We start from the raw sequence: 204,506 nt of genomic DNA, 5'->3' as shown, positions 1-204,506 counted from the left end.
ATATGGTACATTTTGGCATATACAGAGCACAAAGTATACAAGTGATAAAATAGAAATTGTAGAAATGATTTGTTATATTGCGATAATCTCATTAAAGCATATATACCCAGTGATCTCTTCGGGAAGATGGCGCCGCACATACAAAGCAAAGACTCTGGCACAGCTCCTCTTTGGCTGCCGGTCCACGATCTCTGAATGGCTCACGAACTGGCGCCTGAATTAAGATACTCGCGCCTCCGCTGGAGACCGGACTGAGGAGCAGGATAAGCGCGTGCTGCACTCTCCTGCCCTCGCTGCAAGCAAGGTGGTTGGGCCACTAAATGACCCCTGCCCGTGGGACGCAAAAAGATGCGGTACGGGAGTCATGCTGCCCACGGTCCGCGGGTGTGACACCCCTGCACTAGATTATCAGAATTAGCTTCATGGTACCCCTAGGTAGTAGTAAAGAAATTCAGAAAAAAATATAAAATGAAGTCAATTGTGTTTATGATATGTCATCCTTAGGTTCAGGTACTGTATGTGGTGAGGGACTGGTTTTGCCAATTTAATTAAGTATAATTGAATTGGTCCTGGACCACCAAACTATGGCACTACTGCAAGCAGGGCCGAAACTAGGATTTTCGTCTCCCGGGGCAAGGCAGTAATTTGGTGTGTGTCCCCCCCCCCCCCCCCCCCATTCACCCCCACCCCCAGAAACAAAAAAAAACAAACAAAACAAAAAAACACAAAACAAAAAAACTAAGAAACCCTATCAAACTAAAATAATCAGATTATCAAAAGTTTTGAAAAAAGGGTAATACTACTGGACAATATCCCCTATGTGCCTTAAATGCCCTATGCGTCACATGCCCCGCCAGCGTGTTCAATTACATGCTCCTCTGTGTGTCCCCATACATAGCACTATATCATAACACTTCATCAATGCACTACATTCCCCTATCCACTGCACTACATCACTATGTATACTACATCCCCTACACGCTGAACTACAGTACATCACTACACTTCATGCCCCTATGCACTGCACTACATACCCTATATGCCACACTACATCACTACGATACATCCACTTAAATGCTACACCACATAAGTGCACTACATGCCCCCTATGTACTGCAATACATTACTACACTACATACCCTATATGGTACACTACATCACTGCACTACACCACCCTATAAGCTACACCAAATCCCCCCATCTGGGAGGCAAAGTGGAGGTTGATACTGCTAACTGGGAGCACAGTGCGCTTCTATAGCTTGTACGGTGCACCTCACGCTAGTCACATCACTGCATGGCAAAGAAGAGAGTTTAAGACAGTAGCCAACATAGGAGCATCGGGATCCAGCTGCGGGCAGACAGGTGGGTCAGATACATTGCCCTGGGAGCTGTCTGCTGTCTCACTGGAGCAGCACAGCACTGCCAGTAAAAAAAACAGACAAAAAACCCTGCTCCTCTGTAACTGCTTGGCACCCCCTCAAATCCTGCACCCGGGCCCCCTTAGCCCCCCCCTAGTTACGGCCCTGCTGCAAGGTCCCCCTAACACCTCCACCCCCCTTTCCCGAGGCACCCTAGGGTGTCACGGCCCCCAGTTTGGAAACTACTGCCATAAAATAAACTCCTTTTTTTTAACTACATGTATTACACCTTAAATCAAAGTTCCTCTAAGGTTTTAAATCCTTGCATACAGAAAACTACACATATTTGAAAATCCTACACCAGGCACAAGTAGTCATTCAGGTGCGTTGGATATGGTTGACCGGCAGCCGGGATCCTGGTGGTCAGCATACCAACGTCGGGATCCCTGGCTGCCAGAATGCCGGCAGAGGGGCGAGCGAAACGAAGCTCCTTGCGGGCTCGCAGCGTTCTCCACATTGTGGGCTCGGTGGCTTGCTGCGCTCGCCACAGGTTCTATTCCCACTCAATGGGTGTCCGTGTCATGGACACCCACGAGTGGGAATAGTCCTCGGCCCCCTAACGACATTCTGTTGGCCGGGATCCCGGCGGCAGTGTGCTGACCTCCGGGATGGTGACTACATCCCATTTAGATGACTATGTGGGAGTTTTATCATTATTATCCTATTTGTATGTAAAAAGTGTTAAAAAGAGAGAGCGTTACTGTGCAGATTCCATACTGTTCCTTCAGGGAGGCTTCACTCCCTGTACCAAGATGGCTGCTGACCCAAAATACTGCACATAAGTGTGGCGCCATCTTGTCAATGTCTTAGAGCATCACAGTTGGAGACAGTAGTTTTTCACTTAACTCCTCAGAGACCTGAGATTATCAGAGATCCACAACACTTCCAGTGATCCTGCACTTCTATCTGTTGCATGCATTCATCAGCTGGGGAGCCGAATGACACCCTTCTCGTCTCAACCTCCGCTCAGTGAGAACCAGTGTGTAAGTTATTATGTGGGATTCATATAAATATTTTATGCAATTCACAATATGAGCTTACCATCTTCGGAGTGTTGGAGAATTATTATACATTTAATTTTTTTATTTTTTGGTCAGATATAGTTTTCTCATACGTCCCAGAGGATGCTGGGGACGACATCAAGACCATGGGGTATAGACGGGATCCGCAGGAGACATGGGCACTCTAAAGACTTTTCATTGGGTGTGAACTGGCTCCTCCCTCAATGCCCCTCCTCCAGACCTCAGTTTTAGAAATGTGCCCAGGCAGACTGGATGCATTCTGAGGAGCTTTACTGAGTTTCTCTGAAAAGACTTATGTTAGGTTTTTTTATTTTCAGGGAGATCTGCTGGCATCAGACTCCCTGCTTCGTGGGACTGAGGGGGCAGAAGCAGAACCAACTTCGTAAAGAGTTTTATGGCTCTGCTTCTGGCTGACAGGACACCATTAGCTCCTGAAGGGTACTGAACGCTAGCCGTGTCTAGATGCTCACTCCCACAGGACGCCGTCACCCCCCTCACAGAGCCAGAAGTCAGAAGACAGGTGAGTATAAGAAGAATGATCTTCTATCAAGTAAGTGACGGCTGAGGTGCTGCACGGCTGGCGGGAGCGCAGCGCGCCATTGCCGCCCACACACACAGGCTCTGCAGGGTGTAGGGCGCGGGGAGGGGGGCAGGGGGGCGCCCTGGGCAGCAAGAAAAATACCTCAAACTGGCTAATAGGGGGCATAAGTTGCCGCTGGCACAGCCCTACCTCGCCAGTATAAATATTACAGTGATTTTATGAGTGTAAGGACGCACCATTGTGGGGGCGGAGCTTCTTCTTCAGGCAGCCAGCACACTACTCAGCACCATTTTCGCTCTCTCCTCAGGCTGCAGAGAACACGCTGGTCCTCTCCTCCACTTCTGACAAGTACAGGGTGCTATTAAGGGGGGGCACAAAGCGATTGTGGTGCATTTGATAGTGTATATTACTATTTAAAAGCGCTGTTGGGCTGTGGACATACTGTTTTCACAGGAAATACTGGCGCTGGGATTGTGAACTGGCTGCTCCTATCCTGTGTCCCTCTGACAGATTTTACTGTGGGTCTGTCCCCCAAAAAAGTCCCAGTGTGTCTGTTGGTGTGCTGCAGTGCCGTAACTAGGTGTGTGCCTGGCACACAGCGCATGTGCACTGAGGGCGCAGGACCACCGGCAACACCTGCTGGTCCGCGCTGCTCAGTGCTTGTCTGCAGAAGCACTGTAACTGCAGCGGCGGATCAGGACGCTGGATGTGATTGCCCTGTGTCCGGCCCTGCGCCTTCTCGTCTCCCAGGCCGCCTATCAGTGCTGAAAGGGGGCGTGACCAAGGGTCCGCGATTAGGCCACACCCCCGACTTTGCTGTTTGGTCTATCTTTGTCTGTCCGTCTATGCTACAGCTCTCCCGGAGGTAAAGTTGGCACGAGGGGAGGGGGGGGGGAGGGTGTGTGTGTGTGACTGGAAGTGACAAGGTGTGTGTGTGTGTGTGTGTGTGTGTGTGTGTGTGTAGGGACTGTGTGCCATAATGTGTAATAAGGGGACACTGGCTGCTGTAATGTGTAATAAGGGGACACTGGCTGCTGTAATGTATAAAAAGGGGGACTGTGTGCCATAATGTGTAATAAGGGGACACTGGCTGCCGTAATGTGTAATAAGGGGACAATGGCTGCTGTAATGTGTAATAAGGGGACACTGGCTGCTGTAATGTGTAATAAGGGGACACTGGCTGCTGTAATGTGTAATAAGGGGACACTGGCTGCTGTAATGTGTAATAAGGGGACACTGGCTGCTGTAATGTGTAATAAGGGGACACTGGCTGCTGTAATGTGTAATAAGGGGACACTGGCTGCTGTAATGTGTAATAAGGGGACACTGGCTGCTGTAATGTGTAATAAGGGGACACTGGCTGCTGTAATGTGTAATAAGGGGACGCTGGCTGCCGTAATGTGTAATATGGGGACGCTGTCTGCCGTAATGTGTAATATGGGGACGCTGTCTGCCGTAATGTGTAATATGGGGACGCTGTCTGCCGTAATGTGTAATAAGGGGACACTGCCTGCCGTAATGTGTCAAAAGGGGACGCTGTCTGCCGTAATGTGTAATAAGGGGATGCAATCTGCTGTAATGTGTAATAAGGGGACACTGGCTGCTGTAATGTGTAATAAGGGGACACTGGCTGCTGTAATGTGTAATATGGGGATGCTGTCTGCCGTAATGTGTAATATGGGGACGCTGTCTGCCGTAATGTGTAATATGGGGACGCTGTCTGCCGTAATGTGTAATAAGGGGACACTGCCTGCCGTAATGTGTCAAAAGGGGACGCTGTCTGCCGTAATGTGTAATAAGGGGATGCAATCTGCTGTAATGTGTAATAAGGGGACGCTGTCTGCCGTAATGTGTAAAAAGGGGGATGCTGTCTGCCGTACAGTGTTAATAGGTGAATTTGTCTGCCATAATGTGTAAAAGGGGCTCTACCTGGTGTAGTGGCGCTACTGTGCAGCGTAATTTGAATAATAGAGACTACTGTGCACAGTAAAATGAATTGGTATTATTTTGTGGCCACACCCCTTCCCCATGAAGCCACGCCCCTATATATATTTTTTGCGCGCCTACGACGCTCACTGCCCCTATTTTGCATAGAGGGGGGGGGAGGGTGCCGAGGCTGTTTCTTGCACACAGCGCTAAAATGTCTAGTTACGGCACTGGTGTGCTGTACACGTGTGAGGTATGTCTGAGGCAGGGAGTTCCTCCCCGGAGGAAGCCATTTTAGGGACACAGAGATGTAATGTGGTGGCGCTACCGCCACACCAAGAGCCTGCATGGGTGAAAGAGCTACGTGACAGTATGCATCTGATTAACCATAGATTAGATAAGTCTGAATCTAAGGCTGCATGCTGGAGAAAATCTGTGGAAGATGTGATTTTTCAGGATGCTGTTATTCCTTATGCGGGCGGCCCCTCTGGGTCACATAAGAGACCATTTGCAAATGTTGTAAACACTGATACCGACACGGATTCTGATTCTTGTGTCGACGATAGTGAATCCAGAGAGATAGATCATAAATTGGCAAAAAGTATACAATATATGATTGTGGCTATAAGGGACGTGTTGGAGGTTACAGAAACCACTCCTGTACCCAGTGGCGTGCGGTGAGGTCAGTGGCTGGTGAGGCACTGTAACCATAATGTCCACTGAGTCCCGCCGATGCCCGCTACCATCCTCAAGCCAATACTCCCTACCGCTACTACCAATAGCTGCTGCCCCAGCCAATGGCCTTCAAAATCGCAGCCATCAACCCCCTGGCCTCCCTTGCCGCTAATTTGCATCTCAATGCAATGCACTGCCTGCACCACCGCTAGTTCGGCCTCTGACCAAGTACCCTATCCGTTAACACCATATCCCTGCACAACCTCCTTCCCATGTCTGACCACATACACTGCATACCCCTCTACCCCACAACATACCCTACTCCCCCTGTCTCCCCACATACAATAAATATCCCTCTATCACTCACACACCCTAATCCCTCTGTCTCCTCACATAAAACCCATAAACTCTATCACCACCTCACAAACCCTAGTCTTCCCACATACAAACCTCTACCCCAACACATAAGCTAGTCCCCCTGTTCCCTCACATACACCCAATAATCCACTACCCCCACCACACAACCTACTCTCACTGTCCCCCCACATGCACACCCCATAGCCCCCCTTTCCTGCGCAGCCCGCACCTGAGTAGTGATCTCCTGACCTCGGCCGGAGCTCCAGCAGCAGTGCATGTTCCCTTCAGCATAGTCAAGAGTGTAGCCGGCTGCTCTCCAGCTAAGTGTCAGCTCCACTCCTCTCCTCAGGATAGCCGAGCGGTACGAGCGCGACGGGGGAGCTGAGACAGCCGCGAGCAGGGAGCAGCTGGCAGCGTCCGTCATCCTCCTTGAGGGTGTGCAGGAGCCGGACAGTAGGCGGGTGTGTGAGGGTGCCGCCGCCGGAGGGGAGAAGGTGTGTACAGGAATAGGGGAGGGGGGGAGGGGTCGGAGGCCGACTCTTGACGATGCACAGTTTAGTGCTACCCCCTACCACTGCCCAATCACAGCTAACTGTCACGCCCCTGTCACAGAGGCACTTATAGTAAGTGCCGCTTCAGGTGCTTTTTTTAATGGAGTTTCGCTGCCCATTTCTTAGCCCCGCCCCCCGCTTCCGGCCATTTCTCATTAATTGCAGGAGGCACCGAGAGTAGTGCCTCCAACACACATTTTAAACAGTATTTACAATGTAAAAATTATTAAAATAATACAAAGTCTAAAGCATATACTTCTTTGTATTATTTTAATCATTAGACAGGGGAGGCACTGCCTCCCCTGCCTCCCCTGACTACTCGTCCCTGCCTGTACCTCAGGAAAAGGTGTATTTATGTAAGAAAAAGAAGTCCAAAGTCACGTTCTCTCCTTCACACAAACTAAATGCTCTGTTTGAAGGGATGTGGGTGAATCTTGATAAAAGGTTTCTATTCCCAAAAGGATTCATATAGCTTACCCTTTCCCGGCTGAGGACAGGAAAAAATGGGAGTCACCCCCTGTGTTAGACAGTGCACTTTCCAGGTTGACAAAGAAGGTAATTCTCCCTGCTCCTGGCACGGCTTCTCTTAAAGAGCCGGCAGACCGCAAAATGGAAACGACATTGAAATCCATTTATGTTACCAATGGTACACTGATTAGGCCCACTATTGCCTGCGCATGGGTGAGTCACGCTATTGAAAAATGGTCAGAATGCATGTCATCAGAAGTTGACACGATTGATAAAGATTGATACTCCTTAAGTTAGGGAATATCAAAGATGCTGCCGCCTACATGCTGGAAGCAATGAAGGATATTGGACTCTTGAGTTTACAGGCCGCTACCATGGCAGTATCGGCTAGGCGGGCGTTGTGGATTCGCCAGTGGAACACGGATGCAGATTCCAAAAGGAACATGGAGGCTCTCCCATATAAAGGTGAGGCCTTATTTGGCGATGGCCTGGATGCGTTAGTCTCGGCGGCTACCGCAGGTAAGTCGACATTTTTGCCCTCTGCGCCTGCACCGGCAAAAAAGACCTATCACCCGCAAATGCAGTCCTTTTGGTCCAATAAATACAAAAAGACGAGAGGTTCCCCCTTCTTTGCAGGTAGGGGAAGGAAGCCCACGGCGGCTCCAGGTTCCCAAGAGCAGAAGTCTACGCCTACTTCTGCCAAATCCCCAGCATGACGCTGGAGCTCCTTGCAGGAGGACGCTCGGGTGGGGGCACGTCTCAAACTCTTCAGCCAGGATTGGATTCTGTCTGGCCTGGATCCCTGGGTGTTGCAAATAGTATCCCAGGGATACAAACTGGAGTTTCAAGACGTTCCTCCATGACGATTTTTCAAATCGACCTTGCCAGTTTCTCCGTCAGAAAGAGAAGCAGTAACAGCTGCAATCCAAAAATGATGTCATGACCAGGTCATAGTCCTGGTAACCAGGGCCGGATTAACAGTGGGGCGGATGGAGCTGCCCAGAGAGTTCCCTGCAGTGCGGCCAGTGCTGACAGGAAAAAATATATTTCCTGTCATCACACACAGCAGCGCACTCACCTTCGGCTTCCCATTCACCCCACCACGGCACTAAATCTGCCTTTCCTTGCCAGTATCGATGTGAGGCTCCGCCCCCATTCGACCCGAGGCTCCACCCAGTACAAATCCAAAATGCATGCTTATACTGTATAAGCATGCATTTTGGATTGGTAGGGGGCGAAGCCTCGGGTCGAATGGGGGCGGAGCTTCGGACGGACCTGGGGGTGGAGCCTCAAATCTATACTGGCAAGGAAAGGCAGGTTTAGTGCCATGGTGGGGTGAATGGGCAGCCGGCTGCAGCAATGTGTCTAGCTGCTTCAGGGTCCAGGAGCTGCGCTGCGGCCCCTACCACCTCCCAGCGCTCACCAGCCCCGCATCGCCTGCACACTACCGCCCGCTGGTGAGAGCCTCTTTACAGCGTCTGGGCGGCTGACTTTCCACACACAGTGTCTCAGTGTACTGTTCCCCCCCCCCCCCCCTTCTCCCTCCCATGTGTCAGTGTACTGCCCCCCCCCCCCCACCTCTCCCTCTGGTGAGAGCCTCTTTCCAGCGTCTGGGCGGCTGACTTTCCACACGCAGTGTCTCAGTGTACTGTCTCCCCTTCTCCCTCCCATGTGTCAGTGTACTGTCTCCCCCCACCTCTCCCTCCAATGTGTCAATGTACTGCCCCCCTCCAATGTGTCAGTGTACTGTCCCCCCCTCTCCATCCGATGTGTCAATGTACTGCCCCCCCTCCAATGTGTCAGTGTACTGTCCCCCCACCTCTCCCTCCAATGTGTCAGTGTACTGTCCCCCTCTCCATCCGATGTGTCAATGTACTGCCTCCCCTCCAATGTGTTAGTGTACTGTCCCCCCACCTCTCCCTCCAATGTGTCAGTGTACTGCCCCCCCCTCCAATGTGTCAGTGTACTGTCCCTCCACCTCTCCCTCCAATGTCAGTATACTGCCCCCCCTCCAATGTGTCAGTGTACTGTCCCTCCACCTCTCCCTCCAATGTCAGTATACTGCCCCCCCTCCAATGTGTCAGTGTACTGTCCCCCCCTTTCCCTCCAATGTGTCAGTGACTGCCCCCCTCCAATGTGTCAGTGTACTGTCCCCCCTCTCCCTCCAATATGTCAGTGTACTGCCCCCCCCTCCAATGTGTCAGTGTACTGTCCCCCCACCTCTCCCTCCAATGTGTCAGTGTACTGCCCCCCTCCAATGTGTCAGTGTACTGTTCCTCCCCCCCCTCCCTCCCATGTGTCTTGCTGCTTTCTAGGTCCAGGAGCTGTGCTGCGGCCCCCACCACCTCCCAGTGCTCACCAGCCCCGCATCGCCTGCACACTCCCGCCCGCTGGTGAGAGCCTCTTTCCAGCATCTGGGCGGCTGACTTTCCACATGCAGTGTCTCGGTGTACTGTCCTCCCCTTCTCCCTCCCATGTGTCAGTGTACTGCCCCCCCACCTCTCCCTCCAATGTGTCAATGTACTGCCCCCCTCCAATGTGTCTGTGTACTGCCCCCCTCCAATGTGTCAGTGTACTGCCCCCCCACCTCTCCCTCCAATGTGTCAATGTACTGCCCCCCCCCTCCAATGTGTCAGTGTACTGTCCGTCCCTCTCCTTCCAATGTGTCAGTGTACTGCCCTCCCTCCAATGTGTCAGTGTACTGTCCCCCCACCTCTCCCTCCAATGTGTCAGTGTACTGTCCGTCCCTCTCCTTCCAATGTGTCAGTGTACTGCCCTCCCTCCAATGTGTCAGTGTACTGTCCCCCCACCTTTCCCTCCAATGTGTCAGTGTGCTGTCCCCCACCTCTCCCTCCAATGTGTCAATGTACTGCCCCCCCTCCAATGTGTCAGTGTACTGTCCCCCCACCTTTCCCTCCAATGTGTCAGTGTGCTGTCCCCCCACCTTTCCCTCCAATGTGTCATTGTGCTGTCCCCCCACCTCTCCCTCCAATGTGTCAGTGTACTGCCCCCCCCCTCCAATGTGTCAGTGTACTATCCCTCCACCTCTCCCTCCAATGTCAGTGTACTGCCCCCCTCCAATGTGTCAGTGTACTGTCCCCCCTTCTCCCTCCAATGTGTCAGTGTACTGCCCCCCTCCAATGTGTCAGTGTACTGTCCCCCCCTCTCCCTCCAATGTGTCAGTGTACTGCCCCCCTCCAATGTGTCAGTGTACTGTCCCCCCACCTCTCCCTCCAATGTGTAAGTGTACTGCCCCCCTCCAATGTGTCAGTGTACTGTCCCCCCACCTCTCCCTCCAATGTGTCAGTGTACTGCCCCCCCTTCCGATGTGTCAGTGTACTGTCGTCCCCCCCCCCCCCCCCCCCCCTCCCATGTGTCTTGCTGCGTTCTAGGTCTGGGAGCTGCACCACCCAGCGCTCACCAGCCCCGACATCGCCTGCACACTCCCGCCCGCTGGTCTCATCCTCTTGGTGTCCTCGTTCCGGCGGCTGACTTTCCACCCGCAGTGTGCTGAGCTGCCGCTATGTTACCGGATGCTTGCTGGCCTGGAGACCCTGCGCTGCGGCCTGGCTCGATCCTCTGTGCTTCCGGAGACCCCTGCACTGCTGAGGAGATCTTCAGGACCATGACCCATGCCACTGAGCGAGGACCAGAGGACCTGCCCATCAGGGTGAGTGGTGCTGTGAGGGGGGAGATTGCAGGGACCACATGGCAGCCTCAATCTTGCCTCAATCTTGCTGCATGCACACTTACCAGCTGCACCTCTGGGGGGTGGTTCGGGTCAGGCACTAAGGGGTGATGTTAGATTTAGCTTGCGGGACTGGATCCAGGAACAGCTCCTGGATGCTGAGCAGGATTGAATAGCTTTAGAACAAGGTACCCCACAGAGGGTACCACCTTGCCCTTCCTGTCTGATCTCATTCAATTCCTTCTATCAACTGTCACCCACTGTCTCCCTAGTCACCCACTGCCAGTCACCCCCAGTACTGTCCCAGCTCCTGTCTGCACTTACCCCTCACTACCCCCAGCACTGCCTGCCCTTACCCCCAGCTCTTCCAACTTCTCCCTGACTCTCCCCCCATGATATGTGATGGGACCCAGAATCAGTAGACTAGGACCCAAATTTTTTAAAGTAATGGGTCCCTGGGACCCAGAATTTTTTTCCGCTCAGCGCGATCACTGTATATATACACACATACAGTACATACACACACACACAGTACACACACACACATACATACACATTTACATATATATTTTGGATGAGACATACTGTGTCCTTTGACATAGTGAGTTGAATCCAAGTGCTTCTTGCATGCCCATAGGTAATGGCAGCTCGACAGAGCTATTCAATTGTAATGCAAATGGAAGTGAGTTCCGCAGGCGCCTATTGCTTATCACTCAAAAGCACTTGGTTAAACTGTGTTACGTGGCTAAACCAGTCTAAACTATTGGCCATGCTGCCATAACAGGAGTTTGGGCGCTCCAACAGCCAATTGTTCACAGATTTCTGCTCACCACCTCAAGAGACTGCGAGCAGAAATCATGCAGTCATGGCAAAACAATTGAATAGTTCCGTTGGGCGCCCATTACTTATGGGCACCCAAAAAATAAATTCCCCCAGTGACTCTCTCCTTTCTCTCTCTCTCTCTCTCTCGCTGGATAGATAAATAGATATATACAGAGAGAAAGATATGTAGATAGAGTTTTGTATTTTTCAAACACGCATACACCCACGCATATATATATTTAAATACAGCACTGGTCACGCACCCATATCCGTAGCCCCCATCACAGCCCTACACCCCCTGCGGAAGCACACAACAGGCCCTTCAAAAATTTCAGCTCCAGGCCCATTAAGACCTTAATCTGGCACTGCTGGTACCGTTGTCACAACAAGGGAGGGGTTTTTATTCAAGCCTTTTTGTGGTTCCGAAGCCGGACGGCTCGGTCAGACCAATCCTAAATCTAAAAGATCTGAATTGTCATCTAAAAAGGTTCAAGTTCAAGATGGAATCACTTCGGGCAGTGATTGCCAGTCTGGAGGAGGGGGACTACTTGGTGTCGGTGGACATAAAGGATGCTTACCTACATGTTCCCATTTATCCTCCTCACCAGGTTTATCTGAGATTCGCGGTTCAGGATTGCCATTACCAATTCCAGACGTTACCTTTCGGTCTCTCCACGGCGCCGAGGGTATTCACCAAGGTGATGGCGGAGATGATGGTCCTCCTTCGTCAGAAAGGAGTCAATATAATTCCTTATCTGGACGACCTCCTGATAAAGGCGAGATCCAGGGAGCAGTTGTTACAAAACATATCACTCTCTCTGTCAATACTCCAACAACACGGGTGGATCATAAATTACCCAAAGTCACAGTTGGAACCGACGACAAGGTTGTCTTTCCTCGGGATGATTCTGGACACAGAAGTTCAGAGAGTATTTCTTCTGCTGGAAAAGGCTCTGGAAATCCAGAAAATGGTAAAACAGATATTGAAACCATCAAGTGTGTCGATCCATCAGTGCATTCGGTTGTTGGGGAAGATGGTGGCGGCCTACAAGGCCATACAGTTTGGCAGGTTCCATGCCAGAGTATTCCAGTGGGACCTGTTGGACAAGTGGTCGGGGTCACACCTACACATGCACAGAAAGATTATCCTGTCGTCAAAAACCAGGATTTCACTCCTGTGGTGGTTGCACAGCTCTCACCTGCTAGAGGGACGCAGGTTCGGGATTCAGGACTGGGTCCTGGTAACCACGGATGCAAGTCTCCGAGGCTGGGGAGCAGTCTCTCAGGGAGAAAACTTCCAGGGACGTTGGTCACAACAGGAAGCCTGCCTTCACATAAACGTTCTGGAGCTAAGAGCCATTTACAACAGCCTTCAACAAGCGGTACATCTTCAATACCGTCCCGTGCAGATCCAGGCGGACAATGTAACAGCAGTCGCATACATAAACAGGCAGGGTGGAACGAAAAGCAGAGCGGCAATGGCAGAGGCGACAAAAAACCTCCGCTAGGCAGAAAAACATCTACAAGCTCTGTCTGCAATATTCATTCCGGGAGTAGACAACTGGGAAGCAGACTTCCTCAGCAGACACGATCTCCATCCAGGAGAGTGGGGCCTCCACCAAGAAGTCTTCGCAGAGGTGACAAGTCTTTGGGGAGTTCCTCAAATAGACATGATGGCGTCTCGTCTCAACAAGAAGCTTCAGAGATACTGTTCCAGGTCGAGAGACCCTCAAGCAATAGCAGTGGATGCACTGGTGACCTAGTGGGTTTTTCCATCAGTGTATGTCTTCCCTCCACTTCCGCTGATCCCAAAAGTACTCAGGATCATAAGAAAAACAAGGGTTCGAGCAATCTTCATTGCCCCAGACTGGCCAAGGAGGGCTTGGTACCCAGATCTTTAGCAGTTGCTCATAGAAGATCCTCGGCCTCTTCCTCCTCGAGAGGACCTGCTGCAGCAGGGGCCGTGCATGTACCAAGACTTACCGCGGCTACATTTGACGGCATGGCTGTTGAGCGCCGTATCCTAGCCAGGAAGGGTATTCCCGTGGAGGTCATCCCCACCCTTTTTCAGGCCAGAAAGGGAGTAACGTCGAAACATTACCACCGTGTTTGGAGAAAATATTTATCTTAGTGTGAATCCAAGAAAGCTCTTATGGAAGAGTTTCACTTTCACGTTTTCTCCATTTTTTTGCAGGACGGTGTGGAGGCGGGCCTCCGATTGGGATCCATCAAGGTCCAGATTTCGGTCTTGTCAGTGTTCTTCCAAAAACAATTTGCCTCTCTTCCAGAGGTTCAGACCTTTGTGAAAGGGGTTCTGCACATCCAGCCTCCATTCATGCCTCCAGTGGCACCATGGGGCCTTAACGTGGTATTGCAGTTCCTTCAATCGGATTGGTTTGAGCCTCTACAAAAGATAGAGTTGCAGTTTCTCACTTGGAAAGTGGTGATGCTTTTAGCCTTGGCATCCGCAAGGCGGGTGTCTGAGTTGGGGGCCTTGTCTCACAAGAGCCCTTACCTGATCTTCCATGAAGATAGGGCAGAGTTGAGGACTCGTCAACATTTTCTTCCGAAGGTGGTTTCATCTTTCCACATAAACCAACCTATTGTAGTGCCAGTAGTTACTGACACATTCACTGATTCAAAATCTCTAGATGTGGTTAGAGCTTTGAAAATCTATGTTGCTAGAACGGCTCGTATACGGAAAACAGAGGCTCTATTTGTCCTGTATGCTCACAACAAGATTGGCTATCCTGCTTCCAGACTATTGCACGTTGGATTAGAAATATGATTCAGCAAGCTCATACTATGGCTGGATTGCTGTTACCGACGTCGGTAAAGGCCCACTCCACCAGGAAAGTGGGCTCATCCTGGGCGGCTGCCCGGGGGGGTCTCGGCATTACAACTTTGCCGAGCAGCTAATTGGTCAGGGTCAAGCACATTTGCTAAGTTCTACAAGTTTGACACCTTGGCTGATGAGGACCTCAAGTTTGGTCAATCGGTGCTGCAGGGTCATCCGCACTCTCCCGCCCGTACTGGAGCTTTGGTATAGACCACATGGTCTTGATGTCGTCCCCAGCATCCTCTAGGACATATGAGAAAATAGGATTTTGATACCTACCGGTAAATCCTTTTCTCCTAGTCCGTAGAGGATGCTGGGCGCCTGTCCCAGTGCGTATTTTACCTGCAGTTTAGTTATTACAGTTACACAAGTTGTGTTATTTTAGTTTGAGCATGTTGTTGAAATTGGTTCATGCCTGTTGGCGTGTGTTATGTTAAATGCCATGTGTGCGGCATGGTTGAGGGTGTGAGTTGGTAGATATCTCATCACTAGTTAAGTAATTCTTTTCCTCAAAATGTCAGTCTCCCTGGGCACAGTTCCTACAACTGAGGTCTGGAGGAGGGGCATAGAGGGAGGAGCCAGTTCACACCCAATGAAAAGTCTTTAGAGTGCCCATGTCTCCTGCGGATCCCGTCTATACCCCATGGTCTTGATGTCATCCCCAGCATCCTCTATGGACTAGGAGAAAAGGATTTACCGGTAGGTATCAAAATCCTATTTTTTTTAATTATTATTATTTAAAAATGTGACTGGACCCTCTTTTGTCATTTTCATCTCAGCTCACTTTAAAATTTTTATAAAAGAGAAAATGATCTAAAAGCAATTATAGAGTAAGACCATTTTCCTTACTGTGTAAGCTGCAGAACTAGGTGTCCTGTTAGTTGCTTTTTATTTTACCCTTGTATGCCTTACTGCCATGTTTTGCTTATCGCACAGTGTAACCTATGTAGTGCACCCAACATGGCTGCCTCGCCTGGTACTCTCTTGTGTAGAATAAACAATGCATGGTTCTGAACTCTCCTAATATATTTGTCTCCCCAAATATGTTTAATTTCTTCACCTTTCGAGAGAATTTATTAATAAAGACAACTTCAAGCAAAATAAATTAAAAAAATAAATGTCTATCTTTATTTTAAGTAAAATGTAGCCACTTCTTCTTCATCTTCTTCGTCTTACAGTATGATGATGATTATTATTATTATTATTATTATTATTATTATTATTTTGTAATTATTCATATTATTATTTACTCTGCATTCTAAAATAGGTAATTTCGGACTAAGATTGGTCCAGTAATCTTACAAACTTGTCCTATAAGAGGAACAAGATGGCGGGAGCCTCATGACTCATGAAGAGTCATCCTTCAGCACTCAGGAGAGGAAAAACCCCCTTGTGGAGGAAACCTCTGGGGACCCATGGCTGAAGGACTGCCCGTCCCTCTAGGCATTACGAGACTATGCAGAGTTTGGCAAGACCACCCACCCACTAATCTTGCCTAACCCAGTCACCCCTTCTGTTGCCTCAAATCTGCTATTTTGACCTATTTACCCAGCCAGAGAAAAACGCACCTACACGTCATTGGTGAAAAAGTGAAGAAAGAGAGCAAGCTATGAATGGAAGTGAGGGGGGGACAGTCATAACAACCATAGCATTCATTTCTGACGCTAACAGGGATTACAACTGTACAAATGTAGCCATTCTCATCGTGGCTACATCTTACCGCAATTGCGCCTTGTTAGGCGCGACCGCACCGAATATGTCTGGATGTCTAAGACATGTGTGCCCCATTCACATGGATGGGAGCGGCAAATACCGCAGCTCGGCATGGTTAGGCACAGGCGCGCATAGCTGTGCCGAGGGTGCACGTTTACCTCAGATGTAGCCATGATCAGCATGGCTACACCTCAGTGGCGTGCAGTGAGGTGAGTGGCTGGTGAGGCACTACAGCCATAATGTCCGCCGAATCCTGCCGATGACCCCTACCGCCACCGAGACAATGCCCACTACTCCCCATGAGCCGCTGCCCGCTGCCACTGCCAATGGCTTACAAACTCGGCATTACCCCCCCAACTAGTCACTCCTGCCTGGGGTTCCCTGGAGGAGTGGAGACCCCTTAATTCAAGGGGTCCCCCTCTCCAGGCACCCAAGGGCCAGGGTTGAAGCCCGAGGCTGTTCCCAGCACCCCTGAGTGGTGGATGCCGGGCTGATAGCCATAACTGTGTCAAACAAATGAATATTGTTTTTTGTTGTGGAACTACAAGGCCCAGCAAGCCTCCTCCGCTTGCTGGTACTTGGAGAACCTCAAGTATCAGCATGCGGGTAAATAACGGGCTCACTGTTATCTGTAGTTCTACAACAAAAAAATACCCAAATAAAAACACAACACATACAACGTGAAAGTAAAAATTTATTAACACACACTTACACACTCACACATACTTACCTACAGCCCACGCCGATCACGTCCACTTGTCCATGTAGAATCCAATAAGGGTACCTGTAAAAATGAGAGAGGATAACTTACCTTCATCCCACGCCGATCACGTCCACTTGTCCATGTAGAATCCGATAGGGGTACCTGTAAAAATGAAAATTATATTTACAAACTTCATTCTAATCCACAGTAGGGGAAAAGGAGAGAGAAAGAGAGACCTGGTTATGCTGCTGCCTGGGAGGAAGGAGCCGGCGGGAGTCCCCGACCTGGTTATGCTGCTGCCTGGGAGGAAGGAGTCAGCGGAACACGAAGGAGAGGGGAGAGCCGCAGAGAGAGAGTGTCCCTGACCTGGTTATGCTGCTGCCTGGGAGGACGGAGCGGCGGAAGACGAAGGAGAGGGGAGAGCCGCAGAGAGAGAGAGAGTGTCCCTGACCTGGTTATGCTGCTGCCTGTGGGAACGGAGCAGGTGGAAGGAGAGGGGAGAGTCACACTGCTATGCACGTCCTTTGCCCTGTACAGCACTGCCAGTGACAGCCGGATGCAGATGACCAATCACAATGACAGGGGCGTGCTTTCAGATAGGCTGAAGCACATCCCTGCTGTTCTGCGGCACTTGGGCAGGTGCCGCTTCCATTACTTGTTTCAATGGGCTTTTACAGCCCTTTGCTTGGCTTCGCCCCCTGCCCGCCCCCTGCTTCCGGCCGATTACAATGCACAGTGGGAGGCACCGTTCTCGGTGCCGCACAAATGTATTTAAACAGTCATTTACAATCTAAACAAATTAACATAATATAAAAAATATGCTTATGACACAGAATATGTGTCATAAGTATCGTCTTTGTATTATTTTAATCAGGAATGACAGGGGAGGCACTGCCTCCCCTGACTGCACGTCCCTGCATTGTACACATACTTATTCTCAATGTAGAATAGTAAGTTTGACTATGAATGTCAGTATCTTCTTGTAATGGTACATAACCCCTACATTGTGGGCTCAGATTATTCTGATCCGTAAATTGCTTTTAATAAAGGAAACTCTGATCTTTTTAAATTGTAAATGTGTGATTTATTTCAACAATTACTTGGTGTTAGAAGTTGTGTATGAAGTGGCTGGAGAGGAGGAAAACCAGTGCTTTGGGTTGTCCTGTGTTGAACCCAGGCAGCGGCTAGGTAAGATACCGTAAATTACGTATTTAAATGTTGTCTGAAGTGACTGCCCCTAGGGATGGCCATCTATATGTTTACCATTGATGGTGAACTGGCATGTGACCATCGCAAGCTACAAACTATTTAATGGATGACCATCGATGGTTACACAAACCGATGGTCATCCCTGTTTTTTTACCAACTGGCCCATGGGCCAATCAGAACATGGGGACATGGCTTCACAGGTGTCAGGGGGCGGAGCTATGCTTTGTGTCTCGGCACATTGTAGTGAAAATAAAAACAGTTGGACAGATACCAACGATGGTGGGAAACTATCTGATTCTCCCTCATCGATGGCAAAAGTATTCACCATTGGTTATGAACCATCAATGTTTTTAAATCATCGATGGTTGATGGATTGTATGTATATGTATGTATTGGATGTATAGATTTGTTATCTTGCAGTCATTTTGTTGTAGTAATGTCAGGAATAATTTTGTTGCATCTAGTACTACCAGATACATTATGTGTTGGTTGCACATAATAAGAGTCCCTGCAGTGGCGGAACTAGCGAGCGGTGGGCCCAGGTGCGACAAAATGCTTTGCCCCCCCCCCCCCCATCCCATCCAAGTCCACCCCCTCACCCCTGGAGAGGATCTGGTGAGGGGGACCTGCTCAGGGCCAGAGAAATGGATACCTAGCAACAGTGCCGTAACTAGACATTTTAGCACTGTGTGCAAGAAACGGCATCGGAGCCCCACCCCTGCATGCAAAACAGGGGCAGTGCGTGCCGTAGGCGCGCGCAAAAATACATGGTGGCGTGGCTTCATGGGGAAGGGGTGTGGCCACAAAATAATACCAATTCATAAAACGGTGCACAGTAGTCTCCATTATTCAAATTACGCCGCACAGTAGAACCACTACACCAGGTAGAGACTCTTTTACACCTTACGGCGAACAGATTCCTCTTTTTACACATTACGGCAGACAGCGTCCCCTTTTTACACATTACGGCAGACAACGTCCCCCTTTTTACACAGTACGGCAGACAGCGTGCACTTTTTACACATAACGGCAGACAGCGTCCCCTTTTTACACATAACGGCAGACAGCGTGCCCTTGTTACACATAGCGGCAGACAGCGTGCCCTTGTTACACATAGCGGCAGACAGCGTACACTTTTTACACATAACGGCAGATAGCGTGCCCTTGTTAAACATAGCGGCAGACAGCGTACACTTTTTACACATAACGGCAGACAGCGTGCCCTTTTTACACATTACGGCAGACAGCGTGCCCTTTTTACACATTACGGCAGACAGCGTGCCCTTGTTACACATTACGGCAGACAGCGTGCCCTTGTTACACATTACGGCAGACAGCGTCCCCCTTTTTACACATTACGGCAGGCAGATTCCCCCTTTTTACACATTGTGGCAGGCAGATTCCCCCTTTTTACACATTGCGGCAAGCAGATTCTCCATTTTTACACATTGCGGCAGGCAGATTCCCCATTTTCACACATTGCGGCAGGCAGATTCCCCATTTTCACACATTGCGGCAAACAGATTCCCCATTTTCACACATTGCGGCAAACAGATTCCCCATTTTTACACATTGCGGCAGGCAGATTCCCCATTTTTTACACATTGCGGCAGGCAGATTCCCCATTTTTTACACATTGCGGCAAGCAGATTCCCCATTTTTACACATTGCGGCAGGCAGATTCCCCATTTTTACACATTGCGGCAGGCAGATTCCCCCTTTTTACACATTGCGGCAGACAGTCCCAAGAAAGACAGAAAGAAAGAAAGAAAGAAAGAAAGAAAGAAAGAAAGAAAGAAAGAAAGAAAGAAAGAAAGAAAGAAGAATTATACTTACCCTCTCCGCTGGCTCAGGCTCCTCGGTGCAGCTTCTGGTCACTCACGATTCCCGGGCAGGAGAGAAGGAGGAGGAGGGAGGTGGAGGAGGGAGCCGCAGCAGCGCCGTGTTATTGGTGGAGGCGCTGCTGCTGCTGCCCCTCTGCTTCACTATAGGCCAGGCATGTCCAACCTGCGGCCCACCAGCTGTTGTGAAACTACATATCCCAGGATGCCCTGACACAGTTTTGATGTCAGAGAATGCTACAGCTGTGTCAGGGCATGCTGGGATGTGTAGTTTCTCAACAGCTGGAGGGCCACAGTTTGGACATGCCTGCTATAGGCTGTTTTCGGAAGACAGCCTATAGTGAAGCAGAGGGGCAGCAGCAGCAACCAGTAACAAAACGCTGCTGCGGCTCCCTCCTCCACCTTCCTCCTCCTCCTTCCCCCGTACCACTGCTCCTCTCCTCTCTGGGCGGCTGTGCGCTGCGGGCAGCGGTTGCCCGCAGCGCACAGCGGCATGTAATGAGTCAGTTTGACTCATTACATGCTTTGGGCCCCTGGACAGAGGCGGGCCCCAGTGCAACGCACTGGTTGCACTGGCGGTAGTTCCGCCTCTGAGTCCCTGTATTCATGGACTTGTCCCCATAACATAGAATATTGCTCATCCTCCTCCTTTCTTATCAACTTAGATGCTGTGTAATATATTGGTGCTTTATAAATAAAGAATTTTGGGGCAGATTTATTAACCTGGAGAAGGCATAATGAAGTGATAAACCAGTGATAAATGCAAGGTGATAAACGCACTAGCCAATCAGTTCCAATATGTAAATTAACAGGAGCTAATTGGCTGGTGCATTTATCACCTTGTATCACTGGTTTATCACTTCCTTATGCCGTCTCCGGGCTTCATACATCTGCCCCACTGTTTCTTAAGGCAGTGCCACACTGGATGATATTTTAAATGCTATCGCTCATTTTCACCCTTCTGAGTGACATTGTTTAAAATATCACACAGTGTGGCTGGTGCGAATGATGGGTGCTTCCGTGGGTTGTCAAGGTAGTCTGTCACAGAGCTGTAACTAGATGTGTGCCGGCGGTGCCTGGCACACAGCGCATATGCACTGTAGGCGCAGAACCACTGGCAACACCCGCAGGGCCACCCGCGCCAAACTAGCATTGTCCGCCCGCCACACATCACAGTCACACTTGCAAACTGATAATGTGTAAGTGCAGAACAAAAATTTAAATAAAGGTGCCAAAACCCTAGAGTCCAACGATAGGCATATTGTTCAGTAAATCGCTCAGTTTGGCCGCTCTATCTCATTCATTATCGTTCATCCGGGAGTCCAGAACTTCAAGGGAATATAAGGAACATCCAGTGTGGCACTGCCTTTAGGCTACGAAATAAAATCCCCTGGCAAAATTATATTTTCATTGCAAAATGATTCTCCCAGGCGATATAAAAGCACAAGAAATCCAGTAAGATAAAAGCAATGAATTTAGCCAAATCCGGAGGGCATGAATATATTAATATAAAGCCGGACAGATTCTTTACATTGTCACTGCAAAGCAGCCAGAGGGACCAGAAATCCAAGGTTGCAATGGCTACTACAAGTATTGCATTTCATCTCTCTTCCAGATACTGTAGAAGTAACAGCATTTTGTGTTGGTTTTGTGCTTTCATGTTTATGGATTAGCACAAACACAAATTTACATACATTTCAAGTAAACATTTGAATAATCAAAACTGCAATCCTATGAACCTGTGGCTCCCAAACTTTCTCAAATAACGGTGCTCTCATGTATCAGCATTTTCTTCACCACACCCCTAGGCCACAAGTATGTTATGCACAATTTTCCTGATACCTGTATATGTATATAATTAGCGGCCGCAGCGGCTCAAACCACAGTGTGCGTATGCATTGCTTTTCTTTGTAAGTTAAACGAACTTAACAGAAGGAAGTGCGAGGTGCATGGGTGAGAGATGAAAGGAGGGTGTGAGGTGCAGGGGTGAGAGGAGGGAGTAAAGTGCAGGGGTGAAAGAAGAAGGGTAGGAGGGAGGTGCAGTGCAGGGGTGAGAGGAGAAAGTGAGAGAAGGAAGGAGAGTGAGGTGCAGGGGTGAGAGGAGGGAGGGAGTAAAGTGCAGGGGTGAAAGAAGAAGGGTAGGAGGGAGGTGCAGTGCAGGGGTGAGAGGAGAAAGTGAGAGAAGGAAGGAGAGTGAGGTGCAGGGGTGAGAGGAGGGAGGGAGTAAAGTGCAGGGGTGAAAGAAGAAAGGTAGGAGGGAGGTGCTGGGTGAGAGAAGGAAGGAGGGAGTGAGGTGCAGTGCAGGGGTGAGAAGAGAAAGTGAGAGAAGGAAGGAGAGTGAGGTGCAGTCACTGGCGTTTCTATAATGGGTGCAGTGTGTGCGGTGCACACGGGCCCCTGTGTCCAGAGGGGGCCCCCACTGCACACGCTGCACCCATTTTCTGAATACTCAACCCTCCGGAGTCCCGCGGCGACGTCCACGGCGGTGTTAAAACTCTGTGAAAATGGCCCAGTGGCCATTTTCATGGAGTTCTGCGCATGCGCAGTAGAGAAATCTCAGGGAAAAGGTTGGATCACTACATAAAATAATGTGGTTTCTTTTATACTACAGTATATACTGTAGTTTTAATAAGTATCTAAAATTGATTTTTCTTTATCAAAATCTCTATATTTTCTGGGGCTCTAGTGAACCCCAGAAATCCCACAGGCAGCAGCACTCGGAGATGGATTGATTCAAAGTGTTAATACATGATTTATTCCATCACACAATTTTTACATTTCGGGGCCGTTACGCCCCTTTGTCAAAGTTTATTCTTTTGTTCCAGAGGACCGATTCATATGTTGGACACATAAATATCTATATATTAATGTGTGTGTGCGTAGAACACTGGGTCAAAGCATCTCCAAAACAGCAGGACTTGTAGGCTGTTTGCGGTGTGTAGTAGTACCTACCAAACGGGATGCGGTTAAGATGACAGCGGTCGGAATACCGACACCAGAATCCAGACAGCCAGCAGAGTACAGACACTGGAATCCTGACAGCAGTTAGAGTACAGACACCGGAATGCTGACAGGGTCAGGAGACGGACACCGTTATCCCGACAGCCAGCATCTCGACCGTAAGTACAGCGGGTGGGTTAGGACTGGGCTCGGGGGGATGGGGGTTTATTAGGTTCAGACGCCAGTCGAGGGGATAGGCTGCGAAAAAGAGGAGGGGGGGGGGTTTAGGCACCGCCAAGGGAAGGTTAGGGTTAGGTACTAAGGGAGGAGGATAGGGTTAGGCTGAGGGAAAGGAGGGTAAGGGAGAGGGGTGAACATATTTACTTTGTTCCTGTCAGCATTTCAAACATCATGATCCGGCGTCGGTATTGTGACCGCTGGCATACCATCCGCCAGTCAATCATACTGAACTGTACCAATCTACCAAAAGTGGTCCAAGGAAGGATAATCTGTGAACTGTCAACAGTGTTGGGGGTGATCAAGGCTCACTGATGCACATGGGTAGAGAAGGCTTCACCATCTAGTACTAATCTGCAGCTACCGTAGCACAAATTGCTGATGTTAATGCTGGATATGATAGAAAGATGTCAGAACACACAGTGCATCGCGGCTTGCTGCGTATCCGCAGAGTAGTCAGAGTGCTCATGCTGCCTGTCCACTGCCAAAATCACCTGCAATGTGCACATGAGCATCCAAACTGGACCATAGAGCATTGGAAGAGGGTGGCCTAGTGAACCCCTTTTTTTCTACATCATGTCGAGGGCCTGGGACGTGTTTACCTGGGGGAGAGATTAAACCACTATGCGCTTTGGGAAGAAGGCAAGCTGGCACAGGCAGTGTGATGCTCTGGGCAACGTTCTGCCAGGAAACCTTGGGTCCTGGCATTCATGTGGATATTACTTTGACACCTACCACCTATCTAAACATTGTTACGGACCAAGTGTACCCCTTCATTACAACAATATTCCCTGGTGGCAGTAGTCTCTTTCAGCAGGATAATGCAATAATTGTTTGAGGAACATTACAGAGTTCAAGGTGTTGTCATGGCCTCTAAACTCCCCAGAGATCACTCCAATAAAGCCCCTGTGGGCTTCAGGCGCTTACAATGTATTTCTTCAATTCCGGGATAGATACCTTGGTGTACTATTTGAACAAATGGTTAGACAAGTATGGGGACTATGAGGAAAAGTAATCTGTACCAAGGCCAAGTACTACTGTTTATATGTATACAGTTTGTACGAGTTGAATAAATTTAGGCAAAAAGAGATCTTGTTACCTTATTGAACCACCCTTGTACAATAGTTTGCATGCTAAGAAATGGAAAACTAATAATCCTTTGTAAAACTTTGTAGAATAAAACGTAAGTGTAGCAAAGACGTTCTGCAATAATTAGTTGTATACAGTTAACACAGTATTTTTTAATGACACATTGCATATACACTAATATTAGCAAGTTATTAGTAAGTGATTAAAATAATAAATGTCAGCATTTATCAGACATGACCTTTCTGTATAAGAAATATTTTATTAATAAACTTTCCCTATAGATTGTATTATTGTGAGCATGGCCCTCTTATCTATTTTATTATTGTGTTCCCAATTGTAAAACACAATGGAATATGCTAGCGCTATTATAAATAGTAACAACAACAATAAGATATGGACCAATTTGATGCAAGTTGCTTCTGGGTACAAGTGGAAAACATTGAGATGAGCGTTTTATCCAACATATAGTCAGTCAGGACCAGATTAGGATTTGTGGGGGCCCAGGGCAACTAAATTGTGGAGCCCCTGCCAATAAAATATGCTGGTGATGTTATTAAAAAGTATGTGTAAATACTCCTATCACACATGTGTAAAAAAAAAAAAACACTGTAGTGCCACCAGTTCACATTATGCCACACAGAAACCCCAATTCACAAGTTCGCACATGCCACAATTCCCCTCCCCGCCCTGTTGATATAGCAATGTGTGGGAGCCCCTAGGCAACCGTCCCCGCCTCTCTATTGTCAATCAGACTATTGTGGAAAAGTTTTTGGGTGTTTTATTGTTACCTCTGCATTGCATTTCTTTACATCTACTTTTACATTTCATTACAATAAGAAAAGTAACAAAAACGTGTAAGAGTACATAATGGTATACAGATATAAATAGGTAGTTTTAAACACACTTCAACAGTAAGGTTCCAAACATACAGGACCAGGTGTTGCAGGTGAATGAGTCCTCAGCTGGAGGAACTATAGGGGTGCACTTGCTATACCATAAATACTTGCCATAGAAAAAAACACACACACACACACACACACACACACTCTCTCTCTCTCTCTCTCTCTCTCTCTCTCTCTCTCTCTCTCTCTCTCTCTCTCTCTCTCTCTCTCTCTCTATCCCATATCCAAAATGCTTGGAACCAGAAGTATTTTGGATATCTATCTATCTATCTATCTATCTATCTATCTCTATATATATATATATATATATACACATACACACAGTTGAAAAGACCGGTACTCCTTTGTTACATAAATACTTGCGTCCCGATGCCATCTAATCCCACAAGGGATAAATTGAATATAGTTTGCAGTAGCGGAACTCAGCGACGACTTCTCCAAAGATCATTTATTTAGACCCTTTTCGTTTTGTATCCTGACGAAAGGGTCTAAAATAAGAATTTACTTACCGATAATTCTATTTCTCATAGTCCGTAGTGGATGCTGGGAACTCCGTAAGGACCATGGGGATTAGCGGCTCCGCAGGAGACTGGGCACAAAAGTAAAAGCTTTAGGACTACCTGGTGTGCACTGGCTCCTCCCCCTATGACCCTCCTCCAAGCCTCAGTTAGGATACTGTGCCCGGACGAGCGTACACAATAAGGAAGGATTTTGAATCCCGGGTAAGACTCATACCAGCCACACCAATCACACCGTACAACCTGTGATCTGAACCCAGTTAACAGCATGATAACAGAGGAGCCTCTGAAAAGATGGCTCACAACAATAATAACCCGATTTTTGTAACAATAACTATGTACAAGTATTGCAGACAATCCGCACTTGGGACGGGCGCCCAGCATCCACTACGGACTATGAGAAATAGAATTATCGGTAAGTAAATTCTTATTTTCTCTGACGTCCTAGTGGATGCTGGGAACTCCGTAAGGACCATGGGGATTATACCAAAGCTCCCAAACGGGCGGGAGAGTGCGGAAGACTCTGCAGCACCGAATGAGAGAACTCCAGGTCCTCCTCAGCCAGGGTATCAAATTTGTAGAATTTAGCAAACGTGTTTGCCCCTGACCAAGTAGCTGCTCGGCAAAGTTGTAACGCCGAGACCCCTCGGGCAGCCGCCCAAGATGAGCCCACCTTCCTTGTGGAATGGGCTTTTACAGATTTAGGCTGTGGCAGGCCTGCCACAGAATGTGCAAGCTGAATTGTACTACAAATCCAATGAGCAATAGTCTGCTTAGAAGCAGGAGCACCCAGCTTATTGGGTGCATACAGGATAAACAGCGAGACAGATTTCCTGACTCCAGCCGTCCTGGAAACATATATTTTCAGGGCCCTGACTACGTCCAGCAACTTGGAGTCCTCCAAGTCCCTAGTAGCCGCAGGCACCACGATAGGCTGGTTCAAGTGAAATGCTGAAACCACCTTAGGGAGAAATTGAGGACGAGTCCTCAATTCTGCCCTGTCCGTATGAAAAATTAGGTAAGGGCTTTTATAGGATAAAGCCGCCAATTCTGAGACACGCCTGGCTGAAGCCAGGGCTAACAACATTACCACTTTCCAAGTGAGATATTTTAAGTCCACAGTGGAGAGTGGTTCAAACCAATGTGATTTTAGGAAACCCAAAACTACATTGAGATCCCAAGGTGCCACTGGAGGCACAAAAGGAGGCTGTATATGCAGTACCCCCTTGACAAAAGTCTGAACTTCAGGAACTGAAGCCAGTTCTTTCTGGAAGAAAATCGACAGGGCCGAAATTTGAACCTTAATGGACCCTAATTTTAGGCCCATAGACAGTCCTGTTTGCAGGAAATGTAGGAAACGACCCAGTTGAAATTCCTCTGTAGGGGCCTTCCTGGCCTCGCACCACGCAACATATTTACGCCAAATCCGGTGATAATGTTGCACGGTTACATCCTTCCTGGCTTTGATCAGGGTAGGGATGACTTCATCCGGAATGCCTTTTTCCTTCAGGATCCGGCGTTCAACCGCCATGCCGTCAAACGCAGCCGCGGTAAGTCTTGGAACAGACAGGGTCCCTGCTGAAGCAGGTCCTTTCTTAGAGGTAGAGGCCACTTCTCTGTGAGCATCTCTTGAAGTTCCGGGTACCAAGTTCTTCTTGGCCAATCCGGAGCCACGAGTATAGTCCTTACTCCTCTCCTTCTTATGATCCTCAGTACCTTGGGTATGAGAGGCAGAGGAGGGAACACATACACTGACTGGTACACCCATGGTGTTACCAGAGCGTCCACAGCTATTGCCTGAGGGTCCCTTGACCTGGCGCAATACCTGTCCAGTTTTTTGTTGAGGCGGGACGCCATCATGTCCACCTTTGGTTTTTCCCAACGGTTCACAATCATGTGGAAGACTTCTGGGTGAAGTCCCCACTCCCCCGGATGGAGGTCGTGTCTGCTGAGGAAGTCTGCTTCCCAGTTGTCCACTCCCGGAATAAACACTGCTGACAGTGCTATCACATGATTTTCCGCCCAGCGAAGAATCCTTGCAACTTCTGTCATTGCCCTCCTGCTTCTTGTGCCGCCCTGTCTGTTTACGTGGGCGACTGCCGTGATGTTGTCTGACTGGATCAGCACCGGCTGACCTTGAAGCAGAGGTCTTGCTAGGCTTAGAGCATTGTAGATGGCCCTTAGCTCCAGGATATTTATGTGGAGTGATGTCTCCAGGCTTGACCACAAGCCCTGGAAATTTCGTCCCTGTGTGACTGCTCCCCAGCCTCTCAGGCTGGCATCCGTGGTCACCAGGACCCAGTCCTGAATGCCGAATCTGCGGCCCTCTAGAAGATGAGCACTCTGCAACCACCACAGGAGAGACACCCTTGTCCTTGGTGACCAGATTATCCGCTGATGATCTGAAGATGCGACCCGGACCATTTGTCTAGCAGATCCCACTGGAAGGTTCTTGTGTGGAATCTGCCGAATGGGATTGCTTCGTAAGAAGCCACCATCTTTCCCAGGACCCTTGTGCATTGATGCACTGAGACTTGGCCTGGTTTTAGGAGATTTCTGACTAGTTCGGATAACTCCCTGGCTTTCTCCTCCGGGAGAAACACCTTTTTCTGGACTGTGTCCAGGATCATCCCTAGGAATAGGAGTCGGGTAGTCGGGAGCAGCTGAGATTTTGGAATATTGAGAATCCAACCGTGCTGACGCAGCACTATCTGAGATAGTGCTACCCCGACTTCCAACTGTTCCCTGGATCTTGCCCTTATCAGGAGATCGTCCAAGTAAGGGATAACTAAAACTCCCTTCCTTCGAAGGAGTATCATCATTTCGGCCATTACCTTGGTAAAGACCCGGGGTGCCGTGGACAATCCAAACGGCAGCGTCTGAAACTGATAGTGACAGTTCTGTACCACAAACCTGAGGTACCCTTGGTGAGAAGGGCAAATTGGGACATGTAGGTAAGCATCTTTGATGTCCAGAGACACCATATAGTCCCCGTCTTCCAGGTTTGCAATCACTGCTCTGAGTGACTCCATCTTGAATTTGAACCTTTGTATGTAAGTGTTCAAGGATTTTAGGTTTAAAATTGGTCTCACCGAGCCGTCCGGCTTCGGTACCACAAATAGTGTGGAATAGTACCCCTTTCCCTGTTGTAGGAGGGGTACCTTGATTATCACCTGCTGGGAATACAGCTTGTGAATGGCATCCAATACTGCCTCCCTGTCTGAGGGAGACGTCGGTAAAGCAGACTTTAGAAAACGGCGAGGGGGAGACGTCTCGAATTCCAATTTGTACCCCTGAGATACCACTTGGAGGATCCAGGGGTCCACTTGCGAGTGGGCCCACTGCGCACTGAACTTCTTGAGACGGGCCCCCACCGTGTCTGCTTGTAAAGCCCCAGCGTCATGCTGAGGACTTTGCGGAGGCGGGAGAGGGCTTTTGTTCCTGGGAACTGGCTGTTTGTTGCAGCCTTTTTCCTCTCCCTCTGCCACGGGGCATAAATGAGGCGCCTTTTGCCCGCTTGCCCTTATGGGGCCGAAAGGACTGCGCCTGATAATACGGCGTCTTCTTAGGTTGAGAAGCTACCTGGGGTAAAAATGTGGATTTTCCAGCAGTTGCCGTGGCTACCAGGTCTGATAGACCTACCCCAAATAACTCCTCCCCCTTATAAGGCAATACTTCCATGTGCCTTTTAGAATCCGCATCACCTGACCACTGCCGTGTCCATAAACTTCTTCTAGCAGAAATGGACAGCGCGCTAACTCTTGATGCCAGTCGGCAAATATCCCTCTGTGCATCACGCATATATAGAAATGCATCCTTCAAATGCTCTATAGTCAGTAATATACTGTCCCTATCTAGGGTATCAATATTTTCAGTCAGGGAATCCGACCACGCGAGGCCCGCACTGCACATCCAGGCTGAGGCGATTGCTGGTCGCAGTATAACACCCGTGTGAGAGTATATACATTTTAGGATATTCTCCAGCTTTCTATCGGCAGGTTCCTTTAGGGCGGCCGTATCAGGAGAGGGTAGTGCTACCTGTTTTGACAAACGTGTGAGCGCTTTATCCACCCTAGGGGGTGTTTCCCAACGTGCCCTATCCTCTGGCGGGAAAGGGTACAATGCCAATAACCTTTTAGGAATTATCAGTATTTTATCGGGGGAAACCCACGCCTCATCACACACTTCATTTAATTCCTCGGATACAGGAAAAACTACAGGCAGTTTTTTCTCACCAAACATAATACCCTTTTTAGTGGTACTTGTATTATCAGAGATATGCAATACATTTTTCATTGCTTCAATCATGTAACGTGTGGCCCTACTGGAAGTCACGTTTGTCTCATCATCGTCGACACTGGAGTCAGTATCCGTGTCTGTGTCTGCCATTTGAGGTAACGGGCGTTTTAAAGCCCCTGATGGCGTTTGAGACCCTTGGACAGGCACAAGCTGAGTAGCCGGCTGTCTCATGTCGTCAACTGTCTGTCGTAACGAACTGACACTGTCACGCAATTCCTTCCATAAGCTTATCCACTCAGGTGTCGACTCCCCAGGGGGTGACAACTGTATAATAGGCAATTGCTCCGCCTCCATCTCATTTTCCTCCTCAAACATGTCGACACAATCGTACCGACACACCGCACACACACAGGGAATGCTCTGATAGAGGACAGGACCCCACTAGCCCTTTGGGGAGACAGAGGGAGAGTATGCCAGCACACACCAGAGCGCTATATATAAACAGGAATACCACTATAAAATGTGCTTTTCCTTTATAGCTGCTGTATTATCAAAACTGCGCCAAATTAGTGCCCCCCCTCTCTTTTTTACCCTTTTCTGTAGTGTAGGACTGCAGGGGAGAGTCAGGGAGACGTCCTTCCAGCGGAGCTGTGATGGAAAATGGCGCCTGTGTGCTGAGGAGATAGGCTCCGCCCCCTTCTCGGCGGCCTTTTCTCCCGCTTTTTTGCAAGTTCTGGCAGGGGTTAAAATACATCCATATAGCCCTGGGGGTTATATGTGGTTTATTTATGCCAGCCAAGGTGTTTTACATTGCTGCTCAGGGCGCCCCCCCCTAGCGCCCTGCCCCCCTTAGTGACCGTAGTGTGAAGTGTGCCTGAGTAACAATGGCGCACAGCTGCAGTGCTGTGCGCTACCTTGTTGAAGACCGAAGTCTTCTGCCGCCGATTTTTCCGGACCTCTTCTTGCTTCTGGCTCTGTAAGGGGGCCGGCGGCGCGGCTCTGGGACCGAGCTCCGAGGCTGGGCCTGTGTTCGGTCCCTCTGGAGCTAATGGTGTCCAGTAGCCTAAGAAGCCCAATCCACTCTACACTTCAGGTGAGTTCGCTTCTTCTCCCCTTAGTCCCTCGAGGCAGTGAGCCTGTTGCCAGCAGGTCTCACTGAAAATAAAAACCTAAAACTAAAACTTTCACTAAGAAGCTCAGGAGAGCCCCTAGTGTGCACCCTTCTCGGCCGGGCACAAAAATCTAACTGAGGCTTGGAGGAGGGTCATAGGGGGAGGAGCCAGTGCACACCAGGTAGTCCTAAAGCTTTTACTTTTGTGCCCAGTCTCCTGCGGAGCCGCTAATCCCCATGGTCCTTACGGAGTTCCCAGCATCCACTAGGACGTCAGAGAAATAAATGATGCTCAAACGTTGACATAATCCAGAGTGATGGTGTTTTCATTCTTTGGAGAAGTCGTCGCTCAGTGCCGCTACTGCGAAATATATACACTGCTCAAAAAAAATAAAGGGAACACTAAAATAACACATCCTAGATCTGAATGAATGAAATATTCTTATTAAATACTTTGGTCTTTACATAGTTGAATGTGCTGACAACAAAATCACACAAAAATTAGCAATGGAAATCAAATTTATTAACCCATGTAGGTCTGGATTTGGAGTTACACTCAAAATTAAAGTGGAAAAACACACTACAGGCCGATCCAACTTTGTCGTAATGTCCTTAAAACAAGTCAAAATGAGGCTCAGTAGTGTGTGTGGCCTCCACGTGCCTGTATGAACTCCCTACAATGCCTGGGCATGCTCCTGATGAGGTGGCGGATGATCTCCTGAGGGATCTCCCCCCAGACCTGGACTAAAGCATCCGCCAACTCCTGGACAGTCTGTGGTGCAACGTGGCGTTGGTGGATGGAGCGAGACATGATGTCCCAGATGTGCTCAATTGGATTCAGGTCTGGGGAACAGGCGGGCCAGTCCATAGCATCAATGCCTTCGTCTTGCAGGAACTGCTGACACATTCTAGGCACATGAGGTCTAGCATTGTCTTGCATTAGGAGGAACCCAGGGCCAACCGCACCAGCATATGGTCTCACAAGGGGTCTGAGGATCTCATCTCGGTACCTAACGGCAGTCAGGCTACCTCTGGCGAGCACATGGAGGGCTGTGCGGCCCCCCAAAGTAATGCCACCCCACACCATTACTGACCCACTGCCAAACCAGTCATGCTGGAGGATGTTGCAGGCAGCAGAACGTTCTCCTTGGCGTCTCCAGACTCTGTCACATGTGCTCAGTGAGAACCTGCTTTCATCTGTGAAGAACACAGGGCGCCAGTGGCGAATTTGCCAATCTTGGTGTTCTCTGGCAAATGCCAAATGTCCTGCACGGTGTTGGGCTGTAAGCACAACCCCCACCTGTGGACGTCAGGCCCTCATACCACCCTCATGGAGTCTGTTTCTGATCGTTTGAGTAGACACATGCACATTTGTGGCTTGCTGGAGGTCATTTTGCAGGGCTCTGGCAGTGCTCCTCCTGTTCCTCCTTGCACAAAGGTGGAGGTAGCGGTCCTGCAGCCGGGTTGTTACCCTCCTACGGCCTCCTCCACATCTCCTGATGTACTGGCCTGTCTCCTGGTAGCGCCTCCATGCTCTGGACACTACGCTGACAGACACCGCAAACCTTCTTGCCACAGCTCGCATTGATGTGCCATCCTGGATGAGCTGCACTACCTGAGCCACTTGTGTGGGTTGTAGGAAGGTCATACAGGCACGTGGAGGCCACACACACTACTGAGCCTCATTTTGACTTGTTTTAAGGACATTACATCAAAGTTGAATCGGCCTGTAGTGTGTTTTTCCACTTTAATTTTGAGGGTGACTCCAAATCCAGACCTCCATGGGTTAATAAATTTGATTTCCATTGATAATTTTTGTGTGATTTTGTTGTCAGCACATTCAACTATGTAAAGAACAAAGTATTTACTAAGAATATTTCATTCATTCAGATCTAGGATGTGTTATTTTAGTGTTCCCTTTATTTTTTTGAGCAGTGTATATAATAAGAATTTACTTACCGATAATTCTATTTCTCGGAGTCCGTAGTGGATGCTGGGGTTCCTGAAAGGACCATGGGGAATAGCGGCTCCGCAGGAGACAGGGCACAAAAAAGTAAAGCTTTACTAGGTCAGGTGGTGTGCACTGGCTCCTCCCCCTATGACCCTCCTCCAGACTCCAGTTAGGTACTGTGCCCGGACGAGCATACACAATAAGGGAGGCATTTTGAATCCCGGGTAAGACTCATACCAGCCACACCAATCACACCGTACAACTTGTGATCTAAACCCAGTTAACAGTATGACAACAGAAAGGGCCTCTTAAAGATGGCTCCTTAACAATAACCCGAATTAGTTAACAATAACTATGTACAAGTATTGCAGATAATCCGCACTTGGGATGGGCGCCCAGCATCCACTACGGACTCCGAGAAATAGAATTATCGGTAAGTAAATTCTTATTTTCTCTATCGTCCTAAGTGGATGCTGGGGTTCCTGAAAGGACCATGGGGATTATACCAAAGCTCCCAAACGGGCGGGAGAGTGCGGATGACTCTGCAGCACCGAATGAGAGAACTCCAGGTCCTCCTTTGCCAGGGTATCAAATTTGTAAAATTTTACAAACTTGTTCTCCCCCGACCACGTAGCTGCTCGGCAGAGTTGTAATGCCGAGACCCCTCGGGCAGCCGCCCAAGATGAGCCCACCTTCCTTGTGGAGTGGGCTTTTACAGTTTTAGGCTGTGGCAGGCCTGCCACAGAATGTGCAAGTTGAATTGTGTTACAAATCCAACGAGCAATCGACTGCTTAGAAGCAGGTGCGCCCAACTTGTTGGGTGCATACAATATAAACAGCGAGTCAGATTTTCTGACTCCAGCCGTCCTTGCAATGTATATTTTTAAGGCTCTGACAACGTCCAACAACTTGGAGTCCTCCAAGTCGCTAGTGGCCGCAGGCACCACAATAGGTTGGTTCAGATGAAATGCTGATACCACTTTAGGGAGAAAATGCGGACGAGTCCGCAGTTCTGCCCTATCCGAATGGAAGATTAGATAAGGACTTTTATAAGATAAAGCCGCCAATTCAGATACTCTCCTGGCAGAGGCCAGGGCTAGTAACATAGTCACTTTCAATGTGAGATATTTCAAATCCACCTTTTTCAATGGTTCAAACCAATGGGATTTGAGGAAATCTAAAACTACATTTAGATCCCACGGTGCCACCGGAGGCACCACAGGAGGCTGTATATGCAGTACTCCCTTGACAAAAGTCTGGACCTCAGGGACAGAGGCCAATTCTTTTTGGAAGAATATTGACAGGGCCGAAATTTGAACCTTAATGGATCCCAATTTGAGACCCATAGATAATCCTGATTGCAGGAAATGTAGGAAACGACCCAGTTGGAATTCCTCCGTCGGAACCCTCCGATCCTCGCACCACGCTACATATTTTCGCCAAATGCGGTGATAATGTTTCACGGTGACTTCCTTCCGTGCCTTAATCAAGGTAGGAATGACTTCTTCTGGAATGCCTTTCCCTTTTAGGATCTGGCGTTCAACCGCCATGCCGTCAAACGCAGCCGCGGTAAGTCTTGAAAAAGACAGGGACCCTGCTGTAGCAGGTCCCTTCTCAGAGGTAGAGGGCACGGTTCGTCCGTGAGCATCTCTTGAAGTTCCGGATACCAAGTCCTTCTCGGCCAATCCGGAACCACTAGTATTGTTCTTACTCTTCTTTGCCGTATGATCTTCAATACCTTTGGTATGAGCGGCAGAGGAGGAAACACATACACTGACTGGTACACCCAAGGAGTTACCAGTGCGTCCACAGCTATTGCCTGTGGATCTCTTGACCTGGCGCAATATTTGTCCAGTTTCTTGTGGAGGCGAGACGCCATCATGTCTACAATTGGTCTTTCCCAACGGTCTATTAACATGTTGAAGACTTCTGGATGTAGACCCCACTCTCCCGGATGAAGATCGTGTCTGCTGAGGAAGTCTGCTTCCCAGTTGTCCACGCCCGGGATGAACACTGCTGACAGTGCTATCACGTGATTCTCCGCCCAGCGAAGAATCTTGGCAGCTTCTGCCATTGCACTCCTGCTTCTTGTGCCGCCCTGCCTGTTTACATGGGCGACCGCCGTGATGTTGTCCGACTGAATCAACACCGGCTTTCCTTGCAGGAGAAGTTCCGCCTGGCTTAGAGCATTGTAGATTGCTCTTAGTTCCAGAATGTTTATGTGAAGAGACTTTTCCAGACTCGTCCATACTCCCTGGAAGTTTCTTCCTTGTGTGACTGCTCCCCAGCCTCTCAGGCTGGCGTCCGTGGTCACCAGGATCCAATCCTGAATGCCGAATCTGCGGCCTTCTAATAGGTGAGCCTTCTGCAACCACCACAGAAGTGACACCCTTGTCTTTGGTGACAGGGTTATTCGCAGGTGCATCTGCAGATGCGACCCTGACCATTTGTCCAACAGATCCCTTTGGAATATTCTTGCATGGAATCTGCCGAATGGAATTGCTTCGTAAGAAGCCACCATTTTTCCCAGGACTCTTGTGCATTGATGTACTGACACTTTTCCTGGTTTTAGGAGGTTCCTGACCAGATCGGATAACTCCTTGGCTTTTCCCTCTGGAAGGAAAACCTTTTTCTGAACCGTGTCCAGAATCATTCCTAGGAACAGCAGACGAGTTGTCGGGATTAAATGGGATTTTGGAATATTCAGAATCCACCCGTGTTGTCTTAGCACCTCTTGAGATAGTGCTAAAGCTGTCTCCAGCTGTTCTCTGGACCTTGCCCTTATTAGGAGATCGTCCAAGTATGGGATAACTAATACGCCTTTTCTTCGAAGAAGAATCATCATCTCGGCCATTACCTTGGTAAAGACCCGAGGCGCCGTGGACAATCCGAACGGCAGCGTCTGAAACTGATAGTGACAGTTTTGAACAATGAACCTGAGGTACCCCTGGTGTGCGGGGTAAATCGGAACGTGTAGATACGCATCCTTGATGTCCAAGGATACCATAAAGTCCCCTTCTTCCAGGTTCGCTATCACTGCTCTGAGTGACTCCATCTTGAACTTGAACTTTTTTATGTAGAGGTTCAAGGACTTCAGATTTAGAATAGGCCTTACCGAGCCATCCGGCTTCGGTACCACAAATAGAGTGGAATAATACCCCTTTCCTTGTTGTAATAGGGGTACTTTGACTATCACCTGCTGAGCGTACAGCTTGTGAATGGCTTCCAACACCCTCTCCCTTTCGGAAGAGACGGTTGGTAAGGCAGACTTCAGGAAACGATGAGGAGGATCCGTCTCTAATTCCAACCTGTACCCCTGAGATATTATCTGCAGGATCCAGGGGTCTACCTGCGAGTGAGCCCACTGCGCGCTGTAATTTTTGAGACGGCCCCCCACTGTCCCCGAGTCCGCTTGAGAGGCCCCAGCGTCATGCTGAGGTTTTTGCAGGAGCCGGGGAGGGCTTCTGTTCCTGGGAAGGAGCTGCCTGTTGGTGTCTCTTCCCTCTTCCTCTGCCTCGTGGCAGGTACGACAAGCCCTTTGCTCTCTTATTTTTGTAGGAGCGAAAAGGCTGCGGTTGAAAGGTCGGTGCCTTTCTCTGTTGGGGAGTGACTTGAGGTAAAAAAGTGGATTTCCCGGCAGTAGCCGTGGCCACCAAGTCTGATAGACCAACTCCAAATAACTCCTCCCCTTTATACGGCAAAACCTCCATGTGACGTTTTGAATCCGCATCGCCTGTCCACTGTCGTGTCCATAAGGCTCTTCTGGCTGAAATGGACATAGCACTCACCCGAGATGCCAGTGTGCAAATATCCCTCTGTGCATCACGCATATAGATAAATGCATCCTTTATTTGTTCTAACGACAGTAAAACATTGTCCCTATCTAGGGTATCAATATTTTCAATCAGGGATTCTGACCAAACTACTCCAGCACTGCACATCCAGGCAGTTGCTATAGCTGGTCGTAGTATAACACCTGCATGTGTGTATATATTCTTTTGAATAACTTCCATCTTTCTATCTGATGGATCCTTAAGTGCGGCCGTCTCAGGAGAGGGTAACGCCACTTGTTTGGATAAGCGTGTGAGCGCCTTGTCCACCTTAGGGGGTGTTTCCCAGCGCGCCCTAACCTCTGGCGGGAAAGGGTATAATGCCAATAACTTTTTTGAAATTATCAACTTTTTATCAGGAGCAACCCACGCTTCATCACACACGTCATTTAATTCTTCTGATTCAGGAAAAACTGTTTGTAGTTTTTTCACACCATACATAATACCCTGTTTTACGGTATCTGTAGTATCAGCTAAATGTAACGTCTCCTTCATTGCCAAAATCATATAACGTGTGGCCCTACTGGAAAATACGTTTGAATTTCTACCGTCGTCACTGGAATCAGTGCCCGTGTCTGGGTCTGTGTCGACCGACTGAGGCAAAGGGCGTTTTACAGCCCCTGACGGTGTTTGAGGCGCCTGGACAGGCATTAATTGATTGTCCGGCCGCCTCATGTCCTCAACTGACTGTTTAAGGGAAGATAAACCATCACGTAATTCCACAAATAAAGGCATCCATTCTGGTGTCGACCCCCTGGGGGGTGACATCTGCATATTTGGCAATTGCTCCGCCTCCACACCAATATCGTCCTCATACATGTCGACACCACGTACCGACACACACCGCAAACTCACAGGGAATGCTCTAATGAAGACAGGACCCACTAGCCCTTTTGGGGAGACAGAGGGAGAGTCTGCCAGCACACACCACAAAGCGCTATATATACAAGGGATATCCTTATATTAAGTGCTCCCTTATAGCTGCTTTAATATATATATATATAGCCATTAATGTGCCCCCCCTCTCTGTTTTACCCTGTTTCTGTAGTGCAGTGCAGGGGAGAGACCTGGGAGCCGTTCTGACCAGCGGAGCTGTGACAGAAAATGGCGCCGTGTGCTGAGGAGATAGGCCCCGCCCCTTTTTCGGCGGGTTCTTCTCCCGCTATTTTTCCAGTCAGGCAGGGGTTAAATATCTCCATATAGCCCCTATGGGCTATATGTGAGGTATTTTTAGCCTTGTATAAGGTTTATATTTGCCTCTCAGAGCGCCCCCCCCCAGCGCTCTGCACCCTCAGTGACTGCCCAGTGAAGTGTGCTGAGAGGAAAATGGCGCACAGCTGCAGTGCTGTGCGCTACCTTATGAAGACTGAGGAGTCTTCAGCCGCCGGTTTCCGGACCTCTTCACGCTTCAGCATCTGCAAGGGGGTCGGCGGCGCGGCTCCGGGACCGGACTCCACGGCTGGGCCTGTGTTCGATCCCTCTGGAGCTAATGGTGTCCAGTAGCCAAGCAGCAAATCCACTCTGCATGCAGGTGAGTTTACTACTTTCCCCCTAAGTCCCACGTTGCAGTGATCCTGTTGCCAGCAGGACTCACTGTAAAGAAAAAAACCTAAACTAAACTTTCTCTAAGCAGCTCTTTAGGAGAGCCACCTAGATTGCACCCTTCTCGTTCGGGCACAAAATCTAACTGGAGTCTGGAGGAGGGTCATAGGGGGAGGAGCCAGTGCACACCACCTGACCTAGTAAAGCTTTACTTTTTTGTGCCCTGTCTCCTGCGGAGCCGCTATTCCCCATGGTCCTTTCAGGAACCCCAGCATCCACTTAGGACGATAGAGAAAATAAGATTTTACTCACCGGTAAATCTATTTCTCGTAGTCCGTAGTGGATGCTGGGAACTCCGTAAGGACCATGGGGAATAGACGGGCTCCGCAGGAGACTGGGCACTCTAAAAGAAAGATTAGGTACTATCTGGTGTGCACTGGCTCCTCCCTCTATGCCCCTCCTCCAGACCTCAGTTAGGATACTGTGCCCGGAAGAGCTGACACAATAAGGAAGGATTTTGAATCCCGGGTAAGACTCATACCAGCCACACCAATCACACCGTATAACTCGTGATACTATACCCAGTTAACAGTATGAAATATAACTGAGCCTCTCAACAGATGGCTCAACAATAACCCTTTAGTTAGGCAATAACTATATACAAGTATTGCAGACAATCCGCACTTGGGATGGCCGCCCAGCATCCACTACGGACTACGAGAAATAGATTTACCGGTGAGTAAAATCTTATTTTCTCTGACGTCCTAGTGGATGCTGGGAACTCCGTAAGGACCATGGGGATTATACCAAAGCTCCCAAACGGGCGGGAGAGTGCGGATGACTCTGCAGCACCGAATGAGAGAACTCAAGGTCCTCCTCAGCCAGGGTATCAAATTTGTAGAATTTAGCAAACGTGTTTGCCCCTGACCAAGTTGCAGCTCGGCAAAGTTGTAAAGCCGAGACCCCTCGGGCAGCCGCCCAAGATGAGCCCACTTTCCTCGTGGAATGGGCTGTTACTGATGTAGGATGCGGCAATCCAGCCGCAGAATGCTCCAGCTGAATTGTGTTACAAATTCAGCGAGCAATAGTCTGCTTAGAAGCAGGAGCACCTATTTTGTTGGGTGCCTACAGGATAAAAAACGAGTCAGTTTTCCTGACTCCAGCCGTCCTGGAAATATAAATTTTTAAGGCCCTGACTACGTCCAGTAACTTGGAATCTTCCAAGTCCCTAGTAGCCGCAGGCACTACAATAGATTGGTTCAAGTGAAAAGCTGATACCACCTTAGGGAGAAACTGGGGACGAGTCCTCAATTCTGCCCTATCCATATGGAAAATCAGATAAGGGCTTTTACATGAAAAAGCCGCCAATTCTGACACACGCCTGGCCGAAGCCAAGGCCAATAACATGACCACTTTCCACGTGAGATATTTCAAATCCACAGTTTTAAGTGGCTCAAACCAATGTGATTTTAAGAAACTCAACACCACGTTGAGATCCCAAGGTGCCACAGAAGGCACAAAAAAGGGGCTGAATATGTAGCACTCCTTTTACAAATGTCTGAACTCCAGGCAGTGAAGCCAGTTCTTTCTGGAAGAAAATCGACAGAGCCGAAATCTGGACCTTAATGGAACCCAAATTTAGGCCCATAGTCACTCCTGACTGTAGGAAGTGCAGAAAACGACCCAGCTGAAATTCCTCTGTTGGGGCCTTCCTGGCCTAACACCACGCAACATATTTTCGCCAAATACGGTGATAATGGTTTGCGGTTACTTCTTTCCTGGCTTTTATCAGCGTAGGAATGACTTCCTCCGGAATGCCCTTTTGCTTTAGGATCCGGAATTCAACCGCCATGCCGTCCAACGCAGCCGCGGTAAGTCTTGGAACAGACAGGGCCCCTGCTGTAGCAGATCCTGTCTGAGCGGTAGAGGCCATGGGTCCTCTGATATTATTTCTTGAAGTTCTGGGTACCAAGCTCTTCTTGACCCATCCGGAACCACGAGTATCGTTCTTACTCCTCGTTTTCTTATTATTCTCAGTACCTTTGGTATGAGAGGCAGAGGAGGGAATACATAAACCGACTGGTACACCCACGGTGTCACTAGAGCGTCCACAGCTATTGCCTGAGGGTCCCTTGACCTGGCGCAATATCTAGTTTGTTGTTTAGGCGGGACGCCATCATGTCCACCTGTGGCCTTTCCCAACGGTTTACCAACAGTTGGAAGACTTCTGGATGAAGTCCCCACTCTCCCGGGTGTCGGTCGTGTCTGCTGAGGAAGTCTGCTTCCCAGTTGTCCACTCCCGGAATGAACACTGCTGACAGTGCTAAGACGTGATTTTCCGCCCATCGGAGAATCCTTGTGGCTTCTGCCATCGCCATCCTGCTTCTTGTGCCGCCCTGTCGGTTTACATGGGCGACTGCCGTGATGTTGTCTGATTGGATCAGTACCGGCTGGTTTTGAAGCAGAGGCCTTGCCAGACTTAGGGCATTGTAAATGGCCCTCAGTTCCAGAATATTTATGTGTAGGGACGACTCCTGACTTGACCAAAGTCCTTGGAAATTTCTTCCCTGTGTGACTGCCCCCCAGCCTCGAAGGCTGGCATCCGTGGTTACCAGGACCCAGTCCTGTATGCCGAATTTGCGGCCCTCTTGAAGATGAGCACTCTGCAGCCACCACAGTAGAGATACCCTGGTCCTTGGAGACAGGGTTATCAGCCGATGCATCTGAAGATGCGATTCCGACCACTTGTCCAAGAGGTCCCACTGAAAGGTTCTTGCATGGAACCTGCCGAATGGAATTTTGCTTCGTAAGAAGCTACCATTTTTCCCAGGACTCGTGTGCAGTGATGCACCGATACCTGTTTTGGTTTCAGGAGGTCTCTGACTAGAGATGACAGCTCCTTGGCTTTCTCCTGCGGGAGAAACACTTTTTTCTGTTCTGTGTCCAGAACCATCCCCAGGAACAGCAGGCGTGTGGTAGGAACCAGCTGTGACTTTGGAATGTATAGAATCCATCCGTGCTGTTGTAGCACTTCCCGAGATAGTGCTACTCTGACCAACAACTGCTCCATGGACCTCGCCTTTATAAGGAGATCGTCCAAGTACGGGATAATTAAAAACTCCCTTTTTTCGAAGGAGTATCATCATTTCTGCCATTACCTTGGTAAAGACCCTCGGTGCCATGGACAGTCCAAACGGCAGTGTTTGGAATTGGTAATGGCAATCCTGTACCACAAATCTGAGGTACTCCTGGTGAGGATGGTAAATGGGGACATGTAGGTAAGCATCCTTGATGTCCAGGGATACCATGTAATCCCCCTCCTCCAGGCTTGCAATAACCGCCCTGAGCGATTCCATCTTGAACTTGAATTTTTTTATGTATGTGTTCAAGGACTTCAAATTTAAAATGGGTCTCACCGAACCGTCCGGTTTCGGTACCACAAACAGTGTGGAATAGTAACCCCGTCCTTGTTGAAGTAGGGGCACCTTGACTATCACCTGCTGGGAATACAGCTTGTGAATTGCCTCTAGCACAGCCTCCCTGCCTGAGGGAGTTGTCAGCAAGGCAGATTTGAGGAAAACGGCGGGGGGGAGACGCCTCGAATTCCAGCCTGTACCCCTGAGATACTACTTGAAGGATCCAGGGATCCACCTGTGAGCGAGCCCACTGATCGCTGAAATTTTTGAGGCGGCCCCCCACCGTACCTGGCTACGCCTGTGGAGCCCCAGCGTCATGCGGTGGACTCAGAGGAAGCGGGGGAAGAATTTTGATTCTGGGAACTGGGAAGCGGGGGAAGAATTTTGATTCTGGGAACTGGCTGACTGGTGCAGCTTTTTCCCTCTTCCCTCGTCTCTGTGCAGAAAGGAAGCGCCTTTGACCCGCTTGCTTTTCTGAAGCCGAAAGGACTGTACCTGATAATACAGTGCTTTCTTAGGCTGTGAGGAAACCTGAGGTAAAAAATTTTCTTCCCAGCTGTTGCTGTGGATACGAGGTCCCAGAGACCATCCCCAAACAATTCCTCACCTTTATAAGGCTCTATGTGCCTTTTAAAGTCAGCATCACCTGTCCAGTGTCGGGTCTCTAATACCCTCCTGACAGAATGGACATTGCATTAATTCTGGATGCCAGCCGGCAAAATATCCCTCTGTGCATCCCTCATATATAAAACGACGACTTATGTTCGCAAAATAGTATCCCTGTTTGACAGGGTTACAGACCACGCTGCAGCAGCACTATCTGCAGGTCTCAGTCTAGTACCTGAGTGTGTAAATACAGACTTCAGGATAGCCTCCTGCTTTTTATCAGCAGGTACCTTCAAAGTGGCCGTATCCTAAGACGGCAGTGCCACCTTTTTTGACAAACGTGTGAGCGCCTTATCCACCCTAGGGGATATCTCCCAGCGTAACTTATCCTCTGGCGGGAAAAGGTACGCCATCAGTAACTTTTTAGAAATTACCAGTTTCTTATCGGGGGAACCCACGCTTTTTCACACTTCATTCACTCATTTGATGGGGGAACAAAACACTGCCTGCTTTTTCTCCCCAAACATAAAACCCTTTTTTAGTGGTACTTGGGTTAATGTCAGAAATGTGTAACACATTTTTTATTGCCGGGATCATGTAACGGATGTTCCTAGTGGATTGTGTATATGTCTCAACCTCGTTGACACTGGAGTCAAGACTCCGTGTCGACCTCTGTGTCTGCCATCTGAGGGAGCGGGCGTTTTTGAGCCCCTGATGGCCTTTGAGACGCCTGGGCAGGCGCGGGCTGAGAAGCCGGCTGTCCCATAGCTGTTACGTCATCCAGCCTTTTATGTAAGGAGTTGACACTGTCGGTTAATACCTTCCACCTATCCATCCACTCTGGTGTCGGCCCACAGGGGGCGACATCCCATTTATCGGCATCTGCTCCGCCTCCCCATAAGCCTCCTCATCAAACATGTCGACACAGCCGTACCGAAACACCGCACACACACAGGGAATGCTCTGACTGAGGACAGGACCCCACACAGCCCTTTGGGGAGATAGAGAGAGAGTATGCCAGCACACACCAGAGCGCTATATAATGTAGGGATAAACACTATCACTGAGTGAATTTTCCCCAATAGCTGCTTGTATAAACAATATTGTGCCTAAATTTAGTGCCCCCCCTCTCTTTTTAACCCTTTGAGCCTGAAAACTACAGGGGAGAGCCTGGGGAGCTGTCTTCCAGCTGCACTGTGAAGAGAAATTGGCGCCAGTGTGCCGAGGGAGATAGCTCCGCCCCTTTTTCGCGGACTTTTCTCCCGCTTTTTTATGGATTCTGGCAGGGGTAATTATCACATATATAGCCTCTGGGGCTATATATTGTGATTATTTTGCCAGCCAAGGTGTTTTTATTGCTGCTCAGGGCGCCCCCCCCCAGCGCCCTGCACCCTCAGTGACCGGAGTGTGAAGTGTGCATGAGGAGCAATGGCGCACAGCTGCAGTGCTGTGCGCTACCTTGGTGAAGACTGAAGTCTTCTGCCGCCGATTTTCCGGACCATCTTCATGCTTCTGGCTCTGTAAGGGGGACGGCGGCGCGGCTCCGGGAACGAACACCAAGGACGGGTCCTGCGGTCGATCCCTCTGGAGCTAATGGTGTCCAGTAGCCTAAGAAGCCCAAGCTAGCTGCAAGCAGGTAGGTTCGCTTCTTCTCCCCTTAGTCCCTCGTTGCAGTGAGCCTGTTGCCAGCAGGTCTCACTGTAAAATAAAAAACCTAACATATACTTTCTTTCTAGGAGCTCAGGAGAGCCCCTAGTGTGCATCCAGCTCGGCCGGGCACAGAAATCTGAGGTCTGGAGGAGGGGCATAGAGGGAGGAGCCAGTGCACACCAGATAGTACCTAATCTTTCTTTTAGAGTGCCCAGTCTCCTGCAGAGCCCGTCTATTCCCCATGGTCCTTACGGAGTTCCCAGCATCCACTAGGACGTCAGAGAAATGTATATATATATATACATACATATATATATATATATATATATATATATATATATATACATATACACACACTCACACATATATATATATATATATATACACACACACACACACATATATGAAAACAAATATCTTCCACCCTGGACCTGATTGCATGTGTGTTTTCATGGCTACAGACTTGTTTTTTTTTAAAACAAATAATATTTATTTGAAATAAACAAATCAGTATCACAATAGAATGTACAAATTTCCTCAAAAGAAGACAAAGTAGCGAAATCAGTGCATATACCACATATAAAGCATACTTTCTGTCCAGTGTATAATAGGAATCCTGCGCTGGCATTGGCACCAATGGTAATGCTTCTCTAAAAAGAATATTCAAATTTTAACCAGGTTCTGAGCTGGTTCCAGAATCCATTCTTCAATGTAAAGGAGGGTTGTTTGGTGTGCATGTAACCACTGTGAGGGACATGGTTACATGACGGTCTGGAAGTGGCAATGGGCTGATATCTGAATAGCTTTCTTAAATATCCTTCATTTTAAGATTGCATGGCTTCGGAAATAATACAAGTGATTAAAATGTACTATATAAATCACCCTTGAGCCTGGTTCCCACCAACACATTAGCCAAGCAATTCAAATGTTCAGCAAAAACCCTTGGAATAATGATTAGAATGCCCACTCCACCCCATCCAGCCACCAGGTAAGGTGAAGTTACTAATTATCTAGCAGGTATGAGTCAAGTATTTGGGCAGTACGGATGGTGTAATGGTTAGCATTACTGCCTCACAGCACTGAGGTCATGGGTTTGATTCCCACCATGGCTCTACCTGTGTGGAGTTTGTATATTCTCCCCCTACTTGCGTGGGTTTCCTCCAGGTACTCGGGTTTCCTCCCACAATTCACAAATATACTGGTAGGTCAATTGGATCTAAACAAAAATTAACCCTAGTGTGAATGTGTGTACATGTGGTAGGAAATATAGATTGTAAGCTCCACTGGGGCAGGGACCGATGTGAATAGCCAAATATTTTCTGTAGAGCGCTGCAGAATGTGTGCGCTATATAAATAACTCGTAATAAATAAGTCTTTTTCATCAGAGCTGTAATACAGTAACAGCCATCAGGCCTAACGCTATACACCTATTTAGGAAAGCCTTGGGTGGCATTATCCTTGTAACATAAGGAGATATAATTAAGAGGGGAAGCGGTTACCATACCGCTAGTTGGGATCCTGAACGTCACAATGCCGATGCCGAAATCCCGGTGCCACAGGCTTTCCTCCCTTTATGGGTGTCCACGACACCTATAGAGGGAGAACAAATTCTGTGAAGAGCGTAGCGAGCCACTGTGCCCGCAGCAGGGCATACCGCTGCAGGTTTGTTAACGTTTGCCCCGCTGCCGGTATACCCGTGGCCGGAATCCCACTGTTGTTATGTCGGTTTTAGGTACCAATCCCATTAAGAGTATCCATAGGCGCATCGCCGCACAACATATCCATTCTACTGTTACTTCTGTCTGAGTCTAGAGGACATTTTCTGACCTTGTAATGTAAACAATCACATACTGTAATACATTCCTCAGTACTGCATTGTTAGACGCACATATTGTAGCAGAAAGTAATAACTGTAGGGTAAGTTCTATTTCTGAAGTAATAAACTTATTAGAAAAACACTAGCAGCAGCATACAAAATGGAGCATAAAGACTAGCTCTGCCATGACCAGAGAAAAGTAGCTATTCCCAGCATGCCCAAGGGTCTGAGATGGTCACTTCTTGTGTTCAGCAGGTTTGTCCATATTGCTCCTACCGCCTCCTGATTGGTTTGTACACACAGACAGCCAGCAGGACCATGGCAATAAGCAGGACACTGAAGATGCTTCCCAGCAGCACTGAAAGACAGGAGCACACAGTTAGGGGTGGCACTTGATACACCGCCTGTCGGGATGTCGGCGCTCACCATACAGACGCTGGTATACCGACAAGTATTCTCTCTCTTGGGTGGACACCCCTGGGGGGGGGGGAGAATAAATAGCGTAGCGCGCCACCATGCCCGCAGCGTTTGGCTAGTTACCACAGACAATCATACAAAAAACTTAAGCCCATCGTCATCTCAACATACACTTATATTTTCCCGAGTACTGGATGCATATCTATATCTGCTGCAATTGGAAATTTGTTGGGATTTTTTTCGTTTGTTTTTTTGAGTCATTTGTTCCAATGAAAATGACATTTCCTCAACCACCCCCTGGGAATTGTGAGAGCAGAGCGAGATCTGCGGCAAACACTGAGCACATTGTCATGCGAGTACGGATGCCAATATGGGGAACAATGCAGAGCTATCGTGGCACAGACAGCACCCTACATGCAGCCGGCATGCCGACACACACAGCAGCCCCTGCACACGGTAGGCCCGCATACAGAACACTGCAGGCATGCCCACACACAGAACCCTGTATATAGTCGGCATACCAACATACGGCCGGCGGCATGCCCACACGACTCTCACCCAGGTTCTGTTTGAGCAACACGTCATAGGGCCGGCTGGGGTGCGGCGGGCTGTCGGTCTGTGCGTGGCCGCTGGATGCATACAATGACAGGGTGATGATGAGAAGGGACAGCGGCCGCTCCGTGCTATGGAGCGTCGCCTCCATCCTCCTCCTCAGCAGCCGCCCTCTCGCCATCTCATCCCAATCCGCACTGACGGGGGATGGCTGGGAGGAGGTCCCGGCATGGTGGGAGGAGGAGGCGGGAGCTCCCCGGTGGCCTGATTGGGAGGAGGAAGAGTGGGGCGCTGCTGCTGGGACAGCCGCGCTACGCCACATCGGAGGTGCCCCCTGGCTGTGCGGGTGCTCTATAGCGGTGACAGCAGAGCGCGGGTGTAGGGGGCGCCCGGGTCACAGGCTGAATGCACTCATGTCACGGTGCTAGGCCTGAGTGTCCGGCTCCGTGCTGCTGCTACTACTCGGTCCAACCTTCATACAGGCTGCTTTTATGACCACCCCGCCCCGCTGATCCACCTGGACCCCGCCCAAGCCCTGGCCAGGATCTCTGTATGACATGCTCCCCACTTGTATAATAAGTATTACGCTGCTTGAAGTATACTCTGCCGCTCTATGGTTTGACCTAGAACTGTCTTGTTCTTGGTGCAACCACATCACTATGGCACAGGTTCTCAAACTCGGTCCTCAGGACCCCACACAGTGCATGTTTTGCAGGTAACCCAGCAGGTGCACAGGTGTATTCATTACTCACTGACACATTTTAAAAGATCCACAGGTGAAGCTAATTATTTCACTTGTGATTTTGTGAGGAGACCTGCAAAACATGAACTGTGGGGTCCTGAGGACAGAGTTTGAGAACCTGTGCACTATGGTTTATCAAATTGCAGTGTCCCGGCTTAAAAGGATAATATGGTAAGACTACATATATGGTCCTGTAGAATAATGACTTATGGAACAAACTAAATAGTAGAGAGAATTGGACACCCACGAGTGGTAATAGTGCATGTGGGTCGGAATTCTGTGTGCCAGCATTGTGATTGTTCGGGATCCTGCCGTCGGCATGGTGACCACCGAGATCCTGAGCGTTGGTCACATGAACAGATCGCGTTTTGCTGCTGCTGTCATCACTATTCAATTGCTGCTGCTAACAAACGCTAAATGCCGTGAGAGGCTATGGGGTATATGCAATTGCGGTCGAATTCCCGAAAATGTCGAAAAACGGGACATTTTCGCCCCAAAAAAAAATTAGACAATGCAATTCTGTACTTTTCGTAAAAAAAACGGACTTTCCAAATTCGACTTTTTGAAATTCGACATTTGTCAAATTCGACGTTTCTGCAATGGTACAAATGCGGCAATTCGACAAAAGTATATTCAATTGAAGTTTGTAAATTCGACAACAGTGCTTTTAGACAGTAAATTCGTAATTTTCAATCCGCCACACTTTGCTGGCGGAATCTAATAAAAAATTTTAAAAACATGTTTTTTTTAGTGTTTTTTTTATTGGTAATAGCATATCTATTTATATTAGAAGGGATTAGGTACTTGGTTTATCTATTTTGGAGGCACAAGTATTATTTATATATTTTTTTTTTTTAAATAAAATTTTTTTTTTTTAAATACCCTTCTAGTCACCCCTGGCCGGGGTACCCTGGGGGAGTGGGGACCCCTTCAATCAAGGGGTCCCCTCCCCCAGCCACCCAAGGGCCAGGGGTGAAGCCCGAGGCTGTCCCCCCCATCCAAGGGCTGCGGATGGGGGGCTGATAGCCTTGAGAAAATTGAAAGAATATTGTTTTTTCCAGTAGTAGTACAAGTCCCAGCAAGCCTCCCCCCGCAAGCTGGTACTTGGAGAACCACAAGTACCAGCATGCGGGAGAAAAACGGGCCCGCTGGTACCTGTAGTTCTACTGGAAAAAAAATACCCAAATAAAAACAGGACACGCACACCGTGAGAGTAAAACTTTATTTCACACATGTCGACACACACATACTTACCTATGTTCACACGCCGACCTCTGTCCACTTGTCCAAGTAGAATCCACGGTGTTCCTGTGAATAAAATTATACTCACCTCAATCCAGTGTCCGGATCTTTTAAAATAATCCTCGTACTTGGCAAAACAACAAAACGAACACCCGGACCAAACGGACTGAAAGGGGTCCCATGTTTACACATGGGACCCCTTTCCACGAATGCAGAGACCCCCCCGTGACTGCTGTCACAGAAAGGTCCCTTCAGCCAATCAGCGAGCACAACGTCGTGCCACTCTGCTGATTGGCTATGCGTGTCTGAGCTGTCAGACAGCGCATCGCAAAGCCTCTCCATTATATTCAATGGTGGGAACTTTGTGGTCAGCGGTGAGGTCACCCGCGGTCAGCGGCTGACCGCGGGTAACCCCACCGCTGACCGCAAGGTTCCCACCATTGAAACTAATGGAGGGAGCTGTGCGATGCGCTGTCTGCCAGCAGACGCGCATACAGCCAATCAGGAGAGTGCCACGAAGTAGCGCTTCCTGATTGTCTTAAGAGACCTTTCTGTGACAGCAGTCACGGGGGGGGGGGGGGGGGGGGTGTGTCTCTGCATTCGTGGAAAGGGGTCCCATGGGACCCCTTTCAGTCCGTTTGGTCCGGGTGTTCGTTTTGTTGTTTTGCCAAGTACGAGGATTATTTTAAAAGATCCGGACACTGGATTGAGGTGAGTATAATTTTATTCACAGGTACACCGTGGATTCTACTTGGACAAGTGGACAGAGGTCGGCGTGTGAACATAGGTAAGTATGTGTGTGTCGACATGTGTGAAATAAAGTTTTACTCTCACGGTGTGCGTGTCCTGTTTTTATTTGGGTATTTTTTTTCCAGTAGAACTACAGGTACCAGCGGGCCCGTTTTTCTCCCGCATGCTGGTACTTGTGGTTCTCCAAGTACCAGCTTGCTGGGACTTGTAGTACTACTGGGAAAAACAATATTCTTTCAATTTTCTCAAGGCTATCAGCCCCCCATCCGCAGCCCTTGGATGGGGGGGACAGCCTCGGGCTTCACCCCTGGCCCTTGGGTGGCTGGGGAGGACCCCTTGATTGAAGGGGTCCCCACTCCCCCAGTGTACCCCGGCCAGGGGTGACTAGTTGGGTATTTAATGCCACGGCCGCAGGGCGCTGTATAAAAGTGACCCCCGGCTGTGGCATTATCTGTCCAGCTAGTGGAGCCCGATGCTGGTGTAAAAAATACGGGGGACCCCTACTCTTTTTGTCCCCCGTATTTTTTGCACCAGGCGCAGAGCCCGGTGCTGGTTTTAAAAATACGGGGGATCCCCTGTCAGTTTCCCCCCCGGATTTTTAGAACCAGGACCGGCTCGAAGAGCCCGAGGCTGGTTATGCTTTGGAGGGGGGACCCCACGCAATTTTTTTTCGGGTTTTTCCCCCATTTTTTAAAAATCGGATCAAAATCCGTCAAATCGGCCGTTTTTCGACAGCGGGACTGTCGAATCCGTTCTTTATTGAATATGTTGAATTCCGGCACCCACTTGCCGGAATTCGACGGTCGAATTGTGTCGAATTAAAAAACGGCCGAAAAATAGCCGCGATTCGCCGGTAATTGCATATACCCCCATATTTGTGTTTGCACCCTCCTGAGGTTACGCATTTTCCTCTTTTATCCCATTTTGAATGGTGGTTTTTAAACCTAAACTGACACTAGTACTACTTTTATACCAAAAGATGGGTCACACCCAGGAGCCATACACGGGTGCAACTCAGCAAGAGACCCCCTTTCATATAGCCGGGTTGGTGACGTCAGCGTTAACGTGTCCCAGAGGGGCACTTGGAGATCAGATAATTGATTCCTTTTGTGTGAGCGGGTGCTGTCGACCTGTTATACCTCGTTTACACTGCACCATGGGGGTAGTTCAGACCTGATCGCTAGGCTGCGTTTTCGTACAGTGGGTGATCAGGTCTAAACTGCGCATGCATATGCACCGCAATGCGCAGGTGCATCGCATGGGTACAAAGCGGATCGCTGCTCAGCAACGGGTTTGTGTAAAGGATCCATTCGCACGAGTGTTCGCAAGGAGATTGACAGGAAGAGGGCGTTTGTGGGTGGCAACTGACTATTTTCAAGGAGTGTCTGGAAAAACGCAGGCGTGTCCAAGCATTGGAAGGGAGGGTGTCTGACGTCAATTCCGGTCCTGAACAGGCTGAAGCGATCGCAGCGGCTGAGTAAGTCCTGGGCTGTGCAGACTCTGCACAAGATCTGTTTGTACAGTACTGATACTCATGCATTTGCACACTTGCACAGCTAAAATACACTCCCCCTGTAGGCGGCGACTATCTGATTGCAGCAGTGCAAAAATCACCTGCTAGCGATCAGGTCTGAATTAGGTCGCATGACCCAAGCTAGCCGAGTTGGATTCCCAGGAAACTGGACCCGGGTAAACCCTTTTACACTGAGCCACTCCCAGGTTATCACGGCAGTAACCTGGCCTGGGTTTTAAGCGGTGGTGTAAAACGGTTATAGTTTAGCAGTTAATCCTTGAAGTTCTACACCATGAGAGGTCTCTGGTCACTTTGGAAATTAAGGGCCTAATTCAGACCTGATCACTATTGTGCGAATTTGCAGGGCAACCAATTATCAATCGACTGCGCATGAGTATGGATCGTAGTGCGCACGCGCGAGTCCAAATTTCAAAATAATCCAGCTTTTTGGTCGTTAGTCAAATGCAAGTTGATTGATAGGAAGCGGACGTTTGGGGGTGGTAATTGTCCGTTTTCTGGGAGTGTCAGGAAAAACGCTGGCATTCCGAAGTGTTTTCAGGGAGGGTGTATGACGCCAGCTCCGGCCCCGATCAGCCTGTTTCTATCGCACTGTAGGAGTAGTTCCTAGGCTACGTATGAGTTCAATGATCTGACATATTGTGGTAGTTTGATGCCATTTACTCCTTGGAATTACTTGATGCTTGCCCCCCTCCTGCTGACCTCCTTCCCCACCCATCACACTGACACATTTTAGGGAGACAATTGCTGGCTTTATGTGTGTTTTTTGTTTACCCTTTTTTCCTTTTCTTTTTCCAACTTTTTCTTACTTTCTATGTATTTGCTGTAATTGTCTCTTTTTCACGTGTATTGTCAGTTACTGTGACTCTTATTTCTCTATAACACACTTGCATATAAATGTATAAAATGTATATGTACATTATAAAAATGTAAAACTTTTGCACCCATGTACTGTATATTTTCTGACAGCTCTTGTAGTCTTTTCTCTGGATTCTTTATTAAGTACAATAAAAACAGATAAATATAAAACTACAGTATAGCACTACACCTGTCTAATGGAGTCTGCTGGTTACCTAAAGATAAAAATAACCAGTGGTAATATGCAGACAGAAAAAAGTATAGATAAACTATTTGGTCATAAAATATATGGGGCTAGTAAAATGAAAGTGTCTTTTCTTAGGGTGTAATTCACACTGGATCGCTGCAGCGGCGGCAATCACAGTCTGAATCTTTTTTTGGAGTGCACACACACAGCAACCGCACTGCACGTGTGCACCGCGGGAGCCCAGTGAGATGCTATCAGCATCTCTGGCCTGCGATCGCCTCTGCCTGACTGACAGGCAGAGGCGGTCGCTAGGTGGGAGGGGGCATGCCAACGGCGTTGGCAGGGCGTGCTCCGAACAAGGGAGGCATGTCCGTATTGTTAGAAGGGGGGTGGATGGCGGGCCGAGGCGGCTGCGTAAAGTCACACGCAGCTGCTGCGACCCAGGATGTGGCAAGAAGCTCCCTGCCAGCGTGCAGGAGCTGCACTGGTAGGGAGCAACCCTTCAGGTACAAAAGCATCACCGCCGCCATGCAATGCTTTTGTTCCTGTGCAGGAAGGGGGGTGAGGTGGGGGAGTTGTGCCTGACATGCGGGGCGGACTGTCTGTGAAAGTGATTGTACATTTAGCACATCTACGATCAACTCTGAATTACCTCCTTAGAGCGCTCCAGAGCAAGTTCTAATGCTTGTAATGAACGTATTTCAGAGGAAGCCATAGCCATTTATTGAAAAAGAATACAAAGATTACTTACAAATGTTATCACTAGGTGGTGATGTGGCAATACAAATCATTTTGAGAAGATTATTTATCAAACTCATTTTGTGGAAAATTCGCCCAAAACTTCCATTTCTGGGGTATACTCACAAATATTCAGCATCATCAGAATGTACAGTATGTAGGGGTTACCGCAGAAAATATAGGCGATATCTGCTGTGACCCCCTCTTCAATCGAAAAAGGTTTCTGTGGAGGCTGTGAAATACTTGTGAATCATTCTGGATCTTGCCCCCGATAATGTCATATTCAGATGGTGATAGCCTATAGCAGCCTATGGGATATTGCTGGCCCCTTAAGGCATGCTAACAGTGCAGGTTTTAGTGACATCCAGGCTTCCGCATAGATGGTAAATTAGAATAACTGAGGTACTAATTAAAGAGATGGGTGAACTCAGGCGCAAAGAGTGGGTCTGCCCAATCTAATTCCCTTAATTACCTGCCCAGACAGGTACAAGAATACACAAAAAACAAATCAAAATGGGATTGATCAAAGGCGCCACTAAAAATGAGCAGGACATGTGTAACAATTGAATTCTTTCAAAGACAAATGTACAACACAGACAAATAAATATATTACTGATTCCTCGTGCGTGTGTGGTATCCTCCAATTTCTATTCTCATGTTGATATCAGAAAGTCCACAAGGTCACATGAAAATAAACAAATAAAGTACAATGTGTAATATTGCTTTACACTAGAATATTCTCCATTGTCTAGAAACAGAGCCCTGACGTGATGTTCTCCTTAATAGATAGAAGGATAGGATCTTCCCACCACTCTGAGTATATAGGCGGAGTATATAGGCGGAGAAACGCGTAACCAAGGAGCCCCGGAGTGCCGCTGAGCACAATACCCGAATTACCTGTACACAGTTCTGACGTCAGCGAAGAGAACGGGACCACGGATCACACCGGAAAAATCACCCTCCTCCATTGTTGTAACACGCTGGCAGGTCCAGTAGGAGGATCACAGAGGTACAGCACCAGTGCCGTGGGACCCAGGTAACTCTAACATAAGAGACTGTGTATTAAGGAATCCCTTTCAAAGGCTATTTCATTCAGCTGGATCCGTACTGTCACATTGTGGCATATGTGGATGACATTATATCAATCTTTAAAATCTTCATGAAAAATGAAACTATGTTTCCTTCTGGCCAGCAACTATTAACCATCTGAACTATTCCAAGGGATCTTACTACCAAGCGAGGACATTGTGCGATATTAATTTAGCTTGCACAGGTTTTACAAATGTTTCAAGCCAATTAGATTAAATTATCATTGGTATATATTTTTCTCTGGTATTCCATCTCAGTATCAGTTTTAATATTGGTGTTATTAATTGTTTTATTTATTGGTATTTATTATTTTTTTCTTTATCTTTATTTTATTTTTTCCTCTTTTTCTTTTTTTTTATTTTTGTTTTTTATGTCATCAATTAAAAGTTTATTGATTATCTATACCGCTAAATGAGTATCAATTATATGATTAAAGTAAGTCTAAATTTGTAGTAATCCTAGCAGCGCTCCCACTCTGTCTGTTTTTTGTTTCTATCATAATCACGGGGGTTGCAAAACATCCCTTAATGTGGGCAGCAGCAGCAGCTTTACTACTAAAATATTTCTGAAAAGGAATTGTATTAATAGCAGTTTCTCCACCGGTGAATCAGCGCAACACCTATTTTCCAATATTTTTTTACTTGTGTGTCAGTTTTGCTTTAGGGTGCGGCAGACATATTCTGTTTAGTCTCAAGTTTCCCTAAGATGTCTACTCTAAAATGTATTTCCGAAAGAATTGAGAGACGTAACACATATTTAAAGGGGACAACTTCTGTTGAACCCACGAAAATAAATGAGAATAGAAGTGATATGCATGGACTTTTCAATAAATTGGAAAATCTCTGCATAGAGGAAACAAAGCACTGGTGGGATCAATTATCCCTACAGAAATACCTAGACCAGAACCTTATACCGAGAGGGTTACGGATTTTAAAAACATCTACCTTTAAAGAGGATAAACAATTTACAGAAAATTGGGATTCTATTCTGGATAATTGTTCAAAAAATTTAATGAAACTACTCATAAAACATAGAGAGATGAGAGTGAATGACATGCAACAGGAGATAGAAAAAGTCCACACACTTTTGAGGGGTTTCACAGATGAATTAGGTTTTCATGAGAGGGATCAAAAAGTTAATAAAAAAGTGGAGGATTTTGAAAAATCCCTCATCAATAAGAAAAAGGACAAATTACACAGGGATAAGGGGGATTATGAGAGAGGGGAAATACACACTTACAATAAGAAATGGAGGGATTATAGGATTCGGGAAGAGGTCAGTTCTAACAGGTTTAATAGAAGATGGGAGTCACAAGAGGGTTCACAATGGGCCAATCATTCCAATAGAAATAGACAAAGTTACAGGGCACCTATAGGACAACAGTCAGGTCCAAGGGAGGGGACACGGTTCATCACTAGGAATAGATTTAGAACTTCCAGTTATGAACATTCCCCAAGACCACCCCAATATTCACCAAAAAGGAAGGAGCTAGAGCCAACACCCATTGGAAATGAGGGGGAGGCTTCTATTAACACCAACCAAAGGGGAAAAGATTTTTTAGACGAAAATCACAGATATCAGAATCGTCCAAACAGAAATCAGGAAGAATTCCACTGGTCCATAAAAAGGCGGAGAGATCAGGGTTCAGACGAAAAAGAGGAAGCAGGGGAAAATCCCGGAAAAAGTGTAAAACACAAATAAAATGCAAAGGTGTTTTTAATTTATCCAAAAAAGTCCTTACTCAGGAAGAAATCAAATTGTTAGAACGTGGATTAAACTTTGCTCCTAACTCAAAACCCAATATGTTTGAATTGTTTGTGGATTTAAACAAATTTACAAGGACTCTTAGTAGGAAACGGTATTTTGCCATGAAAACTCTGAAGTCTAAAGGTGAGCTAGGGACCCCAGTCATCCTTAATGAAGATGATGAGCATATGGTAGAAATGCTACAAGAGTTAGCAAGCGAATCCACACAGGAGGTAGCCCCAACTAAGATTTTTGATTGTGAAACTAATACATCCAAAAGACTGAATTTTAAATCCAAGTCTGAATTCTACCCCCTACAATACAGGGGCCCCTATATTGAGAGCTTCTACAAAGCTACACTGGAAGAATTTAGGGATATGTGTAGTAGATGTGAACATACACCCATGAGGGATAACCTCAGAAAAGGAGAGAGATTTGCTCTTGGGGAACTCCTTAAGGATAAGTCCATAACGATCAAACAGGCTGATAAAGGGGGAGGAGCGGTAATTATGGACACCACATACTATTTAGAAGAATCCAACAAACAATTGGGGAATCAGGGCTATTACAAGAAATTGCCCTGTAATCCAACGAATGTTTTCCAAAAAAAATTGGGATGTATGTTAAGAGAAGCTGAGGCGGTGGGCGCAATATCGAGAGATACCCATGGTTTTCTATATCCTCTGCACCCTATTATTCCCACTTTTTATTTTTTACCCAAGGTGCATAAATCCTTGGAAGCCCCCCCTGGGAGACCCATCATCTCAGGGGTTGGATCTCTAACAAGTAATTTGTCCTTTTTTGTAGACAGTTACTTACAGAAATATGTAAAGGGTTTACAATCGTATATAAAAGATACCACTTACTTCTTGAATTTAGTCAAATCGATTAAATGGAAGCGGGAATACAAATTTATAACGTGTGATGTGGAATCTTTGTATTCAAATATAGACCACGAAATAGGGATAAGATCAGTGGGACATTATCTGAAAGATGACCAGACCCTGACGGAAGGTCTTAAAGAGTTTATTATTCAGGCGATTAGATTTATCCTGCATCATAATTATTTTTCATTTGACACACAATTTTTTTTACAGACTAGAGGTACTGCCATGGGGACTAGGTTCGCGCCAAGTTACGCCAATCTCTTCATGGGCAGCTTTGAGGAGCGGCACATTTGGGGCGGCGGACTTGGCGCGGGCCTGGTCCTCTATGGTAGATATATCGATGATTTATTTTTTATTTGGGAGGGAGACCATCATTCAGCACAATCGTTTGTTAATAAACTAAATGAGAATGATTTCGGTATAAAAATTACAAGCACTATTAGTGACCGTGAGATCACCTTTCTAGATATTGCACTCATCGCCAAGGAGAACGAGACTATTAAAACAGAAACTTTCATAAAGAAGGTGGATCAGAATCGCTTCTTAAACTACAGGAGCTGCCATCTTAAGTCATGGAGGGAAAATATACCAAAAGGCCAGTTCCTCCGAATCAAACGAAACTGTTCTTCTAATGAAGCATTCCTCAAACAATCGAAAGATCTATATCAAGCATTCGTTGAGCAGGGTTATCCAGACCATGTTCTACAGAAAGCCCTAACAGAGATTACCCATCTCCAAAGGGATGATATCCTAGAGGGAATAGGGAGCAAACAGTCAACACAAAAAGCGACACAATTGAATGTGGTTGATAGAACAACATCATTCATAACAAGATTTAACACGAGTCATAGCTGTATTAAGAAGATCATCAAAAAGAACTTCCCGTTACTTCAGTTGGACGATATATTAAATAGTACAACAAAATTGTCTGACAATGTTATTTTCAGAAAATCAGAAAATCTAAAATTGAAATTAACCTCCAGTACTTTCAGAAGGTCTAATAACCAAGAACTTAAGACATGGCTCCCTCAGAAACCTAAGGGGTTTCACAAGTGTGGAAAAACATCTTGTAACACTTGTAAATTTTCTGAAAAGAAAAGCACTATTTTTTCATCATTTATAACAAAGGAAGATCATACTATACAACAGTTTATTAATTGCAGATCCACGTACATAGTGTATTTATTACACTGTGGTTGTGGGTTACAATACGTAGGGAGGACCATCCGCACTTTGAATTGTAGATTTATGGAACACAAAAGAAATATCGAAAAGAAACTAAGGACTAATACTCTATATAGACACATTACGGAGTGTCAAGACGGCAATATGGCTAATATTAATATCAGAGCTATTGAACAAGTAGCAATAACATCTAGAGGGGGAGATCGCTTCAATAAATTGTGCAAACGGGAAGCTTACTGGATTTTTTGCCTAAGGACCATGACTCCGTTTGGATTAAATGATACCATCGAGCTGAACCAACTTTAGACCATTCCATTACACATTTATATTAGGTAGGGTTAGGTGGACTGTGGGACCAGGGTATCACTTTCACGGGGGGGTTAGGCAATAGCATAGAAGTAGTAGGAGAAGTAACAAAGGTGAAAGAAATAATTAGGGGGGGGGGGTGGGAGGGGGGGAAAGAGTGATTTTTAATTTATTTAATCAATTTAATTAATTAATTATTCATGTCCTTTTTTCTCATATATATATATATATATATATATATATATATTTATATTCTTTATTTTTATTTTTATTTATATATATATATATTTTTATTTATACTATATATTTTTTATACATTCTCTCTCTAATATGTCATGAGTTAAAATATTGATATCCAGATATGATTCTCCCTCTGACAATATATTGTGAAAGGGGAGGGGTTTAATTAACAAACACCAAAAATATCCTCTCAGGCATAAGGTTCGAGGTAAATGAGGTCACAGTGTAATAACATTCTGAGAACTTAGACGGGGGAACACTCCTGATAAAAATATAGATACAGTATGGGACAACAGAATATGAACCGGTGGAGAAATTCAACATAGTTTAAGGATAATTATTAATACAGTACATTTTCATGAATTAAATACAATGCAGCATGATGATGAATTATATAATGATTTTATATCGAGATCAAGGTTCTAGTAAATGTGGTATTATTTGTACTACTTTACACATATTTATCTACAAAAGAAATTCTTTATCATGTTAGTAGTGATTGCTTAGTTGATTATAAATTCTTTGGGAAGTTGAAAATATAGCATTAGCGGTGTTTGTTCTATTAACATTTCATAAATGTATTTTTATCTTAATAAATCATTTTTATGTTTATTTTTATATTTATATATTATTTAACTTTTTATTCATTATGATTCAATTTTTTTCTATTTATTTTTCTATTTATTATTTAGTTATTATTTGATAATACAGAACTAAGGAATATCAGTGTAAGACATAAAACCCATTACGGTTGAGGCTGGTTACCAATATAATTATTTGATTTTCAAATGAATATGTGAAATAAACCATAAAGATGGCCACGATAAACCACACAGGGCCAACTTTATCACATGAAAGCTGAATGTAATTAATGAGATTTGAATGGCAAATGAACGGAAGCAGTCACGTGAAGGCGGCACTAGCAATGCAATGCTGAGACCGCTATAAAAGTCTGATACCGACAGCTCCTACGAGGTCTGAGGAAGCCGCCGAGTCTAAAGGCGGAGAAACGCGTAACCAAGGAGCCCCGGAGTGCCGCTGAGCACAATACCCGAATTACCTGTACACAGTTCTGACGTCAGCGAAGAGAACGGGACCACGGATCACACCGGAAAAATCACCCTCCTCCATTGTTGTAACACGCTGGCAGGTCCAGTAGGAGGATCACAGAGGTACAGCACCAGTGCCGTGGGACCCAGGTAACTCTAACATAAGAGACTGTGTATTAAGGAATCCTTTTCAAAGGCTATTTCATTCAGCTGGATCCGTACTGTCACATTGTGGCATATGTGGATGACATTATATCAATCTTTAAAATCTTCATGAAAAATGAAACTATGTTTCCTTCTGGCCAGCAACTATTAACCATCTGAACTATTCCAAGGGATCTTACTACCAAGCGAGGACATTGTGCGATATTAATTTAGCTTGCACAGGTTTTACAAATGTTTCAAGCCAATTAGATTAAATTATCATTGGTATATATTTTTCTCTGGTATTCCATCTCAGTATCAGTTTTAATATTGGTGTTATTAATTGTTTTATTTATTGGTATTTATTATTTTTTTCTTTATCTTTATTTTATTTTTTCCTCTTTTTCTTTTTTTTTTATTTTTGTTTTTTATGTCATCAATTAAAAGTTTATTGATTATCTATACCGCTAAATGAGTATCAATTATATGATTAAAGTAAGTCTAAATTTGTAGTAATCCTAGCAGCGCTCCCACTCTGTCTGTTTTTTGTTTCTATCATAATCACGGGGGTTGCAAAACATCCCTTAATGTGGGCAGCAGCAGCAGCTTTACTACTAAAATATTTCTGAAAAGGAATTGTATTAATAGCAGTTTCTCCACCGGTGAATCAGCGCAACACCTATTTTCCAATATTTTTTTACTTGAGTATATAAAAGGAGCGTACCGAAGACTCACATAAAAGAAGACTTGGAAATACACATAAAGGTATCTTTAAATCAAAATGGCACAAATCACAGCTAGAGTGTGTTGCTTTTCAAACTCAAGCGTACCCAGCTCACGTGTTAGAGTGTTGGACTCCACATTTCAAGGTATCTTTTAAACGATAATTCCACACTTCTGAATGATAAAAATATTTATTTCTTCAAGAGGTAAGTAGAATAAAATCCATAACGATAAAAAAAATTGACAGTCTGATGGATGACAATAATTATGTCCACAATGAATGCTGTAGCTTTCATTGTGGACATAATAATCCGTGTCTCCTCTCCAGCATACCTTCTGAACAACAAACTGACAATTTCTGCAGCGGGGTACACTGTATTCCACAGGGAATAACATTGGGGTGTAGAGTAGGATCTTGATCCGAGGCACCAACAGGCTCAAAGCTTTGACTGTTCCCAAGATGCATAGGGCCGCCTCCTCTATAACCCCGCCTCCGTGCACAGGAGTTCAGTTTGTAAGTTGGTGCCTGCAAGCAGGTCACTAACAGGGAGGGCTGCTCCAGCAGCCCTGAAAAGAGCTTTTCTAAAAGAAAATATAAGACTTCAATGGCTGCAGCATAGGTATTGTGTACTAGATGTCATTCTGACATCTCATGCTGCAGCTCCATCACCTTCCCCAGCGGCGCTGTATACACACAATCACCGCTGCTCTCCAGGATTGCGTGGCCGCACCAAGGGAGGAGGTAAGAGGGTCCCCCAGGTGGGACCCACCGAAATCGCGATCCGGCGCAGTCTCTAGGAGATGGACCGCGCGTGCTGGCGTGGACACTGGCCATACAGGGACCCCACTAGACCACCAGAGCAAGGGCACAGGTCGGATTTTACTAAATATCCGTTTTAACAAGGCCAGCAGTACCCGGTGGTGAAGTCCAGCAAGGGGATAAGGCTTTGACCTGTAGCCCCTCCCCCAGCTCCAGGCGCCATTTACTGCAAATGTTCCCGCCCTGGAGCTGCTTCTCTCTGTCTCCCTCATTCCCTGTCAGCGTTTGGGAACCATTTCTCACATGCTGCGCTGATCCTCGGGCTGCTGAGCTCTCTCCTCTGTAAAGCTGCCTGCATCCAGCGCTGTGCATTTACAGGACACTTAAGTATTCTACATGTCTTTAGACATCGTTAGTTAAGAAAGAGTGCATACATTCAGGGTTATTTAGAGCAAGTACCTTGTTGGGGCTCCTGTCATCGCTGCCCTGCTTAGCAGAGCAGCGGTGTCTATTCATTGGAGACAGGGGGAGAGGGGGCATACCAGCAGCTCACAGAGCACTGGGCATGCCCCCTCAGTGATGAAAACGGAGGCGTGACTCGCGACCGTGGGTCCTCCTGTGAAGCCACGCCCCTTTTCAATAAGCCACGCCCTCTGCGGGAGCATGCGCGGCTTCGCCGCGCGTGTGTCCCTATTTAAGTATTTACAAAGTTGAGAGGTATGCTTATACTGCACAGGACTATGGTGTAACTTCTACAGTGCATTCCTGTTGTTACTCTGGTACATTATCAGGCATGCACCAGCTGTATTTACTATATATATTTATCAAGGGGCCCAGACCATACAGTTTCTAGTGATTAGACAAATCTCTGTGGTGGCTGGCCATAGCCCTAAGCATGGGCCCCTACAACTGCATTCCCTCGGTGGGCCCTTCATGTCCCAGTATGACACTGCGTGTATCCCACAGGTGTTGCTATCCTTATATTCTATGACCTAATGGGGCTATGTGCGTCAGGGTCCTATAGATATAGTGTTTTCACAGGATATACTTGTTTGGTATTTTTTGTGAAGTTACAGTCACCTATACCTCTTAAATTCCCTATTTTGTGGTCTGCTTGCAGCTACACCGTAAGGGGGTTTCTTGCCACGTATTCTGTCTGCTCTTATTGTACTTTTGGTCACCCTGAGGTTACGCTTACAAATAATGTCTGCTCAACAGGGTGAGGACTCCAGGGCTGATCCTGCACCAGGTAGTGCTGATGCCATAGATGGTCATGAGGAAAATATAGCAGCTGAGGGTTCAGGTACTGGGGTCTCTGCACCCCAGGGTCAGTCGGCAGCACCAGGGGCAGATCAAGTCCCGCCGTGGGCTACCTTCTCCAATCTACTGAATAAACTGGTAACTAGACTTACGCTCCCTATGGGACCTCCAGTGCCATTACAGCCACATATTGTCCCTGCGGTTAATCTGCCATGGGCAGATACTCGGTCTGCTCAGTTACAGCAATTAAACCAGTCTTTGGTTAAACAGAAAGCTAACCCTCGCTCGCCTAAGACCAAGGGGTCATCTAAACGGGCCATTTCCTCCTCACAATCCACGCATGTACCGGATACTTCTTCTTCTGATGAAGATGGCACTTACACTGACCCCACTGACACTGATCCAGATACTTCAGATGGGGAGACTCTGACACAAGTGGATGTCCCTGACCTTTTAGAGGCCATCAGGCTCATTCTTCAGATTAAGGATGAGGAGCTTCCTACTACAGTATTTCTAAGAAACCAGATAAGTTTAAACGTCAGAAGGTGACTAAATTGATTCTACCCCATTCTGACCACCTGGTTGACATACGTCAGGAATCCTGGGAATCTCCAGGTACGAAATTTTCACTGTCTAAAAAGATGCTGGCTCGTTATCCCCTCGTGGCAGAGATCTGTAAAAATTGGGAAACCACACCTCCGGTGGACTCATAGGTTGTACGCCCGTGGTGTCCTCAGCTCTGCCTGTCACTACCGTCACCTCCCTGAAGGAACCGACGGATAAGCGTGTGGAGGATTGCTTGAAGTCCATTTACACTCTTGCAGGGGCTGTGTATAGACCTACTATAGTGGCTGCCTGGGCGGCGAAAGCTATTGAAGCCTGGTTTCAGGAAGTTGAAGCGGAACTACCTTCTAATTTTTCTGATAATGCTAGACAGTGCCTTTCCTATATAATTACGGCCTCCCATTATAATCAGGAGGCAGCTTGTGATGCCGGTGTCCTGGCGGTCAAGGCATCTACTATGTCCATTCTGGCTCGCAGGATTCTCTGGTTGCATTCCTGGTCTGTTGACCTGGACTCTAAAAAGACCTTGGAGGGGATACCCTTTAAGGGGAACATACTTTTTGGGGAAGACCTCAACAAGATTGTTGCTGATTTAGCGTCAGCTAAGACTGCTTGCCTACCTAGTACTACTCCTTCGGCTCGGAAGGCTAAGAGTACTTCCTTTTGTTCCTTTTGGCCTCCAGGTAAAGCAAAGGGTCAGGCGTACCCAAACAAGACACGCGCTTCCAAATATACCAAGCCAAACCAAAATGTTCCTGGGCTGCCCGTCAGCCTGCTTCCAAAACGGATAAGCCTGCCGCATGACGGGGCGGGCCTCCCCCTGGGGGATCCCAGCGTAGGAGGCCGACTTCTACGGTTTGCTCAGGTGTGGTTACAGACCACTTTGGATGCCTGTGTAAGGGAAGTCGTCACTCACGGTTACGCCATCTCTTTCAAGAAACGCCCCCCTCATTGGTTTTGCTTAACGAACATCCCTTCAGATCAGGTAAAAGCAAAAACGCTCCATTTGGTGGTGCAACCTCTCCTGGATACAGGAGTGATAGTGCCGGTGCCTCTGGCTCAGAGGGGCAGGGGGTACTATTCCACGCTGTTTCTAGTCCCGAAACCGAATGGGTCCTCCCAGGCCATTCTCAACCTCAAGTCTTTGAACAAGTTTGTGAAGGTTTCCAAGTTCCGTATGGAAACTCTTCGTTCTATTGTTCTGGCCTTGGAGCCCATGGACTGTATGGTATCCCTGGACATACAGGATGCGTACCTACGTATCCCAATTGCCATTTCGCATCAGCAATACCTGCGGTGTGCTATTGGCAACCTACATTACCAATTTCAGGCCTTACCTTTTGGTCTGACCACGGCTCCACGAATTATCACCAAGGTCATGGCGGTTATGACGGCTCTACTTCGCTGTCAGGGAATCAGGATCCTACCGTATCTGGACGATCTGTTGATCCTGGCAACCTCACCAGAGGTTCTCCTTCGTCATCTGGAACTGATGGTCCAATTCCTATAAGCCCACGGGTGGCTCTTCAACTGGAAGAAATCCTCCCTGGTCCCGGCTCAGAGCATGCTGCACCTGGGAGCGTTGTTGGACACACACAAACAGCAGTTGTTTTTGTCTCCGGACAAGGTCCTGAAACTTCAGGACAAAATAAGATACTTCCTATCTCGCCCACGTGTGTCGATACACTCGGCGATGCAAGTACTGGGCCTCATGGTGTCGGCTTTTGACATGGTAGAGTACACTCAATTTCACTCTCGCCATCTCCAGAAGTTGATTCTCTCCAAATGGGACAGCTTGCCCCACCGGATCAGGACTCACATGATCTCCCTGACTCTGGAGGTTTGCCGGTCTCTGTCCTGGTGGCTCCAGGGTCTGCGGTTGAGCAGGGGCCGTCCCTTCTGGATCTCCAACTGGGTCCTGCTGACAACGGATGCCAGTCTGAGGGGTTGGGGCATGGTATTGGAGCAACACTGTCTTCAGGATCCTGGACCAGGGGGAGGAGTCTCTCCTCCCGATAAACATTCTGGAACTGCGGGCAGTTTTCAATGCACTGACACTAGCCCTGTCTTGGATACAAAACAGGCCTGTTCAAGTACAGTCAGACAATACCACCACGGTCGCGTACATAAATCATCAAGGCGGCACGCAAAGCCGCATGGCAATGAGGGAAGTGTCAAGGATACTTCAGTGGGCAGAACGCCATCTGCCAGCCATATCGGTAGTGTTCTTTCCATGAGTCCTCAACTGGGAAGTGGACTTCCTCAGTTGCCAGGACGTACACGCCGGAGAGTGGAGCCTTCATCCAGAAGTATTTCAACTCCTAGTGGACAAGTGGGGCCTACCAGATGTAGACTTGATGGCGTCTCGACACAATCACAAGGTTCCGATCTTTGGAGCAAGAACAAGGGATCCTCAAGCAGTGTTCGTGGACGCCCTGGCGATTCCATGGAACTTTCGGCTGCCGTACGTGTTCCCTCCAGTGTCACTCCTGCTAAGGAAGTTCAAGCAAGAAGGGGGAATCCTACTTCTACTCGCTCCACGTGGCCCAGATGGCATTGGTTCCCAGACCTACAGGGTCTCTCGATAGAGTGTCCTCTTCTACTTCCACAACGCCCAGACCTCCTCGTTCAGGGCCCCCAGTGTCTACCAGGATTTGGTCCGACTGGCTTTGACGGCGTGGCTCTTGAAGCTTCCGTTCTAAGGGACAAAGGTTTTTCTGAGGCGGTCATTCAAACTATGTTGAAAGCCCGTAAACCGGCTTTGGCTCGGATTTATTATAGAGTCTGGAATTCTTATTTCACATGGTGTGCTGCTAAGAATGTTGATGTATTCAAATTCAGTACTGCCAATCTGTTGGCTTTTCTGCAACAGGGCCTGGACTTACAGTAGACTTGCGTCTGGTCTCTCTCAAGGTTCATATTTCAGCCTTGACGATTTGGTTTCAGAGAAAGATTGCAACTTTGCCTGATGTTCATACCTTTACTCAGGGTGTTCTCCTAATTCAAACTCCCTACGTTCCTCATGTTTCTCCTTGGGATTTGTCGGTTGTTCTGGACGCCTTACAAGAGGCTCCTTTTGAACCCCTAGTGTTGGTGAACCTTAAATGGCTTACTCTCAAGGTCTTGTTTTTGCTGGCTCTTGCCTCTGCTAGACAAGTTTCAGATTTAGGTGCCTTATCCTGTCGGTCACCTTACCTGATTTTTCACCGTGACCGGGCGGTTCTTAGGACCCCACCCTGGTTATCTGCCCAAGGTGGTGTCTTCTTTCCACCTTAACCAAGATATTGTGGTTCCGGCATTTACCTCTCCAGGTTTGTCATCCAAAGAGAAGTCTTTGGATGTGGTATGGGCTCTCCGTATATATGTGAAAAGAATGGAGTCCGTTCGGAAATCTGACTCTGTTCTTTTTGGTTTTCACAAACGTGGCTGGCCTGCTAATAAGCAGACCTTGGCCAGATGGATTAGAATGGTGAATGCACATGCTTATGTACAGGCTGGCCTTCCAGCTCCTGATACCATTAAAGCCCATTCGATTCGGTGGACCCGCCGTGGTGTGACCTTTGAACAATTGTGCAAGGCGGCTACATGGTCCTCAGTGAACACGTTCATTAGGTTCTATGCCTTTGATACTTCCGCCTACCAGGATGCTTCCTTTGGACGCCGGGTTCTTGTGCCCGCTACAGTGCGTCCCCTCCCTTGAGGAACTGCTTTAGGACATCCCCGATGTTATTCCCTGTGGAATACAGTGTACTCCGCTGCAGAAAAGGAGATTTATGGTAAGACTTACCTTTGTTAAATCTCTTTCTGCGAGGTACACTGGATTCCACAGGGCGCCCACCCTGTCGCACTTAGCTTCTTTGGGTTTGTATGGCATTAGCCACTGGTACCTTATCCTGTCGTGAGAATGTGGGGCTGTGTGGCTACTAAATGTTGTTGTCTCTTTTCTACCTGCTACTGCATTGGACTGGTTAACAAAACTGAGCTCCTGTGCACGGAGGCGGGGTTATAGAGGAGGTGGCCCTATGCATCTTGGGAACAGTCAAAGCTTTTAGCCTGTTGGTGCCTTGGATCAAGATCCGACTCTACATCTCGATGTTATTCCCTGTGGAATCCAGTGTACCTCGCAGAAAGAGATTTAACAAAGGTAAGTTCTTACCATATATCTCCTTTTTTTACAGCTGTCTCAGTGAAAAAGAGCCCACACTCTGTAAGCACCAATGCCATTTTGACCCACATAGCCCACACTCTGTGCTTACACCTTGACAAAGATCCTTGTGGCTCGAAACGGCGTTGGTGCTTAAAGACAGTGGGCTTGTTTCATTGAGACAGCTGTAAGAATTGTCAGTTTGCGGTTCAGAAGGTATGCTGGAGAGAAGACACGGGTGGTGGTCCGGAATTTCAACTGTGTAAAGGTCACGCACATCTGACTAAAAAGGCTGCAGCATTCATTCTGGAGATAATTGCTGTCATCCATCAGACTGTCAATTTTTATCATTCTGGATTTTATTCTACTTACCTTGAAGAAATAAATATTTTTATCATTCAGAAGTGTGGAATTATCGTTTAAAAGATACCTTGATATGTGGAGTCCAACACTCTTAACACGTGAGCTGGGTACGCTTGAGTTTGAAAAGCAACACATTCTAGATGTGATTTGTGCCATTTTGATTTAAAGATACCTTTATGTGTATTTCCAAGTCTTCTTTTATGTGAGTCTTCGGTACGCTCCTTTTATATACTCAGAGTGGTGGCTAGATCTTATCCTTCTATCTATTAAGGAGAACATCACGTCAGGGCTCTGTTTCTGGACACCAAGTGGAGAATATTTTAGTGTAAAGCAATATTACACATTGTACTTTATTTTCATGTGACCTTGTGGTATTTCTGATATCAATGAGAGAATAGAAATTGGAGGATACCACACACGCACGAGGAATCAGTAGTATATTTAATTGTCTGTGTTGTACATTTGTCTTTGAAAGAATTCAATTGTTACACATGTCCTCCTCATTTTTGGTGGCGCCTTTGATCAATCCCCTGTTTTGATTTGGTTTTTGAGGTACTAATTAAGTCACCTGTGCTTAAGCATGGATATCACTAAAACCTGGACTGTTAGTGTGCCTTGAGGACCGAGGTTGGGAATGCCAGGGATAATGTAACACATTTACATTTAGGTAGGACTCCTTTGGATTTCTGCCCCCCAACCTGTGTTGGTGCATGCACAGCCTGATGGCCACAGGTGCATATTACGCTTGTTGGGTCCATTCCTAGAAGTAAAGGGGTAGTGGGAGGTATCTCTTTGCTTCTTACTCTTTGCTGGGACCAGCTCTTACTGGTGCAAGAGTCATTTGGTAAATTTCATATTTATATAATTTCTTATTGCTGTGATAAGCATCAATAAGAAATTATATTTTAACAGGGCAAAATTCACATTATTGACAAATATGACCCTACGTCCTTAAATGGTTAAAATCAGTAGTATCAGTATATGGCTGGGGCTCTTTTCTCTCAGAGTTTAAGAAGAAATGTTAAAGCTGCATAGAAAACTATTGTGGCTCCACATTAGGAAGCTTTGATCAAATGATATAATGTTACCCCAGTTCATGTAATCACACAGAGAAATATACTACACAGAACATTTTTGTTTTGTTTCTTTTTATTGTATTGAATACAGTTATGAGGATTTTATTTACTGAAATATTATTTAAGATAAAACAATAAAATAACATTCAAAATAATTACTAAATACTTAAAGTCAATAGACATATAGTAAGTAGTAAGCTTACCATACTATCCCATTAAACCGGGACACTCATAAATTACACAGGTTCTGTGGCTAGCTGACTTCAAGCCTGAATTTCACCTGGTTTTAATCAGCCACAGAACCTGTGGAATTCATGAGTGTCCTGGTCTTAAGGGATAGTATGGTAACCCTATACAGTAGTGATATGGAATTGATGCTGAGTGCCAGATCAAGGATCAGAAAGGCCAAATGTAGAACCTTGGGCCTCTACTCAACTTTAAACTAACGCTATAAACACATAACTACTGATCCATTTTTTGGGCAACTTTTCTGTGGGCCCGTGCTGGGCCATGAAATTGATTTTATTACTGTGGTATTGGGAACCCTGGCTGGTCCCTAACACCACAGGAATATAACATTCATGGCTCAGCACAGGCCCACAGGGAAAAAAGGGAGTATTGTGGTAGACTTACCATGGTTAACACTCTTTCTGTGAGGTACATTGGGTTCCACAGGGAAAACATCAGGGTGTAGTGTGGATCTTGATCCAGAGGCACCAACAGGCTAAAGCTTTAGCTGTCCCAGGATGCATTGGGCTTCCTCTATAACCCTGCCTCAAGGCACCGAGAGCTCAGTTTTGTTAACCAGTGCAATGCAGGAGCAGGCAAGAGAGAAAGCAGAACCACATTCTCACGACAGGAGAAGGTACCAGCGGCTATTGCCATACAAACCCACAGAAGCTAGGTGCGTCAGGGTGGGCGACCTGTGGAACCCCATGTACCTCACAGAAAGAGTGTTAACCATGGTAAGTCTAATATAACACTCCTTTTCTGCAGCAGGTTACATTAGTTTCCACAGGCAAAACATTGGGGATGTCCTAAAGCAGTTCCTCAAGGGAGGGGACGCGCCTTAGCGGATGTTAGAATCTGGCATACAAAGGAAGTATCCTGGGAGGCAAAGGTACCAAATGCATAGAACCTATGAAACATGTTCACTGAGGACCACGTAGCCGCCTTGCACAATTGTTCTGCGGACGCGCCACAGCGGGCCACTCAAGAAGGTGCAACAGACCAAGTAGAATGGGCTTTAGTAGCAGCAGGAGCTGGGAGTCCAGCCTGTGCATAAGCTTGCGCAATCACCATTCTAATCCATCTGGCCAAGGTTTGCTTATTTGCAGGCCAGCCACGTTTGTGGAAACCAAACAGGACAAAAAGGGTATCTGACCTCTTGAAAGAGGCAGTCTAACTGAAATCTAAATTGCAGTGTAAAAATAAAGCAGCCAGTATGCACAGAAACAAAATAACCCACCCAAATCTAACTCTCTCTGCAAATGTTATATCTGCCACACCTGCAGTGCACATGGGGGGTCATTCAGACCTGACTGCTCGCTAGCAGTTTTTTGCAGCGCTGCGATCAGATAGTCGCCGCCTACAGGGGAGTGTATTTTAGCTGTGCAAGTGTGCGAACGCATATGCAGCCGAGCGGTACAACTAAACTTTGTGCAGTTTCTGAGTTGCCCAGAACTTACTCAGCCGCTGTAATCACTTCAGCCTGTCCGGGGCCGGAATTGACGTCCGAAACCCGCCCTGCGAACGCTTGGACATGCCTGCGTTTTTCCAACCACTCCCAGAAAACAGTCAGTTGCCACCCACAAATGCCTTCTTCCTGTCAATCTTTTTGCGATCGGCTGTGTGAATGGATTCTTCGTAAAACCCATCGCACAGCAACGATACGCTTTGTACCCGTACGATGCGCCTGCGCATTGCGGTGCATATGCATGTGCAGTTCTGACCTGATCACAGCGCTGCAGAAAACAATAGCGAGCAGTCAGGTCTGAATTACCCCCATGGTTTTGCCCATTAGCTAACAAATTTGCTGCTGTGAGCAACTCTGACTTACCCCCACAGGCCGGAACCACAATCTCTTGGTTAAGGTGAAAAGATGACACCACCTTAGGCAAAGACAGTCTGGGTAGAGACAAGGGCCCTGTACGAGAAGGTCTGGGAGCTGAGGAAGTAGAAGGAGACGCTCTGTCGACAGACCCTACAGGTCTGAGAACCAATGCCATCGAGGCTGTGCTGAAGCGACTAGAAGTAGTATTCCTCCTTCTTGTTTGACTTCCGTAGTACCCTAAGCAGGAATGACACTGGAGGGAACACGCAGGGCAGCTGAAAGTTCCATGGAACCGCCAGTGCATCCACAAATACTGCTTGAGTATCCCTGGTCCTTGATCCGAAGACCAGAACCTTGTGATTGTGTAGAGACGCCATGAGGTCTACGTCCGGTAGGCCCCACCTGTTCACTAGGAGTTGAAAGACTTCTGGATGAAGACTCCACTCTCCGGCGTGTACGTTCTGGCGACTGAGGAAGTCTGGTTCCCAGTTCAGGACACCAGGAATGAATACTGCCGATATGGCTGGCAGGTGTCGCTCCGCCCAACAAAGGATTTTTGATACTTCCATGATTGCCATGCGGCTTCAAGTGCCACCTTGATAGTTTATGTATGCCACCGTGGTGGCGTTGTCTGACCGTACTTGAACAGGCCTGCTCTGTACTAGAGTGCATTGAACACTGCCCTCGGTTCTAGGATGTTTATCGGGAGGAATGATTACTCCTTGTTGCAGGGACACTGAAAAGACTGTTGCTCCAACACCGCTCCCCATCCCCTCAGACTGGCATCCCGTTGTCAACAGTACCCAGTTGGGGATCCAGAAGGGATGGGCCCTGTTCAGTTGCTGGCCCTGGAGCCACCAGGTCAGCGACAAATGAACCTCCGGAGTCAAAGTTATCATGTGAGATGTGATCCAATGAAGTAGGCCATCCCACTTGGAAAGAATTAACCTCTGTAGTGGGCGGGAATGAAATTGAGCGTACTCTACCATGTTGAAGGCTGACACCATCAGGCCAAGTACTTGCATTGCTGAGTGTATTGACACTCTGGGGCGACGAATTAAGTGTCCTGGAGTTTCAGGTCTTTTTATGGAGACAGAAACAGTCTCAGACTGTGCGTGTCCAGGAGTGCCCCCAGGTGCACCATGCTCTGAGCTGATACCAGCGAGGAATTCTTCCAATTGATAAGCCACCTGTGGGCTTGCAGGAAGGTTACTGTCAGTTGCAGATGACTGAGGAGGACTTTGTGGGAATTTGCCAAAATCAGCAGGTCGTCTAGGTATCAGGGGTGTATTTAGGTGTCCGAGCGCCCCTGGAAAAGTAAAGGACTGGTGCCCCCCCATATTTGAAATAGGGAAGGCACGTGTGCCAACAAAAAGTGGCGTGGCCACTCAATAGTACCCCAATTCAAATTACACCACAGTAGTGTGCCTTACTCGCATTACACAGCACAGTAATGTACATTATTCACATTATGCTACTCAGTAGTACCCCTTATACACATTATGCCACACAGTAGTGCCCATATATATATATATATATATATATATATATATATGGGAAGGTGTACACGCTCCTGGGAAAGTGGGCGTGGCCTCACAATTTTATATTATTTTATCAAACTATAAATATATAATCACACCCCCTACACATGCGCACACACACAATTAGCAGCCTTACACACAATACCCACAGTAGTTCTCATTACACATAATGTCCCCAGTATAGTGTCAGATGCACGTAATGTCCCCCAGTATAGTGCCAGTTACACATAATGACCCCAGTAGTGCAGTGCCAGATGCACATAATGCCTCCGAGTATAGTGCCAGATACACATATGCCCTCACAGTGCCAGATACAAATATGCCCCCACAGTGCCAGATACACATATGCCCCCACCGGGCCAGACACTTGTATGCCCCTACAGTGCCAGACACTCAGATGCCCCCACAGTGCTGGACACTCAAATGCCCCCACAGTGCCAGACACTCAAAAGCCCCCACAGTGCCAGATACATGTATGCCCCCACAGTGTCAGATACACGAATGCCCCCACAGTGCCAGAGACACGTATGCCCCCACAGTGCCAGAGACATTTATGCCCTCATGTTGATTTTACTATTAAAGGCAGCACTTTTAGGTAGATTCACTTTTAGAGGCGACCGCTATCCCCCCACCTCCATGTAGTTCCTCAACAGAAGGGATACCCATTAATGATCAAAGAATGCAGCAGCAGCAGCCATTGTAATTGGCGCCGGGGTCCAGCACCGCACCACAATACAGACAAGAAACTCTACATAAACTACACCCCCCAGCAGCCGCTGCTGCATACTGTGATCATTACTGGGCATCCCTGCTGGTGAGGAACTACACGGGGGTGGGGGGATAGCTGCTGCCTCTAAAAGTGAAACTACCTACTGCCCATGGGTGGCAGCCCTGGATGGTGCCCCTCCTTGGCTGGCGCCCCTGGTGAGTGCCATTCTGGCCAATAGGAAGATACACCCCTGCTAGGTATGGCAGGATTCTGATTCCTGGCAACGAAGATGTGCCGTCATCACGGCCATGACCTTGGTGAAGATCCGAGGAGCCGTAGCCAGTCCAAATGGCAGAGCCTGGAATTGGCAGTGGAGGTTGCCAGTAGCAAACCGTAGAAACTGCTGATGCAATATGGCAATAGGTATATGCAGGTATGCATTCTGTATATCCAGGGATACCATATAGTCTCCGGGTTCCATAGGCAGCACAATTGAGCGCAACGTTTCCATACGAAACCTGGACACTCTCAGAAACATGTTCAGAGATTTGAGGTTAAGTATAGGCCGGTAAAGACCCATTAGGTCTCGGTACTAGAAACAGGGTAGAGTAGTGACCTCTGCCTCTTTGGGACTGAGGTACCGGCACAACCACTCCTGTAGTCAGGAGGGAACTCACAACCGTTTGTAGAGCTTGCGCCTTTCACAGATCCGAAGGGAGAGCCGTAGTGCAAAACTGGCAAGGGGGACATCTATGGAAAAAGACAGCGTACCCATGAGAGACAACCTCCAGTACCCATGTGTCTGAAGTGGTCTTTAACCAGACCTGGGTGAACTGTAAAAATCTGCCTCTCACCCTGGGATCCCCCTGATGGATTTAAATATATATATATATTTTTTTTTTTCAGGCATACCTTCACACACTTGTCTGTCGGTTCTTTCAGTGAAGTGACAGTGGTGACAAGCAGAGTGGACAACACCACCAGGTGGGTGACATAAGAATCCACTGGCGGTGGAATCTCCCATTTGTTACACAACTCTGCAGGGAGAGGATAGAGAGCCAAGGCCCATTTATGCAGAGTTAATTTCTTTCCTGGATAAGACCAGGGTTCCCACCTGATGTCCGTGGTCAGAATTGGGTATTACAGTTTTAACCACCTTTTGCTTTTTAAACTTGCCAGTTTTCTTTGCCACAGAAGTGGAATCCTCATCATCAGTGATTTGTAGGATATGCTTAAGAGCAACCACTAAGGCATGGACATCAATCTGCAAGGGAGAATCCTCATCAGTAACACAGGTTTCAGTGTCTGACAGGACCTTATGCCCCACTCCCCCCTTTTCTAATGAAACATCAGAGAGGATTGTGGATTGTGAGGGGGAAGCAGCCCGCTTAAAGAACCCAGGGACACAGGAGTGACCTGGGGCCGATTATTATCTTACCAATTTTTCTGCAGCTGGTTAGACAGATTTTCTGCCCAAAGCAGATTACCATGGGGACAATTTGTGACTGTAGTTACACAGGTGGTCCCATAGGAGGCGCTAGGCGTTCCACCAGAGTACCTAGTAGGTAGGTGAACGCAGCCCAGGTAGGCTCCATTGTAGATGCAGGAGCTACGGACTGACTGGGAGTTGACTGATTTTTTTTATTTTCTCTGACGTCCTAGTGGATGCTGGGGACTCCGTCAGGACCATGGGGATTAGCGGCTCCGCAGGAGACAGGGCACAAAAATAAAGCTTAAGGATCAGGTGGTGTGCACTGGCTCCTCCCCCTATGACCCTCCTCCAAGCCTCAGTTAGGTTTTTGTGCCCGTCCGAGCAGGGTGCAATCTAGGTGGCTCTCCTAAAGAGCTGCTTAGAAAAAGTTTTTAGGTTTTTTATTTTACAGTGAGTCCTGCTGGCAACAGGCTCACTGCAACGAGGGACTTAGGGGAGAAGAAGTGAACTCACCTGCGTGCAGGATGGATTGGCTTCTTAGGCTACTGGACACCATTAGCTCCAGAGGGATCGAACACAGGCCCAGCCATGGAGTCCGGTCCCGGAGCCGCGCCGCCGACCCCCTTGCAGATGCCGAAAAGTGAAGAGGTCCAGAAACCGGCGGCAGAAGACTTTTCAGTCTTCATGAGGTAGCGCACAGCACTGCAGCTGTGCGCCATTGTTGTCACACACTTCACACCAGCGGTCACGGAGGGTGCAGGGCGCTGCGGGGGGCGCCCTGGGCAGCAATGAGAATACCTTGTTCTGGCTAAAAAATACATCACATATAGCCCCTGGGGCTATATGGATGTATTTAACCCCTGCCAGGTCTCACAAACACCGGAGAAGAGCCCGCCGAAATAGGGGGCGGGGCTTATCTCCTCAGCACACAGCGCCATTTTCCTGCTCAGCTCCGCTGCGAGGAAGGCTCCCAGGACTCTCCCCTGCACTGCACTACAGAAACAGGGTAAAACAGAGAGGGGGGGGCACTTTTTTGGCATTTTTTTATATATTAAGCTGCTATAAGGGAGACAACACTTCTATAGGGTTGTTCCTATATATTTATAGCGCTTGGGTGTGTGCTGGCAAACTTTCCCTCTGTCTCCCCAAAGGGCTAGTGGGGTCCTGTCTTCGATAAGAGCATTCCCTGTGTGTCTGCTGTGTGTCGGTACGTGTGTGTCGACATGTATGAGGACGATGTTGGTGTGGAGGCGGAGCAATTGCCGGTAATGGTGATGTCACCCCATAGGGAGTCGACACCGGAATGGATGGCTTTGTTTATGGAATTACGTGATAATGTCAGCACATTACAAAAATCAGTTGACGACATGAGACGGCCGGCAAACCAGTTAGTACCTGTACAGGCGTCTCAGACACCGTCAGGGGCTGTAAAACGCCCTTTACCTCAGTCGGTCGACACAGACCCAGACACGGACACCGAATCTAGTGTCGACGGTGAAGAAACAAACGTATTTTCCAGTAGGGCCACACGTTATATGATCACGGCAATGAAGGAGGCTTTGCATATCTCTGATACTGCATGTACCACAAAAAGGGGTATTATGTGGGGTCTGAAAAAACTACCTGTAGTTTTTCCTGAATCAGACGAATTGAATGAAGTGTGTGATGAAGCGTGGGTTAACCCCGATAGAAAACTGCTAATTTCAAATAAGTTATTGGCATTATATCCTTTCCCGCCAGAGGTTAGGGCGCGCTGGGAAACACCCCCTAGGGTGGATAAGGCGCTCACACGCTTATCAAAACAAGTGGCATTACCGTCTCCTGAAACGGCCGCCCTCAAGGATCCAGCGGATAGGAGGCTGGAAACTACCCTGAAAAGTATATACACTCATACTGGTGTTATACTGCGACCAGCCATCGCCTCTGCATGGATGTACAGTGCTGGGGTGGTTTGGTCGGATTCCCTGACTGAAAATATTGATACCCTAGATAGGGACAGTATTTTATTGACTTTAGAGCAATTAAAGGATGCTTTTCTTTATATGCGAGATGCTCAGAGGGATATTTGCACTCTGGCATCGAGAGTAAGTGCGATGTCCATATCTGCCAGAAGAAGTTTATGGACGCGACAATGGTCAGGTGATGCGGATTCCAAACGGCATATGGAAGTATTGCCGTATAAGGGGGAGGAATTATTTGGGGTCGGTCTATCGGATTTGGTGGCCACGGCAACAGCCGGGAAATCCACCTTTTTACCTCAGGTCCCCTCCCAACAGAAAAAGACACCGTCTTTTCAGCCGCAGTCCTTTCGTTCCTATAGGAACAAGCGGGCGAAAGGACAGTCATATTTGCCCCGAGGCAAAGGAAAGGGTAAGAGAGTGCACCAAGCAGCTTCTTCCCAGGAGCAGAAGCCCCCCCCGGCTTCTGCAAAGCCCTCAGCATGACGTTGGGGCTTTACAAGCGGACTCAGGGGCGGTGGGGGGTCGACTCAAGAATTTCAGCGCACAGTGGGCTCACTCACAGGTGGACCCCTGGATCCTGCAGATAGTATCTCAGGGTTACAGGTTGGAATTCGAGAAGTCTCCCCCTCGCCGGTTCCTAAAGTCTGCTCTGCCAACGTCTCCCTCAGACAGGGCGACGGTATTGGAAGCCATTCACAAGCTGTATTCTCAGCAGGTGATAGTCAAGGTACCCCTCCTACAACAGGGAAAGGGGTATTATTCCACACTATTTGTGGTACCGAAGCCGGACGGCTCGGTAAGACCTATTCTAAATCTGAAATCTTTGAACCTGTACATGCAAAAATTCAAGTTCAAGATGGAGTCACTCAGAGCAGTGATAGCGAATCTGGAAGAAGGGGACTTTATGGTGTCCCTGGACATCAAGGATGCTTACCTGCATGTCCCAATTTGCCCTTCACATCAAGGGTACCTCAGGTTCGTGGTGCAAAACTGTCATTATCAGTTTCAGACGCTGCCGTTTGGATTGTCCACGGCACCTCGGGTCTTTACCAAGGTAATGGCCGAAATGATGTTTCTTCTGCGAAGAAAAGGCGTATTAATTATCCCTTACTTGGACGATCTCCTGATAAGGGCAAGGTCCAGGGAACAGCTGGGGGACGTAGTAGCACTAACCCAAGTAGTGCTGCAACAGCACGGGTGGATTCTGAATTTTCCAAAATCTCAATTGACCCCGACGACACGTCTGCTGTTCCTGGGAATGATTCTGGACACGGTTCAGAAAAAGGTGTTTCTTCCGGAGGAGAAAGCCAGGGAGTTATCCGAACTTGTCAGGAACCTCTTAAAACCAGGGAAAGTGTCTGTGCATCAATGCACAAGAGTCCTGGGAAAGATGGTGGCTTCTTACGAAGCGATTCCATTCGGCAGATTCCACGCACGAACTTTTCAGTGGGATCTGCTGGACAAATGGTCCGGATCGCATCTGCAGATGCATCAGCGGATAACCTTATCGCCACGGACAAGGGTGTCTCTTCTGTGGTGGTTGCAGAGTGCTCATCTGTTAGAGGGCCGCAGATTCGGCATACAGGACTGGGTCCTGGTGACCACGGATGCCAGTCTGAGAGGCTGGGGAGCGGTCACACAGGGAAGAAACTTCCAGGGAGTATGGTCAAGCCTGGAGATGTCTCTTCACATAAATATACTGGAGCTAAGAGCGATTTACAATGCTCTAAGCCTGGCAAAACCCCTGCTTCAGGGTCAGCCGGTGTTGATCCAGTCGGACAACATCACGGCAGTCGCCCACGTAAACAGACAGGGCGGCACAAGAAGCAGGAGAGCAATGGCAGAAGCTGCAAGGATTCTTCGCTGGGCAGAAGATCATGTGATAGCACTGTCAGCAGTGTTCATTCCGGGAGTGGACAACTGGGAAGCAGACTTCCTCAGCAGACACGATCTACACCCGGGAGAGTGGGGACTTCATCCAGAAGTCTTCCACATGATTGTGAACCGTTGGGAAAAACCAAAGGTGGATATGATGGCGTCTCGCCTCAACAAAAAACTGGACAGGTATTGCGCCAGGTCAAGAGACCCTCAGGCAATAGCTGTGGACGCTCTGGTAACACCGTGGGTGTTCCAGTCAGTGTATGTGTTTCCTCCTCTGCCTCTCATACCAAAAGTACTGAGAATTATACGGCAAAGGGGAGTAAGAACGATACTCGTGGCTCCGGATTGGCCAAGAAGAACTTGGTACCCGGAACTTCAGGAGATGCTCACGGAAGATCCGTGGCCTCTACCTCTAAGACGGGACCTGCTTCAGCAGGGACCGTGTCTATTCCAAGACTTACCACGGCTGCGTTTGACGGCATGGCGGTTGAACGCCGAATTCTAAGGGAAAAAGGCATTCCGGAAGAGGTCATTCCTACACTGGTAAAAGCCAGGAAGGAGGTGACTGCACAACATTATCACCGCATTTGGAGAAAATATGTTGCGTGGTGTGAGGCCAGGAAGGCCCCCACGGAGGAATTTCAATTGGGTCGATTCCTACATTTCCTGCAAACAGGATTGTCTATGGGCCTCAAATTGGGGTCCATTAAGGTTCAAATTTCGGCCCTGTCGATTTTCTTCCAGAAAGAATTGGCTTCAGTTCCTGAAGTCCAGACTTTTGTAAAAGGAGTACTACATATACAGCCCCCGGTTGTGCCCCCAGTGGCTCCGTGGGACCTTAATGTAGTTTTGGATTTTCTCAAATCCCATTGGTTTGAGCCACTCAAATCGGTGGATTTGAAATATCTTACATGGAAAGTAACCATGCTACTGGCCCTGGCTTCAGCCAGGAGAGTGTCAGAATTGGCGGCTTTATCGTATAAAAGCCCATATCTGATTTTCCATTCGGACAGGGCAGAACTGCGGACGCGTCCTCAGTTTCTGCCTAAGGTGGTGTCAGCGTTTCACCTGAACCAGCCTATTGTGGTGCCTGCGGCTACTAGCGATTTGGAGGATTCCAAGTTGCTGGACGTTGTCAGGGCATTGAAAATATATATTTCAAGGACGGCTGGAGTCAGAAAATCTGACTCGCTGTTTATACTGTATGCACCCAACAAGTTGGGTGCTCCTGCTTCTAAGCAGACGATTGCTCGTTGGATTTGTAGCACAATTCAACTTGCACATTCTGTGGCAGGCCTGCCACAGCCTAAATCTGTCAAGGCCCATTCCACAAGGAAGGTGGGCTCATCCTGGGCGGCTGCCCGAGGGGTCTCGGCATTACAACTCTGCCGAGCAGCTACGTGGTCGGGGGAGAACACGTTTGTAAAATTCTACAAATTTGATACCCTGGCTAAAGAGGACCTGGAGTTCTCTCATTCGGTGCTGCAGAGTCATCCGCACTCTCCCGCCCGTTTGGGAGCTTTGGTATAATCCCCATGGTCCTGACGGAGTCCCCAGCATCCACTAGGACGTCAGAGAAAATAAGATTTTACTTACCGATAAATCTATTTCTCGTAGTCCGTAGTGGATGCTGGGCGCCCATCCCAAGTGCGGATTGTCTGCAATACTTGTACATAGTTATTGTTACAAAAAAATCGGGTTGTTATTGTTGTGAGCCGTCTGTTCAGAGGCTCCTACGTTTGTCATACTGTTAACTGGGTTCAGATCACAAGTTGTACGGTGTGATTGGTGTGGCTGGTATGAGTCTTACCCGGGATTCAAAATCCTTCCTTATTGTGTACGCTCGTCCGGGCACAGTATCCTAACTGAGGCTTGGAGGAGGGTCATAGGGGGAGGAGCCAGTGCACACCACCTGATCCTAAAGCTTTATTTTTGTGCCCTGTCTCCTGCGGAGCCGCTAATCCCCATGGTCCTGACGGAGTCCCCAGCATCCACTACGGACTACGAGAAATAGATTTATCGGTAAGTAAAATCTTATTTTTTTCCCCCAAACAAATATTAGCAAATGTGTTAATGAATAGCGCGTAGACACTTTCCCACCAGATTTATAATGCCAAGACACATTAAGAAACTGGGGCTGAGTAAGCAGATTGCTGTTATTACCTTCCTACCACGCACTTCGCTCCTTTTGGCACTATCTATACATCATATTGCAGTTCGTAACTAACCACCTTTACTCTATAAATAAACAACAGAACTGCATTTATCTAAATGATATTTCACATTCACATTATTCACAAGATAAAAATGTTTTTTTTCCAGTAATCCCAGAAAAGAAAATGATGGGGAACAGGATCAGACAAGCCATATTCCTTATACTTTTTGTATTTCAGCTTCCATTGTATTTCATAATAAACAGATCTATAAAATGTATACATCACTTAAAAAAAAGTTTGATCTATGTGAGAGTGAAGATTTTATGTCATTATTGCATTTGTAAGTTTCTAGACTTGAGGAAATAAATGTGTTAGCGTTAGCTTTAAGGTTTGAGAAAAGACCTAAAGAAGATTCATAGACTACATTAAGCATCCCATTCAAATTATCCATACTGCAGGCAGACACACAACACACACTGTATAATACAGCTCTTAAGCCGGGTACACACCAGGAGATAGTGTGTGCCGATTTAATAAATGGTCCAATCCAACTTATACCCCTTTTCCACTAGCTCAAAAAACACGGGTAAATGCACGGGGGCGCGCATTTACCTGTGTTTTTGCAAGTGGAAAAAGTCCCCCCCCCCCCCCCCCCCCCGCAAAAACCCGTGAATCCTACTCGGGTAAATACCTGGGTAGGACACAGGAATGATCCGGGTAGGGTTGTAGTGTAAACGGAAGCCGTGTCGATGTGACACAGCTCCCATTTACACTGTATGGAAGGGCGGCGCTGGGAGATCATGTGATCTCCCAGCGCCGCCTCTGCCGCATCACTGCCGGGTTGGTGAGTGCAATGGAAAAGGGGGCTGAGCACGGGCCGCAGCCGGGTAGCACCCGTGTCAGGCTCCCGGCTGCGACCTGTGCTCGTAGGTGGAAAAGGGGTATTAGTGATTATCAGATTTGTGCACGCTCTTGCATACAAATTATCCAATTACTGAGCCAGTCAGTGAATGATTGGCCCATTAATTGGATAGTGTGTAGTACCCAGATTTGAGTGGATGTATACACATGTAATTGATAACAAGCATATGAAATAACATGACTGTGTGCTTTCATCCTGTTGCAACTCCAGCAGAAACAACGTCATAGTAGTACTGCACTTAAAGCCCCTCAGAGAGAGTGAGGACCATCTAAAAGCACCATTGGCTGATTCCCTGTCACTTCTCGGCTTATTCTGCCAACCACTAGGACAGAGGAGTGTTACTAAGGGGCCATCGTCATGCACATAGCGTTAGACTGCTGATCCCTCACAGCATTTTCTGGTCGGACACAAACTGCCAGTCTCTGAAGAATAAAAGAAAGAGAGAGAGGGGGCTGAAACCATTCTGTAGTCAATGAAACAAATATTCTACATTATGATGTATAATAGGGAAAAAGGATGGAAAATTTATATTATACTGACAAAAACTGTTTCTAAACTTACACAACCCTTTTACAGCAATATAGAACTTTTAATGAATCTCTGTTAAAAATTTATTCTACTATAGCAGAGCAGGCCAAACCAGTCCTCGAGATCTACCAACAGTTCACATTTTCCAGACCACCTAGCTGGTGCACAGGTGTAGTCATTACTAATTAAGATGTGCTGCATTCATTCCTAACTGACAATTCTACAGAGCCCTGGAAAACATGAACTGTTGGTAGATCTCAAGGACCGGTTTGGCCAGCCCTGTACTATAGGATATAGCAATCCAACAAGTCTGTATTAAGACATTTCTATCACCAACCAGCCAAACTGTGGTGCCCCGTGTTAGCGACCCGCTGTTCTGGTATACGCACCTCAACCACTGCTACACCAGCTCTTCTTTCCACACTGAGTACCCTGTGTGTTAAATATCCAGACAGTGCACAGTGCTATTTATCTGCTTTAGGGCATATTTATCACCAACCATATTTTATTGTAATGATTAACTCCGCTTGCATTTATGAAAGTTGGGTCACCAGTGCAGAACGTCTGAAAATGCTCTGTATCTGTGATGGTCTCGAAACAAACTGATTGCTACCACTATCTCTTTGCTTCCATGTTGGGATCCGGTGCGTGTACTGCACATGAACGACACTCTCTAAATAGACTTGGATTAGAGCAGAGCCGGTCCTAACCAATATGATGCCCTAGCAAAGATTTTGGCTGGTGCACCCTAGCACCACCACTAATTCTGCTTCTGACCCTGCGCCCCGTTACCAGCACCATCACCCCTCACCCATAGTAGTCCTCATTTTGGTGTTCCTACCCCCTATATTTTAAATAGGAACAGTGCACACAATCGGCGCACAGCCCAAAAAGTGGTGTGTTCTTGCTCAGAAGGGGCATGGCCACACAATAGTACCCCCAATTAAAATGACGCCACACAGTAGTTAAACTTTATTCATATTTTATCATGCGATAATTCACATTACATCAAACAGTAGTACCACTTTACCTTATAAACGTTACTCCTCACAGTAGTGCCCCTTATTCAAATTACATAACACTGAATTGCTCCTTATTCACATTATACCACACTGAATTGCTCCTTATTCACATTACACCACACCATAGTACTCTTTATTCACATTAGACCACACAGTAGTGCCCTTTCTATATGTTACACCACACAGTAGAGCACCTTATACACAGAATGCCACACATTAGTAATGCATTTATACACATAATACCACAGAGTAATGTCCCTTACACATATGACACACATTATTAATGTCCTTATAAACATAATAATTTTATTTATATAGCGCTCTTTCTCCAATATGACTCAAGGCGCTTAACAGATACATAGCATAACATAGTACAGAAACAATGAAGTATACAAAAGCTTTTCATAAAAAACAACAGCATGTAGATACTAAAGGGACATTATGGAAATACTTGAGTAAACAGGAAAGTCTTGAGTCTATTTTTGAAGGATTCTATAGTTTGGTCCTCTCGCACTGTGCAGGGAAGTGAGTTCCATAGCGTCAGAGCCACATGACTAAAAGCTCGACCCCCAGATGAATTACGGGAGATTCTAGGTACTGCTAAAAGTCCTTCATCTACAGATCGCAGTAATCGAGTGGGGCAGTATGGAATTAGAAGCTACTTCAGGTACCTTGGGCCCTGGTCATGTAGTGCTTTGAAACTCAGCCAATCTTGAAGATGATTCACCATCTTACAGGCAGCCAGTGAAGGAAGTAGAGGATGGGTGTTATGTGGCTAGAACAGGGCTGGTTGGTTAACAGCCTGGCATCTGTGTTTTGCACCAGCTGTAAGTGGTGCAATTATTTTGCTGCGAGACCAAGGTAGAGGGCAATACAGTAGTCTAATCAAGATGATATAAATGCATGTATGACTTTTGGAAGATCATCTGTGGGAAATAAGTGCTCGATTCTGGCTATGCTCCTCAGGTGAAAGAATGAGGATTTGATTGTGGCTGATATCTGATGTTTAAGTGTCAAGCGACCATCCAGGACAACCCCAAGATTCCACACACAATCAGTGGTTTGTAATTCTGAATCCCCAAGTGTAAATCCATTCGGTTCGATATGCTGCAGTCTTGTCTTTCGGTATTGTGGTCCTATCATAAGGACCTCAGTTTTATCTGGGTTCAGTCGCAGCCAACTGGCACTCATCCACTCCTGGAGCTCAGCTAGATAGCCATTTAGGGTTGCTAATGCACACCTTACACTTTATGCCAACCTTTATTAATGCCCTTATACACATAGTGTCCCTTACACATATACCGCACATTATTAATGCCCTTATACACATAATGACACACAGAGCCCCTTACACATTTGTTGCACATTATTGATGCATTTATACACATGACACACATAATGCCCCTTACACATATGCTAAACACTACTGCACAAACCAACCCACCCGCACACAGCACTCACATGGCCGCTAACACTGTGACCTCTGTTTGGATACAGATGTGCCTCAATACGCCATGCAGCAGGAGATGCATGGCGTGAGTCAGCTGGCAGCTCTGCTAATGTTGGGCACCTTTTTTTTATGAAGATGCGTCTTATTTACATTACTATGTGGCTAGGACGCACAAACAGCTCCTGCTAATTAAAATTATATGTGGCATGCCTATATTCTGTGTGCGACTGTGACTGTATCTGCATATGAAATGCTACGTTACAGTGATTGCCAGTAATACACTGTGACGTAGCATTTTGTGTGCAGGTACAGCCGCTGTCACAGACAGAATATTGGCATGCAGCATATTTTAATCAGCAGAAGCTGCTTGTGCCCCTAGGGCCGGCTCTGTGTTAGAGTAATCCATAGGCTACTATGGGCTAATGCCATATGAATATGCATTGCATTCCAGGCTCCCAATCTGAGAGCATCCCCGGCATGGAACTCACACAGGTATGATAGTTGAGAAGAAAACTTGCTGTGCTGGGTGTAAATATCCTACAATTTACAACCGTGCACTAAGGGCCTAAATCACTAAGGACTACAAATGCAAAGCTGCTCACAGCAATGCAAATGCAGGAGGAGGTGCATACCACCTCCTCCTTGCATTTGTGATGCGATCGCATCTCAGATGAACATCGCGCCCATCAGTAGCGATGTTCTTCTGCAACTGCAGGCTGAGTAAGCTTCAGCTTTCTCAGCCTTGCCGTCACAGGTTCAGCTTCCAAGGTCAAGATAACTGCATCTCGCAATGCAGTCCTTATCCTTGCCATTTCCGGAAAACGGGGGCGATACGTACCCATTTTCCCCAACGCAGACCGCCCCCATTCCTCTCCATGAATGCTTCTGCTTGTCAGTCAGGCAGAGGCGTTTGCATTTCTGCGCCGCAATTGCATGACCCGTTCTGCACATGTGCAGACCAGGTCCTGCACGTGTACAGGACTCAAACATTGTGGAAATGCAGTAAGGATCGCATGAGCCTCTAAATACTCTCCTTGTTCACACAAATGGGCCCAATGCCTGATGATTTTCCTGAAACATTCTAACTTACTACCAAACCCCATACAGTGGGATCCGGTCTCTAGGTCGACAGTAACTAGGCCGACACTATCTAGGTCGACCACTATTGGTCGACAGTAACTAGGTCGACAGGGTTTCTAGGTCGACAGGATCTCTAGGTCGACATGTTCTAGGTCGACAGGTCAAAAGGTCAACATGAGTTTTTCACAATTTTTTTATTTTTTTGAACCTTTTCATACTTAACGATCTACGTGGACTACGATTGGAACGGTAATCTGTGCCGAGCGAAGTGAGGCACCTTGCCCGAAGCATGGCGAACGAAGCGAGCCATGCGAGGGGACACAGTGCACTAATTGGGGTTCCCGGTCACTCTACGAAGAAAATTACACAACCCCCCCCCCATAAAAAACTCATGTCGACCTTTTGACCTGTCGACCTAAAGACCCTGTCGACCTAGAGACCCTGTCGACCTAGTTACTGTCGACCAATAGTGGTCGACCTAGTTACTATCTACCTTCCATACCACATCCCCATACAGTATATTGTTTCAGCAATTATGCTTTTTTCCCCTATGGAGTAGTTGACATGACAGTTTTCTCAAAAGTACAAACTGGAGCTGTGAGAAATAAACACCACATGCAGAATTGTAGAATTATTTCAAATTACAATTGAAGTATAGGGCTATTATAGCACTGCACAAAAATGCCTTAAAAAAGGGCTAAAATACGTTAGAAAACCTTACATTTTTCTCTTTGCCACACATGACATTAAACAGTTTTGTATGAACAAGCTGTAGAGCAGCAGTGACCAACCCGTGGCTTTTGAGCCACATGCGGCTCTTTCTTTATTCAGATGTGGTTCCTGACACTCAAAGTCACATGACCACAACAGATCTGGAAACTGCTGCATGCCAGCCAGACATGCAGCAAAACTACGGGGACGAAGAACTGAGGGAGCCACCGGCAAACAGAGGACATATAAGGGGCTGCTGCAATGGCACGAGTTGGGGGGCAGCGTTGGTGACATATGAGGGTGTACTGCAGTGACACAAGGGGGAGCTGGCTGGAGTGACACAGGAGGGTGCTGGCAGGAGTGACACATTGACACATGGGGGAGCTGGCTGGAGCACCACAGGAGGGTGCTGGCAGGAGTAGCACATGGAGGAGCTGGCTGGAGTGACACAGGAGGGTGCTGGCAGGAGTGACACATTGACACATGGGGGAGCTGGCTGGAGTAACATAGGAGGGTGCTGGCAGGAGTAGCACATGGAGGAGCTGGCTGGAGTGACACAAGAGGGTGCTGGCAGGAGTGACACATGGAGGAGCTGGCAGGAGTGACACATGGGGGAGCTGGCTGGAGTGACAAGAGGGTGCCGGCTGGAGTGACACATGATGGAGCTAAAGTGTATTATGTGAATCTGGCTTTTTTAATATACTTTATGTGTATCTGGCTTTTTCAATGTATTTTATGTTTGATCTGGTTTTAAAATGTATTTCAAGTGGCTCTGGCTTTTTCAATGTATTTTAGAGCATGGGCGTGGCCTAGCAGGTACAAAGCCACACCCCATTTTTGCACACGCGCCTTCTGCTCGATGTCGGCTCTTTGACTTACCTAACAAGATTGTTTGGCTCTTTGTCTCTGACTGGTTGGCCACCCCTGCTCTAGAGAGAGTGGAAGTGAAGCCTATTCATTTAATACAGCATATGTATTGCCAGTGGCGGATTTTTTTGGGGGGGCACTCGGGCCCGTGCCCCCCCTGTCATTTGTGGCCTTCTGTCCCCCGTCCCCCCCGGCGCCGCACAGGGAGAGGACGGGCGCCCGCTGAGATTGTGTTTCCAGCGGGCGCCCGTCTCCCTGCACAGCGGCAGCCGGAGGCAGGAGCTCAGTACGCTATGGGAGAGACGCTATGGGAGAGACATCAGTCATGACGTCTCTCTCATAGTGCTGACTGAGGAGCGGACGCCCAGGGAGGAGGACTGCAGCAGCCTGGAAGCGGGAACGGGGCTCGATAAGTATGTTTTTTTCTTCCTTAATGCAGCGGGGGCATCTACTGGGGGCAAACTACGGGGGACATTACTACTGGGGGGGCATCAACAAGGGGCATTACTACTGGGGGGGCATTATAACTGGGGGGCATCTACTGGGGGCATCACTACTCAGGGGTCATCTATTGGGGGCAGCTACTGGGGGAAATTTTTACTGGGGGCCATCTACTGGGGGCATTACTACAGGGGGGTCATCTATTGGGGCAAACTCGTAGGGGGCATTATTACTTGGGGGTCATCTATTGGGGGCAGCTACTGGGGGCATTATTACTGGGGGGCATCTACTGGGGGCATTACTACTGGGGGGTCATCTATTGGGGGCAAACTCCTAGGGGGCATTACTACTGGGGGCAAACTACTGGAGGACATTATTACTGGGGGGCATCTACAGGGGGCAAACTGCTGGGGGACATTATTACTGGGGGGCATCTACTGGGGGCAAACTGCTGGGGGACATTATTACTGGGGGGGCATCTACTGGGGGCAAACTACTGGGGGACATTATTACTGGGGGGCATCTACTGGGGGCAAACTGCTGGGGGACATTATTACTGGGTGGCATCTACTGGGGGCAAACTACTGGGGGACTATTACTGGGGGCCAACTACAAAGGTGCTAACTACTGGCGGCGTAACTACAGGGGCATTACTACTGGCGGCTTAACTACAGGGGCATTACTACTTGGGGGCTAAACTACAGGGGGGCCAAACTACTGGGGGCTTAACTACAGGGGCCAAACTACTGGGGGATAACTACAGGGGCCAAACTACCGGGGGCATTACTACTGAAGGCTAAGCTACAAGGGGGCATAACTACAGGGGCTAAACTACAATGGGGAAAACTACAGGGGGGCATTACTACTGGTGGCTAAACTACTGGGGGCATTACCACTGGGAGGCTAAACTAAAGGGGGGGGTAAACTACTGGGGTCATAACTGCAGGGGAATTACCACTGGGGGCATAATGACTGGGGGCATTACTACAGGCAACATTACTACTGGGGGCAATACGGGCATTGCAAAAGGGGTACCACTACTATGGGGTCTATATAAGGGGCACTACCAGTGCAGTGGACATTGCATAATGAGCGCTACAACTGTGGGCATTGTATAAGAGGTGCCACCTCACATGCACCGAAGCCGCACGCAAATGTACTTGCCCCTTCCATGGTGCCCCCCCTATCATTTTCTTCTGGATCCGCCCCTGTGCATTGCCAACCCATGCAGTCAATAAAGAGCCTGATTGGCTGCCCAATGATTCATTTCTTGTTGGGATGAGATTGGCTATGATTTGATTTTCCAATAGGGTTTTTATATTTTATTCCACATATGAATTACATCAGATCAAGAACATTTAAGTATTTATTAGAAACATCTTTAATTCAAAATTGTGATGAGGCAGCAATAATAACTTATGTAAAGGGGCACTACAATAAATTATAAGACTAAAGGGTCATTCTATAGTGGTTATGGATCATAGGTTTGTCCTGGGAAAGGTCGACAGTCATTAGGTCAACACCACAAGGTTGACAGGCACTTGGTTGACATGGCAAAAAGGTTGACATGATAAAAATGTTGACACATGAAAAGGTCGACATGAGTTTTTTTGTTTTAATGGTGGGCAAGGTGCCTCGCGCAGGTTACTATTCCCAATCGTAGTCCAAGTGGATGGTAAAGTACAGAAAAATTGAAAATCAAAAAAAAATCAAAAAAAAAAATCAAAGACTTATGCATGTCGACCAATAGTGGTTGACCTAATGACTGTCGACCTTAGTATAGAATGGTATATGGATGCTAGGTCGACATGACTAATATATTACAGGTAATGTAAAAAAGAGAGAGAGAGCAAACTTTGCTTCTCCAGAGGACACCCCCTGGTGTGCCTTTAAAAGAAAATGCTTTTAATTAACATTAGGCCTTTGCTGATGTCAGGATACAGTCATTAACACAAGACCTCCTATGTCATAATGTCCCAAGACCAATCTGTCTCCAGATGACAAAGCAACAGCTTCAGCGCTGGACAGTAACCATTCTAATGTGGCAGTGCAAATTATTAAATATACCATGTTATTAAAGTTGCACATAAGTCATAAACACACTTTCCATAACCTATTCAGTCCACAGTAGGCGCATGGAACAAACAAATATACTTGCTTCAGACTAAAGTTTATGCAGTGGTGGCCATCTTAGCTGAGTAGCTTGGGTCTGTAGCCACATTCATACCTGGAGCAAATATATGTTTTAAAAAATATTATCGGCTGACACTTCTTAATTTCCACACCCCTTTGACTCTCCTTATTACCTTTTTCTGTTAGCACAGTCATGCTGCCCCCTATCTAATTCTAATGCTGTATATATAACACTGCTCTGCATGGCTCCAGTGCTACCCTGTCCAATCTCAGCCACGCATGATACCATATAATTAGCAAAATCTGTAACTCCCCAGGATTGACGCTTTATAAACGGGGTACTTGCTTGATCTGGCTCTGGGGACTCACTGCTGCCTTACCATGCTGTGTCTGGCTGCTGTATCCTCGGGGTTCACTACGATCTGCCGGCGGCCGGCCTCCCGGCGACCAGCATACCGGCGCCGGGAGGCTGGCCGCCGGCTTACTGACAGTGTGGCGAGCGCAAATGAGCCCCTTGCGGGCTCGCTGCGCTCGCCACGCTATGGGCACGGTGGCGCGCTACGCGCGCCACACTATTTTATTCTCCCTCCAGGGGGGTCGTGGACCCCCACGAGGGAGAATAAGTGTCGGTATGCCGGCTGTCGGGCTCCCGGCGCCGGTATGCTGGACGCCGGGAGCCCGACCGCCGGCATACTGAAGACCACCCGTATCCTCGCACCCATGACTCTGGATCGTTACCTCACTGTCCATGCAGGAACTTTGCCTTCCCTCCTGGGGAAGCTGGAGGTGTTGGGTATATGTGACCCGCCGGTCACAATACTGATGGCGGGATCCCAGCAGCTAGATGGCCGGCAGGGGGGCAAGCACAACGGAGCCCCTTGCGGGCTTGCTGCGATCGCCACGCAGTGGGCTCAGTGCCGACCAGCGGGATTTTCAAATGCCGGGATTCCGGCATCAGTATTGTGACCAGCGATCACATAAACGTATCCCAGCTGGAGGTCTCCCATTATTCTGGGAGTCTCCTGGATATTCCAGGAGTGTAGGCAAGTATGAGCTGGGCCTCTTCGAGCTTGTGAGTATATATCTTATGCTCAGCGAAGTCCAGTATTGACCAGCTCATGTTCAAAAAAGGTCCCTGGTCTGCTCTTCTGAAAACAGAGAAGGGAAGCTGTATTGAAGGCTTTACCTATGGGTGCCAACCCCTGCCTTTTGGGCATATCATACCCTTTTCAGGCAGAAATCCTTGCAAATACCCGGCATTTCAGTGCTGGGTCTTTTTGCTGGTCTCTGCCTGACCCCCCTTTCACACAGAGAATTTGTACCCGGTAATATGCGGATCATCACAGGAATTTTGTCTGTGTGAAAGGGTCAACCCGGGTAGAAATTCCCGGGTCTCCGACCCTGCTAAATTCCTGGGTCGAAGTCCCGGGAATTTGAACCCGGGTTGACCCTTTCACAGAGAAAAAGGACCCGTGTTTATCGGCAAATAAATTACCAGGTAGAACTGCTTCACCCGGTAATTTCATTTTCTGTGTGAAAGGGGTATAAATAAACTTATTACTAGGTGTATTACAGAGCATAATTTCTGGCATATTGATGGCCATTGCTACTGCTGTGTATATTATTGGTCAATAGTACTTCTAGCATAATATGCTAATAACAATGGGGGTCATTCTGATCTGATTGCTGCTGTGCGTTTTCGCACAGCAGGCAATCAGATCCTAACTTCGCATGTGTATGCACCGCAATGCACAGGCGCATCAGGCATCAGCAACAGGCATCGCCGGCCAGCGACGGGATGGTGCGAAAAAGCCGATCGCATGGGCATTCGCAAGTTGATTGACAGGAAGAGGCCGTTTGTGGGTGGCAACTGACCGTTTACAGGGAGTGTCCAGAAAAACGCAGGCGGACTCAAGCGTTTTTTAGGGTGGGTGTCTGACGTCAGCTCCAGCCACGATCAGCAGGAATCAATCGCACAGGAAGAATAAGTCCTGGGCTGCGCAGATACTGCACAAACTGATTTTTAGCAGCTCTGCTACACATGCGTTCGCACACTCGCATGGCGAAAATATACTCCCCCTGTAGGCGGCGACTACCTGAACGCAGGACAGCTAAAAACGCAGCCCAGTGATCGGATCTGAATGACCTCCGATGTTCTAATGCTCTTTGTATTGCTGGCCATAAAAGTACCAAAGTGGAGATATTTTCTATTGGCACACGTGCCTTACTGTCTGAGCATTGTGTTCATAAACGAACACCTGCCTACCAGCGTGTGACAGTACTCCTGCGCAATCAATCTGTGCTCACTTTTACCAGTGATACTGGAATGGGATGTGGTCAAGATCCCGCCGGACGGGATCACGGTGGTCGGAATCCCGACACCGGGATCCCGACTGGCACAATCCCGACATATTCTCCCTCTGTGGGTGGCAACGACACCCATAGAGGGAGAATAAATGAGTGTGCTGAGCGTAGCAAGGCACCGGGCCCACAAGGGGCTGCGTTGTGCTCGCCCCCCCTGTCGGGATTGTGCCAGTCGGGATCACGGTGTCGGTATTACGACCGCCGGGATCTCGTCCGGTGGGATCTCGTACTGATCCCACTGGAATATTTCGTAAAGAGTAAATACATCACTTAGATCAAGTAAATGGACTGTGTATGCTTGTCTTCAGTGTCCAGCCTCAGGCCTCAGTACCCAGCCCATGGACTCAGACCTAAAGCCCCATACACACTAGACGAGATTTTGAAAGATCTCACTCAGAATGGCCGATCTGAGCAAGATCTTTCACAATCTTGTTCAGTGTGTACACTCAATGTGGTTAACGATGCACACTCCCGTGCATCGTTAACGACCCCTCCCTCATCTGAACATGTACAGATGAGGGAGGTCCTTATTAACGTTCCCCCTGCTGCCCTCCTGCCGTTGCTGCCTGTCCCGGCCGCATCAGCAAGTATGTAAGCACAGCTGCATACGGGATCACGGTTAAAGGCTCAGACATGCCCTGAAAATAGTCACCACATGCCTGTGTTTTTTGCCACCACTTCCCATAACTGTCCCTATACGGTCCCTGACTGTCAATCAGTTTGTGAATAAATCCTGACAGCAACCTCCATCGCAGCATCATTGCAGCACATGCACAGTGCAACTTAGATACATGCGCAGTTGGGCAGTAATTGCACAACCGTGTAAAAATTGGTTTAGCGTCCATTTCTGAATCAGGTTTGGCTATGGCAAGGATATTGTGTCTTCTGTGAGAGCCTAGGGTAGGTGGCACACTACACCAGGTGGTGCAGTGCAAGGACGTAGCGTCTGTGGGACAGTTATTCTGTTTAGTCCTACAGGTACCATTACAAGGTAACACTGTAACACAGGGAGGCTCCTGACAACCCTAGTGGTGTTTACTGTAGTTAATTTGTAATTTCCTGCAGTTGCTGGAACAATGGCCCTCATTCCAAGTTGATCGCTAGCTGCCGTTGTTCGATGCGTAGCGATCAGTTAAAAAAACTGCAAAACTGCGCATGCGTATGCACTGCAATGCGCACGTGCGGCGTACGGGTACGAAGAGCATCGTGGTTTTGCCAGGTTCTAGCGACGCTTTTAGTCGCACTGGCGGATGCAAGGAGTTTGACAGAAAGCGAGAGTTTCTGGGTGTCAACTGAACGTTTTCTGGGAGTGTTTGGAAAAATGCAGGCGTGGCCGGGCGTTTGCTGGGCGGGTATCTGACGTCATTGCCGTGTTATTCGTCGCAGCAATCATCGCACAGAATAAGTAACTACAGGGCCGGTCTTGTTCTGCACAAAATGTGTTTGCAGCCGCTCTGCTGCACAAACGTTCGCACTCCTGCAAAGCGAAAATACACTCCCCCGTGGGCGGCGACTATGTGTTTGCACGCCTGCTAAAAGTAGCTAGCGAGCAATCAACTCGGATTGAGGGCCAATGTCTTGTATTAATCTGACTTCTCCTCGTAGGAACGTGGAGGATCTGCTATCAGGACTGACTATGAGGTGCAGCTTCCTGAAAGCGAGTGTGGGCAACACAGCTAGGCTGTCAAGTTTCCTTCTGCACCCTTTTCCCACTCTTACACACCACCTGAATATTCAGTCCAGCAACATGTGGATACATAAGTAGGTGTATAAGTACAAGAGAAAATGCCTCACCCACCCAGATCCTTCCAAGCAAGATGTTAAATTATGGAACTCTGAAGACCCTACTATCACTTCTCAGTCTTTTGTGCAAAAATAGATATGCCAGGTCTCGTAAGAAAATTTGCACTTTTGTAAATTATTTTTAGTCTGCTTCAGGGGTGGAGCTAGACCTATGGGTGCCTATAGCAATCCTCCCTAATCCTAATTGTTTATAATATGAAGTGGTATATAAGAAAGCTATGATTTGTTATTAAATCAGCCTAGTACTATATGGCTCTTGCAGGAGAGGTGAGTGAGTGGTAAACTTGTAATCAATGTCAGTGTGTATGTATGTGATTATGTGTTAGACAAAAAAAGTCCTGAGATGCCTTCTGCCGACTGAGCTGTGCTCCAGGCGGTGGCTTTCAAGACTACAGGGAACCATTAGAGGCACACTGCATGCCAAGTACAGGTTCCACGGGGCAGAAACAGAGCTTCCCCCTAAGCCCTGCACCATGGATAGTGGTACTCTATCACAGGCCGCGCCTATGTAACCCGTTGCCCGTGTCTCTAGCAGCATCCGGTTGCCAGGCGACTGGGACGCTTGTGTACTTCCGTTCCCGGCCGCCAGCTCCATGGAGACCAGGACACTCTGCCTGTGGTGGGCGTCGCGAGCTTCCTCCCAGCATCCTAGTGAGTTGCCTAGATGCCAGGCACTCACAGGATGGTAGTGTCTAGTTTACCTTCATGGAGAGGACCTTTCCCATAACCCCCTGGGTCCATGTCACAATCTATTTGGAATAGTCAAGTGTGGCGAGCAAAGCGAAGCGGAGCAAGACACCGAGCTCGAAGCGCGACGAGCGAAGTGAGCCCGCGAGGGTCCAATGCTGCATAGAAGAAAAAATTACCCCAAACGAACGGAGAACGAAGAAAACATTTAGGTGCTGTAAGGGCGGAAGTTCTCTCCTGCCCTCTCGTTTCATCACTTCCAGGTCCTGAGCACGAAGGTAACATAGACACAACCCTCACAGGGCAGCAAGGACAAGCGGAGGGGCAGCTGTAGGTAATTGTAATTAGGGGAGGCTTGTTGCTTGCTTAGTTCATGCTCCCTTTACCTTTCAGATCTGCCTCTCACTTGGTGCTGGTCATAGTTCCTGGCTGCAGGGAGAGCCTTTGTCTCTGATTCTTTCGCCTGGTTTTCTGCTAAAGCCTGTTGCAGCAATCCTGTATCCAGCTCCGTGTCAGCTGTATTATCTGTCACGAGTAATATTACTATTTCTGTTAGTCTTTGTCTCATTAACCTGTTGTGTGGTTTTGTGTCTCCTCTTTGTTTTAGTCCTCCTGTAATCCTTCCATACCTCTCTAACCTACAGCTCCATCAGTAAATTTAGAGTCCTCTGTGTTTACGTGCTCCCTGTCTTCCTACACCCTCAAGCTCTATTATTCACTTGCCTGGGACCCACCTGTCTTTCTTCTTTGGCTACTCCTTAATCTTTTGTCTCGTAGTGTTTTCTCTTATCTTTTCCTTGTGCCTCTATTCTCTTCTTTGGGGGCCGCATGCTCACCAGCATTGATTCAGGTTGTTCCGGGTTGGGCTCGTACTACCACCAGGGGCGTAAGTCCTGGTGGCATCCCAGTACAGGTAGGTATATCACGCCTTAAGGAAAAAGCGGATATTTTAGGCTAGAAGACCTGCCTGTGAGTTCTACGAGTCTAAACCCAGGGTGTACAGGGGTCACTGCCCAGAAGACCTTCGGAGAACTCAGACTCTTTAAGAAGAAGACCCTTTAGTTGTAACTGCTTGCCCATTCTTAGTTATAGCCCTGTGATTGGTTGACTTAGTGCAGTCTACCCACTTTCATAGATTGAGTTCCATGCTGAATTATTTACTAGGATTGGTGCTGAATTCTGGTATAATAATGGTAGGGATGGAGACTGCTTTTAGCTGTAATAAACCGCCCATGTTACTGTATTTTATATGTACCACCTTGTAAGTTGATATAGTTCTGACTAGCAGTTACAGCTCCTGTTGAACTAGTCTGGGATCTTCTTGGAAACTAGGATCTTTGAAGTCTCTGCCGACTTTGTTACCTAGTGAACCTGCCAAAAGCAAGATGATATCAGTCTCAGTCCTTGTCCCGTGGGAGAGGAGTGGAAAGTGTGTCTCAGTGATCATGACAGTGCTTCAAAGCAAATGATGATTATAACCTTCTTAGGATAGAGTTGTTTGCCTAAGTCAGTATTTCTCAAACTCTCTTCCCAGGACCCCTAACAGTTCACATTTTCCTGTCTACTTAACAGATGTATTCATTGTGCCACATATTTTAATATGTTAGCACTCATTCCTAGCCTAACTGACACACAGGTGGTCTAGAAAATATGAATTGTTAGTGGTCCTGGGGCCTGAACACTGGCCTAAGTGATTTGGAATTTGTAGAGAAACTGGAAACCCTCAGTCACCACACAAGGCTACCTCTGGATTGACCAGCTAATTCTGAGTGTGAAAAAGAACTAACCATAAACACATGTGTAGAGAATGAAGGAGGAACAGCAGCAACCGGATAATTGAGCAGTAGCACCATAATCAGGAGCCGTTCTAGGCTCGGGCAAGCAGGGCAATGGCCCAGGGCTCTGCAGCCTGGGGGGGCAGCCGTGGTCACCCTGCAGGTGCCGTTCTATATGACGGTGCCGCCCACTCTCATCCACTGCTACTGCCAACCATATTTAAAAACTGCTGTGCCGCTGATCCCTCCCCCAGTATCCCAGATTGCATGTGGTGTTGGGCGTGATGCCACCGCGCAAGTGGCGCAATGCTTTCTGGGAGCAGCCGCAGAAGACTTACTGGCTGCTGCAGCAGCAGCACACATCACCCAGCCGTCGCCAGCCCCTCAAGGGTGGAGGAGTGCTGCAAGGGTGGAGTGCAGTACCAAACTGATGTGCAGTCATGTTCAGTACCCAAACAATCACCCTGCGACTCTCTGTGGCCCTCCACCGCCGGAAATGGGGTCACCGGGACACTTATAAGTCTAGTGCCCATATACACCCATACTGACACAGCCTTAGGAGTTATACCCTTGTGTATCAATGTGCCCCTGGTCCCTGTGCAAGCTGTGTGTGTGTGTCAGTGTGCCCCTGTTCCTCGTGCAGTCTGTGTATGTATAAGCGGCTCTACTGTGGTGTAACATGTATAAAGTGCGCTGCCATGGCATAATGTGCAAAGATGCTCTACTGTGGTGGAACATGTATAAGCATCTCTACTGTGGCGTAAAGTGCATAAGGGGTACTACTGTGTGGTGTAATATGAGTAATGTGACTAACGGATACTTCGGCGCGCACTGTCCCTGAGATGTGTGCGGTGGGGTGCCGCAGGAAGCTTTCACTCTGAGCTCCACAAGGTCTAGTACTGGCCCTGACAAAACCTGGTTTTATAGGAGGTCAGGGAGTAAAGATAGAACATGATGCAACGTCAGGGTATCAGACTGAGCTGGAGACAAGGCATGGCAAGGAACTGACCAACAGAGTAATCAGCAAAGCAGCATAGCCCTGAGATTAAATCAGCCAATCACAGTGATGTTAATATAAAAACCTTTTAACATGACATATTTACCTGTTTAAGGGATCCTGGAGTCCATACTAGTTTGTAAACTACGTATACAGGAATCCAGATGAAGGATGATGCTCCAATAAGATACCCAACTGAGATGGTCCATTCTGGATACCGGTAGTCAAAGAGCATAAGAGGTGGTTGGTCGATAAATGAGCTCACTATGATAAACTAGAGAAAGAAAGAGAGACAGTTTATGTAGTAATAACATATCTACATACTAGTATAAGAAAAAGGTGAGATTATTCATGCGATGCAGAGAAGGCCTATAAGACAGTGGTTTCCAAACTTTTTTGAATCACGGCGCCTTAGAATATCAGAATTTTTTTCACGACACCCCTAGGCCAAAAATTTCTTATTGAGAAATTTAGAAAGAAATATTACATTAAGTAGATTGTGTTTATATGTCATCCTTAGGGTCAGTTGTGTGGTGAGGGACAGGATTTGCTTCTGTTTGGCCACATATTTTATGACTGGCAGCCACCAGCACTGGTTTTACCTATTATATTGACCATGAATAATTTGAATTGGTCCTGGACCACCAACCGAGGGCACCCCTGAAAGTGTCCCGAGGCACCCCAGGGAGCCACGGCACACAGTTTGGGAACCTCTGCTATAAGATCAATTGTGGCTTTGTTTATTATAAGTTTATTATAACTTAAACACCCTCAGTTAATAATTCATATTTATAAATATACTTTAAAAAGGTGTAAAAACCCTCTTATTATTCTCATATTAGCAAAACTGGAATCAATAGGGCCGGATGTAATGGCTTGCGAGATGGCCGGCACTCGTACGTTTTTTTAAAGCAGCAAACATTTGCAAGGCAAAACCTGGTTGGTTTTGCCTTGTAAACACTTGCTGTTTAAAAAAAACAAAACGAAAGTCTCAGAGCTCTGGCCGTCTCACAAGCCAATACATCCGGCCCCATAGTCTTTGCAAGAATGCAATGAAACTTGTGATAAAAAATTAATGTATTTATTTATACCAAAATTCCTTTTTCTTTTTTTGTTTAGTTTTTTGTTGTTGTTGTCAAGAACAGACGAGCTGTATCATGTAAGCTCTGCTCTTGCTGTTACTCCCACTGGATTTGTTTGCAGGGTCTATTGAAGGAAAAACAAAGTGGAACACACCCGTGTTATTTATTACAACTTAGGGAGGAGACATTTGCCACTTTTGTCTATATTCTATATATTCTTTGTCTATATTCAAGCAGAGGCGGAACTACCGCCAGTGCAACCAGTGCGTTGCACTGGGGCCCGCCACTGTCCAGGGGCCCAAAGCATGTAATGAGTCAAACTGACTCATTACATGCCGCTGTGTGCTGCGGGCAACCGCTGCCCGCAGCACACAGCCGCCCAGAGAGGAGCGCAGCGGACACGGGGGGAAGGAGGAGGAGGGAGGTGGAGGAGGGAGCCACAGCAGCGCTGCTGCTGCTGTCCCTCTGCTTCACTATAGGCTGTCTTCCGCCGCTGTGAAGCGCATCCCAGCATTCACAGCGGCGGAGGACAGCCTATGGGAAGGACTGGGACAGCAGCAGCAGCGCCTCCACCAATAACACAGCACTGCTGCCGCTCCCTCCTCCACCTCCCTCCTCCTCCTTCTCTCCTGCCCGGGAATCGTGATCTCTGCTAGAAGCTGCACCGAGGAGCCTGAGACAGTTTCTTTCTTTCTTTCTTTCTTTCTTTCTTTCTTTCTTTCTTTCTTTCTTTCTTTCTTTCTTTCTTTCTTTCTTTCTTTCTTTCTTTCCAAAAAGGGGGACTGTCTGCCGTAATGTGTAAAAAGGGGGAATCTGCCTGCCGTAATGTGTAAAAAGGGGGAATCTGCCTGCCGTAATGTGTAAAAAGGGGACGCTGTGTACAGTAATGTGTAAAAAGGGCACGCTGTCTGCCGTAATGTGTAAAAAGGGGACGCTGTCTGCCGTAATGTGTAACAAGGGCACGCTGTCTGCCGTAATGTGTAACAAGGGCACGCTGTCTGCCGTAATGTGTAAAAAGAGGACGCTGTCTGCCGTAATGTGTAACAAGTGCACGCTGTCTGCCGTAATGTGTAAAAAGGGGACGCTGTCTGCCTTATTGTGTAAAAAGGGGACGCTGTCTGCCGTAATGTGTAACAAGGGCACGCTGTCTGCCGTAATGTGTAAAAAGGGGACGCTGTCTGCCGTAATGTGTAAAAAGGGCACGCTGTCTGCCGTAATGTGTAACAAGGGCATGCTGTCTGCCGTGATGTGTAAAAAGGGGACGCTGTCTGCCGTAATGTGTAAAAAGGGTACGCTGTCTGCCGTAATGTGTAAAAAGAGGATGCTGTCTGCCGTTATGTGTAAAAAGAGGACGCTGTCTGCCGTAATGTGTAAAAAGAGGACGCTGTCTGCCGTAATGTGTAACAAGTGCACGCTGTCTGCCGTAATGTGTAAAAAGAGGACGCTGACTGCCGTTATGTGTAAAAAGGGCACGCTGTCTGCCGTAATGTGTAACAAGGGCACGCTGTCTGCCATAATGTGTAAAAAGGGGACGCTGTCTGCCGTAATGTGTAACAAGTGCACGCTGTCTGCCGTAATGTGTAAAAAGAGGACGCTGTCTGCCGTTATGTGTAAAAAGAGGACGCTGTCTGCCGTTATGTGTAAAAAGGGCACGCTGTCTGCCGTTATGTGTAAAAAGGGGGACGCTGTCTGCCTTAATGTGTAAAAAGGGGACGCTGTCTGCCTTAATGTGTAAAAAGGGGACGCTGTCTGCCATAATGTGTAAAAAGGGGACGCTGTCTGCCGTAAGGTGTAAAAAGGGGAATCTGTCCGCCGTAAGGTGTAAAAGGGTCTCTACCTGGTGTAGTGGTGCTACTGTGCAGCGTAATTTGAATAATGGAGACTACTGTGCACCGTTTTATGAATTGGTATTATTTTGTGGCCACACCCCTTCCCCACGAAGCGATGCCCCTAAGTATTTTTGCGCGCGCCTATGGCGCGCACTGCCCCTGTTTTGCATGGTGGGGGAGGCTCCGATGCCATTTCTTGCACACAGTGCTAAAATGTCTAGTTACGGCACTGTTGCTAGGTATCCATTTCTCTGGCCCTGAGCAGGTCCCCCTCACCAGATCCTCTCCAGGGGTAAGGGGGTGGACTTGGATGGGATGAGGGGGAGGGGGGGGGCCCAAAGCATTTTGTTGCACCTGGGCCCACCGCTCGTTAGTTCCGCCACTGTATTCAAGACTTTAACACTAAACTGCAATGATTCACTTTTTTGCATTTCTGGTTTTTAGAGCTGTCTGGATATGTTTTCTGGATAAACATAGACCTTTGAATGACACTGTTGTGCATCTACAGTTACAATATGTCCTGATACACTGTGGCTTCAGTGCACCAGGTCCCAGATGCCTCGGCTGCGATAAATGACTGTTTCTTTCAAAATGTGTGACAAAACTACTTTGCTAGATGGTACAGATCAATTTAACGTGCAACATTTGTACATCTGCAGCAAAGAAGGCTAATAAGATATTAGCATGCATAAAACGGGTATTGATGCTAGGGACGAGAGTATTATACTCCCGTTATATAAATCACTAGTGAGGCCACACCTTGAATACTGTGTACAGTTCTGGGCAACGTACTACAAAAAGGATATCCTGGAGCTTGAAAAGGTACAGAGGAGGGCGACCAAACTAATTAAGGGCATGGAGACGATGGAATACAAGGAAAGGCTTGAAAGACTAGGCATGTTTACATTGGAAAAGCGGAGACTAAGAGGGGATATGATCAACATCTACAAATATATAAGGGGACAATACACAGAGCTTGCGCGGGACCTGTTTTTGGTTAGATCAACACAGAGGACTCGTGGACACTCGCTCAGGTTAGAGGAGAGGAGATTCCGCACAATACGGCGTAAAGGCTTTTTCACGGTAAGGACAATACGTGTTTGGAATTCCCTGCCCGAGGGAGTTGTAATGGCGGAATCTGTCAACACCTTTAAGAATGGGTTAGATAAATTCCTATTGGATAAGGATATCCAGGGGTATGGTGCATAGTCATGCATTATAGTTACTATAAATAGGGATAAAATGCAATGGCTGACAGCAGCATCAGTCAGAAATTTTAGTCAAATCATCATGCATAGGACACCACAAATAGGTTGAACTCGATGGACAATTGTCTTTTTTCAACCTCAGATACTATGTTACTATGTTACTATGTATCTGTGTGCAAATTAGTCTGAATCTGCATATGATTCACACCAAGTTCCCTTTGTTTCCGCCTCCTGCCCCCATCCTTCCCTGCAGCACTGCAAAAGAGGACATTTGTCTCCCCATCAAACCCACGCCTGGGTAATCAGTACCCGACCCCCCCCCCCCCCCCGTCCTTCCCCACACACACACCTTTCGACACCCCTGCATTTTAGCAATGTGAACTGATGCCCGTGACATAATCTATTATACTCATTGACCTAATGAGTATTGTCAACTGGAAAGGTCAGTCAATCTGCCAGAAGCAGTTATATTCTGCACCTGAAAGTAACCTTCATTATCATAGCCTATCTTGCATCCAGTAGCGGATCTTGCCACGGGCAAGCAGGACTTTTGCCCGGGGCACCACCATCCGGAGGGCGCCGCACCATGGCAGGATCCGCTACTGCTGTGCCCCCCGTTGCCCGCTGTGTCCCCCGCTGCCCCGCTAGTTCCCCGCTGTGAAGGGAACTAGACGCTACGCATCTAGTTTCCCTTCGTGGAGAGGACCTTTGCTGTGCGGTGCGCAATGACATCATCACGCACCGCACAGCATTGTGGGACTGACACAGACGCTAGGGGTCATAATTGACCTCTAGTGTCTGTCTATGCCAGATCCGAGGAGAGGAGCGGCGCCGGCGGAGGTCTGCAGCGGTCGGGAGCGGGGATAGTAAGTATTCATTTTTTTTCTTTTACAGCAGCGCTACTCTACTGTACAGGGGGCGTAACTGACCACGCCCCCTGTATGACGCCACGCCCATATTTCCCGTCCGGGGAGCCAAAAGGGCAAGAACCGGCCCTGCTTGCATCATCTCTCCAGTACGCATATTAAATGTGCCTCCTAAAAAGACATCTCTGGGGAGACTAATTATGTTGCAATTAAGGGAACACTCCCTTGCTGTACTCATACTAGTGTTGCCTGTTCTGCCTTTTCAGGTGTAAGGACATACAAGTCAACTCTAAGCTATAATGTGTATCTTACTGTATGCAAAAAATATTGGAGCATGTACAACATTAAGGTGCATATTTATCACAATCCACATTTAAGATGTGGATGGGATGTGATAAATTCGCACTAATTCTCATTGCAATATTTGAGCTGTGTACTGCACACTGAGGACAAGGAGAGCCAGCTGCCTGGACCTACAGCGCTGCGGGCAGACAATCAGGTTCAACCCCTGGTGCGCTGCACCTCTCCAGGGGAAGAGCCCCAGCACTATCCGGGTTACAGGAGTAGGAGCCCGGTGCTGAGTGCTGAGACTGATAAAGCAGACACCAATAAATGGTTGTAAAAATAAAATGTATCATAAAAGGTGTGTGCAGCAGTGAGCCAGGAGAGCAGTCCTGAGCTGCTGTGCTGCGTTCTGTGAAAGCCTGTTGCAAGATACGAGCTCAGAGTATATATTTTTACAGTGTGCAAAGTATATTTAAATGTATTCATACAGGGGGAAAAAATGCACGTACTTTCTCCCTGGTGGTCTAGGAGAAATCCGGAGCTCTCTGTGGGCTACTGGGAACCCAAGCCCCCTCCAAGGCAAACGGAATGCCTTCCCATATAGTGTCCTCCATGAAAGTGGTATGGGAAGCCAGGGAGGAAGCTGGATAACACAGCCTGATAATTATTCCCCTTTAGCCCCAAAGTGCCTCCACTCAGTCGCCAGATAACTCTGCCTGGAGACCTTGGTCTGCCCATCTTGGAACTCAGATTAAGGCTAGAAATGGTGGGCCAGGTCACTTAGCAGAATTCTGGAGGTCAGTTTTGGCGGGAACTTTCCCCCACTCCAGACATGCCAGCACCTAAAGCAGTAACTGTCACAACAGGTGGACTAAGGCACAGAGAAGTGACCACTCCCCAGTGGCCACTGGGGGCAATGTTAAATGTGAGTGAACCTTGGGCATGCAAGACACATGCACTTAAATTAATTGGGTAAAAACAACAGGGCAGAACTACCCCCTGTGGTATTGTGTTGGATTAGAATAAAAGGGCCTGTGAGCCCTAAGTTTGATGTATAGTATACCTTCTGTGACATCAAGATAAGTGTTATTATTGTTTTGGACATCTGTACGCTGTACCCCCCTGCAAAGGGGAAGAGTCTTTTTTAACACTACTTGAGCAATAAATATCTTGCCTTCAAGACGAGGTTTATCTTGCGTTCAACAGGAGTGTGACTAACTCAATCCCTTTCTCCGGCTTTTCTTGGTTGAGTCCAGTGTCTCAAAGCTCCACCCTCCGCCAGCTACCATGCAGGGCTTGGTCCATGCTAAGGGACCAGTGGAAATTAGCTGACGCCATTTACGAGGTGTGTCAGTAGCCTGTCTACGTAAACACAGTAGCAGCAAGTGGTTCCAGGGCTGGTGGTAGGACCTGGTTGTGGCAGCAGTGGGTGCAGTCAGAATCAGGTGGTTGCTGACCGTAAGAGGGAATCCCCTATTGGCTCAGGTCCTGTGGGACCCAAACAAGTCTGTCATTGAAAAACTAGTAGCAAAGGAAAGCAAAGCGAATCCCCAAAAATCTTTAAATACATTAATAGCAAGAGATTAAAGAAGGAGAGTATAGGCCCTTTAAAAGACAAGTTGGGAGTCTTAAGCAAAAATGATAATGACATAGCGGACACACTAAATTAGTTTTTTTCAACAGTATTTACTAGAGAGGACCCAATTCAGGGACTAACACACAATCTCAATAATGAGAATATCCCACTGATAGGTACTTATTTAAGCGAGGAAGTAGTCTGTGACCGATTAAAACATTTAAAGATTAATAAGTCACCAGGTCCCGATGGTATTCATTCACCCAAGGGTTCTAATGGAGCTTCACTCTGAACTTGCAAAACCGCTATTTTTGATCTTTAAGGATTCAGTAATATCAGGTATGGTTCCCAAAGACTGGCGTATAGCGGAAGTAGTGCCTATATTCAAAAAGGGAAGTTAAGCTGAACCAGGTAATTATAGACCAGTTAGTCTTACATCTATAGTGGGGAAAGTATTGGAAGGTATTCTAAGAGATAGTATTCAGAAGATTCCTTGAAGTCAATAAGGTCATTAAAAGGAATCAACATGGGTTTATGAAGGACAGATCCTGTCAAACCAACTTACTTGGCTTTTATGAAACAGTAAGCGCAAACCTAGATCAGGGAAAAGAGGTGGATGTAATCTTTTTAGGTTTTGCCAAAGCATTCGCCACTGTACCACACATGAGACTTATGTACAAGCTACAAGAATCAGGGCTAGGAAGCACAATATGCACTTGGGTCAAAAACTGGGAGCAGCGCGTTGTGGTTAATGGATCTTTTTCAACTTGGACTGAAGTGCTAAGTGGTGTGCCGCAAGGCTCAGTATTAGGACCGCTATTGTTCAATATTTTCATTAATGACCTAACAGAAGGTCTAGAGAGCATGGTGTCAATTTTTGCAGTTGATATCAAATTGTGTAAAGTTATAAATGCGGAGGGGGATGCTGAGTCGCTTCAGAACGACTTAGTTAAATTAGAAGCTTGGGCAGCGAAATGGAGAATGCGCTTCAATACAGACAAGTGTAAGGTAATGCACTGTGGTAACAAGAACAAAAATAACACCTACCTACTAAATGGGGTAAAATTAGGGGATTCTGTACTGGAAAAGGACTTAGGTGTCCTCATAGATAGCAAACTAAGCAGTAGTACCCAAAGTAGGACTGCAGCAAAGAAGGCTAATAAGATTTTAGCATGCATAAAATGGGGAATTGATGCTAGGGACGAGAGTATTATATAAATCACTTGTGAGGCCACACCTTGAATACTGTGTACAATTCTGGGCACCTTACTACAAAAAGGATATCCTGGAGCTAGAAAAGGTTCAAAGGCGGGCGACCAAACTAATTAAAAGTATGGAGACGCTGCAATACAAGGAAAGGCTTGCAAGACTAGGCATGTTTACACTGGAAAAGAGGAGATTAAGAGTGGACATGATCAACATTTACAAATATATAAGGGGACAATATACAGATCTTGTGCAGGACCTGTTTTTGGTTAGATCAACACAGAGAACTCGTGGACACTCGCTCAGGTTAGAGGAGAGGAGATTCCGCACAATACTGCGTAAAGGCTTTTTTACTGTAAGGACGATACGTGTTTGGAATTCCCTGCCTGAGGGAGTTGTAATGGCCGACTCAGTCAGCACCTTAAAGAATGGGTAAGATAAATTCCTAATGGATAAGGATATCCAGGGTTACGGGGCATAGTCACGCACTATGGTTATTATAAAAAAGAGGGGTAAAACGTAACGGCAGTCATCAACTTCAGTCAAAATTTTATACAAAATAATCGTGCATAGGAGACCACAAATAGGTTGAACTCGATGGACAATTGTCTTTTTTCAACCTTAGATACTATGTTACTATGTTACTATGTATTTCTTGGCACAGGCAGCGAGGCACATCCGGTCACACGTCACAATCTATAGGCTACAATTTATTAATAGTGGAGGTGGATCTTCAGATCCACTCCCAGCAGCCAGTACTGTGTGTATATACAGCCCATTGGCAGTACATACACGATTATTCACTCTTAACCAAGACAGACAAGAGGCTTTTCATAAATTGCCTGAAAGATCATTGACTATCACTGTGATATGTGGGGATAAGTAATGATGTCCTGGGCCAAAATGTGAAGAGTCTTAAACAATCTACTAAATAATTTGGCAATATCTGAAATTAATATAACATGCTCAGCTCTTACTAACCTTTCAATAAAATTTCTGATTGGTCGGCATGGCAGGACCCCTACCCAGCGGCTGCAGACAATAGCAGCCACTGGGGAAGTATAAATAAACCCCCTCTGGCGGCTTCTTTTAAAAATAAAATCATTTTGGATAAGGTTAAATTCATGTTCTTTACCTAATTCACTCATAAAATAAAACCCGACAATTTCTGAGCGTCACTTAATTGGTTAAAAGCTGTAGACATCAGAAAAAAAATAAGACAATTGTATTGTTTGAAAATAAATACTATACTTACTGCTAAAAATGCTGGGCTGATTGCTACCCAGCACACTCTCCAGTACATCCCAGGAGAAAAACCCAGCATGGACTTCACATCATTACAGAACCTTTGTATTCCTGGGAAAGAGACATTCATATATTTAGTGTTAAGAAATTTGCAGTATTTATGTTGATATTAAGATGATCATCTGTCATACTGGGCTGTGCAACTTATACTGGGCTGATTAAGAGTTGGGAGCAAAGAAAAGGAAAAGGAGTAACTTTTCTCACCAGGACAGGATGCATATACATATTATTATTAATATATACATATTATTATTAATATAAACAGTGCCTTGTTAAAGTATCCCCCCCCCCCCCTTTGGATTTTTACCTATTTGGTTACATTACAACCTGTCATTTATTAATTTTTTTAATCTGAATTTTATGTGATGGATCTGCACAAAATAGTCTAAGTTGGTGACATGAAATGAGAAAAATTTAAGTAACAAATCATTTTTATAAATAAAAATGTGAAAGTTGGCATGTCCATATGTATTCACCCCTTTTGCTATTAAGCCCCTCAAAAGTTCTGGTGCAACCAATTACCTTCAGAAGTCACATAATTGGTGAAATGAAGTCCACCTGTGTGCAATCTAATGGTGCCCATACACTTGTGTGATGTCCCGCAACGCGACATCGCGGGGCATCGCACCGGCAGTTCAGGTGCGATGAAATCACACCTGAACTGCCAAAGTGATTACCATGCGATCATGCGATAGATCGCATGGTAATCACGTGGTCGGAACGTCACTGCAGAGTCGGAGTGGCCTCTGGCCTCTCCCGGCGGATGCCCATCGCACATCGCAATGCGATATATCGCATGTGGTTTAAAAACCACATGCAATCGCACTGCGATGCGAGAAATATTAGGTGCAGCACATACTATCCTGAGACGCGACATTCGAGCGGTGTGCCTGCGCATCGCATCTCAAGGTACCTAAAATGTGCATACAATCCTTTGATTCCTCTCACAGATGAGGTCGAAATCGAAGGATAGCACCTAATATCTCACAAGTGTATGGGCACCATAAGTGTCACATGATCTGTCAGTATAAACACACCTTTTCTAGAAGGCCCCAGAGGCTGCAACACCACTAAGCAAGAGGCATCACACCATGAAGACCAAGGAGCTCTCCAAACAAGTCAGGGACAAAGTTGTTGAGAAGTACAAGTCAGGGTTGGGTTATAAAAAAATATCCAAATCTTTGAAGACCCCCCAGAGCACCATCAAATTCATCATCTTCAAATGGAAAGAACATGGTACCACAACATACCTGCCAAGAGATGGCCAGCCACTAAAACTCACAGGCCGGGCAAGGAGGGCATTAATCAGAGAGGCAGCACAGAGACCAAAGGTAACCATGAAGGAGCTGCAGAGTTCCACAGCAGAGACTGGTGTATCTGCGCATGTGACCACAATAAACCGTACACTCCATAGAGCTGGGATTTGTGGAAGAGTGGCCAGAAAAAAGCCATTACCCAGTGTTAAAAATAAGAAGGCACGTTTTGAGTTTGCTAAAAGGCATGTGGACGACTCCCCAAATGTATGGAGGAAGATGCTCTGGTCAGATGAGACTAAAATTGAACTTTTCAGCCACCAAGGAAAACGCTATGTCTGGCGCAAACCCAACACATCCCATTACCCCAAGAACACCATCCCCACAGTGAAACATGGTGGTGGCAGCATCATGCTGTGGGGATGTTTTTCAGCAGCAGGGACTGGGAAACATACTGCTAAAGTAACACTCAAGTGGTTTAAGAGGAAATATTTAAATGTGTTGCACTGGCCTAGTCAAAGCCCAGATCTCAATCCAATTGAGAATCTCTTGGTCAGAGTTGAAGATTACTGTTCACAAGCGGAAACCATCCAACATGAAGGAGCTGGAGCAGTTTTGCCTTGATGAATGGGCAAAAATCCCAGTGGCAAGATGTGGCAAGCTCACAGAGTCTTATCCAAAGCTGTAATTGCTGCAAAAGGTGGCTCTACAAAGTACTGACTTTATGGGGGTTATGCAAGCTGAAGTTTTCTGTTATTTTGTCCTATTTGTTGTTTGCTTCACAATAAAAACAAAACATCTTCAAAGTTGTAGGCATGTTCTGTAAATGAAATGATACAGACCTTCAAACAATCTATTTTAATTCCAGGTTGTGAGGCAACAAAACATGGAAAATGCAAAGGGGGTTGAATACTTTATTAAGGCACTGTATTTTTTTGCGTGCATTCAGGACCTGTTCTACGCGTACGCTGGGTACGAAGCTGAGCAGGGTGTAGCATAGAGGTGGGCGCCCTACTCAGCTGCGCCAGTGACATGTGTAACACCGGCCCTATCTGATATGCCCCCTGTGCACTGCAACGCCTGCCCGGAGACTCATCGAGCAGACAGTGCTGTTGGCACTGCTGTGCCATGTCTACTGCTACAGTAATGTGAAGAAACACAAAATAAACTACCACTCCCAGAAGCCAATGCTGCTGGACAGCAAGGGCTGCTCAGAGTGGTAGTTTATTTTTAGATTCTTCACAATACTATACATGCAAAATAAACAACCACTCCCAGAAACCTTTACTGTCTGGCTGCTAGGAGCTTTAGTTTATTTTGAGATTCTTTATAGTACTATAATGTAGTGATGAGCAGGTTCGGTTCCTCGGGATCCGAACCCCCCCCCGAACTTCACCCATTTTACACGGTTCCGAGGCAGCCTCGGATCTTCCCGCCTTGCTCGGTTAACCCGAGCGCGCCCGAACGTCATCATCCCACTGTCGTATTCTCGCGAGATTCGTATTGTATATAAGGAGCCGCGCGTCACCGCCATTTTCACTCGTGCTTTGGAGATGATAGCGAGAGGACATGGCTGCGTTCTTTCAGTTTCTGTGTTCAATGTGCTGCAAATATCTGTGCTCAGTGTGCTGCAAACGTCTGTGCTCAGTGTGCTTGCAAATATCTGTGCTCAGTGTGCTGAAAATATCTACGTTCTCTGCCTGAAAAACGCTCCATATCTGTGCTGCATTGTAGTATATAGTAGGAGGACAGTGCAGAATTTTGCTGACCACCAGTATATATATAGCAGTACGGTACAGTAGTCCATTGCTCTACCTCTGTGTTGTCAAGTATACTATCCATCCATACCTGTGCTGCATTTTAGTTGTGCGCAGTATATAGTAGGAGGACAGTGCAGAATTTTGCTGACCACCAGTATATATATAGCAGTATGGTATAGTAGTCCACTGCTCTACCTCTGTGTCGTCAAGTATACTATGCATCCATACCTGTGCTGCATTTTAGTTGTGCGCAGTGTATAGTAGGAGGACAGTGCAGAATTTTGCTGACCACCAGTATATATATAGCAGTACGGTACAGTAGTCCACTGCTCTACCACTGTGTCGTCAAGTATACTATCCATCCATACCTGTGCTGCATTTTAGTTGTGCGCAGTATATAGTAGGAGGACAGTGCAGAATTTTGCTGACCACCAGTATATATATAGCAGTACGGTACAGTAGTCCACTGCTCTACCTCTGTGTCGTCAAGTATACTATGCATCCATACCTGTGCTGCATTTTAGTTGTGTGCAGTATATAGTAGGAGGACAGTTCAGAATTTTGCTGACCACCAGTATATATATAGCAGTATGGTACAGTAGTCCACTGCTCTACCTCTGTGTCGTCAAGTATACTATGCATCCATACCTGTGCTGCATTTTAGTTGTGTGCAGTATATAGTAGGAGGACAGTTCAGAATTTTGCTGACCACCAGTATATATATAGCAGTACGGTACAGTAGTCCACTGCTCTACCTCTGTGTTGTCAAGTATACTATGCATCCATACCTGTGCTGCATTTTAGTTGTGCGCAGTATATAGTAGGATGACAGTGCAGAATTTTGCTGACCACCAGTATATATATATAGCAGTACGGTACAGTAGTCCACTGCTCTACCTCTGTGTCATCAAATATACTATTCATCCATACCTGTGCTGCATTTTAGTTGTGCGCAGTATATAGTTGGAGGACAGTGCAGAATTTTGCTGACCACCAGTATATATATAGCAGTACGGTACAGTAGTCCACTGCTCTACCTCTGTGTCATCAAGTATACTATCCATCCATACCTGTGCTGCATTTTAGTTGTGCGCAGTATATAGTAGGAGGACAGTGCAGAATTTTGCTGACCACCAGTATATATATAGCAGTACGGTACAGTAGTCCACTGCTCTACCTCTGTGTCATCAAGTATACTATGCATCCATACCTGTGCTGCATTTTAGTTGTGTGCAGTATATAGTAGGAGGACAGTGCAGAATTTTGCTGACCACCAGTATATATATAGCAGTACGGTACAGTAGTCCACTGCTCTACCACTGTGTCGTCAAGTATACTATGCATCCATACCTGTGGTACATTTTAGTTGTGCCCAGTATATAGTAGGAGGACAGTGCAGAATTTTGCTGACCACCAGTATATATATAGCAGTACGGTACAGTAGTCCACTGCTCTACCTCTGTGTCGTCAAGTATACTATGCATCCATACCTGTGCTGCATTTTAGTTGTGCGCAGTATATAGTAGGAGGACAGTGCAGAATTTTGCTGACCACCAGTATATATATAGAAGTACGGTACAGTAGTCCACTGCTCTACCTCTGTGTCGTCAAGTATACTACAAAAGTTCAGTAAAATAACCCAAAAATCTAAATTAAAAGCGTCTGATGAGAAGCGTAAACTTGCCAATATGCCATTTACGACACGAGATTCGAGATTCGTATTGTATATAAGGAGCCGCGCGTCACCGCCATTTTCACTCGTGCTTTGGAGATGATAGCGAGAGGACATGGCTGCGTTCTTTCAGTTTCTGTGTTCAATGTGCTGCAAATATCTGTGCTCAGTGTGCTGCAAACGTCTGTGCTCAGTGTGCTTGCAAATATCTGTGCTCAGTGTGCTGAAAATATCTACGTTCTCTGCCTGAAAAACGCTCCATATCTGTGCTGCATTGTAGTATATAGTAGGAGGACAGTGCAGAATTTTGCTGACCACCAGTATATATATAGCAGTACGGTACAGTAGTCCATTGCTCTACCTCTGTGTTGTCAAGTATACTATCCATCCATACCTGTGCTGCATTTTAGTTGTGCGCAGTATATAGTAGGAGGACAGTGCAGAATTTTGCTGACCACCAGTATATATATAGCAGTATGGTATAGTAGTCCACTGCTCTACCTCTGTGTCGTCAAGTATACTATGCATCCATACCTGTGCTGCATTTTAGTTGTGCGCAGTGTATAGTAGGAGGACAGTGCAGAATTTTGCTGACCACCAGTATATATATAGCAGTACGGTACAGTAGTCCACTGCTCTACCACTGTGTCGTCAAGTATACTATCCATCCATACCTGTGCTGCATTTTAGTTGTGCGCAGTATATAGTAGGAGGACAGTGCAGAATTTTGCTGACCACCAGTATATATATAGCAGTACGGTACAGTAGTCCACTGCTCTACCTCTGTGTCGTCAAGTATACTATGCATCCATACCTGTGCTGCATTTTAGTTGTGCGCAGTATATAGTAGGAGGACAGTTCAGAATTTTGCTGACCACCAGTATATATATAGCAGTATGGTACAGTAGTCCACTGCTCTACCTCTGTGTCGTCAAGTATACTATGCATCCATACCTGTGCTGCATTTTAGTTGTGTGCAGTATATAGTAGGAGGACAGTGCAGAATTTTGCTGACCACCAGTATATATATAGCAGTACGGTACAGTAGTCCACTGCTCTACCTCTGTGTTGTCAAGTATACTATGCATCCATACCTGTGCTGCATTTTAGTTGTGCGCAGTATATAGTAGGAGGACAGTGCAGAATTTTGCTGACCACCAGTATATATATATAGCAGTACGGTACAGTAGTCCACTGCTCTACCTCTGTGTCATCAAATATACTATTCATCCATACCTGTGCTGCATTTTAGTTGTGCGCAGTATATAGTTGGAGGACAGTGCAGAATTTTGCTGACCACCAGTATATATATAGCAGTACGGTACAGTGGTCCACTGCTCTACCTCTGTGTCATCAAGTATACTATCCATCCATACCTGTGCTGCATTTTAGTTGTGCGCAGTATATAGTAGGAGGACAGTGCAGAATTTTGCTGACCACCAGTATATATATAGCAGTACGGTACAGTAGTCCACTGCTCTACCTCTGTGTCATCAAGTATACTATGCATCCATACCTGTGCTGCATTTTAGTTGTGTGCAGTATATAGTAGGAGGACAGTGCAGAATTTTGCTGACCACCAGTATATATATAGCAGTACGGTACAGTAGTCCACTGCTCTACCACTGTGTCGTCAAGTATACTATGCATCCATACCTGTGGTACATTTTAGTTGTGCCCAGTATATAGTAAGAGGACAGTGCAGAATTTTGCTGACCACCAGTATATATATAGCAGTACGGTACAGTAGTCCACTGCTCTACCTCTGTGTCGTCAAGTATACTATGCATCCATACCTGTGCTGCATTTTAGTTGTGCGCAGTATATAGTAGGAGGACAGTGCAGAATTTTGCTGACCACCAGTATATATATAGAAGTACGGTACAGTAGTCCACTGCTCTACCTCTGTGTCGTCAAGTATACTACAAAAGTTCAGTAAAATAACCCAAAAATCTAAATTAAAAGCGTCTGATGAGAAGCGTAAACTTGCCAATATGCCATTTACGACACGGAGTGGCAAGGAACGGCTGAGGCCCTGGCCTATGTTCATGGCTAGTGGTTCAGATTCACATGAAGATGGAAGCACTCATCCTCTCGCTAGAAAACTGCATTGCCACTCCTAGATGGGCCAGGTGTTTGTGTCGGGCACTTGGGTCGCTTAGCTTAGCCATCCAGCGACCTTGGTGCACCTCTTTTTTTCTTTGCATCATGTGCTGTTTGGGGACTATTTTTTAAATCTGCCATCCTATCTGACACTGCAGTGCAACTCCTAGATGGGCCAGGTGTTTGTGTCGGCCACTTGGGTCGCTTAGCTTAGTCACACAGCTACCTCATTGCACCTCTTTTTTTCTTTGCATCATGTGCTGTTTGGGGACTATTTTTTAAATCTGCCATCCTGTCTGACACTGCAGTGCCACTCCTAGATGGGCCAGGTGTTTGTGTCGGCCACTTGGGTCGCTTAGCTTAGTCATCCAGCGACCTCGGTGCAAATTTTAGGACTAAAAATAATATTGTGAGGTGTGAGGTGTTCAGAATAGACTGAAAATGAGTGGAAATTATGGTTATTGAGGTTAATAATACTATGGGATCAAAATGACCCCCAAATTCTATGATTTAAGCTGTTTTTGAGGGTTTTTTTGTAAAAAAAACCACCCGAATCCAAAACACACCCGAATCCGCCAAAAAATTGTCAGGGAGGTTTTACCAAAACGCGTCCGAATCCAAAACACGGCTGCGTAACCGAATCCAAAACCAAAACACAAAACCCGAAAAATTTCCGGTGCACATCACTACTATAATGTGGTGCGCTGCTGGACATGGCGGCGCCAACACCACTGCCTGATCGGTGAGTCTCCGAGAAGGGGTTGCATAGGGGTCATATTGATTAATATGTAAGGGCCGCTTCTACAGCAAGCAAAATGTGTAAGGGGCACTACAACTGAGCTTTTCCGTGAGGCCAGGCCTTCCTTATTTGTAGGCACGGGCAAAAGTACTAAGGAAGAGGGGTGGGGTGCCGAAGAATATATTCACTTACCAAAAATTTTTCACATTTGGCCTCGGGCCAACCCTGCATGCATTGTAAATATTGCTGGCTTTTGCATTTACTGTAGCCCACAAATAGTAGACAGCTTTATTGTTATACTGTAATTTCAGCTAGGACACACTGGCGTATCTAAAATGAGTGCACATGGGGAGCCCACACACTGCACACCCTGCTCGCATTTAACTATACTACCCTCTCTGCCGGCCAGGCGCTTGCTGCAGAGCTGCAAAATCACTTGGAAAATGGGCGTCTCGGTTATTTTCCAGTGATTCACGCATGCACAATAAAGATGCCCTGCCTAGTGGTGTAACCCCTAGAGACAATGGGGGTCATTCCAACCCGTTCGCACGCTGCAATTTCTCGCAGCCGTGCGAACAGGTCTGAACTGCGCATGCGCATGGGCAGCAATGCGCAGGCGCATGGTTCGCCAGCGAGGCCTGTCACCACAGAGCAATGGACTTTACAAAGAAGCCACATCGCAGCGGCGAACGCAAGAAGATTGACAGGCAGAAGGCAGACCTGAGCGGCAACTCACCGTTTTCGAGGAGTGTCTGGAAAAACACAGGCGTGCCCAGCCGTTGAAGAGGAGGGTTACTGACGTCAGCTCCAAGCCGGATATTCGCAGCAGGTGAGTAAGCGGATTGGTGCTGGGTGATGGATTTAACAAAGAATCCATTCGCACAGCCGAACGCAAGAAGATTGACAGGAAGAAGGCGGTTATGGGTAGTCAACTGACCGTTTTCAGGGAGTGGTTGGAAAAACGCAGGCGTGTCCAAGCTTTGGCAGGGCGGGTGTCTGATGTCAATTCCGGGACCGGACAGGCTGAAGTGATTGCAGCGGCTGAGTAAGTTCAGACCTACTCAGAAACTGCACAAACTGTTTTTGTACCACTCGGCTGCACAAGCGTTCGCACACTTGCAAAGCGAACATACACTCCCCATAGGCGGCGACTATCTGACCGCAGCGCTACAAAAAAAATAGCTAGCGAGCGGTCAACTCGGAATGACCCCCATTGTCTGTTGTTTTAGAGGCAGCACATTTACGCAGGCTGTACTACCTATTGTACACTTGTATGTCTCTGTCCCCTCCTGGACTTTGCCTCCACTCTTGCCTGCTATAAACCATTGAGAGAATTGTGGGGGGGATGGGTGGAGCAAAGTTTGCCTCTGGCTGAGAAATACTAAATTCTGGCACTGGCCCCACCCGACCTGGTTTGCTAAGGTGCAAGTTTGCTCAGATTTTTTTTTTTCTGTTTTACTTATTACTCTGAATAATGGGGGTCATTCCGAGTTGATTGTAGCTGTGCTAAATTTAGCATAGCTACAATCATTTACTCTGACATACAGGGGGATGACCAGCACAGGGCTAGACCATTCCGCATGTCAGGCCCGACACCCCCGCACAGGTGCAAAAGCATCGCACGGCTGTGATGCTTTTGCACTTGGTGAGTAGCTCCCTGCTAGCGCAGCTCCTGCACGCTGGCAGGCCACTAGCCGCCATGTACTGGGTCGCAGTGGCTGCGCGTGATGTCATGCAGCCACCGCGGCCCGACCCCGCAATGGTCCGGACACACCTGCATTGCCTGGACCGCTCCCCACCAACGGCGCGCTTCCTCCCGCCCTGTCAATCAGGCAGAGGCGATCGCAGCCCAGAGATGCTGTTAGCATCTCACTGGGCTCCCTGGGTGCACACGCGCAGTGCGTCTGCTGCGCGTGCGCACGCTACATAGGGATTCAGACCGCTGCAGCGATCCAGTCTGAATTAGGCCCAATGCCGGTGTTGACTGAGTTCAGCAGGTGCTTGCTACTTTTGCATGTGCAAAAATCCCTAAAAACTCCTATTGCGCATGACTTACACAAAGTGTACACACAAAGGCATTGTTGTGATTGAAACTCATGGTATCAGACATGTATTGGAAAAATGCAGGCCATTCTTGCTTAGTGACTGGGAGGTGGATAAACAGAGTGATGAAGATGGTCCACCTTATAGGCATGTTATGGGAGTGTAACAGGCGTGTCACAAGAGGTTGCCTATTTAGAAGTTCAATCGTTTACTTTGCAGGACTTTCTCAGATGCTATATCTACACCTGCCAAAGAGCTGCTTCAAGTTTTGATGGTGCGACCGCTGCTTTAACAGCATTGTAGGCCCTGGCCAAAACAATGCACTGAGGCCCCTATCCACTCATTCACGGAAATAAATGAAAAAAATAAATAAATCATAAATTAACCCTCCTGCGGTCCCGTGTGTATCTCCACATTCTTTCATGGTATCTGGACAAAAGGTCGACACCAATAAGGTCGACACCACTTAAGTCGACACCAATTGGTCGACGCACCTTAGGTTGACACCTGGAATATGTGGACATGGACAAAAGGTCGACATGGACAAGGTCGACATGGAAAAAGGTTGACGAGTTTTTTACATTTTTTTCTTCATATTTTGAACTTTTTCATACCTTACGATCCACGTGGACTACTATTGGGAACAGTAATCTGTGCTGAGCACAGCGAAGCACCTTGCCCGAAGCATGGCGAGCCATGCAAGGAGACACAGTGCACTAATTAGGGTTCCCGGTCACATTACGGAGAAAAGACACCAAAAAAACATTAAAAACTCATGTCGACATTTTTCCATGTCGACCGTTCATGTCGGCCTTTTGTCCATGTCCACCTATTTCAGGTGTCAACCTAAGGTGTGTCGACCAAACTAGTGTCAACCTAATTGCTGTCGACCTTGAGTCCCAGACCCGCTTTCATATGGTGAATGGCTGTGAGCACTCTGGTGGATAGCTCTAGTCATCCGTCAATTAGCAATCTGACAATCATTCATCGTCTAGCTGCAGGCTGGGAGGCAGGTAGAGAATGCTTCTCTCTGATTGGTGCATAGCTCCAGCCATCTGCCAATTAGCATGGTGAGAGGCATACACTGCCTGGTTGCAGGCAGTGAGGCAGGCCTGCACTGACTATTTAATTCACAATCCCAGTGGTTGGGCAGCATTCTCTACCTGCCTCCCAAGAACCTCCGGAGGCACTAGCTCGGGGAGGGGGAAGCAGTTATCTTCCAGCTCAACCTGCCACTGCTCGAAGGCCCCTAGAGTCGTTGGTCCCTGGGCAGCTGCCCAGTGTGCCTATACATTAAGCTGGCCCTGACTGATGGTGCCTTGTAAAGATACACCAGGCGGTATTACAGCGTGTACAGACACTGAAAGTGGTCGTCTCAGTCCTTGCACATTCATTTGCAATGATGTACACGCAGACAGGTGACCACTATAATATGCAGCCGTGTCTACATCCAATTCTGAATCAGCCACATACCGTTTATATCAACCACACATCGAATCCATGTGGAAAGCATTTGTAAACATTTTCACGTGAGATTTAAGCATGTGCTTTTTGTGTAAACGTTATGCTAGCAGTTAAGGGACTATAAAGCTATAGTTGAAAAAACATTGCAGGTGGTTTAATCATTTTTTTATGCATGTTATTGCAAAGTCCCAAGTTTAGTCCTGCTGCTGTGTCAGCAAACATTCAGTCTACTTCATATTTGTAATAGTTTGACAGAATAGCCTGTTACACAGGGACGATAAGTAAGAGATAATACTGGTAAGTGATTAATAACATTGATTATTATTAACAATCATCCTTCTATCGGCAAAACTGTTGCTTGGGTTCATACTGTCTGCTATAAGCTTTAATATGCGTACACTTTAGAAAATTCTGTGTGTGCCCAGTCTTCTGCCATCTGCCTTGTAGCCAAGCCAAACATATATCATTTCAGTAAAGTCCATTGAGCTGGATTGATATTTAGTGCAAACTGTACAAATAACATTAAATTACTTAACTCTACTCTCACCATAAAACCATGAAACAGCAACCGCCTCTAGGAACACAACTGCGATGATAGAACAGCCAGCCCCGAATTCCTCCAGAAGTTTTACAACATATGCACCTCCCTGTTAAAGTAAGAAATAGAAGACATTTACAGTAATACATATAGAATACACTAATGCAAGTATTATCTGTTTTATTGGACTGTTTCATAATGACATTTTGAAGCATAATTACAGGGAATAAAGTATATACATGACATGAGCTACACAACACTGTTCTCTCTAATATTTGGAATTACCAATATTGAAAAGTTCATTAGTTATAAAGAATTATTTTGGGCATTGTTTCAGATATGCACTATACAGTATAACAGATATGTTAAATATGGACAACCTTTGCACTGGCACACGGATTTACATGCACTGCTAATCATATTTGTCCTTAATTATTTCTGTTTATAATGCACCAGTATCATTATAGTAAGAAGAGTTTGCTGTACTTCTAAACTGTTGTTTAAGCCATACAATGCTAAGAAATATTAGGACTCATACTTCATATAGGGCAGAATTCAATTAGCTGCAAAATCACAGTAATTTAACATGATTCCCGCCATCTTCGTTCGATGGACTTTTCAAGGGTATGTTGCCATATAGGTAATTGTCCGCACTCAGTATAATATTAGGGCAATGGATATTGTCTGAATTAAAATATAAGTCATTATAAATAGGTGATGTAACCATAGTGAATAGTATAGTGGATATATATATAGTAAGGAATAGATATGAAATAAGTTTGAATGTATGAGGTAATGTATAGCTGATTTAAGAAATTAGGTTTGTATATGTGTTTATATATTTATACTGTATATATTTGTGTTTTACTGCAAGATGATAAAACATAGGCCCTTTCCGAGTTGTTCGCTCGCTAGCTGCTTTTAGCAGCATTGCACACGCTAAGCCGCTGCCCTCTGGGAGTGTATCTTAGCATAGCAGAATTGCGAACGAAAGATTAGCAGAATTGCGAATAGAAAATTCTTAGCAGTATCTGAGTAGCTCGAGACTTACTCCTACATTGCGATCAGTTCAGTCAGTTTCGTTCCTGGTTTGACGTCACAAACACACCCAGCGTTCAGCCAGACACTCCCCCGTATCTCCAGCCACTCCCGCGTTTTTCCCTGAAACGCCTGCGTTTTTCCGCACACTCCCAGAAAACGGTCAGTTTCCGCCCAGAAACACCCACTGCCTGTCAATCACACGCCGATCACCAGAACGATGAAAAAACTTCATTACGCCGTGAGTAAAATACCATACTTTTTTGCTAATTTACTTGGCGCAGGTGCACTGCGAACATTGCGCATGCGCAGTTTGCGACTAATCGCTCCGTAGCGAAAAAAAATAACGAGAGAACAACTCGGAATGACCCCCATAGTGTAGGGAACAGGTTTGTTCTGCTCTAGCCATAAATAAGGCTAGAGAGGTCACAGTATAACAAAGAATGCATTTACAATCAAATGGACACTGGAATCCACAGGTGTACATTTAGATCAGAATCAAGATTTGCAACACCTCTGGCAATTATAAAACCAGCTGGTCAATGGTCCAGTTGTATGTCAGATCATGGGTCATAAAACAGTAGCTTACATTAGCTACTACAAAAAGAGATCACATCCATTGATAAAACATGCTTCAGGCAAACAAATATTGTTATACTTCAAATAACCAAAGGTCTTTGATGTACAGTATAAGGAAAGGACACGTTTTATGGACCATACCTGCTTGAGCAGAAACTCCAACTTGGAGCAGAACATGTTTTACGACACCTTGGAATGTAAATGGCAAACCTATAATTATCTACTCCATTGGAAACTATGAGAATATGCTAGTTTGAATTGGTAAAATATAGGATAAAAAGAGGTAGGTCTGTTAGAAGGAAGTCAGTCAGTCAGGAAGAGAAGAAGTCATGAAGCAGATGCAGAAAGAATGATCCTTGGGATGGCAATCATGTACTTGCAAGTATACACTTTATGTTAGTAATTTAAACTGTTTGTGAAACTTATGTCATGTTGTTTTATGTTATATAACTAAGGAAGCATAGATAAATAATTAGTATATATATCTTATTCTGTACGATTTGATCTGCCTGTAAATAAATAATCATATAAAAGGAGCAGTAATATTCAAGCTTGAACTCTCTTTAAGGAATCTTAACTTCATAATTTCATAAGTCATATGTATAAGGACTGCATATATTTATCAGCCACTTAGTAAGCCTGACATAATATATTTGCAGATATATATGATAAACACATATTAATTAAAATATATCCATATATTAAATACCATATATGATATATTAAATATTAATATTCATAAATATGATTCCATAAATCAATAGGTATGAGCTTTCCCACTATTCGCCTTATGCCATTGCAAATTTACGAAAACTAGATTACAGGGAAAATCGGTGCTGAATGTGAAAAGCGAAAACTGGGTAAATCTGTCCGTACACCAAAAAAATGTGGAACTAACAAAAATTGCTCTTGTATGCATTTAAAAAATGATAGAAAGCAATTTGTTCAGCAAACATATGAATTTAATCCCTACCGGCAATTCCTTTTCTACTAGTCCGTAGTGGATACTGGGGTTCTGTAGTACCATGGGGTATAGATCAGGTCCACTGGATCCTGGCACTTTAAAACCTTTAGTGTGTGTATGTGTGTGCTGGCTCCTCCCCTCTATGCCCCTCCTACCAGATTCAGTCTAAGAAAATTGCCCTAGGAGACGGACATACCACGAGAGAATAAAACATGTACAACAGCGGTGAGGCACATAGCCAACATACAACCATAACCAAAAGGAGGGCACCAAGCAGAAAAGAGGATAGCAACATCAAGCTAACCAGGATAGCACAGCTATCCCAACAACAGAAAAAAAGACCGCACCTGCGGGCCAACCAAATACTTACTCAGATAAGCAGGAATCGAAGCACTGAGGCAGGCGCCCAGTATCCACTACGAACTACGGGGGTCATTCTGACCTGATCGCTCGCTGCAGTTCTTTGCAGCGCAGCAATCAGGTCAGCACTGCGCATGTGCCGGCGCCACAGTGATTGACAGGCAGAGGCGGTCGCTGGGCGGGAGGGGGTGGCACGACGGCATTTGGCCACCATTTTTTGGGCGCGGTCCAGCAAACGCAGGTGTGACATCATACGCAACCGCTGCGACCCGGACAGCGACGAGTAGCTCCCGGCCAGCACGCAAAAGCTGCATTGGCCGGGAGCTACTCCTGATGTGCAAAAGCATCGCCGCTGTGCGATGCTTTTGCACTTCTGCGATGGGGCAGGGACTGACATGCGGGGCGGGCTATGTCTGTGTTCCTGATCGTAGCTGTGCTAAATTTAGCACAGCTATGATCAAGTCTGACTCGCCCCCTAGGAGAAAAGGAATTACCGGTAGGTATTCAATTCCTATTTTCTCTTACGTCCTAGTGGATACTGGGGTTCTGTACTTTAGTACCATGGGGAAGTCCCAAAGCTTCCAAATGGGTGGGAGAGTGCTAAGTCCCTCGTAAAACTGCCTGACCAAACTGAAGGTCATCCTTGGCCAAGGTGTCGAAGCTATAGAACTTAACAAAAGTGTTTGAACGAGACCAAGTAGCAGCTCGACACAACTGTAAGTCCGAGACACCCCGGGCAGCCACCCAGGAAGAGCCCACAGATCTCATCGAGTGGGCCTGAATAGACGGCAGCAAAGGCAGAGCCGCCGAAGTATAGACTTGTTGAATGGTCAACCGGAGCCAACGCGCAATTGATTGCTTAGAAGCCGGATGACCGATCTTGGTAGCATCATAAAGGACAGAGAATCAGATTTCTGATGACGAGCCATCCTCTTGACATAAATCTTCAGAGCCCTCACTACATCCAAGGACTTTGGCCCAATGGAAGCATCAGACAACACCGGAACCACAAAGGCCTGATTGACATGAAAAGTTGAAACCACTTTCGGCAAAAACTGAGGACGCGTCTGGAGTTCTGCCTTGTCTTCATGGAAAATCAAATAAGGGCTTACAGGATAAGGCCCCCAATTCAGGATAAGGCCCCCAATTCAGAGACACGTCTGGCAGGCGCTAATGCTAGTAACATCACCGTCTTCCAGGTAAGAAATTTCAACTCCACCCTATGTAAGGGTTCAAACCAGTCTGATTGAAGAAAGGACAGAACCACATTGAGATCCCACGGAGCCGTGGGAGGCACAAAGGGTGGTTGCATATTTAGAACTCCTTTTAGGAAAGTTTAAACTTCCGGCAACATGGCAAGTTGTTTCTGGAAGAAAATAGAGAGTGCTGAAATCTAGACTTTGATGGAGCCTAACTGGAGGCCCATATCCACTCCCGCTTGCAGAAAAAGTAGAAAGCGACCAGTTCTAAATTCCACGGGAGACACCTTTCTACTTTCACACCAGGAAATATACTTTTTCCAGATACGATGATAATGTTTTGATGTCACCATCTTCCTGGCTTGGACCATGGTGGAAATAACCCGACAGGGAAGACCTTTTCTTGCTAGAATCTCCATCTCAACTTCCAAGATGTCAAACGTAGCCGCTGTAAATCTGGATAGACGAACGGACCTTGTTGAATAAGATCCTTTCGGAGTGGTAGAAGCCAGGGATCCTCCAGAGCCATGGTTAGGAGGTCCGAGTACCACGCCTGCCAAGGCCAATCCAAGGCAATTAGAATTGCTTGAACGCTTTCCCTTCTTAGTCTTTTTAGAACCCTTGGGATTAGCGGTAGAGGAGGGAAAAGGTACACAAACTGCTACGGTCAAGGCGTCGTCAGCGCATCCACTGCTACTGCCTGCGGATCCCTCGTTCTGGAACAGTAACGGCATAGGTTCTTGTTGAGACGAGAAGCATATAGGAGAAGGGAATGGTGGCAGGGATCAGTTTATTCGGGTGCACTCTATCCCACTCACAAATATATATCTGTAGTATTTATTTAATTTTATAAATAGATTGCTGAATATGTATTTTCAGACATGAAATACCAATACCCACGTGGAATATATCCTTTATTATTAATTTCACATGCAGTATTATTATGGCCTAAATACTTGACCATGCAAAGCGAAATATTAAAAACAGTATAGAAACAGAAAAACGTGACGAAAAATAAATTTTTATTTGACAGATTTCTGTCTTGTGTGTATAAATAAAAATGTTTATTGAAACCAAATCGTGTGCCGCCTATTATTCCTTATACAACCAATAAACTCTTGTGATGAGTATTATTGTTCTAAGTTCCAATTATTTATATATATCTTACAAATGTTAATGTACTATTTTCCTTGCCATAAATTTCTGTACATGATACATAACTGTACCTATATCCGAATGATATATTATATAAGGTTCTAAATGTAATCCATATTTATCTCAATAAATTATTAAAAAAATAAAAAAGAAGAAGTGGATATAGAATTGATATTTCACAACCTTGGTGTTTATGATGTGTCTACTCACTTTTGTTTATTGGCAACAGTTAGTTTCAATTTTGTATTGCTCTATGTGCAGAGACTGGCAACAAATGTTGCTACATAGGTTTCAATTAGAATTCTTGGCAGTGTGCCCTTATTTCTGTACCGCAAACATTAAGCATACTAGAAATATAGCTGTTTGTAATATTTTGCCACAGTTATTAATTATTTAGATCTATATTACTCAGTATATCCCTACTGGCCACAGATATGTTAAGTTTACAAAGATGTAATTACTGGTGACATCCAATAACAGGGGACATACGTCCCAACTAATATATCAATCACAGTGGCAAACGCAGGATTTGCATGGTGGGGTTTCCAGAACTGGGTGGAGCCAATCACGGGGGTGGGGACTGAGGTGACCAAGTATATGCTGGGTCCGTAAAACTAGTGTGTGTGTGTGTGTGTATATATATATATATATATATATATATATATATACATACATATCTACATATATATATACCGTATATACACACACACACATATATATATATATATATATACTGTATATATATGTATATATACATATACATAGCATATTAAACATGCATATATATATATATATATACATACAGTACACGTAAATATACACATGTATATATATATATCACATGTGTATGTGTGTGTGTGTGTGCGTGTTTATATGTATGTATATACATGTGTATATATGTATGCACATGGATATATATGTACTATAATTAAAAGAAAGTAAACTTTTATTAAGCACTTACAAGTGCCACCATGAAGACAGCAGGCTGCAGAGGACGCTAGACAGCCATTAATAATACTCATGCAGCAAAAAAATAAAAAAAAATAAAAAAAAAATTTGGTGGAGGGGGTTTCTGGGTGCTCGGAAACCCCCCCTGGGTGCACCACTGAATCACTTAATGTATATTATACTTGATGTTCCAGTCCAATTCCAGATCAGTCCTCTCCTATACTCTTATAGATAATATTATTATTATGTAATTTCCCATACACCGTGTATCAACTGTGCATGTGCTAGGACACCTATCCTTATTTTCAAATAACTATATTGTATGGCCGTGTGTCCCCCGTGTGGACAACAGGTATGATGATAATTACAGGGACTGGTGCCTACTATGATTTGAATGAGTGGTGGGAAAATAAATTCCTAAATCCTCTCATTCAAACCTTTTGCATTAATTACATCCCATCTGTTCTATAATCACAGTATAAGAATGTACATATGGGTAGGAGTGGGATCTGAAGCAAATCACTGGTTCGTGTTATATAATATTATAGATCGTTAGTTGATAAATTACAGATTGCATCATAAGGTGATGGAGAAATGATATTGTGATGCACTTATTTATAAAGTTTATTATTTTGCTTGAATAGTACCTTCCAAAATAAATAGTCACATCCTCAATACATAATACACACTAATATGATAATTTTTATAATCACACAGTGCAGGAAAACAATGTTCACTGAATATTTCCCTCTATATAAGAGCCAGCGATTGATATGTATTGAATCATTTAGCATAGTACTTTAACTAGGGATATACTGGCTTTCAACAGACTGATTATGATCTAATAGTTCATAGTACCCTGCTTTTTGCTAATATGTCTTACTGAGCATGACAATATGTGTAGCACATTCGTTATATAGATAGATATAACACCAGGTTTTTCTATCACTGAATCTCCTCTAAATGTTAGAACGGCATATAGGTATACAGTATACTGGCAAGTCAATTATGAGCTAATAGACAATAACATGATACTGGCGGCGCACGGCTACACCAATGCGCATTTCGCTCTATGTTAGAGCTTCCTCTGGGCTCAGTAGAATCCATGAGTGGATATTGAAATTCCTGCCTTCTACCACGTGAGGAACTTGTAGCCACCATAATAGAGAAAATCCGAGCTTTCGGAGATAAAGTCACTTCCTGATGCATGTGCTGGTGAGACCCCGACCATTTGTCCAGCAGATCCAGCTGAAATGGCCGGGCATGAAGTCTGCCATACTGGATTGCCTCGTAAGTGGCAGCCATCCTGCCCAGCAAGCATATGCAAAGATGGATGGACACCTTGCGAGGACAGAGCACTGAGCGCACCATAGCCTGGATAGCCAAAACCTTGCCCATCAGAAGAAATACCTTCTGAGACACTGTATCCAGTATCATTCCCAGGAACTGAAGACACTGGGTTTGTTCCAGGTGAGATTTCCAGAAATTTAGGATCCACCCATGATCCGTAAGCAGGCGAGTCGTCAGATCAATGCTGTGCAATAGACGCTCCCTGGACATAGCCTTTATCAGGATATCGTCCAAGTAGGGGACTATGTTGACTCCCATCATGCGCAGTTGCAGCATCATCTCTGCCATGACTTTGGTGAAGACCCTCGGTGCTGTGAACAGGCCAAAGGGCAAGGCCTGAAACTGAAAATGGTTGTCCAAGATGGCGAACCTGAGGTAAGCCTGATGAAGGGGCCACATGGGAATGTGTAGGTAAGCATCTTTGACATCCAGGGATACCAGGAATTCCCCCTCCTCCAGACTTGACACCACTGCCCGCAGAGATTCCATCTTGAATTTGAACACCCGCAGATACGGGTTGAGAGAAGTTTAAGTTGGGTCGCACCGAACCGTCTGGTTTTGGAATGACAAAAAGACTGGAGTAAAAACCCCTGTTGCGTAATGGAGGAGGTACTGGGACTACCACCCCTGTTCACAAAAGTTTTTGAATAGCCTCTTGCAAGGTAACTCTTGCTGCGGGTAAAGCTGGCAAGCCCGATTTGGAAAATCTGTGAGGAGCTAGTGCTTGGTATTCCAGCCGGTATCCCTGGGAAAAGAGATCCCTCACCCATGGATCCCGGCAGGACTTTGCCCACACGTGGGCGAAGTGTTGAAGATGAGCACCCACCTAAAAGTCGCCTTGCCGCTGGGGCCAACCTTCACGCGGAAGGCTTAGCGGCAGGAGATCCAGTGGTCTGGTCCAGGGAGGCCGCAGCTGCCGGTTTACGGGATTTACCACAAGATCCTCTCGGAGTGGTGGAGACTCCTCAGCCCCTGCCCCTGAATCTTGCCACACGAAAGGACTGCAGGGAGGGTCCTGTGTAAGAACGTCTAGCAGGTGGTGCAGCCTACGGCAGATAGGTAGACTTACCTGCCGTTGCCTGGGATATCCATTTATTCAATTCATCCCCAAACAAAGCATCACCTGTAAAGGGAACATTTTCCACACCCTTTTTGGAATCAGCGTCCGCTGACCATTGATGTAACCACAGAGCTCTGCATGCCGAAACGGCCATAGCAGTAGTGCAGCCATTTATTTTACACAAATCCTTAATAACGTCGCTCATAAAATTAGCAGCATCCTGAATGTTAAATACAGATCTTCTAAAGTCCTTTGTATTGAAAAAGAGATAAATATTTTAAAGAAGTCAATGGAGAAATTTAATAGAGAGGAAAGTTTTAATGAGAGAGATAAGATGGTTAATGATAAGGTTATAAGATACGAACGAAATATTATGGAACAAAAACAGAAAAAATTTAGGAGAGATTTATATGACTATGAAAATGATGCCGTAAGATCCTATAGAAAGAATACAGAAAAACCATGTCCGATCTAGAGAACAACCATTACCTAATAGAGGGAGAGATTGGTCTAAACCAAGATCTAGACCGTTTCTTAGGAATCAGTCCAGAGACTCCCCTTATTCCAATAACTATAAAAATCAGGGATATAAGAAAGTGGATAGGAGAGAGCAATATAACCCTGTAGATAGCCATATCACTCCTCCACAGGGGAAAAGGAGTGAATATAGAGATGAGAACTCTGGAGGAACACAGAAACACTATATAGATGACAGGGATTTTTTAGGGGCACGTCCAAAAACGAAATTCAATCACCCTTATCACAAAGACACCCCAAAAAAAGGCAGAAATACAAGCCCAGGGGCAAGAGAGGAGGAAAGCATGAACAGAAAAAATCCAAGAAGAGTATAGTCCAGCATCAAATTGGCAAGACACATAAAAGAAGTATTTTTAATTTATCTAACCGAATCTTGAGTCAATCAGACATTTCTCTATTGGAGAAAGGCCTGAAATTTTCACCAACAGATGAACCTAACATTTTCGATCTCTATGTTGAATTAAATCACTATGTCCGCTCTCTGTGCCGCAAGAGATTCTTTGCAAAAAGGGACCTCGAGCGACACAGAGATCAGTCTATACCCATATTATTGGATTCTAATGATGATGTCATGCTTTCCACCCTCGAGGAACTCTGGGAACAGAACCATACAGAACAACCCAACTCTGGGGACTATAGGAAGATTTATGATACACAAAAATCGACCAACACATTCAGACTAAAATCCGATTTTTTTCCGATCTCGGCAAAGAGTAGCTGTATCGAGTCTTTTTACAAAATTACTTTGGAAGATTTTAAAGAATTAATTGGGAAACAACAAAAACAAAGCACCATTACTCTAATTTATCAAGACAGGAAAAAAGGGCGCTTAAACATCTTACTCAGGATACTACTATAATCATTAAAGAGGCGGATAAGGGAGGAAGTTTGGTTCTAATGAATAGAGAAGATTATACCAACGAAGCATTCAGACAATTGCATGACACTCAATTTTATTAAATTCTTAAAATAAACCCTACCCAGGTTTAGACCCAAGAACTTTCTCTTCTTCTGGACTCTGCTGTTCTTTCAGGGGTCATCTCCAGAGAAGAATGTCGATTCCTGTTTCCTTTATTCCCGGTTACACCCACCTTTTATTTTCTCCCAAAGATTCACAAATCCCTCACCTCACCTCCTGGGAGACCTATCATTTCTGGAATTAATTCACTCACTTCTAACCTCTCTTATTATATAGATTATTTTCTTCAACCACGTGTTTCCACGCTGAGGTCCCATCTGAGAGACACAACTGACTTCCTTAATAAAATTCAAAAGATTTCTTGGAAACACGGTTATGCATTTCTGACACTGGATGTCCAAGCACTCTATACACACATTCCTCATTCTAAGGGCATAGAAGCCATACGTGAATGTTTGTCCTCGGATGGAGACCTCAGTGTGGAACATAGCAAATTTTTGTTGGATTGTATTTTGTTCATTCTTCATCACAATCATTTTCTTTTCCTGGACACGTACTATTTACAGGTTATGGGGACGGCCATGGGGACCAGATTCGCGCCCAGCTATGCCAATCACTACATGGGGGACTTTGAAGATCACCACGTGTGGAGTGGCGGCTGGGGCGCGAACCTGGTCTTCTATGGCCGTTACATAGATGATCTTTTTATTATTTGGGATGGGGATGTTTCATCAGCTTCTGATTTTGTTTCATCACTTAATTCAAATCACTATAATTTATCTTTCACTTTCACTTTTAGTCAGGAACACGTTGATTTTCTGGATGTGACCCTTAGAGCAGTGGCAGATAAAATAATCACTTCTAACTATATTAAATCGGTTAATACTAACTCATATTTACATTATAAAAGTGCCCATTACGCTCCCTGGAAACGTAGCATACTAAAGGGGCAATTGATGAGATTGAGACACAACTGTACCGAGATTGAGACCTTTCGTACACAAGCTAGTGAAATGATCGAATCATTTAGATTAAGAGAGTACCCTGATAATATTTTGGAACAAGCTTTAGAAGAGGTGCTGAATATGGATAGAAAGGACCTCTTGGAGAAAAATATGGACCATAAAATCCATTCAGGATTCTGTTAATAAGATAGAAGATAGACAATGTGCTTTCATTAGCAAATACAACAGATGCTCAGGACGAATTAAAGCAATTATCTCCCGTAGTTATAAAGTATTGAGACAAGATACTATACTTGGGAAATTATTACCGAATAATATACAGGTAATTTATAAGAAAAATAAGACTCTAAAAACCATACTAGCACCAAGCCATCTTAGAATAAACAAAACTAATACCAAGTCCACTGGTCACAGTTGGTTAGTGCAGAGACCATGTGGCTTCTATAGATGTGGCAAGACAAGATGCACTATGTGTTCCTATATACCCAGAAAAACCACATCTATACATTTGCCCTTGACCAATGAAGAGTATATATTACAATCTTTTATGAATTGCGATTCGAAATTTGTCATATATCTTCTCAAATGTGGGTGTGGCTCATGCTACGTCGGAAGAACTACGAGATCTCTTCATACTAGATTTATGGAGCATCGCCGTAATATTATGAAAAACTGTAACACACAGAGGGGCAGATGTATTAACCTGGAAAAGGCATAAGGAAGTGATAAACCAGTGATATGTGCAAGGTGATAAACACACCAGCCAATCAGCTCTCATATGTAAATTACCAGTTAGGAGCTGATTGGCTGGTGCATTATCACCTTGCACTTAACACTGCTTTATCACTGGTTTATCACTTCCTTATGCCTTCTACAGGTTAATACATCTACCCCACAGTGTATCACGACACTTTAATGAAATACATTCCAATGATCCGAGTAGCCTTACTATAGTGTCTTTAGTATCGGCGGTCGCACCAACAGCCAGGGGTGGTGATCGCTTTAATAAATTATGAACTAGAGAGGTATATTGGATGTTGAAATGTAATTCACTGTACCCTGATGGACTTAACGAAGCGATCGAACTTAATTCAGTGATCTAGATTAAGTAACTTATCTCTTCATTATCCTCATTCTAAGGATCTTCAAAAAATACCTTTCCATAATGTTCCTCAATTTGTCCCTGTATCTCATTCTCCCTTTACTTTTATCTCTTCTGTTATATTCCCATCTATTCTAGACAGGGCTTCTTAACAAGATATGTAATTTAACAACATTACCAAAAACTTACAAAGTCGAATTACTATTTTCTATATATATCTCAGTGGATGTTACAATTGAGATAATTGCCTGTGACCAACGTATTTATACATCAAATGTATTTCATTGATGAGTTTATGAATATTGCTTTTTATATTTTTTTTTGTATTAATGCATGTTATAGTCTCCTCTTTTTGTTTAGATAGGTAGAGATGTGTCTGATATGTGAAGTTTCTAATGCTGCATGCACATGCACTGACTTAATCCAGCAGTGACATTTGAAAATCTGGAGGAACTTTTTTATGTTTATATACGGAGAGTGGGGCTGATGCGCATGCGCCGGCCTGTGTTTAACTGTGTCTTTGTTGTGCCCGGGGCCGCGTTGCCAAGGTGCGGCGTCCAGGCGCTGGTCGCATGCTTAGTCACGTGGATCGGGGCCATGGGCCGCGCGGTGGGGGGTGCGGCCGGGGGTGCATCATATGGTGCCGTTCCGCCCACGGCTGGCGCCAGCGCTTCCGCCCTACTTCCTGTAAACCCAGGTCAGATTGGTCATCTGACCTGGGCATACCAATGAGCACAATAGAATTAGGTCATGTGACGATGTAGTGTCACATGACCGTACTTTAAGAATTCCATTAAACAAACTTTTTAACATCTTTCAGATTTAGTTTTTATATAATACTATATGCATCTACATGTGAGACCAATTCTGAGGTGAATGTGATACACTTTTTATACATTCATTAGGACGGTTAGGTTTGTTGAACTAATTGATTTTCAGGTGTCTTGAATTTTAGTAATCGTTTAGGGTTTATAAGGAGTCTTGGGTCAGACTCCATCATTCACTCCTGAGGAAGCTGGCTGTCAACACCAGCAAAACGCGTTGAGACGAGATTGCTGGACACTTCTAAAAAATCCCCTCTACAAGATTGGAGATTTTCTTTAACTTTACCCAGACGGCATCAATTGGGCCTTTTCCCTTGGACATTACCACCTGCGGTGAAATTGGAGATATCCCTACCTGCATGAAAAAGCTTGCACTGCTGTGCTTAAAAGGGATTTACCGAACTCCATCATCCAACAATTCCTTTACTTGTCAGTGTGGACTTAATTCCGGAGGGAGTCCTAGCCTGGGGTATGATATACTTCTCCTGAGGGGACCTGTGAATGTGTCATGACCCATGAATTTATTTTATAGATATGTTTTCATATGTTTGAAAGACATCTATGTTTTTAGATATTGTTTTGATTAAATAGAATATATATATTAATTCAACTTAAACCTACCGTCCCTTTTTATATTTTATATTATTAATTACAGTATATTTATTTAATTAAGTTGGGTGATATACCCTTATTAGCAACAGAGCGCAGGTGATTCTTGTTTTTCTTAGCATCCTGAATGTGTTGCAGTAAAGTAATGACCTCATCCTGGGGCAGATTGTCTAATCCATTAATAATCTGATCGGACCACTTGACCATTGCCCTAGAAATCCACCCACAAACTATTGTGGGGTGCTGTGCAACGCCTGCTGCTGTATAAATTGCCTTGAGAGTGGACTCAATTTTACGGTCAGCCAGCTCTTTTAGGGATATAGCCCCTGGCACCGGCAGAACCAATTTTTTAGACAGTCTGGACACAGACGTATCGACTGATGGGGGTTTTTCCCATATCATCCTGTCCTCCTCTGGGAGGGGAAAAGTAGCTAAAAACCTAAAAAGGGATTTTACATTTCTTATCAGGGATTAACCACACTTCCTTGGCCAGGGAGTTTAACTCCTTAGACACAGGAAAGGTTGCTGAGGCCTTAAGTCTAACATTAAAGTACAACTCCTCATCTGGTTCTGCCTCCTGATCCGGTATGTGAAGGGCCTCTCTTACAGCAAAAATTAGGGCCTCCACCCCATTGGATAGAGAGCTGTCCTCATCCATATTATCATCAGCCCCATCAGGCTGATCAGAATTATACTGGAGCAATTGTGGCAGTGAGGGCTTATGTGAAACCAACAGAGGGGGCTGAGAAGCCTTCCTGGTATCTGCTGCTTTAGCCATACAATCAATAGACTGTTTTAACACCTGTCTCTCCTTTTTAGCTCCAACTAATTCTGAATTGACATTCTGAATCATGCATTTAAAATGATCTAACCAGTCAAGTGCCTGTGAACTTTGTCACTGTGGAGATAAGGAACATTGTTCACACATGAGGGACCCCGCTGATGAAGGGGTAGAGTTACAAGCAGCACACATAACCATGTCCACAGACATATTTACAGCACTGCAAATACAGCGCAGCTCACTGAATACACTGAGGAAATGGAGACCAGCACACAGAACACAGCAGCACAGTGTGTGAATATAAGTGTATAACCTGATAAAAGTGCAGCGGCGCTGCCGCTGGAGAGCTCCCTCCCTGCTATGACCCCCTGGTACCAGGACAGAAGTCTGTAACTGTGTGGGTCCCCGGAGGAGCAGTGTTCATGCAGCCTTGGTGATCCGCAGCAGCAGGAAATGGTGCCTTCCCGCCTCTGGTCCCGCTCCGGGAAGCCCCGCCCCTTACAATGGCGCACGGTCCCTGTAGCTCATTTTTTATACTGGCCATGTTAAAACATAATAAAACATAACAGTACACACAAGGCCTTTTCTGACAGTGAGCACTGCTGATGAGAGACAGTTTTATCCGCGGCTGGCACCGCAGCTCGTGGCCAATGACATGCCACCAAAACTCCACCGGGCACCCGCTAACCAGGACCCTAGTGTAACACTCACCACACCTTGAGCTTCGGCATCTGTTAGAGGGTGGCGGCTAGCTGCCAGCGTGGGCACACACACTAACGATGGGTGATCAGCACCTCAGGAGCTCAGTGTCCTGTCAGCTGGGATTACGAACCATTAACCCTCAGGAAGTTGGTACGGTCCCCAGTGGCGGATTTAGCGGGGGACGATTAGAGCGAATGCCCCCCCTACACATACCGGCACTGGGATAGAGGCCGGGTCCCGCCGCGGTGTTGGGAACGGGGTGGAGAGCGGTGCAGCGCGGCGGGGGAAGGGGAGAGAGAGAGCGTCCTGACGCGCGTACAGGGAGGAGGGGGCGTGGTCAGAACAGAGGCCGGCGGGGACAGGCTACAGTGATTGTATACACTGCTGCCTCTGCCGTCCGTTCTAACTACGCCCCCTCCTCCCTGTACGCGCGTCAGGACGCTCTCTCTCCCCCCTTCCCCCGCCGCGCTGCACCGCTCTCCACCCCGTTCCCAACACTGCGGCGGGACCCGGCCTCCATCCCGACTCCTCATGCTGCTGCGGACAAAATATGAGTAGGTGTCAGTGTATGCCATGTCTCCTCCCCTCCAAGCTAAAGTGTGTGTGTGTGTGTGTGTGTGTGTGTGTGTGTCATCCACCCCCCCTTCTCCTCCTAGCTTGCTAGCTAAAGTGTGTGTGCCATGTCTCCCCTCCTAACTAAAGCGTCTGTGTTCCATGTCTCCCCCATCCCCTCCTAGCTAAAGTGTCTGTGTGCCACGTCTCCCCACTGTGTTTTTTTTCCTCGCTGCCCCAGTGTAAGTTAATATGGGGGTAGGATTTCCCTTGCCCCCAGTGCCTGCATTATTTTGGCTCATTCAGTGTACTGTAATGTGAATTTTGGCTCATTCAGTGTGCTATAATGTGAATTTCGGCTCATTCAGTGCGCTATAATGTGAATTTCGGCTCATTCAGTGTGCTACAATGTGAATGTCGGCTCATTCGGTGTGCTACAATGTGAATTTCAGCTCATACAGTGTGCTACAATGTGAATTTCGGCTCATTCAGTGTGCTATAATGTGAATTTCAGCTCATACAGTGTGCTATAATGTGAATTTCGGCTCATACAGTGTGCTATAATGTGAATTTCGGCTCATTCAGTGTGCTATAATGTGAATTTCGGCTCATTCAGTGTGCTACAATGTGAATTTCAGCTCATTCAGTGTGCTACAATGTGAATTTCAGCTCATACAGTGTGCTATAATGTGAATTTCAGCTCATACAGTGTGCTATAATGTGAATTTCGGCTCATACAGTGTGCTATAATGTGAATTTCGGCTCATTCAGTGTGCTATAATGTGAATTTCGGCTCATTCAGTGTGCTACAATGTGAATTTCAGCTCATTCAGTGTGCTATAATGTGAATTTCGGCTCATACAGTGTGCTATAATGTGAATTTCGGCTCATTCAGTGTGCTATAATGTGAATTTCGGCTCATTCTGTGTGCTATAGAAACATAGAATTTGTCAGCAGATAAGAACCACTTGGCCCATCTAGTCTGCCCCTTTTTTTTTTTTTACATTTATCTCTTTGTAAGGAGATCCTTATGTCTATCCCATGCATGTTTAAATTGCCCTACTGTCTTTGCCTCTACCACCCCTGATGGAAGGAATGGCGATTCGCCAGTCTGTATCACCAGTGCGCAGGGTTCTCTCCACTAACTGGCAACATTTTATTAGTAATGGCAACAATAGGAAATTTTAGGAGCGAACGGGAAGGGCATTACTAAGTGGGAGGGGCTATGATTAGGGGGAGGAGTCATCATTCTTAAACCGCCCCCCCCTAAAAGTTAAGTCTAGATCCGCCACTGACGGTCCCCCCTCTTAGTCCCACGAAGCAGGTAGTCTGGTTGCCAACCAGGGCTACCTGAAAATAACTAACTAAAATATGGGTGATCAGCACCTCCGGAGCTCAGTGTCCTGTCAGCTGGGATTACGAACCATTAACCCTCAGGAAATTGGTATGGTCCAGGGACGTGCAGTCAGGGGAGGCAGGGGAGGCAGAGCCTCACCTGTCATGCTCCCTGTCATTCTCCAGAGTTTTGACTATATAATGATTAGAATAATACAAAGAAGATATTTATAACAAATAATCATCTTCTTTGTATTAAAGTGATCATTTGTATAGTAAAAACTCTGCAGGTTTTAGGATGCCTCACGTCTCATAGTTGGGAACTGCTGCAGCGCTGGCTGGGGAGGAGGAGAGGATACACAGCGGTCTATCACAGCAGTTAAAACAGATCCAAGTGAGGCATGCCTCACACTGGCTGGAGCTGTGATTGGGGACCTCGGTCATGTGACCATCCAGGAAGAGACCGAGCCACCGCGTTAGGAAACATTAACGCTGGCTGGCCATCGTCTGCATCCCGGACCCGCTGGTATAGTGACTGCACACCCTCCTGCCGCCTCCCCGCCCCCGGACCCGCTGTTAAGGTGCCTGCATACCCCCCGCCCCCGGACCAGCTATTAAAGTAACCGCATCTTCCGATAACCCCCCGGACCCGCTGTTAAGGTGGACGCATACCCCCTCCCCCAGACCAGCTGTAAAAGTAACCGCATCTCCAGATCCCCCCCCACCCGGACACGCTGTTAAAGTGACCGCACGTCCGCCCCACCGGTCCCGCTGTTATAATGAGTGCACCCCTCCCCCCCCCCCCCCCCCCCACAGGAGCTGACGCCATCTCTCACTGCAAAGCAGGGATCCGCATCCCGGTAGGAGATTGCAGCACTGACCAGAGGAAGCCTGGCCGTATACCTGGGGAGAGGGGCGCAGACCTGAGTCCCCTGTCTGCCGCCAGCCAACAGCAGCCCACCGCTCACCGCTGCCAGCCACCAGCAACAAATGAGGTAATGTTCCTCTGCTGTCACCTCTTTCCCTGTCGTTACCGTCCCTGTCCCTACTGTCACTCTCTCTCTCCCTGCTGTCCCTGTCGTCACTCTCTCCCTGTCATCACTGTCGTCACTCTCTCTCCCTGCCGTCACTCTCCCTGTCGTCACTGTCGTCACTCTCTCTCCCTGTCATCACTGTCTTCACTCTCTCTCCCTGTCGTCACTCTCTCTCCCTGTCATCACTGTCGTCACTCTCTCTCCCTGTCGTCACTGTCTCTCCCTGTCGTTACTCTCTCTCTCTCTCCGTCATCTCTCTCTCTCTCTCTCTCTCTCTCCGTCGTCACTCTCTCTCTCTATCGTCACTCTCCCTTTCATCACTCTCTCTCCCTGTCGTCACTGTAGTCACTCTCTCTCCCTGTCATCACTCTCTCTCCCTGTCGTCACTGTCATCACTCTCTCTCCCTGTCGTCACTCTCTCTCTCCCTGTCGTCACTCTGGCTGTCCCTGCTGTCACAATTTCAGCTCATTCAGTGTGCTACAATGTGAATTTCGGCTCATTCAGTGTGCTACAATGTGAATTTCGGCTCATTCTGTTCATTCAGTGTGCTACAATGTGAATTTCGGCTCATTCAGTGTGCTACAATGTGAATTTCGGCTCATTCAGTGTGCTACAATGTGAATTTCGGCTCATTCAGTGTGCTACAAGGTGAATTTCGGCTCATTCAGTGTGCTACAAGGTGAATTTCGGCTCATTCAGTGTGCTACAAGGTGAATTTCGGCTCATTCAGTGTGCTACAAGGTGAATTTCGACTCATTCAGTGTGCTACAAGGTGAATTTTGGCTCATTCAGTGTGCTACAAGGTGAATTTCGGCTCATTCAGTGTGATACAATGTGAATTTCGGCTCATTCAGTGTGCTACAAGGTGAATTTCGGCTCGTACCGTGTGCTACAATGTGAATTTCGGCTCGTACCGTGTGCTATAAGGTGAAAGGGGCACCAGTACTAGATAGTATAAGGGGTTCTACTACACGGGACACGCCCTTTTGTGTGACCACACCCCCTTTTGTGTGACCACGCCCCCTTTTCTGGAGCGCGCGCATAATTACGTCCTTGACTTTTGCATACCCCCACTTCAAAATTTCCACTACGACCACTGTATGTGTGTATATATTAGAGATGAGCGCCTGAAATTTTTCGGGTTTTGTGTTTTGGTTTTGGGTTCGGTTCCGCGGCCGTGTTTTGGGTTCGAACGCGTTTTGGCAAAACCTCACCGAATTTTTTTTGTCGGATTCGGGTGTGTTTTGGATTCGGGTGTTTTTTTCAAAAAACACTAAAAAACAGCTTAAATCATAGAATTTGGGGGTCATTTTGATCCCAAAGTATTATTAACCTCAAAAACCAAAATTTACACTCATTTTCAGTCTATTCTGAATACCTCACACCTCACAATATTATTTTTAGTCCTAAAATTTGCACCGAGGTCGCTGTGTGAGTAAGATAAGCGACCCTAGTGGCCGACACAAACACCGGACCCATCTAGGAGTGGCACTGCAGTGTCACGCAGGATGTCCCTTCCAAAAAACCCTCCCCAAACAGCACATGACGCAAAGAAAAAAAGAGGCGCAATGAGGTAGCTGTGTGAGTAAGATTAGCGACCCTAGTGGCCGACACAAACACCGGGCCCATCTAGGAGTGGCACTGCAGTGTCACGCAGGATGGCCCTTCCAAAAAACCCTCCCCAAACAGCACATGACGCAAAGAAAAAAAGAGGCGCAATGAGGTAGCTGTGTGAGTAAGATTAGCGACCCTAGTGGCCGACACAAACACCGGGCCCATCTAGGAGTGGCACTGCAGTGTCACGCAGGATGGCCCTTCCAAAAAACCCTCCCCAAACAGCACATGACGCAAAGAAAAAAAGAGGCGCAATGAGGTAGCTGTGTGAGTAAGATTAGCGACCCTAGTGGCCGACACAAACACCGGGCCCATCTAGGAGTGGCACTGCAGTGTCACGCAGGATGTCCCTTCCAAAAAACCCTCCCCAAACAGCACATGACACAAAGAAAAAAAGAGGCGCAATGAGGTAGCTGTGTGAGTAAGATTAGCGACCCTAGTGGCCGACACAAACACCGGGCCCATCTAGGAGTGGCACTGCAGTGTCACGCAGGATGGCCCTACCAAAAAACCCTCCCCAAACAGCACATGACGCAAAGAAAAAAAGAGGCGCAATGAGGTAGCTGTGTGAGTAAGATTAGCGACCCTAGTGGCCGACACAAACACCGGGCCCATCTAGGAGTGGCACTGCAGTGTCACGCAGGATGTCCCTTCCAAAAAACCCTCCCCAAACAGCACATGACGCAAAGAAAAAAAGAGGCGCAATGAGGTAGCTGACTGTGTGAGTAAGATTAGCGACCCTAGTGGCCGACACAAACACCGGGCCCATCTAGGAGTGGCACTGCAGTGTCACGCAGGATGTCCCTTCCAAAAAACCCTCCCCAAACAGCACATGACGCAAAGAAAAAAAGAGGCGCAATGAGGTAGCTGACTGTGTGAGTAAGATTAGCGACCCTAGTGGCCGACACAAACACCGGGCCCATCTAGGAGTGGCACTGCAGTGTCACGCAGGATGTCCCTTCCAAAAAACCCTCCCCAATCAGCACATGATGCAAAGAAAAAGAAAAGAAAAAAGAGGTGCAAGATGGAATTGTCCTTGGGCCCTCCCACCCACCCTTATGTTGTATAAACAAAACAGGACATGCACACTTTAACCAACCCATCATTTCAGTGACAGGGTCTGCCAGACGACTGTGACTGATATGACGGGTTGGTTTGGACCCCCCCCAAAAAAGAAGCAATTAATCTCTCCTTGCACAAACTGGCTCTACAGAGGCAAGATGTCCACCTCATCTTCACCCTCCGATATATCACCGTGTACATCCCCCTCCTCACAGATTATCAATTCGTCCCCACTGGAATCCACCATCTCAGCTCCCTGTGTACTTTGTGGAGGCAATTGCTGCTGGTCAATGTCTCCGCGGAGGAATTGATTATAATTCATTTTAATGAACATCATCTTCTCCACATTTTCTGGATGTAACCTCGTACGCCGATTGCTGACAAGGTGAGCGGCGGCACTAAACACTCTTTCGGAGTACACACTTGTGGGAGGGCAACTTAGGTAGAATAAAGCCAGTTTGTGCAAGGGCCTCCAAATTGCCTCTTTTTCCTGCCAGTATAAGTACGGACTGTGTGACGTGCCTACTTGGATGCGGTCACTCATATAATCCTCCACCATTCTATCAATGTTGAGAGAATCATATGCAGTGACAGTAGACGACATGTCCGTAATCGTTGTCAGGTCCTTCAGTCCGGACCAGATGTCAGCATCAGCAGTCGCTCCAGACTGCCCTGCATCACCGCCAGCGGGTGGGCTCGGAATTCTGAGCCTTTTCCTCGCACCCCCAGTTGCGGGAGAATGTGAAGGAGGAGATGTTGACAGGTCGCGTTCCGCTTGACTTGACAATTTTGTCACCAGCAGGTCTTTCAACCCCAGCAGACCTGTGTCTGCCGGAAAGAGAGATCCAAGGTAGGCTTTAAATCTAGGATCGAGCACGGTGGCCAAAATGTAGTGCTCTGATTTCAACAGATTGACCACCCGTGAATCCTTGTTAAGCGAATTAAGGGCTGCATCCACAAGTCCCACATGCCTAGCGGAATCGCTCCCTTTTAGCTCCTTCTTCAATGCCTCCAGCTTCTTCTGCAAAAGCCTGATGAGGGGAATGACCTGACTCAGGCTGGCAGTGTCTGAACTGACTTCACGTGTGGCAAGTTCAAAGGGCATCAGAACCTTGCACAACGTTGAAATCATTCTCCACTGCACTTGAGACAGGTGCATTCCACCTCCTATATCGTGCTCAATTGTATAGGCTTGAATGGCCTTTTGCTGCTCCTCCAACCTCTGAAGCATATAGAGGGTTGAATTCCACCTCGTTACCACTTCTTGCTTCAGATGATGGCAGGGCAGGTTCAGTAGTTTTTGGTGGTGCTCCAGTCTTCTGTACGTGGTGCCTGTACGCCGAAAGTGTCCCGCAATTTTTCTGGCCACCGACAGCATCTCTTGCACGCCCCTGTCGTTTTTTAAAAAATTCTGCACCACCAAATTCAAGGTATGTGCAAAACATGGGACGTGCTGGAATTTGCCCATATTTAATGCACACACAATATTGCTGGCGTTGTCCGATGCCACAAATCCACAGGAGAGTCCAATTGGGGTAAGCCATTCCGCGATGATCTTCCTCAGTTGCCGTAAGAGGTTTTCAGCTGTGTGCGTATTCTGGAAAGCGGTGATACAAAGCGTAGCCTGCCTAGGAAAGAGTTGGCGTTTGCGAGATGCTGCTACTGGTGCCGCCGCTGCTGTTCTTGCGGCGGGAGTCCATACATCTACCCAGTGGGCTGTCACAGTCATATAGTCCTGACCCTGCCCTGCTCCACTTGTCCACATGTCCGTGGTTAAGTGGACATTGGGTACAACTGCATTTTTTAGGACACTGGTGAGTCTTTTTCTGACGTCCGTGTACATTCTCGGTATCGCCTGCCTAGAGAAGTGGAACCTAGATGGTATTTGGTAACGGGGGCACACTGCCTCAATAAATTGTCTAGTTCCCTGTGAACTAACGGCGGATACCGGACGCACGTCTAACACCAACATAGTTGTCAAGGCCTCAGTTATCCGCTTTGCAGTAGGATGACTGCTGTGATATTTCATCTTCCTCGCAAAGGACTGTTGAACAGTCAATTGCTTACTGGAAGTAGTACAAGTGGGCTTACGACTTCCCCTCTGGGATGACCATCGACTCCCAGCGGCAACAACAGCAGCGCCAGCAGCAGTAGGCGTTACACGCAAGGATGCATCGGAGGAATCCCAGGCAGGAGAGGACTCGTCAGAATTGCCAGTGACATGGCCTGCAGGACTATTGGCATTCCTGGGGAAGGAGGAAATTGACACTGAGGGAGTTGGTGGGGTGGTTTGCGTGAGCTTGGTTACAAGAGGAAGGGATTTACTGGTCAGTGGACTGCTTCCGCTGTCACCCAAAGTTTTTGAACTTGTCACTGACTTATTATGAATGCGCTGCAGGTGACGTATAAGGGAGGATGTTCCGAGGTGGTTAACGTCCTTACCCCTACTTATTACAGCTTGACAAAGGGAACACACGGCTTGACACCTGTTGTCCGCATTTCTGGTGAAATACCTCCACACCGAAGAGCTGATTTTTTTGGTATTTTCACCTGGCATGTCAACGGCCATATTCCTCCCACGGACAACAGGTGTCTCCCCGGGTGCCTGACTTAAACAAACCACCTCACCATCAGAATCCTCCTGGTCAATTTCCTCCCCAGCGCCAGCAACACCCATATCCTCCTCATCCTGGTGTACTTCAACACTGACATCTTCAATCTGACTATCAGGAACTGGACTGCGGGTGCTCCTTCCAGCACTTGCAGGGGGCGTGCAAATGGTGGAAGGCGCATGCTCTTCACGTCCAGTGTTGGGAAGGTCAGGCATCGCAACCGACACAATTGGACTCTCCTTGTGGATTTGGGATTTCGAAGAATGCACAGTTCTTTGCTGTGCTGCTTTTGCCAGCTTGAGTCTTTTCATTTTTCTAGCGAGAGGCTGAGTGCTTCCATCCTCATGTGAAGCTGAACCACTAGCCATGAACATAGGCCAGGGCCTCAGCCGTTCCTTGCCACTCCGTGTGGTAAATGGCATATTGGCAAGTTTACGCTTCTCCTCCGACAATTTTATTTTAGGTTTTGGAGTCCTTTTTTTTCTGATATTTGGTGTTTTGGATTTGACATGCTCTGTACTATGACATTGGGCATCGGCCTTGGCAGACGACGTTGCTGGCATTTCATCGTCTCGGCCATGACTAGTGGCAGCAGCTTCAGCACGAGGTGGAAGTGGATCTTGATCTTTCCCTAATTTTGGAACCTCAACATTTTTGTTCTCCATATTTTAATAGGCACAACTAAAAGGCACCTCAGGTAAACAATGGAGATGGATGGATTGGATACTAGTATACAATTATGGACGGGCTGCCGAGTGCCGACACAGAGGTAGCCACAGCCGTGAACTACCGCACTGTACTGTGTCTGCTGCTAATATATAGACTGGTTGATAAAGAGATAGTATACTCGTAACTAGTATGTATGTATAAAGAAAGAAAAAAAAACCACGGTTAGGTGGTATATACAATTATGGACGGGCTGCCGAGTGCCGACACAGAGGTAGCCACAGCCGTGAACTACCGCACTGTACTGTGTCTGCTGCTAATATAGACTGGTTGATAAAGAGATAGTATACTCGTAACTAGTATGTATGTATAAAGAAAGAAAAAAAAACCACGGTTAGGTGGTATATACAATTATGGACGGGCTGCCGAGTGCCGACACAGAGGTAGCCACAGCCGTTAACTACCGCACTGTACTGTGTCTGCTGCTAATATATAGACTGGTTGATAAAGAGATAGTATACTCGTAACTAGTATGTATGTATAAAGAAAGAAAAAAAAACCACGGTTAGGTGGTATATACAATTATGGACGGGCTGCCGAGTGCCGACACAGAGGTAGCCACAGCCGTGAACTACCGCACTGTACTGTGTCTGCTGCTAATATAGACTGGTTGATAAAGAGATAGTATACTCGTAACTAGTATGTATGTATAAAGAAAGAAAAAAAAACCACGGTTAGGTGGTATATACAATTATGGACGGGCTGCCGAGTGCCGACACAGAGGTAGCCACAGCCGTGAACTACCGCACTGTACTGTGTCTGCTGCTAATATATAGACTGGTTGATAAAGAGATAGTATACTCGTAACTAGTATGTATGTATAAAGAAAGAAAAAAAAACCACGGTTAGGTGGTATATACAATTATGGACGGGCTGCCAAGTGCCGACACAGAGGTAGCCACAGCCGTGAACTACCGCACTGTACTGTGTCTGCTGCTAATATATAGACTGGTTGATAAAGAGATAGTATACTCGTAACTAGTATGTATGTATAAAGAAAGAAAAAAAAACCACGGTTAGGTGGTATATACAATTATGGACGGGCTGCCGAGTGCCGACACAGAGGTAGCCACAGCCGTGAACTACCGCACTGTACTGTGTCTGCTGCTAATATAGACTGGTTGATAAAGAGATAGTATACTCGTAACTAGTATGTATGTATAAAGAAAGAAAAAAAAACCACGGTTAGGTGGTATATACAATTATGGACGGGCTGCCGAGTGCCGACACAGAGGTAGCCACAGCCGTGAACTACCGCACTGTACTGTGTCTGCTGCTAATATATAGACTGGTTGATAAAGAGATAGTATACTCGTAACTAGTATGTATGTATAAAGAAAGAAAAAAAAACCACGGTTAGGTGGTATATACAATTATGGACGGGCTGCCGAGTGCCGACACAGAGGTAGCCACAGCCGTGAACTACCGCACTGTACTGTGTCTGCTGCTAATATAGACTGGTTGATAAAGAGATAGTATACTCGTAACTAGTATGTATGTATAAAGAAAGAAAAAAAAACCACGGTTAGGTGGTATATACAATTATGGACGGGCTGCCGAGTGCCGACACATAGGTAGCCACAGCCGTGAACTACCGCACTGTACTGTGTCTGCTGCTAATATAGACTGGTTGATAAAGAGATAGTATACTCGTAACTAGTATGACTATAAAGAAAGAAAAAAAAACCACGGTTAGGTGGTATATACAATTATGGACGGGCTGCCGAGTGCCGACACAGAGGTAGCCACAGCCGTGAACTACCGCACTGTACTGTGTCTGCTGCTAATATAGACTGGTTGATAAAGAGATAGTATACTACTAATATTATATATACTGGTGGTCAGGTCACTGGTCACTAGTCACACTGGCAGTGGCACTCCTGCAGCAAAAGTGTGCACTGTTTAATTTTAATATAATATTATGTACTCCTGGCTCCTGCTATAACCTATAACTGGCACTGCAGTAGTGCTCCCCAGTCTCCCCCACAATTATAAGCTGTGTGAGCTGAGCAGTCAGACAGATATATAATATATATAGATGATGCAGCACACTGGCCTGAGCCTGAGCAGTGCACACAGATATGGTATGTGACTGACTGAGTCACTGTGTGTATCGCTTTTTTCAGGCAGAGAACGGATATATTAAATAAACTGCACTGTGTGTCTGGTGGTCACTCACTATATAATATATTATGTACTCCTGGCTCCTGCTATAACCTATAACTGGCACTGCAGTAGTGCTCCCCAGTCTCCCCCACAATTATAAGCTGTGTGAGCTGAGCAGTCAGACAGATATATATAATATTATATATAGATAATAGATGATGCAGCACACTGGCCTGAGCCTGAGCAGTGCACACAGATATGGTATGTGACTGAGTCACTGTGTGCTGTGTATCGCTTTTTTCAGGCAGAGAACGGATTATAAAGTAAACTGCACTGTCCTCACTAGTAAACTCTCTCCACTCAGTCTCTACACTTCTACAGTAACAGTACTCCTCCTAGTCAGCTCCAGTAAATCTCTCTCAGTCTCTTATAATCTAAATGGAGAGGACGCCAGCCACGTCCTCTCCCTATCAATCTCAATGCACGTGTGAAAATGGCGGCGACGCGCGGCTCCTTATATAGAATCCGAGTCTCGCGATAGAATCTGAGCCTCGCGAGAATCCGACAGCGTCATGATGACGTTCGGGCGCGCTCGGGTTAACCGAGCAAGGCGGGAAGATCCGAGTCGCTCGGACCCGTGAAAAAAAACATGAAGTTCTGGCGGGTTCGGATTCAGAGAAACCGAACCCGCTCATCTCTAGTATATATATATATAAAATGTGTGTAAATCCTACTCTAATGATAGCTAGTGCCTCTCCAGTCATTAACCTCACCGCACGTCACTGGTATGGTCCCCCCTCTAAGTCCCATGAAGCAGGTAGTCTGGTTGCCAACCAGGGCTACCTGAAAATAACTAACTAAAATAAAAAATAAAGGAAACTCTCTGGAGCTCCAGAGAAATTCAACCAGTTCCTGGGCACATTTTTCTTAACTGAGTCTGGTAGGTGAGGCATTGAGGGGAGGAGCCAACACACACACACACACACACACACACACACACACACACACACACACACACACACACACACACACACACACACACACACACACACTCTCTCTCTCTCTCTCTCAAGGTTTTAAAGTGCCAGGCTCCAGTGGAGCCGATCTGTACCCCATGGTACTAAAGTACAGAAACCCAGTATCCACTAGGATGTAAGAGAAATAAGTGCTAAAATTAAATTTGGGGTACATAAAAATGGGTATAAGTTTTTATTTGGGTAATTTTAGGGGATTTAAAAAAAAAGTGGAAACAGACCGACTACTCCCAACTGCAAGTCTAAAAACACTTGTCCCACTCACAAAGCACCCCAATATACCTGTCCCATACCTTGTACCCCAATTTCCATAATTTTGCACTTTTTCACCCCAAAGATGATGTTATTATTGACCAATTAAAAATAATTAAAAACTTCTAAGTGCCTAATTAGTCATTCAGGGGCGTGTCCCAGGGGTTCAGAACCAATTTGACATTTTTAACTTAAAATAGGGATTTTCCTCAAGTTTATTACCTGCTCAGGGTTGGTGAATTGAAATTTGCGGTAAAATTACCACAAAAAAAGTTTTTACGGCTAATTGAATTTGGCCCATAGACTCCTAAAGTGCTATAGACAAGTGCCATTGCAGACGACATCACAAACCACCAGAAGTGACATGCAGTCAGGGTAGCCAGGGGAGGCCTCACTTGTCCTACTCCCTGTCATACTGAAGAGTTTTGACTATAAAAATTATTAGAATAATACAAAGATGATATTTATAACTTAGAAATATCATCTTTGTATTATTCATATAATCTTTGTATTATTAATATAATTTGTGTAGTCAAAACTCACCACCAAATCATACAGTATATGTGTGTGTAAATCTGGCTCTGATACTAGCCACTACAAATCACAGCCACAAATGCCTGGTGCTAATGCAATAAATAAAAAATTGTTCTTAGTAAAATACCAATATAATATTCATATAGGAGCAGTGAAGTATTTGGCTTGTGGTAAAAGCCAAAAAATGGATTCACCTGAATCGATCATGTGCTTAAGCACTGCAGAGTAGTGATGAGCGGGTTCGGTTTCTCGGAAACCGAACCCCCCAGAACTTCCCCCCTTTTTACACGGGTCCGAGGCAGGTTCGAACCTTCCCGCCTTGCTCGGCTAACCCGAGCGCGCCCGAACGTCATCATCCCGCTGTCGGATTCTCGCGAGATTCGGATTCTATATAAGCAGCCGCGCGTCGCCGCCATTTTCACTCGTGCATTGGAGATGATAGGGAGAGGACGTGGCTGGCGTCCTCTCCGTTTATTGTTGAAGTGATTGCTTTATTGCTTACTTGTGGGGAGGACTGGGGAGCAGCTGTTAGGAGGAGTACAGTGCAGAGTTTTGCTGATAAGTGACCACCAGTTTTTATCCGTTCTCTGCCTGAAAAAAACGCTCCATACCATATCTGTGCTCAGTGTGCTGCATAATATATCTGTGCTGAGTGCTCACACTGCTTAATTGTGGGGACTGGGGAGCAGCTGTATTATTTATATAGCAGGAGTACAGTGCAGAGTTTTGATGACAGTGACCACCAGTATACGTTGTCTGCCTGAAAAACACTCCATATCTGTGCTTAGTTTGCTGCTTTATTGTGGGGACTGGGGACCACCAGTATAATTAATATTATATAGGAGGAGTACAGTGCAGAGTGCACTGCTGTACCTACCTCTGTGTCGTCATCCATTAAGTATACTATCCATCTACATTCTATACCTGTGGTGCATTTTAGTTTTGCAGTTTGCTGACACAGTGACCACCAGTATACTATATATAGCAGTACGGTAGGCCACTGCTGTACCTACCTCTGTGTCGTCATCCATTAAGTATACTATCCATCTACATTCTATACCTGTGGTGCATTTTAGTTTTGCAGTTTGCTGACACAGTGACCACCAGTATACTATATATAGCAGTACGGTAGGCCACTGCTGTACCTACCTCTGTGTCGTCATCCATTAAGTATACTATCCATCTACATTCTATACCTGTGGTGCATTTTAGTTTTGCAGTTTGCTGACACAGTGACCACCAGTATACTATATATAGCAGTACGGTAGGCCACTGCTGTACCTACCTCTGTGTCATCATCCATTAAGTATACTATCCATCTACATTCTATACCTGTGGTGCATTTTAGTTTTGCAGTTTGCTGACACAGTGACCACCAGTATACTATATATAGCAGTACGGTAGGCCACTGCTGTACCTACCTCTGTGTCGTCATCCATTAAGTATACTATCCATCTACATTCTATACCTGTGGTGCATTTTAGTTTTGCAGTTTGCTGACACAGTGACCACCAGTATACTATATATAGCAGTACGGTAGGCCACTGCTGTACCTACCTCTGTGTCGTCATCCATTAAGTATACTATCCATCTACATTCTATACCTGTGGTGCATTTTAGTTTTGCAGTTTGCTGACACAGTGACCACCAGTATACTACATATAGCAGTACGGTAGGCCACTGCTGTACCTACCTCTGTGTCGTCATCCATTAAGTATACTATCCATCTACATTCTATACCTGTGGTGCATTTTAGTTTTGCAGTTTGCTGACACAGTGACCACCAGTATACTATATATAGCAGTACGGTAGGCCACTGCTGTACCTACCTCTGTGTCATCATCCATTAAGTATACTATCCATCTACATTCTATACCTGTGGTGCATTTTAGTTTTGCAGTTTGCTGACACAGTGACCACCAGTATACTATATATAGCAGTACGGTAGGCCACTGCTGTACCTACCTCTGTGTCATCATCCATTAAGTATACTATCCATCTACATTCTATACCTGTGGTGCATTTTAGTTTTGCAGTTTGCTGACACAGTGACCACCAGTATACTATATATAGCAGTACGGTAGGCCACTGCTGTACCTACCTCTGTGTTGTTATCCATTAAGTATACTATCCATCTACATTCTATACCTGTGGTGCATTTTAGTTTTGCAGTTTGCTGACACAGTGACCACCAGTATACTACATATAGCAGTACGGTAGGCCACTGCTGTACCTACCTCTGTGTTGTCATCCATTAAGTATACTATCCATCTACATTCTATACCTGTGGTGCATTTTAGTTTTGCAGTTTGCTGACACAGTGACCACCAGTATACTATATATAGCAGTACGGTAGGCCACTGCTGTACCTACCTCTGTGTCGTCATCCATTAAGTATACTATCCATCTACATTCTATACCTGTGGTGCATTTTAGTTTTGCAGTTTGCTGACACAGTGACCACCAGTATACTATATATAGCAGTACGGTAGGCCACTGCTGTACCTACCTCTGTGTCGTCATCCATTAAGTATACTATCCATCTACATTCTATACCTGTGGTGCATTTTAGTTTTGCAGTTTGCTGACACAGTGACCACCAGTATACTATATATAACAGTACAGTAGGCCATTGCTGTACCTACCTCTGTGTCGTCATCCATTAAGTATACTATCCATCTACATTCTATACCTGTGGTGCATTTTAGTTTTGCAGTTTGCTGACACAGTGACCACCAGTATAATTAATATTATATAGGAGGAGTACAGTGCAGAGTGCACTGCTGTACCTACCTCTGTGTCTTCATCCATTAAGTATACTATCCATCTACATTCTATACCTGTGGTGCATTTTAGTTTTGCAGTTTGCTGACACAGTGACCACCAGTATACTATATATAGCAGTACGGTAGGCCACTGCTGTACCTACCTCTGTGTCGTCATCCATTAAGTATACTATCCATCTACATTCTATACCTGTGGTGCATTTTAGTTTTGCAGTTTGCTGACACAGTGACCACCAGTATACTATATATAGCAGTACGGTAGGCCACTGCTGTACCTACCTCTGTGTCGTCATCCATTAAGTATACTATCCATCTACATTCTATACCTGTGGTGCATTTTAGTTTTGCAGTTTGCTGACACAGTGACCACCAGTATACTATATATAGCAGTACGGTAGGCCACTGCTGTACCTACCTCTGTGTCATCATCCATTAAGTATACTATCCATCTACATTCTATACCTGTGGTGCATTTTAGTTTTGCAGTTTGCTGACACAGTGACCACCAGTATACTATATATAGCAGTACGGTAGGCCACTGCTGTACCTACCTCTGTGTCGTCATCCATTAAGTATACTATCCATCTACATTCTATACCTGTGGTGCATTTTAGTTTTGCAGTTTGCTGACACAGTGACCACCAGTATACTATATATAGCAGTACGGTAGGCCACTGCTGTACCTACCTCTGTGTTGTCATCCATTAAGTATACTATCCATCTACATTCTATACCTGTGGTGCATTTTAGTTTTGCAGTTTGCTGACACAGTGACCACCAGTATACTACATATAGCAGTACGGTAGGCCACTGCTGTACCTACCTCTGTGTCGTCATCCATTAAGTATACTATCCATCTACATTCTATACCTGTGGTGCATTTTAGTTTTGCAGTTTGCTGACACAGTGACCACCAGTATACTATATATAGCAGTACGGTAGGCCACTGCTGTACCTACCTCTGTGTCATCATCCATTAAGTATACTATCCATCTACATTCTATACCTGTGGTGCATTTTAGTTTTGCAGTTTGCTGACACAGTGACCACCAGTATACTATATATAGCAGTACGGTAGGCCACTGCTGTACCTACCTCTGTGTCATCATCCATTAAGTATACTATCCATCTACATTCTATACCTGTGGTGCATTTTAGTTTTGCAGTTTGCTGACACAGTGACCACCAGTATACTATATATAGCAGTACGGTAGGCCACTGCTGTACCTACCTCTGTGTTGTTATCCATTAAGTATACTATCCATCTACATTCTATACCTGTGGTGCATTTTAGTTTTGCAGTTTGCTGACACAGTGACCACCAGTATACTACATATAGCAGTACGGTAGGCCACTGCTGTACCTACCTCTGTGTTGTCATCCATTAAGTATACTATCCATCTACATTCTATACCTGTGGTGCATTTTAGTTTTGCAGTTTGCTGACACAGTGACCACCAGTATACTATATATAGCAGTACGGTAGGCCACTGCTGTACCTACCTCTGTGTCGTCATCCATTAAGTATACTATCCATCTACATTCTATACCTGTGGTGCATTTTAGTTTTGCAGTTTGCTGACACAGTGACCACCAGTATACTATATATAGCAGTACGGTAGGCCACTGCTGTACCTACCTCTGTGTCGTCATCCATTAAGTATACTATCCATCTACATTCTATACCTGTGGTGCATTTTAGTTTTGCAGTTTGCTGACACAGTGACCACCAGTATACTATATATAACAGTACAGTAGGCCATTGCTGTACCTACCTCTGTGTCGTCATCCATTAAGTATACTATCCATCTACATTCTATACCTGTGGTGCATTTTAGTTTTGCAGTTTGCTGACACAGTGACCACCAGTATACTATATATAACAGTACAGTAGGCCATTGCTGTACCTACCTCTGTGTCGTCATCCATTAAGTATACTATCCATCTACATTCTATACCTGTGGTGCATTTTAGTTTTGCAGTTTGCTGACACAGTGACCACCAGTATACTATATATAGCAGTATGGTAGGCCACTGCTGTACCTACCTCTGTGTCGTCAAGTATACTATCCATCCATACCTGTGGTGCATTTCAGTTGTGCGCAGTAAATATAGTAGTAGGCCATTGCTATTGATACTGGCATATAATTCCACACATTAAAAAATGGAGAACAAAAATGTGGAGGTTAAAATAGGGAAAGATCAAGATCCACTTCCACCTCGTGCTGAAGCTGCTGCCAGTAGTCATGGCCGAGACGATGAAATGCCATCAACGTCGTCTGCCAAGGCCGATGCCCAATGTCATAGTAGAGAGCATGTAAAATCCAAAAAAACAAAAGTTCAGTAAAATGACCCAAAAATCAAAATTAAAATCGTCTGAGGAGAAGCGTAAACTTGCCAATATGCCATTTACGACACAGAGTGGCAAGGAACGGCTGAGGCCCTGGCCTATGTTCATGGCTAGTGGTTCAGCTTCACATGAGGATGGAAGCACTCATACTCTCGCTAGAAAAATGAAAAGACTTAAGCTGGCAAAAGCACAGCAAAGAACTGTGCGTTCTTCTAAATCACAAATCCCCAAGGAGAGTCCAATTGTGTCGGTTGCGATGCCTGACCTTCCCAACACTGGACGGGAAGAGCTTGCGCCTTCCACCATTTGCACGCCCCCTGCAAGTGCTGGAAGGAGCACCCGCAGTCCAGTTCCTGATAGTCAAATTGAAGATGTCACTGTTGAAGTACACCAGGATGAGGATATGGGTGTTGCTGGCGCTGGGGAGGAAATTGACAAGGAGGATTCTGATGGTGAGGTGGTTTGTTTAAGTCAGGCACCCGGGGAGACACCTGTTGTCCGTGGGACGAATATGGCCATTGACATGCCTGGTCAAAATACAAAAAAAATCAGCTCTTCGATGTGGAATTATTTTAACACAAATGCGGACAACAGGTGTCAAGCCGTGTGTTGCCTTTGTCAAGCTGTAATAAGTAGGGGTAAGGACGTTAACCACCTCGGAACATCCTCCCTTATACGTCACCTGCAGCGCATTCGTCATAAGTCAGTGACAAGTTCAAAAACTTTGGGTGACAGCGGAAGCAGTCCACTGACCACTAAATCCCTTCCTCTTGTAACCAAGCTCCTGCAAACCACACCACCAACTCCCTCAGTGTCAATTTCCTCCTTACCCAGGAAAGCCAATAGTCCTGCAGGCCATGTCACTGTCAAGTCTGACGAGTCCTCTCCTGCCTGGGATTCCTCCGATGCATCCTTGAGTGTAACGCCTACTGCTGCTGGCGCTGCTGTTGTTGCTGCTGGGAGTCGATCGTCATCCCAGAGGGGAAGTCGGAAGACCATTTGTACTACTTCCAGTAAGCAATTGACTGTCCAACAGTCCTTTGCGAGGAAGATGAAATATCACAGCAGTCATCCTGCTGCAAAGCAGATAACTCAGGCCTTGGCAGCCTGGGCGGTGAGAAACGTGGTTCCGGTATCCATCGTTAATTCAGAGGCAACTATAGACTTGATTGAGGTACTGTGTCCCCGGTACCAAATACCATCTAGGTTCCATTTCTCTAGGCAGGCGATACCGAAAATGTACACAGACCTCAGAAAAAGACTCACCAGTGTCCTAAAAAATGCAGTTGTACCCAATGTCCACTTAACCACGGACATGTGGACAAGTGGAGCAGGGCAGACTCAGGACTATATGACTGTGACAGCCCACTGGGTAGATGTATTGCCTCCCGCAGCAAGAACAGCAGCGGCGGCACCAGTAGCAGCATCTCGCAAACGCCAACTCGTTCCTAGACAGGCTACGCTTTGTATCACCGCTTTCCAGAATAGGCACACAGCTGACAACCTCTTACGGCAACTGAGGAAGATCATCGCAGAATGGCTTACCCCATTTGGACTCTCCTGGGGATTTGTGACATCGGACAACGCCAGCAATATTGTGTGTGCATTACATCTGGGCAAATTCCAGCACATCCCATGTTTTGCACATACATTGAATTTGGTGGTGCAGAATTATTTAAAAAATGACAGGGGCGTGCAAGAGATGCTGTCAGTGGCCCGAAGAATTGCGGGCCACTTTCGGCATTCAGGCACCGCGTACAGAAGACTGGAGCACCACCAAACATTCCTGAACCTGCCCTGCCATCATCTGAAGCAAGAGGTGGTAACGAGGTGGAATTCAACCCTCTATATGCTTCAGAGGATGGAGGAGCAGCAAAAGGCCATTCAAGCCTATACATCTGCCCATGATATAGGCAAAGGAGGGGGAATGCACCTGACTCAAGCGCAGTGGAGAATGATTTCAATGTTGTGCAAGGTTCTGCAACCCTTTGAACTTGCCACACGTGAAGTCAGTTCAGACACTGCCAGCCTGAGTCAGGTCATTCCCCTCATCAGGCTTTTGCAGAAGAAGCTGGAGACATTGAAGGAGGAGCTAAAACAGAGCGATTCCGCTAGGCATGTGGGACTTGTGGATGGAGCCCTTAATTCGCTTAACCAGGATTCACGGGTGGTCAATCTGTTGAAATCAGAGCACTACATTTTGGCCACCGTGCTCGATCCTAGATTTAAAACCTATGTTGTATCTCTCTTTCCGGCAGACACAAGTCTGCAGAGGTTCAAAGACCTGCTGGTGAGAAAATTGTCAAGTCAAGCGGAACGTGACCCGTCAACATCTCCTCCTTCACATTCTCCCGCAACTGGGGGTGCGAGGAAAAGGCTAAGAATTCCGAGCCCACCCGCTGGCGGTGATGCAGGGCAGTCTGGAGCAAGTGCTGACATCTGGTCCGGACTGAAGGACCTGCCAATGATTACTGACATGTCGTCTACTGTCACTGTATATGATTCTCTCACCATGGAAAGAATGGTGGAGGATTATATGAGTGACCGCATCCAAGTAGGCACGTCAGACAGTCCGTACGTATACTGGCAGGAAAAAGAGGCAATTTGGAGGCCCTTGCACAAACTGGCTTTATTCTACCTAAGTTGCCCTCCCTCCAGTGTGTACTCCGAAAGAGTGTTTAGTGCAGCCGCTCACCTTGTCAGCAATCGGCGTACGAGGTTACTTCCAGAAAATGTGGAGAAGATGATGTTCATCAAAATGAATTATAATCAATTCCTCCGTGGAGACATTCACCAGCAGCAATTGCCTCCAGAAAGTACACGGGGACCTGAGATGGTGGATTCCAGTGGGGACGAATTAATAATCTGTGAGGAGGGGGATGTACACAGTGAAAGGAAAGGAATCGGAGGATGATGATGAGGTGGACATCTTGCCTCTGTAGAGCCAGTTTGTGCAAGGAGAGATTGATTGCTTCTTTTTTTGGTGGGGGCCCAAACCAACCAGTCATTTCAGTCACAGTCGTGTGGCAGACCCTGTCGCTGAAATGATGGGTTCGTTAAAGTGTGCATGTCCTGTTTATACAACATAAGGGTGGGTGGGAGGGCCCAAGGACAATTCCATCTTGCACCTCTTTTTTCTTTCATTTTTCTTTGCATCATGTGCTGTTTGGGGACAATTTTTTTGAAGTGCCATCCTGCCTGACACTGCAGTGCCACTCCTAGATGGGCCAGGTGTTTGTGTCGGCCACTTGTGTCGCTTAGCTTAGCCATCCAGCGACCTTGGTGCGCCTCTTTTTTTCTTTGCATCATGTGCTGTTTGGGGACAATTTTTTTGAAGTGCCATCCTGCCTGACACTGCAGTGCCACTCCTAGATGGGCCAGGTGTTTGTGTCGGCCACTTGTGTCGCTTAGCTTAGTCACACAGCGACCTTGGTGCGCCTCTTTTTTTCTTTGCATCATGTGCTGTTTGTGGACAAATTTTTGGAAGTGCCATCCTGCCTGACACTGCAGTGCCACTCCTAGATGGGCCTGGTGTTTGTGTCGGCCACTTGTGTCGCTTAGCTTAGCCATCCAGCGACCTCGGTGCAACTTGTAGGACTAAAAATAATATTGTGAGGTGTGAGGTGTTCAGAATAGACTGGAAATGAGTGGAAATTATGGTAATTGAGGTTAATAATACTATGGGATCAAAAAATGACCCCCAAATTCTATGACTTAAGCTGTTTTTTAGGGTTTTTTGTAAAAAACACCCGAATCCAAAACACACCCGAATCCGACAAAAAAAATTCGGTGAGGTTTTGCCAAAACGCGTCCGAATCCAAAACACGGCCGCGGAACCAAATCCAAAACCAAAACACAAAACCCGAAAAATGTCCGGTGCACATCACTACAGAGCCGCGAGGACTTGCATCAACAGATTGTAGGAGTGTGTGCTGTTGAGGCGGAGGACGTTACATACGCGGTAATAAGACGGGAGCACATTCTGCTACAGACACCTGCGGTGTGCCGAGTCCCACTGCTGTATACAGCTCTCCAAGGTCTGAGGACACTTCTCTCCCTCCTCTAGATACAGTACCTCGCTGGGAATACACGTACTGCTCCCATAGCGGAGGACTTTTATTTCTATTACAAAATGCTGCTAGACTGTGTTTAATCAGTGCACAGGTTTAAATCCTGATTGACTCTGCCGATGAAAACTAACAAATTGGGATTAATCCATATATATTGCAATTGCGGCTACCAGTAAAGTCTTATATGGACAGCTATCTATAGTCTTTTTTTATTTTAGATATATGATCCACCTCTTTTAGTAATTAATGATAAAATGTGTTATATTGCTTTATGTCATTTTATTGACTTTTTAAATATATGTATGACTAGTCATTATTGATTCAAATCAATTACTTTATTACATAAGTGTGCGAGTCAAGTGAATTCATGCCCTAATGCTTCATATAGATTATCAGCGCAGGGAGAAAGTCCTGTTCTTTCCATGTTCTGATACTAGCCAGTCCTCCCTAGCCACTGACCTCACCACACCTCACTGCCCAAAGTTATGGCACAAGTGACACTTCAGGATGTTTTGTGGCACCCGCATGGTCAGTCTCTTTCCCTCCTGTGGTACATCTTTCCTCTCAGAGGAGACATGCGTGACCTGCACATACCCAGCAAACACTGAGCCTATGGAGAGTGAACTGTGCCACATTTAGGGCTATGTTCAATTACAGTCGGATCCATTCCGACATGCATTTGTCGGAATGGATCCGACAAGGGCTATTCAATGAACGGCCATTTGCCGTTCCTGACAATCTCAAACCGACTTTAAAAAAGTCGGATTGAGATGAGGGAGCTGAGTGGAGGAGACGGGGGAGAGCAGTGGGGAGACGGGAGAGCGCAATGGGGAGACAGGGGAAAGCAGCGGTTACAGCAAAGCGTAGCAGGAGGATGGGGCACCGCTGCCAGACCTCAAGGCAGCATCCACCCGGCTCCAGTAAGCAGGACATCGCTTGCTGGAGCCGGGTGGACGCTGCCATGAGCGTTGGTGGTGCCCCATCCTCCTGCTATGCTGCTGTAGCCACTGCTCTCCCCCGTCTCCCCGCTGCTCTCCCCCATCTCCTCCTCTCAGCTCCCTCATCTCAATCCAACTTTTTTAATGTCGGATTGAGATGATCGGAAATGGGGCCAAAACCTGTCGGATTTGGACCCGTTTCTGACAGAAGCACGCGGATCGGCGGCTATACCGCTGACCCACGTGCTTTCCGACTTGTCGGAAAATTCTGGGGTGTATTGAATAGATCGGAACCCCTTCCGACTTAAATTCCTACAAGTTATTAAACTAACCTAAGCAAACTAGCTTCACAAAAGGAGGAATTGAGAAGTACCCATCTACTCCTTTTGCTAATGTTTGTATATGAAGCATGATGTAACTAAAGAAATGTTTTTGGTTTGTAATTTGTACCATTTGTCACAACAGGAGAAAAAAAAACACTTTGCCTAACCTGCATTTTGTACTGTAGCTACCAAGTCAATTTTTATAGCATCCCGACCCCATTCCCCCCCCCCCCCCCTCCCCACACACGCACCACAGGAACAAGATAATTGAATTCATGGTATAAGATATCTTGTGTATATTATACATTTACACGTGCTTTATACGATCTGATTGTTGGGGGCCAGGTCGCAGGGTAAACATAGAATTTGACAGCAGATAAGAACCACTTGGCCCATCTAGTCTGCCCCTTTTTTTTTTTTTACTATATTTTTTTAATCTCAAACCTTATTTGATTCTTATTTCTTTGTAAGGATATCCTTATGTTTATCCCTTGCATGTTTAAATTGATCTACGACCTATGATGGGAGGCTATTCCACTTGTCCATTACCTGTGAAGTAATTTTTTGTCAAATTTCCCCTGAACCTCCCCCCTCCAGTCTCAGTGCATGTCCTCGTGTCCTATTGCTTCTCTTCATTTCAGGAGAATGTTCCCCTCCTGGACTTTGTTAAAACCTTTGATGTATCTGAAAGTTTCTATCATGTTCCCCCTTTCCCTTCTCTGCTCCAAACTATACATATTGAGATTTCTTAGTCTTTCTGGGTATGTTTTGTAGGCCATGCACCATTTTAGTTGTCCTTCTTTGTACAGTCTCTAATGTATCAATTTCCTTGTGAAGATATGGCCTCCAGAAGTTAACACAGTATTCCAGATGAGGTTGTACCAATGACCTATACAGTGGCATTATTACTTCTTTCTTTTTGCTGCTGATTCCTCTCCCAATGCAGCCAAGCATCTGACTAGCCTTCCTCACTGCTTTGTTACATTGCTTACCTGCCTTTAAGTCACCTGAAATAGTGACGCCTATGGTGGTCATTCCGAGTTGATCGCATGTAGCAACTTTTTGCTGCTCATGCGATCAACTTGACGCCGCCTATGGGGGAGTGAATTTTAGCATAGCAGGGCTGTGATGCGCAGTTTCCGACCCGTTCGCACCGCAGCAAAGAACCGTTGTGTGCAAACGTGTCGGAATGACCCCCAATATCCCTTTCCTCCTCAGAAGTTTCCAGTATAGTGCCATTAATACTATATTTAGCCTTTGGATTTTTAAGACCCAAGTGCATGATTTGCATTTTTTGGCATTAAACTGTAATTGCCACACTCTTGACCATTCCTCTAGTCTACCTAGATCCTCAATCCTTCGTTTTACTCCACCTAGTGTGTCTACCCTGTTGCATACCTTTGTATCATCTGCAAAGAGGTATACTTAGCCTTTAATGCCATTTGCAATGTCACCAATAAAGATATTAAAAAGCACTGGTCCAAGTACAGATCCCTGGGGTACTCCACTGGCAACATTTCCCTCCTGTGAATGCACTTCATTTATCACATGCATGTCAGCTCCTTGCTGACATGCATCACCCTGAGCATTCATTCAATTACATTTGTCCGTAACTTCAAAAGCATATACAAACTTTATTGTGGAGTTTTGACAGTAAGTCTTACAAGTCTTACCTGTGTTAAAGTGCTGAGTGAACCAGTAAAACAGATTATCACCAAACCAAGGACGAACAGCTCTCTCTTTTTTCCCAGAATATTCGGGTATTCGTCCATGATGGCAGTGATGACAGCTTCCAGACCTCCAAACTAAGTAACATGTAGACAACAAATGGATTTAACAAAAACTAAATCCCTTGGAGATACCATAAACACACAGAGCTAGACATTGATATAGTTCCATGAGACTTTAGTATATAATCATCGTCTTATTTCGGACTTACAGTGTACAAGTGTACTTTGGTGCTATAATTGATCAATTACAAAGTGCTGACCTAAAAGTGTATTTTATTAAATATCTCTGCTAAACAAAGGGGTAAGACATTGTTTTTACATTAAGCAGACAAAATGATGATATTATTATTCTCAATATTATGTTAAGTTGAAGCCTGTTATTTTCACTGTATTACTATGTATTACAAATGTGTGTTTCTGATCCTTATAACTATTTAAAGCAGGGGTGGAGAACCTACGGCATGCGGGCCGTATAGGGGCCGCAAAGCCGTTTTTCCCCGCCCACCCGCTTGTTTGGCAGCGAGACAGTCCGGCGGCAGCGTGTCTCAGCTGTCAGGGCAGGGAGGAGAGCGCAGCTACTATGTCTGGCAGCCGCGGGTAGGATCTCAAACCAGCCGCCGGTTCGTGAGCCAATCAGAGCTCACGGACCAGCAGCCAATCAGAAGCCGCCGCTGCCGGTCCACGAGCCCTGACTGGCTCATGAACCGGCGGCTGGTTTGAGGTCCTACACGCCGCTGCAGCCAGACATAGCCGCGCTCTCCTCCCTGCCCTGACCCGACAGCTGAGACACGCCACCGCCGGACGGACCTGCGCAAGCGGTGAGCGGTCTGGCACTCTGGGGGCATTTGTATATCTGGCACTTTGGGGGCATTTGTGTATCTGCCACTCTGGGGGCATTTGTGTATCTGCCACTCTGGGGGCATTTGTGTATCTGGCACTCTGGGGGCATTTGTGTATCTGGCACTGCACTGGTATATGTGTATCTGGCACTGCACTATTGGGGGTATATGTGTATCAAGTTCCATTTTAATTGGCAACACCTAAAGGCGCGCACACTCAGTACCTCTAAGGGGCATAACTACAAGGGGCATAACTACTGGGGGCATAACTACTGGGGGGCAGGGTCATTTTTAAGTTGATCATTTTTGTATGGCCCCGAAGGATTTTATAAATATCCAAATTTCCCTTGGTAGAAAAAAGGTTCCCCACCCCTGATTTAAAGCATGAATATAATATTGCCAGAATATCAGTTGACTTACTGTACTGTCCAAACCAAGTGTGATTATCATCAGAAAAAATATAATGGCAAAGAATGTTGAGCCAACCATGTTAGCAATAGCTTCTGGGTAAGTGATGAATAGCAGGCTGGGTCCTATGGAAATAAAATGGACAAAACAATGTATTGTATATTGAAAATATATGTGTCCTGTCATATAAGTCATAAGTATTATCAAATATAAAGTTTGACCAATGTTCATTTTTGTTACAAAAGATATACGTTTCTGAGCGCCACATACAGTACATACCAATAAGTGGATGAGCTAATTAAATATAATCAAAATGCATGTAAATATTGTGTTTAGGGGCACCTTTACAAATAACAAAAGTTGTAGGTATGTATTTATTAATTGTCACCAATTAAGCAGCACCCATAGAAACACATTTCAGCTCGCCGTCTCCTGAGATGGCGAGCTGAAGTTCGGTGCCCAAAAAGGAATTTTCGCACTGTGGGCAGTATTTAGCCGGGTTTAGCCACTTTGGGTGGCTAAAGTTGGTGCTTTGGACGCATCACAAGTAATGGGCGCCCGATCAAGACAATTTAATTGCTCTGATGGGTGCCCATTACTTTTGCTGCCCCAATAAAAACTATTGAATTGTACCCAATGATGGAGATTCAAATGTTTGAAAAGTTGGTTGGGTGTCTGTTTTTTCCTGTCTATTAGATAGGAAAAAACAGACTCCCAACTGACTTTTCAAACATTTGAATCTCCCCCAATGAGTTCTTAAAATTATCACTACATGTGTAGCACCCAAATATCACAATTGAAAGGTATATAAGAATTACGACTGTCTCACTTTAATCACCTGGTACTTGAAACCATTATTGTATATTGATCCATAGGTGCAGATGCAACAATCATAATTTAACAATATCTTTTTATGAAAGGTGAATATATCAACTTTCTTACATTTAGGTTATTCTACATAAACAAATTATTCAATGAAAATATTTTGTGTGAAAACCTTCAAATAAAATCCATAAAACCAATGCGTGTGTGGGTTCCAGCACAAAGACGTGAAAACTGGTTAGTTTGGGAAAAAGAAAACTCTTCCAGTCACAAAAAGGGATAAAAATTCATTGTATAGTATATTGGGCCTGGTTCAGAGATGTACACTAATGCATTAGCAGCAGTGGTGCCCTTTCTACTGTGCACGGGATTTCAGTCGCAGGCACAAACACGACCTGAATTGGCTACTACACGCATGTGTTGCTGCCCATAAACACAGGCTGACTGTCAATTACTTTACAAATAAATCCACTCTGCGATCGTCGCCACAAGACCATGACGGCTTGTGCGCAGTGCCGATAATCACTCAACTGCAGATAAATCATCATTGCGGACAACTCTGAATCACTGCACCAAGGGAAATTTATTTTAATATAAAAGCATCATAATTGCTCCTGTAACAACAATTGATGGAAATGTTTAACACTATTTAACCTAACAGTATACAGTACCAGAGGCGTAACTAGCATGGGGCGAGCAGGGCACATGCCCTGGGCGCCGTGGCAGCCCCAGCAGAGGGGGGCGCCACCGCCACCTGCACGGGCCGCTCGCCCCATGCGACAGGGTTTCCGCCGGCGGGCTCTCCCTGGCTCCCCAGCCCCGGCTGCTGTGCCTGTCACAATGTACAGGCAGCAGCAGCTAGGACGGAGCCTCCCCCTACTCCCCCCCCCCCCCAAGCAGTGTGTAATTGTGGAAGTGCGTGTACGTGCGTGCGCGACCTCGGAGGTGCGCACGTGCGCGGCCTCGGAAGTGCGGGCGCGCGACCTCGGAGGCGGCAGGTGAGCAGACAGGCGGCGGCAGCAGTAGTTTACTGTCGAGAGGGGGGTGCGGTACAGTGTGCGTGTGTGTTAAGTGTGTGTGTGGGACAGTGTGAGTGTAAGTGAATATTTGTAGTCCTGTGTGTGGGGGAGGGAGGGGAAAGTATGAGAATGTGTGTGTAGTCTGAGTGGGTGGGTGTGGGGTTTGGGGGGTGGCCAGTCTGTGTGTGTGTGTAATCTGTAGATTACACACACACAGACTGGCCACCCCCAAACTCCACACACACCCACTCAGACTACACACACATTCTCATACTTTCCCCTCCCCCACACACACTGGACTGCAAAAATTGACACACACTCACACTGTCCCACACACACACACAGAAGAGAAGCAGAGACAATGAGATTTATTCTTCTATTTTCCTGTTAGTGATAATTTAGAACTAATGGAAGATTGACAGTGGATTAGACCTGAGAAGTGTCGTCCATTTTGTGGTAGCCGGTCTTCGAACTATAACAAGAATTTCCAAAAGTCAGTTACTAACCCTAGGATTTCCCAATTGATGGTGTGCTGAGTGACGACGCAGGGGGAGGTGATGGTGTGCTGAGTGAGTGACGACGCAGGGGAGGTGATGGTGTGCTGAGTGACGACACAGGGGGAGGTGATGGTGTGCTGAGTGACGACGCAGGGGGAGGTGATGGTGTGCTGAGTGACAACGCAGAGGTAGGTTATGTTGTGCTGAGTGACGACGCAGGGGAGGGGATGGTGTGCTGAGTGACGACGCAGGGGGAGGTGATGGTGTGCTGAGTGACGACGCAGGGGGAGGTGATGGTGTGCTGAGTCACGACGCAGGGGGAGGTGATGGTTTGCTGAGTGACGACGCAGGGCGAGGTGATGGTGTGCTGAATGACGATGCAGGGGGAGGTAATGGTGTGCTGAGTGACGACGCAGGGGGAGGTGATGGTGTGCTGAGTCACGACGCAGGGGGAGGTGATGGTGTGCTGAGTGACGACGCAGGGCGAGGTGATGGTGTGCTGAGTGACGATGCAGGGGGAGGTAATGGTGTTCTGAGTGAGTGACGACCAGTCGCGTAACCTACTTAACTTATTTTCTAATTAGCAGACAGCAGCAGCACGTAGGAAGGAGGCCCTGGAGGATTCACGCCTGCACCTGTCATCGCAGCGACCAGAGTCGTCCGCGCCGAGTGGAGAAGATGCCGCAGAAGAGGAGTCCAGCCAGACGCAGGACCGAGGAAGGACATCCAACCTTCGGTGGACCAGGACACTGCAGCAAGGGAGGAGACTGACCAGCGATGGGAGCACCGGCAGAAGACCCTGGCTGGCTTAAAGAAGACGGCACGGAACAGCGGGGAGGACGGTGCAGATCGGGATCCTGCAGCAGGGGAGAAGATTCCCCTTCGGAGCGCAGCAGACCACACTGAAAAGGGTGCATCCCCGGTGCGGTGCTCTACATCCCGGGTGGCGCCGAAGATGTGGAGTGTCGGAGGTGGCAGAAGCGCCGCAGCTTGGGGTGAGAAACCGCTGCAACCCTTCCGCTGCTAAACTCTGCAATTAATCGATTAAGGGGGTAGGCTCCCCTCACCACAGTGCCCCACAGGCCTTGTTTATTAAGGGGGTTGGATCCCCTCACTCTATGTGAATTTCGGCTCCTACCGCGTGTTATAATATGAAAGGGGCACGAGTACTAGATCGTATAATGGGTCCTACTACACTGAAGGCTACGCCCCCTTCTGAGTGGCCACAACCCCTTTTCCAGAGTGCGCGCGCCTTCGGCGCTCGCATAATTCAAACCTCCACTTTTTCATACCCCCCTTCAAAAATTTAACTTTGACCACTGCACCTATACATACACATCCTGACATCTTTATACACAGTGACACCTATTTGTGTAGGAGATGATGATGGTAAGGTGCATGTGGAATTGAAAAGAATGTTCCCAGTATGACCTGAAACAGCTGGCGTGTCATGTTGGCACATCGCCATTAGCGTGCGCACATACTTTCCTTTTGTATTTTATTTATTTTTCTCTAACGTCCTAAGTGGATGCTGGGGACTCCGTCAGGACCATGGGGTTTAGCGGCTCCGCAGGAGACAGGGCACAATAATAAAAGCTTTAGGATCAGGTGGTGTGCACTGGCTCCTCCCCCTATGACCCTCCTCCAAGCCTCAGTTAGATTTTTGTGCCCGGCCGAGAAGGATGCAATCTAGGTGGCTCTCCTGAGCTGCTTAGAATAAAAGTTTAAGTTAGGTTTTTTATTTTCAGTGAGTCCTGCTGGCAACAGGCTCACTGCTACGAGGGACTTAGGGGAGAGAAGAAAACTCACCTGCGTGCAGGATGGATTTGCTTCTTAGGCTACTGGACACCATTAGCTCCAGAGGGAGTCGGAACACAGGTCTCACCCTGGGGTTCGTCCCGGAGCCGTGCCGCCGACCCCCCTTGCAGATGCCGAAGTTGAAGAGGTCCAGAGGTCCAGAAACAGGCGGCAGAAGACTTTCAGTCTTCATAAGGTAGCGCACAGCACTGCAGCTGTGCGCCATTGTTGTCAGCACACTTCATACCAGCGGTCACTGAGGGTGCAGGGCGCTGGGGGGGGCGCCCTGGGCAGCAATGTATTATACCTTTTTTATGGCTAAAATACATCACATATAGCCCTTGAGGCTATATGGATGTATTTAACCCCTGCCAGATCTCACAAACTCCGGGAGAAGAGCCCGCCGTTTTAGGGGGCGGGGCCTATTCTCCTCAGCACACGGCGCCATTTTCCTGCTCAGCTCTGCTGTGAGGAAAGCTCCCAGGCTCTCCCCTGCACTGCACTACAGAAACAGGGTTAAAACAGAGAGGGGGGGCACTTATTTGGCGATATGATTACATATGTGAAAATGCTATAAGGGAAAACACTTGTATAAGGGGTTGTCCCTGTATAATTATAGCGTTTTTGGTGTGTGCTGGCAAACTCTCCCTCTGTCTCCCCAAAGGGCTAGTGGGGTCCTGTCCTCTATCAGAGCATTCCCTGTGTGTGTGCTGTGTGTCGGTACGTGTGTGTCGACATGTAGGAGGACGATGTTGGTGAGGAGGCGGAGCAAATTGCCTGTATTGGTGATGTCACTCTCTAGGGAGTCGACACCGGAATGGATGGCTTATTTAGGAATTACGTGATAATGTCAACACGATGCAAGGTCGGTTGACGACATGAGACGGCCGGCAAATAAATTAGTACCTGTCCAGGCGTCTCAGACACCGTCAGGGGCTTGTAAAAACGCCCATTTACCTCAGTTGGTCGACACAGACACAGACACGGACACTGACTTCAGTGTCGACGGTGAAGAAACAAACGTATTTTCCTTTAGGGCCACACGTTACATGTTAAGGGCAATGAAGGAGGTGTTATATATTTCTGATACTACAAGTACCACAAATAAGGGTATTATGTAGGGTGGGAATAATCTACTTGTAGTTTTTCCTGAATCAGATAAATTAAAGTGTGTGATGATACGTGGGTTTCCTCCGATAGAAAATTATTGGAGGTATACCCTTTCCCGCCAGAAGTGAGGGCGAGTTGGGAAACACACCTTAGGGTGGATAAGGCGCTCACACGCTTATAAAAACAAGTGGCGTTACCGTCTCCAGATACGGCCGCCCTCAAGGAGCCAGCTGATAGGAAGCTGAAAAATATCCTAAAAAGTATATACACACATACTGGTGTTATACTACGACCAGCAATCGCCTCAGCCTGGATGTGCAGCGCTGGGGGGGCTTGGTCGGATTTCCTGACTGAAAATATTGATACCCTTGACAGGAACAATATTTTATTGACTATAGAGCATTTTAAGGATGCATTTCTATATATGCGAGATGCGCAGAGGGATATTTGCATTCTGGCATCAAGAGTAGATGTGATGTCCATATCTGCCAGACGATGTTTATAGACACGACAGTGGTCAGGTGATGCAGATTCCAGACGGCACATGGAAGTATTGCCGTATAAAGGGGCGGTCCATCGGACCTGGTGGCCATGGCAACAGCTGGAAAATCCACTTTTGTTACCCCAAGTCACATCTCAGCAGAAAAGGACACAGTCTTTTCAGTCTCAGTCCTTTCGTACCCATAAAGGCAGGCGGGCAAAAGGCCAGTCATATCTGCCCAGGGTTAGAGGAAAGGGAAGAAGACTGCAGCAGGCAGCCCATTCCCAGGAACAGAAGTCCTCCACAGCTTCTGCCAAGTCCGCAGCATGACGCTGGGGCCATACAAGCGGACTCAGGTGCGGTGGGGGGTCATCTCAAGAGTTTCAGCACGCAGTGGGCTCACTCGCAAGTGGACTCCTGGATCCTACACGTAGTATCCCAGGTGTACATTGGAAATTCGAGACGTCTTCCCCTCACAAGTTCCTGAAGTCTGCTTTACCAACGTCTCCCTCCGACAGGGAGGCAGTATTGGGAAAAAATTCACAGGCTGTATTCCCAGCAGGTGATAATCAAAGTACCCCTCCTACAACAAGGGAAGGGGTATTATTCCACACTATATTGTGGTACTGAAGCCAAACGGCTCGGTGAGATCTAAAAGATTTGAACAATTACATACAAGGGTTCAAATCAAGATGGAGTCACTCAGAGCAGTGATAGCGAACCAGGACGATATGGTGTCACTGGATATCAGGGACGCTTACCTACATGTCCAAATTTTGCCCTTCTCACCAAGGGTATCTCAGGTTCGTGGTACAGAACTGTCACTATCAGTTCAGACGCTGCCGTTTGGATTGTCCACGGCACCCCGGGTCTTTACCATGGTAATGGCCGAAATGATGATTCTTCCTAAAAGAAATATGGACGCTTTCCTGATAAGGGCAAGGTCCAGAGAACAGTTGGCGGTCGGAGTAGCACTATCTCAAGTAGTTCTACGACAGCACGAGTGGATTCTAAATATTCCAAAATCGCAGCTTTTTCCGACGACACGTCTAATGTTCCTAGGAATGATTCTGGACACAGTCCAGAAAAGGATGTTTTCTCCCGGAGAAGAAGGCCAGGGAGTTATCCGAGCTAGTCAGGAACCTCCTAAAACCAGGAAAAGTATCAGTGCATCATTGCACAAGGGTCCTGTGAAAAATGGTGGTTTCTTACAAAGCGATCCCATTCGGTAGATTTCACGCAAGAACCTTTCAGTGGAATCTGCTGGGAAAATGGTCCGGATCGCATCTTCAAATGCATCAGCGGATAACCCTGTCTCCAAGGACAAGGGTGTTTTCTTCTGCGGTGGCTGCAGAGTGCTCATCTATGAAAGGGCCGTCGATTCGACATTCAGGACTGGGTCCTGGTGACCACGGATGCCAGCCTGAGTGGCTGGGGAGCAGTCACACAAGGGAAAAAAAAAAAAAAAATTCCAGGGAGTGTGATCAAGTCTGGAGACTTCTCTCCACATAAATATACTGGAGCTAAGGGCAATTTACAAGGCTCTAAGCTTAGCAAGACCTCTGCTTCAAGGTCAGCCGGTATTGATCCAGTGGGACAACATCACGGCAGTCGCCCACGTAAACAGACAGGGCGGCACATGAAGCAGGAGGGAAATGGCAGAAACTGCAAGGATTCTTCGCTGGGCGAAAAATCATGTGATAACACTCTCAGCAGTGTTAATTCCGGGAGTGGAAAACTGGGAAGCAGACTTCCTCAGCAGGCATAACCTCCACCCGGGAGAGTGGGGACTTCAGCGGGAAGTCTTCCACATGATTGTAAACCGTTGGGAAAAACCAAAGGTGGACATGATGGCGTCCCGCCTGAACAAAAAACTAGACAGATATTGCGCCAGGTCAAGGGACCCTCAGGCAATAGCGGTGGACGCTCTGGTAACACTGTGGGTGTACCAGTCAGGGTATGTGTTCCCTCCTATGCATCTCATACCAAAAGTACTGAGAATCATAAGAAGGAGATGAGTAAGAACGATACTCGTGGTTCCGGATGGGTCAAGAAGGACTTGGTACCCGGAACTTCAAGAGATGCTCACGGAAGAACCGTGGCCTCTACCTTTAAGAGAGGGGCCTTGTCTGTTCCAAGACTTACCGCGGCTGCGTTTGACGGCATGGCAGTTGAACGCCGGATCCTGAAAGGGCATTCCAGATGAAGTCATCCCTACCCTGGTCGAAGCCAGGAAGGATGTAACCGCAAAACATTTTCACCGCATTTGGCGAAAATATGTTGCGTGGTGTGAGACCAAGAAGGTCCCTACAGAGGAATTCCAACTGGGTCGTTTCCTACATTTCCTGAAAACAGGACTGTCTATGGGCCTAAAATTAGGGTCCATTAAGGTTCAAATTTCGACCCTGTCGAATTTCTTCCAGAAAGAACTGGCTTCAGTGCCTGAAGTTCAGACGTTTGTAAAAGGGGTACTGCATATACAGCCTCCTTTTGTGCCCCCAGTGGCACCTTGGGATCTCAATGTTGTTTTGAGTTTCCTAAAGTCACATTGGTTTGATCCACTCACCACTGTGGAATTAAAATATTTCACATGGAAGGTGAAGATTCTATTAGCCCTGGCTTCAGCCAGGCGTGTGTCAGAATGGGCGGCTTTATCATATAAAAGCCCTTACTTAATTTTTCATTCTGACAGGGCAGAATTGAGGACTCGTCCTCAATTTCTCCTTAAGGTGTTTTCTGTTTTTCACATGAACCAACCTATTGTGGTACCTGCGGCTACTAGGGACTTGGAGGACTCCAAGTTACTTGACGTTGTCAGGGCCCTGAAAATATATGTTTCCAGGACGACTGGAGTCAGAAAATCTGACTCGCTGTTTAGCCTGTATGCACCCAACAAGATGGGTGTTCCTGCTTCTAAGCAGACGATTGCTCGCTGGATTTGTAGTACAATTCAGCTTGCACATTCTGTGGCAGGCTTGCCACAGCCAAAATCAGTAAAAGACCATTCCACAAGGAAGTGGGCTCATCTTGGGCGGCTGCCCGAGGGGTCTCGGCTTTACAACTTTGCCGAGCTGCTACTTGGTCAGGGGCACATCCTGACTGAGGAGGACCTGGAGTTCTCTCATTCGGTGCTGCAGAGTCATCCGCACTCTCCCGCCCGTTTGGGAGCTTTGGTATAATCCCCATGGTCCTGACGGAGTCCCCAGCATCCACTTAGGACGATAGAGAAAATAAGAATTTACTTACCGATAATTCTATTTCTCATAGTCCGTAGTGGATGCTGGGCGCCCATCCCAAGTGCGGATTGTCTGCAATACTTATACATAGTTATTGTTACAAAAATCGGGTTATTCTTGTTGTGAGCCATCTTTTCAGAGGCTCCTTCGTTGTTATCATACTGTTAACTGGGTTCAGATCACAGGTTGTACGGTGTGATTGGTGTGGCTGGTATGAGTCTTACCCGGGATTCAAAATCCTTCCTTATTGTGTACGCTCGTCCGGGCACAGTATCCTAACTGAGGCTTGGAGGAGGGTCATAGGGGGAGGAGCCAGTGCACACCACCTGATCCTAAAGCTTTTATTATTGTGCCCTGTCTCCTGCGGAGCCGCTAAACCCCATGGTCCTGACGGAGTCCCCAGCATCCACTACGGACTATGAGAAATAGAATTATCGGTAAGTAAATTCTTATTATTTATTATTATTTTTATTTTTATTTATTTATTTATTTATTTTGGGGGGGCGCCATTTTTGATCTTGCCCTGGGCTCCAAAACCCCTAGTTACGCCTCTGTACAGTACATATTTTGTAGAACTGCAGTTAACATACATACACAAAGCGGACAATGCCCACCTTTATCCTTTGCAACATCTTCCACTTCAACATCACGCATTTCAGCCATATAACCTAGCACTGTGAAAATAACAAAGCCAGATAGGAAGCTGGTCAAACAGTTCACTGCACTGGTGATAATAGCGTCTCTGAAAGGCATAAAAATAGACACAAGGTTTGAGTTAATGACACATTAAAAATCCATGTAATTTAAGCATAATTTACTAATAAATATTTTATAGATACAGTATTATAATTTCTCACTCCTTGTCAATCAGGGTTTCATATATCAACAGTGACAATAAACAAATATCCTCAAGAACAAATTGGTCTGTATGTATCGTATATTTATTTAGCCAATGCCATATATGCAGTGCTTAGAGTGGTCCTAGAAAGGTGGTGGAACCCAACTGTGGGTGCCACACCCCTAGCAAGTAGCAACCCCCACCTGGTAGATGCCATACCCTAGCCCCTCCTACCTGACAGATGCCACACCCCTAGTCCCTTCCCTTTTAGTGTCACTATCCAGGATCATTTGCCATAACGCAGCATCTACTGTAATACGTTACCAGCCTGGGGTCTCAAATGGCAGCACTAGAAGTATGCAAAGGTGGGACTATTGTTGTGTATTACAGTTTACACTTTCAGCCATTTCACAGACACAACAGACAGCAATCAGACATTGTAGATAATGGTCTAGTGAGAACTCTGGATAAACAGGGGGTCTCAGGAACCAGTGCCACCAGCGAGTAACACCACCTCTGCCTTGTGTCTGTCAGTACCTGGCCTGCTCTATATACATCCAATCGTCATTTCATTAGTCACAAAGAAACAGACTTGTATATGAGACCTGCAGAGCATTCTTGCACAGAGCAGTTAGAAACAGGTGCAATACATGACTATGCGCATTGAGTCCTGTTGGACAAAGGGGGTAATTCCAAGTTGATCGCAGCAGGAATTTAGTTAGCAATTGGGCAAAACCATGTGCACTGCAGGGGAGGCAGATTTTACATGTGCAGAGAGAGTTAGATTTGGGTGGGGTGTGTTCAATCTGCAATCTAATTTGCAGTGTAAAAATAAAGCAGCCAGTATTTACCCTGCACAGAAACAAAATAACCCACCCAAATCTAACTCTCTCTGCAAATGTTATATCTGCCTCCCCTGCAGTGCACATGGTTTTGCCCAATTGCTAACTAAATTTCTGCTGCGATCAACTTGGAATTACCCCCAAAGAGCGCAATATAAATACAATTATTATTATTATTATTATTATTATTATTATTATTGCTATGGTGTATGAGTCAGGATTCTAAGCAAGTGTAAACAATACTTTCATGGGATTGGTATCAGAATCCCAACGCTTGGTATGCCGGCATTCAGAATACCGACAGAGGCATCCTGATGTGCAGGATCCCGACACCTAGTAAGTATCCTAACCATCCCCTTCTACCCCCCTAACCCTACATTCCCACAGCATGACCCTAATCTCCACCTCCTCTCCCCCCACAGCCTGACCCTAACTCTCCCCCCTCAGCCTATCCCTAACCCTCCCTGGTGGTGCCTAAACCTAAACTTCCCCCGTAGTCTTAGCCTATGTAGCAGCATCCCTCACTCTGCCATTATATCATAATCAGTGAATGATGCTGCTACATTGCTCTCTTCCACCCAATATTGTTCACTTTAGCCAACCCAGGAGGCACATTTAATGGCAGATGCTAAGTGTAAGATTATTTATTATATAAGTCACGTGAAGGTATGAAATATACAGGTATGTGGTGATACCTGTATCACTGCCTGTATGTTTCATATTGTATGTACTATAATTATACTTTCATGTGACATATATAATAAATAGTCTTACACTGTAAGCATCTGCCATTAAACATGTCTGCCGAGCTGGCTAAAGAGAACAATATTGGGTGGCCCTTAGAAGAGAGCAATGTAGTAGCATCACTCAATTATAAACTTACAGTAAATATTTTATATGCAAATGCATGTGTTTTTAACCTCTTATTATTTGTGGAGGCGCAGCAGCAATGTGAATATAAGTCTGTTTCCCTCCTTCCCTTCCCTCAGCATCTGCATGGCTGGGTAATCACAGTAAGTGCGTTTCCTCCTGCTCGTGGTGTGGGCGGGCTAAATCAATCATTCCCTTTATAGCGACTCCTACCCACCACCACATCATTGACATGGGTGGCCATGGCTCCGGTGTGTGGTGCATAGGGAATCCCCGAAATTGAAGCCATCCTCAGCCTCCCTTTGTTGGATTCTCAGCCTTCCATTGTCGGATTCTTTCCGACAGCCCCAAGCTTAGCACTTGAAGCCTGCCGCGGCGCTGCCTCAGCAGCTCAGGCTGACAGTCTGAGCCTCCTACGTCCTTTTGGCAGCGCAGAGAGGACTATTAATCCTACTTCAGTTTGTTTAATGGAGGCACTGCCTGTGATTGTGTTTCAGTTATTAGTTAAGGTGGGCGGGAGGTCCGCCTCCAATTAGAAGCAGTTCCGCCCCGTTCCGGCCCACTTTAACCTCTGCATATATGTATATTAGCATATACCACCTTACTTAGGATTCTTTTGGACAGTCCCGATATCCTTTGTGAGGAGTCTAAAGGCTTGCTCATTCTGGACGGACAGTGTCCGGAAATCCTATGGGGTGCGGCACTGGCAGCATTGCTGACTGAGGCATTTAAAGGGGCTTGAAGGAGCTCTGGGCTGGCAAATAAGAGCATAAGGGAGCTCTGGGCTTGCATGAAAGTTTTATAACAAAATCAAGTACTGTAGGATGTGAATTATTCCATCTGCTTAATCAGGAGGACACTCATTTGGTGCGGTATTTCCCAGCTCATTTTGACTGCATAAAGGTTTAGTTGTAATTAGCATTGTCACAGCATTTACATGCTACAGATGGGTCCTCCGTTGTCTTGGCTCTATCTGCGCCTAGACAGAGGTTTAGTAACGCCTACGCGATAGCTTAGGTTGCTGAGTTTAATCACGGACAGGCACATTGAGGCACGACTAGATAACCAGCAAGCAATACACATCTCCACCACTGAGTGGCTAATACTCCACTAATCCAGTACCTTAGGTCGAATAGCGGCAGATTGATCTACAAGCTCTGGCAAATGGTCAGTGACGACTGTAATGTTAATATACAGTCCTGTACTGCATACTGTACACACAGATGGTGACCAATGGTCATATGGAGAGAGTTAAAAAAATAGTTTATACAGATACAAACTAACATGTTAAAACACGTGTATGCAGACGCAACTAAAGATTGTGTGTGCAGACGCAACTAATGTTTGAAAGGAATAATGTAGCTCATTGACTTTAAAGTATGTACAGTGCACTAAATACCGTGCTTTTGAAATATGAGCGTCCGATTCCCCTAAGGCATAAACCAACACCAATGGGAAGGAATCGCTCTTTGCAGTACTTTTACACATAAACTTGTGAATCTTCCATGCAGTGTTGTGGGCTAGCGATGAAGGCTCCAGCCTGCCATGTTGAGAGTCCCGGGTTCGATTCCCAAAGTGCCCATTTTTTTTTGTGTTCCTGTGACATTCACTTTATTATTATTTTATTTTCTGTGTAATCCATTGTAAAACATTCAATGGAAGGGTGCACACAGGTTTTACACAAATCAGGGTAAATCTACAGGAGCGACTCATTCGCTATCTAAAATACACAGCAGTAATGAGCACCTATAGACATACCAGTAAATATAAATTAGTGTATTCTGATGCAACTAACTGTTTGAGCAACACAGTACTGTAGATCGTCAGCGTTAGAGAATCTGTGTTGTGAGAATCTGTGTTGTACTTAATGAGTGGGGATCACTGCTACTGTACCATTTACACATCTACATTATCAACGCGACTGCAGTTCTCTATGTGATTTTCATACACAGTATACTATTGCACATGTCTTGTAACCTGACCTGTCTACTGCATGAACTGTGCAGGTTCCAAGGGGGAAAGGGCGATGGGGGTAGAGGGAGGCAGTGGAAAATACCATGCTTTTGAAATAAAGTATGAGCGTCCGTGTCCCCTAAGGCATAAACCAACATCAATGGGAAGGAATCGCTCTTTGCAGTACTTTTACACATGAACTTGTGAATTTTCCATGCAGTGTTGTGGTCTAGCGATGAAGGCTCCCACCTGCCACGCTGAGAGTCCCAGGTTCGATTTCCAAAGTGCCAAAAAAAAATTGTGTGTTCTCCCGTGACAGTCACTTTATTATTATTTTTTTCTACTTCTGTGTATCCATTGCAAAACATTCAATGGAAGGGTACACACAGATTTCACACAAATCAGGGTAAAACTGCAGGAGCGACTCATTCGCTATCTAAAATACACAGCAGTAATGAGCACCTGTAGACATACCAGTAAATATAAATTAGTGTATTCTGATGCAACTAACTGTTAGATCAACACAGTACTATAGATCGTTGGCATTTAGAGAATCCGTGTTGTGAGAATCTATGTTGTACGTTACAAGCTGTTCGTGCTAATTAGTACACTAATAGAACATACTGTACAGAGATACTAAGGACGGTGATTTGGCATCCAGGAACTTAAGGAGGAGCTTTTTATCTCTCGCCATTGTAATCTTTCTAAGTATAACAGAGAGAGATAAAAGCTCCCCCTAAGTTCCTAGATGCCAAATCACCGTTCTTAGTATCTCTGTACAGTATGTTCTATTAGTGTACTAATTAGCACAAACAGCTTGTAACGTACAGCGGCAAGATTAATCTTTCTATGTATAATGCAGAGAGAGATAAAAGCTCCTCCCTAAGTTCCTGGATGCCAAATCACCGTACTTATTATCTCTGTACAGTATGTTCAATTAGTGTACTAATTAGCATGAACAGCTTGTAACGTACAGCGGCAAGATTAATCTTTCTATGTATAATGGAGAGAGAGAAAAGCTCCTCCCTAAGTTCCTGGATGCCAAATCACCATCCTTGGTATTTCTGTACAGTATTTTCTATTAGAGTACTAATTAGCACGAACAGCTAATTAGTACCCTAATAGAACATACTGTACAGAGATACTAAGGACGGTGATTTGGCATCCAGGAACTTAGGGAAGAGCTTTTATCTCTCTCCATTATACATAGAAAGATTAATTTTGCCGCTGTACATTACAAGCTGTTCATGCTAATTAGTACAGTAATAGAACATACAGTACTGTACAGAGATACTAAGGATGGTGATTTGGCATCCAGGAACTTAGGGAGGAGCGTTTATCTCTCTCCATTGTAATCTTTTGAAGTATAATGGAGAGAGATAAAAGCTCCTTCCTAAGTTCCTGGATGCCAAATCATCGCGCTTGGTATCTCTGTATAGTATTTTTTTTTTTAAGTTTCTTTATTGAGTCATCATGCGGTAAGAGAACAATAAGAAGTCAATAACAGTAGTCATTCGTTGTACACAATATTGTTGCTATACATTACAATATATGTTATCTCAAATAAAACAATATCAATGTTTGTTGTGCGATATCTGTGTCATTTTGTTTCACCAATGGAACATCTAAACCTTAAAGTTAATATAATAGCCTTGAAGGGAGCCGCCAACCAACCCTTGGCATCAATACAGGGAAACAGGTGGATCTTGTGCTGCCAACCTTGTTAAATACCACGTGGTGTTTTTTAGGCTAGGATGTATTTGTTGTCGTGTGGTGAGAGGGAGAGCAGAAATATACAATTCCCATAGTGTAAAAAAACGATCCACCTGTTTGCCCTTGTCCACTATCTCTTCCACCCAATCCATCAGGAACAGATGATATATTTTAGTTAAAAATAAAGGTATCTGCGGAGGCATAGTGTCTATCCACCCCTGGAGAATTGTCTTCTTCCCTGCTGCGCTAAGGGCTACAAGCAATTTTTTACATTCTAGGGCCATTCTAAGATTCGGATCTATAATGCCCAGAATTTCCCATTCTGGTGTGAACGGTACGTAGGTTATTAATTTGGCTTCAGCATAGCGCCTAACGAGATGCCAAAAGTATTGAATTATTGGGCAAGCCCATAAACAATGATAAGTGTCAGCTTCAGACTGATGGCATTTCGGGCAAGAATGATTTCCAGAGGTTCCCATTCGGAAACGTCGCAGAGGGGACAGATATGTATTGTGATACACATTCAAAAATAGTTCTGTATACATGCTGGCTGGCAAAACTTTGCACGAGAACATTAGGGATTTTTCCAGTGTAGGCATTGTTAATCCAGGGAAGTGACTTAACCACTTGGACATTCCTCCGGTAATTTTGGCATGATCTAAGATTTTCCTTAAGAAAGTATAATGATAAGAGATAGATTTGTGTTGTGGGACCGGGTATGATAAAAGGCTGTCTAGGGGGTTATTCCAATCTGCTATTGTAAAGTGCTTGAGAACATGATGTATGCAAAATCACACTTGTATAAATGCTAAGGGGTATGGGCTGATCATAACAATTGTCGAGGATATCTCAGAAAAGGTCAATATTCTTTGATCCTCTGCAGAAACCAAAGATCGAATAGTATGTATCCCAGCCAATCTCCACATGGTGAAGGAGTGAGCAGCCATGCCGCCTAGAAATTCGAGGTTTTGGAGTAAGGGTAGATGGAGGGAATGGTATTGATTTAATTTAGCATTATGGCGCAGAATGTGCCACAATTTTCTGGTAGTCCACAGGAGTGGGTTGGATTTTATATAATCCGGAATTTCCTGGTCATGTTGGTGAAGGAAGCATGTCAGATCTATGCCTTGCAAGAAATTTTGTTCTAGTGATTTGTTCGTATAAACCAAACTTTTTTGTATCCAGTCTCTTAGGTGTCTTAAGAGAGAAGTGTGATTATATATTTCAATCTCGGGGAAGTTAATTCCTCCATTCGATTTGGGCTGAGTCAACCTTCGCAAACTATCCTGGCTCTGCCTCCTTTCCAAATAAATTTCTAATGAGTGTGTTAATGGATTGAGTGTCTGTTTTTGTGGGCAAGACTGGAAGTGTCTGTAATGGATAGAGTAAGCGGGGGATGGCTACCATTTTAAGTAAGTTGGCCCTGCCCAACTAAGATACTGGAAGACGGTCCCATCCCTTTATATCAGCTGACAGGGTATTTATAGCTTTACTGACATTTATTTTGTATAAATGGTCAATGTTTCGTGGTATCATTATTCCCAAGTAAGGGATATGCGTATTGACCCATTGTTAAGGATACTGAGCAATCCATCACGTGTTAGTGGTAGTCCCACATAGCAGCATTGCTCTGGATTTGTCCATGTTTATGCTAAAACCCGAAATAGATCCAAATAACCGGATCTTGTCGAGTATCTGTTGAAGAGTCTGTTCAGGATTGCAGATATATAGAAGTATATCATCGGCGAATGCAGATAGTTTAATTTCCTGTGTACCTATTTTGATTCCCTGGAATGTTGTCCATTCTTGGAGTATACGCAATAAAGGATCTAGTGCCAGATTAAACAATAAAGGGGATAAAGGACAACCCTGGCGGGTGCCCCTTTCTAGGTAAAATCTCGGCCCTCTAACTCTATTTATGAGGAGAGAGGCAGAAGGTCTATTGTAAATATACCGTATATAGGCCCTCATTCCGAGTTGTTCGCTCGTTCTTTTTCATCGCATCGCAGTGAAAATCCGCTTAGTATGCATGCGCAAAGTTCGCACTGCGACTGCGCCAAGTAACTTTACTATGAAGAAAGTATTTTTACTCACGGCTTTTTCTTCGCTCCGGCGATCGTAATGTGATTGACAGGAAATGGGTGTTACTGGGCGGAAACACGGCGTTTCAGGGGCGTGTGGCTGAAAACGCTACCGTTTCCGGGAAAAACGCAGGAGTGGCCGGAGAAACGGTGGGAGTGCCTGGGCGAACGCTGGGTGTGTTTGTGACGTCAACCAGGAACGACAAGCACTGAACTGATCGCACAGGCAGAGTAAGTCTGGAGCTACTCTGAAACTGCTAAGTAGTTAGTAATCGCAATATTGCGAATACATCGGTCGCAATTTTAAGAAGCTAAGATTCACTCCCAGTAGGCGGCGGCTTAGCGTGTGTAACTCTGCTAAATTCGCCTTGCGACCGATCAACTCGGAATGAGGGCCATAGTCAAGAAATTTTGTTTCGAAGCCCCTGCTTTCTGAGACTGTGTATAAATGTGGCCATAACACCATATCGAACACTTTGTTAGCGTCAAGACTTAAGAGCATTTTTGAATCAGCATGGGAATTTTGGGATGTTATCACTGCAGCCAAAGCTGTACGAATATTCTTGACTGCGTGTCGGCCCTGTACAAACCCCATCTGAGTAATAGTGAGAATATCGGGAAGAATAACTTGGAGCCGTGTTGCCATAATTTTTGCCAAAATGTTATAGTCAACGTTCAGGAGACTAATAGGTCTATATGAAGAAAGTAACGTTGCGTCCCTGTCTGGCTTTGGTAGAAGGTTTATATGTGCTTCATTAAAAAAGGGAGATGGACAATTTTTTTCGTGTATAGCGTGGAACAGTTCCAATAATGAGGGGGTAATATGCGGTTGTAGTATACGATAGTAGTCGCCTGAAAGGCCTGTCGGGCCTGGGGATTTACCATGAGGTAAATGTGAGATAGTGCTGTTGATTTCCTCCATTGTGATTTCACCCACCAGGGCTTCCCGTTGATCAGAAGTTAAAGGAGGTAATACGGTATGTGTAAGTAGGTGTTTCTGAATATCAGTATCTACCAGTGAGGAACTGAATAACGTTGTAAAGTAGTCTTGAAACTGAGATGCAATTTCCTGGGATTTAGTAATAATGATGCCAGTTGTAGGGTGTTTTAATGCAGTTATTGTATGACGTTTTCTAGGGGGTCGAGACATGACTGCAAGCAACCTACCCGCCTTATTCCCCCATCTATAGAATTCGTTTTTCGTGTAATCAATGGAATGTTTTGCTTGTGTTGCTAGGTATGTTTCCAGCAGTTGTCGCGCTTATCTGTATGTAGTTAGCGTGTCTTCCGATGGAGTAGAGACATATGCCTGAAAGGTTTCTGACATTACTGTCCTTAATGCAATATACTCTGCCTTAGTCTCCTTTTTTTTGGCAACATAGCTTATTATATGCCCCCTCATCACTGCCTTAGAGGCATTCCAAAAGATGTCAGGTCTGTCTCAGTAGTCTAGATTCTCGTTGACGAAATTCGTCCAGTGATAAGTGAGATATAATTTAAATTCTTCTGAATTAGCCAAAAATTGTGGGAATCGCCTGCATAGTATTTTCTGTTAGAGTACTAATTAGCACGAACAGCTAATTAGTACCCTAATAGAACATACTGTACAGAGATACTAAAGACGGTGATTTGGCATCCAGGAACTTAGGGAGGAGCTTTTATCTCTCTCCGTTATACATAGAAAGATTAATCTTGCCACTGTACGTTACAAGCTGTTCGTGCTAATTAGTACACTAATAGAACATACTGTACAGAGATACAAAGGATGGTGATTTGGCATCCAAGAACTTAGGGAGGAGCGTTTATCTCTCGCCATTGTAATCTTTCTAAGTATACAAGTATAAATAGCTTGTAACGTACAGCGGCAAGTTTAATCTTTGTATGTATAATGGAGAGAGATAAAAGCTCCTCCCTAAGTTCCTGGATGCCAAATAACTGTCCTTAGTATCTCTGTACAGTATGGAGGTCATTCCGAGTTGTTCGCTCGCAAGGCGATTTTAGCAGAGTTGCTCACGCTAAGCCGTCGCCTACTGGGAGTGAATCTTAGCATCTTAAAATTGCGAACGATGTATTCGCAATATTGCGATTACACACCTCGTAGCAGATTCTGAGTAGCTTCAGACTTACTCGGCATCTGCGATCAGTTCAGTGCTTGTCGTTCCTGGTTTGACGTCACAAACACTCCCAGCGTTCGCCCAGACACTCTTCCGTTTCTCCGGCCACTCCTGCGTTTTTTCCGGAAACGGTAGCGTTTTTTCCCACACGCCCATAAAACGGCCTGTTTCCGCCCAGTAACACCCATTTCCTGTCAATCACATTACGATCGCCAGAACGATGAAAAAGCCGTGAGTAAAATTACTAAGTGCATAGCAAATTTACTTGGCGCAGTCGCAGTGCGGACATTGCGCATGCGCATTAAGCGGAAAATCGCTGTGATGCGAAGATTTTTACCGAGCGAACAACTCGGAATGAGGGCCTATGTTCTATTAGTGTACTAATTAGCATGAACAGCTTGTAACATACAACACAGATTCTCTAACGCCGATGATCTACAGTACTGTGTTGCTCGAACAGTTAGTTCTGTCAGAATACACTAATTTATATTTACTGGTACTGTATGTCTACAGGTGCTCATTACCGCTGTGTATTTTAGATAGCGAATGAGTCGCTCCTGCAGATTTCCCTTGATTTGTGTAAAATCTGTGTGCACCCTTCCATTGAATGTTTTACAATGGATTACACAGAAAATAAAATAATAATAAAGTGAATGTCACGGGAACACACAAAAATAAAAAGATTGGCACTTTAGGAATCGAACCCGGGACTCTCAGCGTGGCAGGCAGGAATCTTCATCGCTAGCCCATGACACTGTATATAGCCAGGACCACTGATAATAATCACCTTCTATGCTGTTCAGTTCTACAGTATGTCTGACACATCAGCTACAAGGTTTTCAATTACAGCCACTGTATCAGATCTCCCCCACATGGAAGTTGTAGAGCAATGGGCAAAAAAAGTAGAACATTTTTGTTGATGGAAGGTATTTATTGAGATTCACATTAAAATACTGCAGATAACCTCTTACAGGTATTAAACATGTTTACTTATCATCACACAGATATTAGCTTTTCAGCATTTGCAGGGGTGCTCTTCAACATGTTTACTAGTATTTTACAGATTATTGTTTTTTTAACATCTATTGAACCACAAAAGTGGAACCAAAACTCTGATGACCTGTGAGGCTGTATTGTAGTGTCCTACCTGTAACAATTGTTGTTGAATTGATTGTAACTTGCCAGTGCTAAGAGAACTCCAAATCCCGGCCCCAGAGAGAAAAATATCTGGGTTGCAGCATCCACCCACACCTGGAAAATGAGAGCACACAGTTAAGAATTCCTTCTATAGATGAGTCCTCGTACAGCTTTGCTCTGGGCATGCTATCCAGACATCCTAGCCGCAGCATGTAAATACCGCATGTTGGCGTGCTAAGATGCGAGTGAGTGTATATAGTCACAGATGTAAATCTCCGGAGCAGCAGTGAACAGTGATTTTATTTTGTTTGTTCCTGATGATAATGATAATTTGTCTTTTTAGTAATACTGCACGAGTGGTGTACCCATGCTGAGACTACCGTAGTAGTCCCGTGCATTCCTATGTATTGTGTAGCTCCCATACTGCTCAGCCTTCACACTACTTGGTGCTATCTGCTAAATTTCTACTAAATCACACAACCAGTCTGTTTAATAATATTTCACAAGTGGTGTTCTCATCTGCTATAGAACAAGTTGCACACACACATTAACACAGTAATTGATGCAATGTACTACAGTACTGTCTGTAGGTGCTATAAAGTCGCATGTGCAGTCTTTAATAAAAATTAGATGCTTTCATGCTGAAACTAGTTATCCCAGGCATCCCTGTGTATTGCAGCTCTGGTACTGCTCAGCCTACACACTACTTGCTGCTGTCTTAGATGGACATTATTTCATTAATAAGACATTGGAAGAAGCCATTTGTTAAGACTGAACCAAAACCAATTCACTAGGTACCAGATACACCATTGTATAAGGGTCACAAAGGCATGAGGCTGGACACATTTCATTAAAAGTTATCACCCTGGGATAAATATTACCAATTTATTAATGTACACTAATAATTAATGTGAGCCATGTAATAAAAAATAGGGCCGTGACTATGCACATCAGAGGCGGAACTAGTGATTGTGCATTGCAGTGAAGGGGTCAACAGTGTGCCCCAACTGCCCGTCCCTACTCAACACCACAAGCCGCCAGTCCCCCAGTAGTGTAGAATGACCAGCTGAGGCTAATACCCCTTTTCCACCTGAGTACCGGGTCCAATCCGCGATGTTTAACCCGACGTTTCCACTGCACTTTGACACGGGTTATTCCCGAGTCTGATCTGTTTCCACTTAACCCTAGTAAGCTCTGTAAAAGCCTATTGATGTCATTAAAAAATTACTTTTTACTGTCTCATCAAGATGATGTCACCAAAAAGGAACAAAGCCACAATAACTTTATTGTCTAATACTGCCTGGATAATATTTACATTATATTATCCAATCATATAAATATACTGTTTGATAGAGCCCTGAAAATGAAAATAAAACTTATTTCAGATTCCTTAAAATAGTATGAATATGCAGGTATTTTGAAAAAGTATATTAAGTCATTCCAGGCTACTCCCAATGGCTTTTACACAGTGACCGTGAGAAAGCAGAAGTGATTCAGAGAGATGTCAACTCCACATTTAGAAGCTGCTGCGAGCCTGCATGTGCCCAGCGTGTCTCCTAGAGATGACATCATCTTCCTGTGCCCCAGAAGCACCAATCAGCGTCTCAGAGCGTTATTCGGGTCTAAAAACACGTGTAATGACCGTTTCCACTGCACGATAACCCGGGTCATTAACGTGTTCAACGCAGGTAGATATTCGGGTAGGATTCCAGGGTCACTCAACCCGTGTTGAGCTGTTTCCACTTACCAAAAACACGGGTAAATTTAGCTAGTGGAAAAGGGGTATAATAAGCTGCTGACTGAGTCAGGTCCAGCAGGTGGGGAAGAAGGGGCTGTGATCCCCTCCCCTTTCAACCCCTGCTTCCTTTTTTACTAAGGCAGTTTTTGCTCCCGGGGCAGGGATCTGACGTCACAATCTTGTTACCATCCTTGCTGTTAAACCCAAGGAAGGAGAAGCTGTGCTGTAGTTCTCAGCCCAGGTGAGTAAATTGTAATATACAGTATTTGTCATCCATTGCCTGTCACCTTCTCCCTGTTGTCCTCTTCTGGTCACCCACTGACTGTCCTTGGCATCACCCATTGGGCGGTATTCAATTATTTTAAACCCCTTCCACACCCATTCTGTTTATGCTGATGGGCGAGGTATATTCATTTCAGCTCACTACCCCCGGGGTAGCGAGGGCACCCAATTCTTTACGCAGTTAAACCTGATTACTATGGGCGCGATACGCGCGATATTGGGTATCACTTTAGAAAGAAGATTGGTAGTGATATATCATTTGAATACCGCCCATTGTGTCTCTACGTCACCCTCTTTATCACCCACTGCCTTTCCCTGGCATCACCAACTGCCTGTCCCCCACTCACTGTCACCCTCTCCCTGACTTCACCCACTGCTGGTTATTCTCTCCTGGTCACCCACTGTCTCTCCCTGCTGGCATTACCCACTGCTAAAAGTTACAGTATTTCAGCACAACTGGGATGAGCCATTTATAATAATACAATCTATTACTTCACCTGGAACCAGTGATATCACAAAAGCTATAAGATACAATGTGGTAGTTATGACAGAAACTAAAGAATTTTAGGGCAGATGTATTAACCTGGAGAAGGCATAATTAATTGATAAACCAGTGATATGAGCAAGGGGATAAATGCTAGAGATGAGCGGGTTCGGTTTCTCTGAATCCGAACCCGCACGAACTTCATGCTTTTTTTCACGGGTCCGAGCGACTCGGATCTTCCCGCCTTGCTCGGTTAACCCGAGCGCGCCCGAACGTCATCATGACGCTGTCGGATTCTCGCGAGACTCGGATTCTATATAAGGAGCCGCGCGTCGCCGCCATTTTCACACGTGCATTGAGATTGATAGGGAGAGGACGTGGCTGGCGTCCTCTCCGTTATAGTAGAAAAGAGTAAAGACTGAGTGACTTAGTTATAATTGTGGGGAGGATTGGGGACGGGGAGCAGCTGTTAGGGAGTACAGTGATTTAGATTAGGAGAGAGAGAGAGAGAGAGATTGACCTGATTTACTGGAGCTTAGGAGTACTGTAGAAGAGAGTGCAGAGTTTACTAGTGACTGACCACAGTGACCACCAGACAGTGCAGTTTTATTTAATATATCCGTTCTCTGCCTGAAAAAAACGATACACACAGTGACTCAGTCACATACCATATCTGTGTGCACTGCTCAGCCCAGTGTGCTGCATCATCTATGTATATATTATATATCTGACTGTGCTCAGCTCACACAGCTTATAATTGTGGGGGAGACTGGGGAGCACTGCAGTGCCAGTTATAGGTTATAGCAGGAGCCAGGAGTACAAGACAGTCACATACCATATCTGTGTGCACTGCTCAGCCCAGTGTGCTGCATCATCTATGTATATATTATATATCTGACTGTGCTCAGCTCACACAGCTTATAATTGTGGGGGAGACTGGGGAGCACTGCAGTGCCAGTTATAGGTTATAGCAGGAGCCAGGAGTACATATTATATTAAAATTAATTAAACAGTGCACACTTTTGCTGCAGGAGTGCCACTGCCAGTGTGACTGACCAGTGACCTGACCACACTGACCACCAGTATAGTTAGTAGTATACTATATTGTGATTGCCTGAAAAAGTTAAACACTCGTCGTGTGACTTCACTTGTGTGGTGTTTTTTTTTTTATTCTATAAAAAACTCATTCTGCTGACAGACAGTGTCCAGCAGGTCCGTCATTATATAATATATATACCTGTCCGGCTGCAGTAGTGATATATATATATTTTTTATATCATTATTTATCATCCAGTCGCAGCAGACACAGTACGGTAGTTCACGGCTGTAGCTACCTCTGTGTCGGCACTCGGCAGTCCGTCCATAATTGTATACCACCTAACCGTGGTTTTTTTTTCTTTCTTCTTTATACGTACATACTACGACATCTCTTTATCAACCAGTCTATATTAGCAGCAGACACAGTACAGTACGGTAGTTCACGGCTGTGGCTACCTCTGTGTCGGCACTCGGCAGTCCGTCCATAATTGTATACCACCTAACCGTGGTTTTTTTTTCTTTCTTCTTTATACATACATACTACGACATCTCTTTATCAACCAGTCTATATTAGCAGCAGACACAGTACAGTACGGTAGTTCACGGCTGTGGCTACCTCTGTGTCGGCACTCGGCAGTCCGTCCATAATTGTATACCACCTAACCGTGTTTTTTTTTTCTTTCTTCTTTATACATACATACTACGACATCTCTTTATCAACCAGTCTATATTAGCAGCAGACACAGTACAGTACGGTAGTTCATGGCTGTGGCTACCTCTGTGTCGGCACTCGGCAGTCCGTCCATAATTGTATACCACCTAACCGTGGTTTTTTTTTCTTTCTTCTTTATACATACATACTACGACATCTCTTTATCAACCAGTCTATATTAGCAGCAGACACAGTACAGTACGGTAGTTCACGGCTGTGGCTACCTCTGTGTCGGCACTCGGCAGTCCGTCCATAATTGTATACCACCTACCCGTGGTTTTTTTTTCTTTCTTCTTTATACATACATACTACGACATCTCTTTATCAACCAGTCTATATTAGCAGCAGACACAGTACAGTACGGTAGTTCACGGCTGTGGCTACCTCTGTGTCGGCACTCGGCAGTCCGTCCATAATTGTATACCACCTAACCGTGGTTTTTTTTTCTTTCTTCTTTATACATACATACTACGACATCTCTTTATCAACCAGTCTATATTAGCTATATGTCTATATGTGCTGATTGGGGAGGGTTTTTTGGAAGGGACATCCTGCGTGACACTGCAGTGCCACTCCTAAATGGGCCCGGTGTTTGTGTCGGCCACTAGGGTCGCTAATCTTACTCACACAGCTACCTCATTGCGCCTCTTTTTTTCTTTGCGTCATGTGCTGATTGGGGAGGGTTTTTTGGAAGGGACATCCTGCGTGACACTGCAGTGCCACTCCTAAATGGGCCCGGTGTTTGTGTCGGCCACTAGGGTCGCTAATCTTACTCACACAGCTACCTCATTGCGCCTCTTTTTTTCTTTGCGTCATGTGCTGATTGGGGAGGGTTTTTTGGAAGGAACATCCTGCGTGACACTGCAGTGCCACTCCTAAATGGGCCCGGTGTTTGTGTCGGCCACTAGGGTCGCTAATCTTACTCACACAGCTACCTCATTGCGCCTCTTTTTTTCTTTGCGTCATGTGCTGATTGGGGAGGGTTTTTTGGAAGGGACATCCTGCGTGACACTGCAGTGCCACTCCTAAATGGGCCCGGTGTTTGTGTCGGCCACTAGGGTCGCTAATCTTACTCACACAGCTACCTCATTGCGCCTCTTTTTTTCTTTGCGTCATGTGCTGATTGGGGAGGTTTTTTTGGAAGGGACATCCTGCGTGACACTGCAGTGCCACTCCTAAATGGGCCCGGTGTTTGTGTCGGCCACTAGGGTCGCTAATCTTACTCACACAGCTACCTCATTGCGCCTCTTTTTTTCTTTGCGTCATGTGCTGATTGGGGAGGGTTTTTTGGAAGGGACATCCTGCGTGACACTGCAGTGCCACTCCTAAATGGGCCCGGTGTTTGTGTCGGCCACTAGGGTCGCTTATCTTACTCACACAGTCAGCTACCTCATTGCGCCTCTTTTTTTCTTTGCGTCATGTGCTGTTTGGGGAGGGTTTTTTGGAAGGGACATCCTGCGTGACACTGCAGTGCCACTCCTAGATGGGCCAGGTGTTTGTGTCGGCCACTAGGGTCGCTTAGCTTAGTCATCCAGCGACCTCGGTGTAAATTTTAGGACTAAAAATAATATTGTGAGGTGTGAGGTATTCAGAATAGACTGAAAATGAGTGGAAATTATGGTTTTTGAGGTTAATAATAATATGGGATCAAAATGACCCCCAAATTCTATGATTTAAGCTGTTTTTTAGGGTTTTTTGAAAAAAACACCCGAATCCAAAACACACCCGAATCCGACAAAAAAAATTCGGTGAGGTTTTGCCAAAACGCGGTCGAACCCAAAACACGGCCGCGGAACCGAACCCAAAACCAAAACACAAAACCCGAAAAATTTCAGGCGCTCATCTCTAATAAATGCACCAGCCAATCAGCTCCTAACTTAAATCAACATATTGGAGCTGATTGGCTGGTGCGTTTATCACCTTGCACATATCACTAGTTTATCACTTCCTTATGCCTTCTCCAGGTTAATACATCTGCCCCAATTTGTGCTGTTTTTAACATTTTGTAAGTAAGTCTCATTCGGTATGTTATCTAATAATTTCAAAAAAGAAAAGTGGCAATATATTACAGTTTAATTTACTAAAGTAATAATAATAATAATAATAATAATAATTCTAATAACAATACCAACATAAATGCATAATTATTATTAACAATAATAATTTGCTATACAACTAAATTAAAATAGCCAATTCTCATTTAAACTTGAGGTTAATTACCACAATTGATTGTTAATTTGTACTGCAATATTGTTCTGACTGACTGAGATTTAGATCCTAGCTGGATGTTACTTAGCATTATAATTTGAAAGTATGGAACTGATTGAATTTCAAATTTTGAAGAGATCCCTGGTCTGTAATTACAGACAGGAAGTCTATTATAAACATTGCTTTACAAAACAGAAGATAAAGCATTAATACAATATTGGAGAAAATGAGATGTGTAATTAAATGAGACATTTACATTTCCAAGGGCTTGTTCCGCCTCTTTCTCTACATGGAAGATACTGTAGATAACAATGAGATATTTGCTATTCACACACATCTCTGTTCTCTGATCTGCTCTGGTCTGCATACACAAGCATGTCTGTGATGTTAAACCAGCTGCCAGTACATAGGCAGGCACAAAACACAACAGATGTGGCTTGCAAGAGCTTTTCCATTCCTTTTTTTTTTTTTTTAATCTTAGCAAGCTGTAGGGGCTCATTTCCAGAGGGTATACCTTCTGCAAGCATGCTTTAAAATGCATAAATGACAAAAATAGATAAAGATATTTTATCAGGTTCAGTTTTTTTTTTTTTTTGGGGGGGGGGGGGGGGGGGGATCAGTCATTCAATTAATTAGCCACATTTCCCCCAAAAATGTGGTTACAATTTGTCTAACAGGTCTTAAGGCCATGATTGTAGGTTTCTATAAACTCCTCCTTCACCTGCTGCCTTTAGTCGTTTCAGTACAGGCAACCAACTGGTGACTCAGTGGTTCTCAAACTGTGTGCCAGGGTGCCGCTGGAGGGATCCGGTCTGAAGATCGACAGTGTCTAGGTCGACAATGTTTAGGTCGACCACTATAGGTCGACAGTCACTAGGTCGACATGGATGGAAGGTCGACAGGGTTTCTAGGTCGACATGTGCTAGGTCGACAGGTCTAAAGGTCGACATGAGTTTTTCACATTTTTTTATTTTTTTTTATTTTTTCATACTTAACTATCCACGTGGACTACGATTGGAACGGTAAAGTGTGCCGAGCGAAGCGGTAGCGGAGCGAAGGCACCATGCCCGAAGCATGGCGAGCGAAGCGAGCCATGCGAGGGGACGCGGTGCACTAATTTGGGATCCCGGTCACTTTACGAAGAAAACAACACACACAAAAAAAAATCCTCATGTCGACCTTTAGACCTGTCGACCTAGCACATGTCGACCTAGAAACCCTGTTGACCTTCCATCCATGTCGACCTAGTGACTGTCGACCTATAGTGGTCGACCTAAACATTGTCGACCTAGATACTGTCGATAAAACGAACCACACCCGCCGCGGGACACTTGAGGGGTGCCTCAGGTTGGTGGTCCAGGACCAATTCAAACTATTTATTTCTTGCTAAAGTAATAGACAAAACCAGTGCTTGTGGCTGCCAATCATAAAATATGTGGGCAAATAGAAGCAAACTGTGTCCCTCACAACACAATGAAACCTAAGGATGACATGTAAACATAATTTACTTAATTTAATATTTTTTTCAACATTTTCTACATTTCTCAATAAGAAACTTTGGGCCCAGGGGTGCCGTGACAAAAATTCTGAAAAAAGTTTAGGAACCACTGTAGTGACTCAATGTACTTTACTTTATATTTAAGTAGTAATAGTGAACTGAAGTTTAACAGTGCTTTAAACCAGGAAGAGGGGGAGGGGGGGGGGGGGGGGAGAGGTTAAATAATAAGCAGATGGCAGGGAGTGTAAAAGAGTATTGTTAATTTGATGTTAATTGGTGTTTAATTTTTTTGATGTGGGCAACATTTATTATTTTTTGATGTGAGTGCCATTTATATAGCTGTAATAATAATTAGAATTGTAGCCACAATCATAAAATAGTTTGAAACATAAAATAGCAGTGAATTCATATTTCATTAATATCATATTTATCAGTTATCAAGGTTTTTAATTCAAGCATGTTCAAAAGTAGAAACAAATAGATAGAAGTTCAAAATTGACTGATGGTAGCTCACGTAGTATTAATAATGTATTAAGCCTTAAAGAGTGATAAAGTCGTGACGGATAAAGGGGGATACTCAATTGTTTGAAAAGTCAGCTATGGTGTCTGTTTTTTCCTATAGACAGGAAAAAACAGACACCCAACCGATTTTTCAAACATTTGAATTTCCCCCATAGAGTGATATGCCAATCAGCTCCTAAGTGACATTTTTCAAACACAGCCTTTTACATGGCAGTTAGGAAGCTGATTGACTGGTACTTTATCAATATTTATCAGTCTCCACTTTATCACTTCTTAAGACTTACAATAATACATTTGGGCCAAGTATATTATATCTAAATTGAAAAATGCACAATATATTCTTAACAGCAAACAAAGTCATATGGAGTACTCTCCCTTAACAGAACAGCATACTGTATATCACAAGTTTTGCACGTATTCAGATCAAGTGAGATTCAAATACAAGGATACTTTAATTACCATTTGAAAGCGTGCACTAAGTACATAGCAAAAAAACAACAACCCAAAAAACAGACATTAGAATAATGTGATTCATAATTTATGTATATTTGTCTCTCTTAATTGTTAAATTACTATAAAAGCAACTCTTATCTAGTCTGCCAAATATAACATGGATTTATATGCAGTCTTCAACACAAAAATGGTTCGATTATATCAGGCACCAACGGCATAGTGTATTGTATGTTTGCTGTTAAGAATATATTGTGATTTTTTTTACTTTGATATAATATTTTATTGCTAATACAGTTCTTCGTAAGCTACCATCAGTAATTTTTGAACTTCTCGCTATTTGTCACTATTTGTGAACATGTTTGTTTCAAAATATTTACAACTTATGAATCAAAAGATACATTTTATTATCGGTTATAAGAATGCCCTTAGACAAATGAGAGTTCCTTTTTGTCTTTCTTTGACATTACATACATACTCTCAGAGGTGCACCTCCACGTATGGTGCAGTAACCTCATGTTTAATGAGACTTTTATTGCTATAGATATACTCTGACATATACCTTGAGCCATTCATATCCTTCTAGTGCTCGAGTCTCCCCCATTCCTCCTTTTCCCTAATGTTACTACCAATTATCAATGTTATATGCTTCCTGTTATCTGATTCAGTATATAATGATTGCCCTCTCCTTCTGATTATCCATATAACATAAATAGCATACTCATTTTTTGGCTGGGTTTGTTACCAGGTTTGTGGCTGGTTCTAAACCTGTTACTTAATAAATCAGGGTTTTCTGAATTTCTAATGGGAGTATCAGTGGTGATTTGATGTCATATTGTATTCTAAAATCTAGAGTATCCTAGTAGTTTGGGATTTCGTAAATTAGCGATATGCATAGTGCCCTTTAATATGCCAGAGAACCTCCGCATGTGTAACCACCGCTTAGTAATATACGCCTTTGGTCTGGTCCATGGTCAGATGTAAATCTATTACAGTTCTGTTATACAGTATGTGCGACATATAGTATGTGATTTTCTGCTGAGTTTCTACCAAAAGATAATCTAACAAATAAAGGAGTGCATTAAACTGTGAGGGAACTGCTCAAAGAGTACAATGGAGAAAGCCAATAAAGAAGATCAAAAAACTTCAATAAAATATTTGTTTTCTGTTTATCTCTATGGTGTCAATTCAATTCAGCGCGGATTGAATGACGCTAGGAGGGAGCTCTCAGAGTTATTAAATTCAGCGCAGTGCAATGCCCGAGGAAATAATTTTTTCTCACACATAAATTCGACAAAAGTACTGGCGCGATGGTGTCGGGCATTTAAGTCGGAGAATGACGGTTCTCATGACAACACACCCTGTTTAGTCCATGAGAACCGCACTTCTCTGAAATAACAGCACTCTGAATAAAATAGCACTGGGAGCTCCTTCCCGGCGCTATTCAATCCGCGCTGAATTAAATTGACCCCTATGGGGCATATTAATCACAATATGCAATTGGCTGTGATAACTTCTCCCAAATTCATATTACAATATTTCAATACACCTATTTTCACATTATTTTAGTAAAAATAATAATAATGATAAATATGCTCCTATATCCATAAAGTTGCATAACCAGAAGGTCCCCATGTTTGGGAACAGTGCAGTTACCAAAATCCCTGCACCAGTCTTAATGGTCACTACTTTAGTGGTCAGCACTTGGAAACCTTTACATCAATACAACAATCCTTGCACATTTATCTGTTTTTAAATTGCCGCGACAATCATCCAATGCTGCTCTTAAGTTTGTTACTTACTGCAGTATCTGTCAACTTCTCCCAGTTGGGTCTCAGGTAGAACAGGATCCCTCTCCATGCCCCGGGCAAGGTAGCTCCTCTGATCAGGAGTATGAAAAGGACCACATAGGGAAGAGTCGCTGTCACCCATACCACCTGGAAGGAAAAAAGCCCAGGGTGTGACTGGAGAACTGACACTTTACAGGACCATTTCTCTTTGGTTCACACTCTTCATAGTAGTTTTTTTCTATGACGCAAACCTCAAGACATCTTTTCAGATCCCATCTGGCAAGTCACTGCCTACCTATCATACAGTAGATTCCTTGTCACATTTTGTGACTGGCGTAGGGTTTGTATCTATAAATTGTATAGAGGCTCCTAATAGTTCTATCCATAAGTACTATTGCATCATCCAACTATTTTTGTGTAAATGCATTTTCCCAGAAGCCAATCTGTTAGTACATAAAGAGAGAAATGTAGGGGAATGACATTTGCATCTTATGATAAAAGGGAATTGTCAGTTGTGTGCTAGACTCATTTGCTCTTGCAGAATGTAGGCTAGGCTCAGTTGTCTGCCTTGTGCACAAATGAGGTTTCAAATTGCAGAACAAGGTGTTTAAACAATCCTTATGGTGTGGACAGAATGCATTACACGGGTTTCCCAGGGATAGCAGGTGGCTGTAGAGTCTCCTGCCTCTCCACACAAGAACTCAATAATTACATGTCCTTCAGCATTTCCTTGCATCTTTTAGGTAAGCTTTAGATGCCAAATCATTAGCAGGTACAATATAACAAATGTAATAAGGTGTAATTCTACTGATGTAAAAAACATGGAGTATAATGTCATATGTAAAATAGGCATTCACAATATCCTCTCATTCAGTAACTATGATTGGTTCTCAATAGCTGTAAATGAATAGAAAAAAAGATTTAAAAAAAATGAACTAAGGGATAGCTAGGATTTGAAATTGATAGTTTTAGTTCTTTTACTACTGCATCATTTCTATCTGGATTCATAATCACATAATAGGTCGCACCAGGAGTTTTCATAGGGCCAATTTCCATAAGCAGAATTGGGGCTTCCACCGATGTGTACTTTAGATAGACAAAAAGACACATCTGTACATAATTGCATGAATTACATGCCAATTTAGGTTACATTTTTGAGGTTTTAAAGCGACCTACAAAGCCCATATATGGAATATGTCCATGTGGAATTATATTGTTTATAAGCAGTACAGTAAGGCATGACTTTATAAGAGGGAAGAGTCAATTGCTTGGGTCCTTATCCTGTGTTTCTTAAATTTCTTCTTTATTGCATACAAAGGCCCAGATTTAGCAATCCTTGGAGGATGATAAATACTGTAGCACAGTGATAAAGTACCAGCCAACCAGCTCCTAACTGTCATTTTTCAAACACAGCCTGTGACATGGAAGTTAGGAGCTGATTGTTTGGTACTTTATCACCGTGCTATTTATCACTCTCCAAGGCTTGATAAATCTGGGCCTTTAAAGTATGCCTCTTACATAGGCTACATGTTTAGAAGGGGTGTACTACGATACACCAGCACTCGGGATCCCTGGGCGGACCGCCGGAATGCTGGCAGCGGGGCTAACGCAATAGAGCCCCTTGTGGGCTTGCTGCACCCAACACGCTGCGATCACGGTGGCATGCTACGCGTGCCACGCTATTTATTCTCCCTCCAGGGGTGTCATGGACACCCCAAAAGGGAGAATAGTTGTCGGTATCCCGGCGGTCGGGATCCCAGCACCGGTATGCAGAGCACCGGGATCCTGACAGCCGGGATCCCGACAGCCAGGATATCAAGTGCCTCCCAGGAGTGCACTGGAGCTCTAGTTGTTCACTTACTTGTACAGGGTTGCTTGTATATCGGTCTCAAGCAGTCAATCAGAGTCCATAACACAATCAGCTTCCTCTCAGGGAAGGTCAACAGCAGTGCGCCAGCAGAACAAGTGTGCAGCAGTAGGCCAGCCTGACCATTACACCAACTACACTGGTGCGTATAGCACCAGCCAGCAGAGGGTGCAAATGCTAGGAGAACAAATGCTCCCTGCAGTGGACTCAGAGCCTGGAGGAAAGAGAAGGAAAGAGCCCGATGGTTCTCTCTCCCCTTAGCTACTGCGCAGTGAGTGAGACAGAGGGTCCAAGCATTAAGATGGGGAGAGGGGCGACTCAGAGCAGGGATGAGAGGGGTCACAATTACTGACTTTACTTACCGCTACTGAATGGTTTGCCCACTGTTTCCTCTACTCTGGCGTTGAGCTGTGGGTTCTGGCATTTCCCTCTGCTCCCAGCAGCTGTGACAGAGCTGCTGTAGCTCCCATATAAATGTGAATGCCACTTTATTGTAAAATTATGCTGGCGCCAAATCGGAACCACTCCCTATATAACGAAGTCTATGTGCACTATTCAGTGTTAGAGTATTAGGCTCTATACCTGCATTCCAGCATCTGTTTCTTTGTTACTCCCAGTGTGATTCCGTGTTCTGATTAGGTCTGTCTGACAATTCGCCTTGTCTGCCCCTCTGGTACTGCTTCTAGTGATCTCCTGGTTCTGACTTCAGCTATTCCCCTGACCTGATTATGCCTGTTACCTGGTACTGCATTGCCAGTCTGCTTCTGACCCATTCCTGTCCACTCTGCTCCAGTACACCTCAATGCGACCAGTCTCTTTATTGGCCCTCAATTTCTCCACAGTCTACTAGCCCCATGCTGTAGGAACCCAGTTAGAGGGCCCCAACTGTCATATTAGGCACAGCAAATCCCAAATCCCATTAATGGGATCCCTGGTGAAAACCACTGATATGTAAGGTTCCTCACTTCTGCCCAGGGTATTAGTAAATCCTATCAAGTATATTCAAACATCCATATTATCCTTGTAAGAATTGTGACACCCATGTATAATCCAAAATTCTACATACTCTGTATACAATCCTGTGTTCTTAACATTGTATTACTTATGTGCACTCCTGACTCATGACACTCTGCAACACAAATACAAACTTGTGTGCACGGCGTCTATTTGTGGGAAACAGTGGGACTGGGGGCATGCAAGCAGCTCACAGAGCGTTGGGCATGCCCCCACAGTGATGAAATGGGAGGCATGGCTCGCAATAACGATATTCCCACAAACCACTCCCCTTTTCAGACATGCGCAGCTTTGACGTGCAGAAGTCCTGATTTGATAGTCTTCAATGTTGGTGATTTTATACCTTGCATACTAATCACCAGAAATGGGCTGTTTTGCACACTAGATAACAAAATATGGTCCTTTGCATTTGCAGAGGAGCAGATGTTCTAACAGATGAGAGAAACAGCTGGATGGGTGAGATTGTTAAAATTCATTAAAAATAATATATACAACAATGCAAGCACATTTTGTGGTACAGCTGTAAGTACTTTGGGGTGCAATATTTAGAAATTTAGTGTAGAAATGGCAAAATTGAGATTGCTTGTTGCAAAACTTATAAACATACCAAAGTTGCACATAAACTGTAATAAAGACAATGTTGATGTCCAATGCCTTTTGTGATTAATTTAAATCATAAATTAGGATAACCTAAGCATCATTTAATGAATGCAACTGATTTTCTGTAAAGTTCGCTTATGGGGGGTCATTCCAAGTTGTTAGCTCGTTGCCGATTTTCGCTATACTGCGATTAGTCGCTTACTGCGCATGCGCAAGGTTCGCAGTGCGCATGCGCTTAGTTATTTTACACAAAAGTTAGGTATTTTACTCACAGCATAACAAAGCTTTTTCATCGCTGTGCTGATCGTAGTGTGATTGACAGGAAGTGGGTGTTTCTGGGCGGAAACTGGCCGTTTTATGGGAGTGTGTGGAAAAACGCAGGCGTTCGAGTTGCAAAACACAGGAGTGGCTGGAGAAACGGGGGAGTGGTTGGGCAGATGCTGGGTGTGTTTGTGACGTCAAACCAGGAACGAAAAGGACTGAGCTGGTCGCAATGGCTGAGTAAGTCTGGAGCTACTCAGAAACTGCTAAGAAATTTCTATTCGCAATTCTGCTAATCTTTCATTCGCACTACTGCTAAGCTAAGATACACTCCCAGAGGGCGGCAGCTTAGCGTGTGCAATGCTGCTAAAAGCAGCTAGCGAGCGAACAACTCGGAATCACCCCCATGGTTTTAATTTTGGTGTTTATTCATTCCAAACACACTGATGGGCATATTTCTAGGTTCATATGTGTGTTCTGCTGAAGGGGTATTTACAGAAACATTGACTGAATAAACACCACTTTCTTCATTGGTGTTACCAGTGAAGTGCAACCTGTTTTCCCTCCAGTAGGTGTATATCCTATTAAAAAAAAAAAGGCTAAGGCTGCTCGCTCCTCACCTCTAGTCTGTGTGCACCAGTGGCCACTAGAGGCCAACACACGGACCAAATGACTCACAGCTGAAAGTGAAACTGATACTGCAGGGAGATGATACAGCCTCCTACCCTGCTGCTGTTATTATTAATAATACTGATCTATTTCACACATGCTGCATAAGGAGAGAGGGGGCTCTGGAGAGAGAGAGAGTCAGGAGGGGCAGATAGGAATGGGGGGTGGGGTTGTGAGTGGGGTATAGGCAGATAGGGACTGGGGCTAAAGAGAGATGGTATAAGGGTTGGAGCAGATAGGTACTGGTGGGGAGAGAGGGGGGAGGCTTGGGGTATATAGGGACTGGGAAGAGAGTGGAGTGGTAGGGACAGTGGAGATAGAGATTTTTTCAATATAGTCATTGGGTGCCCTGCCATCGGCCACTGAAGGGCACCCAATGGAGCGCCGTTTTGGACAAGGACACACACACACATCCCCTATGTACACTGCACCCCCCACCACCACTATATATATTATCCTATATACATACTGCATATAGGATCCTGTACCCCTACATATAGTGCCCCTATATACAGGGCATCTACCTCCTCCATAGACTGCTCTCACCATAAAGTGCACACTCTGTACCCCTCCTCCATATACTATGCTGCAACCCCACGTTACTTGCCATCCCAAGACTTGGCAACAAGTAGCAGCAGTATCCAGGAAAAAGATGCAGGAACCACCAGATCTCACAGTGCTCAGAGTGGAGGCACTGGGGACACGTGTGGCCACTTACTGGTGGGTGGAAAAGGTGAATCAGTCTGTCAGGATGGGGTAAGACCCTGAGTGGGGTGATCAGTGCGGTGACCGGGAGGAGGAGGAATCGGCACTGGGGCTGCAGATGATGCAGATGAGGAGGAGGCAGATAATCGGATCAACTGCTTTATATATACTTTGTGCCGGTGGAGGGATGAGGTCCTGTGCTCATCCCTACCACACCCCACACAGGCCCTACCCAGACCCCTCCAGCCAACTGCTGGTTGCTACTGGTGTCCTTTACCCCCAGACTGCCCGGGTGAACTTTCACATGCCAGTTCTGGTGTGTATAGTACAACATCATTATAGCCTGCCCATTACAGATGTACATCCTTCTGTATCTTTACCTTTCCAGATGTTTTCACTCCTTTCCATAAACTGAAGTACACAATAGTAAAGATGAGAAATAGACAGACAAGAAGCTGCCATCTCATCCCTCCAACATAATCCAAGCCATCTGCCTCATTTATACCAAGCACATTCCTCCTGCAATGATAGAAACAAATTTACAGCAATGAGTGCAATTATAATATATTCAGTTATTATTAAACAAAGGTACCAATAGTCATAGTCATGCTCTACCTGGCATAATGTATATCAGGGGCTTTACCTGGCATGTGGGCTCTACCTGGCATAACGTGTATTAGGGGCTCTACCTGGCATAATGTGGTCTCTACCTCGCATAATGTGTATACATACTTATAAGAAAGCAAATTGCAAACAGTTTGTTATAGTACCGGTGTTCCTTTCCAGAACTCCCTCTTGGGATATCCCTTTTTTAATCTTTTAAAATGCAAAATATCTTTGGTCAGATTAAAACATTTTAATCATAATCCTAACTACAAATTTAGTGCAAATTTAGTGCAAATTCCATGAATTCAAAATAGTTAGAATTCCTCACATATCATAATTGTTCCAATGAAAATAAATAAATATTATTTTATTGTCTAGTGCTTTTCTTTTGCAAAATCTTGATATTAATTTCTTTTGAGATAAGGATATCACTTACATTTTACAAAAACCATTGCCCTAAAAGATTTAGGGATAAATTTACTAAGATGGGAGTTCTATTTAAAATAGGATGTTGCCCATAGCAACCAATCAGATTCCACTTCTCATTTATCTAGCACCTTCTAGAAGATAATACCTGAAATCTGATTGGTTGCTATGGGCAACATCCCATCTTAAATAGAACTCCCATTTTAGTATATTTACCCTTTAGTGTCCCTGACAGTATGAGATGGGGAGCATAGTGTGGTAATACTAGTATGATAATTGAGGTAAACACAATATATATCCCCAGTATCTTCACTTACAGTACCTGTCAGCCTCTCAACTACACTGACTATGGCAAATGCTCAAATTAAACAAATAACTTTGTAGTCCTGACTGGGATGGTCCTGATGGACTAGTGGTCTGGAATATGGATATCCAGCACTGTGCTATAACACCCTAAAATCTGACTACATGCTGTCCTAGGATACATTTGTCAACCTTCTCCAAATGCTTAAGTGTTGGAAGGGGTCTTCAAGGCTCTGTTTATCTAATCTATTGCAGGGTTACGCACACATCATTTTTTGATAGTGCTGCACACTGGTCTTTCTTTACTGCCTGTGTTTTTCCTAATGGCTCAACTAAGTGCTGAAAGTGGTTTATGGCAAACTATGTTGTCACTGCAGATGCTAGACACCTTGAGAAGTCACAGCATCCCACAATTATCACCACCATGACTAAAAGTAAAATTATGCTATACAGTATGTCAATGGCGCAGGGTCCTGTGGCTAATAGATCACACCTCAAAGATACTGGTTTAACCAGAAGTGAAGTGTTTTAGTAGTGAAGTGGGAAGTGAATACCCAATGAGTTTTGACAGTAGAGTAGGTCATTAACATGGCATACACATGTAGGTAGCATTTATGAGACAAAGCAAAAAAGTGGAGTGTCTTATTTTCAGCCTCTCTTACAGACAGTGATTCATTATGGGTTTTTTTAAACCAAAGTTTGACGTGCTATTTTAAATTTTTTATATGTGCTGCCATTTTGAACTAGTTAAGTCTTCCATACAGAGGCTAAACACTACAATATTATACTTTCTAGACCATCTAAGTTAATCCACTTACATGCACTTACGTATAAAACTCTTCTGCAGGGGATTTGGAATAATTAGTCCAAGTAATATTGTTCTTTCCAAAGTAACTAGTGCAGTTTGCTGTATTCCAGGGGTTATCACATGTTGTCCATGGCAACGTCGATGAGAAGGATGAGTAGAAATAGTACAGAGCCCAGGCTATGATGGTGTTATAATAGAAGGACACATACAGACCAATAATGCATATAGCAAATCCAATACCTAGATAAAATGAAGCATAGAACATAGTATTGTCTGCATGCATTTTGTACATTTACTCTTCATAGCCGATGATTCCAAGATGCAATTTTCTAGTCAAGAATAAAACCTTTTCTTAAATCCCCTAATAAAACAAGAAAAGACATGTACCTACTGTACTTTTGTAAGACATGGGTTTGACTTTTTCCATGTTAGTCTCCTAGCCAGGGAAGTAGCATGACTGGATATTGAGGTATATTACTGGCTATGTGCTATAATCCCATCGTAAAACTGTGATGGGACAAATCATGCACATCAACATGCACATCAAGAGCTACCTCACCTTAAATTACTACTACAGCTGTAGCACAGATATTTCAGTCTGGACTTGGACATCTGTATACTGCTGGCAGGCCTCACTTTGTATATAAGCCATAATATCATTAGTAGTAGACTTCCCACTAGCAAGCTCTTATATGTTATCCTAGCAATACTGTAACTGCTAACTGTAAAGTTTACCTTTAAAAATAGGGCAGATGCGTTTCCATATGGATATAGCGCCAGTTCTGTGAAACTGTCCCAGAGCCAATTCCATGTAAAAGAGAGGAACACCACCGAAGATGGCCATAATTGTGTATGGAATCAAGAATGCTCCTAAATATGGAAGACATCATACAGTGAACAGAAGCAGTGTATTATAAACCCATTTTGTACTTGAGGGAAGATGGATGGATGGATATATGAAGATGGATATATATATATATATATATGGGTGTGGTTCGTTTTATCGACAGTATCTAGGTCGACAATGTTTAGGTCAACCACTATAGGTCGACAGTCAGTAGGTCGACATGGATGGAAGGTTGACAGGGTTTCTAGGTCGACATGTGCTAAGTCGACAGGTCTAAAGGTCGACATGAGGATTTTTTTCCCCGTTTTCTCCGTAAAGTGACCGGGATCCCAAATTAGTGCACCGCGTCCCCTCGCATGGCTCGCTTCGCTCGCCATGCTTCGGGCATGGTGCCTTCGCTCCGCTACCGCTTCGCTCGGCACACTTTACCGTTCCAATCGTAGTCCACGTGGATCATTAAGTATGAAAAAATCCCCCCCCAAAAAAATGTGAAAAACTCATGTCGACCTTTAGACCTGTCGACCTAGCACATGTCGACCTAGAAACCCTGTCGGCCTTCCATACATGTCGACCTACTGACTGTCGACCTATAGTGGTCGACCTAAACATTGTCGACCTAGACACTGTCGATCTTCAGACCGGATCCCATATATATATATATATATATATATATATAAAACTACAAAAAACTGCGCAGAAGAAACAACCCTCAGTTCATTTATATAAATTATGTAGTCTTTGTTCGATGTATACTGCCGCCAATTCCTGGGAGCCATTCCACTGGCTCAATACATGGAAAAAGAACTAAGAAAGGAAGGTGCATCCGTGAGTTAAAAGATAAATTCTTTACTAATATAAAAGTATAAGCTCACATACATCGAGGTATATAAACACCGGCTCCAGTCTCAACACCCCCCCCCCCCCCTTCCCCGGCGAAGTCTTCAGTGCCGAAAGCGGTCGGGATGTTTTGAGCACAGTACTGCACGCACAGATCGTAATCCCGGTGTTTGAATACGGCATAGGTGATGATGACCGCTGGCGTCTCCTTCTCTGGATACTGCTAGGTGCTTTCCGGAGGTACCTGTATGGGGATTTTTTGAGACTGGAGCTGGTGTTTATATACCTCGATGTATGTGAGCTTACACTTTTATATTAGTAAAGAACTTATCTTTTAACTCACGGATACGCCTTCCTTTCTTTGTTCTATATATATATATATATATATATATATAAAACTATATATCATGTGTATGGATTGTATACTGTCTTTGAGCATTGTCTGTGCTCTCAGTGAAGACTCTCCTGCTGTCATACTCAAGCACACACTTCCTCCTGTTATTTGCATGAGTGAGGCATTTGCTTCCTACTCACAGTTGGTCGCATCTCAGTTTTCTGGCCAACTCTGCAGAGATATCTATCTATCTATCTATCTATCTATCTATCTATCTATCTATCTACAGATGCGGCCACCATTAATCACACGTGCAGTCACATCGCAATTGACACTAGCTGCACCTGCATGCAACCTGATTGTACACAACCATGCAATCCTATGGATCATATGTAGTGCAAACTCTACAGGGTACATTTTCAGCAAACCCAGTTTGAAAGGGGGGGAGGTCAGGGGGTGCCATGAGGGCATTAGGGAAGGGGATGGGAGGACAAAGGTGGGATGGGGAAGAGGTGAGGAACATATGAAGTTGGAGGTGAGAATGGTGCAAGGCTGGTCCATGAGGAGGGGCCAGACCACAGTAACTAGCCACACACTGTAGGGGTTGGACTGGGTGCAGGTGGGAGTAGGGCCCTGGAGACCGGCAAAGAAGGGCTGTGAGGAGGGAGATGATGGGGCAGCCTGGAAAGGGTATTATCTCCATCCTGAAATGGCCCATGTTAACTGTAGATTGCAGCCACACTGCGCCCCACTAAACAGTACTACCACTGGCGCCTCTCAGATATTTTGGCCATGTGCTAGCAGCCCCATTGCCCCCCCCCCCGTTCTAGTGCCAGTGGGTGGTGTGGACACATGACCTCAACTAAGGGAGGCAGTCAGCATTGCTGCAGGGATCGCCGGTCACTGACATGTGAACTGGATGGACACATTTAAATGTCCACCCATAGGGATACAGGCACAAAATATTGGGCGGACGATTGGTAAGTGTGTATACACTTACCAATTGTTTTATAGGTTAGCGGCCTGTCATCTAGTTGTGTACCCAGCTTCAGACTTTAATCAGGATTCTGTGAATTTGATCTTCAGCTTTAGGGGCCTATATATTAATAACTGGATTATCACTGGTCCATATCATTATGGATATTGACATTTCTAATGAAAATATCTCCACTATATAGTAAGCGTAACTCGCAGGTACAGCAGTAGTTAGAACCTAACCACATTGAAAGAGTCTGTTACTTTGCACATGCTCCATACCAGTACTGTGCATGTGCCATACAGTTCCTGTGCCGATGGGTGCACTATGACTGCAGACGTCAAGTGACTGACAGTTTGCAGCTGTTTGAGGGCGGAGAGGGGGTGGTGATGGCAGCCGTGTAATCTCCATTTGGTGGAAGTGCCAAGCTGTCAGGAGTGATACAAAAATATAAGTTTCACTATTATCATTCTCATGCTTTCATGTGTTTTTTTTAGCACCAAATACAAAGAACAGAATGAGTAAACATACTGAAGATAGTATTAGTTACCCATTACATGTCAGGTTGCATACAGACTATATACAAATCATGTTTTTAACATCATTTGATTATTATATGAGTGCTTTATTTTATATCTTTAGAAAGGTGATTGGAGTTTGTTATGAATATAATATGGTGTTTTTAATAGGACAAGAAGGGGGAAATATATATATATTTATTACAAACTGATATGTTCTGTGTGTGTCAGTATTCCTGACAGGGGTATATTTTACAAGCAAGGGCAATGTCCATTGTCTGGTTATATGAGACCAAAACAAGACAAGCGTTTGGAGTTGGACATATGTCAACATTGGAATGTTTGCATCTTCATTTGGAGACAATGGCGTTTTACCTTGTGTGTTAATCTATATAATATATGTTAATCAATGTACATAATGTTATTTCTAACACTGAAAATTGAGGCAACAGTGCCCCCTACTGTTTCTTAGCATTTATGTACATTTCCTAATTTGAATTTTGTACATATGAAATAATTGAGGCGTTTCTCCAGACTATATAAAATAGAAATTGTCAATGTTAAATCAGCCTAGACAGCCTGTATGAACATTGACTGCAGAAGTGCCAGGATGATCTGAATATAACTCAGCCTCTAGACGAGGAGGGTGAGGCTCCTGAGTATGCTGATGTGAATGCTGTATTGAACATCTGCTGAATTGATCAATAACCTTAGCTACTGTAAGTATACAATAAATTCATATTTATATATTCAAGTTATTTGTTGAAGTACTTTTCTGTGAATCCACCCATCTGGGTCTCCTCGAACTCAACCCACCTATAACACAAGCCAAGGTCTCCATCTTTCAGAGGAGATTTCCTGGCCTCTTGGTAGAATGCACCATGGCTGCAGGGCTGGCTTGCGTGACTCATGGTTACTTAGCTGACCAATGGTGTCGTGTTTCCTCGGATCCAGTACTGGATCACGAATGCATGCAGGAGGCCTCTACTTATGCCAGATGCCTCCTGCTGCATTACCATATCACAGTATCGCTGCTGCTTCCAAATGAGCAGCAGTGATGCTCTCTCCAACCACATCTGAATCAGGCCCAGTGTCAGTTTCTAGAGCCAGATGGAGGTTGCAGGAGAGGGATTTGGAGTGCACTTCCATAAACAAGGCCAATTTTACTAGTAGAGGATGACAATGTACTAATACTACTAGCAATAATAGAACTGGGTTGCTCTTGTTCCATAGATTGATCCATGATTCACAACATCAGTAAAGGTGCTTTAAGTTACAACAGGTGAATGCACAATGAGATAGGAAAAAGAGGGACTGCTCTAGTGCCTTGTAATTCAGAGCAAACACTGTACCCCAAAATCGTTCAAATACAATTGGCTCATTTCTTTGTGGGATTTTTTTGTGTGTGTCACACTTCTACAGCAGCCCAGAGGTATGATCCTCACATAATTATTAGTGATGAGCGGATTCGGTTTTACTCGGTTTTACTCGGTTCTCAAAACAGCATCTTATTGGCTATCCAAAACACGTGACATCCGTGAGCCAATAAGATGCCGTTTTGAGAACCGAGTAAAACCGAGTAAAACCAAATCCGCTCATCACTAATAATTATACCACAAGTTATGCCCTTGAATTTTTACAATTATTAAATTTTTTAATATTGGATTTTACTACAAGAAATTAAGCCTGCTTTTGGTTAATGAAATGAGAGTTAGACCTGTACACATTGATGCTCACCCTCTCTCACCCTTTCTCTACCTGTCTCACTTTTGGCAAACTGCACCCAACCACAACGCAACCTCTCCCAATACTTTCACATGTAAAATGACTGTCGAGAGCCGGAAGGAGCAGTTATTATGCAAACTAAAACATGAGATCAAAGACTTACGGGAATTTAAGTTTTGTCTAATTTCCAGATAAGGATTTGGGGCCTGATTCTGCTTTTGGAGTAAGTAAAAAAAAGGGGCAATTAGCTGTGCAACTGGGCAAAACCATGCTGCACTGTAGGTGGAGCAGATGTAACGTGCAGAGAGATTTAGATATGGATGTGGTGAGTCCAAATTGAAATCTAAGTTGCAGTGTAAAAATAAACATTTATGATCTACATGCAAAAGCAGACAGTATTTACCATGCACAGAAAAAAATATAAATGTAGCTGCTCCCCTTGCATAGCAACAGTTTGTTCCAGATACAAAGTTACTTACTCTTTTTGCTTAACCTTCAAATCAGAATATGGCCCTTGGTGCGTGAAACCAGGCTGTGGCCCAGGTTGGACTTGGTATCCCCAAAATTGGGTTCTGCTAGATATCTCTGAACTGCTCAACTAAAAGTCACAGAGCTAATCTATGAAACCATAACAACACAATAGCCATAGACCAAGAAAATGTATAGGATTGATAAAGGTAAGTTTCCTTATATTTAAATTTGGTAATATAGCAAAACACTTGTCTAAATCGTTTTACATAACCTGTGGTAATAGTTGTAGATGCTGGTCTTAGGAGTTGATTCAAATGTTTATATGTCCTCAATCTGCTGTCCAAATTGATGGGAAATATTCAATAGTTTTTTTTTTATTGTGACAATCGCGTCCAGAAGTGATGGGTTTTGTCGCATAAACCAGCTAAACCTGACAAAGTGCCATTTAGATGCCCAAATGGGTCACTTTTTTCACACATTTCTTCTTGCTAGAATAGGGGGCTGCGAGAATAAATGTTGGCGCCATCAGTGTGCGCACCCATATGGCAACACAACTGAATTGCTGCCGGTGGGCGCACTCTAGTGGCAGGTACCCATTAAACAATTGAATTCCCCCAACAGTATAAGATTTTGCAATAGCAACAATAACTACTAATGTTGAGATTTTTTATACTGCCAAAACTGATAATAATAATGCTGAAAGAATACGGGACAAACTGACTTATAATTTGTGATGCATTTTATATTGTACTTTAATTGCATTTAGTACTATAACTGCACATTCTCAAAAATACAGATGTGCGCAGACCCCATATGGGGGTTTTGGTTTTGCAAAACCACTCTCAAGTGTTTTGGGTTTGGATCTGGGTTTCTTTTACAATCGATAAAAACAGTTAAAATCATGCAACTTGGACCTGTTTTTGTTCCAATGGTATTATATCAATGTTAACTTCCAGTAATTTCCAGTCAATTTTGCCCACCTGACTATACACTCTCCTGAGTGAAATGGCCCCTCAAATCACCAGGGAGGTACTTACGTATATGTAATCCAAAACTCGAGATTCGGTTTTTAAATCTAATTTCTGAACTCAAGGTGATCCGAGCCAAAAGGGATCTGGGCTGGGACTCTTTTCTACTTGATTCCCCAAAGTCTGGGTGTTCAGGTTTCAACAAAATGGAACCGCTCATCTCTACTCACAATCAGTACTAGTAGTAGAAGCAGGAATAGAGCCCAGACAGGAAGAGATTCCCAGGGGATATGGTACTAGTAGGAATAGGGCTACCATAGGCTAGG

The 204,506-nt window shown here is 45.7% G+C and overlaps 2 protein-coding genes across 2 annotated transcripts; both read right to left on the bottom strand.

The window, feature by feature from the left end:
- Positions 1–45,711: 45,711 nt before the first annotated feature.
- On the bottom strand, positions 45,712–47,066 carry C1H12orf76 (chromosome 1 C12orf76 homolog). The gene is made up of 2 exons (XM_063913224.1): positions 46,596–47,066; positions 45,712–45,978 (listed from the first exon to the last, which is right to left on the bottom strand). Exons 1-2 carry the CDS (start codon positions 46,909–46,911, stop codon positions 45,893–45,895), a joined length of 402 nt encoding a protein of 133 aa, XP_063769294.1. The 5' UTR covers positions 46,912–47,066; the 3' UTR covers positions 45,712–45,892.
- A 33,670-nt stretch (positions 47,067–80,736) lies between these two features.
- Positions 80,737–198,368, bottom strand: LOC134887531 (sodium-dependent serotonin transporter-like). The gene is made up of 12 exons (XM_063913223.1): positions 198,240–198,368; positions 197,525–197,744; positions 195,742–195,880; positions 190,258–190,392; positions 179,534–179,637; positions 168,590–168,717; positions 159,026–159,138; positions 157,710–157,841; positions 117,625–117,724; positions 105,994–106,094; positions 96,793–96,960; positions 80,737–81,250 (listed from the first exon to the last, which is right to left on the bottom strand). The coding sequence occupies exons 1-12, from the start codon at positions 198,346–198,348 to the stop codon at positions 81,170–81,172; spliced, it is 1,530 nt and encodes a 509-aa protein (XP_063769293.1). The 5' UTR covers positions 198,349–198,368; the 3' UTR covers positions 80,737–81,169.
- Between the last annotated feature and the right edge of the window lie 6,138 nt (positions 198,369–204,506).

Source organism: Pseudophryne corroboree, chromosome 1 (genome assembly GCF_028390025.1).
Source record: "Pseudophryne corroboree isolate aPseCor3 chromosome 1, aPseCor3.hap2, whole genome shotgun sequence".
Classification (NCBI taxonomy): domain Eukaryota; kingdom Metazoa; phylum Chordata; class Amphibia; order Anura; family Myobatrachidae; genus Pseudophryne; species Pseudophryne corroboree.
This window is presented reverse-complemented; position numbering and strand designations above follow the sequence as displayed.

Bases quoted from the DNA above. Each gene is read 5' to 3' on its own strand.
- C1H12orf76 (XM_063913224.1), bottom strand. From the start codon at position 46,911: ATGTGGCGTAGCGCGGCTGTCCCAGCAGCAGCGCCCCACTCTTCCTCC. The intron at 45,979-46,595 runs GTGAGAGTCGTG...CCTGTCTTTCAG, and splicing joins GTTGCTCAAACAGAACCTGG to TGCTGCTGGGAAGCATCTTC.
- LOC134887531 (XM_063913223.1), bottom strand. From the start codon at position 198,348: ATGGCCATCTTCGGTGGTGTTCCTCTCTTTTACATGGAATTGGCTCTG. The intron at 190,393-195,741 runs GTAAAGATACAG...TTTTCCTTCCAG, and splicing joins GAGTGAAAACATCTGGAAAG to GTGGTATGGGTGACAGCGAC. The intron at 168,718-179,533 runs GTAGGACACTAC...TATGCCTTTCAG, and splicing joins TTCAACAACAATTGTTACAG to AGACGCTATTATCACCAGTG.